Genomic DNA, 235,943 nt, shown 5'->3' with positions numbered 1-235,943 from the left:
ACGTGAAAAGAGGAATTAGTGCATTGTAATACAGTACTGTACCTTACTTATACAGCCAGCAGTGTGGCTCTGTGTTCCCCATTATCTTCACCCACTAAGTATACTCAGAGTATCTTAGACTTTGTTCATTTTTAGCTCAGCCTGCTGACTCAACAGCTCTCAGAAGAACCAGAAGACACTTTGATCTTAGGTGCAGAAATACAGGGAGAGGCAAGAGACTGAGAAATCTGTCTCGATTTTTGCAGGTCTAATTTTAGCCCCGAAGGCAATGGAGGACATTTATGTAAGACCAGCATTGGGAGGTGGGGGAGAGGATGCTGCTGTGAGAGAGACTAACAAACACTTGCTCCTGTCGGAGGCACTTCTCTTCCTGTCCACGAGGCGTTGGCTAAATAGTATAACAATATTTAAAAATGGTTTCAAAATACTCATATCTCTGCACATTGTGTTTTGTTCTTTAAATATGAAAGGGACATGAACTGGAACAAGAAACTGAAAGGGAGATGTTAACGAGGTGCGATGGAAAAGTTTAACCTTTTGGTATTGTACTTTTTCTGAGCCCAAAATGACCGAATTTAGACACAGTGTATCTGCAGTACATTTCAATCCCAGTTACTAGATTGGTGGTTAATAAATAAAATGGCAGCGAGGCACTTTCACAAACACCCAGTGCCCTGTACATCACACACACAAGTGTAGTTCTTCAGTGCTTGAGACTTTGTGCCCATGTGTCCACAACAAAGCTTGTCATCCACTCAAACATCTCACCCTCAGCAGAGAGAGGGTGAGGTCATCCCTATTCAGTACCACAGCTCAAACCATGCAGGGATCAGAAGGAAGGAACAATAGAGTTGTTTAAAATCCTCCAGTGAAATTCCAGGCACTCTTCCCCCCAAGCTTTCCCATTTCCTGTGAATTAATAATATGCTCTATTTTTGGATTCAGACCAAGGAAATAGACGCATGATAAAATCTAATTTAAGATTTCGCAGCAGGAAGGTGACGTGATGTATTTACTCATCGTTTTAGTTCAATTAATCAATCCACCTGTTAATAGTTGAGGTTTTTTAAATTTTGGATATTTGTCCCTATACAAAAAAATCCAATTGTATTCTATTTAGGAAGTTTGTTTTGGTAGACTTATGGAGTGTTGTTGAGTATGTCAGTATGTGTGAGCCATGTAAATGCAGCATAACAACTAATTTACATTTGTAAAACTGAGGAGAGATGCGGTGATGGAAGAAATGGTTTAAGAGGAAATGAGTGTTGATGACAAGAGGTAGAAGAGAAGAAGAGATATATTTTCTTCCAGGAAGAGCTTTGTAGTTTAACAGACCAGCTTTGAACCTTAGATGTTTGCATACGCCGCATAAGTTAACACATTTAGCTGCCAAAGCAATAATATGTTTATCTGTGATAGTTTAAGGATTTATATTGAGCATCAAGATTTCACTTAAGATTGGCACAGGGGAGAAGAAGACTTCGCTTATGTGAAGACAGAGTTGATCAAGTCAGAAAGCTACTGTAAAACATAATAAAATGAACATTCTGTAGGATAATAGCTCTACAGTCATCCCCAAACCACTCTCTGTTAAGGGTCATTGACTATTTCACCTGTCATGATCAAGCTATACTAATCTTTCATACACTAAAATAATAAAAAAGTATTAACCAACAAAGAATGTTGATAATACTGCGACTGAAGTTGCATAGCCTGCTAAACAGCAGATGGCATTTATACTGAACTGAGCCAATGCAACATGCCATGCCTTGTAAGCCTGTACTGTTCTGTGCGCACCACTACAAGTTGGTCGACACTCGCTCGCCAGCAGTCTGGCGGCTCAAGTGTTTAGTCTCTCTCATTGCGGAGTAGACTAGTGACTGCAAGGCGGGGAGAGGACCGCGGCTTATCGGAATACATATTTCCATTCTTCTATCGTTTATTTCGAGAAATGAAAGTTATACAGTAAGCTTGAAGACGTAACTAGCCCAAGATGACGGTGGATTTTGAAGAATGTGTCAAAGATTCACCCAGGTTCAGGTAAGAGAATGCTCTTTCTGTAGGGATGTTACACTGCTGCTCATCCGCTTGTTGAACGTAGGCAAATCGAATAACATGAGAATGTAAAAATAGCCAATCGGTTTGTACAAACTGTACAAAATGGTATTTAACATGGCATTGATATTCTGTTTTGCATACGCATGTCTGTTTTGAATTTCTTACGAAAATATGAATGTTTTCTTACTGGGTATTCTTCTGCTATCTGAAATAGAATACTTATTTGTAATCATATTATAAATAGACTTGGTTACAAAGTATTCTTTTTTTGTGCTTATCGGGACGACCTTGGGTAGGTTCATTTAGCCTACTGATTTGGCACAGTAGTGATGATATATTGTATAGCCTAATGGATGAGTAACGGTTTGGCGCGAGGAAAAATAACTATCCCTCTTCAGAACAATTGCTCTCACTAACACGTGTTGTTATGGAAAAAAGGCTATAGTTACATTGAAAGACACATGTATTGTCATCGGTGGTCTAGACACATAGTGGATGCTGATTTTACTTGTAGTGCACACCCATGGTCTTGCATTCAGGGCACAGCAACACGGGGCACTCTTTCAAGCCCCCTCATGACGCATGCATACCGTGTGTATCATGAGACCACTACAGTACCACTATCCGCAGTCTACATAAGGATGTCCTCGCGATGATCGTCTGATAGGTACTACAGTATCATGTGCAACTTGTACTGTACTATTGACCATTTAGTGAGTGTAAAGTTGACTTGCATTCATTATGAAAATATATAGAGTATGGTAATATACCGTGTAATGAATGACTTAGGCTTGTATTGAGGAAGCTCCAGAGTCTACTCAGGACCATATTAGCCCATCGACCTGCTTGGTCGTAGATGTCGGTTCAAAGCAGACACTGATTGCAGGTGACAATGTGAATGTGGTGATGCATCTTGTAGTCTAATGGCTAAATAGTCCTCAAGTAAGAGGTGTCACAACTGATTTGTGTTCATATCAAAATTTAATGTGCAGTTCTCAGGGAGTTTCTCCCTCACAAAGGAAGCTTCAAACAGCATCACTAAGCACCATCGAGTGGATCAGAGGGGAAACGAGTGGGTCCCACGCATGCACAGCTTCATGCTCTGGCTGCGGTGCACTCATAGCACCAGAGGTTAGATAAATAACACAGGCATTCCTCTCAAGCCACATCCCTTCCCCAGACCTGGCTCTGGCTCCCTGTCTCCCTCCATGCTCCCCCTCTCTGCTGCCTATGTGGAACCCAGGGCCCGTCACTCTTTGTGGGGTATCCAAGCCCCCTGCTTGCATGCCTGGTTGGGTCTTTTTACATGTATGTGTGTGCACAGCCGCAAAGCTCCCACAGATAGAATCTCTCCTCCAAATCAAAGACTTCCAGGCTTGGCAGCAGTACCTTAATGGGTGCCATGTGTGGCTGAGAGGCAGGTCTCAGTAAGTGCTGAGTGAAGGGTATTTACACAAACCTTCTCCCCATGTTTATGTGCTAAAGAGCAAGTCTAGCAACTAGAGTGGAGCTGTGGGATTGCACGGCCTGCAACGACCCACCTTCCAGGGATTTGTGGTCTTATCCCTCGATGGGTAATCCACTTCTCTGGTCTGAAGGGAACAAGAAGATGAAATTGTCTCCTCTGTCTGGCCATGGAATAAAAATAACTCTCTTCCTCACATGAAATGGTTGGCAAGAGATGTCTCATAAGCTAAAGAACATCAAACGCATCTGGTTGTTGTGTTCTCCTTAGACGGTTATTTTGAGGATTTTTAAAACAAATAATGAATGTCAGAAACTGAATTAAGACCTTATTTTCCAATGGAGACAAATGGAGTGTGATGTCATCTAAAATCACCTTACTCAGATTCCAAAAAGAGAGCGCTTAAAAGCATATTCTCTCAGCCACTCAAACCACTAACAGAGCATTGAGTCCATATTCAAATTGCTCCTTTTGTAGAGCTAAAAGCGTAGTGTTGCGTAAGAACCAACCCTGGAGGTGGATGATCGGAAGGAAGCAGGTCTAGAAAAGAGGGACTCGAGTCTTTTCACAGTTGATACTTTAAAAGGCTTTGCACTTCTCACACGTATGAACACATGCAGGCCAAGAGTTCCGCAAGGTTGCACTCATATCACACTGGTCACTCCCAAGACGCAGCACAGCCCTGTGTTGCCACTAGCGTCACTACACTACGTCCTCGGTTCTGCGTTAGAGCCTGACACTCCTGCTGTCCTGGAGATGCTGCTCAGGAGAAGGTGCTGGAGTGACCACAATCTCAACTAATCTCAACTCTGTGTACCCGCTGTTTGGTCGCTATGGATACCGGTGTGCCAGTAGACAGATGCGATGTAGCGCACTGTAGCAGCCGTGGCACAGCAACACTCCACATCTGTTTCTGGGAAGAGGTCTGTAATGGTCACACAGCCAAAGGAATGTGTGTGAATGTGTTTGTTGCAGCACAACATTGGGAACATGCTACGTTTGTGTTGTTTTCCCTCCGCTGACATGTTAGTTTTAGGTCTCCCTCACACATGTTGTCAAGAGCCTTACTTTCACTTAGAGAAACTTTCATTTCACAAAGTCAGTACACAAAGTCATATTTATAGCAAGTCATTAAGGAAGCACCTAAACGAACGTATTAAGTGACTGCTGTGTTCAACAAAGATGAAAGGATATTAATAGCATGTCTTAACATTTGAGTCTAATGATGATCTGCTGACTGACTGACACTATTATTTGGTTTTATTTGGGTTGGGTGTTTGTACGCATTCACTGTAACGTTAATGAATGCCTCCTGTCTGTGTACTTGGGGCTGGGTACTCATGAAGCTGACATCAGCCGCTGGAGAGAATAGCCCTGATTTATACCTATCCTGTAGCCTCTGATGTTCTGTGGCCTGGACTGGTGATCCACTAGGGTCTCCCTCAGCAGAATGCTAGCTTTGTCCACGAAGCACTGTGCTTTCTTCCAAATGAGGATTCTTTTCATTCAGACTGAATGGCTGGCGATAGTGAGCTGCAAGTGTCCTTCCTACCCCAAGTAAACAGGACTGATGAGGCAGCCTTCATTAAGGGCGACGGTCTTGTCAGTGACTCATGCCGAGTAGGCCTGGTGGAGGACAGCCTGTGACCTTTGACCCCCACGCTGTTTGTGCATCCCTGTCTTGTGTGTGAGGATGACTGGATGTGTGACCCAGAGTCAGATGACAGAGGAGCGTGCCACATTCCAGGATATGCCTGCTCCAGAGGAATGCTGGGTATGTGGCACAACGTCCTGCTCTGTGACAGATGACAACGCTAGCCTCAGGTTACAGTTTCTGCAATGTGGAAAACACTGGAGACAATATTCTGGCTCTTCCCCATGCATTATTTTGAGTTTTGTCAAAGCATTGTGCACCCTATGTAATGCCCACAATGGAATACATCATGTTTGACCAGTAGAAAGAATATGGGGGTGTGTATATCTGTATTTAATGTCTCTGCTGTTTTCCAGCTGACTGCTTTCATTGCTAAAAAATCTACCGTACAGTAGATACAGGAAATACATTTGAGTGGCAACTTAATTTTGTGTGCATTTTTGGAATGTACAGGATGAGTAATTCCTTGTCTTCTTGTGGGTTTAGATTGTGTCTCTGGTCATAAAGGAACTTACAGTATATTTATTCTCTGGCATTCATACTCTGTGTGATCCTAGAGAGATTAGAGCACTATATCAACAGAAGGACACTTGTTGACCATATAAACCTAGGATCTGGCCAATATTCCAGTCAGAATGCCAACAAGGTGTTTGTTTTAGGAGATGGATTACAACAGTCAAATGTGTTTTCTCACAACCGTAATCTCATTTGCAGGAATTGATAACAATCTTGAAATATGTCAGACTGGGAGATGAAACATGGAGGTACAAGAGCAGTCCCCTTTGTTCTGAGTTTGTCTGACCATGCGTCTGTTGTGTTATTTGTAGGGGTGGAACAATATATTGTGGAACAATATATCGCAATACAAAAATTTAACAATATGTATCTTAGAGTTATAGCAATATTTTTACAATATGACGTCCGTTTGATCCTATTGGTTGAGCTACTAGCGCGCGACCTACTCTGCACCTCTGCATGCGTGCATTCACAGAAACTGCTTGAACTGAGTTAACTAAATTGTATGTACAACAATTAATTTTTTTAAATATTTAATGTTTTGTAAATAAATCTGTTAATTGAATTTTGGTTTCATTTAAAATGTTTTTCAAAATATTGTAATACGTATTGTATCATACATCCAGTATCGTGATATGTATTGTATTGTGAGCTGAGTGCATCTTTACACCCCTAGTTATTTGTGAAGGCGCTGTTTTCCTCCTTCGTTGCCTCAGTTGCTCTGACCTGGGAGGCCATCCTTGCTGCGTGGTCATGTTGCTTCTGCTCTAGTTCATACTGACCTCCTTCCATTTTGAATCTGTGTCAGCTGCCCTTCTGTTCCGCCAACAGGGCTCCTCCCTGCGCAGTGACTTTGGCCAAGGCCGGGGGATGCCTTGATGCTAATTTAGGGAGTCATGGCTCCAACACCAAGATGGCCATCAACTGCATGACAGCACACACAGTGATGGCTGCAACTGGTAGTCATGTTAAATTGTTTGCCTCAAACCATGTTTTGGATGTTTGAAGTCTGAGACAATGAGCGTGGCAGCCTATCTATGCCCTGTTTCGTGTCGCTGCCTGTGTAATCTCTGCATTAGACAGATTGCATCCTCAGCTCTGCTACCATCCCTCCCACCCTGGCACATTGTTTCTGCTTTTTTAATTTTCTTCCCTTCTGGATGCCATTGTTAATGTGAGGCTGGCCTACAGCATTTTCACCATCTTGTTTAAGGTGTCACTGAGCCTGTGCAACTCCAGGTAATAAAAGCGATAGGGATTAAGTCAGCAGTTTGACTGTGTATCCTAATCAGGGATTAGCCCACATTTCTTGTCTTTTCAATCCCAGCATGGTGAGGTGACTCACCTGGAGACTGGTGACAACCCCTCTAGTGTCACTCTTGGGGGGAAGGCTGTATCAATCTCAAATATATGTAGCAATATAGTACTGTTGTCTCTCTCACCATGTCAGAATACAAGACTGCTGGGCTTTCTTTCAGAAGGGAGTCATTGCCCGCTAAAGAAAAGCCTTTCATCTTCTTCAGAGGGGCTGAGATGAAGACCTTGTGCCAGCTGGGTGCCTCATCTTTTGCTTACCAGTCTCTCTGTCTCTCCCAGGCAATGTAGGGCAGCCTTCAGAAGATCTCTCTTCAGCTTGATTACTGGAGTGTTTGAAGGATGTCCTTTGTAGCAGGTTTGTCTTCACAGCTGCGACAGGTCCAGGAGGAATGTGTAACGGTGTAGGGCCTTTGAAACAAGGTGTGCTTCTGGTTTTAACACAGCAAAGCCTTCTGTTAGGGTTAATCATGAACATGGACAACAACATTTATAAAACCTAGGCTTAAGTCCCTTTTGGAGTCCCTACAAAAAACAGTGAAAACGTGAAGTGATCATAAAACCATTTTCCTATACACTGAGGTATTGGTATCTTTTTCTATTATTTGCTGCTCTTTAAATGGTGATTTTGTGCATCTTTAAGGAGGATGAACTCTCTCTGGGTGTCTGGAGACCCAGCGATGATGTCATCTCAGGCCTTTGTGTTTGGTGAGGGGCACCGCATGAGTCCTGGCTGTCCCTCTCATTTTCTGTGTGACGAATAGCAAGACGTTTCACACACAGGGAGACAAAGGCAGCGGTGGCGAGCGCTGCATTCTGAACAGCCTGCTAATCTACCACTACAGGACATATCCTTAGAGGTGACAAAGAGACCTGGGAGTAGCGCCAGCACAAACACAGACCTGCTCGCCTCCCTCCGTTAGTCAACGCAGGAGGAGTGTGTGAACAGTTTATTAAGTTCCGGTAAATGTAATGACCTAACCGTATGACTGTCACTCTCCCTCTCTGTTCCGGACTCCCTTTTGAACTCAACCCCCCTGTGTTACCACAGGCTGCATGCAGTGTTTAAGTCTTTCAATCTGTTTTTACGGATGCACACCCAGCCTTAAATGATGGATGAGAATGACAGGCATTGGTATTCTCCTCACACCACGGCCCTGTGTTCCTTGAAGCAGCGTTGACTGATGATGGGTGGGGAGGCTGGGCTGCAGACAGCAGCAGTGCAGGACCCAGTCCCGCCGCAGCACAAATCAGGAGTTATTGAACAGAGAAACCTTGTGTTTCATCTCTGCTCTGTGTAGGCTCTGCTGGTTCTGCTGTACTCCTGTGCTCTTTGTCTTGCTGTATTGCTTCTTAACGTTAGCCATGACTCAGCATTTGTTTTTCCCATCGGATTTAGTTTATCTGGCCCCAACATCTGATCTCAATTCAATGTAGATATCAGATATCTCTTACTGCTGGAGGAGAAAATCCACTTTTCTCTTCGCCTGTATCAAAAGGGCTCCAATTTCACCTTGAGCCGGACTCAGTCATGTGTTTCTTCATGGGAGAGCTGAGCTTCAGCTAACTCATTCTTCTTAGTACAACAACAACTGGAGCTACATTATTGAAGTTCATAGTGATGGTATGCATCACAAAATGAAATGAACGGGTGAGTTTGATAGCAAATACATTTCCGGAGCATCAGGATTAGTGAGGAATACCTAGGAGGCCAGCCTCTGCCCTTCCTAACCTCTCAGAGAGGGAGTTAAGCCTGCACTGCAACGTGACTGTCCAGGGACAGTCGAGCTGTTCAAATGGGCCATAATTCAGAGGTAATATAAATAGTCTGACTAATGCCCCTGGTGGATTAAGCATACTAGAGCCTGGTGATTTACTACAAGAGACTTCGATACAGGAGACTCGTGTATAGAAGGCTACATTAAAGCAGAACGTCCAACAGAGAGAGGTGACATCTATCCTGTGGGCCTGTGTGTCTCTGACCTTCACTGTTTCTTATATGATTTTCATGCTGTCCTCGTCGATGAGCATTTTTCCAGGGGTAATTACTTAAATACATTACTGTCTTTTCCTCTTTACATGGTTACAGATATGATAAATGTCCATCTGGTTTTCACATTAGCATCTTTGTATCATCCCTTATTTCACTGACCATATTTTTCTGAAAGATAATTGGAAAAATGTCCAATTTCCTGCGGCTGACCCTCGCCTCCATGAGTCTAATATCTCCAGGGCTCATCCGCAGGGCTGTGTAGATCAGGCTGTGTGTGTGTGTGTCCAACAGGGTATAGAGCATGTGGGGCCCAACCCTCTCCCGAGAGGTTAGGAAGAGACCAGGCGCTCTTGGCTTCTCTCTGCTTCTCTCTGGATGAGTAATGTGCTAGCTGATGCGAGGCCCACAGATAGAGGCCTGCTGGAGCTGGGTGTGGTGACCTGTACTGTTAGGTCTAGTGTGTACGCCTCCAGTCTCCACGGTGTCCTCTACAAACACACTATTCTGTATCAGGTCACAGGGACAAGCTTGATTTACAAGACATTGTTATACAGTACATGGGCTGGCTGGACGACTCGTGGGTGATTTCTGTAGATCTTGGCTTGATGCTTCATACATATAGCCCCTAAAGACCAGTCTGTTGGATGATTGTGTGTGACTGTGTGTGATTGTGTGTGTATTTGACTACATATATGCAGGTAATAAATCGGGTTTAAAATGAGGGGGTTATTTTTCAGGTGTGTCGACATCGCCCACCCACCAGCACGTCCCAATCCTCACTGTCATCCCCCTGTGGAGCAGGAAAGGAGGGGCTTCCTATGGAAAGGCTCTGATTGCATGGTAGATCTATATCCCAGACTGCACAATAGGCCTGAGTGATAGGAGAATTGGGATTTGATGTGAAACCTGGATATTGAATGTGAGACACAGACAGAGACAGGGAGCAGTAGAATTAGAGAGCAACTGATTCAGCTGGATCTACATTCCGGGTCCATGTACACAGGTTCTGGATCTGGTTGGGTTCTGAAATGCTGAATCACATGTGTAACCCAGACCAGCATCTGGTTGTGATTTGTCCCATCCCTCTCTCTCTCTCTCTCTCTCTCTCTCTCTCTCTCTCTCTCTCTTTCTCTCTCTCTCTCTCTCTCTCTCTCTCTCTCTCTCTCTCTCTCTCTCTCTCTCTCTTTTGCTCTCACTCTCCTCCCTCCTTTCTGCCTTCCAACGAGGCAAGCGGGGGATGACTTCCCAGAGCAGTCAGGAAATGCGTCAACCCTCTGAAATATTAAAGAGAGCCCAGAGTAGAGGGCACCGGGGGAGACGGCCGTGCTGAGGCCCCAGACCTCCGACGCCTGGCCTCTCTTTTCCTTTGGGAATCACCACTCACTACAGGGTCCTCAATGTCTCCATTCTCTGTTAGTAGTTCATACATGTTCATGATACAGTGGTATGACATGTCAGTAACATTCATTTTTACTTGACACTTGTCTGCTAACAGCTCATGGTATTCAAGACATACCCATAAAATATCAAAGAATTGTGTTCTCATTACTAGTCCATCATCAGTGTACTCAATGTCTTTACATTGGTGTCCTTGTTGGTCGGTGAGGTTGTTCCCCCCCCCCCCCCGAATGAAGTCATTAACTGTTGTTTTCCAGCCTTTGTTGATGTTTGTGCTAGTAGTCTCCTGAGAGTCCTTGCTTCAGAGTGGAGGCCAATGAGCCATGACTGGAGTGGTTGTTAGTACAACATCTCTCCTTCAGCCACCTCCTGGGAGCAGCTGGAATGTGTTTTTTTGTGTCATTTTTCGCTTTATTAACTGAAAAAACACCTATTCCATCCCTTATTTCATCCTAATGTAGTCCACGTCAAAACAGCTGTTGTTGATTGTTGTGATTCACTCCTTTGGATCACTGCCATCCTCACGTGTGGCAGGTTTCTGACCGGTGTCTTTCAGTCATACGTCCTGCAGATGTTGAGTGAAGGAGGTCTGGTCACGGGAGGTTATCAGCTTCCTGGTTGTCTGGTCTGTCGGCTGACTAAGGCCAGCGGGTCACACAGGAGATGACCAGGATGAGGTCACGGGTCAGGATACGGAGCACAGGAAACACCTGGTGGAAGGAGGGGAGACGCTGACACTGCAAACCACCTCTGTTATCTCTAGGTCTTAGTCTAGGAAAAAATCCCCACCGACGCTATGGATCAGCGACCCGCAGGAACGGTCTGCGTGACATATAACTGTTTATTTGACACATACAGCCCTGTTCCAATCCGAGCATTTTGACTGATTGCATTATCTGAAAGGCTCAGCAACAAATGGTTGACGGTAGCAAAGGCTTTGCACTCTTCGAGTGAAGTCGGCTCTTTCTCTAAAACATAAGCTGTGTCTGAAAGCTCAATCTCCAAAAAGTTCTCAGACAGGAAAGAGCTGAATGCTTCACACGTCTGGTATGTCTTTCTAGTTCAAGCCAAGCGGCATGTTTAGCCCACAAAAATGCCGGGAAGACTCCCAGCCCAGCTCTGGACAGTCATCGTGGCTGTTGAAGAGGGAATTTCACTTGGGGGAATTCAGCTTTTTCACTCAAATGTCAGAGAATGGAAGGGTGATGGAGCTGCTCTGGACTCATTCACCCAGCCCGTAAGCCATACTGCCAGCCTAATGAGCTGGTCAGAACAAGGCGGGCAGCCTGTGTCTGTGGACTTCATTGTCTCCCTCCCCACAATGGAACTCTGTTCCTATTCTCACAGCCAAGTCTTTTACGCGTATGCCCGTGTCTGTGTGTATGCTCCCTCATCCACCCTATATCTTCATTGACATTTTTCCTTGTTGGAGTCATGTCAGACCACCTTGTGTTAATGTAAACCCTCTCCACCAGCCGAGACGCTTCGTGTCCGGAGCCTTCTCTCGCTGCCAGATTTTCCCTCTTTCTCACTGTACCATCAGCGTTTTGCGCTCAGCCCTCTGGAACTGGTCGATCTAACCCGCACATTCTCAGTGCTTCTGTGATCGATGGGACATCCAGTAAAAGGGCCGTGACGACGGAGCAGTGATGCTAGGAGAGTCTCTGGGACTGAATGCCACAGAGCATCATGAAGCAGCCCAGCGTGCTGAAAGGGTTAACCTCTGTCACACTTCCTCATACATGACAGCCTTTGTTAGGCAGCTCTGCTCCCTGTCTGAAGTGCCATTTCCCCATGGGCTCTGGCCTAATTGCCTGGCCCCTGCACTGACACAAGGGGGGTTAGGGCGCAGAGCTAGCTAGCTGCATAATACAGCCAGCTGGTTAGTCATGTCGCCTAATGACAGCCAACTACTAATAACCTCCTCTCTAAGAGCATTGATTATACTTTAAAGAGGTCTTAGCTGACACATGTCTTCCACACTGGGGGTTTGAGATTACTCCAGGACAGTGGGGAGTTATTTTGGATGAAATTTAAATGCCAGTGATATTTCCATCTACTTTATGCCTAATATCCGAGACAACAGACTTGTCTGTAACCATGGCAACTGGCCATGGCTAATGAGAACAGCAGGACGCCATAATTGGTCATCTGGTTGATAATATGCAGCAAGCTTTCTGCCATTGGCCAAGAGGTATGGGAAGATATTCCATACACATGTTGAGGTTAGAAATTTAACCTCTTCAGTATCCATTTTTCAATTACAGGCTGTTGCATCAGACACTTCCACATCTTCCTGGAGTCTCATCACATGATCTCTCTCACAGTCAGTCACGTTGGTTTCCTCCACACTGGAATATCCTTCCGAAAGTGTGAGTGAAAACAGGATAAACAAAGCCTCCAATGACCATATGACAGGTCAGTCCCACAGTCCTATGTGCTTTCCACAATGATTTCACCGCTATCACACAATACAAGGTCATGGCTCCAGGGCTGGGGGCTCCTTGTGCTTGCTGGCTGGGGTCCCATTCATTGTGTGAGTCTCAGCCGTGTTCCATTCTGACTGCCAAAGCAAAACGCTGTCAGCAGGAGGGTCAGGAGAGTGAGCAACACATGGCTGCTTTGGAACACAACACTATTACTGGCTTGGTTTTTATGAGTCAATGACCATTCACCATATTTCCCCCCTACTGTGATTTACATAGAAGTGCTTGAGTGACACATAGTGCGTGGGTCTCATTCTGTTCACATTGTACAGTTTCTGATAATCGACTGTACTGCATGCCTGTCCTGTATACTGCCAAGTGCCAGGCGTAGCTTGTGAGTGTCGTGATTTATTGACAGTTAATCTGTTAAATCCTGGATATCCCTCCACCCAAAAGCTCGTCTTGAGCCCCACAGATTCCTGGTGTCGAGTAGGAGAGAGATTGTTGACATTGACAGGTGGCCGACCGCTGAGACTGCTGTGATTTACAACGCCTGATCCAGATCATTTACCTTCCCACAGGAAGTAACAGGATTACCTGTAAACGTTGTTGATACACTGGAGGGACACGATTGATTCACCAAGCTACGCTACAAGAGATTGGGTCTCATTGGAGAAAATGTAAAACGTTTGTTAAACAAGCACAAACGGAGGCAGTGAACTATCAATAAGTCCTTCAGTACCACTCCTCTTTCATTTGCCTCCATGTTCTCCAAACCGTGAGCTCGTTGGTGTTTTTTAGATCTTGGAGACTGGAGGGGAGATGCTGCTAACGTGTCTGCAGAGAGCTCTCTCATGGCTCCTGTTCCTCCAGCATGCTGATGACTAACCTGCATGTGGCCCAAACAGAGATGACAAACACAGGCTACCGGGCTCAAGGGATGGGAAGCTGATGATTCTGCCTACGTAGAGACCAGGAAATAGACACACAGGCATCATGCAGTAGCCATTTCCTGCCATATTGTAATGAGGCTCAGGAAGGATGCTACAGGTCAGTGGGCCGATGGCCTGCTAGCACCCATCTCATTACCCCCCCCCCCCCTCCCTGTCTTGTTAAGGCATCCTTCAGAGGCTTCGCACAAACAGACGTCCTCCAGCCACACAGTTCCAAATATCAGCCTATTCCCAGATAAGAACTGGCCCTGTCCCACTCTAAGACTGACAGCCTGCCTCTGGTAACTGTCAAATCCTCAGGGACCCTCTACAGAATGTCCTTGCTATCAGGTTAGTAAAACAGTTTGAGAAAGAAACAAAGAGAAAACTATGATTTGTGTAGACCACCAAGGAGGGTTATGTGGTCTTTTGTAATCAATGTGACAAGAGAAAAGTTGTTTTGATATGGGTTGCCTGGGAAATTAAGTGCTAAATAAAAGCAGTTGGCTATTGCATGTATTTAGACATCTGTTATCTGTCATATTATTATCTATATCCTTAGACAAATATCTAGATTTTGGATTACGCTCTCATCTTCATTTCAGTGAGACTACCTTTTCTTGGTGTTTTAAACACTGGGAAGAACAAATACTGAAAAGAGCGGGAAAATAGCCAAGCTGCAGCTTCTCTCAGCAGTTGCTGTCATTCATGACAGTGGTCCCACTCACAAGCTCTTTTGGTATGTGGAGCCTGCTGAACACACACACACACACACACACACACACACACACACACACACACACACACACACACACACACACAGGGTGACTGTGGCTTTTGGCAGGCTAACCCTGATCATTTTCCCAGTTTGTCCTCTGTGCAGCATGAGACTGTATGAATATGGAGCGCAGGGGCAGCTGCTCTCTCCTTGGGGGTTCGGTCACCCTAACAAGGTCACATGAGGGTCACACCCGAGTCACTGCATGGGTGACAGAGATATGGTGCATGTCACTAATTAGCCTATTAAACACTATTGATGAATTAGCTTGAGTTCCTTAGCATATGGTCAATAGAAGAGCAGTAATTGACATCTGATTGACAGCTGGTCTGGGGTTTTCTGTTATATTTTAGACATACTAGTGGTTCATTTTGTATATTGGTGTGTTTAGCACAGCCAGACCAGACCCAGGTTAAATTACTCCTACTTTAGACCTCCATAAATCTTTTGCAAAATGTGCACTGTCAACAAGTCATGTTCAAATTAGCTGCTGGACCAAACGTTCTTTTTCTGACTCTACAGTACCGATCTTTTTGGTTTTAATGACCAGCTCTGGCAAGCGTATTAAAGGAACAGGGTTCACATGAGCCAGAGAGAAAGCTTGTTTGGTTTAAATGTCTCAACTAAAGAATGTGTCTCTGTTCTCCTCTCCATGGGCATATTGAGAAGATGGGATGCATGTGGTCAGATTAAAGGGGAATGTTTAGCCTGGGCTGGAGTGACAGTGACTGCCTGGCTTCCCTCCCTGCCTGTGAACCGTTGGCTGTTAGACAGAACTATCGTCTCTCTCCCAGGGCAGAACTAGAACCATGTGCACGTGTTGTTCAAGGCCCAGCAAGAGACTTGGCCAGTTCCAGTGATACAGTATAGCAGTTCCTTCATAACAGCAGGCAGAGCAGGCTGTTATGTTTTAAAAAAAGGAGGTGGGCCGGCTGATTCACATTTCGTTTCCAACTTCTCAAAAGCAAACACCATTGGGCAAGGCTATGTCATGTGCTCTCTGATACCCAATGAATGGATAGCTTACAAGGCAGTTCAAAAGAACACAGAATAGTATTCTTTTCTCAAATAACTTTTCTTTCAGCCTTGATTCAGCACCAAGTGTATTCTGTTCTTTCTAAGGAGTCCAGGCACACAAACCCTTGAGATTGCCCACTCTGATGTTGTAAGTGCTGGAGGTAGGGAGTGGTGGTGAAGCATGGCAGTGCCACAGCAGAGCAGGGCAATGCACAGGAGGGCGGGGGTGCAGTGGTGATAGGAAAGGAGGGGTGCAGAAAGCAGACAGGCTCAAGTTCAAGCCCAGCAGGCGGGGTGCTGTCGTTAGTGGAGACGGCAGCCCAGATATCTCCTGCTCCAGTAAAAAGCCAGCATGTTGATTTTGGAGAGGTCAGCGTTCAGTCAGGCGAGGAATAGACTCTATGGGCCAAAAAGAAAGAGAGAGAGAGAGAGAGAGAGAGAGAGAGAGAGAGACCCCCTCTCTGCACTACACCCTCCTTATCCTCTTTCCACCCCTCTGAATCCAGACAGACAGAGTGCTGGATTAGGGAGGTTGTGGAGAGGACTCTTCATAAGGCTGCTGCTCAGTGGACTGGGCTGTACTGATGATGTATCTGTGTTTAGAGCTCTCCGTCAGCTCAAAGTGAGCTCAGCTGGTCTCTGCATGCAAATAAGCTCCAAATCATGTCCCACTGGGGGGCCTATGGGAATTGTGTGTGGAGGAAAACACAGACACATGGTGTGTTTTCACATCCACTCACACGCAACCTCAGTTTGGTGGAGAGACTGCTTGTTTGCTTTCTGACTGCAGGCTGTCAATCTCACAAGGTGGGCCACATCCTTCTTAGGCATCTGTCTCGATGCATGACAGTTACACAAGTCTAAATAAACTCACATACACACACACACACACACACAGAAGCACTCACACATGACTATCTGGGGCATACAGAGAATGATAACAGAGGTTCTTTCCCAGTCTGCTACGGCGGCCAGGCAGACTGGTAGATGTAGGGATGGTCAAGGATGATGTCTCTGACTCCTGTCTGCTAGAAACTGAGATCATCAGGTCTGGGAAGTGATGGTGCCCTGAGGACTCCATCATGTAGGCTTCTGCATGACCACTGGTACTGCATCTGACAGGTACACGTATGTACACTGTGGAACAGGAAAATGTGTTTGCCCCATAAGCAATATGGTAAAATATACAGTCATTTAAATGTTGACATTAAAAGGTTGCTGAACTGCCCCAGTTGTGATGTCTCTTGTAGTCTCCTTCTGCTACAGCCTGGGAGGTGAATGAAGTGTGTGTGTGTGTGTGTGTGTGTTGACTGGAGTGTGTTGAATGGGGAATGTGTTGAATGGGGAATGTGTAAAAAAAAAACGAAACAAGAGGTCAAATCTCTGGACATAACTCTGAGCTCCTGTCAGAGCTTCTCATTCCTCTGCTAGTCTGGGAGGGAGGGAGGGAGGGAGGGAGGGAGGGAGGGAGGGAGGGAGTGAGTGAGTGAGTGAGTGAGGGAGGGAGGGAGTGAGGGAGGGAGCGGAGGGAGGGAGGGAGGGAGGGAGGGAGGGAGGGAGGGAGTGAGTGAGTGAGTGAGGGAGGGAGGGAGGGAGGGAGGGAGGGAGGGAGGGAGGGAGGGAGGGAGGGAGGGAGGGAGGGAGGGAGGGAGGGAGGGAGGGAGGGAGGGAGGGAGGGAGGGAGGGGCATCTGGCTGCCTCTTTCAGGACTGTTTAGGCCCCCAGCACCCCAAGCACCTGTACCCCCAGGGACCCCAGTACCTCAGTGTCCCAGTCCCCAAGTCCCTGTGAGGATGAGTTGGGTCTATTGGGTATACTAGAGAAGCCTGTCAATGTCACTTTAGTCTGATTTCTTTCAGAGCCCCCCGGAGACTTTGGGGTTTAGCTGGCATTCTACGTAACCATGAAGGTGGCTAAGAGTCATGGATGGTAGGCAGGAAATGACTTACTAACCCAGATTTTCTTATCGAGATCCTGTTAAAATTGCACAGTTGTTTAGATGTCAGGCTGTTGCTTTATATCTGCCCCTCAGCATCATTGTCTAATGCCTGATTCAGACCAGATTGCATTTATCAAACTCTGCTTGATGCAACAAGACCATGTGGCCATGGAAGGGAATAATAGGCTTGTTTTATTTTGTGCCAAATAAAAGTAATTCCGATCTGAACATGGACAAAATATGGACCATATCAGAGGCATGCACAGGCACACATTGTATTGAAACTAGCAAAAAGTGTAAGACATACGTCATGCATGAGATATCACACTATAGAATACAACTGTGGGTGTTTGTTTTTTTTTTGGGGGGGGGGGGGCTGCAGGTGTTTAATCCATCGCCTGGGAAACAGGATGAATTGAATGGTTGCCATTCAGCTGTTGGCTACTTGTGGATTTGGCTCATGAGGACAGCATGGGGGATGGTAGGGATGACATACTGTGCTAGCTGTGCAGGACTACAGGGAGACCGTAAACACATCTACTGGGATGTGACAGACCTCCTCAGTACATTCTGTACAGTGCTACAGTGCTGACCACCTGACACATCCTACTGATGGGATGAAAAGGGGCTTTTGTCCTGACATGTCCTGACATGTCCTGAAAATGTCGCTTGTGAAAGGGAGATGATGCATCCATGACAGTTTTCTGCTTGGCCTCCTGTGAGGCGGTAATCGAAGCATAAATGAGTCATTATTTCCCCGGCAGATGTGTCAGCCCTGTGAAGCCATTAGTGCAGATGTGTGTGTGTGGAACAACGTCTGGGGCCTGGGAGTCTAGTTTAGCAGAGCGTTAAGCCGAGCTGTGTTCACTCACTGCGGGGCTTCATACTGTAGCTCCATGAAATGAGAAAGAAGCCTTCAAGTGATAAGACGAATGGGCTAAGTGTGCTAAAGGTGATGTGGTCTGGATTATTTCAATTGACACGAAACAAGAGGCGAGGCCATTTAGGGGACTACTCAGGATCAAGTCAAGTCGCACACAAATCACAGGATTATAATTTTAGACTCAAAGGCAGGAAAGGACATTTTGTGAGCACATTAGAGCATGTTGCACCTCTTTAGAAAGAACAGTTTGAGCTGGATGTTGAGTAGATGACCTAGCATAGCTGGGGGCAGAGTGCAGTCTGCTGTGTGAGCCCAGGCAGTGGTCTACCAAGCGAAGGACTGAGCCAGATGCGAATGAGCAGGGCTGAGGCACTCAGAGGAGGGCTGCTAGGAATACCCAGGCGGGCAGGGCTGCTGTCTGCTCAGTGGAGCTAGAGAGAATAGACCTTGCCTCTGGGACCCCCCCCCCCCCACCAATAACCCATTCAGCCATGCACCACTGCCTCAATTAGGGCTCTAAAGCGATCAATATTCGAACAAAAATGCTGTCATCCTCCCAGACAGACAGGAAGTGGGTTTGTCACAAAGGGGTCCCTAGATGGGGCCTGCCCTTCCCCCTGCCTGGCCCCACCTTCACACCACCACCCCCACCACTCCCAAGCAGCCCATTCACACCACTAAATATAAGCCCACTCTTGTTGGATGACGAGTTTAGAGGAGATTAAAGATATTGAGTTGTGAAAGAGAGAAAGCCAGATTGGCATCAAACAGTACGTTGATTACAAAGGATCATTTCAAGCCAGGAGTCAGTCACTGACACAGCTGTTCTACCCTCTCCAATTAGTATGCTGGCTCTGTGGTAGCGCGGCGATGGCTCTCATTGGTTGACTCCCTCCCCACCGGGCCTCCGTCCGTTTGGTTGTTGTGCCTCAGCTGGCGCTGGGTATGAGGCTGACTGTGGGCTCACTGTCGGCTGTGTTTAGGGGTCACTACCTGGGTTTGGTCTGGCTGCCTCCTCAGCCGCCCACCTGCTCATCAGCCATGCAGACCACCAGCTCTGCACAGACCCTCCCAAACCTCCGTCCTCTGGGAGCTCTCTGTTCAGCTGCCTCCTCTTCCCTCCAACACCCGGCCTGCATGCTGCCGACGGGCCAAGCTTACCAATGAGATGGATGGGGGACAAGGAGAGAGCAGGCCAAACTCTGAAATGAACCAGTGGCGTATGTTAGATGATTTTCTGTCGGAGGATGGGCCAAGGAAAGCACCACAACGGAAAAAGAGTTGACTTTGTTTATTAAATCGAGCTGCTTGGATCAGGTCACCACGACAGGCAGAGTGGTTGGCATGAGTGAAAAAACATGTCTCTCATATGGACATTACATACATGAGCTGGACCATACAGATATAGTAACCACCTAAACAGGTCCTTAAACGGTACACATTCCACAACTTAAGGCACAGGATAACAACACACAGGTGATGTGGTCATAGCTCATCATTTATACTATTTTCTGCATGTTGCTCTTTCCAAAGGTTAAAGTGCACATTCTCCAATCTATATGTGGATTGTCACTAGCCCACTGCGTGACCTCTTGACCACAGCAAGAGACAACCTCACATATGTATAGAAAACCCGCGTATCAGCGTACAAATGAAGTTGAAATGAGAGTAGAATGAAATGAAGTTTCATGTGTAGTAAACAGGCCTGGCTTAATGGAAGCTCATTATCCTTATGTACAATGTGAGGATCTCGCATGGCCCACGGAGCAACATGCCTGCGTGCACTAAAGGAAAACCAGCACTGGATACAGCACTGTAACTAGTGTCTGGCACTGGAACTAGTCTGTTCAGTACTGCAACTAGTGCCCCTGCATGTCTACCCTGTAGACTGTTACCATGTGAAACCAGTTAGGATTCCAAAGTGGCTGGCGTACTGAGGAGACAGGGGTGCTGTGTGTGGAGTGGTTTGGCCCAGTAAACAGCCCCTCAGCCCCTCAGCTCTTCCTCTGGGGACGCTCAGTCAGCGTGTCAGTGGGCCAGGAGCTGCTGGAGCCAGCTGACTCAGCACGATCTGGGTGTTTATTATGTTCCACTGTGCTCCAGATCTCAAGTCTTCCATGACTGAAACAAACACTTCCAGACTCCAGCTTGTAGCGTTACTCCTCGAATGTGCCCAAACCTGTTCGAAAGTCATGCAATGTTCATTTATTTTTTAGCAGGCACCTAGATCAAGCCATTAAGCCTGTAGGGCTGAGGAAGGGTTAGTGATGTGGATGACACTCTGCGGTACAAGGGTGTTTATTGCTGCTAAGTGACATAATCTATTGATGAGGTGTGAATGGCCGTCGCTCCATTGATTAATCGACTCCTTATGTGGAGGTGGTTAACTAGGGACTGGATAGCCTTGTTCTGGTGTTGTGTTGTTGTGGAGCGTGCCGGCGTGTGTGGGGGTTCGCACACAACAAGGACCATGGCCCACTTAGGGGGTTGGTTACCATGGTGACGGGCCTGGGGGCTCTGAGTGCGTCCATTATGAGAGTCATGTGCAGTCAGACGGGGAGGGGGCTGGGGGCGGGTCAGGGCCCGGAGGGCGAGGCGGAATGGGGAGCAGCTGTCCCCCAAGCCAGCCCCCATCCACTTGGAAGACACATCTGGAAGGCTCACAGCTGGAGGGTCTCCATCCATGCTAGGCGAGCTAGCGCCTCTGCTGGGCTGGGTGCCGTGTGGAGGAATGGCCTGCCACAAGTCAAACTAACTCAACCCCCCCCTGGCCTATTCCAGATCACTTTTGGATGGAAATATTCTTGAGCTCAGCTTGACAATGTCTGTATAGTAACGAGATTGTTCAGATAGGGTATAGAGAGATCTTTTTTTTACTAAGTGCTCATACTCAACCAAGCAGCAGTATCATGTGATTTTATTTCCAGCTGCTTGTCTTTTTTAATGTTTGATATTCTAATTGTTCCATTCAAAAGCAGACACCCTGTCAATGTGGCTCCAAAATGCTCAAACTGGGGCTCCACAACAGCATGCATTATCTCTCAGATCTGGATGATCACATTTAAAAAGGGCCTGTTACAAAGTGACATCAGCTATGAAAGCATTAGCATCTGCTTGCACAAGTGGTATCACTGGGTGTGGTTGGTGAACACGTACAAGGGGGATTAGCTAAGGTTAGGAAAGCACAGAGCCATGTGTCGGATGACGTATCGATTGGCTACGAGTCCAGTCTACTTGAGTCTGAGCACTTTCAGATACTTCCTGTCCTTGGGAGCGGTTTTGCTCCGGTCAAATTGGGATATAGAGGGGGAAGGCCGAGGGGGAAGACAGGAAGAGGAGAGCAGCGGCTGTCGTTCTTCTCCCTAGCCCGCTGGAGCACAGCCAAGCTCCCTGAGCCACCCAAGGCCAGGGGGATGGCGGGGAGGCAGAGTGGATGGGGAGGCTGGGAGAACGAGGCAGGGAGAGGGAGGCTGGGAGAGGGAGGCTGGGAGAGGGAGGCAAGGAGGAAGATGCAGGGAAAGGGAGGCTGGGAGAACGAGGCAGGGAAGAGGGAGGCTGGGAGAGGGAGTCTGGGAGAACGAGGCAGGGAGAGGGAGGCTGGGAGAACGAGGCAGGGAAAGGGAGGCTGGGAGAACGAGGCAGGGAGAGGGAGGCTGGGAGAACGAGGCAGGGAGATGGAGGCTGGGAGAACGAGGCAGGGAGATGGAGGCTGGGAGAACGAGGCAGGGAGAGGGAGTCTAGGAGAACGAGGCAGGGAAAGGGAGGCAGGGAGAGGGAGGCTGGGAGAGGGAGGCAGGGAGAATGAGGCAGGGAGAACGAGGCTGGGAGAGGGAGGCTGGGAGGACGGGTGAAGGGGGCAGAGGGAATGAAAAGCACAGAAGGAGGTAGAGGAAAGAGAGAGGCAGGCATTGAGGCAGGGGGAGACAGGAAGCCAGCCTGGCAGCCACGTGTGGCCGATATATGACACAGATACTTTCATCACAGAGCGCCGCTCTGAGGCACAATACGCTCTCATTCAGATGTCAGAATGTGTGTGTGTGTGGGTGTGCATGTATGAATGCGGTCTGCTAGTGCTAACACATAGTTACACTGCACAGAGAGCTGGGAGGCAAGAACCAACGCTAACACAGATGCAGTGAGTTGTACAGGACCATCCAGTCCCACAGAGCAGGATGAGGATGAGCAGCAGACATAGGCAGTTCTCCATCTATCAGGGGGATAAGATATGACATCCCTCCCCCAGTTCCCCACCCACAGATTCCTACAGCACTGAGACACCACCCTGCAGCTGGATGCTAGGAGGGCAGTCTGTAGTGGTGAAGTCTGCATGGCCTGGGCAATATAACTCGTACTCCCTCTGAGGGGGAGGCTGGGTGTGGAGGGGTGGGGGGGAGGCTGGGTGAGGAGGGGTGGGGGGGAGGCTGTGTGTGGAGGCGTAGGGGGAGGCTGGGTGAAGATTTTGGCTGTGACAGAGTGCAACCCTCCTCAGTTGCATGTCTGTCATGCAGTTTGAACTGGGCTGAGCGGCTCCTGTGAGGCGTCTGTTTGTCTGTCCGTCTCTGCTCCAACATGTCTGGGTTCACTTCCAGAACCCTCCCTGTCAGCCAGGCTGACACCAATCTGCTCTTTCCTCTCTCTAAGGGACTCGTGAAATCAGAAACACGTTGGAAGAATATACAGTGCAATCAACATCTTAAATATTGTAGTAGAAGCACGGACGTTGAAGTTATGCTACATGTTAATGAGTTGGTAGTCATTAAAGTAGAGTAGATGTGATCCAATATTAACCAACACATTTCCATGTTTGTTTTCCAGGGCAAACATCGATGAAGTGGAGACCGAAGTTGTAGAAATTGAAGCAAAACTAGACAAGGTAAGAACATTCATTCAGAATGTACTACATATTTACATAGGTTATGTGACATATGCCTTCCCATAAGAGATTAAGTACTCTTGCCACATTCATGGTGGACCACATGACCGTAAACACTAAAAGGCTTTGTTTTGATAGAAAAAGTGTGAGGCTTCCATCAAAGTGACAGTTAGTTCATGTGGAATTCACTCTACAGTATGTCCCATCTCCAACAATCGTGCATAATGTAGATGATAAAGGTTGAGACAAGTGATCCGCAAGGTCAGATTAAAGGATCATTGTAGTTAGAGTAGACTTTCCTGCCTAGAGTGCTTACTTTATGGGCAATCGGATGCTGTGCAGTTCTGGGGATTGGTCCCTGGTCACAGATTAAGCCTGGTCTGGACTTAGAGGGACTTTCAGAGCATGACCTTTAGTGAAGATCATTTGTATTCTGGGAATTTTGATAATCTGGTAGCAGGAAGACATCCTTAGTTGGTTCCTGCCTCCACATTTCTACTGCTGTCATCCAACACTCTGCGGTGTCTAGTGTCAACAATGCCAGAACAATTTGAATGTAACAAAAACAGAAATAGTTTTCTTCATGTTTAGGCTTCTCAGGATTGAGGAAATGTGACGTGGAGAGTGAGAAGGTGGGGGGGGGGGTAGACCGGCCTGACAACATTAGAGTGCATTAGACTAGCTTTCAGAGCATCCAGTTACCCCATAACGAGGAGGCCAGATGCCTGGCGGTAATGTTCATGATGTCACAGGTCCATCTGTTCTCTCTGACCTTGAATTACAGGAAGTGTCAGGGAAGGTTAGTCTGCTCCTTAGATTCTGTCGTCATGGCCACCATCCTGGGTCCCTGAGCACATGAGCGGTGACCGTGAATCAGCCCTCACTACTTCTGTGATGAGTTGTCTACAGGAATGTTCATTTGAATGAACTGAACCACTATGGGGGTGCAGTAAATTGCCCATTTGCTGTTAAATGTATCTTTTTCCATGTGGAGTAAACCAATTTGGGTTTATATGTATCCTATTTAGATATTTAGGGGATTTTGGGACTTGTTTTCTGTTTCTTGATTTTATATCCCCATAAGGCCATGAGGGAAGCAAATTCAGTTTCAGGGTTGGACAATTAGATTAGGAATGGAAGAGAATCAGAACACGGAAGTGATTGAGTCACTGAGGTATCTTGTGTATTCCTGTTGTGCTCTGATGCCTCATGCACTCTACTTAGGTGACTCTGGGATCTCTAATGTTAACCCTTCACCAGTACAGTAATTCGAGCCACTTCACAAACCCCCCCTAAAATCAGGTGAAGACCGAACTTCTGTCTTCACAGGCTTGCCATAGCCGTGCAGTTTGAAACATACTGAAATGTTCGTTAGACATCAGTCTGACTCCACAGTACAGTAGCTCAACTCCTGGAGGCTTTCAGTCTGTTTCCACTACATGAACATTACACACAGATGGGCAATATAGCAGCATGATCCCAACTGTCAGATTGCTAATCCCCTCCCCTCTCCGTGCCCGGCCTGCCTGTCTTTCCTAGTGGGCAAACAGGTGGAACTCCCCTCTCAACGGCCAGCTCAGCCCGCTCCTTCCAACAGGAAGTAGACAGAAGGACAGAGTTGATCACCAGTTAGCAGCTGGGAGGAAACATAACTGTGTGCTTGAAAAGTCAGTCTTTAGAAGGCTAAAAGACAGACAGAGGCTGCTCCTACAGTAGAAAACAGCAAGTGTAAACTCTTTCTCACGCACACACTGAGAAAGCAAACACCGGTTAGACCTTCAGGGGGTTAACCGTTTTGACAGACATTTGTCATGTTCAAGTTGTTTCTTGTCTGTGTTTATGATTTGTGGGTTTTCATTTTGGTTTGTATAGTTTGGAGTCACTCATCTCAAAGGGCATCCATGTTTTTGCAAGTCTTCATATTGAAGCCCACTGTCTGGTTTGAATTCGAGATTCCATCTGGCGTTTAGCAGCGTTGACACGTGTGTTTGCTTGCATGCCATGTCACTAGGGAACACATGGACCCAACCTGAGAATGTACCCCACCGCACATTACCAAGTGGGATAATTGTAGGCTTGAAAACACACATCTGTGTGCCCGGTGTTACCGTGTGGTCATTTGAAGTATGTGCAGAAATGGTGTAGGTAATGGTTTTAGTTGTCTCTGCAGTGAGGACGCTGGATTGTGGGAGATTGAGAAGGAGAGGGGGAGACACGTGTTTCGACATCTGACATAGAACAGACTGCTGTTCTCCAGACTAGCATGGTTGCCGGAAAGAGAGAAAGTCACATGGATTGCATTGACGCTTATGTATAAACGTTTCATTTCAACCTTGTCCAATCTGTGGTGAGAAAAATAATTTCTTTCCACCGCTGTATTCAAGAGCAGAATCAATTTCTATGGTGACGGATGGAATGAGTTACACTCTATATGTGTGTCTTATTTCCTGTTCCTACACCCTACACACACATTTTCTTTCTCTGTACTCTTTCCCTCTATCTCCATCTCTCCATCTTTCTCTCTCTCTCTCTCTCTCTCTCTCTCTCTCTCTCTCTCTCTCTCTCTCTCTCTCTCTCTCTCTCTCTCTCTCTCTTTCTCTGTCTTCCAGTTGGTGAAGCTATGCAGTGGGATGATCGAGGCAGGGAAGGCGTATGTCAGCGCCAACAAGCTCTTTGTGAACGGGATCCGGGACCTGTCCCAACAGTGCAAGAAGGATGAGATGATCTCGGTGAGGCTCAGCCCTTTCTGGGAACTCCTCCAAGTCCTCCTGGCCAGACGCTGGTCTTTTACACCCTCACAATCATCACATTGATTTCCCATATATCTATACAGTACATACCCTACTACTACAAGTACAAGACATGCAAATGTACTGTACCTGTAGGATTACTGTACCTACATATAAACAACAAACTTTTCTATTCTTTGGTCTGTTCTGCTCTCTGATGGTAAGCCCTGGTGAGTTGTATAGGATAAGTAATATGTTTAGTCAGCTAGGACCAGGCCACCTCTCTCCTGGAGCCTGCAGGTCTTTTTCCCAGGGCCTGCCAATAGAAGCAGAAGTAGACTCACTGCCGCCAATGTTAATTTCTATTAAAGATCCTCTTGGATGCAGTCACAAGGCTAATTCAGAGAATCTTATTAAACTGGTGTTAGTATTTGTATTTTCCATTGTAAAAACTCTGAACCAAGCTATTCAGTTTCCCTCTTCCTTGGAGTACAGCATGGGAGTAATGCTTGAGTGAAATAAACAAAATGTCATGTTTACAGGATGAACTACTTGAAAAAATGCTTTCAATATTCATGTTGTAGCCCAGGCTGTCTTGGCAGCCACGGTAAAATAATCTCTCTATATCTGTGGTATAATCGGGTTAAGTACACTTTGCAATAACACAATATGTTGAAGCTATTGTCTGTTGTTTTCTTTGCAGGAGTGCCTGGAAAAGTGTGGGGAGAGCCTCCAGGAAATTGTGAACTACCACATGGTAAGTCTGTCTGCTCCCCAGACTGTCCCCATGTGCTCCGCGCACTGCAGCAAACCCCTCAGAGGCCAGCACAATGAAAATCTGCCCATCTTGAAACCCTGACAGGGCCGGGCAGTTAGGCCTCGTCAGGGTCCTGTATTCTCTTTAACACAATGCGGAGGGTCACGCTCACCTGGCCTTAAATGATTCAGCATGCAGCAGAGTCTCCTCCATGAGTCATTAGCTGTGTCTGTCACAGTCAGGGTCTTCCCTGTGTCTGGGGGGTGTGTGTGTGTGTGGCCACGTAGCCCCAGCCAGAGCCTCAGAGGGAGCGTTTGCCGGTCTGAGCTGGGTGTTACTGGACGTCTCAGGGGAGATGAGGCTGGTCCGAGGGCTGGAGGAGCTTTCCACACTGTGCGGCAGCTGCTCCAGCCCCCCCCCTGCCTTTCCACAAGCGTCTACACACTGACCAGTCAACAAGCAGGAATGGAGGCCTTCTGCGTTCGCACATTGTCATTATTATTCTGTTTTGGTCAGAGATGTCTGATTGTGTTCATTGAGTGGTGGTCATTTCATTCGACAAAGATGGAGCTGTCTGGTAAAGAATGCTATTTTACGGACTGTTTTTCCCCCACTTTATTTAATGGATCTATCTCCAGTGAAACAAGTATAAATAGAATCCTTCGTTCCTAAATAAATAGAATTCTCTGTCCCTGCTGGCAAGGCTGTGCTGCATCTGTCGTTAACCAGAAGCTGTGTCAGTTACTGCAGCATGGTTTCCCTCTTCCCTGTCCAAGTCCAGACCCCCTGCCCTGGCTAGGCCCTTTCAAGTCTATCACTATGAATCCATTACATGTTTAATGGTGTTCCGGGCTCACATTCCTTCAGAGGCCTGAGACAAGACAGGGAGAGCAAATCACCGGCCTCTATTCTGCTGGGAAGAGAGGGCAGCGTTGCAAATGGAAGGTTAATGGCTGAGGTCACTTGGGCCACAGTGGATTAGAGTAGATGAGTAGAAGAATGGCCTTGTTTGACCCGAGATCATTCAAGCATGTCTGGAAGTAGTGTTGCTACGGTGCATTGGTAGAAGTTAAAAGGTTGAGCCTAGCGTCACGTCAAAGTATTTCAGTAGTGGCATGGATACCCCTGCAGATAATTGGACTATTTTGCCTGCAAAACTTTACAGTCAAAGGGCAAGGAATCAGTACCTCTGTGGTCAGTACCTCTAGCCTGAGGAAGAATTGGGTCTTGCCTGTCTATTGAAAGTACAACTGAGTCCCCCCCCCCCCACACACACACACACAACCCCAGCCCCCAGCCATCACCACCCCAGCGGTTCACTGGAGGGAGATGTCTGTGTGACCGGATGGTGATTACCACGGTCGAGTCTCAGTGATGTTCTTTGTTCTTCTTGTGATGGAGAGATAGGAGAATCCCTCTTTTTTCTCATCAGATCAGAGAAAAACTTTGCAATATCTGGCTCCCTGGTGAGAGTAATGTATAAGTATCTGAGGCTTAAACATGATTAAGTCAACATCTTCTAAATCTTTAGCTTCTTCTCAGAAAAGATAGCTTTTGGACCATTAGTCTCCATCCTTCAGTTCAGGACTCGAGTACTGCAAGACATGACTGAATACACATACACAGGGTTACAGCTGCAGCTTGAGGCACAGCCCACTGTGTGTGTGTGTGTGTGTGTGTGTTTGAGGCCCCACAGCTGCCACAGCACACCACGGGCACCCCTCCAAACAACCAAAGAGCGGGACAGTGGACTTCCAGCTGCCCCTGTCACAGCCAGGCCTTGGTGCCCTCATAATGCATATCCACCACACCAGGCAGAACAGGCTCCACACACGGGCTGTTATGCCCACCCAAGCCAGCTCTAGTGTCTGAAGTCAGAGCCCTTGCCCTTACCTGTTATTAACTTGGTTCCCTCCAAAATGCATGTTTGTTTGTCCTCCAAAAAACATGACTATGTTTGCCTACGTGTTTAAGATGCAAGCTGTATATACCCGGCTAACCTCAGTGATTTTTTATTCTGAGCATGTAACATCTATCACATTTGATTTCCTTTCCTTTTTATATGAGCAAAACAGCAGAACAAGGTCCTCTGTTGAACAGTCACTGTATTATTCAAGCGTGAAACTCCATTTGAGTTCCAGATGAATAATGGATCCATTTCTGTCTCTTTTCACATCCATTATTTTAGAAAAGGAACAAGCAAAGTGGGTGGATTGTTTAAGGGGGGTTGGGGGGGGGGGGGGGGGGGGTCTGGGTGCTTACAATGCATTTGCCAGTTCTTAATGTAATAAAACAGTTCCTGAACAGTATTTTGCACACAATCCTTGGATTATCAGTGGGGGGTGATGTGGCCATGGTCATGCAGAGTAGTTGGGGGTGGGGTTAATGGTGGGGATCAGATTCTCTAGTCCATGCTATCTAAGGTAATAGGATTTTGTTACTTTTAGCTTGGACTCTGCCATTATAAAATTCCAGTTTGGAGTGCCAATTCCCAGTCTGCTGGCTGTAAAAGCTGTTAAAGCCTGAGGAAACTGTCAGGGAAAATGGCATTTACCATACAGGACAGTAGTGTTCCATGTGGAGAATATGGAATATTCTAAATAATAGCTGTAACTCAATTTTTAAGCCTAGGAATTAGAGTTTCATTGCTTATTTGATCTATACAATACTCAAATCAGTATTTTTCCCAGCACATCTGAACTAAAGTTGCAAGAGACAGTGTAGTCAAGTTGCAGAGAAGTCAGTAACCCCATTTTGATACTGTTTCTTTTAGTCCCATTCCTATGGTCTGATATCAGAGCAGATTTCCTCTGCTCCTTTCTGGGCCTCTTCCTTGTCCTCCACCATAGTCCCGCTGTAGTCAGGGGAGGGGCAGTGCTCTCCCTGGTGTGCAGCCTGTCTCTGTACACAGGGAGCACCTGTGAGATCTTGGCCTAATGCAGACAGTTCATCTGCAGCCTCTGGGCTCTGCTTCTCCAGTCAGTCACCACAGAACAGCTCAGGAATGCCACAGGCTCCATTACCCTGGGGCCAGGAAACCCCTCACCACATTTCTGTCTCTACAAACACACACACTGAGAAACAGGAGGGTGTGTTTACTACAAATCTTTTAAGACTTAGTGGGTGACGCAAAGAGGCCAATCACCTCAAACCTCCACCACAGCTCTCCAAGTCCACGTCAGTCCGCCTCTAGACGGTGTCCAGTCAGGAAGGTCCACTCTCACACCTCAGTGTTTATGACCAGAGCCTTCAGGCTCTGGTTGACCTCAGTGTTCTTCATTGTCTGCATGTGGGCCAGATTTCTTAAGTGGCACGTGGCTACAATCATCACTTCCTGTTTAGTGGCTTATTAAACTTCATCCAACCAAAACAACAAACAACCACACACAGACGAACACGCAGTCCGACCTGGACGTTTTCCCGCTCCCGGCAGATTTACAGTGACAAAGGGTGGTCTGCATCGCCTCCCAACACGCTGCTCCAGTTGAGACCAATCCCAGAAGCCTTTTGGAGGCGGTTCACATCTAAAGCATTATACTCACTTGAAATACTGTTGTGTCTGTTCCTCCATTAGCATATTTATGGTTGGTTGGACCAGGCAGACTCTAGAGAGGAAAAGGAATGTCTTTGTTTGTTAATAAGGAGGAGTGGTGGGTCCTGACATGATGGGAGAAACACAAAGCCTCTAACAGGAAGTCCCTGCTCTGTGGGCCCTGTAGACACTCACTGCTTCGTTTGAACCCATACAGCCATTTTATAGTGCAATAAAATAAAACTTTCACGCAGCTTTCAGCTTTGGGATAACATGAGCGTACATTTGAGTTATTTTTGCTTTGTGGTATCTGTGCTTTTGGTGTTGCCATGTAGTTGTTTGTTGTTTTACTGTATTTACAGTAAATTAAACATGCACTGATATAATTTATATCTATTTTTGTATTTCATTTGCCTTAATGATATGAGACGAGTAGGTCTATATCAGATGTACTTATATAGATTGACCCCCTAGCATCCACAAGCTTTAAGCCTATCTACTAGATCCATAATGACAGCCATTCATTCATTAGATTTTTCATGAACAGGCCTTTTTTAATCCCTGGGTATTACAAAATATCAAATGAGTTGCTTTGGTCACCCAACTTTAAAACAGCGAATATCCAATATGTCTTCTAATCTAAGCAGAATTCCATCCACCCCCATCAGTCAAGCCTCAGCCAGAGTAAAACATGATATCCCCTGAACCTTCTACCTGCTCTTAGCTGATGGACAGCTTTAGGAGTAAAGCCAGTGTAGGACTATTTGCCTGATTGCTGGGTTTGTGGCGTGTACTAGATGCAGGGGCTGCAGTATTGTGTCGTCACATTGTACCCAAAGCCTCCTACCCCACCCTCCCCTCTCCCTTTCTCTAGCTCCCTCCCATCCTCCCTCTGAATGTCTCTCTCTCTTTCCCGCTTCCTACCTCCCTCCCTCGCTGCCCGAGTGACCTATTTAGCTGCAGCCGCAGCGTGGCAGAAGCAATCAGAACTTGAACGAGGAAAAGAATGGTGGGGAGGGGAGGGGGAGGGAGCATTCTGAATGAAGTTGCAACAGCCTGGTGTTGTATGAGTATGTGTGCACACTTGTGGGTGTATTTGTGGATGTGTCTTTGATATTCATCTTCCAGCATTTCAATGCGTGATGGGATGATTTATATTTTTGGCATCCAATTCTCAAGACCATGGAACAATTGTGGTGCTTTATTGCCCTCTGTTGGTTGAACATGGACTCCACTACGCTGTCTACTGTGTCGGCAGTCTGGGAAGTAAAACACATGCAAATAAACTTCTCAATGCCAGCGAATAGATGTATGGGCAGTGAACTTATATAGAAAGAATCCCACTTCATTCATTTCCTCTTTTTAAACCTTTCAGATACTATTCGATCAAGCTCAAAGGTCTGTCAAGCAACAGTTGCACAACTTTGTGAAAGAGTAAGTAGAGGCTTTCTCTCTGTGCTGCTATCAGTCATGAACATCGAGCCATCCATTCCCACTTTCAAAAATATGTTCAATTCAATTAGCATTGTTATCATATATTCCTGATGTTTTTCCAAATTCTCAGGGATGTGCGTAAATTCAAGGAGACCAAGAAGCACTTTGACCGTGTGCGTGAGGACATGGAGATCGCCCAGGTGAAGAACGCCCAGGCGCCCAGGAACAAGCCCCACGAGGTGGAGGAGGCCACCAGCACCCTCAGCATCACCCGCAAGTGCTTCCGTCACCTCGCCCTGGACTACGTCCTTCAGGTCAGCACACCCAAGCACAACATCACACATGATGTCAGTAGATTATATACAAGTGAGTAGTCCACACTTTGTCACAAGATACTGTCGGTCAAGCCAAAATGAAAGGTCTGTGGTGATGTAAGCAGCGTATCTTTGCTGTGGTGCTCATGAAGGCGGGCCTTGAGGGCAGGCCCTGGCAGGCTGAGAGGTGTTGGCAGTCAGCCCTGTGCCTGTCACTGCATGGGCATGGCCAGCATGGTCCCGTTTGGCCCACACAAGTCATGTTCTCCGCACAACAGATGACGATAAGTGCCTGTGGGAACATGGAGAGGAATTCAGTATGACCTGGGTGCTGTGCATCATGGCTGCCGGCACTCCTCCCTGCTCTAATTGCGTTCTGGTGCTCTTGGTTTTGATAGAATATGGCTGAAGGCAGAAGAGGTTGGTCTGGTCCAGAGAGCCATGTTTTAGACAAATCCATCTGAAGATTTCAATGAGTTATTGTTTAGGATGAACTTGGATTGGACCATCAAGTAGATTTGAATATTTCCTTCATTGCAGATATCTTAATTTGTTTTGTATATAAATAAAATAAATGCCGCTGTGCCAGACGTTTATTCACAGACAACTGCCGAGATGCAGAAGTTATATTGTATTTAGACAACGCTTATCATGTAACAGTACAGTGCTATCCAGTATCCACAAGAGGGAGAGCTATCCATGACTCATGGTATGAATTGCTAGTGTTTCTGTAACTGTAATTGTTAGAAGTGGAATTCTAATCACAACTCTCTTTCCCTCCACTAGATCAATGTCCTGCAAGCCAAGAAGAAATTTGAAATCCTAGATGCTGTAAGTATCTTCCACTTCGTATCCATCACCCCACAATGCAAACGAGAGTGGGCGTGTTAGCGGCCCACATGACATGTGGCTCCATGTGAAGGCAGATCTAAATACTCCTCTCATCTATTATTAACGAGCAGGTGAGCAGAGTAAAATAACACGTGTGTCTGTTGCTCTTCCAGATGCTGTCTTTCATGCACGCGCAGCACTCCCTCTTTCAGCAGGGCTACAACCTACTGGATGAGATTGACCCCTACATGAAGAAGCTGGCTGCTGAGGTGAGACAGTGTACCAACCACATCATTTCCCTTGTACTCTACATACAACCTGGACTGGTCTGGTCTGGTCTGGTCTGGTCTTGTCCTGCCTGGCCTCGTCTTGTCCTTCCTGTCCTGGATTGGCTCCAGGCCCCAATCCTGGCATCTCCCTGGGTCTACATTCTGATTGGAATTGAATCAGCTCTGATGAGAAATATTGATGCATGCAGTAGCATCACTAATGCTATGAATTTGTTTATGGCATATTTTGAACTCAGCCTTTCGGTCTGTCGTTTGGTTTGAAACTTTATTGTACACACATACTCATTCAGGATGCAGAGCAGCAAGACAACACACATCAGTCTAAAGCCACTTGAATCCCTTCAGTACAGGCAGCCAGATACTGAAACAGAGCTGGGCTCGATGCCTCATTATAAAACATTGACCCAAATAATGACGTACTCAGCCTATGCTAGTATGTGGTGCTGTCAGATAACCAACACAATCGTCCTGCCTATCAGGTGGCCTCCGCGATGGAATTGTTTTTGCTTCACAACGAATGTCCATGCATGTTCCTGGACTTGTACCTGATTTCCACTCCTTCTCCTTGGACTTGTTGTGCTTGTGACCAGCTGTAACTGTAGTACTGCGTGTGTTTTCAGTTGGATCAGCTGGTGATTGATTCAGCCATGGAGAAGAGGGACATGGAGCATAAGCATGCCACCATACAGCAGAGGGTGAGTGGACGCTGTGATTCAGCACACACGCTCACTGATGACTCATTTGGGTGGTTCACCAGCACTATATGTGTGTGTGTGCGCGTGTGCGTGTGCGTGCACAGGTGTGTTTGTGTGTTTGTGCAGGTGTGTTGTAGTGTGCTTGTGTGTGTGTGTGTGTGTCTGTGTGTGTGTGTGTGTGTGTGTGTGTGTGTGTGTGACTGTATGTGTATGTGTAAGTTCAGCGTCAGTCTGCCACCTGGCCCAGTGTTCTGTTATGACTGGGATTAGAGGTTGACTGGGGAGCCTTTGATTAATCTCCCTCAGAAAGGCCACCCATTCATTTAAACTGTTAAATCAGGTGGAATTAAGTGTTAGGAGACATGATAATCCCAGTGTTGTCTACTGTAAATAACAATACCTAGCACTTTTTTAATCCATGCTGGCCAATCAGATCATCCAGTAAACTCTGACTGGAGTTCAGTAAAATGCTGACGATGGGCTATAGGATTAAAACCTCCCATTTGTATTATAGAACAATCTTAATGAAATCAGTATGAAGTACTTAGAAATTGAAGGACTTAAAATGTGTATTTAAAGGCACATGAAGTAAGATTCTGGCTTTGGAAACTAACTTGGGAAGTAAATGACTGAATTAACCAATGGTTGCTTATTGTAATTACCATGATGTTATGTGGACCTCCTTCTGGCCCTGCTGTCATATGAGACTGCAGGGTCCAGTGACCCGGTGAAGGGGTCCCCCGGCCCAGGATCAATGACCATCTGTTAGCCTGCAGACAGGCCAGCAGCCCAGGGTGTTGCTGGACAGGCCGGTCTCTGCGGAGGGACTGGAGCCTGGAGACAGACACAAGGAGGGGGGGGCTTGGACAGGGTCCTGACAGTTATTGATCTGTGTGCACCAGAGCTGTTTGATTCAAACACATTAAACAACCACGGTGTCAGTTTGTCTATCTCAAAAACCCTTCAAATGTGATGTATATATACAGTATACATATATGGCTAATTGATAATAAAGGGGGCAAACAATCAAAAGGATGACCTACTTATGTCCCTGCTTATCCTAATGATCTCATTAGGATAATCAGAGGTGCAACGAGGCATAACGATGGTTGTATTATCCCTTCCTCCGGAACACTCGTGCATTTTAGCCATGCGTCTCCCATGTAGTAATAATGCTGTCTCCTCTGGTCCACTGTGTCTCTCCTCCTCTCTTCCCCGCTTCGCCCCCGGGCCGCTCGCCCCGCTGTGACCGCCTTCCTCAGACCCTCATGCAGGTGAGTACCTTCTCCGCTTCCTCCTTCCCCATGAAGAGTGTCTTGTGGTCTGCCTCTTTGGAAGGCAGCAATGGAGAGGCAGTGGAGTTGTGCACAGTAGACGTACAACTGGAGCACATTAGAGAACCCCTTTGAAGTTCTCTCAAGCTGTAAAGAGCCAAACCCTGCAGGCCACACTACAGCACATACTCAATAATTTACACAAAGCAATCAGGACCTCAAAACTTGGTTTAAATGGCCAGGTAAAACTGTGTCATTGATTATTTATTTCTGCTGTGGGAGAGTTTTTATAGCAGTGATATAGGCACTATTAGATAAGGATCTGCTTGATTCTCTCCCTGTACAGTTATTATCCAAAAGCTGCTTCAGCTTCCTGTGTCTGGATATTCTTGTTTTTATCTATTCCCATTGCATGTGGGTGGTTACGCTATCTAATTTTTTCTTCAGACTTGTCTGTTTTGACCAGGCTGAATGTTTTTGACTTGTTCTCAATAGTTTTTCCTCGATTATAAAAGTAACCCAGCACCATTTGCCTAAGGCTGAGAAATATGTAATATTATTAGAAGAGTTGATATTACATTTTGGGAAAACGTCAGATCAGACTTGAGATTTCCTCTTGTTCAACAAAAAATACAGATGTATCCAAATAAATGATAATTTTAACTAACATTGAACTGAACCCTTGGAGGCCACAGTCTAAATGCCCTGAGGGTACACTGTCCCTCCTCACTGAGAATGTGGGATAACAGAGGCGTTTGTTTTTCCTCGTCACATTTGAACATGGGCAATAACTCTTGTGTAAACCTCACCGGGACAGCTGGCGGGGCGTCCAGACGCATCACAGGCAGTGCTGGGAGGAAGCTGCTCCCACACACAGAAAGTGCTCCATGTCAAGCCTGACAGAGAGCTCTTATGCATTTTTAGCTTTAATGGATAACTTGTGTCCTAGGCAGCTTTTCCTGTGGTTCCACCATGTCTCTGACTCCACATCACATTCATGCTCTTCTGCTTTGCCAGCTACATTTTGTTTTTGAATTCCTTTCCTGGGCTGTAAGATTCAGATGTCTGAAGTAGCTACGTACGCTATGATATATTTACGTTTGGCATATATATTCTTCAAAGCATAATCTTCCTGAATCTTCAATTTTTTCACCTTTCAAGGAACTGAGGTTGAGTCTTCAAATGAGTAATTCAACCAAACACATTAGCAGCTGGTTGCAGAACTGACATACAAAAGATGGCTCTAGTTTGTCACTTTGAGATGACAACGCAATTATATGAACGGCAGTGTGGGAGTGCTCTCTTACACCAGTGCTGCCAGGGACTAATGGTGGACAGGGTTGCATGGTAACCGATTCTCATGGCGACAGACCAGGGAACTGCTAAGTGGATCAAGTGGACAGAGGATTAGAGTAGGCAGAGGGGCTGGAGGGAGGGTAGGGGAGGGTTGGTTTTGACAAGGCTCCAGGCTTTTCGGTGAAACAGACAACACCTTAGGCCTGGTGAGGGACAGGAGAGTCCGGCTCCCAATGGCAGCATGTGTCACAGCAGACTGGATCATCAAAGCCACCAACTGTCCTGGGGTGGAGACAGAAGGCTGCCATATTGTGTCCCCTGCCCGCAGGTGAACACGTTCCATCTGCTCTGATCTCCTCGGTTTACTGACACCAGACACCTTGAGTGGATCTTTGGATGTGATCTTTGTAACTCCAAAATACTCTGCTACCTTGTGTGCGTATGGTATACATGAACTGCTCTGTGGAATGGTTCCTTAAACATAAAAAGTAACTTTGATAGAACAAAGGAACATTCTTTTAACATTAAAGTTTGGAGTAAATACAGACAGTGTTTTCATTATCCATGGTACATTCAGGTACATAGCGAGGCCACCGGGTATATTGGAAAGTAGAAATAAAGATGTCACCTTGTTTGCTCATGGTCCACCCACTTTGATCTAAGCAGGTCTGTCTGTTACACTGATTACTGAATAATTCACTCCCAGTCATTTTTCATCTGTATGACGCAGAACCCTAAATAATGGATGCCCTTTTGTTGTTGGGTTGAGAGATTGCTTGGTAGGCTATCACAGCTGAGCTCCCCTGGAGCTATGTGCAGCCACTCTACAGACAGCAGGCATCAGACCTGTCCAGGTAAGACTTCCCCACTGCTTCGTAATCACAACTGCATGTGATGACTCAGTTATTTGTCTGCCACTGCAGTTGGGGGACTCCTGTAGCATTGCTGCTGGGGTTGTTAATTGCCTCTCTTTTCTCCGAGTGGAGAGCTAGTAAGTGTTCATCAGCACTTTGGTGATGTCTGCTTGATGAACTGGGCTGTGTGCCTGATAGACGCTGGTGTCAACAGGAGCCTGAAGCCCCCCTCTTCTGAAAGGGCTGTGTGGTTGGGGAGGCGCGTCAGGAGGGGTGGAACCGGGGTGGACTGTGGAGCCACCAGCCAGCCTCAGTGGGAGTCTCTCAGGGTCAAGAGCAGCTACTGTAGAGGCCGCTCCCCCTCAGCAAGCAGCCTCAGATAAATTGGCAGCTGTATGGTAATTAGCTCTAATCTAAAGCTGCGGAGGGCAGGAAGGAAACAGGCAGGTGGCTGTCGTGGACGAGCCACATGTCTGCTTAGGAATTACACCCGGCTCCGCAGTGAGACTGAGCGCGCAGCCTGCTGCCCCTGAGGACAGCGATCAGAGATCACACAGGACTGGCTCAACTCCCCCACGGCTGCTCTCCACAGCTCCTTCTTTTGGGAATCGGTGTTTCCTTTTTGGAAAGTACAAATTATCTGGTGGTGTTTGGTCTGGTTTGTGTTCCTCCATGCTGTTGGAATACACCAAGCGCTTGAAAATGAAGATTTTTGGAAGGCTGGACCGTACTCTGGTGGGTTGAGCTGTGTTTCTGACTACTTTCATGTTTGGTTGCAGTTTCTAGTGTGTTAGCTTATCAATTGTAGTTATAAACTGTCTTGATGTCTAGTGCTGTTGTCTTAAGTGAAAGGATTATTTGGGTATGAAATAGGAAGCCTTTCAAGGCACCGATCAAATCACAACTTGTGTTAAGTTGATGAAAAAGTATACAACCTGAATTTATAAGCAACCAATCGGTAACTCATATGTGTCTGACAAATACAATCAGACTTGTGCAGTTACCATAGTGTACAGAGTGTATGAATGCATGTCAAAAGGAGAGAGCAGGAGAAGAGAGGGTTATTCAAACCTGGGGAGAATAGTGGATCTGTTCTCTGGGCTGCTTCTATGTACTGGATCCTGCTGTGAAAATCAGAGAACAGAGATTAGCCTACCTGATCAGATGGAACTGTGTGCAAAACTGCTCTCATATATTTAAAAGGTCGCTTGTGTTTGATGCTAAAACTCAGTTTACGCTAAATCAATGTTCTGTACCCGATGGTACTGTACACCAGTTCATATTAAGCTCCCTTAACGGAATGTTTTTCCACAAGATCTGTGAGAAGTCTAATTCATTGTTCCAAAGCATTATTTTCCTAAACAGTTGCCTTAACACTGTATCTTATTACAACTGACTGTCACTGTCCATTTGTCCTGACAGAAAGTGTTGGGCATAATATATTTAAAATTAACTGTTGAAAAACTGAATGGGTAATTTAACTTGAGTCAGATGCTTATATAATCATTTACGTCACTGTCACCGTATCTTACTGGACTTCCAGAAGGACATGAATCACTAAGTATCTGTAGGGCACGCTTCCTTGTCACACATGCATGTGCCGTTGTGCCATGTGAACTTATTTACATGAATGCACTCTTCAGGGTTGTTTATGTAACACTACCAGTCTTCCAGAGAGTACTCCAGTCCCTCTGTGAGATGCATGCCCCGGCTGACTGGGAGCCACACGCACTGCCACCTCGTCTCACTTTGCCAGGCAAACACGGAGCAACAACAGGGTTTGACGTGTGTCTCGTTCCTTCCTCCTCTTCCTCTCTCTGTCTCCCTCCATCTCTCCCCTCCTCCTCTTACTCTCTCTCCCTCCCTCCATCTCTCCCCTCCTCCTCTTCCTCTCTCTGTCTCCCTCCATCTCTCGCCTCCTCCTCTTCCTCTCTTTGTCTCCCTCCATCTCTCTCCTCCTCTCTGGCTGACAGGACTTCTCCTACGACGACTCCAAGGCGGAGTTCAACGTGGACGCGCCCAATGGTGTGGTGATGGAGGGTTACCTGTTCAAGAGGGCCAGCAATGCCTTCAAGACCTGGAACAGGTACAGCATTCAAACTGCTAACCCTCAACCAGCCACACTTACACAATGCCACAGTATGAGCATGTACCATCCAAGAAACACCTCTAAACAATATTCAGAGGGAAAGCTTCTGTCAGTGTGTATGTTTGAAAGCCTAGAACTAGAGATTTACACTACAGTAGGCTACCTCTTGAGTCAATCCATTAAAATGTCAAGCTCTTTCCCTCCATGGGCAATTCTGCGAGTCACTCCTGACTTCACTGAGGCATTAAGATAGTCGAATTAGTCCATCTCTGCCTCTCAGGCAGTGCAGTCCTATGTAGAGGTTAGATGGAAGCCTGCTATATATTCCTCTCACGTGCCTAGATAGTGCAGCACAGGGGAAAGCCCATCTCAAAGGACCCTTTTACTCCTTAATGCCAGTGGCTGGAGGGACATTCTTTTAACTCGCCGGTGGAAGGATATCCATCTAACATTCGTGATTTATTCATTTGATGTCTTTCCAGGAGGTGGTTCTCCATACAGAACAGTCAACTGGTCTATCAGAAGAAGCTGAAGGCAAGTCGAACACAGCACCACTACCATTACAGCACCAGTCCTGGGAGGGTTTTAAGGGGTTAAGTGCCATTTTAATGGGAGGTTGGGGAGGGGAAGGGAGCGTCGTCTCTGCTTTTATAGTTTGCCGTTTGCTGGAATCCATCATACGCTCTGCGCTGCATTAGCATCCTCAGAGAACACACTGTGACCTCAGTGAGAAATATCGATGTGCTCACTTTACTCTCCTATCGATCCCACGTTGGGATATCTGGCGTGCCTGGTCATGGGTCATGTGTGGTGGTTGACTGAGTGGTGTGTTGCCTGCAGGACTCTCTGACGGTGGTGGTGGAGGACCTACGTCTGTGTTCAGTCAAGCCCTGTGAGGACATCGAGAGGAGGTTCTGTTTCGAGGTTGTCTCCCCCACCAAGTAAGACCCCCTCCTCTCAACACCCTCGTACATGATCCACCTCCCGTTGAAGCTTCAGTGACACACCTATGGGATTTTCCCATATGTCTAATACATTTTCCTAATGGTGAAAAACAAATTGCACGCAGTAGTAGAGAATTACAGCATGTGTGTGTGTGTCCTACAGGAGCTGTATGCTGCAGGCGGAGTCTGAGAAGCTGAGGTCGTCCTGGATCCAGGCTGTGCAGGCCAGCATTGCCTCAGCGTACAGGGAGAGCCCAGACACCTACTACATCGAGGTGGCTCCATCTACTGTACCTACTGCATACAGAATAGCATTTGACCTGTGATGGATGTTAGAAATCTCAACCACATTTGTTCACGAGTGTGTGTGTGTGTGTGTCCAGCGCCTCGACAGGACAGCCTCCCCGTCCACCAGCAGCATCGACTCGGCCAGCGAGCCGCGGGAGCGCAGCGTCCGAGGGGAGAGCGTCCTGCAGCGCATCCAGTGTCTCCCCGGCAACGAGCAGTGCTGCGACTGCGGCCAGGCTGAGCCTCGCTGGGCCTCCATCAACCTGGGCATCCTGCTCTGCATCGAGTGCTCCGGCATACACAGGTAGGACACACGCTCCACAGCTGAGCACTGATGCTGGGGAGCCTGGGTCCAGCCTCAAGGCCTGGGTCCAGTTCACCTGAGGAGGAAGGGCAGTGACAAGCTACACAATGACCAATGTCACAGTTGTTGTACTCAAGCTGACTTTAAATAGGACATGTGAGCAAACATTTGAGAAGTCACAGAGAGATAGGCCTACGTCTTTGGACGGGGCTGTGTATGGTTGTTTTAAATGGTAGTTTGCTCGGTCATGACTGTACTCCAGACCATGGTTCTGACCATGTGCTGCTTGGGCCTTGGCTCTGAAGACAGTGGGAGGTGCCAACAGGTCATGGCCTTATAGTGCCTGCCCTGAGCGTCACGTTGAGTCACCCGGCCTGGCCCAGGGGATTACTGGGGACTAGGCTGCTTATTGGATCAGGCTGGCTTTGATTGGGAGAGCTCATTTAGTACTGGTGGAAGACAGTGAGACAATGAGAGTCCCTGTGCGCAGAACACAGTCAATGGAGATGGTGTGTGTGATCCATTGCAGAGCACCTATTTGCGACTTGCTAAGAGGATATCTTGACGATCTGAGGATGATGTTTGGGGCTTTTTATTCATCTAAGCTGTCTCTTTGTGCCAAACTGTCTCCACTGCACACTCAGTTGATGAAGTCAACGGGTGTGTAGGTGTTTGAGTGATGTTTGAAGTAGTTTGATGCAGTGTGTTGCCTCTAATATTCCTATACAGGCTAATGGGCTGCTTACGTCACAGATGAATCATAATGGCTGTTCTCGAGCACTTGATGGGAAAGTTTTCCTCTTGCAGTTTTTCTTGTTGGTGTTTACTTCAGGGCTGCTATTATCATGGCTTATGTAAGGACCTCCCCCTCAGTCCAATGCATCTGTTGCATAGTCTTCCTGTCCTTCTTCTCAGAGGGAGATTAGAAGAGGCCTCCCATTAGGAAGGCGGGGGATGCAGAGACACACTGACACACACACTCTTTTTTTGGCATGCCACCGTTGCCTGGATACTGGACGGTTTTGTGGATGGAACTCTGATTTGCATGACAGTGAGGGCGGCTACATTGAGCCTTGTTTCCCAGGAGAGAACGCGCTTGAGATTTTTTGCCTCCACAGATACTCCATATGACACCATGTTAGTCCCTTTAACCTGCAGATGTTCCACCTGGCCTGGCAGTAGTATACAGTGTTTTATGTAGGACTGTTTTGAACCAAACTTGAACACAATATATTTTCAGTTTTTGTGATATTGGAGATTAAAAGTATTCCTTCCTTACCTCATGCCTCCCATGTGCCTCTGTTACAGGAGTCTTGGGGTTCACTGTTCCAAGGTGCGTTCTCTCACGCTGGACTCCTGGGAACCTGAGTTGCTAAAGGTTTGTCTAAATGTTTGTCATCTCTGTCTCAGGTTTATCTGACAATGAAATAAACATACATGTATTTAGCTATGACCTTTCAAAGTCTACCATTTCACCCAGACTGGAGTAGTTTGACAGTAGTTTTAAAAGGACATGTTTCTGTGTACCTGACTTCAGTTGATGTGCGAGCTTGGAAACAGTGTCATCAACCACATCTATGAGGGCTCCTACCAGGAGCAGGGCCTGAAGAAGCCTGGGCCCTCCAGCTCCAGGTGAGAGCTCAGGACCTGGACAGCCCTCCAGGGAGAGTCACACACTACTGCCATGTTGGGAGGAAAAGCTCTCAGTCATCCCAGACGGACTCAAACCCATGTCTCCCATGATGCTTTGCAGGCAGGAGAAGGAGGCGTGGATCAAGGCCAAGTACGTTGAGAAGAAGTTCCTGAAGAAGCTGGGCGTCACAGAGATCCTGGTGAACGGCGAGAGGAAGTCCGAGCGGCGCTGGAGCGTGAAGAAGTGCCGGAGACACAACAGCGCCACCACAGTGCCCAAGACGAGGAGGAGATACCGGCACGAACCGGGCAGTGCCTCGCCTGCCACCCTCTCCTCAGGTACCTCAACTCTCGTTCTCACGGCAAAGAGCCAACTAAGCTAATAGGACCATAACTAACCCTAACCCTGTGAATGGATTCATGTTAGTGTACGCCGTTCCACCTGTTTCTTTTTCGTACTCACTGTGTGTGTGTGTGTTCCTACAGCGGCTGCTGCCCTAGAGAGGAAGTTCCGTCGAGACTCTTTGTTCTGTCCGGACGAGCTGGACTCTCTCTTCTCCTACTTCGACACAGGATCTGGGCCTCGTAGTAAGTTGCCCAGCTCTCTAGTGGAACACCACCCCCACACCCACCCACACACACACGCACGCACACACTCTCGAGGATGAGCTGTTTCTAGGCTGTGGGAGCGGTGACTAACGTGTCCGTGTGTGTGGGGGGGTGCTGGTCCTGCAGGTCTGAGCAGTGACAGCGGCCTGGGAGGCAGCACAGATGGCAGCACTGACATCCTGGTGTTTGGCTCCGTGGTGAACAGTGTCACCGAGGAGGGTGAGAACCACACGCTAGCATATATAACACACACACACCTGTGGACTACAGTCAAAATAGCAACGCTTGAAGTTCAGCCAGGGGGTGGAAATTGCAGTCCTTTCAAAAAGAGTGACGTGTATCGCAGACGACAGTATACGTAGAGTACAGGATTCATCCTCGTCCTGCCTCCACAGAGTGTGAGGTGTCAGAGGACTCCAGCGGGGAGGCGGAGCTGGAGGCGGAGCCAGAGCCGGAGACGTCGGACCCCGAGGACGTGCGGGAGCTGCATCCTGGCGCTCTGCTGTACAAGGCCTCCAAGGCGCGGAACCTGCCCATCATGGCGGAGGCGCTGGCCCACGGGGCCGACGTCAACTCTGTCAACGAGGAGGACGAGGGCAAGACGCCGCTCATCCAGGCGGTGATAGGGGTGAGCCAGGGGAGGGGCCAGCGTGAAAGTGGTCTGAAGAGGTGGTGAACATGTGTGTGACCGTGTGTCTGTGCCTGTGCAGGGCTCGCTGATCGCCTGTGAGTTCCTGCTTCAGAACGCTGCCGACGTCAACCAAAGAGACTTGAGGGGCAGGGGACCACTCCACCACGCCACGTATCTGGGACACACAGGGTGAGGGGCACAACATTCCTGCTCTTACCCTCCGTCTCCCGCCCCCCTCCCCCCCTCCCCCCCTCCCCTCCTCCCTCTGCCTTTCACCCCCTGCACTACTCCTCCCCCTGCCGTCCTCCCCTCTACCCCCACCTCCCCCTGCCGTCCTCCCCTCTACCCCCATCTCCCCCTGCCGTCCTCCCCTCTACCCCCACCTCCCCCTGCCGTCCTCCCCTCTACCCCCACCTCCCCCTGCCGTCCTCCCCTCTACCCCCACCTCCCCTTGCCGTCCTCCCCTCTACCCCCACCTCCCCCTGCCGTCCTCCCCTCTACCCCCACCTCCCCCTGCCGTCCTCCCCTCTACCCTCACCTCCCCCTGCCGTCCTCCCCTCTACCCCCACCTCCCCCTGCCGTCCTCCCCTCTACCCCCACCTCCCCCTGCCGTCCTCCCCTCTACCCCCACCTCCCCCTGCCGTCCTCCCCTCTACCCCCACCTCCCCCTGCCCTCCTCCCCTCTACCCCCACCTCCCCCTGCCGTCCTCCCCTCTACCCCCACCTCCCCCTGCCGTCCTCCCCTCTACCCCCACCTCCCCCTGCCCTCCTCCCCTCTACCCCCACCTCCCCCTGCCCTCCTCCCCTCTACCCCCACCTCCCCCTGCCCTCCTCCCCTCTACCCCCACCTCCCCCTGCCGTCCTCCCCTCTACCCCCACCTCCCCCTGCCCTCCTCCGAGTCTCCCTTTCTCCCCGACTCCCCTTTTCGGTGGCTGTCAATGTGCTCACCAGAACGAAACAAAGTATAAATGGTCTATCTGCATAGCTATACAAGCTGATGTACTGGGTGGTTGTGCTCTCTACTGACCTCTCCCTGCTATCGCTGGGCGTTCTCCAGGCAGGTGTGTCTGTTCCTGAAGAGAGGAGCCACTCAGAATGATGGGGATGAGGACGGCCAGGACCCCCTGAGCATCGCTGTGCAGGCCGCCAACGCTGACATCGTCACCCTGTACGTGCCTCCCAAACACACTGGACACTGACACACTCACTACTGGCTCACTACTCTGATACTGCTGAATGTGTCTTACATCTCACCTGGCGGCTCCAGCTAACATTCCACCCCCTGTCTCTGCTCCCCCCCTCCTCCTCCCCCCCCCCCCCCCAGGTTGCGTCTGGCCAGGATGAACGAGGAGATGAGAGAGTCAGAGGGACCCTTCGGCCAGCCAGGTCAATACCCCACCAGCAGCCCCACAGAACAGCAGTATAAGAAATGCATACAGGAGTTTATCTGTCTCAATATAGCCGAATATTAGGCAGTCTGACCAGCAAGCAACAAGGCTCTCTCCCCTCCTGTGAAGTGGTGGGGAGAGCCCCTGTAGACTGGGGGGCTGAGGCCCATACAGGTCTGTTGGGAATGTTGTGGAGGAAGGTATCCTTTATGAATACCTTTCTCGGCCAGATTCCTCATAGACTGTCACCCCAAGCTTTACGTTTCTCCTCTAAGAAACAGGATTATTCCAAACAGTATTCCTCTACCTGTCACTCAAAATAATGTAGCAGTAAACATTATTCAGGCCATGGCCACACTAACATGCTGATAGCTCTTTACTCAGACTCAACACCAGGAGAAACTTTCAGTATTATCTTAATGATGTCATAATCTGCACTTGTTGACTTTGATGAGCAATAGTCAAACTGTATTTTTATCTATGTGCATGAACACAGGGTAAAGTCTTCGTTTTTCACAATGTGATAGGCCATGCCACAAGTCTCTGTGGGAATGTTATCCTGGGAAGGTAACTGATCTTGGTGGTACTGCAGGGTTTGGCCTCTCAGCTCATGGTGCATTGCCTCTGGCCAATCATTAGGGACCCGTTTGTAACCAGACTGTATAGGTCTGAGCACAGATTAAATTTTACCTTCAGTATTAAGTTGCATCGCTCTTAGCAAACTTGTGCATGTAAGCAGACCAACTCAGCTGCCACAGGATCTTTATTTACAACCTTCATTCTAAAGGCCTGTTAGTTGTTGTCATTCTATCTGTCAGTGCAGTTCTCACAAGTTGAGTTCTGCTTAAGCTATGTTGTTGTGGCATGATGTGTTTTTTTAGAATGTTATTTGGTGAAGGGGTGACCATTGGAATCTGTTTTGGCATTTAGAGGAGGTAACAGAAGCAGAAGGAATTCCATTGGATTGACAGGATATGATATATGGGTTATATATCATTACTGTGTTTTCTTCTAGTTTAGGACCATTTAAAAGTATGCTTTTATGCAGACTCAACATTACGCACTTTTCCTACCAGCAAGTCTTTTTTTATTTTATTTTTTTAACATTTTGATTTTCCTTTTTGGTGGTTTAATTCAATAGTATAACTTTCAAAAACATTTCTTCACAGAATTTCCCAGAGCAATAGTGCAATGATTATTTCAATACAGACACTCAGTATTTTTTGTATTATGTTTTAACAATACAATGGCAAATGGTATTTTTTTAATCATTACCTTCAAACCAACCGTAACTCCACAATTTGACAATAGAACTTCTGGGATTTATATACAAACAAGCATTGAAAGATGGACAGATTTAATGAAAGTATTTTATATTCCATGTATTACGTACAGTATTTGTAGATGTTGAAATGTTTGTTGGTTCATGGTAATCTGATGTATCATGGCTTTATTAGATTTGTCCTTAGTTTATCAGTCAAGTAGTGCATGGGTTGCTGTTACCCAGGTCTTACTGTTGATATTGTTTACTTCATAACTCTATGTATGTAAATATTCAATATACATGATGTTAAATTAGTTAATAATCGTGTTACATGTGCCGCCAAATCCTGAGATCTGTTCACAGACAGCCTTTCTTAAAGCTGACTGTGGCTTGGTGTCAGACACTGTTTAGACATTCCCACTGACTCCAATTCCCATTGTTATGTGAGGAGTGTGGAGGGGGCCTGGTCCAAGCAAACCTGCTCGCCCTGCCTTTGCCCCCACACCCACCACACACACACACACACACACACTCTCCCCCACCCTGTGTGAGCATGGCTAGTGTACACATGGTGTGTGTACACAGTCTGAGGATGACCTCAACCTTCTAGTCCCAGCTATTGTAAGCTGGGGCACCACATTCTATAAAATGATGTTTTAGACCCTGGCTTGGCTACCCTTGAATCTGGTGAATATTAACTCAAATGCTGGATTTAAGAAAGGTTAGCTCCTTCTTTTGATCATGAACAGACTCCGCTATGACATTACTGCATATGGGGTACCAAACTCAAATGTGTCTCAATGAGGTTCAAGGCCTTCAGTGAGTTCTTTTAACAGAGGAACGTCTGTTGTTTGAGCTGATCCCTATTTCAAGCCAAAGACCACAGGAAGTAGTAAGTTGTGTTGTTTGTGAGAAGTGGGTAACCTGCATAATAGAGAAAACAGGTCGAGGTGTTTTTTAGCACACATACAAATTACCCCTGATAAACACGAGTGGACAATCCTTGAACATTTAAATGTTTTAGGATAGGACATGTAGACTACTCATATGTGTCTCCTCCCTGTTCCTGTTGGTCAGTGAACCATTCAAGCACTTTCTAATATGCCTGTCGAAATGACAGTTTTATGACTACAAAAGTACAATCAGTTTGGTGGACAGAAAGTAACCAACCATAGCTGATGTGGGAAATATGATGTGACCAAACCATGCTAAAGAGGATTCAGATGTAGCCACAGAGGGATTGTTTAGTACAGTACTAATGCAGTGTCTATGAAACGGTTCATTGAGCAACTAGACAACTGCTGTAAATATACTAACACTTCAACTGCTTGCTTCTAACATGCAACTTTAAACTTTCCTGTACATGTCCTTTTTGTTTCAGACTGTAATCTGTCTATTTCTGTCAATATTGTCAACGGAATTGAGTCTTAATAATCTTGTGCACTAATGCTACCTTTGTTCGCTTTGATCCACTTTTTTTATCTCCTTACCTTCTCAAAACAATACTGAATAAACAGAATATGTCATGAAACCCCTAATTTCTCTCTCTGCTTCTTGCTTCATTTCTTCTCTTCTCCACAGTGTTTTTATCCATACAACTAACTATCTAAAACAACTAACAATTTGAGATTTGCTAACTGTGAATCCACCCCCTGGTATATTAGTTTTCATAATACATGTTTTATTGGTTGTATATTTGTTCTCAGAGTCCAGCATATTTAGTAGACTAGTCCTCAGTTTTGTGTGTGTTCACAGTACAAATACAAGGTGTAAGTCCAACTTCACACAGTAGTTTATAAAGAAAGATACAGTTCATATGAAAGTCAGAACTAATAACTAAGAAGGAATCCACATTTGTGTCACATTCCTAGAGGAACACAACACTGTTGGTGCTGTGGAGCTTTGGCCCATGGATCATAGAAGGCACACAGGACAAGACTGTTCCTTTTTTAAATGAGTTCAGCCTGAGTTTTCTACAGACACAAAGAGCTTCAACTGCCCCAGTTGTGTCCACAGTTGCCATAGTCACCAGCTTGAGAATTTGGGAAACAGAAGGAGAGGGAGGAGCCATGTTGCCTTAGTCTGTTTTCTTCCACTGGTGGGGGAATGTGTTTTGAGTGTGGTTGTTCAATTTAAAACATCAGATGCTCTTGAGCCAGAACAGGTCTCATTTATTATCTAGCATTGTTATGTTTTTAGATGTTGCACTTTCTGTATATGATACACACATACACACAGTGAATGAAAGTATAGCCCATTCTTAACATGAATGGTTCTGAACCACTGTTACAGGATCATCAGTGCAAATCAATACAAATATCCAGAGAAAATTTCCACCCAAATGTTGATGTAAGTACTCTTTTGCATGTTCATTCCGTCCAGGAGACGCCACCTATCTGGATATCTTTCGGGAGTTCTCTCACATGGCGTCCCACAACCCAGAGAAGCTGAAGCGCAGAAGCGTGCATTTCCGACACTCCTTCAGGTAGTCCACTGACAGCGGCTGAAGTCACCCTTGAAAAGTGCAACAGTCACTTTCCATACAAAACTAGAGATCAGATTATTTGAATCTTAAATGTGAACCACTACACCATTCTGTCCAATTGACCAATCTTGGTGGCTGGCAGTGCCATCATGTCCAACTCTAAATTCCACTCCTCCTTACCAATGCTAAAACAACATGTGCCACTATGCACTGTGATACTATTCTATAATGGATCCATGTTGAATGAACGAGATACTGTACCACTACATCACCACTCGCTATGGATCAAAAACATTGCTTTCCTCATCAGATGCTAAACTCTCATACAGAAATGGTAGAATTCAAAACCTTCAGAAACCGAGGCTCATTACTTTATGATCATCTGAATGTTTAGATTGAAAATGTATGATCATGTGAGCATTTCATTTGATAATGTACGTATGCTGTTTGTTGCAAACTTCAAACACCCATATGCTGTTAGTAGAGGAAGAACGTATATTTTGATACCATGTTTGTAATGTTTATTACTCTGAGAGGATTTGCTGGCTTTGTCCTCTACTGTTCAATTCAAATGTTCTAGTTGAATATACCAATGTTAACTTTTTATAGTTTAAAAGCACTTAACCATTTGCTTATTCTTTGTGATTTATATCTTTGAATCCAAATGTTTGCCTTTCTCATTATGTGCTCAGAACAGCTTGATTATTTGGTTCATATTTACGGCTTATTAGGTATTGCCTCGTACACCATATCACATAGATTCAAATGTCAGATTGTATCCATCTGTATGTTTAATGCATGCTTTGTTCCATTCATATTCCAAACATAAACTTGAATTAAACAGTGAGGCCTCTACACAAAAGCCTGCTTGCAGCTCACTTGAGGCCCCATGGATAGAACGAATGGGGATTGTAATGGATGAGATGACATCATCTTGATGTTGCCATAGAAATGTGGTAGTGACCTCAGTATTATTTTTCCTGTGTTTCTTTGGATGATTTAAAAGATAATATGTGTTGTTGACTATGCTGGTCTAGTCGGATATTGTGTTTATAGGTAATCTGAATGTCATGATATGCAGCGCCACTATGAATTCCAATGCATCAAAATGCTAATATATCTTGAAGGATTGGATGGAAATGAAGAGATGTTTGCCTCATGTGGGTAAAAATAAAATAGGTCTTTGTTAAATATTGGCTCAGTGGTTTCTTAAGCCAACCAAATCAAAAAGGATTTGCTCAGAATGGCACAAGGAGGACCTCTAGTGTTGATAAATGATAGGTACATGTTCGAGGGACAACCCTCCAGTAAAACAGCCAACAAAGGTGGACATGAACTGAACATGTAGTTCAGACTTTTTAGAAGTTAGGAGATGGAATCATAGAGTGGCAGCTTCAAGTACTGGAACCAGTGCTTAAGTTGTCGTGGAAGGATCTGGAGGACATTTTCAGTGAGGAACATCAAAGCATCCTGCATGGCCGGACGGAGAAGCTGATTGGACGGGAGAGAGATCACGAGGAGGCAAAACTTCTCCTGCCAAACATGGGGAGGTACATCTCAAATACATCTCAAATACATATCACTTACATCCTTACACTGCCATAGGAATTCAATCAATGACATCAATATTCAGTTTGAAAGTATTTTAAAACATAATTTCTTCATTTCATATCCATGTCAACATTTGTCCTCTGTTGTAATAAAATATGTCAGGGCCTCATTATTAATACCTTTGCGTAGGGTAATTTTTTGTGTGAGAAGTTGTAGAAGTGGCTGATCTTCTGCAGGATGGTCCTGTATTCCACGTTATTTTCATCGACTAGTTCTGATGTATCCCTCTTAAGGATTTCACACCTTAAATGAAACACAAAGAAGAACAGCGCAAATATTTCATTTTCCGTATTACATTTCTATAAGACAAGGCATAAATACAATATGCCTTTAATCATGGTATAAGATAAATGTATAAGGGGGCTCACCAAAACACCGTTGTGGATTTTGGTTCCCTGAGCTCATGTTTCAGTGAGGAAAGTAGTATAGACAGTCTGGTCGCTTTTCTAGGCAACATTAATACATTGAGCATTGTCTTCATCCTCTCCTCTCTGTGCCTGGACAAAGAATAACTGTTTGTGTTCAACTCACTTAATTAACATACAACGTGTTTCATGTGTGTAAATGTTGTGATAAGATGGGAAAACAAACATTTTTTTGTCATAGATGTCTGTCTCCATCTGGTTGTTCTTTGATCTCTGCACATCCAAGAACTCGGTCCTGACCCGCTCCAACATGTCATATTTATTCTTCGCTCTGTAAATGTTAAAACACCTCATAGCAGTAGCTAAACACAACTGCATCACAGACAATTTGATGGTATTGATGCTCACATTTGGGGATTCTTCTCATATCCAACTGTGGAAGTAGACATAATAACAGATATATATATTAATATTCATGTCTTGCTAATTTAATTTTGATCGTGAAACTGTATTTGTCATTGTTAATTTGACAATTACCGTGTACTTACAGGTCTCATCCAGAATCAAGTTCAGCCATGTAGGTAGGTCTCCTGTCTCAGTCTCTAACTCCTTCAGACCTGCCTTCTTTCTTAGACCAAACGGGACAAGCTTACACCTGTTACAATTACACAACAAAGGTTTCTATAAACAACAAATAATGGTTTGGTTTTTCTATAAACCAAACCACACTCCATAACTTACCCACCAAACTTTGCAGAGGGTGACTTCAGATCTGGAGGATACATAGTATAAAGATAAGAATGTTTGGTAAAAGTTATGTTTCCAACTCTAACTTAAATTGGCCACCTTGGTCTTGAGGATTGATAAATGAATCCCAAGTGTCATGGTTGAAGTTGCAGTAATCCTCAGGTGACGCCTGTAAAGTTAAACACCTGACAAACGGCAAAGTATAAATCTCTCATTTAGAAGATTAAATAATGATGGCCCAAACAGACAAGTTCAACATTTTTGGCTTATTGATTTGAGCACAATATGATGTAACAGTTTACCTTGGCGAGTTCTTCAGAATTATGTTTGTTGTTTCTGTGTCTTTCATTATGATGTTCACATACCCACATGTGAGAGGCACCTAAATGATGAATGAACACACTATCAATAACATTCTGCACATGTACTGATGTGAGAAAATGGTCAACAATGTAATTATTCATGGTTGAGAAAACCTTACCATGGTCTTAAGGTCTTTATTCCTCATGTTTGTTAATCCACAAAGTAGTTTGTAGATCCACTGAAGCTTCTCTATTATAAGATCTTGTCTCGTGAACTTCAGCCTCCTGGGAAATGTGCAATTTACCGCAAATTGAAAGGAACCTTTTGAAGACACTCCTTAATCCCTTCTCTTTCTGTTTCTCTAACACACACACTCGGCAAACTTTGATATGATAAACAAACCTCAATGTTTCTTCCTCCTCGAGATCTAGAGCATGGTGTTGCATAGACATGGTGCACCCTGCTATGTCAGCTACAGTGCAGTAGAAGGAACACATGAGGGCAGAATTGCAGAATTGGCAATAACATGACAGCATGTCATCGTCTTTGCATGATGTTGTGATACGTGAAATTGGTATACTGAGGTGACCTGCAGTCGTCTTGTCACTGTGAGCTCCATTGGTGGTTGTCTCCGTCAGTAGAGAAGGTGGAACCTTTTAAATGAATGCAGTCAGATCAGATTGGACCATTCATAGAATGATTGATGTAATTCAACACAATTCCGTAGTAGGCCTACCTGCTCCCTCAAACACAATGCTAGGGGCCGGCCTGTGTTCAAAGAGTTTTGAATGGAGGACATCTCCTTCAGATACTGTTTCATATGTAGAAATCCATTTCCAGTCTGGTTGGCTGGTAGGCTTCTGCTGTTTTCTTTCTCTGCAAAAAAAATTCAATCCAAATCCTGCCTACAGTTGCCCAATCCCACAATTTTCCATCTTAAGTAGTTAGTTTACCTAGCAGTAATTAAAGTCACTTTCATGGTTTGCTTGTACATTTAAGTGGAATCAGAGTAACCTACCTCTAATATTTTGTGTTGTATCTGTTTTATGGTTAACAGGAATTATTGTTGACATTGTCAGCATTTCAGTCAGTCTCCAAGGCCAACAATGGAATGCGCCTACTTGCACGATACCCACGTTCCATCTCAAACCCTCTGAACCCTGTTTGTAGGTTTCAAATGCGCAAAACTGTTCACTACGGTAATACATCAACAGTAAGGAAGCTGCTGCAACTATGACAGTATTCGTGATGTAAAGAGTGGATGTCCACCCTTTTTTTCAAACAGCTGATATTTTTTGACTAACTTTTCAAGTGATAAAGCAATGCACTTTGTAGTGATGTTTCGATAGCAGATGTAGTTGGTTTCGGAAGAAAGCGAGGTGTCGCTTTGCATCCAACACAATCCAACAACACAGCAAAAGCACAGGTAAAAACAACCAGGCCTGGTTTAGGTTAGGCAAAACGAATGTCAGATTTGAGTTGTTAGCTACGGTAGCTAGCTACCCAGTGGCTGAAATGCTGTGGCGAACTAATTGGCTTTCAAGTAAATGTAGCTAGCTAGCCGTGCAACAGAGTAAGTTTGTAATTTCTGTGATGGATCGATGGATGATAAATATTTTTCCACATAACGCATAACAAGCTAGCAAGCTAGACTAGACCTGGTTGCTTGCACGTAAATGCTAGTAGCTAGCTAGCAAGCAATTTCATCCGGGCACAAACGGTACGTTTTGCGTTGTTGGATGCATCTTGCAACTTGTGTACCGTCTTGCTGGCTAGCCTTCCGCAATGTTCATCATTGGGACGATTGAGAGATCATGGGCCTATCACTTATCAGGAGAATTGATAATTTCAATGTTGTACCCAGGTATGGCTTCCCAGATCCAGGTGTACTCCTCTCCCTCGGTGACCTCCAGTGCCTACACCCGCTCCAAGAAACTAAAGGTAGAGACAGCGTGGGATGTTAGCAACCAGTCGGGTGAAAACGGTTACTACCATCAGAGCTCCAGTCAGGCTACAGCATCCTCCCCCTCTGCCTCCAATTGTAACCCCACTCACAGCTCCTCCAACCAAGGGTTCCCACCAGCTGGAGGCTCCAGGGAGCAGACAGTTGTACGGGCAGCAGACAGCACTGGAAGTGTTCCTGGACCCCCTTCGTCATCCTCCTCATCCTCCAGCCGCCGTGTTAAGGATGCTGCATCCTCCTCTCAGCCCACTGACCTCCACCACAAGCAGTACAGTCATAAGCGCAAGAGCGAGGAGGTGGACAGCAGTGATAGTGTCCAGATCCTGGAGGAGCTCTCTGCCCCTGTGGTGACCAACCGTACAGCCGGGGCTGGGGGCAACACCACAGCCCAGTCCATCGCACACTCCACCTCCACCACCAAGAGCAGCAATTCCCACAGTGAGGGAGACTACCAGCTGGTGCAGCATGAGATCCTGTGCTCGGTGTCAAACAGCTACGAGGTGCTCGAGTTCCTGGGGCGGGGCACTTTTGGTCAGGTGGCAAAGTGCTGGAAGCGTGGAACCAATGAGATTGTGGCCATCAAAATCCTGAAGAACCACCCCTCATATGCCCGCCAGGGTCAAATTGAGGTAAGGCATTGAAAAGCATCAATATTACTGAGATAGTATTTGCAAAAGCATATTAATACCTTTCTCTGTTCTCTGTCCAGGTTAGTATCCTCAGCAGACTGAGCACTGAGAATGCAGATGAGTTCAATTTTGTGCGCTCCTATGAGTGCTTCCAGCACAAGAACCACACCTGCCTGGTGTTTGAGATGCTGGAGCAGAACCTCTACGACTTCCTGAAGCACAGTAAGTTCAGCCCGCTGCTCCTCAAGTCCATCCGGCCCGTCCTGCAGCAGGTGTCCACGGCCCTGATGAAGCTGAAGAGCCTGGGCCTGATCCACGCCGACCTGAAGCCGGAGAACATCATGCTGGTGGACCCCCTCAGGCAGCCCTACAGGGTCAAGGTCATCGACTTTGGCTCAGCCAGCCATGTGTCCAAGGCTGTCTGCTCTACCTACCTGCAGTCCAGATACTACCGGTGGGTCTAGTACAGCCTGTATCATACATGACAACACAGTCACCACCAGATGTCAGAGATGTAGAATGAATAGTTCTTACATGGGTTCCCAAATATATGCTGTCAAATGTTTTTCCTTTTTTGTTAGGATATCCCGTGTGTAATGGTTGTAATGTGTTTGTAGGGCGCCAGAGATCATTCTGGGCCTTCCCTTCTGTGAGGCTATAGACATGTGGTCCCTGGGCTGTGTCATTGCTGAGCTGTTCTTGGGATGGCCCCTGTATCCTGGCGCCTCAGAGTATGACCAGGTCAGCAGCTCTTCTCACAAACTCTGAGACTATGGATGCTACCCACCGTTGGCATTTACTTGTCTACTTTGTGCGAAAAGTGTGTATATTTCTCTCTTCCTCCGCCAATAGTATTTATGCTAGTGTTTTGTCCTGTGCTGCACAGATCCGCTACATTTCCCAGACGCAGGGTCTACCAGCGGAGTACATCCTGAGCGCTGGCACCAAGACCAGCCGCTTCTTCAACAGAGGCCCTGATTCCAGCTACCCTCTCTGGAGGCTAAAGGTACAGAACGTTGTCAGCTAGAAAAGAACTACCTGCACCTTGTCAATCCTCCATCCTCAGCGCCCACCACTCTTCCTCTCTGCAGACGCCAGCGGAGCACGAGGCAGAGATGGGGATCAAGTCGAAAGAGGCCCGGAAATACATCTTTAACTGTCTGGATGACATGATGCAGGTGAGGTCACCACACATGTCAATCCTCCCCCTCCTCCGACCGGGAGTCAAAACACTCGGAACAATTGCTCATAGGAATTCAACCCCGTCATTGCTGCTGTGCTGCAGGTGAACATGACCAGCCTGGATGGGACCGACGTCCTGGCCGAGAAGGCCGACAGACGGGAGTTCATAGACCTGCTGAAGAAGATGCTCACCCTGGACGCCGACAAGAGGATCACCCCTATGAAAACGCTGAACCACCCCTTTGTCACTATGACTCATCTGCTCCACTTCCCCCACAGCTCACAGTAAGCAGGGGACACTCAGCAGGAATCTGTGGTAGAAGTCTCTATTGTTTCTACATTGGGAGGAACTGTAGTCGTTGGTGGGGCTGGGATCTGACCACCTTGTCTTGGTCTGCCGGTCTTCTTTAACCTGCTGTCCTCTTCTCCAGTGTGAAGTCCTGCTTCCAGCACATGGACATCTGCAAGCGCAGGTGCAGCACCTTTGAGAATGGGAAGAATTTGTTTGCCAGCAACAGCACGCCCAGTGCAGCCACAAACCTCACTGTCACCTTCAGCAGCCAGCTGAACCAGCACAACCAGGTAGACAAGGATTCTTCTGAACAATTGAAGCAGTAAAAAGCCAGATATACTTCTTGGACCAAAAGATTTGAACAGCAATGTTGCAGTCGCTGAATACATAATGGTTTCAGGCATCAGTATTCACAGATCAAGCTCCCGTCTGGAAGGAATCCTATTGCGTACCACGCTAACGTGTATATGATCCCTGTCAGATGGCGTCCACAGGTGGCCAGTCCCTCTCCCTGAGCAGCAACGTCCCTCTGCTGAACTACCAGCCTGGGTTGTACCAGCAGGCTACCATCAACATCCCGGGCCTGGCCCAGCAAAGTGTGCCCATGCAGACCCGGCCCACCCAGCTATGCCCCCAGGCGGAGCCCTTCCAGCAGACCCTCATCGTGTGCCCTTCCACCATCCAGGGTGAGGGGCTGACACGAGGACAGGACTCGCTAAAATGCAGTTTCAATAGAATATTTATTGTCGCTGAACATGGTGTTTTGGTATTCTCACAGGTCTCCAAACGTCTAATAAGCACTCTGGTTACCCAGTGAGGATGGAGAACTCTGTTCCGCAGAACCAGTCTACCCAGCCTCTGCACATCCAGCCAGGCATGCTGGCACAGGTAGGACTTAGACACCCTGTGTACCCTGGGCCCATCTGTGTGTGCGCACTGTAGATCTCTACACGTCTGTCATACATGAAGAAGCTTTGCTGTTTTTTTGTTTTGTTTTATTACAATGTCTCAGCTGGTGCCGTCACTGTACGTGTTTGAATTGAGATAATTTTAATGAATGATCATCATTAAGATTTTTGGGGTCAACACGTGTCTATTGTTTTTAGGGTGTCTTTCACCAGAGAATAATAAAGGAATAACCACTCTAGGATTAATCCAGTTCTTACCTCTCTTCGCTTTGGGGATGAGTGGATTCCGGTAAAGGGACGTAGTACCATCTTCCCGTGTTTACCTATCCTGTTACCTAACTCAACCACCCATCCCTACGTCCTCATCCACCTCCTCCTCCCAGGCCTCCTTCAACCCCCTGATGGTAGCCAGCCTGCACGCTCCCGTGGCGGGGATGCCCCCCCTGTGTTCGTTGCCCCTGGCTCTGGGCTGTGGGGCCGGGAAGCCTGGCCCTCTGGATCAGAGCACCACTGTGCTGGTAAAGCGTCCACACGACGACCCTGCTAGCCCTCGTCCAGCTTTCTCTCTGCCCCTTCTTCTCGTCCAGCTGTCTCCCTGCTCCTTCTTCTCGTCCAGCTGTCTCTCTGCCCCTTCTTCTCGTCCAGCTGTCTCCCTGCTCCTTCTCCTCGTCCAGCTGTCTCCCTGCTCCTTCTCCTCGTCCAGCTGTCTCCCTGCCCCTTCTCCTCGTCCAGCTGTCTCCCTGCCCCTTCTTCTCGTCCAGCTGTCTCCCTGCTCCTTCTTCTCGTCCAGCTGTCTCCCTGCTCCTTCTTCTCGTCCAGCTGTCTCCCTGCCCCTTCTTCTCGTCCAGCTGTCTCTCTGCCCCTTCTTCTCGTCCAGCTGTCTCTCTGCCCCTTCTTCTCGTCCAGCTGTCTCCCTGCTCCTTCTTCTCGTCCAGCTGTCTCCCTGCCCCTTCTTCCACACACACGTTCTAGGGGTGTGCAGAGGAGCATGGGGGCGCATGTGCTGCTTACTGAGTCTGCGCTTTTGCTTGAAGCTTCCTCGTGTCCCCCCCCCCCCCCTCAGATAAGAGACCCTTTGCTTTGATACAGATATGTCCAAAGTTTTGCCAAACAAAATGAGAAAAGCCATATTTCTTATTTATATATATCTTTTTTAGCAAGTTTTCTGAAGTGTGACTTATCTCCAATTGGACAGTTTGGGAGAAAAAAAAAACATGACTACTTGTTTTGGAATCGTGCAACAAGAGGAATGCCAGTAATAATGTCACATGTCGTTTTCCCTTAAATCCTTTCTGTCATTTTCAGGTTGGATTCTGGTGACCTGTGTTTAACATGCATCCTGTGTGGCTCTTCTCTATTCTTCAGGACTGAGGCTCCATAGGGCATGGCTGCTAGGCATTGGTGTTTTCCCAGCCTGTAGTGGCCTAATGTATATTGGGTGATGATATTTTGATACATTTTTGGTTAAGGAGATATCATCCAGGACACTGGTGGCACCACTGCTACCTGTACATGCTATCAAGCCATAGCTAACCAATAGTTTTAAAACTTTTCTGTCCAGCATTTCTGCGTATGTGAATGTAAGATGTACTTCTTGGTGCATTTTCCTCATTGACTGAGAGGGGGCATGCTGGAGGTCTTTGTGTTCCATGTATGACAGAAACAGACACGAAGACAACCGTGTCTGTCTACAACCTGCATGTGCTCGTTCTGACTCCCGTTGGTGGTCCTGGCAGACACCACCTCCATTCTGCAGTCTCCTCATACTCACCCTGAACACGGCCCTCTTATCGCCCTTGTCGCAGCTGGGTTTAGATGTATGAGACAAAATGTAATGTAATGTAATGTGTGTGTGTGTGTGTGCACGCAGCAGGGCTGGCCAGCAGGCACCCAGCAGATCCTCATCCCCTCCACGTGGCAGCAGGTGCCGGGCATGTCCATCCACAACCCTGGTCAGCAGGTGGTCCCTGACTCGCCCATGGGAATTCCCCATTCGGACAGCTCAGGCCAGCAGGGCTCCAACTGGAGGTGAGTGCTGCCCTGACAAAGGGATGGGAGTTCACCCATTCCATACTCGTGGCCTATACCGTCGGAGTCAAAAAACGGAAATATAACCAGCACTGTAGCCGGCCAACGCTTTTTCCCGCCAGGGGTCGTCACGGCGGCCAGTACGATGGGGTGAACCAGCAGGACGCTGCAGCTGGGCGCCACGCGACTCCAGCCGTCTCTCAGAACCACGCTCCAGCCGCAGGGCACCCCAGGGCCCAGCAGGGGAAGAGGTCCAAGGCCCGCCATGCTGACAGCAGAGTCAGGTAACATTTTCACTTTTTTTTTATTTTATCGCATGGTCTGTTCACCTAACGTTAGTGGTTGTTAGTGTTCAAAGTCTGTTCAGTTGACCATTGGAGGATGTTGTGCTCCCTGGCAGGCCTGTGTCAACCGTCCAGTCGGCCTCCTCTCTGGTCCAAACCTCCCTGCCCTTCGTTGGAGACCAGTCTCAGCCAATCATCATCTCCGACACGCCCAGCCCTGCTGTCAGCATCATCACCATCCACAGTGACACAGAGGACGAAGACGAGAGGAAGTTCCCTCCTACCTGGTGAGTTCACGTGTGAATCCAAAAGTGCTCGACGGGGTGTGTTGGTGTCGCGGGTTGGATTCAGGCCCAAAACAGCCTGACTCGAGACATGCAGATGTCGACTCGCTAGCTCTGTCTCTCCTCCTCAGCTCTGGAGCGAGTCAGAGGGCCAACGTGATCAGCTGTGTGACCGTGCACGACTCCCAGGACTCTGACTCGTCCAACAGCACTCCGCTGAGTCCCAAGAGGCTGACTAACTTGGAGGAGACCCCCTCCAAGGCCCTGGCCATCTCCACGCCCTCGGTCAAGAGCCAGCCAGGGGAGGCCTCAGGTGAGCCATGGACACCGTCTAGATCTGCAAAGAAAACATCCATGATGTACAGTGTTCCAGAAGATTCCACCTCGGGCATGGGGGGTCCATACTTAGAAACGGATGACATCGTGTGCATCTCGCTGACACAGAACACACTTTTGTTGTTGGTATCCAGAACCTGCATGGGCCTCTGGGAAGTCTAAGAAAGGCTCGGGTGAGCAGTCCATCTGGTCAGGAGCCTCCAGCAGTGAGCGGCATCAACGAGCCGCATCGATCAGATCCCAGCCTCTCAACCTGAGTCAGGTAGCCTTCGATCAATTATTAGCGGTGTAGTTTACTTCTACAGTACCATAAATTGTGTCTGTTTGCATTCGTAGTCCTCTGTCATGGTAAAAGGCAGGTCAAATGGCTATTATTATGTGCTGCGTTTCTCCAATATAGGTCCAGCAATCTGTGATGTCATCATCACATGACCAATCGGTGGGAAGCAGCGGCTCCTTGCGCAGACAGCAAACGTACCCTCCATCAGTCTCCTCCCACTCATCCTACCGGCTCCATGAGGCCTCTCTCTTCAGCTCCACCCCTAACCTGTACGCATACCCAGCCTCCGCCGCCCTCGCCTCGGTCTCCCAGGCCGTGGACCAGATGAACGGAGGAGGGGCCTCATCCCGCCACACCAGACCCAGCCAGGCCTACTCCTCTCTGGGTCTGCTCCAGAAGAACAGCAGCCTGGGCCTGGTGGGCCACGCTCCAGGACAGTTCAATCATCACCAACAGCAGCAGCAGCAGCAGCTGGCAGGCCAGCCTTACCCCCGCTCCAATGCTGCTTACCAACGCAAGCTCAGCCAGTACCCCTACCTGTGAGGACTGCTGCTTGGCAGAGGATCGGTTGGAGCTAGCTTAGCCTCACTAGAAGACCAAATGGAGACCAACACTATGGAGCACCACAGCACAGACTCATGACAGGGACTTCAATGCTTGTTCTTTTAAGAACACATTTTTTATTGTTTGAGATGAATTAGCATTGTTTTGGGTCATTCTAGCTTCTTTGTGATAATCAGTTGATTTTTAGTATATTTAATTTTAAAATAATTAATATTACCTTTGGGAGTGCACTTAGTATGTTATTTGTGTATTAAGCCAGATCTCTTTAAATAGGTGACACGTAGTCAAGAAACTAATGACTATCACTAATGTTGTCCGTATCATGTACTGTACCGCAACTAATCAAGCTGTGTTTCCTACTGGATTTATACTTTTAATCTTATGTTAATGTGTCAGTGTTACATTTAATGGATTGACGCACTGTGAGCAAATGTAGTTTGTTATTAATGTTATTTATGAGAATTTATGTTATGTCATAGAAATTAAATTAGTAAAATGTGCAGAATTTGGCTTTGACTTGGTCAGTATATTGCAAATATATGTTTTGCAGCCTTGATCATTTCTTAATTTTGCCTTTTTTATTGGACCTCATAACCTTCATTTATCATTTGTGTAGTATATTTAACATGTTGTAAACATGGTAACATTTTATTACATATTAAGTTGTGGAATTCAAAGGAAAACAATGTACCGTTCCATTCTTATCTTATGTGAGGTATTTGGATGCATTTGTCTACTGAGGACAGCCTTTCAGGGTGGTTTTCTGAAGACTGGCAATGAAAGGTTTGATCAGTATTACTGGGAAGAAAGTCTGTGTCTATTATTTGTTGCACAGAACAAAAGACTGTTTGGAAATATTAAGGATCTTGTCATGTAGAGTGATGTTGTATGTGAATTTGTCAGTGTACCCAGTAGAGCTCTGATTTGGTAGCTCACTGTACCTTAACAGTAAACCCCAGTACACATAGATCCTCTTCAAATGGTGATATTCACTCATTCTTGAATTGACTTGTGTTGAATCTAATGAAAGTGATTCATGAGTATGTGAATTGATGTTAGATATCTGTATTTCAGAATAAGTTATGGGTTTGGTGAAATGATTGTTCCTACATAACTATATTGAAGTGAAGTGCTTCAGTGCAACGCAATGAACTCATATACGCAATAAACAGATTCTTAAAGTGATTCAATGTTCTTAATATCTCTTTTTAATTTGAAGCAAAGAAAAGGGTACATGTTATCTTTGAAAGTGTGAAAAGTGTAGTAAAATCAGTCTGTACTTCATTGATACAAAACAGTGTCATGGACAAGGAAAACTTTGGGGTGTGTGAGGCTTCATCGGTGCCCGGCGCCTGGCTGGTCCAGTCGGCTCACCTCCTCCCAGATGGAGATCAGATCAACCAGGAAGCTCTGGATCTGTCAGGAACGAGGACAACCAAACCACAGAGACATGCTAGGTTATCTAGCAGGATGATACATTTCCTAAATTATAAGGTATACAAAAATAGTACTACACACTAGAAAGACACACAGTAGGAAGGGAATATGACATTGTTTGCTACACATTATGTTATCAGTAATGACATATCCTCAGTGTGGATCTGGTGTTCGTCCATTGCCACTTTACCATCCAATAAGGGCATTCTTTTCTGTACACAGTAAACTGTACCTTATCCAGCTGTTTGAGTGTGTCGTCTGGGGCTACAGGTGTTTCACCACTGTCTTTGCTCCTCTTGCACACACTCTGGTAAAGGTTCAGGGTAGCCATCTTGATTGTACCCAACAGCAGCGTCTTCTTGGCAGCTGTATTCTGTATGTGGGCCCATCTTGATTCCTATCCATAAAGAAGTAGGCATTGTTTCAGTTTGGCCAAGATTTCAGTCAACCAGAAGAAAGCAGATCCTGTGTAGATAAAGTATCTAAAAGATCAGTAAACTATCTCTCCATGGAACATTCAATCTGTCAACATGGGTTAATGGTGACTGTGATTCTCACCCAGATCATGCCCTCAGCGCGAGCCTTGTCCAGCTGGCTCTGAAGCTGGGCTAGAGTGTTGTTGTAGTGCAGCAGGGTGTCGTGGCTCTGCTCCATGTAGCGAGCTAGCTGGGTCCTAGAGTTCTCTGTGTTGTCCTGGTTCTGTTGGGTGGTGTGGACCAGGTCCTCTCGGGTCAGCATCAGAGTGTCATAGCGTGACATCACCTGCCGAACCTCCTGAAACTACGAAGGCAAACGAGAATCCACCAGGTGTGGAATTGGTTGTGGCATATAGGTCAATACCACACCCTCACATGTTCAACACATCTGTTACCTAATTCCTACATATTTTTCCAAGTCAAAGTCAGTTTACCAAAATTGTCTTGGCCCTACCTAAAGTGACCCACCTGCTCACTGGCTTGTACCACTTTTTGTAGATATTGGGGGTAGATGGCATTTTTCTTGACTCGTTCCTCCAGACTATCTCTCACTTCAACAAGAGCTTTCACATCCATCTGGAGGGCCCTCAGGTCCGCCTGCTTCTGATTGGTCAGCTCTCTCTCCCGTCCCGCCTTCTTCACAGCGCGACAGCGCTTCACCTCATTGTCCTTTTCAGAGGGTGATGTCCCAGATAAAGATGAGATAATAGAGATGGTAGAGGACTAGAGGTAGCAGTAGCAGTTATTTCATAACCTTGTATTAACTGGCTTTCGGCTAGAATGGTTGTACTGATCCCAATACCTTTAGAAAGTTGTCAAATTTCTGCAAGTATTCCTTCATCTGATCCTCCTTCTCTCTGAGCTCCTTCTTGCGGACTTTGAGGGCTCTAATGGTAGACTCAAAGTCCTGCAAAACCAGCAAAATGCTACATTAATGGATATGGGTGGAGAACACGACATCATCACAGTTAAGATATGCTAGTTTTGTTATTTCCTGTGGTATAACCAGGGATTGCATAGATGAGTATGGTATGACCTCTTTTTGCATATTCATGGCATTGTGGACTATCTTGGCCTCCCGTGTCTTCTGCAGCAGACGGGAAGAAGGTGCCAGAATTTCACCTCCAAAAGACTTGGACTTTCTGTCAAAACACAAAATGGTAACCATATACATCCATTACAGTTATAGGCATTGTGCTTCTGGAAAGAAAAGCAGTAATACAGCGCATTCAAAAAGTATAATTACACCAGCTGGTCACGAAGGTTCTCCCCAAAATAACTTTTAAAATATTCGGACAAATTTACAGACATGTTGATGAGCTGTATTATAAAATAAAGATAACAAAAATATTATTCTGTATGGCCTTCTACAAAAATGGCCATAGAATGGAAATAGAATTTTGACTTATAAAATAATAATGGTCTCATAGCAACCATAGTTTAACTAATTAGAACTGTGTAAATGCTGAAAATAAATTAACTTGACACAGGAGGACAGAGCTTTTTAGTCCACTTGGAGTACAATATATAAAGCTGTGTTAGATTCAGCAGATTAAGCTTTAATGTAGTAACAAAATATTTCCACAGGTTATTACGATGCAACATTTGAGGAATGCAGATTACAGAACTGTCCAAGCACAGCAAACAGAAGTACTTATATGGCAGGAATTGATTGGGAACAGAAATAAACCACAAAACATGTTATGAATTCACCAATAATAGTAAATTGCACAATGTGTCATCACCTGGATATCTAAATAAATTATATATTACTCCATTTTAAGTGAAAAGAAAGATAATTGCATACCACACTGTGCCATTTACAACTAAAGCTGTTGTCTGCCAGTAGGCATCATCTTAAAGCCATCATTATGTTTGAATGTCACTGATAATATTCACTCTCATTCATCAGTTTCCATTGAACTCATCGCAAATGACGATTTGCATTAATAGCATTCGTAAATTTAGAAAGAATGATAAAATAAGCTATTCAACAAAACGTGTTTATTGTTGGAATTCAAAACAATGCAGCACTGATTTAGCTTAATTGTGTATATTCTTCAATGCACGGTCCAAAATATATTAAGTGTCCTTAAATATTTAAACTGAACTAGCAAATGTATTCTGCAGAAGGGTGAACCCCCCTTACTGGATGTGATTCTCCCCTAAATTATGATGAGCTGGACTATCCTGGGCAGACAACGAGAGCAGGACGGATAACAGAACCAGAACATCCGTAAGGCCATGCCACAGCAACTTTACAATAACACCAAAGTGAAATGCTTCCCAAATAATGAGGCTTTCGAGTGGTTTCAAAAGAATTGTGCTTCAGTTGTATACTCTGTGTGTATGCCTGTAATTGCATCACTTTTTGTTTCATTGCAGCAGCATACATTTTGTGACCCCATTTGACACACATTAAAGGGTGAGAAGATAAATTCAATACACTAAGGTATGTACATTGCTCTCTTTTTTTTGCAGTTACACAAACTTAATCGTCACTGGATGTTTTCAGTAAAAACTGAGTTTCTACAACACAAAAAAATAGTTGTGCAAGTCCTATCCATGAGCTACTGCATTAGTGGGGGAAATAATTGTATCTGTTTCCAATTCCTCATATACATAAAGTTCACGATATATTAACACAAATGAATTATGAAGGTGACGCAGTGTCTTGAATGCACCGAATTCCCAACAAACTATTCTCCGTAAGAGGCAATCCAACTGCAGACAGAAGGCAGACCATGGCATGGCTAACTGACAGTCTGGAGATGAGAGACGTTTATCCTTAGAGTCAGTGGAGGGGGAGGCATGGGGAACAAGGCTTTAAAAACACACAGAATTGCACACTAGCACATCCCAACACTTGAGATTTTCCATTCAGTAAGACAGGCGAGTCTTACTCGGGAGGATGCCCCCAGCCTGTCAGTTGGACAAGGGGACAGGGAAGGGGATTCTTTATGATCGTTTGTCTTCAGAACTCCTCGTGTACATTGCGAGCATAGTCCATGAGCTTGCTGCCAGTGAAGTATTCACTGTATTTGAGGATCTCATCCAGCTCCAAGTTGTGATTCTGGTTCTCATCAGCCACAGCAATCATCTGCTTGGCCTCATTCAGCGCATTGAACTCGTTCATAGGGTCCATGTACTCCTAAACAAGTAGGATTAAACCCACAAGGATGAACAGAATAACAGGAAAGACAGGACGGATGAGTTATCTGAAATTCTAATATACACAAAACCCCTTGTCACATTAGATCCCAAATGTAGTCATTGTTCACATACATAAGTGCCCATTTTATTCATTATTCGAGCGTCAACCTATTCTTTAAGACAGTAATACCTCAAGTTCCTCCATGGTAACGATGCCATCATGATTAGCATCAATGACGTCTTCAAACTCCTTCTTCCTCTCCTTGACCCAGTCATCGTCAATGTCCTGAGCCTGCTGGTTCTCCACAGTGCCCATGGGCAAAGAGATGAACTCTGACAGTGTCAGCTGCTTATTACCATCCTGATCTGCCAGCACAAAACAACACACACCTTGCATTCAGACAGCATTACCTACTACTTCTACCTTATTCATTTGCCAAGGCAAACCCACGGAACATAGGGTGTGAAGAGACTTCAAACTCATAAGAAAGAGTAGGCATTACCCAGGTCGCGTACAATCTCTTTGACCATGTATTTGAGCATGCCTCGGCTGTGCTCGGGGTGCAGGAAGGACAGGAACTCGTCCTCATTGAGCAGCTGGTCTGCTGGGGGGTTGTCAGCCTGGAACCAGCGATCCTTCAGGCTCTCCAGAACCTCCTGAGCTGCACACACACATCACATCACTTGTGTACATTTGATTCATGTAACAGCCTTCGATCCAAACGGTAAACAAAAGAAGGCAGAGCAGATGATCAAGGACCAGAAGTGGGTCGTTCTAAAAGGAAGGTGGTTAGAGCCAAGCACATATTTGATTTTTTTTACTGGACACAGTGCAACAATACTATCATCTCAACTACAATATCAAATCATTTGGATTATCCAAACACCGATAGCTAATACTGTGTTCTGGACTGCCTTAGGCCAGTCTATTCACAATAGTAGGCAAAACTATCCTCTGGACAGACTAATGCATTACTATTTATATAAATCTTACATAATATACAGGCTATGAACAAAAAGAAGATGTGTGTTGTGAACTTACTTTCCTCATCCACCTTCAGATCTTCGTTATTCTTAATTTTTTCTGCCATTTCCTTTTCGTTAAATCCTTTGCTGGCCAAGAATTTGACCCGGTATTCGTCCCACGTCACATGACCTGCCGTTGAAGAAAAAAAAAAGTAAATGCACAACTTAACATCTGGGCTTTGGCTGTTGTGTGGTCCAATCCAGGCTGGGCCTGAGGAGCTGAGTGTTGGTACCGGGGCTAACTCAGCAGAGCCATATGGACGGTCATGTGATGAGTGATCCCCTCACCGTCTCCATCTGGGTCGACCGCACGGAAGCTCAACTTGTTCTCCCTCACGGCCTCCTGGAAGTGCTCCTCTGTCTTCTCCATGATCCAGCGCTGCATCTCCTTGGCGCTGACACTGTTGTCTTTGTTAAAGTCCACCCTGGGGGTGAGAGGAGCAGCTTGTTCAAACCAGCCGGATCAATACCTTCAAATCGATACCTAAAAAGCTTTCTGGGATGGAGGGCTGGAATACATCAGAGCCAGTCTAAATCAGTCGTGTCAGGTTGTGAATAGTTGTAAGCTGTGTGTGTGTGTGTGTGTGTGTGGGGTCAGTATGCCCTGACCACACAGGGCTTCTTTGTGCTATGCACCCAAATCTACTTTTCTTACCCAACCTACTTTGCCTAATGTAAATTGACAAAGATACATGTTGTCTTCGTAGACTAGAGAATCAGAGTCAACATGATGGACCATTTGTTCCTCATTATAAATCAAACCCCAAGCTTGCCTTCTTTACACTTAAGCTCTGATTCCCCAGCATGGGTGAAACTGGGAAAGTGTTCACAGCAGTAGGTTGTTGTGGACAATCCAAACACACATCCAATATGCCTCCACTGTGGCTTTAAATGGTACAACATCAATAACAAATGATTTAACTGATGTATCTGCAAGGAGAAACTTGTCTTACTTAATGAAGATATCCATCAGCTTCATCCTGTTCTTCCTCGGCTCAGAGTCCTCCTCGAACTCCTCCATCTCTTTTCCAAGGAACACTTCCTGGTGGAAGTCCTTGTTCAGGTGGCCGTCCATCTCTAGCTTAACTCCATTCAGATGGTCTGGGGGCAGAATCTCGTTGTCGTCTTTGATGGTGGGGTTCTTTTCTTTCAATGCTGATATATTGACTGCTGGTCGTGCATTGACATCCATGGTATGGAGCAAGGTAAGAAGGGCGATGGACACAGCCAAAAGCTGCCTGCACCAAGCTCTCCGCCACACATACATCGCCACTGCTTTCCTAAAGGGGGGAAGTACGTTTGGTCATTCAAATCAACCAACTCACAGTTACTGTACACGTCACATAAGTAACCCAGCTATGCTAGCTAGCTAGCTAGGGTTGTATCTAATCTAGTTAGCCTAGCTATCTCGAGTCTAGGATTTAGCTGCATATCATTAAAAATAACGACTGAACTTATAAGTGATTGTATGTAGCCTACGTTGCTTTGCTCTACTGGTTTGTCTACTGTAGCTATGGAGGGTTACTCTACTGCAGCTGTGTCAGTCTCAGCTAATGTTGTTGGTCAAGTCACAGGAACTGAACTGCGTAGCGAACAAAACAGACCACTCGAAAATAAATGGTAACCTACCTGCTAATGTTACACTCCAACGACAAAAACCCTGAACACAGCACTAAATAGCTACAATAAAAAATAAATAAAAAGGCTATGTCGCTAGCATTAGCCCAACAGACTGAACCAGAAACGCAAACTGTCGTTTAGCCGTGTTATACTAGTTCCTGTACACGTGGCTTCCTCAGGTTCCTGTACGGATACACCTACCTGCCAAGTGTAATGAGCGTAAACACAGCAGGTAATATTTTTCGGTCTAAAGTTCTTATAAAAAAATGACAAGACACACAAACTGTGCTGCAACGGTGCCAATCAGACAGATGCGATGGATGCTACGTGGTACTGTCAGGAAATACAATGAGCTTGTCCGAACACCATGTTGGTGAGGTCGCCCGGCATCAATACATTTTATTATTTACCTCTGGGTGGCACTATATACTTATTTTACCGAGCTCTCAATCAATACCATAATCAGGTGTATTTGTTCACGTATTTTTATAAAAAAGTGAGGCCATTGAAGAAAGCTGCAATAGTCTTGGTAGTAGTTTTGGGGCTTTGGGGGTTTTGTGATCGTGGTCGTTAAGACATTGTTGATAGGCCTACCTTTATTTAATAAACCATGCATCATTATGTGCCGCAATTTGATCAAGGATAATAATATTTCAGACACGAACAATTTATTGTAGGCTACAAGTAGTTTGTATTTCAACACAACGTAAGTAGGCCTATAGGCTAAGTAAAACCATCTCCTCCCTAACACATGCAACAGTCGGAATTCATCCTTGGCAATTTGTCAAATAAGAGGTTAAGACAATGCGTATACGGTCCGTTTTCCTACATTAGTTGTCGTATTTCGTTTGGATCTTAAAACACAAGGCAACTTTGGAGACAGTCACACACACTCACACGTGAGAGATAGACACCAATACACACTGTAACTTGTCTTCCAAGGAACCTCCCTAGCTTTCTGAGCATTTCATCTATGAGATAAAACAGAGCTGAACAAACCAGTGGGTTTGCCAGTTCACTGTTGAAAAATATAGGCAAGGGTAGGGAGAAGATGGAGTGGGGGAGAGAGAAAGAGGGAGGGAGAGAGGGTGATGATAAAACTCCAGTCAGAGCCCTCCTGTAAGCTCAGTCACAGAGAGGGAGTTTACGGAGACGCACAGGGAGAGTGAGTGTAACGGAGCAAGCAGGGACCTACCACACATTCACATACAAACAGGGCTCTCTGAGATGAAAATGCGCACTTTCTTACACTTGATGAATGAAAACCAGTGAGACGTGTACTACTGGTTCAATTGGCCAGAAGCCGGAGAAGTTTGATTTTTTTTTTTACTTCTTCGTTTCTTTCTGGAGCTGAGAACACATTTACCCTGTAACAGAAGACAGAAGGTCAAAGACTGAGAAAAGTGGACCATCTCCAACTGCTCCTGGACTTTTCCTTTCTCTCCACTCTTGTGAGCAACGTATGTGAGGAGCGACAGATTGAATGCTGAATGGCATGTCCCACCTCTCCCAACAACTGCACGGTACTGTGAGGAAGACCAGTCGCCCAGAGTAACATCAAGAGAGAGGTGGGATAGAGAGGATTACTATCCATCTCTATCATTGGGCTCCCTCCCACCCACCCCCAGCTTCGACCGCCCCTCCTCTCCAACTCTCCCATTGCCCCTTGTGCCCCCCCACCCCTCACCCCCCAACAGAGCAGAAAGCGTGAAAAATCTCACTAATGGGTTTATTTGCTGTCAGATCTGCGCTGATCTGTCATTCCTTGGGACCATTCCACTTGACATTTCATAGCTGAGTAAGCTGCCTGGCTTCCCGACTAGAGTTAGCGGTACCCCAGCAACACTCTGCTTGCTCAGAGCTCATCAGAACCAGAGCAGCAACAGCAGCAGCAGTCAGTCAGTCAGTCTGACAGCCCCCCTCAGACCCTCAAAAGACCCTCAGAGCTGCAGCCCTCTCCTTTACCCTACTGAGATCTCTGCATCAGTGAGCAGGCATCAGGCAGCAGCCTCTGTCTGTCTGACAGAACACAATCCTCCTTAGAGGATTCAGATCATTCTGCACGGATCCTCGTGTTGATTCGGTGGCGAGGGAAGATGTGGTGTGGGCCTCTGGCAGTGGTGGCTGCAGTGTTGTGGACTCAGTGTGTCCTGCTGGAAGGGGTGGATGCCAAGAAGGAGAGGAAGAGGCCAAAGGAGACCAACCCACAGCACACTGAGACTTTCAATGCTACTCTCTCCAACAGTGAAGAAGTTGGTGGAAGCACCAAGGTAAGGTTGGAATATTTCATAGTCTCTATGACTTGTGTCTTTTTGCAACTGACCTGGTGCAACGTGATCCTCTGAATGCATATGGGTGTTATCTTTAGGGAAATAGAGTTATTTTGTATTTCATATATGTGTACTACATTTTGTTATACCTTATGAAAAGTATTCTGGCCCTGTTCATGAAAGTACATGTGCCATAGTTAAAATCAAACTAAAGTGTCTAATATCTCATCCAAACATATGTTACCCATCTGAACTACAGTAGGGATATATTTGTTGACATTGTCACTTGGATACTGCAGTACGAGTAGAAGATATGTTCTAACCCTAACCCAGTGTAGGACAGGTGTGCCCTAATGGGTCAAGCCTCAGACAGTGAAACAGTCTCAGATGTGTGAAAGACTAAATGGATGACTTCCTGAGGAATGTCAGGAATGTGCACATCTAAAGACTGATCAATGCATCAATTAGTCCTCACAATGTGTGTCTGCCACCAATTTTCCAGACTATCATGTTTAAGGAGTATTGATGAATCAAGACACATGCGGGTGACCTAAATGGAGACAATTGTAATTTCCTAAAACTTGGTATGGCACATGATCAGAATACGTATCAAACTGTGCAGCTGTAGTTTGTAAGATTTGTCAGGTTAAGGAAAAATGTAATTGTTGATATTTGAAAAAAAGAATGCACACTGTATGCTTTCAAGCACAATTGGGTTTCAACAAAGTTTCCTTTTTGAAAACAACACTTGATCTTTGACTTTGCTGTTTATTGGTATATTGCTGGTGTTTCATATTTGTATGGGTTTCCATGGGCTATTTGTTTTGCTTTCAGCCCACCCGTTGGGTTGGCATTCTCAAATGACTCCTTCTGCCCCATCCCCATTACACCAAACCTCCCTCCCTGACTCCTTCAGGTTGTCTCTGGAGGTCAGTTCTCTTGGCAGCATCTCCAACATTTTTTTCCAACCATGAGGTGATCTCTGTATTCTTAAAAACACATGAGCTCTGCAGCTCGTTGTGGCATGGCAGTGTTTATTTGGCTTGATTCACCCTGTAAAAGCAGCGGCTATGAAGGATGACCTTGTGTCAACCCTCAGGCTGCTGCAGATTGCACCCCGTTGGGACTTGACTTCTCTCTCCCATCCCAAGAGGGGATGTCTTTGCCTCCACGAGCCTTCTGCAGTTTCCCCCTCAGCTCGACAGGCCTACTGCCATGATGTAATTCCTGGGAAAGTTAGGTGGGTAGATATTTAAAGACCTTTGGCTATACTTTTCCCAGCCCATTGATTCTGTCATTCACAGGCCGGTCTGACTCCGCTGTGTCTGGGACATCCGATAGGGGCGGTGCGGCCCCGAAAACTGGGGCAGCATGCCGTGTAAGCCCCTCACAAAGCCCCATAGAAAGGGTCCTGAAAGAGGACACCTCGACAAGGATTAGCCCCCTGTGCCCCCCTCACTTACATTCTTTTCATCTCGTCTCCCACAATCTTAGGGTAATGACATAATCACTCCTAAGACCCAATGTTATGCCAGATAGTGTCTCTGCCAAACACTGTCACCTCTGATGAGGACTTGGCTTTTAAGCTCAAATCTTAAAGGTTAAGAAGGGCCTGTTCAAGGTTGGAAAATGTATACAGTACGTTGCATAGCCCCGCTCTGTCTGGAATTTAGTGAGACTACACACCGTGTATACTGCATGTAATGTTTTGCTTAATGGTGCCAACTAAAGTTCATTTTCCCAATTTTCTCACCTCACACATCTGTACCTATGATGTCTTGTAGAAAACAACAATTTATTATTGGAGTTGTCTTGGCAGGGTATAAAACAAGTATTTTCAAGAAAACCAAGGGTTTATACATTTACATGTTTTTTCTTTTGCCCAGTGGAAACTTGCGATGGCATTCATTTTCTATCTGGCATATCCCCAGTGTGGACTGTTGGCAGGGTGCAGCAGACTACATTCCACAAGAGATTTTCCATTTGAAATTGATCACAATAGTGAGGTGTGGAGTGGTGCACTGAGTGAAGTTTTGGGATTCGTGATTAAATATTTTCAGTTTTACTGGAAAGGTGTGGGGTTTAATTATATTCTAGCCATAAAACATGCAACTGATAATAATATAAGTATGCAAAATGTGTTTTATTTCCCTCCTTTCTGAGAGGGAGATATAGTGAGAAATCTCAGCTGAGGCCTCTATGATGGCAGTAATTGAGGCAGTTAGGTCAAACATCACGCCTAGCCTGTTGAGTAATGGCTAAGGTCTGCCCTAAGGGAGGGTTTGTGTTTCCCTTCCTCTCATCCACAATGATGATTAATGCAGGGGTATATAGGACCTTTTTGATCTGGCGCCCCTACCACAGGGGAATGGGTCGATCCCACAGGATACAGCCTCACTGCCACAGACACATCTCTCTCAGAGGCTAAAGGTGTACCCAGTTTAGCCTCCCCACCAAGTCCAAACCCCCATACTCATTCAGAGACTGAAACACAACATAGAGAGTGTGTTTTGGAGACCCATGTTGTCTCCTTTAATGGTGTGAATGTCGAAACGGGCCATGCTTATTTAACACCACATGATTAATCACTGAACTCATTGAAATCTGAACAATAATAAACGATCGTTTGTCATTACATCTGAAATCTGCAAGTAAAATAAACTGTCAGGAGGATATTCCTTTGCGCTTCATTAAATGTGCCAGAAATACATCTCCTTTTTACACATCAGGCATAGTGGCCTGTTTCATTTGGATTTATTTTCATTTTAATAACTTTTGATTGATGCCAGATTTATAGAAATCCCTTAATCTTGCCTGATGCGTATCATGTGCTGGTCATGTTCCTTCACCTTTGATTCACATTGGAGTCTTAATAACCACAATCATTTACCACTACAACATAGATTCCCAGCACTTATTTTGCATAGCATATCTGATAGAAACGTATCTAAATACTACTAGATAATGTGTGGTAATAAAACATTTTTATGTTTGTATTTTACCATGCTATTCCATACACACTGATGTAAATGAGCAAGTGTTACCTCATAAACCTGGTGCTACTCAACAAGAAACATTTGAAGTCACTGTACCGTTGTGGCAGTGCGTAGAACCACAAATGAAGCACATAAAAAGAGGAACAACTAATGAGTATGTCTACCAGGAGAATTCCACCCCTCATGGAAACCAACCATAGCTTTGAGCCTTATGTGAAACTGGAACCACAGGCCTGTTTAACAGCCTGGTTTACCTCCCACATATACAAAGGAGGACCCAACTCAACAATTTCTAGGCTATAATTTGTACACAAACAGGTGTCTCAAGTCAATCAGACTTTCTTTCAGCTTATTTACTTTATTTTGAGAGGAGGGGAGGGTTATTTTCTTGCAGGTTTCACGAATACATTTTTATTGTGTTTCTTTCTTCTTCATCTGTTTTCACTTTCAGGAACAGTCAGAAATGCAAAAGTCAATCTTTGTAAATACTATATATTAAGCATGCGTGTCCTTCTAAACGATGCTGCATATGTAGGAATACATAATGCACATATTATACACATACACAGAACAGTACCTCTAAAAATTGAGTTTTCTTTATATGGTTTCCTGCTGAGATTAGACATCAACAAGTGAGTGAAGGCAGGCCAATTCAGTGCTGGTGGAACCCATCGCATGTCTACTCATATTTAGTTGTGGGGTGTTAAATCCTGAAGGCAATATGCGTCTGTGAAGTGCATCCATGGGGAACGAAGCCTGGATTCCTGACAATGGGGATGCAGGCGGCTGGCAGACCGAGCAGGTCCTCCCCAGCTCAGGCAGGGAGCAGAAGCTTGGGGAACCCTGCCATCTGAGGAGAGAGCGAGGGAGAGGCCCGGCCCTGCCCTGCTGTAGAGCTCAGCTACCCATGCATGGATGACTGCACAGGGAATACGGCGATGTAAAAACAAGGGATTAGGGAGGGCTCTCTATCATCCTGTCCCATGGTAAACCCTCACCTGTGAACATCACATGCCATCGAATGTTGGTAGAAGCAACTATATTTCACTGTTGCATAACAGAATAAGACAAAGATAGTCAGATGTGGCGTTTTCAGACATGGCCTTTTTTCTGGTCTAAAGAATCCGAGGCTGCCTGAGTTTTCAGCATCCACTACTGACCCTAAAACGTGATTCAGTGGTGTCTGTGTTTTTGATTGCTTGGTGCCCCATGGAGATATTTTCTCTTCTATCGGCTGAAATCAACCTACTTTTCCCAAACTACATAACCAAGGCAATGCAATAGGAATGATTCCTTCCAATTCAAGCCTTTGGATTTAGGAAGTGATGCATGTACCAATATTTAAATCCCTCTATTACAGATTTACAACATTACAAACAATGTTTGATAATCAGATGTCTAAGTTGTAGGTCAGTGTCACATCATTGCATGATAATGTAAAGGTATATCACTGTTTAAAAATCTTTTGTATTCTGCATACCATCAATGAGACAACCAGTGTATCGTCGAGTGTTGAGTTTTGTGAGTCGCGCATAGTTTAACACCTTGAGAATGTGACACAATTTCCTAGTCAAATGCACGGCGTTGTGCACTCACACATGTTGACAGACACAGCTGTGGCGCGGCACTCAACTACAGACTTGATCAAAGACAGGAACTGGTGTTCCTCATCAGCCCCAGACTGATACCTCGACCTGCCGTCCGCTCACTTTGTTCCTCCGTCCTATGTGCTGAGACGGAGGTATGCGAGTGAAGACACAGTTTACTTTGTGCCACCCTCAATAACCCTCAACGACAGATTAAACCTTTCTGACAGGTTTTCTGTGTCATCATGCAATATGGTTTTCACATCTGCATGTATGGATTCTGATGCTGTCCTTTGAAGAACACAGTAGAGGTCGTCTCACCAGCATACAATGAATCCTCGTTTTTTTTTCGTCTTGAATGTATTGCAATGGTCAGTTTTGTTTTACATGTCTACTTGAGTGCTGTAGAAAGATACATTTCTTCACAGTGGGCAAAAACATAGCCCCTAACCACCCTGGCTATTATATAATTACTCTTATTTCGTTGCTCAAGAAATGGCAATAATTACTGTACCTTGTTCGCCAACCAAACTTCCTTGAACATAGAAAATCCTTTAGGGCACAGTTTTAATAATTTAATTACAATGGCATGTACTAACAATACAAGGGGATACAAGGGGAGGATTTCCTGGCAATGAAATGCGGACTTTTTTATTATTATTCAGGGAATAGCTGAAGTATATAATTATAAGTCGCATGTGTGGGCTGACTTGGGTTGCTTGACATCTGAAAAACAGACAATGATGTATGACATCAACAGAAGAGATGTGTAGCTCTTTGAGTCCTTAGGATTAGCAGCCAAAGTATAGAAGCCTTTGTCTCTCACTGGCTGTCAGTGTTAGAGGGGTATCACTTGAGTCATGTAGGATTGTCAGAGATAGGTTTTTTGTGAGGATACTCACAAATCAGTTTGATGGATATTTGCCCTATCCAACTCTTAAAGAGCATCCTATAGGTATCATAGCTAAATATGAACAGCAGCCAAATCTTTGTCGATATGAAACATTTTAAAATTCAGATAGAATTCCAGCATTTTGTGGCATCAACCAAAGACAAAAGTGTAACCAATTAGGTGTCTAAGGCTCTGTTATGGAAAAGATGTGGAGGATTATGGATTATGCAGTAACAGTATCTTCGTCTTGACAAAATCTGTCTCCCTTTTATCTGTTGCCAAGCCTCAAAAGCACCACAACAACACAGACATCCAGCATGCAGGAGGAACTGTGTTACTCAAGTTGTTTATTTTGTCTGCTGTCAGACAAAGAGAGAGTGGGAGCGAGAGAAAAGGGAGGTAGGGTAGGGAGGGGGCAGCGAGAACAAGAGGAGAGAAGAAAAAAAAAGACAACTTTTTTTATTCCAGGCCTATTGAAAGACAAACAAGGAGTGACTCTGTTGCTGTTGAACAAGAGGCAAGTCTTTCTGTGAAGAAAGGGCCATGTTAGTTTTGCAGATAAGTGATCCATGTCCTCTTGCCAAATCTAAACAAATTCCATTTCAGACAGCTCACCTCCACTGCTTTTCCTTATCTGTCTTTCTATCTCAACCACAGTCACTTGATGTTTGGGGAAGGACTTGGGGAAGATTCAAGTCATTTGTAGTTATTGGAAACTTTTCCCCCAAATGAAACAATGCCAGTGTGAATTTAGTTTTGAAAGTTTAGCTACATTCAAACATGACAGGGTTGTTTCACTTTGATCATGTAAGGCTGTCAGGAGATATTATATTGTATCATCAACACGTTACATTCTACCTGTACAAATAACTTAGATTTGAAAGTAACCCACATTTGGAGAATATGGTTACAGATAATTCCCAAAAGATCCTCTAGAAGGTCTGAATGAGTTGGTATGTGTTTTTTTTTTTACAATGCTGTTGTACTAATTGAGCTCTAAAATATGGCATCCAACCCACAAATGCTTTTTGAAGAGACTGCTCATGGAAACTTTCATCTGTTGAAAAAGTCACTTGAGAAGGTTTGTTTATTTTCTTCCAAGTCTATTTGGACACATAAGAATTTACGTGGCACCTGAGTGAATTATCTGGAGAGAGGAAAAATAAGCAGAAAGTCTAGTGGAGAGAAAAAGTGACTGAACAAGGTTTTCTAAAGCACAAAAAAAATCTATTCTGTCTGGGACATCAGTAGACAGTGAAGGCGAGAGAAAGAAAGAGAGTTTGACCTGACTGGATTTCTGGCACCGTTTCATAATATCTTTAGGCAAGACTTTCCAATGATGGTCTATCAGCAGAAATTATGAGTCATAGTTCGGTAGGTACAATACTTTGCATTGTTTGCCAGTTGGCCAAATGATTCAAGTCTAAAATATCTGATGAATATTGCAATTAGCAATCTTCTCAAAGAGCCATTGATATTGAAGGTATGAGACACATGCATATAAATCCTGCTTCATTGCAATTAGGATGTGTCTTCTACATAAGTTATTCACTCCACACTAATCTAGCACTATCCCATAGTGGGGCTTACATTAGTCCTTTCAACTTGTTACTTTAGCAACACACCCTGTAAACTTGTTACTTGGATCTAAAGTTTTGGATTGTTTCTGTCTTCTTTGTGGATCCAGGTACCTGACAACCAAAGGGTTGACCCACTGGGATCATGGATGGACTTTGTCAAACGACCCGTCGGCAACTTTCCTGGGAAGTGTCGCAAGAAACGACCCCTGGTAAATACTGCAGCCGTCTTCATCTGATCCAAAACGTTGTTTTACACTCTAGTTTTATGATCACGAACTGAAGTCTGGTTATCTCACTTGACTTAGGTGAAGGGCTCTGCTCCCATTTCTATATTTGTTTAGTAGACTTAGTAATAAAACAGGTTCCATTCTGTGGACTGTTTCATGCCGTGCATTGTGTCCATCCCCTCTCTGCCAGCCTGGGCCTCCTGGTCCTCCTGGCCCCCCAGGGCCCCAGGGCCCTCCTGGCTCCCCTGGGGCAGAGGTCACCCAGGAAGTCCTGCTGCAGGAGTTCAAAGAGATGATCAAAGGTAAGATGACGTCACTAACTTTTCTGCTAGAACGCTGATTGTAAACTCCTGCACATGAAACAAAATGGAGGACTTACATGCTTTATGTACAAGACGAAGGTGATGTAATGGGATTGCTTTTAACAATTTTCTAGAAGGTATGTCATACCCTTAATCTAGGTAATCTCTACAAAGTTAATTGAAGGTGTTCTGGAGCTACAGTGTATGTTGGTGTACTGTATGTGCCGTAATTATAAGAAAAGGTTACCAAGTGTACACCTAGCCAAATTTATTTTTGTAGTAATTTATTTTAGAGTAACCCTACACACTGTTTTAACCTAGCCATTAATTACAGTAACAGAATAGCTTAGATTTACAGTTTGGTTTTGTATTGAAGAACATATAGCATATCGTGCTGCCCTACCCCTTGGGATAGAGACCATGTTTTTAAAACGGTGGCAGTTAGGTGACTGTGCATGTACCTGTGTGTTTAACCCAGAGGCTACAGAGAGGAGAGCAGCCGTGGACAGACAGACCAGTCCCAGCCAGCTGCCCACAGCCTTCATGGCCCTGGAAGGGCTGGCTTCTTACAGGAGGATAGAAGAGGCCTTCCACTGCAAGCTGAAGGGACCTGTGGTTGTTGACAAGAAGACCCTGCTGGAGCTGCAGAACTTCCAGACAGTACGTTTACTAGCAACAGTGGAAACATTTACGAGTAGTTCTTTTAGGTTTCCCTCTCTGTGTGTCCCTCAGTGTTCTTGTTATGTATCTGCCTTGTTTCTGCTGATTCACCTCTTCCTTTAGCTGTCTTTGCAAAATGATTCTGGCTGTATCCACTGTTTATAAGAATGAAGGAATTATGAGGGGATCATCCCATCACGGTCACTGGCACAAGCATAGCAGCACCACGCCGTCTCAAACAGGCTGTATGGTCAAAAATATCTACATTTTCATTGCTCCACATCACTTTTTGGCAGCATACAAAAGGCACTCTGTCTGTTACTTGGAATAGGGTCTAGAGAGGACAAAAATAGACACTGTTTGAACCAGCATGCTGTAGTGGAAGAACTACTATGCCCTGGGACAGTCTGTCAAGGCAAAAGGCATTATGGGTACACTTAGACATGCACCAGGAATAGTGTTATTACTCTGTTGTAAGATGTTATTAATATGCTGTTACCAGCATAATGTTTACCATGCACAATTTAAGTTTAAATGACTTTTTCCAAGAAGTTTTAATATGTTTAATGTTCATTTAAGTTGTTAGTTCTACAAATATAAGATGGGTAACCTGTTTATATGTCAACAAACTCTGAGTAGAACTATCTAGAACTATGGGGATGAGTATACAGTAGCTCAGTGGTATACATATTGACTTCATGTTAAGAGATCCCAAGTTCAAATACCCCATATGTTGCTTTGGATAAAAAGATCAGATAAATTATACATTTATATAAATTCCCTCTGTTCCTCCAGCCACCTGCTAAAGGAGCCTTCTTGAGAGGCAGGGGCATGGACCAGTCCACTGGACGATTCACTGCTCCAGTCACAGGCATCTACCAGTTTTCTGCAAACGTTCATATTGGTGAGTAACACTTACTAGCTCACACTGGCAACATCAAATGGTTGACCTTTTGATCAGTGATGGATTCTCTTGTTTTCTCCATGCAGACCACAATGAGGTGAAGAGGAGCAAAAGCCAACTCAGAGCCAGGGACAATATTCGAGTGTTGATCTGTATCGAGTCACTGTGCCACCGGTACACGTGAGTATGCCCTTACTGTGCTGAGTAGAATTACTTTGAAGATTGAACAAAGCCTTCAATGTCTAGTCCTTCATTCCAATTCACCATATACTGGTGCACTTTGACACCTTGGCATACAAAAAACATGTGGTTCTGGTTTGTTCTGGCTTGTGCAACATGTAAAATCCATTTTATTGAACTAAACTGAATGAGGATTGTTTCAATTACAAGAACTGATTCATTGCACTATCCACCAGATCAGGTCCAAGTTAGTTAATTATGTTTCTCATTAGTTTGCGGTTGAGGTTCTCTATAACAATCTGTCTTTCAATCCATGTTGTTTGCAGTTTTACTGTGTTTAATGCCAGTGTTACTTTTGCAAGTATTTATGATCTGTTAAACATGTTGTCTGTTATACTTTGTGTGGAACCAGTTAGGCATTTCCTGTGTAAAAGTGTAGCAGGTCTTTAAAGGAAACTGTTGACACCCTGTTCTGGTCCCTGTCGCCTCAGTAATCTTTATAGACTCACCTTTGACCCTTCAGACACCATGCTGCTCCATGCTCGACGGGACATACAACATAAATGCCCTTTTTGGGATGTGTGAGGCATATAATGAATGTCAATCTCACACAGGATGTAAATAACGGGCGGAAAAGCAATCAAAATCTGTTTTGTGCGTCTGTGCATACCATATTGTGATAGCATATTTTGCTGACATAAAGACATGAACTGCTTCCAAACATTAAAATATATGTAGAGAACCAAAATATCCCTCTGAAGCATAGTATTATGAAAGAGCCACATCAATAATACAATTATGATGGCTTGCCTAACCCAAAAGTGAGCTCAGTTTTTGCTTTCCCAGCTAAAGCTCCACTCAGTCTGGTACTCCCACACATGAAAATGTGGAGAATGTAAAACGAGGCTCATTGCAATGGCAGTTAGAGTGAAGACAAACATGATTGATTCGCCCCCAAAATGCAGCATTTCATTTAAACAGGAGCCAATGCTTTCAGTTTGGCCTGTGAGATGAACCCTAACCCTACAGCAATATAACTACAGTCTACAGACTTCATGGCAGATCATTCTGTCCTCAAACCAGAAAAACACCCTCAGAATGAAACTTTTGCACATTAATATACCATAACATATTTAACATGCAAGTAAATAAATTTTATTGCACAGCTGACATTGATTTTCCATTGTTTTTGCATTGGATCAAATGTAGGTCATTGGAAATGATTGTTGGATTAGAAAGCAACAGCAAGATATTTACAGTCTATGTGCAAGGATTGCTTGAACTTCAGGTAAGTTTCAGTAAATTAAGAAAATGTAATCTCAAAGTTTACTTTAATTCATAATTTAAATTATGCTGTGCAATGATGTGGCGTCCTTTCCAATGCCACTGCACAAGACTGTGTGCTCTGCTATGTTTAAAAGTTTGTTTCTGTAGGCGGGACAGTACACCTCAATATTTGTGGACAATGCAGCTGGGGCATCCGTTACAATACAGAATGGCTCTGACTTCATGGGCATGCTGCTGGGCGTATAGCCTCACCTCTCACCAGGGGCCACAAGGACTCCGGACAAAGATTCTGTTTGGGCCTGCTGTATCTCAGTTGACGACTAACTGACGTTCTCACCGTTAACATGAGAGATTGGAAAGATGGCTGCTGACATTAGTCTTGGGCAATGTGGCCTCTGAACTTTTGGCAAATGGAGAAAGGACAGTTCTGAAAGTTTGAGGACTGAGACTCTGTATATTCCTAACTGCAGTATCATTGGCCAAAAGAGTTTCACTTCAGGACAGAACAATCTGATGGACAAGACAGTGGATTTCATTTTCTTCCTCAAACACCATGAACCTTGACAAGCTACGGTTGTTCTGCATCACATGCCCAGTTATGATGCTTTGTTATCTGTGCCCTTACAGACTTTGCACTGATCGTCACATAGATGGATGTGCAGTGTAGCGTAATAGTGTAACTGTGTATTTATCTGTTTGGATTGGAACCCAAATTCATTGTATACAGCAGTTATTGCATATAAAGGGTTTATCATTTCATCAATCCCTAGTCATTAATTATGGTACGCAAACTATGTGACTACACTGGATAATACAAATATGCTCAGTGGATATTGTATGGGTTATCAGAGGTATCTGTGTTATGACATCTATTGAAACATGTTATTTCTGTGTTATTGCATTTAGAAAATGAGTATAGCCTACAGTTGTCAAGTATACAGCTATGGAAGGTACGTGAGCTGACTGAATAAAATGAACGCAGGAGACTCGAACAAGCTCAGTACTAAACACTGGCTATGCTAAGTGGATCCATCAACACACACCATGATGAGTATTATGGTGCCTTTCTAATATTGGTTTCTTTTAGCACAGTCAATGAAGTAGTCTGTAAATTATGATTAAATATTCTCTAGTAATACTTAACTAAAAGCTGTTAAATTGAATGTTTTTGGTATTTATGTTTCTGTGTATCCACATATTTAATGAAAAACGATTGAACTTAGCCTATACCTCGTCTGAACTTAAATATATATGAGAAAGAGTATTAAGACCATATGAATACCAATTAAATGTCATATCTCATTCTGATTATATTTTTTTCATTAGGTCTTTTGATATTGTACTATCAAAATTAAACTATTTTAAATAAAGGGTCCTATATCTGTTGTCACTCAGTATATGCTTTTAGTTGCAATAAGTATATATAGTATAGACCTATGCACTTTGTAAAGCTCTCTCCTGGAAGTTGTTTTGGATGAAAGCATCTGCTAAATGAATAAATGTAAATGTAAATATATTCCCATATTTATGTAGCAGAAATGACAAAAAATACCTAAAATTCCTTCACTCTGGCAGGTTGCCAAAGGAAAAATAGTTGCTTACTAACCTATGCACCAAAGAAAAGTTGGTGATAGACACAACTTTTGTTTGCATATAATTTATTGTCATGTCCAATCTGTTTTCTCATGAAACAGTTACATCCAAAGCACATATAAATACATTAAAGAATGATGACATGCCAGCCATATAATGCAGTGATAATACTTTTTATTTTGTCCTGGGTGGTCTTTGTATTACAAGGCACTGATAAGAAGCTTTTAGCCTCCATTGCACAAAAGCCTGTCCAGGCACCTGTAGGAGCTTGTTAACATCAATGCTTGAATGGCTAGATGAAGGCCCTGCTCATGAACACATTGCTGAGACACAAAGTGCCACACATTGTACCCAGGGTAAGTTGGTCTGAGTATTTCCTGTCCACGTGCTGACTGCGCCCTAGCTCATGGCATTACTGCAACTGACTGATCCATGTCATGACAAGGCACAGAGCATGAACTATAGTTATCTTCAAATGTAATACAAATCTTAAATGTGCTATTGTGCAAAGGCCTCTGTCTCAAGGCCAATGGCTGAAATACCATGCTTAAGGTCACTCTTCATCCAATTGTCCCACTCCAAAGTCAAACAACTAGCTAAAAACTACTGTCAGTTCAAATGTGTTAGACAGATGACAGAAAGGTAATGTTCTACATCATGTCTTCCTTGCTCTAGAACAAAGTGCATGAGACATACTTTGAGGGTTTTGATTGTCTTATGTGCAAAAAAGGGTTTAATGACAGCTATGTGAGCATGTCGCGACTCATTCACTGCCCTGGCGTTGTATGCGCAGGGCTTGCCAAAGCGGTTGCGAAACCGCCCTGCTCCATGACTCCCTGACAGGAATTTCCCATTGCCCCATTATCAGCATCAGACGAGCTGAGTGATCGCAATTACATCTGCCCAAATGCTAAGAGCAACTGTTTTTTCTCCCTTTCCTCCAGAGAAGTGAACTTCTATGAATGGCCCCATTGTGAACGTGTGAGTTCTGTCTTCCTTGAGTTGTTTAAACCAGCATAGTTGGGCTGCATAGCTTTAATGAGGATTTAATGAGCAGATTCCTCCTCCCTGGTGACTGGCCTATAGCATGATGGCCACAGCAGAACCTCATCTGGACAGACTGTCAGGACTCAAAGGGATCCCAAAATGACAAAGTAGTTAACTGAGTCACACTGCCAACACTACATGATTAAAGCTGTTGTCAGATTAAATTATAGTTTGCTAACAACCTTCAAACCGTCTGTCATCATATTATTGGTGATGATCAATTCAACAAGCTGTACATGAGTGGAACAGAGGCTTTTCGACCTTGGCTTGATGAAAGCAACGACTTTCCGCCAACAGTTTCAACATGGTCTTCATCACATGCAATCACACGATACCCGAAAGGGATGAGCTGAATTTCAGTTTAACAATGTGAAGGACGTGTCATTTGGAGGGACTCCATCCCAGAACTCCATCCCCATGCTCCCTGTGTTTCTCCCCCCTTTGTCAGCACTTCCAAACATGGCTACCTGTGGAGAGCAGCCTAGACAGAGAGACTCTCTCTGACGCCCAGCTCCTGTATATTATGTTTTGAGCATGCTTTGCATTTTTTCATGGCAACCTAAGTTACTCCAAACAACTCCACAGAGTCCAGGTCCTTCTGATACCAAGCCTGACCGCCCTAAACAAAACGGTTGCCAGGATACCACTCCAACCGTTTGTCTTGTCGTTTCAGGAAAATGGAATGTGTTCCAGACAAAGGCAATGGAGAGAAAACATGCTGTACTGATCGACTACTCTTTATTCCTTTCACTTTCTTTTATATTTTTCTTCCTTCTTTTTATTGTCACAGACAGCATGGTTCCTAGATTATGTTACAATGAGCAGCTCAGTGAATATTTGGAAGGAGCAATGTACACAGACTGTAAGCAACAATTGATTTTCCTATAAATTCTGCTCAGCAAACGCATCGACATAAGGGCAGTTCCTCAGACCTGGAGACTCCTGGGAAACTTCCAGAACCCACCAGGAGTCTGAGACATTTTTCTGCAAACAGCACCTCTCTGTCTGTCTGCCTGTGTCAGTCAGTTAGCAGACAAGTCATAGGAGGGCTTTTGATTGTGCTGGTGTAGTTCATAGAAACCTAACCTTGCTGTGGATGGAGACGGGTGGCAAAATATCAACCAACACACTACCACATGTTCATTAGTACCTCATTCTCTGCTGAGTTTTCTCAGACTTAATTGGCTGGTTCGGTTGAAAAACCAAATTTCACTCTTTAAAACGCTGAGGTTTCTCTAAAATCTTAAAAAGCATTTACAGCCTGCACAGCCGTCACTGCCTAGTCTGTGCATCGTGTCCCATCTTCATTTTAATAATCTTTTTCACATCTCTTTTCCAAGACAAGCACAGTTTTGAAGCAGACAGCAATTCAAGAGTAATTTTCTATAATTTGATTCTCAAATTGCACATCTGTCAGACGTATTTACTGTTTCATTTATTCACACAAGGGTCCTCAATTGTGCTGTTCCATCATGTCTTGTTTTTGTCCTCCTATAAACTCAAGCCTCTTTAACTGTGGCCACAGACATGCAGAAGCTGTGTGAGGACACAGGACCATCCCAACTCCCAGCTCCAGTATAACAGGGCCAGGGACTGGGACTGAGACTGGGACTGGGACTGGGACTGGGACTGGGACTGGGACTGGGACTGGGAAAAGGAGAGGGACTCCTAGATCTAAATAGGAGACTCTAGGACATAGGAACACAAGAGTGTCTTTCAGAACGCTCCCCTAATTACCAAATGTCGTCTGACATGGATCTGTCATTGGCACTAATTGTTTGTCCTGATGCCCACCTCCCTGGGGAGTCCCTGCATCGGACAGCAGGTTCACTCCGGGAGCCCACGGAGGCCCAAACTGGAGCCATCTGGGAGATTGATATCGTGTTAATGGCTCCCCAGGCTCCAAGACACATAGCAGCAAAACCATAAGAGGTAGAGGAATGTCAAGCTCGCTGAATCGATGTCACAATTAGAGTCATTTGCACAAAGACGTGAGACATTCAAACCTATTGTGTCCATTCTGAACTTGGCTTGTCTGACTGTTTACACAATCCCATCCCTGTGTTTGTGCACGTTCGACACGTGCCTGTTGTGCGTCATAAACATGCATGAGCAATGTCACTCGACCGTATGACAGGATAGTTCTGTGTTATGGATGTAGGCTGGGAGACACTCTCCTCCCATTCTTACTGTTAAAGACTCGAGTTGCTGGATTAAGTTTTTGCATAGTTTCTCACACCTCATTGTGCAACTTCCTGTTGCATTGGTAGTCAAATGTTGTTGATAAGTAAGGGTGAGAAGTGCCCATATTGGTTGTTCTTACAGATAAGTGTTGGGTAAGAGGAATGTGAGGGATTATTCTCGAGCTTAGACTTCTCCTCTAGCAGCTACTTCTTGCTCACTTCTGCTCCTCCTTGGTCTTTTCCTTTTCTCACTTTCTCCTATGTACAATAATCATTGAGTAGGTGACATGTCATTATGTGACATGTTTGCCTTGCAATGGATTTGATTCATTTGAAATCTTATTCATTATCAATATCACTTAACTCTACTCTGCTGTCATTTAAACCATAACTTTAATTGCAACATATTTGCTATTAATACACTGTCCAGTTTATAAAAACCCTCACTAACAAAGGGGTAGTTCCCTCCTCCTCGGTGGAAGCTATTGTTCCAAAAGGACTGTCTCCACACATCACTTGAGGAGTGGCCTCAACAGTTGAAGAGGAAGGTGAATTGAGGAAGACTCAGAATTTAGCATTAAAATCTGTATTTCTCGAAACAGCTTTAAGTGGTCATTCCAGAGTCATATGGATGGCATATAGTCATTGCGGTGCCAAAGACTAACTGTCTGACTGTCCAGTGAGAAAAGGGGATAGATTATTCAGATCTCTACCAATACAGCCTTCCATGGACTTCACTCAACTGTGGGTCGGCAGGCACCAGCCAGCTAACTCTTTCTGTAGCGCCACTAAGCTTGGTCATTACGAAAAACATGTCAAGCATCCAGAATAAGATGTGCCTCTTCACAAGACTGATGACTAGACACAGAATAGCACTAATGGCACTAATAAGGCCAAATCTCCTCCATTATCTTCTCCCTGAGTGATAGGGGGACGGTGATGGTTAGGGGGCTGAGGCAGGAGTCAGGGCTGGTGAGGGGGATGAGACAGGAGTTAGGGCTGGTGAGGGAGCTGGGTAAGGGTCTGGGTTTTAGGTCTCCTGGGAATAGGGGGGAGTGTGGATGGAGGTGTTCTGGTCTGGACTCCAGGGTGGGATGAGCCGGCAGACTCTAGGTTAATCCGGGGCCATAAAGACAACAAATACACAGAACAGACATGCTGGTTATTCTGTAACTCACTCTGTGTGATCGTTAATCAAATGACCTGATACTTAAGATTGTATTTGACCTCACTTGATAATAAAAACAACTTGTGGAGGAACTGAGAATCTAAAAGGAAAGACTAAGGAATGAGTGAAAAGTACTGAGGAGATGTTACCACCTCTGCCTTGCAGTGTCCAATGTCAACAAGCCAAACACATCTTCTCACTCTCCTGAGGGTTCTGGAATGTGGTGAGGACTTGACTAGACTTTTGTAGCGGGGTGTGGCTACCACCGCCTGCCTAGTCTGTGTTCTTTACTTGCACACCCGCGTGTTAACATCGCCTCCTAGCATAAGATCGCGGATGAAAACGCCACTGGCCTCAATTATTGTGATCCCTTTTCCAGGAAAATCATGACTTTACTGTTTGTGTCTGCCTCTCCTTTGTGTCTGCTTAGTTTTCCTTTCATGACTAACTTGTAGTTGTACCCAACTGTCTCCATTTATTCCTACATCATTTTGATTGTGGAAATGTGTAAAGGAGGAAATGCTGTCGTGCTGTGTTAGTTTGCACTCTGCACTTCTCACATGCCAACCGTCCAATGACGTTGGGTTATCGGATGTTGCCAGGAAGGGGGAATGTAGCAGAAGCACCGAGCCAGAATCCATTGTGCCAACTCATCTAGTTCCCACCTCTGAGGGCCCACCTCCATTCAGCAAGAATGGAGGGCATCCCACATCACACCATGTGGCCTTCTGTCAACCTGACAGTGAGCTTCAAAGGGGTCCTGCAGTGCTCCCAAATCAACATTCATCAACCCGCACTTCCTCCGTTGCCAGTAGAGGACAGCCAGGCAATGGATTACCCAAAAACAAAAACAAATATTTATCAAGGACCACTCTGCGACTTGGTCACTGTAAGAATGCTAAGAATTGATGAGTGATGATGATTGTTTTTATTATAATTTTGGGCTGATGTAAATTGATGTTTGATCAAACTTGGTTGGATACCAATGACAGGTCAGTCATTGGTATCCAACAGATAGTAAAATAATTATCATTTGTCCATCCCGAACACATAACATACCTTCTACTCATCATTTGCTTGCTGCTATTGCAATAAATTCTGTGTGTACTTTTTACTTTCCATCAGTGTTATTTACTCTAAAGAATGAATCCCTACAGAATCCTTATTATTACATATTATGTACCTATTTCCTTGATTTGCCATAAGGTAGCATCAAGGTTGTGCCCCATTAAAACTAACATTATTTGTACAGCCATCATGCCATCTTCTTCACCAAACATCCCTCCCTCCCTCCCTCCCTCCCTCCCTCCCTCCCTCCCTCCCTCCCTCCCTCCCTCCCTCCCTCCCTCCCTCCCTCCCTCCCTCCCTCCCTCCCTCCCTCCCTCCCTCCCTCCCTCCCTCCCTCCCTCCCTCCCTCCCTCCCTCCCTCCCTCCCTCCCTCCCTCCCTCCCTCCCTCCCTCCCTCGCTCACCCATCCCCTCATCCGCTATCACTCGCTCCTCTCCTTGTTACCACGTTAATAAACTGCAAACCACAAACCCTGGCAACACCCTGCCTCGTTCAAATCTGCGAGGTGGTGACGGCCCTCCTTCCCAGGCGGCGGAGAGGAATCTCTTCCCCGGGGACGCCCCAACAGCGCTGGCCTGAGGATCAGTCAGCAGCAGGCCAGCGTCCTGGTCCATGGGCAATCAGCAAGAGTGTTTTAGCCATGGAATCAAAGCTGTCAGGAGACTGTATACATCCCAGTGAAAACGGACCCAGTCTCATAAACGTCCTGCTCCACTGTCCCATCTGTTCAGAGGTGAGATCTAATACATCACACCTGCCGTCTCATGACAGTCCTCATCTTGCGGAGGCTTTTAGAACAAACACGCGTGAGTGTTATTTGAAATGCCCATGGAAACCTTTATGTGGGGTTTAAATGTCTGCAAAAGCTCTTGAGGAGACTGTGTGGGATGAGTCTACCAGAGTGACGAGGACCGCTGGATTCTCATCACACCTAGATCATCCTCAGAACATTTTCAAAAGCACAGGGATGTATGTTTTAACAGCAAAGGTTCACTTTCTCCCACTAGTAGGGGGTAACACATAGATGTATTTATATGAAAAAGAGTGCCTAGAAGATCTTTTGGCATGTCGATAAAACCATTTTAAAAAGGTTCAATATTTGTGGACATAACTCTTCTAGCTTGAGACAGGTTTACAGTCTCGTGCTGGCAGAATGAATTCCTGAAATAAACTTTCCAGACCCTGGGAGTGAAAACAACTCCCTTTCTTTTGTGAGGGAGACTGGCCTGGACCCGATATTCATCAGTAGGGATAACCTCTGACCTGGGAATCATATGACGCTGAGTGCTGGAGATCCTGCTGCAGCCAGACAGTCTGACTGGGACGCCATCTCTCCCCAACACTCTCTCTCTCTCTCTCTCTCTCTCTCTCTCTCTCTCTCTCTCTCTCTCTCTCTCTCTCTCTCTCTCTCTCTCTCTCTCTCTCTCTCTCTCTCTCTCTCCTTCTCAGCTCTCTCCTCCCCTTTCCCTCTCTCCCACCCTCTTTCTCTCTCTAACTCTTTATGTCTCCTTTTGTCTCTCTCTCTCCGTCTATTTCTATCTCTCTTTCTCTCAGTCTCTCTCTCTAATGCTATCTATTTCTCTGCTGTCACTTGGTCCATGGATTTGAAATACTCCCTTTTAGCACCAACGTTATTTATCATGCTGAAGCAGTCTCACCAACTGGGATGACCTGTCTCTATCTCTGCCCCTCCTTCCTCCACCCCCACAGCCCCCAGCCCTCCCCACTTTCCAGACCCTGAGATGCCATCTCACAGTCAGACAAGACAGTGGGTTCTCAGCGCCCCAAACAATTACCATTAGGTAGGCTATGACAGAGCTTTTCCACACCATGCAACGGGCTGAAACAGCTGCTGACAAGTCTTGCTGCCCCCGCCCCGTCTGTCAGAGTCTGCTGGGATGCTCTTGTTGTGACACTGGCTTTCAGATAAGAGACTCCCAGGACATAACTACCACAATGCCCAGGCATCTCACGCTCTAGACAACCACATGCTCCTCATATGTGGCCCGGCAGCCTGCCAGTCGACAGCGGTGGCTAGGTGCACTGTGACTTTTACACATTGCCGGTCACTGTGCTCACAACTGTAACCCTTTGTGATGTCATCACTAAGGTAGGGGTTGTGAATGAGAGGGTTTAGCCACATGTGGTGATTACAGAGCTTCTTCATGGATAAATGTCTTGAGTCTCTACTTTGGACTTTCACTACCTACAGCATAGTAGTACAGACATGTAATTCTCGCCTTGTAAAACAACACCTCACTTTCATACAATTTACAGTAACCTGGTTTGAAAACAAAAATAATTTTTTTGTGATTTACTTTAAAGCAGTTTGATAAACATTGTAGAGTGCAAAAAAATGCTGTTACCTTCCAGGGTTTTCTTCAGGGCATTGCACACGTGTGTCTGCATGTTTACAGTATAGATACAAGTGCTCGCATGATTTATCATGTCTGGTGTCGTAACATCATTGTATGTTTGGATGATAGAGGGGCCCACAGGGGGTCAGGGGCGCCCATATCGCCGGGAAGAGGATGCCGTGCCCATACAGACGGTACCTCTTTGTTAGTTTCACAACCTGGCAACCGTAAAGCCATCATTAATCAGAGTTTGAAGCATTTCACTCAGGTGAGTCATCGTTAGAGAGTGGAGCGGCGTGCCAGAGGGCTGCTGGGAGATGATCGTGGCGGGGCTGCTTGGAGCAGGCGAGGTGCATGAGGGGACATGTTTGGCTGGTATAGAGGAGATGGGAGTACTCCTGTAATGAGGGCTTTGGGGGTTAATGGTATGCACGGGCACGCCTCCTGCCATGTTCCCTCACGGCTCCAGAGGGAGAAGCAGCAACGAGAACAATGCCGGAACATGTCCGTCACGCACACGCAACTTGTCCCGCCGTGCCGAGGGAAGCCTGACATGGCCTGTGTGCGGCCCTAATTAGTGTTGTGCATGGGCTGCTGAGGGGGGTTGTGCGGTTATGCATGAAAGAGTCACATGCAACCCTACAGGGGGACCTACAGCGTTTGGGGCGCATGCATTTATAGCAGATAAAGAAGTTTGCCGTGGCCGCACGACCCATTAAGAAATGCTCCCAACTCGAATCCAACATTTCAACAGACAGCTTGGCTCTGATAAGGAGCAGAGTGGGTAACCATGTGATCCAGACGTAGGCAGAGCGCCACAGGAGGAGAGAGAGGGGATGGCCAACAGCTGTGCGCTCACGTCTCTGGACAACCACTGGAGCTCTGACGGCATTTCCTTGAATATTCTCACATACTGTGTCTTTCTTTCCAGTGGTCAAGCTGCTGCGCTGGATCCCTGTGCAGCCCTCGCCCGGGATAAAAGCTGCTTTGTCAGGGTTTTTCCCCTCTCAGCAGCTGTCCACAGCCTCTTAGACCTCCACTGCTCACTACACTTAGCCTCGTGTGTTGGGATGGTATGCATGTTGTCGTGAACCAACGCTCCAGCACAGACCATTTCATACTGTGATTTCTGAAGGAGGTTCTTTTACGTAAGCCAGAGAGGGAGAGTCGAACACACCTGCTGATCTGATGTGTGCACACAAAGCATACTTTCGAAATGTCACAGTAGATATGGTTTTGAAAAGAGTCCTCGGAAACGATTTCACCTTTTTTGGAAGCATCATGGACATCTAATCATTTGGATCTGGAGTGAGGTTCCCAGTGGATGTATGTGGCTCAAGATAACTCATAGATTCTCTGATCAAGAAACCAATTAGACTGGCGACTGTCTGTCGTAGTGATAGACCTGCCTGGTGTATATAAGTGCACAGACCAAGACCAGGATAACAGACCAAATACAGAGATGGGGCTAGAAGAGACAGAGCGTGAAGACAGAAATGAGATACTCACCAAAGATGTGTGTGTCATTTAACAGAAACCAGGACAAGACTGGATTAAAGGACAGGGTTGCAGAATGTTCCAGAAGTAGGAAAGAAAAAAGGGAGAGAGGAGACAAGACATGATGAGGGAGAAAGCGAACACCAGACGTCAGGGAAGCAGCCGCCTAGCCTCTTAGCGACTGATTAAACGGACGAGTGCCCCTGAGGTTGGAGCCAGGAAGAGTCAGCTCAGAGAGAGAAAGAGACAGAGAGAGAAAGAGAGAGGGAGGGGGGAGAGAGCGTGTTACTAATAAGGCCTTGACTATTACCTGGACTGACAGCCAGAGAATGGGAGGAGAGGGGCTGGCTCCACACTGTTCAGTCAGCCAGAAAGCTCCCAAACGGCGGGGCTAACGCAGGTCAAGTGATTTGGCGCCTCGGGTGTATTTAAGCTATTTACAAGAGCCCAAAGGATTTACGGTGCTTCACAACGGCCTGCTATTTTATACGACCTGGCACTAGGTGGTCGTGTATTCTGACCCCCTCAATCAATACAAAAGGCTAATAAAGAATGCAGCTTTTCTGTGTGTTTGGTTTTTGTTGTGGGGGAGAGGGTTTTTATGATGCCTGGGAGGGGATGAACATGGAAAGATATGCACATGAAGTTACATAATAGATTCACACATTGTTTGAAGATACACACACTTGCACACACGCAGACACACATAGAAACACACACACACACACACACACTCACTCATATTCACACACACACACACATACGCATGTGTTCCCATGCATGCACACAAACAGGATTCACAAGTTGAGAAACACACACACACATGAAAAAGCTTTCAGTAATGGCACGCAAACACAGCCAACGATGCACTGTCAGTTAACATACAGGTCCATACTCCTTCTGTGATGTTTTCATGAAAACACGTCCATGACAGAGCAGTCATTTCCATATTCATGAAGCTTGTTCGCATCGTGATAAACTAATCTTCAAAGTAATTTGTTCAGAGTACATGGTCTTCCCTTGAAGCATAATAATTCCCTATTCTGTAAGACAATTGCCCTGCCTTCTCCACACAGGTAGAGACATGCTGCCATCTAGTGGGAGAGAAAAGCAAACAGCAGCATCTTTGCATTCATTCCTGAGTAGGCACAGGAGGAAGCCTCTACTCTCTGTATCTGATCAGATGTTGTGGTGGATCTGTTCATCAAATCTCACCTTCAGGCCATGAGTAATTATTCTGGTAGGAGTCATTAATTATTAATGCTTTGTCCTTTCAAACCCCAAATCAATCATTGGCACCCTCATCATGACAATAATTGATAAAAGATCAAAATATCATCAGACAGATGACTAGAGGGAACGCTACGCCTCAAATTGATTTAATGCACTGAACAAAAATCCATAAAAATAATCCACATTGATAAGTTTTTTTTCTCCATTCTTATCTCTGAACAAAATACCTCCAGGGAATAACAGCTCCTGAGTCTTCAGACGGTGGATGGCCAGACAGCCAGACAGCCAGACAGCCAGACAGCCAGACAGCCAGACAGCCAGACAGCCAGACAGCCAGACAGCCAGACTGCCAGACAGCCAGACAGCCAGACTGCCAGACAGCCAGACAGCCAGACAGAACCAGATCAGGCACGGAACACAGACTTCAGTCTAACAGGCAGCTGGCACTTTGTTGCCGTGACAACGTTATCCCCTGTCAGTGGGCATAAAAATAGCTGGGTCTTGGTTAGGTTCACTTCACAGAGTTCTCCAAGATGATAAGAGCAGACAATCACAGGGTGTCTCATTAAAAAGGATCCAAATTAGGGGTTTAAATTGTTGTGAGGCACAGGTCAATCAGGCGTGGCCTCTCACACTGAGGTGTGTGAGGACAACTAGCAGCCAATTAAATGTAACTATCAGTGTGGAGGCCGTGGACAGATCTGTAGAAGAAGACTGAGCATCCTAAGGAAGGGAGGAAGGTGGTCAGGAGGATGTGTGTCGTGTTTTCATTGTGCATTCTCACATGTAATGTATCGGTGTTGCATGTCATGTTGTACATCTTTGTGATTAATGCAAAAACAATATTCCGATTAAGGATTTAAAAATAAAATGATTGACCTGATCCAACAAATCTGTCTATTGAAGTGTAAACCTCCTGCAGACAGTACAGTACAGTACAGTACAGTACAGTACAGTACAGTACAGTACAGTACAGTACAGTACAGTACAGTACAGTACAGTACAGTACAGTACATAAAAGCTACAGTGCAGAGTTTGGCCAGTGACAATATTCTGGGTGCTCTATTCTCTCACATCCCAGAGATGTAATCCCTGTCAATTGAGAGAAGGGTTCAGTAATCCTATTTGCAGTGTGGGAGGGGAACAACGTGCCTTCAGCTAACAGGACAGACTGTGCGTGGGGCAGGCAATGGCTCAGCCCACTGCAGTTCACCTCGGTGCTGAAGCCATTCATCACCGTGCATGCTTGATTCCTCTCTATCTGGGCCCAGGCTGACAGTTCACATGCTGTAGGTTTACGTTTGTTGATTGGTTGCCTATTCTCCGTGAAGATAATCGCCTTATGACACAGAAATACTATACCAAACAGTTGAATTTGTGTGAAAATGTGATTATATGTTTTTATTCATATACATAATGTAACCATCTTTTGAGTTCTGGCTTGCCTTGAATTTGGGCCTATACTGTATGATACATAAGTTATGCAATATCTAGCACAGGAAACAATGTCAAAGTCAAGCAACTGATTCACTAAAATTAGTGTTGAGAAAAACTTTGGTTGTGAAGAGGGTAGCATAAACTTGCAGACATTTATTACAAACAGAGGACAGTCAATTTGCTGATAGAGATTTGTCAAGATACAAACACATGCAGTCAGGTACACAACACACACATACACACACACTCACACATACACACACACACACACATACAGTATTTGGTACATTAGTTCTGAGGACAGGGAAGCAAGAGGCTCCTCCCTGGGACTTAGTGAAAACATTCCAGCATGGTGAGAGAGCCAGAAAGTTTGAAACCCCAGACTCTCCCTCTCCCTCTCTTACTCTCTCTCCCCCCACCTCTCTCTCTCTCTTCCCCCCTCTCTTACTCTCTTACTCTTGCTCTCCCTCTGCACTCTTACACTCTGAGACGTACATAACATCCCATTTCCCACCATCCAGGGGGAGACTGTACAGGGATCAAGTCCAAGCCAGGAGTCCACAGCCAGAGGAAGCAGAGATACTGGTGGAGGTCTTTTCAGCACTCAGTCTGAAGGACCTGGCTGTCCCCTGGATCAGTCCACCATGAGAGCGTCCATCCTCCTGCTCCTGTCGTCAGCGTGGGCTCTCTCCAGTGCCCAGAACTACTACCAGGGCCTGATGGACTACCTGGAGAACAGATTCCTTGCTATGGAGGTAAGAGGGGAGCCAGTAAACCAACTAGTTAGTTCAATTCCCTGAGGATTAGCAGAGTTATGACACTTAATGTCATGAAGTTCCCTTCCATGCATGTTTGGGGCAAATATATGTCTATGAAAGACTACTGGAGTGAAAACAAGGAGATGTGCAAGCAAGATAATTTTGTGAATGTGTTGAGATTCTTTCAAATTCAATTTTAGGCGTCAAGTTCCCTTTCTTATCTGAACATTATGTCTTCAGAAATCCAATTAATCCAATCTCTGGTCGACTCATCAGCTTGGCGCAGGCCCTTAGGAGAAGAGTAGGGGATGCATATGAGCTCTTCTGTCCTTGTCTCTCTATTTTGTCTCTCTCTTCTTTCTCAATTTCCTTTTCCTCTCTTCTATCTCTCTTTCCTTACACGTATGTTTTTTTCCGCTCTTTCTGTCTCTCACTCCCTCTCTCCCTGTCACACATCCCTTTTATCTGTCAGGATGCAATGAGAACCAATCCCAACATCCTTTGTGTCACGCTTAATTACACGCGGACAATAAACACACAATGTACTTTCGGTACTGACAAAAAAGAAACTGTAATTGCAGAACTGATGGCTGCTGCCTTCTTCACAGGTAGAAAAGAAAAAGTGTAACATCAGTCTTGGGAAGGGAGGAGCCCAGCGCCCGAGGCTTACTGAAGGAAATTATTATGAAATATCACATTCATTTCTGGAAATACATTATGCCAAGTTTGTGGTAGAGTACACCCTCTCTTCATCCCATTTACAGCTTTTCCCCCTAATAATCAGTCTTCACTGATGATGGCAAGTTTGTTTACTGAACTGAGCGTGAAGAAAAATCCTGGCAGAATCCTTGGTGGCTCCATCCTGTCTGCTGTGCGTAACCTGTATGCTCACCAAGGAAGGCTCTGGAAAGCAATTACTTCTCTGAAATGTAATTTAAATGTTAATACTTCCTTCAGAAAACGCACCGCTGAAGTCGACCTATTCATTAGGACAGGGTACCACTTATCATCTTCCTTTATTACATCTAGAGCATGGCCTCAGAAAAAGAAGGGAAATATTTGTTATATTTTTACAGTTGTTGAAACAGTTACACTGAGAAAATTAATATGTGTAACATGTCTTTCCCCTCATCACTTCTCTCCCTCTTTCTTTCCACGCTCACTGTGTCTCACATATCGTGTCTCCAGGATGCAGTCTGCCTCTTCTCATGCTGTGACACGATGAACACATCCGTTTAACATCAAGTCTTCAAGGATATTTTCATTCCCATCCATCCAGCAAGTCACCCGCAGATAATTGAACAGAGACGAGGGGAGAGGAAGAACCTCGTATCACTTTTCATTTTCAATTTCTCTCCCATCCATTTCACTCTACGTCAATCACTACACTGCGAAATGTGCCGACCCACTGCCGGGGTTGGGATGGTGCTGATGCAATCGGAAGTCCACAAAACCTCCATGTCTGATGGAAACAGAACAGACCCCTGGCTTAGAACCCTAATCGTAAATTGATTTGAACCAGTCATAGTACTGCACAGCAGCCTGGGACTGTAGTTCCTAAAGTTTTTCATGATTTGGCCTCAAAGATGTCTGGGAAACTCTGGGCTCTGGTCCAGGCTCATTCATCACACAAGGTTGTGTCTGTCTTGACCAGTGCCTGTCTTCTCCCCTGCTAGGATCGTATGGCGGTTTGGCACGAGCAGTCGAACCGCTACCACACCGAGCTCCGAGACTTCAAGCGTCTGTCTGCTGACGTCATGGAGCGCCTGGGCAAGGAGCACGACACCCTCCACCATGACCTGGAGTGGGCGGGGGTCAAGGTGGAGCGGGTGGAGCGTGAGATGGAGTACCTGGAGAGCAGGAACCCCCCAAGGCCATGTGTCAACGCAGCAGACAGAGTGGTGGAGCAGCGAACCTGGAGAGTGGAGGAGAGGAGAGGGGGAGCGGAGGAGGAGGAGGAGGAGGAGGGGGCCTGGGAGGAGGAGTTCTCCAGAGTCTCGGGTGAGCAGATAGAACAGTGGGGAGTGGCTCCGCCCTGCGTCCTGTACAGAATGATTGCTTTTGATCTCATACCTTCCTTTCAGCCTTGATAGTCTTGGCAGAGTCGAACAGCGTGCATGGTTATATTTAGCATCCACAGTAAGCACTGTACCACATCTTAGCATGGCTGTCTGTCTCGGAAAATCCATTTCCCCGGAAAGAAAATTGGAAACAAACTGTTTCAAGTCATTTTGCAGTTTGGAATTAATGGGTAGTCATGTTTTCCTTGAGATTTATGGTTGGCTGGATATGACTCATTTATATCAGACCATGTTCACATTTGGACTGCCTGGACACAGTTTGTCTTACAGCCTGCTACACACGGCCCCACAGCAGTCTGTCATGAAGAACATCGGAAACAACAGTTAGTACTTGAGGTAGATTTACAACGTTCAGCAGAATGCTGAACACATACGAAACCCTCTCCTATACTACAGTGGCTTGAGTGTGTGGATGCTTTCCTCATCTGTTTCCTACCAGGTCCAGGTTAGGGTTCTGAATACCCTTACTCTCCTCAGTAATACGACCCACCCTTCTAGCTAAAAGGGAGAAACAGGAAGCCGTCCTCAGAGCAGGAAGCTGACCTCAGGTCAATGGCATTACTTTGCCTGGGGAGTCCAGGAAGTTTTGGAGGAGGTGTACTTTGAAGACAGTAATCCATTGCCAATAGTCTGGGTGGACATGAAATAATGTACACCAGCTAAAGCTCTCATAAAAATTGTCATGCATACTATTGCTTCCTAGTTCAGGAAGATACATCTGGAGATCAACCTTTGTTGCTCCCTAGAGGAGCATACATGACAATTTATACCAAACAGTTCTTTGAAGCTAGGGAACTCTATTTTAGATGATCAGCAAGGCACTCCTTCTACTTCAATCCCACTGTGTTTTTGTAGCTGGGTCCTTAGTTCCCCTTTGATTGGTTGGAGATGGATTTAAATTGAACTGCTATTAAAGGGACTGCAGCAGGCGGCATGCCGTGTCTTGCATAATAAAATACACTTCAAAAACATGTTTCAGGTGGTAAAACATAGCTGTGATGCATGCTAATGGCTCCCGTTGATCCATGGTGTAGACATATGAAATGGATTCCAGAGAGACAACCCCATACCAAACCAACAGATCAGTGCAAAAAAAACAGTTTTTAACTTGTTTGTTCAATAATTCACAGGAATTACTTCATCAGTAGTTCAAACTGTTCATACAATATGCAATGTGCTTTGGCACATGCTGAAAAAAAGTCTGACGCTGTTCCTATCAATCAAAAAATATATATATCTATGTTGACTGAACATCGCCACTTATCTTCTATTTCCACAGATTGTGTGGATGTCATCTCCAACATCAGGTCTGTGAAGATTCTGAAGAAGGTAGGCAGTCCCAAGGGCATGTGGACCAGAGACCCCCTGTCCTCTAAAGTGTATGTCTTCAATGGGACAGCAGAAGACACCCTGCACCAGTTCCGCTCTGTGCTGGATCTTTCCACCTCCCCAGGGCTGGACCTCAGCAGGCCCATCAGGCTGCCCTCCCAGGTCAGCAGCCTGGGCAGCGCCGTCTACAATGGATACCTCTACTACGTCAGGGAGGAAGCCGGGGCTGACCTCCAGGTGGTCAAATATGACCTGCTGAACGCTTCAGTGACCGAGAGCGCCATGTTCCCAGTGAGCGGCCGAGCTCCAGTCTACAGCCTCAACCCAGAGACGCTGGTGGACCTGGCTGCAGACCACGAAGGGCTCTGGGCCCTGTACGCCGCCAGCGATTGGGAGCCCAACATCAACCTGGCCAAAATGGACCGGGACTCCCTGGACATCGAGCAGATGTGGGACACGAGGTGCCCGCGGGAGAACGCCGAGGTGGCCTTCGTGGTGTGCGGGACAGTGTACGTGGTGTACAACACCAGACAGCCCAGTCGCTCCCGGGTGCAGTGTGTGTTCGACGTCAACGACGTTCTGACCAGTGAGGAGGCTCCGCTGCTTTACTTCCCGCGGCGTTACGGCGCCCACGCCAGCCTCAAGTACAACCCTGAGGAGAGGCAGCTGTACGGCTGGGATGACGGCTACCAGATGCTCTACAGACTGGCCCTGAGAAGGAAGCAGCTGGTTTGAGATTCAATTGAAATCTGAGGAACTGCTTTTGAAATCAAGGGAGTGAAGTCAGCTGCATTATCGACACACAGACCACAGTGGACTTTGATAAGTTGCCTTTTCCACTCGCGCCACAACCCTTAATGTGTTCTGGAAGCTGCTTCTCAAAATACATGCAATTGGATTTACTGTAAATCCTGTAGGTGTGTAATGGTAAATACAGTATTTATGTACAGTGCAAGAAGTTCTAAATTGAGTGAGGTAGTATAACATTATAGGCAATCTAGACATCTACAAATATAAATGGCATAGTTAAAACTCGGATATAAATGAGGGTTTCTAAGTTACAGTGCTGCGTAGCTCTATGGCTCCCTGGGTTCATTTCCTTCCTCCATCTGCCCTTAATAGCCAAGTGCCTAAATTACTTTGATGTGCAGTTGCAATGTGGACAAGATGCACTCACTTACATGTGACTGTAAGACTGTGTCTTAAAGAAAAAGTGTGTAATGTCATCAAACACTAATAATGATACTAGAAGGGGAAATCCTGTATTCTTAACTCGTAGTATATAGTTACATTTGTGTGACAACATCATTGTGAAAAAACCCCGAACAGAAACAGCACAGAAGAAATAACCAATTTTGGTTTGAATTTGTTTTATTAGACCTCATATAATGAGTCAGAAATAATTTAGAATCTAAAAGGAAACAAAGAAAATGAACCATGTCTGATAACAGCTTTTGGTTCGAAAAACCAGGACATTTCTTGAACAGTTATATTACAAATACAAATCGTCAATACAAAATTGGAAAGTCAATGTTATCCATGACAACTGGAAGGGATACAAGATCATCTCAAGGAACACTACAGTAAGAATAGCCAAAGCAGCACAGGCTTTAAACAGTCTATCAACTGAAGCTGAATTTGTTTTTAAAGTATAATCAACTACTATGAAAACACAATACGTCATGTCAGAGAAACTCATGGCCATCATAAAGTACACGTCAATAAAACAGGAGTATTAGAAACTACATCGTTTCAACCATTTTCATCACATATTCGTCACATATTCATCACATATTACACTTGAATCAGATACGACCAGGAATCCAATAGGTAAAGTCAATAACTCTAGACAGGAATGTGGCTACTGAAAATGTCAGACAATCTTCACAATCACAGTTGTGTTGAGACACTAATGGTATGTGTCAGATTTAATCGAGGGGGGCATGTTCTTTTGTCTCCTCTAGAACCAACAAGTGCCAATTAGACAACTAGCACTGTTCCAAATGCCAGTGGCTTATCCTCTCTAGCCAGCTGCCCCCTTCCCCCACCACACACACACACTCACACACACTCACCCACCCACCCACCCACCCACACATGCACACACACATGCACACACACATGCACACGCACACGCACACGCACACACACACACACACACACACACACACACACACACACACACACACACACTAACCCCCACCGTCTCTTTATCTCAGCAACTCAGTGAGGTAAGCTGAACCCCTGCTCACTCTTGGGCCACTTTAAGAGGAAATGGCTAAAGCAGGGCTCTACAAAGTCTGCTAACTCCATTCTGTTCTCTTCATGTTTGGCTCCCATATTTCTGCAAATCCTGGCAGCAGCATGTGATTTATGCTACCTTCAAACATGCTTGTGCCCTGCGTCTGGGGTCAGGCGGGAGGCAGAACAACAACTGTGTCTTTAGTGTTTTGTTCAGAACCAGACCACTGCACTGCTGTAGCTCAAGATACAGCAGTGTTCTGTTCACGTGGACTCTACAGCACTCACGGGCAGTGGTAGGATCAGAGAACAGAGGATGCTGTTCACTAATGCTCCCCACGTCAACCTGCTCCCAATTCTTGTATGTGTGAAACTTGCTCTGGGTCATTATTCACCCTGTGTGTTCAGTTTCAAAAACCCTGCTGGCGTTGCTGCTTTCAAATGTGTGCTTTCCAATTAGTAAACAACACTGATGTGATAAACATAAAACAAAGCTCATAAAGCAATAAAGCGACACTAGTGTACCTAATGTACCTATCTTAAATACTGTATACAACAATTGCCCACACTCCATGGATTGTGCAACCTACTGTGTTACTAAAATGAATTAGAATCCTCATATTGTTAAAATGTGAGCTATTAATGTAATGTCTAGGCCAGGTCAGAGGGTATTTTATGATTTGATTTGATTAATCAGATATTTGGCCAACAGTAATTAACAATTATACACTAATCAGTACATGGCTCTGTTATCTGTTACTGTAGACTGTACATTTTTCCACTGAGATTACATTATAAACACAGATATATTTTACGCTAGTCACACTGTAATGTTGAATCCAATAGTAAGATAAAAGTCAAGTGGACTGCACATTCCAGATCCACTGTATGTTTATCCTGTCTTAATCATAGTAATGTACTACTGATTCACCTCAACATTTATGACACTTAAGGTTACATGACTGCTCAACATAGGGACAAATGTATTTTTTGACCTTGTTGAAGCTCTGGGTCTTGAGTTGAATGACAATCTACTACTCTGGCATCAGATCAAGGCATTCAATGGAAATCCAGTAGATTGGTCCTTGACTTGTCCCAGAGTGATTAGTTGAAGGGCAGGAATGAGCTTACTGTATCACTACTAGCCACTCCTAACTTATGGGGGAAAGAAAGAAGATATCACATGAATAATGCTAAGTACTGTCCCAGAAAGGAACACACTGCTCTACTCTGCATTGGGTGTGGGTTCTAAATGACCAACAGCAGCCTAACCTGTCTAAAATGACTGCAGTTATTTCAGTACCTTTCCATTTTCACACGGAATATACAGTACATTAGTGGACATCTGCACATTGAATGATACACCTCCACCCAACCCCACACAATTGACCAAGAGGTGCATGAGGGCAAGCCGCTCGGTAGAAGGAAAAGTACAGAAGCTACGCACTACGAGAGTTGTATATTTTCACTCAATAGGAAGAAAAGGCAGAAGTGCCAGGACTACAAAAACAACGAAGAGAGAGGTAAGGGTGTGTTAAGTGTGCTTTTCTTCTTTCAAAATGCCAACCTCATCGACAGTACTGAATATATCTGTGAATAACATTGTTTCTATTTGATTTTGTGATGGGTGGCAAGTGAATCATCTTTCTGATGATAATAATAGTTTGCCATTCAGCAGATTCTCCCCTTCCTTTCCTCCAGCCGTGCTGGCTTTGCTACACAACAGCTTGTATTGGCTGACATAATTACAACATCAATATTGCCACAATGTTATTACAGCACTGGATAATCTTTTTTGTTAAGGCTCCTCCAAGTCCTTATGCACTCTCTGAGAAACCTTTACTGTGTTCAAAGAGCTTCACTGAGAGGCCCTCATCAAAGAGCCAGAAACTCCGGTGTACGGGGATGGACTCCTGCATCACACTCCATCAGGCTCAGTCCAGACCAAGTTACACTGGAAATCAAGTCTGCAGTTCAACTCAGACTCGTCGCTTTCAGGGAGGACACGCAACTAGGGAAGCTCAGGGTAAACAATGCCCCCCCCCCCCCACACACCTTCCACACGCTGACTCCAGATCAGCAAACCTAACTTCACGGCAACTTGAAAGAAACACTGTTACAAACGACTGTCTCTGATCCTAGATCCTTGGGGGTGCTGTGAGGCCACGCTGGAGGAAGAGGGAGGAGGACCGGGGTTGAGTTTCTCCTCAGGCAGACACAGATGGGGAGGGAGTCAGCAGGGGGGATGAGACCCAAACCTGGGCCAACGGGTCACAGGTGGTTCTGCTCAGGGGCTGGCAGGGGGTCTGGGGGACGGGCAGGAACCCTGGCTATCAAAGCTGGCCGTTCTTGCTTTCCACTGGAATACACACAAACAGGCACGTTACGACTGGAACAAATCTTTTTAAACGTGACGTGATAAGGGCTGTGGTGTTCACAATTGTCTAAATAGGACGTTTATCTCTCTTTATCCATTGTACATCTGCACACTGGGCATGACCATGTTGATATCATGGAGGTATCATGCAGGTATCGTGGAGGTATAATTGAACTGTGCACACATCCTCACCTCTTTCTCAGATTTCTTGGACTCCAGCAGGGGGTGCCAGTGTGCAACAGGCTTCCTTGGGTAGGCCAGCATCTCGTTCCAGTGGTCCCTGCCAAGACCTTCAGCATTGCAGCCTACTCTGTTCACGCCAATGATTTCGTTGTGACCTACCCTGCAGGGAGAGAGATCAAACCACTCAACAGTCAGCATGTGGACTGAAGGACACGTCCCAATAACTTCCTGTTTACAACAGCCTGGTTGTTATCAGGACACAGACACAGTTATCAGCAGAAAACAAAGAGAAGGGCTGGTGATGATTACGACCACCAGGCTCAATGATCAGACTGATCACACAGAGCCATGACAACGAGAAGGATCATTTGCATATCTCTTTGAGAGTGCATTACTCAAACAATGTCTGAAGTGTAAATGAAAGCCAGGCAGGCCTCTTTACGGTGGCCTGGAGAGGCCAAAGTGATGTCTGTTATTTCACATGATAATCCTCCTGTCAGATACCCAGCTCTGCATAATCCTGGAGTGTGAGACTCAGACTAGAAAACAAGACTGTGGCCACCTGATAGACTAATCTCAGAAGAGCCCTTGCAGCCCTCCATTGACCTTTTCCATTTTAGTTTGTTGACTTTGTGAAGATGACTTGTAGGACTTTCACCCATTTATTATTTTTGTTATGGTTTGAAACAAATTATTTTTGGCACTTGAAATCGATATTTTGCGATTTTATGATCATGTAAATAAATGGTCAAGTTCACCCGTCCATATTTCCTATCATTCAAACAGCTTCATATTGAAGGCTCATGCTTATGTTCAGTCTTTGAGGTTTCACATGAGAATTTCAAGTGAACGGAATGGATTTACGTACAAGTCGTAGTCCATGACAGAGATGTGGAGGCTCACGGTGTCCATGCTGTCTGGAGGGATGTCGAAGATGATGGCTTCATTGTACGTGGGGTTCAGCGTGTTCTTCTTGATGGTGGTCTTCTTCTTTTTCAAACGCCTCCCGTCACATATGAGAGACACTTTGACGTAGGGATCTGAGTGTGACAAACACAAGTCAGCTCATTTGAAATGCATGATAGAAAAGCCTTGCTTATTGCACGTCTGCTGACACGTTCATATCCATCTCACTGACTGACAAATGAGTGTCCCAAAGCAGGCCTGAAATACGCAGCGATCGCTTTCATGTTTGCCTTAACTGTCAAAAAGATTCATCCATCATGAGTCAATGGTCCATTTCAAATTTCCCGTCACAGGCTTTTCCATCATACAATCAAAGCTACTTTGAAAGGTCTGGCAGGAATCTCTGTCCCCATTAATGTTGATGAGTCAACACTCCAGGTGCACAGGGGAAAGGAAGGATAAAGGCCAGTGATGGTGAGTTTAAATGGGATTACTGAGCGGTAGTGTATCATCTCAGTAAACCCTCGTTTCAATCTTCATCCGTCAGCTCAGTGTAACTGATCCATTATGTGTTTGCCTGATGGGAGCTACGTTTCCCTAAATCTTTACATGACAAATAAGAATGCTTGCTTTGCACACAAATCTGCTTGGGGCAACAATTTAATGGCCAAGCTTTATCGCACAGAGATTCGATTTGGCAACAATTGGAGATATCTAAATGTTCAACTGAGGAACGTGAAACTTGTAAAATCTCATTAATCATGACAGAAATATATTATGCCATATTTTGTTTATGTAGTGCTTTATTCATGATATTTAAACCCCCATAAACGTTACTTAATTACACATAAAAATATTTATCAGAAATGAAAACAGTTTATTGCTGTTTAAATGCAAAGTGAACAGCAGTCCATTTATAAACAGACCGCCAACAACCTTTAAGAACTAATCATCAGTTTAATATTTCCAGTTTTATATGATTAACTTTTTAAATAAATACAGCACTGCTGTAGTGAGTGACAGTCATTATTTGCTCATTTTATGTGACATTCAAACGTGGATATTCAAATGTTCACACGCCACACACACACACACACGTACCCGAGTATCCGGTGATGTCCATGGCCTTGAGGTTCCTACACTTGATGACAGTAAGTGTGAGTCTGCCTGCGGTTGGCAGGTAGCAGAGTGAAAACATGATTTCACCAAGATCCACACTTTCCTGAGGAAACATCAGAGACACAGCACATCACACACTTGTTCACCTCACCTCACTACTCAGAGGCTTCTACATGAAGCCATACACAACTCTCATTCAAATACATCATACAAGACAAATTTCCATGTCACTGATTAACTGATAACATAGAAACGTGTCACATAAACAACACTGAGACACTCATCCAGTACCTTCACCTGAACACAAACAGTGTACATACAGTGTACAGGGAAAGCATGAACCATGTTGAAACCAACTATGTTAAGAGCTATTAACAAAATATGTTCCTATTTCATTGCATGGAGAAGATATACCTAAAACTGGGACATGCGGGTCTTTTCTATAAGATGGAGGTATATCCTCACAACAGGGACAGTTCAGAGTTCTATAGCTCTCCCACTGCGGTAAGCATCTCTGGGCCAGAGAGTCCTGTTATCGCTCCCTGGTGAGTTGTGAGCCTCATCCTACAAACAGCATTAAGGTCAGCCAGGCTCTAATCACTTCAAATGAGCTTGGAGAGCCCCCTGTGATGGACAAATCCCAGCCCTTCTGAGCACTTGTGAGTTGTGCAGACTTAATGTCTCTCACACTTAGAGGTGATTCAGCTCCTCCCGTCTGCAAGTGGAAGAGGATTTGCTTCGTCGTGCCAAAGTTGTATTTTATAGATGGAAATGTGAGTGCACAGCAAAATGTGTTAAAAAAGCAGGCCCTTTATAAGTCTAAAGTAGTACAAATACTTTGGGTTGTATTAAAAAATTACAGTGAGTTAGTGTCACTCAGCAGCAGGACAATGTCAAAAGTAATGGATTAATTACAGTGTCACTACACAAGTCAACACAGCTTACCGTAAAGACAGATTTAAACATACACTGTTCCACTAATGTAATCTCTCCTTCTCTCACTCATTCTTTCTCTCTCTCACTCATTTTCTCTCACTCATTCTCTCTCTCATTCTCTCTCTCTCTCTCTCTCTCTCTCTCTCTCTCTCTCTCTCTCTCTCTCTCTCTCGCGCGCACGCGCTCACGCTTTTTTGTTCTCTTACTTTCTTACATCCACCTCTCTATGCTGACTTTCTATGCATTGACAACAAATGTGCAAACTTCTTAAAATAGTTAGGATCGAACACCATAGCCCTAAAACACCAAAGACTCAATAGCTCTGTGGGCCACTCAACACTCTTTCTTTGATCTAATGCCAAGGTGTTATTGATGAAGACCCCCCTCTGATCTGTAAACAAAACAAAGCAGCTTGTTCTTCCCCCTACATTCCCCCACCCAACCATCCACACACACACACACACACACACACACACACACACACACACACACACACACACACAGACACACACACACACACACACACACACACACACACACTTACAGGTGACTCACCATCACAAACAAACACAGACACAGACACAGACACAGACACAGACACAGACACAGACACAGACACAGACACAGACACAGACACACACACATCCCAGACGTTTGCTTATCAGGACATTGAGCGTTGGTGGTGCCCTTATCCAAACCACTGCTCATATTTCTGAATCTTCATAACTATACTGAACGCCGCCTGTCTGCGCATACTTTACTTTTCAGATTCAAGGTACCAGTTTTAGTTGGAAATCATTCGACGGTTCAATAAAAAGTGTGTGCCAAGTGAAGGGGCCAGTTGCTTTTCTGCCTCCTTAGCAATAACTATGAGATCATTGAACCCTTTAAAACAGCAAAAGTTCAATAACAGGGGATTACACCTAAGGGCACCTAGTAGAGGTTGATGTGATGAACCGTACAGAGAGTCTGAAGGCTGGCCAACTGCTCAGGCTATCAGATCACTCTGAATATAATTGAAAAAGCATTACGCCAGCAGTGAATGTGTCATTAGTGGAACTTATTCAGCCAGTTTGTTCTTTTTGATATTTAAATGGTCCTGCTGATTATTGCAAAAGTCACCCTCAAACAGCAACAATGTGAATGGATATTTTGGCTGCTAATATGAGTCTATTTTGGAGTCTTCTAGTAATTGTTCATAATCAAATGAATTCAGCTCCTACTGTGTGTGTGGTGTGAGCGTTGTTAGGGAGGTGGTCTTACAGAGCTGGCGTACTGAATGTCCCTCCAGATGACCGTCTCCCTGGAGAGGTCTGACGTCTCAAACAGGTTGTCCACCTCCACCTCCCCGATCATGTCGTGGCGGGAGAACCTGTCAAAGTCAAAGACACTCATGTGGAGCTTCCTGATGGCCAGCTCCTCGTAAGGCACGGGGAACTGGAAGGACTCGTCGAAGGTGGGGTTGAGCGTCTTGCGGTGGACACGCGTCTGGAACTTCTTGCGGTCGGGCAGGAGGTAGACCTTGACGTAGGGGTCGGAGCTGCCGCATATGTCCTTGGCGGGAAGGTCAAAGGCCTTCAGGATGTTGACGATCAGCGCCTCCTCCTCGTAGTCGTACTTGAGCGAGAAGTTGATCTTGCCGCAGTTCTTGCCGCTGGCGTTCTTGGAGGACTCCTCGGTGTCCAGGGACTGCTGCTTGTAGAGCTCCGGCTTGATGCGCCCGATGCTGGTCGGCTGCTCGTCCTCGTCCACGTAGTCGTTGCCAAGATCCAAGCTGCCCACCTGCATCTGTCTGGGCAAGTGTCTCTTGAATGAGCTGTGCCTGGGGGGGGGGGGGGGGAGAAGAGGAGAGGGAGAATCCACGGGAAAGGAGTAGATGTTGAAATAAGAAGGGGAGAAGGGGTGGGGAAGGGATGGAGAGTGGAAGACATAGAGAGAGATAGAGAGACAGTGGAGAGACGCGGGAGAGAGAGGGAGAGACAGGGAAGAGAGGGGGGAGACAGGGGGAGAGAGAAGAGAGAGGGGGAGAGAGAGGAGGAGAGAGAGGGGGAGAGAGAGGGGAGAGAGAGGGGGAGGGAGAGGGGGAGAGAGAGGGGGAGAAAGAGGAGGAGAGAGAGGGGGACAGAGAGGGGAAAGTGAGGGGAAGGGGGAGGGCACAACAGAAGGGAAATATTAGGGAGAGAAATTAGAAAAAAAGGAAATGAGTAAGCAGGTTGAGTGTGGTGTCTGGAGGGGTCAGAGTGTGAAAAACGGTGCTGTTACCCAGCAGGCAAATTCAGTGCTTTCAAATCTGAACATATGTCTCTGCAGGCTCGATTTTGTATTTTCAGTTGCTTCAATTTTTCAGTCAAAGCAAGTAGAATGTCATTATGAAGCTAGGGGGTTTATTGCAAGAGCTGAAATGAGTAAAGAAAGTACTGTCTGTTATTGGCAAAAGTAGCCTTGCATCAACTAATCCAGGTAATTACATGGAATCCCAATTCTGTTATTTCACTGCTGGTATTTCCTAAGTGTATTCCATTACTTACTTTAGTGTATCATGTTCTAGTGAAAAGGTTTAGATTTGTAATCAGCCTATTTATAATGACTTGTAAAACTGTTTCTCTGGAGTAAGATAATCCTCATTTGATTATGGAAATTGTAAATCTAAGAGCCTGGGAGTAGAGAGGCAGAGACCGATAAAATACTTTGTCTCTGACATTACGACGTGATTTGCTCCCCGACGTGTGACAGGATGTGTAACTGTGGGGCTTCTAGTGAGATTTGGCATTTGCCAGAGGTTTGAGAGTCTGACTAAGGAGACCGCTGTCCTCCGAGAGCTGTTTTACTTGGCTTTGTCTCTACACATCCATTATGTGTCCGCATGTGTGTGCGTGTGTGTCTGTGTGTGTTTACCAACCGAGTGGAGGATGCCGGCTCAGTGGTCTGTCGCTGCATGCGCTGCGTGCGGCGCAGAAAGTGCTCTCTCATGGAGCGCTGCACCTCAGCCGGAATGTCAGGGGAGGTGTGGCTGATCTTCACGGCCGCCTCCAGGAAGCCCATGGAGCCCATGGGTCCTTTCACCTTCTCTGTCGCCATGGCGACCAGTGGCTGCTGGGGGCTGGGGAGGTTGTGGTGCTGGAGGGGGCAGCTGTCGTGGCCGCAGGCCGGGCTGAGGGCTGCTGAGCTGGAGGACAGGGCCTTGTTCCGCCAAGGCACCCAGCACAGCTTCCAGGAGGCAAAGGCACAGAGGCCCAGGAGGGCCAGGCCGCAGAGCAGAAACACGCAGAGGAGCAGGCCAAATGTGACGCCTGGACGAGAGCGGGGGGGGCGCAACCCAGGAGGACACAATATGGACCAACAGATGGCGGGGGGGGGGGGGGGTGGAGGGAGAGAATCACAGTCTATTAGGTAGACATACAAAATGGGATTCATGTACATGGGCTACTACTGCAATTGCTGGCAATGTTACACTGAGCCTGGCCGGTCAGATTACGCTGTGAAATATGGCTTGGAGGCTGCATTTGTCTTAAAGCATGAAACATTTGTGATAAATTTGTGTTTAATGCAAAGTAAAAGTTGAAGTTCAAGAAACGTCTTTCATACACACATACACACACTCACATTCCATGGTAAGGAGAACACAGAAACAGGCAAAACAGACACATACAGAGTGATAGACAATCAGTGTCGCACACACACACTCACAATCAGGCTCAGAATTATATTTCATTTGCAGATGTGTTGAAAACGAGTCATAAATAAGCACACAATCTGTTTCAAGGGGAACAAAGGCTCAATGGAACAGTGCTGCACTGGCAGAAGTGTTCTCGAGAGCCAGCGAGAACCATGAATGACTGTGGTGAGCATCTCCATGTTTGTGTGGGTGGGTGTAAAGAGAGATAGGGGACTGGAGCTGAAACTCATTTATTTTTTCAATGTTATGAAAACTGTATGCTCAGATACAAAGCTGGAAATCCATCCAGAATGCTGACAAGCAGCAAGAGAACACTCCTAGGAACTGAACTAACAACAACACATGCTGCCTCTGACTGTGGGGACACTTGACAAACCTTATTATAGTATACACCTTAGTATACACCTTATGCAAAGTCATTATTTTCCCCCAACTGGTTGCGTGCCAATGTTTCCTTGCTTCCCAGAAGAAATGCCGTTTTCTTTTTTTTTCTTTTTTGTCGCAGTGTGCTTTTCTGTGCCAGCCTGTTTGATCTGATTTCTCTGAAATGATTCACATCGTCTCTGAGCAATGGGGGGATATCTGAGTGTGTGCTTGAGTCTCTCGTCTCGACACAGTATCAACAGTTAGGAACAGAGCTGCTCCAAGGCATATTCAATTTGTTACGTTAAAATATTTAGCTGGCTCTGCAATTTCTCGCTTGTAACGCGCAAATGTGAGCATATGTTATACTGGAGGGTAAAATTAACAACATTCTAAAGTTACAGTATACATCTAGCCATCATTATGATTAATCTGTTGTGCTGTGATGCATGAGAGGAACCTGAGGCATTGAGCAGAGATTGACAGTCAACAAGAGGATCTACAACCAGTTACACTGCACTACCTTACTGGTCCTGTGTGTGTTCTAAAAAGTGAGACTCATCAAAATGATATCAATTTCAAAATGTCCTCTCATATCAACAAACTAGCAAACTAGCTCTGACTATTGTAAATTATGTATTTTTAACGTGGTCGAAAGGTGTAAAATCAAGTAGATTTTTGGTCAAGTTATTTCTCCGTGAACACCTTTGATAAATGGTGTCTGGTGGAGGGAATTTACAGCTTACGGGAAATGGGGACAGGATTTCCTGGGCAGAGGGGATTTGTGCCTGTGGAGGATTTCTCAGTCATCCCTCAGTGTTGTACAAAATGCCTTGTTTGACTCACCCATCAATAGCACATTCCTCACTCCCGTCGTGACCAAGTGTGACCAGAGATGGAGGACTCATCAGGCCTACACTGTGAGCTGTGTTCAGATTTATTGTGAAGCTGTCAGGAAGCATGTAGCCACGAGGAAAGACATGACTGACAGCCAATAAATAATAGATTACCAATAGATCGACTGTTGTGTCATATTGTGTATTTCTATTTTGAAAGTTCACAAACAGCTACACTCACACACAAACACACACACACCTGCACACACACACACTGCGACTCTGATACAATTTCCTCTCACCCCAAAGTGGTGTGATGAAACAGAACTGCTGATCATGACAGACCCCTGTTGGCAGCGTAACACTGACAGCGTGAGACTGTACTGACCTCCGGCACCATTAATGATCCCACCCACAGACAGCGCACACCTCCAGTCAGTCAACAGGCAGTCTTCCTTGAGTAGTTTTTGGCAGAAAAAGCTCAGCCAATCAATAGCACATGGGTTGATCCCATTCCAGAGCATCTCCCTCAGGTGGGATTTAGCAAAGAGGTGAAGAGAAGGTGAGATACAGCAGAATATGACAGGCCGCTCCATTGAAATGTAAGTCAATGCATTATCTCTAAGTTCTGCTCAGTCACCTTCATTTCATGGAAGATTGTATCTATTCAGGGAGTTTAGAGCTGAGGTGTTCAGGATCAGATCTATTCCATTCCCATGGAGTTATTGTTTGCTAGAGAAATGCTCAATCAAAAGTCGGAGCCAACATCAGCAACAGAAGAGCGACACACAGGATATTGCAAAGCTGCTTTCTTCCTTTGTCCAGAGGTATACAGGGACCAAGAACTGGCGGAGAACTCAGTCCATGCCAATGCTGCAAGCTGGATTTTGGCGACAGCACATGAGACCTCTCACAGGGCTCGCAAATTTAATTAAGCTTTGTTTTGAAGCGCAGTCACAGAGCAAACTGAAGCCCGAGGGTTTTTTCTCTTCAAGTACCTTCAAATCTAACCTGGTTTCCATAGAAACCCAGTCATTAGATGGAATTCGCACTCTCTCATTCTTCCGGCTGTTAGGAATCTACTCATCTCCAGCAAAAAGAAGAGAGGGCCCCCTTTCCCACAGACGTGACAGCACCCTTAACAGACCTACTAAACACCCTGAGCTGTCCCTCAGGGATCCACTATCTCACAGCTTATAGACCAGGATACTGCAGAGAAGCTGGCAAGGTGGTTGAGCAATGACAGTCCAAGGACGACTCATGCATTTATGAGACGCCTTAGTGATACTCTGGGATTGATTGTATTGGAATGATTGGCATTAGGTGCCCGTCTTGTTTTATCAAAGGGCGATCTCTGTGGATGAAGGAGGAAGATGATGCCTTCCCCTGGTTCGCGCCCCTGCAATTATTCACTGGCGCTCCCTTGTACACATTGCCATGACAGCTGATATTTCCAGGGAAACGAGAAAAGGGGAGTATCCATGCAGTGTCCACGAGCCCTGGGAGGACAGAGGGTGCAAGTGCTGCTCTAGCATCACAACACCTCCGCATGTCTCTTTGTCATCGCCTCTGCTCAATCAATCCACAATGGGACTCAGAACTTTGCCAATTAGGTCCTCATTATCAAGAGGACATTGATTTCCCAGGAAAGAAAAACGTACCATTGTGTAGCTTGCTGAGGTAAAAGTAGTTAATAAGGCCAATCTTAAATGTCACAATCTTACAATCTCATACTATTATCAAAAAATAAAAAAATAAAAAATTCAAACTGAATTTTAATAAGACCAAGAATAACCATAGGTGACAAGATCTGCCTCCTATTTTCCAAGTGACAGCATATAAACATGATGCTGGAGCATCAAGCATCCAAAGTGATTTTTTTATAGCAGTACACAAATAATTAGATATTGTTTCAAATAAAAACCTGAATACATTTGTGGGGCCACAACATTTTAGTGCGATTGATGGATGTTATGCAGCGTCAAGCAAATAGCACAAGGAGACTCCAGATAAGCTTTTGTGATCACTGTGGTCTCCTTATCAAATATACCATTACAAGCCACAATGGCCTGTCAATGTAGGCTTGTGTCTTCTCAACAAGGGGATGATATGTTTGAATCTAGATGCAGTAACTCATCCATTTTCAGGTTGTCGTATTTCACAGCTTCTTTTTCAAAGCAATCAGAAATCCCTTAAGCCAGCAGATCCCTGAATCCTAAAGCCCCGCCGCACCCCAGGAAGAAGAATTTAGACCCCTGGGTGTCTGCCAGAGGTGTTCTGCGGAATCTGGGATTACCGCAAAGACCTTCAGGCACCGCCCCCCGCCCCCCTTACGACAACATCCCCTCTCCGGGGTGTGGGTGATTTGTGGGTGGGGTGTGGTGAGATTTGGAGTGTTTCCTAGTTTCCTAGTTTCCTAGCAGTTTTCTTTTACGTTGAGATCCCCGTGGTACCATCACTGACCCTCCCTCACTCCCAGCCCTGATTCATAACATCTATTGTGCATTCATGAAGAGATAGTTTTGTAATTATCGGTTTGTGTTGCTTACAAGGGTACATATTTAGATGCTGTGTCATTTGTGAGGGGGGTGACTCATGCAGATTGTGATGTGAAAGGTCATTAACTGCTTCAGGCTTTGGAAAAGGTTGGATTTGACCATGAGTGGCTCTCAGAGTCCTTGGCAAGCAGATCTACTACAGTGGTGGGTTGTCAGCTATGAGACATAACCCTTCATACAGATATGCAAAGTGACAATGCCCTCAACATGCACAACCCTACACACAGAGGACTGGAAACATTGTTGATTTTGCTCTGAACTGTAGGAAGAAGAAAAATATAATTTTAATGCCAAAGGACATTTTGTGATTATTATTGTTGGTCTGTCTGCTGGTTTGCTGTTGGAGAGTTTGTTGAGATAGTGCAGGTACTAACAAACATCTCTTTGTGTCTCTTTGATTATAGCCGCAGTACTGCAGTGCTAGTCCTGCCCAAGGTCTCCCTGAGAACACCAAATAGTTATGTGTATCGTTGATAGGGTTATCATGTATTTCTGTGTCATTACGTGTTCATGGTACGTTGTGGTGTTAAGTCCCATCTGTACACATCTTCAGACACCTTCTAATCAATTTTCTAGGCCATCTTATATCGATGTTTTCACTGTGAGGCAGGGTTGGACTGGCCGTCGGGAGAGTCAAGAGATTTCCCGAACGGCCGGTCAAACAGCCGTTGCATAATGCAAAAAAATATATATATATTATAATGATACACGGCCATGGGCCGGTCTGTGTTTTAAAGTCCCGGGCCGTTTTTCAGTCCCAGTCCAGACCTGTTGTGAGGTAATAACCTTATTCCTTTAACCCTTGTGCGGTGTTCACATTTTAGTAACTCAGCCAGTGTTCGTGGGTCTGGTGGACCCGCTGCATTTTGGGGGTTTTAATTCCTCACAATCAAATATTTTAAGTTAAAATACTCAACAGATGTTTACTTCATCCCAATTACAAGCAATATAAACAGCATATATTGTTAAAAATTGCGCTTTACTTTTGTTAGATTACATGAATGAATTAAAGTGCTACTCGTTTTTTGTTTGTAACATGTAAAAAAAGAAAGAAATCAGTTATAATCAAATTCAGAATGGAAAAACAGTCAACAAATCTACAAATGAAGGAGGTTTTTCATAACTATAGATTTGTATTTAGGCAATTTGAATTTCCTTAGAAATGTAACCCATTCAAGTCAGTTTACACAACACAAGCCGAACTCTCATTCCTTGATTTTTTCCTCCATCAGGCTTCCCTGTGTAGACTTGTAAGTTTCAAGCATATGAGGAAGTGGCATCACAGGTAGCAGAGATCTTTATACCATAATTTGCAGGTTTAGATATACTGCCTAAAGGGGCAGCGGCCCCTATATGGCATCAGCTACACATCAATTGTGACATTAGGCCCAGGGTCGTAAAACAGGGGGAGGCAGTGACCCACTTGTCTCACACTGTCTTGATGGCAGCTAGCTTGTCTCTCTGCCATCGAGCTGGTCTGTCGTTTCGGTTATCCAATCGGATAATCCTGGAAATTATGTGGAAGTTTTCCTGAGACGTTGCACGGAAAAGTTATCTGCCAGTTTTTGCATCCCACAGGGATTCAGTGGATTCCCATTTGGACCTGAAAAGTCCAGCAAGGATAAGAACCCCAAAGTAGACATGTCAATGGGGTTGGTCCATCTCTTTCTACCTTTCTCCAAAAACATGCCCTCTTTCTAAATGAGTGCAATCCAGAATCATTTTCTGGATGGAATCTAGGATGAAAAGCTCAAAAGAAGACTTGATGTCCTGCACATGAGTAGGCACCATGTGTTGTTACTCATGTGTTAGCCCTGGATGCATCCTTATCACATTGGCAGCCATGCGTTGTGGCTCATTTCATGGGCTAGAAGGCCATTCAATTTCATCATATTTTGACATCCATATTTCTTCACTTGCTATCTAACGGGCTTGTTCTGGTCGTGGTGCTGGCTGCTGATGGGGTGGTCCTTGAGCTGACTAATGACCGGTTGGTCCTGGGGCTCGTCTTCGTTTTGGAACTAGCTTATGCTCAATCTCATCCTCTTCTTCAAAGTCACTGTCCGACTCTGAATTTGCAGAAATTACTCTACATCATCATCAAAAGCTTCTCTCTCTTCCAAAATCAATTGCATGGCCCTCTGAGCAGAGACTCTTTTGGCCATCTTGATCAGTTGTGATAACTAATCACACTGGCAAAGCTATATTTATATTATCCCACCCCCAATTTGCAGATGGGATAGAGTATGAGGAAATAAAGATTGGTTCCCGCAAGACAGTAAAATGTGAGAGCAGACAGGTGTCGGTGCTTGAATCTGTCAACAATTTTGCAACATTGTGCGGGAACGGCAGGGGCAGAACTACAAAACTCTCTCTCTCTTTCACACACACACACACACACACACACACACACACACACTCTAACAACAGGCCCAGAAAGGAGGAGGACAGAGTGAATGTACACAATTTCCACACTCTTATCAGCCCTGGGTCCAGTGGACCCGAACATTCCGTATGTAATATAAATGTGTAGGGGGGGTGTACAGTGTGTGGTCATTGAAAATGTGTTCTGATATGTGTTCTTCACAGAAAATGAGCCAAGGCCAATGAGTCTCAGTTTGAAAAAATAATTAATCATATGATTTTTCTTTTGATAAAAACTGAAAACGGGTCCCACAGACCCGAACACCACACAAGGGTTAATGGACCCCTGCCCTTATCTCAGTGTGAAATGTGTAGTCATTGAAAGGAAAGTGTTGTTTCTGTCTCCACTTGCAGTCTGTCTAATCCATTCTAGAAAATTTAGAAATCTTAAACAGATTATTAATGCAAAGATTTTCTTTTTCTGGGCTGCAAACAGGTCACCTGTCTGCAGAGAAAGATAATCAGATTTCCTGATATCCCTGTCCAATCAGAGAAGGAAGTGGGTTTCCTCAGGGCTGTGCCTGAGTAGTTTGGGTCAGTATCAACATCTGTGACAATTAACCTGCCTGGTGATCACAGCTTCCATCTCTGTTCCACAGTTTGGAGTGTGCCAGCTCCTCTACCAGCCTCTCCAACTCTCAAAGACACAAGATAAAAGATCAAGTGGCATCAGTTGGGCACGATCACAGAACAGGGGCTTCAACTGTTCTGACGTTGTGACATCTTCGTCCAAATAACTCCTTATTCTCTCCATGCAAGACCCCAATTGTTTTTTTAACAGCTGGTTCAGACTTAAACCTTCCACCACCCACTTTTCCCCCTCTAACATAACTCTGGGCCCTGAGAGTCAGCCTAGATGCACTTCCCCCGTCGCCTGGCCTACTTCCTCCTCGGCCTTGTGTCTTGGCCCCAGACTTGTCTGCCCCGAGGCAGAATTCAGACGCTCTTGCTTGGACCTGACAGGACAGATTTCTGCTTTCACACTTCCACTCTGAGAGTTGATTTATTTGCCATGGCAGTTGGGTTTCAGATGTGTTGAGGACAAACTTCAGCAGGTGTCACAGCTCCTCGTGGCCACTTCAAAGTATGACGCCAGCCTTGGAGCAAACAAATCGGGAACATTTCAAACACTCACAGCAGATTTGCTGTTGACCAACACTGATGTCAAATGAGGTTTCAGTTGTTGCTGTTGCTTTTGGAAAGGATAGATGCAGATGCTATGGGGAGTTCTGTAGGTCAGAACCAAACATCTATGTTTAGTGACGTCAAGAACAGGGCAAAGGAATGGACGTTGCTATGGTTATTTGTGGTGAACAGACCCAACGATGGAGAAGTTTTGGGGACTTTCAGTCCCAGGCAGAAATACCCTGTCTTTACACAACCATTGTACTTTTCATTTTATTGTGATGAAATTTTAGGCTCCGAGGACAGCCACACATTGGATGTCCCTTATAAAAGCACTCAGTTAAATCCAGGCCAATGTGTTGGAGTGACACTGGTAAACCCAGCAGCTGGACTGTGATGTGACAGCCAGTGAAGAATGTACGCCACGCAGAGGGTGGTGAATCTTATTGATTTGACCCAGCAAGCATTTCATGCCAGTTTTATGGTCGTTATAATTTCCAAAGGTATCACAATAAAACTGACAGGTCTCAGAACTGAGCTGTATAAACAGATGAAGCCCATTTTCCTGTACAGTTATTTTGACCGTTTTAATGGATATGCTTTACCTCTCACTGATAAAAGGGTTCTGTTGTACGGTGGGAGCTTTGCTCCCACACACTGTTTTAAAACTCCCCAAAAGTGATTTGTTAATCATTATCATTGAGTAACGCCGAGCAGATACTGCCACTCGTTCAGATAGGGCTCTCTGAAGAGTCTGGCTGGATGGCTTTTCTTTGCCTTTGAATAGGTCTGAAGAGGAGTTGCGTGAACGTAATTGAAATGGTGATGTGTTTTGCTTCACTATTAGCAAGTTATTATCACACAGTTTGTCTAAGCCCCTTATACAATTCATTTGACCAAAAACATTGACCTTTTACGATGATTGAATGATGATAGAAAATTGTAAATTATGCAGTGGTTTAAAGTAAATAAGACCGGCACGTTGACGCAAAAGATTGTCTATTTCCCTATTAGCTTGGCATAATGCATGCTCCACCAAGCTCCTCTGGCTTTCGCTTGGGTTGCCTCCTTTCATCCCTCTGTCCTCACCAAAGGTCACACTAAAGGTCCTCAAGGGTGTGAACATCCTCACCAGAACCGCTCCAATTGGATACCTCATCATTTTTTTGACATTACAACTGTGACACCTACATGACGAGACGATGGTGAAGGCGATGATGATGATGATGATGATGATGACGATGATGCTGGACAAAGATCTCAACACAGTTTCACAGGGCAACATCCAGATGATGTGGGAGCAGACTGGCTGGAACCCCTGCCTCCATTGAGAACTGTGAGGTTCCCACCTCTTCAACTGAACACCAAAAGGATTCAGGAATGCTCTGACAGATTTTTGGACTAGATGTACATCCAGGATTCTGATGCATGGTCCATCCTGTCAAATCTCTACTTTTCAAGTCTATTCTGTCTTAATCCATATAATGCTGATCAATAATTCTAATCAATACTAATGATCAATTCTATTGATCATAACATTGCAGAATCAGGCCTAAATCCCCCTGTGTGCATGAGCACTGCACTGGTATTTAGTACTTCCTTTATGGGAAGATTGACCGAAGCGTGCTTCATGGTTAGAAAATAAAAAAAATTCTCATCATTAATCCCATCATATCATCATCAGCCTCCAACTCTGCAGCTCATTATAGTTGATATCAAACCTCTGGCTAATTGTCATATGCATTCCATTCCCATTGCTATAGCCTCCAGGGAATTCTACTTAGATAAATGATCCCAGCATTCAAAAGTGCTGCATACACTGTTACATCTTACTGTACATTACTGCAACAAATCACAGGCTTTAGTATATTAGTGCTTCATCACACAACATTTATGTGGATGGGATTTGCAGAAAAACCAATATAATAAATGGTGTGTATACTGTATTAGTGGTGCCTGGTGGAGATGTGTACTGTGGAAGGCCACTGTTCTACATTTCAGTTCCACTGCAGCCATGGCCCAAGGGGCTTCTCCTCAGAGACAACCTACCAGGATGCTACTTGCATAAATACTCTCCTCATAAACATAGCTCTTTTGCCACTCCCTGCAGAACCCTTTATCTCCCTTCCCCCGAACAAGTGGAATCATTGTCAAGACAAAGTGCTGAAGACTTCACCAGACCAACACTATACACCCCCCCCCCCCCCCCCAACAGATGGGCTGGGTATCGATTCCGGCTGCTCAGTTGTCAGAAAGCAGTACATTTAAATTTGGTTGGAAGTGGCCCATGGAGACTCTTGTCCGAGTCTTGTAGCTCTCTGCCCTGCTCTCCCCTGCTCTCCCCTGCCGTGGGTTTTACCTGGTTAATCACTCCTTTGTGCATGACTTTTCACATAGTGGAGCTGCTTCCCAGCCCCTTTTTATTGGGCATCCTTAGCATGTGACATTTGAACAGGAAGTCATAAAACATGGTGCATGAGAGAACGGGTTGTCAGGACCTCTGGTTTTCTCTTTTTCTCCCTCAGAAGGAGAAGGCAGAGAGAGACCCCTGAGGTCATCCTAATCAGCCACAATCATGTCAGGGTTACAGGTTGCTGGCTGAGCACTCACACATACAGTCACAAGATCACACATGCGTACAGCCACTGATACACACTAACACGCAGACACACAGAAACTTTTGTGACAACAGACTCTCGCACAAACACACATATATTTATATACACACACACAAAAGAACATATACACACACACACACGCCAGTGAACCAGCATGGGCCACCAGGGTCAAGGCGGGGGGGGGGCCAGTGGAGAGTTGATAAGACTGGATGGGATTTTTTTTACTCCCAGCTCCCATTGCTGCCGGGAGTAGAGTGACAGTCAGTCTCTAATCGCACCACAGGGCTAGGTGAGGGCTGGAGGGGGTTCTGGGAGCACCACTGAGATATGTTCACTCACTCAGAGGATTCACAGGATTAGGCAATTGCCTGCTCAGACCCACACTTTGTAACAGGCATTGACAACATTTTATACACATTCAACACGGCATCAAAATATCTGCTAAAAATGTTTACACAGCAGAAAAACCATTAGTGTCCATATCTAATAGCTCCCCTTCACTGATCCTAATTGACATTAAGTACAGAACAGTGATGTAGTGGTTCCTGTTTACTCATGCACCAGATGACGTACCTCCTGCTGTGTGTCTCACATTAGCAGGGCAGCTGTGGCCCTTCATCAAAGTGACATGCTGGTAGGCTGCATGTTGATGAAACACACAGAGACTTTACAGACAGATGCCAGGTGAAGCCTTACACACACACGCACACACCTGTGACCTAACAAATACACCAGCATGTCACCCCTCCCCCATGTCTATCATACAGTAACATCGATTTTAGGTCTTGAATAATTTACATGGTTAGACATAGATAGATATAGGTCGATATTGTTTATTATATTTACCTTCTGTCGAGGATCAGCCTGCTATCATGAGCCATGAGGTGTGAAAAGATTCATCCAAAAGTGCACTGAAGCTGCAGAATACCACCCCTATCAAATATTTACGTTCAGCTTGATAAATGATATACAGTATAAGAGTATGATACTGCAGCTGAGTCAATAACAGAAATGGTCATTGGCAGTTGTTTGGATTCAACACCCACAGTATGTTGACAGACAGAAACAGTAACACAACACGATTAGCAGAAAGGAGAGAAGAAAGGATGTGCGCGCAAAGATCAGATAACTCCTCCTCACTTTGAAGAGGTAGACGAGGTCCACATGCACACACGCACGCACACACACACACACACACACACACGCACATATACACTCTACAGAGTAATTAAGCAACATAAAATGATCTTGAGCCATTCAGCCCACAGAAGCCTGAGGTCTGCCGCTTGTCTGTGTCTGAGACCAAAGCAGCAACCACGCCAACCCTCCCTTCCTCTCATCCACCAACAAATTGACAACCTGTTTCACACCATCAGACCAGCAGGGAAAACAAGCAGGAAAAAAAACTCTCCTAAAAGAGACACCTCAGAGCATCACATTTTCACATGTGATACAATCCACAGTGACAGCTGTGTACTCACCGGTAACAGTCTTCCTCACTTTGTTCCCCTGATCCCTCTCTCTTTCTCACTCTAACTCCCTCTCTCTTTCCCTCTCTCTTTCTCTTTTTTTCCTCCACTGTCTCTCGCTCTCTCCTCTCGATCCTCACTCTTGCCGGCTCCTAGACAGAATGAGCTTCTGCTGCACTCAGGAACCCTGTTTCTATGGCACTGCAAGCAAGCCAGTCAGCAGGATACTGTACTGCAAATGTCTGGGGGCAGATCCCTCACTCAGCCCAGAGAGCACACACACACACGCGCAACAAATAGTCTCTCACTTCATCCCTGTTGTGCAGAAACACCCCCAAGCCACTTTGCCAGCTTCCATACACAGTGTTGAGACCAGACCTGCAATAGGGAACAGTAAAAAAAAATCAATAAACAAAACACCCCTGTGTAAACAGTTTATTTGATACACCAAAATAAATACGTGCCACAAAAGGAGACCACGCATAACTTTGGAGAGATAAATATTAATAAAGCCGTCTTCATGAATATCAAAGATATGCTTTGATTGGATGTCCGTGTCACACATCCAAGGGTTTGTTTTATTTCAAGATTGAATGAGATTAGGCGAATGTGCAAATGGGTGCAGGGGAGTGTTCTGATAAGGTTTCCATGCGGATCGGGGCTTTGTTCCTTCTGAGGCTCCCCCGGTGAGATGCTGTGGTGAACACATGTACACACACACATGTCCATTTAAATTGCGTTCAACATAGACTTAATATGCTGGGGAGAAATTCTGCAGCACAGTCTGAGGTCATGTAATATTGCAGCAGCATCTCCTCCAACGAGAGAGAAATGGAGACAGAGAGAGCAACAGAGAGAGAGAGAGAGAGAGAGAGAGAGAGAGAGAGAGAGAGAGAGAGAGAGAGAGAGAGAGAGAGAGAGAGAGAGAGAGAGAGAGAGAGAGAGAGAGAGAGAGCAGAGAAGAGAGAGCGAGACAGAGAGAGAGAGAGAGAGAGAGAGAGAGAGAGAGAGAGAGAGAGAGAGAGAGAGAGAGAGAGAGAGAGAGAGAGAGAGAGAGAGAGAGAGAGAGAGAGAGAGAGAGAGAGAGAGAGAGAGAGAGAGAGAGAGAGAGAAATATCCCCTACAGCCCTGCCTTGTCTAGATTAGCATCAGTTTATCTTCAACTGCCTCCAGCCTGGTGATGGTCTGCAGTGGAGAAACAGTGAGGGCAGCAGCACAGGGGACAACTTGAGATCAATTTAAGACACAGCACCACACGGCGAGAAATGGTGGGGATTGATCAGATTTGAGGATCCGCAGTTGTATGTAATGATACAGTGTGCAAGAGCTCCTTCTGTGATCATGAAAAGAGTCTTCTAATGGAAAGAGGGGGAGAGGGAGAGAAAGAAAGAGAGAGAGACCTTCTATGAGCAGGCAAGTGGAAGTGACTCCACCTCCAACTGTTTGCACAAAGCATCTATGTAGAATAGTCCTAAAGGGCTTTTTAAAGTTTCACCTGAATATTCTACTGGATCATTGCAAAACACACAGTACGCATTCATTATTGTCGGCGGTCGCAGTTTGTCACAGTCTGCTATAGGCACCTTGCCTTCTGTGGCTGTGTTGGTCCCGATTCTCATCACACTAATGGACAATAACCAGTGCTCTCCGCGTTCCTCTCCACATTGCTCACGTGAGACTAACAAAAATGATAATTTCTTCATGTAGTAGGATGCCTATGCCTTACACCCAGCTAAAAGATCCAATGATGTATTCAATCCAGCGCACTGAATCAATGATAACACCATCAAACATGTTCAAACACACATAAAGCCACTGGAGACACAAGGGTTTCCATTAAGGATGTGATACCACTTGGCAGAAATGGTGCTACACTGTCTATTTTAACAAATCATAACTACCAGACGGATGTGAACGACTGAATTAAGAATGCACACCGAATCAGATGCAAGACGGTAGAGAACACATAAGGTGTGTAAACCACCAGCACAACAAACACTGCTCACAAATACATCTGTGCTCATCTTTACAGAGTGTTTCACATGAACTACTCTGTCTCGATGAGTAAAGGGTATGAGAAGAAGGACTTCCTGGCGTTGAGCTGCCAGTGGCAGGACAGGAAATCAACAGAGTGTTGGTAGTGATAGGTCAGAGCTAAACTGAATGACCAATGGTGGCCTCAGTCCGAAAGTCCCAGCTTTTTTGAATGATGGCCAGCGTGGTTATAAATGACTGGCTTTACCAACGCACTAGGGATTCATATCTGAAATAACAGTCTGAAAAGTCTCCATTACAGAGATTTATTAAGCTCAACGGGGAACACTATTTGGTGCGGAAGGTTTCTAAGTGTGAGAACCAATTTGCTGCTCTTTCGAACTTTCGATTATACTTTCATCAAGTGCACAAAGACATTCGTTTCTTTGTACGTTTGAGTGGATTCAAACAGAGCCAGCCGGTGAAGATAGAGGAAGCTATGGCCTGAATACACATCAGTACAGTACTAGAACTGAAAGCACACTGCAGGGTCAAGCCTCACCAGGGAGATACTCTGCACCATTCATCTTTCTAATGAACCATACATCAACAGCCTACTGTCATCTTATAGGCATCAACGGAATTTAGAATCAGCCTCTATACCTGGAGCCTAAGCAAGAGAGCACCAATGAGGGTTCAAAGGCAAAACAGCTGAGGGTTGAGGCGAATGTCCTTCAGGGAATCAAGCTCTGAGAATAAAGTATAACGTTACATCCCAAATCCCTTCAGTTATTCAAAGACGCCTTTGGGGATATTTAATATAGCCTCTGGAAATCCTTCAATCCTTGGACAGAGCCTTGCCAGACTCGTGCGCACACGGGAAGAGCAGAGGAGAAGGTGGAGGACAGATTTAAGTAGAGACCAACTGGAGAGGCCAGAGCCACTGCAGAGATGAGGAAGAGAAGGGTGAGGTAAGAGCTTGTCCGTATAGCACAGAAGACGCAGTATGGGTGGCTTTGTGGCATTTCTGTATACATGATAATTACACGCTCATTTTCTCAGTGTTTGTACCGGAAAGCTTAAAAACACACCAATCTATACAAATGGGGTTTCACGTGTACTGGCCATGGCTGACGTTGCTAAAACTACCACAGCATAACATTATTATTTTTCATGAGATACATCACTGTGGTCTGCATCATCGCACACAAGCTTCATTGTTTCTCATTAATTAAGGAAATCTGCAATGAAAATTGCCTGAAAGCCTACACATCCACTGAGGTGGACACTGAAGAATGTGTGTCTTAGGAGAATTTATGTGATTCCATGTGACATGGTGACTACTACTGTGTTTTCAGCATCTGACAGTAACCTTACTCATCCTTTTTTCCCACAGGTCTATTTTTAGAAGACTTGAAAAGCCAACGGGATTAATCTTTTTGCCTTGTGTATAGATTTAAACACATGTGAGGCATTATTAACTGTGTTTTGTTCTATACAGTCAGAATACATGTTAGGTTTGTCCTGATATGACTGATTGCAGTGATACAAGTTGTTAATGTATTCTATTTGGTTAATAAAAATCACAAAATCTTATAAGGATTCAAACCCGTAGAAACTGTTGATAGAAAAACAAGCATTTCTCAATTAAAACTCAAAAGTTACCATCCTCATCATGCAGTTAGTTTGCTGTCAACAAGGTCTTGGCAAGGCTTTGCGATGGGAACAGTACAAACCTGCTGGATATCCAGGTTGTTTATCAGGCAGTGGAACAGACTCATATCTCTGGCCCCATTGTGACCCCCTTCTCCCTGCTTAAAATGCAGGCCAGCGTTCCAACCATGACCTCTTCTCTACAGGACCCATCTGCACTCACATCACCTTGTATGCCTCATATTCATAATCATGTCAAGCCTGTCCTTGTCAGTCCCTCTGTCATTGCTCTGATAATAGCCATGTGTATGTGACAGGCCCAAATTTAAGGGAAAAGTGCACTTCAGACTGAATTTAATCAACAAAACACACTGAAATATCCCACTTCATTTAGATTGAGCAGAGCTGTTTATGCAGTGAAAATAGATGTCCAAAAATAATGACCCAAAACAACAGACAAAAATAATATTCTTGCCTTTATGGAATACATTATTAAACCATCTCCAACCTTGAAAAGGCATGTGTAAACATTTGAAAGAAAAGGGTGAATCGTCCTGGCTGTAATCAGAACTGAAGGTCCAATCATTTGAGAGGTCCTGTCTCCGTCAGTGGTGGTCTAGCTGAACTGCCATGTTGTGCTCACTGAGGTCGTTCCAGACCACGCAGATTGCTGTCATGTCTGAGACATGCCCAGTGCTTCTTGTCCTGTTCTTAATTACACGCATCAATGGAGATTTACTCAAGATAAAAAAGCCTGGCAGGGTCGAAGTTACCATCGGTATTGTAGCCTCGTGAATTCGCTCACTCATTTAAAGCTATTAATGATGTTGTGTCTGATACTGGGAATGAGCCGAGGCAGCGATGTTAACACCTTTCTGTTTTGGGCTGTCACTTTTGAATACCACACAACCATCATCACAGGCTGTTGTAGACCTGAACTACACAGCACCTTGTAAATCACCCAAACCACAGATGAGTCATGCCAATGTGTTTTAATATAGAGAATCCTTGTAGTAAAACACGATTCTTCACTGCACTACACATAGCTAATCCACAGTCAGTGCACTGTAAATATCCCTTCGTCGTGTTAATAAATGGAAGCTGTCAACCAGGGAGCCATGCCATGAGATGGTAACTATCTGGTGTCAGTTGGCCGGGTGATAAACACTTCGGCTCCACCCAGTCATCCACCATATCCTGGTCTTCAGGTCTGGGACAGTTTCCTAGTGGAGCTTGGATATCAGTATGCAGGTGGGACCCACAGCAGCATACCTTAGTATCATTCATACAGGCGGTAGCGTGTATGAGAAATGCTTTTGACATATCCCTGTAGATATTTTTTCTCTGCAGTGTTTCTCAGTGCCCCACGAAGCTGTGTTCAGCCACTGGACAAGCTGTAAGGTCATTCCATCAATTCCTGTCAGATTAGGTAACATCACTCGAGGCAGTGGCTGCTTTGCAGAGGGCTCTAATACAATCAGAGGGTGAAGTGTCACAACAAACCTCAAATTACCCCTGATCTTTCGCGTCTGGGTGCGAGTGAGACCAAAAATGTAATTTAATCGTCAAAACAAAGTCTTGTTTACACAAAAGCACCTGGCACGGGCACACGTACGCGCATGTTAGCACACACACTCACTTTGTGTGCCCTCCAATCTTACTTATTCAATTTACACTTTGTGTCGTCACTTTGTGTCATCTGTATGTTCCAGTCTCCTCAATTGTCGCTCTTTTTGGAAACAGTTTCTCGGAGGCAAGTTAATGGAGCTGTAAGTGAAAACTCAGAACAGGAACTCGATGGGAGGTATTCCAGGAAACTGGAATGATAAAGTCTGTGCTGATTAAGGACCCACAGGCACTAGATGTACCAAGAAGCACTGGGAAATGGGTTACCAGAAAGACAATCTCTCGGTCTACAACAGTGTGGTTCACCTCAAGCAAAAGATAGACATGATGCCATGGAAGGAATTCAAGTTGTCCCAGGTCTGAAATTAACATTTTAGTTTGCCACTCAATTTAGAAGGCAGAATGATATATCATAATGAGATATCCTCATCACATCTGCCATGCAATATTGATGATACCGAAGGTGTATACATGCTGATCTCAAGCCATCTTACCAAACACTTCATTCTTCACTGCATTCTTCTAGAGCTATCCATGTAAGGATGAAGGATAAAGTATCCTTGCTATGTTCCTGAAAGGTTGTTTTACATGTAACTAATGCAGCTACTGTTTTACGTGTAACTAATCTCAGACCTAAACAGCACAGTATATGCAGAGCATTTAACACAGCACATGGCCCCAGACATCCCCTTAATCCACTCTTCACTCTGCTTCAATCAGGTCACAGAGGCAGATCCCTGGCCTGGAAATGGTCATGCTTGGGCAGTAGTTTAGTTTAAGATGTCATAACTACCATACGGAAAGGTGCTACAGGTACGTACATTATGTGTCAAGCTGCTGTTTTGTGTCACCTGTATGTTGTATCTAAGCATCTATGTGTTGCTCTCTACAGACTGGGGAAACACATTTCCTTGGAAAAGAAAAAGAAAGAATATACCCATCTAATTTGGTCTCATGCACTCACACATTCATCCAATTAGAGCTGCGAGGTGTTGACAATGTTAACCTCCTCTTTGGTATGCTGTCACCCAGACACCCTGTGGGTCCTCCGCCATCTAGCTAGGTAACACCTCACTTCACTTCGCCAACAGGCTGCACTCACAATCACCTACACCTTCGCTGATAGTGAAAAGAGCACGGTGTACCTCCAGGCCTCCTCTCACACATGATTCAACTGAAGGCCTGATCTGAGACAGCATCTCCAGAGGATCCAACTCCACCTCGCGCTCATCCATCACCAGCGTGGCCGAGGAAGTGTTTGGACTCGCGTCTGTCTGCAATTGTTTCTACATCATCAACCGAGTCAGCTTTGCCAAAGCTTCGCCCCCGAAGGCACGGGCTTTCAGCACGACGGCAGCCACTAAGCTGGGGAGAGGAGCCGCAGAACAAGGGAAACACAATCCCAACCTCAGGAGCGTGGGTGTGGGTCTAACCACACCATCGCTGACGCTCACTGGAAATGAAAGGCAACTCAAAGGCAATGAAGCGAAAGATATACGTGTGATAAAAATGGTTTTTACATTCACGTAGCTCACACTGACTCTCTCACAACTGTACACTGTGGATTTCCAAGCAAAACCAATGGGAAAAGGATAGAACATGGCCCTGTGTGCATGCAACCACACACGCACGCATGTATTATTCCAACACAAGGTCCTCAGCCACTATGTCTTTTCTTTCCATTTTGGTCAAATAATTGTCCACACCACCCCTATATTCTCACAGAATCCTAGAGCATTACTATAAAACATAGATGTTCAGTGGAAGTCATTTTGTGCCATTGGTGCCATTGCATTTTATTTATTCATGATGGAAGATCGGCTTGTATAATAGCAGCAGTGTCATGAAACAGGCTGATGTTGTACCGCCGAGGTGGAGATAGCAACCCAGACATCAGCACCATCAGGGACATCCCCAAAGCCATTGCTCTTCCAAATTAAATGGCTGAAAAAAGAAGAACTCGCCAAATAATAAAGAAAACAGAAAGGGCTCCAATTTGAATGCTGCTCACAACCTCTCGACACAAGAATCCAATTGGTATTCCAGCCGTTGCTTGACTTTTGTCTTTAGCGCATTTGAATGGAAAATGTGTTTTACTAGGACAGCCATTATCTCCGGAACCTCCTCACCTGACTCAGTCACCCTCCAGCAAGGGGGGGCATGTCTCTGAGTTTAACCCTCAACTCTATGCAGTCTTGTCAGAAAGGATAACCTCAGTCCTTGGTGCGCGGCTTGGTCTCAAACAAGGACAAAAAGCTGAGCATTAATGGTCAAATTAGAGTGCGTTGAGTCATCGCTCTAAGGTTGAAATGATTTATTCTCACATATTGTGCTGCATAATGTGGTTTTAATACATCTCTATCATTCTTTCATAACCATCATTTATGTGAATGCCAAGGTGAATATCGTCCACTGTTATCATAACATGGACATTCATCCAAATGTTATCTTTCACAGCAGGCTGGGCTGCTTTCTAACGTTTTTCTTTTGTTCTACTGTGTGAAATGTCTATAAAAGGAAAGACTGTTATAGTCAGTGTGTGCCATATGAATTATTGAAAGGCACCAAAGTTCTGCTGGGGTTCTCATCTCAACAGCCCAGTTAATTTGATGTTCTTGTTTGGGTGTTTTGGATTCCACCTGCAATGCGTCCTCTGTCCTTGCAAATATTAGGGAGAGTGTGACAACCAGTGGGACCAAAATAAATGATCTTGAGATGCTAATGTCCTATGCCTGTCTGATGTCTTGGTTAATAAATCTCAATATGAGACTGGAAAACAAGGTATAATGTGATTAAAATAAGCCTTGTCTATTCAAGTTCACACACCTGAAGCTGCTCCTTCTAATGAAACTGGAATTGGTAATGACTGTGTGTGTTTGTGCATCAGCGTGTGTTTGTCTGTGAGTGTGTATTCCCAGCTCCACAAGTGGACGTGGGCTTGATGGATTTATTTCACTTCTGTGAAGTTAATGTCCATATTTTCTTAAATTGCTGTAAGGTGGCAACTATCATGGCAGCTTTGTCTGATATGCTGATCTCTCATTCATCTTATGCTGGAGACACACCACAGGATAACGGGCCGATTTCGGCCCTTCCGACAATCCGACAAAACAGATTATTTTATCAGATGTTCCCTTGGTGTGAGGTGTGTTAAGAGTGACCACACACTGTAGGAGCAAAACGGCTAATTCTAGAATTTTTGTCCTCATGTTTGTGTTTGAAAATCTTAAGATCTCTAAGATTTTTTTAAATCGTTTAGTGTGTCCCCAGCATTAGGGAGTAGCATGTTCTCCTTTCATGAGCACCAGGTGTGTTCATTCACAGAGGCAATCGTGATTGCAACCCCACCCACTAAATTCCAATTCAGCCAATCACACTTCGCCTGCTGCAGAGTGAAGGCAATATCCCTCAGGGATACTCAGACCCAGATAGGATCAACCATAATTCTGATCATTTCTCATTTTCTCATCAATGCTTCCGGATAACTGAGGAGAGTCTGGGGTGCTGGCCCCAGCGTGGTGTGCTCAGGGACACTCTCTCATACAGTACGTTTTCAACACAGCTGAAAGCCTGACAGCTAAAGATACAACAGTTACAAAGTGTTACCAAAGTGTTCTGGCTTTGTCACAAATGAGAAATGCATTCAATGAGCACATGAAAAGCTATTGATGAAAGTGCTACGTCGTGCCCTCCCCTCTCCCTCTCAAGGCAGAAAAGATAGAACACAACATAAACATTGGAAATGCTAAGACTGAGGGAAGAGCGGCAAACGGTGGCAGAGAAGAGTGTCAGACAGTCTCAATGTCTCTGTCAACTGTCATGTGTTGTCAAGGTGCAAGGTTCACACGGTAAAGGGATCAAAAAACGTTTATGGAAATGTAAAGGAGTGCTCCCACAACATTGCTGTTTACAGTCAACCCACACAATGATTTTGCTGTTTGTTTCCAATGTTTATGTAAAGTCTGTAGCAACTATTTTACAGTTCCTTATTGAGAACCTGGTATTTTACTTCATCCCAACTGAATCTGGAACTTGAACATTGAGAACAATTCCTACTGGAATAACACATGAACTGAAAATCTGTACAACCACAGTACTCTAAATCACCTTTGATGAAAGTGTCTAAAGCTGTTACAAGCTATCTTATCGCTAATGTACTATTAAAAATAAATTGGGAGGAAATGGTTTTAATGTCGATCTTGTCCCACAATAAGCTAAGGAGCGTGTGTTTAGCCTTCATGTGGCAGAAGAGATTTACATTGATGTGTGGATAACATGCGGTGGCATTTAATGCCCCTAAAGCTTAGCCGAGGACGCCGGTGGCACGACCGGCCACGTTCAATTCTCCCACTGAGGATAATGTGAGGTGACACTGGATCTGGACAGGAATGGTGTGACACCCTCCGAACAGAGTTACATCCTCGCAGAAACAGCTCTGAATGACATTTCCTTTTGAGGTTAGCAACAGTGGACTTCAACTTCCGTCATGTCAGAGTTGGTTGGTTGTGTAGAACATGTAGACATTCACATAGATGCATCTGCTGTGCTGTTGGGAGGTCTTGGGCTGTGTCATTGTGCTGTGTGGGTATTTTGTGTGCTGTCTGCTTTGTGATGCTTTCTTGGACAGCGATTCCTTGAAAAATAGATGTACATGTCAATGGGACTACTCTTTTTAAAGGTTACTGTAGAAAAGAAAAAGATGGCTTCTCTTGAAGGATGCTACAAATATAAGAGTTCACTATCCATCATCTAGAGTGCGCTATTCTGAAGTTCAAACAATTCCACAGCAACATGAGAAAAAGCACAGGTCCCAGTGAACTGGGGAGTTGCTGTCAGAGAACCTCAACAAAGTTTTGCTCCAGAGACTTCATCAAGCCGCTGATGAAGCCTTGATATTTAGTGCTTTGTTCAGGAACTCTTTCACAGGAGAACATGCTATGCCTCTGGCAAAATATTTCCAGGCTAATATGACTAAGGAGGAGTATGCCTCCAACTCCCAAAAGTGCTTTCATTACGAGTCTCCACCCATGCATCAACATATTCATTTCAGTTAAAGTGTGACAACCATGTGGTTCCTCTCTAATGGGAAGGCTGAGCAGCCAGGACAGCATCAGTTGATATTAGTCAGCCTACAGGCAGATCTATTTGTGTTATGGGGGTTCTTCTCTCAGAGCTGAAACTAGGAAGTCAGCCTGAGTTTGCTTTATATACCTATTCCTCTCTGCCCCCAGGTCAGAAAAACTCATTACAGCAGTGTCCATGACTCTGAGAGCTAGGGCTGACCCCACCTCTCCAATCATGGGGAAGATAACAATAACAAAGAGAGGGGTCAGGAATCTTTAAGGACTGCGAGGACTGGAAGTCTGTGCAAGGCATTTGTATTGTTTCATTACTTAAAGATACCTTACATCTTGGTAATTGTGACTAAGTATTACATTTGTTTGGATTACATTGCATTTTACAAATCCAACAACACAATAATAACTCTTGATATTGTCCCACCATTATACACTTAAATATAACATGAAGTAAACACATTAAACCCAGTAGACACAATTAAGAAATGTTGTCTGCGGTCTCTATATTCTGGAATTCAAATGCATATAGAAGACCCACAGTTCCTATACAGTGGTCCATCACATGGATGTGCACACAGCACACGTAGAACAGAGCTAACTCTAATACAGCATGGGTTACAGAGAAAAACCTTACTTGGCTCCTTGTTGTCCGAGCTCTGGTTGGAGAGCAAGAAGAGGAAGTCCTCGCAGGTGTCCGAGTCCAGTAAAGCGCTGTTCTGGAGACAGAGGTCAACAATCAGGGTCACAGCTTTCTGACAGACCATGTCATACTCCTCTCCGTCAGGACTCATGCTCCCAGCTGCATCCTCTGTCTCGTGTGCTCATCCAGGGAGACTAACGCACCCACACAAACGGCAGCCAGAGCCTGGCATGGAGAAGATAAATGCAACTTGTCTCCCGTCCGCTCATTCTTGTTCTTGCAGTGTCTCTCAAACCAGTGCGAGCCAGTGTGTGTGTGTGTGTGCCGGGCTAAATTTAAATGTGTGTGAGGGGGCCAAGATTGTGTGTGTGTGTGTGTGTGTGTTGTTTTCTGTTTATGTATGAAGGTGTGTGCATCCTGGGTGTGTGCAAAGACGTGTGAGTGTGTGTTCGAGGCTACGCACCCACGTGGGGCTTAAACTGTGCGTGTGTGCGAGAGTGTGCTGTATATACATTGTGTGTAAAAGTGTGTGTAGGCTTAATGAATCACTTATGCCCCCTGGTATTCCAGGGACAGAATCATTGCATCATGTATTCTGAAGCTCGACAAATGAAACGCAAAAGATCAGTTCACTTGGTAACACCGAATATGCAACAAGAGCCTGTGAACGCCCTCCCCGCTCCCCTGTTACCCCATCAGTAACCCTCCCCCTTTGCCTGCTCGCGTTCCCCTCCCTCTGTGCAATAATGAAAACTCTCTCATTAGGACCACTGGGCTTGTTTTTCTCAGGGCGTCTAACTGGTTAGTCCCTGAGCTCTGGTTGTCCTCTGAGGTAGGGTTCTCCGGGCTGAGCCCCCCTGGGTCTGGCACCTCTCACTGGTCTCCCACATCACTGTGATTGTGCTTAACACACGGCCGAGTGTCGACTGGCTTCATGATTAGGAGAGCTGGGCTCCATACATTGACAGCTGAGGGTCTTTTTTCATGAGGCTGCATCTTAATGAGTTTTCGAGTGTTCTTGTGCATGTCTTTTCATGCACGGCCACATAGCTGTGCGTCGTTCAGTTGCCACATGCTTTTTTTATGGATTCAATGTTGCTTAGACCATGATCGAGTACATCTTAGCAGGCGACGGTTCTGAGTGGCATTTTTCTAAGCCTTTGTTCTGAGGATACAAAACCATGTCATGAATAATTCTGTTTTCCTGGAGGAACTGGACAAACTTGTACATTCAAAATATTGAAGTCAAGAGCCAGACCACTGAGATGCATCAATAGTCTATTCATTTCCTCTGCTCATTTCAATAAATGAAAGTGTCCACAGTTGATTCCAGCATGACTGATGCATTGGGAAAAAAAAGGTCAAGAGTAGGACTTGTTAAACTAACTTAACTCTAAACAATTATATTAAAACTCCTCATGAACTCACTTGAGCTTGAGCCTTGTACTAACTTTAATATTAACAACAACATTAGTCAAGCAATTCAATCGACAGGGAATATTAATACGTTCTGAAAAAACTAACATTTAATGCTAATCTAAATACAAAGTGATATGGAGTCCAACCCCCTCCCATATATTCCCCCTGTAACTTAATTCCATTCTTAATTGAGCTGCAGCGTCAAAGCCTGACCCTTAATTTTCAGCAGGCTATCTCTGATTCTATTGAGATAATAGGGTGCTAATCTCGGGTTCTCTTTGACCCTTCGTCTCATCCAGGATGTATCCTGGACTCACTGTGCTCTCTGCTAATGAGGATTGGATTCACTCGGGCAGAATAGAAATCATTTCTAGCTGCAGAACTTCAAAAGAGTCAATTACTTTTTTGATTCTGTCTGAGGCAGCTGATACATTCTCCTTCACTCACCTTTTGTCTGGCCGGCACTGGGAGAGGGAGTTGGTACTTCATGGTTCTAAGTTACGGAAAATATGGAAATACAGTGTCACATCATAACACAGGGCACTAACCGTGGTCCCAGCCATGTTGCCTATAATACTCAAATGAACCTGGAGACAGACCAAGACTTTTACAGTGGACTAGCGGTATGACACTGGTGAGGATAGACCTGGGACAGACAGGCCTGCCTCCAGCCCGATGTGTCATGTGAGGGTCCTCAGGTGTAGCCCATAATAAACGGATAAAAGATTGTGTCACGACAATGCTTCTTTGTTTAATCTACATACTTCTGGAATGACAGCTGGGAAACACACATCCCCTCTGGCAAATAAGAGGTATGTTCTATACCATGCAACCACAACATTATTTATCCACTTACTGCAGTTGCTATCTTTAGAACACTGCAATGCACTATGATTGGCAAACAGTGGTTGTAACAATGATTTAGTCCACAGTTAAAGAAGCTGTGAGTCTAGTTTACTGAGTTAGAGGATGAACACAGAAGCCTTTCTGGATTCATGGCACTTTCAGGGTGGCAATTCTCACTAAAGAACGTTGCAAAGCACTTACCTTTGAAAGGAAAATCACTTTCGTCCTACCACCTTGTCAGTTCATGCTAATGTGATAGCAATCACCACCACCTGTCTAACAGGCTCAGTCATTGGTTACCTTTCATTTCATTTTCTTACCCTTTCTCTTCAATTATTCAGACATTGCAGTCTTTAACAACACAAAATACAATCACAAACAACACTACATAACAATAAAGTTGGTGCATGACATAACAAGTTTACGTCTTTCACTCTACTGAATAATTCAGAGCTAATAGCACGAGAGCAAAGAAACATTCTGCGAGGTGATGTTAAATAAATGTGTTAATCAAGGTCTCGATCATGAGCGATATCAGAATGAAGTCTTCTGTATATTAAGGTTTCTCCTATCCAACAACAGCGCTTGAGCCACAGTATATGGACAGAATGAGGGTTAATATTGAACAGCAAGCAGCAGGTGTGAGCATGTTTCTCATCCTTAAAGGGAGGTGGTGCACATGAGGTCCTTGGTTTGATATGTAAATCAACACCATCGACTGCGGTACATCTCTGTGTGCTGACAGGCTCATGGCTGCAGGTGTTGACCTTGATTCAGAGCGGCAAACGCATGACAAAGGGGTCGCTCACTCAAAGCTATGCTAATCAACATCAGCACTTCCAAACTTGTCCTGAGGGGACTTGTGAGGCTCTCTGATTATTGAGTGTGTGTGTGTGCGCGCACGTGTGTGTGTGTGTGTGTCCGTGTGTGTGTGCGTGTCATTCTATGTCACAATGAGTTAATCAGATGTTCTGAACTTAGCTGTGGGGGAATCAGAAAATATTTCATTTTGAGTCACAGATAAGCTCATTAGTAACACAGCAACAGTGTGTGCTATACTTAAAAGGTGCTCCGCAGCAACTTCCTGGCAGCGAAGAATATATATAGAAAGATGGGCCTGTCAATGAATATTGCATAAACTATTGGGATTTGGGTTGACTACAAAAAATAATCAGTGAACAGTTCAAGGGGACTGAGGTCACAGCTGAGCTGTGTGATTTTTAAGCAGCAGATTCCACAGTGATGCACCGGGGCTGCTTTGCCTTCTACAAGGAAGGAGAGAAGCATCATTACTCAACATTCTGTGATACATTCACAGCAGTGCTTCATGCAAACAGGAAGTCATAGGGAGAAAATGCTTTACTGTGTGCTTGTCAGTTGTGGAGCTGGCTGGTAAGGAGGTAGCTCTCTCAGAGTACCACACGGGTCATTTGACCACGTGAGTCATTTGACCACATGGGTAATATTAAAAAAGTGTTTTAAACACTTCAAGATAGAAAAGGAACACGTGGAAGGAATGCAACAGCTATTATATTTCTCACCTTCAGCACTGCATGTAAATGGTTCATGTAAATAAAGTGTAAAAGTGAAATGATTCAGAATTAAATCATTTTGGAGTATGTCCCTCATTGAGACTCTTTAATTAGATAATTTTTTCAACACATTGTTGAGAATGGTTGAAAAGGTGAGCATTCTGGAAGTGAGAATGCATCATGGTTCCCCGTAAAATATAATCTGACAGCAAGGCCAGTATCATCCAAGAACTAGGGGATTAGATCCACTGAAAGAGAAAGGTCCTTAAATGCACTAGATCCTTCCTCATACTGGATCGGTCTGTGCTGGTAGATTGAATTAAGACTTTCAGAGAAAAGACATCAGTCATTCAAGGAAAATCTAACCTTAGCCTTGAATTTGTACTGCATAATGAGGCTATGATATACTGCATGGTATCTCAAACTTTAGCATTGAAGAACCTAACTTTGATGCTGTTTGCCACAAGAGGTATATTTTTACGGCAAGGCTGTGTTTGTAGCATATATAATTGATTTTCTATAAATCTAAAGATTAGCTGTTCTGAGAGTAAGCCTGGAGTTTGAAATCTAGGTTTTTGGTCACAGGGGAAATAGAAAACATTGAGCGTGTTACCAGAGAGAAGCAGCTCTGTAAACTCATTACGTCCCCCTAACTTAGCCCCCGTAATTGCACATTAACACAACATTCTTCATTCCAATAGGCAAGCCTGAATGTGGTCATTAGAAAGAGACGCCCCTGCACAAGACCATCAGCCTGTGCAAAGTAAAGTGTTACTACAACGTAGCCCTGCAAATTTGGAGACAGAAGTAAAAAAAAAAGAAGGATTAACTGCCTCGAGGCAAGTCTCCAATCCTTTGAAGATTACTAGTGTATGAGTGTGTATCAACTCACAAATAGCCATATCACTGATTCAAGTACAGTTTACAATAGTTAACCTCAGAGTGTCTCCAGACTCCAGCAGAGAGATGACATCACCAAGGAGGCCATGCCTCCTTGTGAACCAATCTGACTGGGAGCCAGTCCCTCGGGTGTGTCCGGTCGCCCCGGGCTACCACACAGACAGCGGAGTATGTTTGAACAGGTGATTTTAGGGGGATGAACAGGGCCACATACCCATCACTGCAGGGGGAGGACAGGCAGAGAATGAAAGACTGAACATGCTTCCTTTTCATTCCTCAGGATGAAATGAGTTCCAGTCACCACGGTAACTGATCCCAAGAGGGGTGAGCAGGTTGCAAAAATCCAGAGATCTCAAAGATGGATAGATATTCAAACAGACAAAGGGGTAGTTGTGAGTAACATTAGTCAGGTTGTTTAGCTTTAATAAAGCTGGATCATACTGCATTAAATTATTTTTTTCCTTCATGCTAAAATGCTAAAATTCATTCATTTTGCAGTCCAATTCTCTTTCCCGACAGATTTCATGCAGCCATCTGATTCAACCAATTACTAATACAGATTGAGCCAATTCAAATACCCCTTGGGGTTTAAGTGAGTGAATCAAATAGATCTGGGATTCACTCAAGCATCGCAGCCAAAGTGTTATAGTGACATTGTGGGGGAAAAAAAGCTAGCAACACTGCAGGAAGCTGAGGAGAAGCAGATCCCTCCATGCAGGGCTTGACAGACACTGCCAGCCTGTCTGTCTATCTCTAGACAGGAGGGAGGTCCAGGGTCCCTGCTGTCGCCCCCTACCTGATGGACTGGCTCTAATCTCGGCTGTTCAGTGCATAAAATCAGTGAGGCAGAATGATGGGATGTTTGCCTCCAAAGCAGGAGCGTGAGATTTGTTTCTGTTTGGATAAACACAGCCTTCACCGTTGTCTGAGAAATTGTGAGCACTTCCATTTCAATTTCCAAGTGTGCTTGGCAAGACGTAATCACAACAACTGCTTGAGGAAAACAAGTCACCTCGTCACCTTGTTTTAATGGTGCCTAGTAAAAACCAATTATATAAGGTCTTACCCTCTTGGGCTCAAATCATTTGAGGTAAAACGTATATCTGCTCACATGTGCCAAAAAAGAAATCTAATCCTTCTAAGGTCACAGTTCAGGTACAGTGCCATGTCAGAACTCTTTAAACCCCAAAGGTGAAACTGGGTAACTCGTGCACAAACCTAGCCACCGTCAGAGCCCTTGAGGGTAACTGTATTCAGGCAACACACCACACCACTGCTTACGCAGGACTCTTTGTTTCACATAATGACCAGTTTAGAGCGTTTCCAGCCCTCCAAGACCCCACCTCCATCCTAATAACAGAGCTGCCTGCGCCATGTGTCAGGAGGCAGGAGTCTCCATCGTAAGCGCCTTTGCTGAGAGGAAGCAAAGCCAGTCTCAGAAGACAGGCTGTGAGGCACATACGGCTCTGCAGCCCTCCCGGGGTATAATATCTTGTTATTTTCCGCAGACCGCGGCAAAATGAGCACTTTGGCAGCAGGGCACTGTCATGTTGGCGGCATTTCCTTGCACTCACAGGGACAATAGTCTGCCGTTGGGTCTCGATCAAAAATTCTGCATTTAGTTGACGTCCCATTATGAAGGAAAGCTTGGGTCGTGGAAATTGTGCAACAGTGATTGTGATATTTGCCCTACCTGCTCTGACTCTTTGACCGATTGACCTTTCATGAAAGCCATAGCTTGGTCAGGCCAGAGCCAATGCCCCCTGCCGTTCATGTCATCCACCTCCAGGTGAGTCATCAAACGCCTGGAGCTGAGACCATGCACCACTGCACCCTACTGAGTCTGTGAGCACACTGAGCTGACAAGTTCTGACACGCTTGCTTACTTCCTCTATCTCCAACCGTCAGTTTCCCCCCAATCCAAACTTTATGTTTTACTTGACCATCTCATGCAGTTTAACTTTACAAACAGACTATAGTTTATTTCTTCACGGAAATATCTTGAAATGTGTATTCAAATTCTGATGTCACCCATTGCTTCTTCATTCTCTGAAACAAGCATGACAAATACCAATGCATGAACAGTTGCAAACACTGCAACACTGCAAACATGCAGTAATTAAAAGCGGTTCATACACTTAACAGGGCTTTTTTTTCTCTCGGACCAGTCAAATACATTATTTCACACAAGGGTATGGAGGCTAACCTCTCCTGCTAGCTTGTTCAAATGTGTCATTGTGCGCTGGCTAACCCTGGGCAATCCAGCACACATGCATCCATAGTGTGACAGCATGATTAATTGTGCAGTTTTAAAAAGGCAAAATAAAGCAGGGGATTGATGTCTGTTGGGTTTTCTGCAGTGGGTGGGAATAGTTTCTTTCCCTTCCCTTTGTAAATCAGAAGACAGCTTATGATGAATGTGACAAAGAAACCAGAGAAAACATTTTGCTGATATCTCAGAAAAAACTGGATATCTGCAAAGAGAATATAAAATAAATGAGCTCTAATGTTCTTTTTGGAGCTTGGACGGTGTCAGTAATGGCTGCATAAACCTCCAGTCACATTTTATTTAAAAGACGGAGAGGGACATCAGGGAATTTTACTGCAAGCGCAGAGAGAAGAGTTTGTGAATTCCATCTGTGTTGATCCTCTTACAGTACATTCCGTCTCTGAAGATGTGCCAATGGAGGTAATATCCACACTCATTTGCCAGTCATCATAGGATTACTGATTAGGCAGTGTGCACCAGTGCAGCACTGACTTACCATCCGATATTATACAACTCATAAAGGTAATTTTCACAAAGTTTGTTTTCCCCAAAGTAACCTGAAAACGTTTCACTAAATTTCCCTTGCTCTTGTATGTGAGTACAGTGGGGACCCACAACACAGTCAGAGGTGAACCAGATGAATGCACAAAGCAAATGGGTTAACTTGTTGTTATGATGGAGGTCATCATGAAGTTTACGCCAACTAACTCTCTCTTCAGTATTTTCACCACCCTAACATACTCTGCAATAAATTGCTGATTAGCCATGAGTGTATGTCATGATTATCTGAAATGTCATTATATGTCTCACTGAATACAACTCTCTAAGCTGAAGGTCTAACAACCAGAAGTCTGAACTTGAACAATGTTCACAGACCACTGGATGTATGTGGATGCATAAAGGGATGTTTTCTTGCTTGGGTTGAGCACACTGTAGCACTCAGGGCAACCCGCTGGTTGAGTTGATGAAGCTGAAAAGATTGTTGTTGCTTCTAGAGACTATTTAACTCTAAGTACTCAAAATAGTAACCATATGTTATACAAGGAAATACTAGAAATAATGGCTGGTAGTCCAGAAAAATTAAGATTTTCTGTATTTCAAAATGATAGCACAGTAATTCAAGGTCAATTCAAGGTCACACAAAAGCAGTTATCTAAACAAAGAACATATTTTGTGGCATGGTTGACTGCTAGAAGTGTACTCTGGTCGTCTGGAGCAACAAGGACACCTGTCCTCAAAGTTGATAGCATAAACATGTGTGTACTGTGGACACAATACTGTAAGAAAAGGTCATACTCTCATCTAATCATACACAGTATTGTAATTTCCCAAACGTACAAACCCAAAAGAGTAATTTACTACATAATATAAATTAAAGTAAGACACCGTAGAATTGCAAATGAAATGTTCCCCTATTCATTAGATCACAAGGAGCATTGTTATGGGTAGGACCACAGTCTTCCTCATGAGAGTTGCTCATACGGAAAGCACAGCAGAGCATAGAGTGGTACTTTATAATTTGAAGTATTGTCAGATGAGGAACACGCCTTCAGTGGTTCAGTTTTCATGTCATGTTCTCCTTTCTCTCAAGAGGTCTCTATTGATATTCAAAACCACACTTTTATACTCATTGCAATTATACATTAACTTTTTTCAATCCTTAAACATCTACAGTGAAAGACGCAATGAGGACCACTGTCTACATCAGCTTTTCTGTCTGCTTGTGTGTGTGTTTGTGTGTGCATGCTCATGTGTGTGTGCATGCTTGTGTGTATGCTTGTGTGTGTGTGTGTGTGTGCGTGTGCATGCTCGCGTGTGTGTGTGTGTGTGCGTGCTTGTGTGTGTGTGCATGCTCGTGTGTGTGTGTGTGTGCTTATGAGTGTGTGTGTGTGCTTATGTGTGAGTATTGCTGAATGCTTAATCTATTAAAAATGGTTCCGTTATAACATCGCTCTGATTTTAGAAGAGAAGGTAATTCCATAAAATACATATACTGTATTTCAGAGATGAAAGTAAACTGAGCATGAATTGTACTGGCTTAAGAAAAAAATGCCCAACACATTAGAATGTATTTCCTTCTAACTAAAATCGCTTCAGTGTCTTTCTTGGTATTGAAGATCTAAGCCTAGTATATTGATTTCATCCAACGTAATGTTTATAAAGCTCCCTAATTTCACTTGTGTCCATTTTAACTTTCCAACAATGATCAGGTGATGAGCAGTACTTCCATCTAGTGGCTTACATTTGTATTACTTTGCTTTACTTCCATAACTTGCCTGTATTAACTCTATCACACTTTATTATTGAAGCAATATGTAAAAACATTTTAAATTATATAATTATAATACAATACATGTATTTTACTTTTTAACCAAAAAGTCACCACATAAATAATATAATGTATTGTACTAAATCCTTGTGATTTTAGCATATGCAGTCAATAGTGAACCCGAAGTGATAAAGTAATCAATGTTTCTTTAAGCCTGTCAGCATTTCCCAGGTCTGTGGTGCACAGCCTGAAGGACTTACGAGGCCGGGGAAAGTTCATTCTCAGGCTAGTTTTAATTACACTGCAATGGGGATTTCCATGTTTATTTTAGATTTCAGACCCACATGTCCCTCCTGTTTGCTCCTTATCCACCTTGTGAATTCGAGCTACAGAGAACATCATTGTTTGTACCACTTAAGTGGTAACTAACAACTAACTTGAATAATCAAAAACACGAATTGACTAACTATCATCAACATTATTTTGCCAGGGTAACCTTTCTCATTTTGTTGTCATCATACCTGTGTGGGAATCATGTGAAATTAGAAGAGGCACATTTTTGGGGTAAAGATTCTTGACCAAAATTACAGTGTAGCTGTTCCTTTAAACAGGGATATTGTCAGAATAAATATGTATTTCGTCAGGGCCTTGGGAGACAGCTCAAGTTAATGTGGCCTGGTTGAAGTCAAAGCATTAATTAGATGATGTAGGAGTCTGTCCACCCACCCAGAGGACTGGAGGTAAAAGAGGATTATTCAATGACATCATTTACATATGTGGCTTCCTGACGGATTTCTCCATCAGATGGCCCTTTACCAATCCTCCCATTGTTATAATCACCAGAGTCTTGCTCAAACATACACTCAGAGACCCAATGGTGGAGGGTGAAGAAGCTGGTTGATGTCATTCTTTGCAATCTTGCACCAGTTCCCACTGGGCTAAATCTGTCAGTTTGAATTTCTTCTCACACCCCTTTGAGTTTTTGACAGAGCCGTGATGCGTGGTTGGAGCTATTTTTGTCAATGTGTCACTGCCAACTGTATTAGGAATCACCACACAATCTGTAAAGGTACTAGTACAATATTTGGGACAGGGCCTTGTACTAAAATATTGTATTGTGCTATGGTATCCTTTAATTTGCAATTATTAAACTCAAATCTTATTTTTATTATAAGCAACCTTCAATAGTATAGCAAAACATTGACAACTGTCACACACATGGGGATGTGATCAAGTATTTGAGGAAATTGTTCAAAATAAAATTGAAACATGGCTACATTATTACTAGTGATAAACAGCTTAGCACTGTATGTGTCGTCTAACATAAAAGGCTATGTATTGTAAAGCAATTCCACAGTGGGTTGGCAAAAACTCCACCCATTCGGTGTACCGTTGTATAGAAAACATGTTTACCCAGTGTGTCCGCTTAATAGCCAATGAGGAGTCTCGAAATACTGTGCCGTGCAGAGTCATGGCGGACAGACTGGTCATATCAACATCAAAGTTTCACTTGAAACTGAAAATCTAAAGATCGCTACATTTTGTAACATAACTGCAAACGTTTCTGCTCTTGAGCACCATAGATTTGGTAAGTAATTCGCTTACCACTTGACTGATCGATTTGTATCCATTTTGTTTCCGAAGGTCGTGTTTTCCCATCGTGTAGACAGCCGAAGCAGACATTACTGAGTACTTTTTTAGACAGCTTATCATATAAATTATTTTTGAAATATACATTTCTGTAAGAACCCGATTGGCCATTGTGTCACCATAGCCTACTTCTAAGCTGTCTATACTCATTTAACCTGTGAAGTAGTTTCAGTGTTGATCAACAAAATAATCTTAGGCGCTCACTTAAGCACTGCTCAGAATTCACATTCAACAAGGCATTTACCCAGACTTGTTTTTTTAAATATACAATTTCACCATCTTTGCTCATAGTGTAAGATATTGATAAGGCATGTTAGGCCTGATCAACTGCTGCATGTTTCAGTAGTAAGGTCTTCTACAAGCACCTACATTTGGCACGTTTAAAACTCGCACTCAACCCGCCAATGTTTGAATAGAAGAGCCTACAATATTCACACAGCAGACACCGGTTTGCCTCTTAAAACGGTATATGTAGCTGGCTGTGTGACCGACATTATCTGGTGTCCAAAAACAACTGTGTGACACCAACATACCAGGGGTTTGACCCCCAACTCTTGCACACATTTATCAGTCTCTGCAGTAGCACTGCAGTCTAAGGGCCCTTTCTGGCCTTCATCAGATGGAATGTTACCAGGACTGTCCTAGGCTGCCTTTTTATGGCCACACTAGGCACAGCTTTGTGGGACCAGGGCTCTAACTGGCCTCACCAGTCTGTGGGTTCTCTGCCCTAGTATGCTGGTTGGACTGAAGAAAGAACCAGCTCAAGGGCAGCTGTGTTGTCATGGACACATGTCTACCAGGTGCAGCATTGACCAGCTGATGACCAACAGTTTGAAAACATGTCGAGTCAGTTTTAGCTAGGCAGAATTAGTTTCACTCAGTCCAGGCAATCAGCTATTTAATGTAAGTAACGGATAGCGCTGAGTTAGTAAATACATGTTGTCCTTGGGTAGGAGACATGTAAGTGTTATAGTTTTCAGTAGGACTCTGTTGGTGGAGATCAGTAGAAAAGCATGCATCACAGATTCATTTTAGGGATAATACACTGAACTGCAGTGTGCCAGTGTAAGGCTTTATTTAATAAAATCATTTGATAATGTTGACTATGGCAGTTACCAGATCTTACCAGCAAGTGGCAACATAAGTTGTTTTGATATTTAGGAAACCCCAGTAATGGGTAAGAGAGCTCACAACAGCTGCATCTGTTTTAGATGTACCCTCATTTACATAAAGCTGCTTCCAAAGAAACATTCCTCAAACTGGATTATTGGTCTTTTAAAACCACAAGTTCTGATGTAATAAATCTTGTGTCTGAAGGTTATACATTGCATGGAGATAATCATCTCAAAGGAAATTCTACAGAGTAATTACAGTTTTTTTCTTAATTCTTTTTATTTAAATTCTCCCCTTTGTGCTATTTAGTGCTTATTAAATGAATTTAAATGTGGTGTCTTACAAGAAGTCTACTTGTCCAATCCACACCAAGAATACACTTACAGAGTAACAGATAAGGCTGTGAACATGGCTGACCTGTGTTAGCCTTTGCACCATCATGTTAATGAGTCCAATTTGCCTCTGTAAAGCTCATGGTATTTTGTAGTGTCAACAAGTGCACCAAAGAGGACAGGAGACCTAGTAACCCAGCCATTACCAGTCTAGCAAACTCATTAGCCATAAATACACAGTGACTGGTAGACCCTGAGCCTGCATTAAGACCAGTGAGTCACCGTGTTGCCCTGGTCAGAGGGGCGGGGGGGGGGTTCTCCTCGGAGGTCACTGGCATTACTATAGTGTATGAGGGAAGTTCCTGCCCAGACAGGCTCCTACTGTTACGTGGTGAGGGCAGCGTGTGTTCCCCCTCGCTAGCACAGCCCACGGCCCTCGGGTGGGCAGCTTGTAGTCACATGGGGTCTGTCACACTAGTCTCTTGTGTTCCTTCACATACCGGGCAGTTTGTCCACCCACCTTGCCGTAGTCACTCTCTCTTTCCATCAATCGCTCCCTCTCTTTCCCTGTCTCTCCCTCTGCAGCTCTCCTCCCCTCTCTCGCTCTGAGAGTATCAAGTTTTCAGCTATTCTCGGGCCCAGTTGGTAAACAAACTGCTCGGAGGTTGCTCAATCTTCTTGGATTTTTAGGAATTGGGCTATTTACCTTCTCTGTTACAGTCAGTTACATACCAAGATGTGTTATTTGAGAAACTTATTTTACACCTGTGGGCAAGAAGGTTCAAATATATTTTACATAATGCACTTCACTGCACAACCAGAATTCAGTGGTTGCCTTGTATAGTAATATCATAAGAGTTAAGTTAGACTCACACAGACCTTACTGACTCAGAGCCCCATTGGCGGATGTGTGCCTAAAGCAAAGTTAGGGTTCATAGGGAGAAGGGTAACCTTTGGGGGCCCAGCCTGCCCTTGGAGAGAGTTGATCCCCCCTCACGCTGGACCGGCGGACGCATTGTTGAACCATGGTGAGAAATGTCAGCTGGGCTCCTCAGTCTGGTGTTTTAGTTGTATCTTCTGTCATGTATGACAAGAAGATGGATTTACTGTTTGAGTGTAAAGACAGCAGTGTATTTTTAAGCCGGTATGATCATCTCTAAATTTGACCTCAAATCCCTAAAATCTTTATTGACAGTCAAAGCTGTTTTATTCCCCCGGCAGGTGACTGTGTGGAAACCTAGTTTGGCGTTTACCCCAAAACAAGTTGGCTACACCAAGGTTTTTGCTGAATAAAATAGAGTTCATGTTATGCTTGTTGGAAGGTGTCTTAAAATGTGCTGTGATCCAACTTGCAAATATTATGACTCCAAAAACCAGGTTTGTAACATTCACTCCTTGATAATTGCTGTTTTCTGTGCGATAATAAGAGCAGGTTGTTACTTTGGTGTTTTTTAATAACCTGATTGGTGGTTCTGATGACAGGAAGCCCAGTGTTTGGGTCTGGGTGGGATGTTGAGGGGGCCCAGGTCTGGGCTGGTTCATGTCTCAGCTCTTACACATGGGGGGCTGATGGCCTGTGGGAGGGGTGGGGATGAGGGGGAGGGGCCAGCGTTAATGCAGTCCCTGCTGTGATAGTCCACCCTGTGTTGGGTGTACTCCCTCATCCCCCCCTAACACCCCCCCCCCCCTGTGGAAATGGACACTGCTGGTGTATTTATAGAACCAGAGCGCAGGCAGGCTCTCTTTCTTAAACACGTACGTGGAGCTGCTCCTACTCTCAAGAGCTCTGCCGTCGCACTTTCCAGAACAAAGCAAACCGTTACTTGCTGACACTTCCCTAGTTGACACGACTGGAAGAACTAAGGTAGGAGGGTCCAGAGCACAAGGAACTTTTTGGAGATTTTGTTGTTTGAAGTTTGAAAGAAAATAAGATAGGGCAAGCTGTCTATGTCGTGTGTAAGTAGTCAACGTGAAAGGGTTTTGAGGTATTTCATTTTTGAAACTGCAGTGATTCTTATCTAGTCCGTAGCAGCTATTCTCGATGCTAATGCTGTATGATTACGGTTTCTGTTTACCCTTCACAGATATACCGTGAAAGCTATTTTTGGTCAAATATTTTAGTTGGGCATATTGACTCCATCATCATTAGTATTAGTAATTATTCTTTATCCGTTTCCAGATCCCCAGTATTCTGAGCCCTGTGAGAGAGATCTCCCCAGAGGAGGAGTGATGGAGAAGCCTGTCCTCCAGACGCAGCCGTCCACGCTGCCCTTCTTCGACTCGGCCCACGCCTTCAACCTGCTGCGGGGCATCCACGAGCTCCGCGCCGAGCGCAAGTTCTTCGACGTCACGCTGTGCGCCGAGGGCCGGGAGTTCCACTGCCACCGCACCGTGCTGGCGGCGGCCAGCACCTACTTCCGGGCCATGTTCGCCGGCACACTGAGGGAGAGCGCCATGGACCGGGTGATCCTACACGAGGTGTCGGCCGAACTGCTGGGCCTGCTGGTGGACTTCTGTTACACGGGCCGGGTCACGGTGACACAGGACAACGTGGACCTGCTGCTGAAGACGGCCGACCTGTTCCAGTTCCCCTCGGTCAAGGAGGCCTGCTGCGCCTTCCTGGAGCAGAGGCTGGACGTGTCCAACTGCCTGGAGATCCAGGACTTTGCCGAGGCCTACGCCTGCCGCGACCTGGCGGCGAGCGCCCGCCGCTTCGTCCTGAAGAACATCGTGGACCTGGCCAAAGGGCGGGACTTTGAGCGCTTGCCGTGGAAGCGGCTGCTGGAGTTCATTTCGGACGACGGGCTGTGCGTGGACAAGGAGGAGACGGCCTATCAGATCGCGGTGCGCTGGGTGAAGGCCGACCCCAAGCGCCGGCTGCACTACTGGCCTGAGCTGCTGCAGCAGGTCCGGCTGCCCTTCGTCCGCAGGTTCTACCTGCTGGCCCACGTGGAGAGCGACCCGCTGGTTTACCTGTCTCCCCCCTGCCTGCGCATGGTCAGCGAGGCCCGCAGCTTCCAGTCCTGCGAGTACGACCGCCATGACCGGCCCTGCCAGCGCATGCGGCCGCGGCCGTCCACGGGCCTGGCGGAAATCCTGGTGGTGGTGGGGGGTTGTGACCAGGACTGTGACGAGCTGGTCACCGTGGACTGTTACAACCCTCAGACCGGACAGTGGCGCTACCTGGCTGAGTTCCCAGATCACCTGGGAGGAGGCTACAGCATAGCGGCGCTAGGCAACGACATGTATGTCACAGGTAGGTCGGATCCAAGCCAAAGACACACACCACTTGGAACACACTTCTGGTTGAGTACACATGTAGAGAGCATCCAAACTCTAGGGTTGAGGGTCATTCATTCTTCTATAAATGTGTATTTGGCATTAGCAGTCCTATCTTGTGTTCCACTTCAGGCCTAACAGACAGAAGTCAGGGGGTGTATATTGGTTACGGTTGCTGTGTGTCTCAGTTTCAGTGTACAACTCAGCCAGTAGCTCTTATGAAACGGCAGGCTGTGTGATTATAAATAAACCGCAGTCAGCCACTCTGCCTTTCTGGCTACATGTATGAGAGGGAGTGAGGTGAGGTGAGGGAGGGCGGGGAGGTGCTGTGACACGACTGGCTGAGAGAAAATTTGGGGTAGGGTGGGGTAGGATGGCCTGCCCCATACAGGCCGTCCTCCTCCTCTTCATCCTCAGTGCTCTGTAAGAAGACAAGTGCTGCCATTTAGGAAACATCCCAGACCTTCACATGCTGCTTGCATTTCTGGCAGGCCAGTGATGAGTGCCATCAATCTTGAGCGGTGCACACAGACCGACCTTGGCCGAGCTGAACAACAAAGCTCCATCCAACACATGATGGCATCAGTCTTTCGAAGGGCACCTTCCCGGCCGCAGGATGATTTAGCACGTTACCTTTGGTACAGTGTCCTTGTGAAGACATTTCTATAACATCAGCCGACGTGTACATACCGCACGCACACAGAAGATAAACATGCATGCTGTCTGAAGACCTCATGCCATGTCTGGAAACTGAGAGGCTGGATTGACACTGCGTGCCTGCCGTGTTTGTACGGCACGTACTTAACTGTGATATCTGAACCCTCTGTTTGCATGACCGGGGAATAGTTGTCTGACCCCACAGGTATGAAGGTTAAAGAGAGAGAATTGAGCCACCCCAGAACAGCCAGGGGGACAATGTGGCCACACATGCCACAGACCTAGCTATGAGGACACGATTAGAATGTTTGGCCAATTCCAAAATAAGCTTTAGAAGTAAGATGAGCTCTTCTCTACCCTGACGCTTACCTTCCCTCGGTCTGTGGGTCAGGTGGTTCGGACGGCTCGCGCCTCTACGACGGCGTATGGCGCTACAACTCGAGCGTGAACGAGTGGACGGAGGTGTCCCCCATGCTGAAGCCGCGGGAGTACCACAGCTCGTGTGTCCTGAAGGGCCAGCTGTACGTGGTGGCGTCCGACAGCACGGAGCGCTACGACCACGCCCTGGACTGCTGGGAGGCCCTGGCGCCCATGCTGCACCCCATGGACAACTGCTCCACCACCACCTGCAGGGGGCGCCTGTACGCCATCGGCTCCATGACCAGCGAGGACACCATGGCCATCCAGGGCTACGACGCTGACACCAACCGCTGGTCCCTGGTCAGCTGTGGCCAGCTGCCCCCCTGGTCTTTCGCCCCTAAAACCGTGACCCTGAACGGCCTCATCTACTTTGTCCGGTAAGGGGGTGGTGGTGGTGGTAAAGGCAAAGTGTGATGTGTCTGTGTGTCAGCCTCTGTTAGGTTGTGCTGGAGCAGAAGAGTGACTTGTTGTTTTGTTTTTTTGTGGCGTTCAGAGATGACTCGGCAGAAGTGGATGTTTATAACCCTCAGAAGAACGAATGGGACAAGATCAGTCCCATGACCCAGGTATGTGACACCGGGTTCTATGTCAGCTCTCACCCGCATTTGTTTTGTATATGGTTCAGTGTCGCCCCATGTCATCCTGGAAGGGGTGGGGGGTGGTTCAAAATCATTCCTATGTTAATCATTCGTTACACAGAACTTTTATATTAATCAAAAATTATTCTTTACCTTTTCTCCAAAAATCGACTACATATTTAGCACCCTATAAGAGAGCGAGACATGGTCCTCATCCTCAACACGTGCCTTTTTCAGTTGCGGAAAATACTTTTCTGAATTGAAGCAGCAAACATTCAGTGTAAGAGTAAAAAAACGTGTGAGTGACAGAGAGACGGAGGGAGAGCAGGGAAAGGAAATGCAGCTGAAAGAATACGCTGCATGTTTTAAATAGTGGTAAAAAAAAGTATATATATGTATATATATATGTATATATATATATATATATATATATATATATATATATATATATATATAACGAAACGCAATATGTGACGACAGGTGTTGATTCTGTGGCACACCTCCATGAATTAGTCTGTGTGGGAAACACGGCGGTTGTTTACGTTTGCAGGTTGTGGCTGGTTTCTACAGTGCAGATGTGTCAGTGAGCTTGTCTTCTCTCCCCAGGTCCATGTGGGGGGGAGCGTCGCTGCCCTGGGGGGCCGCCTGTTTGTGTCTGGTGGCTATGACAACACGTTCGAGCTGTCGGACGTGGTGGAGGCGTTCGACCCCACGACACGCTCCTGGACCCCGGCGGGCCGCCTGCCCCAGCCCACCTTCTGGCACGGCAGCGTCAGCATCTTCCGCCAGTTCATGCCCTCGGTGCCCAGCGCCTTCGACCCCATCGACGTGCCGGAGGCCGACGCCATCCACCTCCACAGGCACCATCGCCATCAGGCACTACTCAATCACAACAACAATCTCAACCAGCAGCAAGATGTCAACGCAGCCCACTGAGGGACAGAGGCGCCACCTTGGTCCTTCCAGCCCTCACACCTATTCCACATACCAACAAGTAAGCAGAGCCTGGTGAGGGAAAACGACAGCCTGGGACTTGAAGCAGGGAGGTCTGAACAGCAGCTCCCAGCAAAGAAGCTTCCGCCAGGCTGTTCCTACTTCACAGGGGGAAATCCCAATTAATCCCCGCCCACAGTCCAGTCGGATTGGTTCCTGGTTTGTGTCTCGCTTTGTTTACTCCGAATGTGGGGAATGGATGTTTACTGGGTGTTGAGTGTGGTAGGTTTACTGTGAATACACTCACTGTGTCAGGATACTGAAGCTAGGAGGTGGTAGGAGCACAGTGACATTGTGAAGGGTCAGGATCTATTTTGTGTGAGTTCCACGTAGTTGACTCTGCCTGCCAGGCTGTCATTGATCATGATGATTCATCTCAATGACTGGGTATGTTCCAGTCTATGTTGTAGACTGGCTGGGTAACTCATTACCAGGTTAGCCCTACATACCCATTTACGGACTTCTGCATGGCAGTATAGTGGTTTTGGATAGATTGTATACTATGTAATCAACTGGGTTTGGTCTTGCAACCTACTTGTCAGCTGTAGAGTGAGAGACAACGAAATCAATAGCTTAGTCCCCCTTACATTCCAAAAACAAATACAAAACTTATGTTTGTCGAGCACTAACCAAATAGACAACTTGGGTTGACATTGAGTATTATCATCCATTTTGCAGATACGAGAGAACATTTATTGATGAATCTACTAACAGAAGATCTTGGAGGCTGTTCACTATCTCCCAGTATGTGCTGTTCATGTAGACCTGGCAGCCTTCGGGTTAGCATTACTAACTTGTTAAACACCTATCTAGTTTGCATGAAGTACTGGTTACCTTTTGGTTAAGATAATGTTTCCTATATCTGGAGATGTTGCATTTATTTATGAAAGTGAATTTATGTTATGTTGTGTAAATGAGATAACGTTACTGTTTGGCCGTTGCATCACAGCACAGGTACATATGAATGTACCGGTGACACAATATTGCTGTAATGAAAACTGGAATTACTAACATTCTCAATTTCCTTGTGTAACATTGCATTGAAATAATAATGGTACTTTCAAGTATGGCTTGTTTTGTGTTTTTCTTAGATTTCATACAAGTTGTCTGTGTTCCTGAATCCATGTGTAAATATGTCTGCCTTAAGGAAGGATGTGTGTGATGATGATAATATTCTTAAAGTGGGATCCCGAATAAAACTGCAGGCAGGAGAACGTTTGTGTATTTAATCAGTCTGTCATTGGTTTGATGCAAGGGAACGTATTTACAGAAGGCTCCATTCCCATTCTCTGCAACCTATCCAGCTAATTTGTATAACAAGATGTACTGCACAACATGATGAAGCATTTAAATTAAAAAAAAATTAAAAAATCACTGTAAAAAAGTGCTACAGTGAACCAGGAACAGTCTGGTCAGAAGCAACATTGTCGGTTGAACAGGAGAATATCTTGCTTGGTTAAAGAAGACTACTGACTGGCCACGGCTGGAGTTGTTCGGGAAAGCAAGCGGTCATCCAATTAGGACTCGATTCTCTGTGTGCAATTTTAGCACACAAGGGTTCTTATGTTGGCTGGTGGTGGCTCCTTGCAGCTCACTCAACACCACTCCTGACTGCTATCCCTCCCTAACAGCATCTTCTACTCCGGGACAGCAGGCGACTGTAAAGCCCTGCGCCACCTCCCCCAGGGTCACACTCTGGCTGGACACCACTTCCTCCAGCTCCAGGGCACTGGGCTGGATCATCACCTGGACGTCGTCGCAGGACTCTGGGAGAGAGGCAGAGCCAGCCCCTGCTGCTGTGTCCTCCAGGCTGGTCTCCTCGGTGGGTTGGGAGGAGTCGGCCTCGCTCTGGCCTCCCTCCCCATCCTCGATGATCAGGTTCCTCAGCCTCCTCTGACGGGGGTTGTAGTTTTCCACGCGTATGTGGATCTGGGAGTGGCGCCGCAAGTGAGCCTGTTAGACATGTGAATAAACAGGTCAACTCCCAAAGAGGTCACTTGTGTGTGTGTGTGTGTGTTTGGGGAACAGAAGTAGTACACATTTCCTTCCCTGGCCTACCTGTCGGGTGAACTTGTAGCCACAGTCTTTACACTCAAACTTCCTCATGCCTTTATGACGACGCACGTGGACCCGGAGTTGCTCGATAGCTGGGTTAAAGGGACAACGCCACAAAAGAGGAACTGAGTCACGGGCCGTTTGGAGATTGGAACATCTCAGAACACAGTTCATCAAGTGGCAGGGCCCCACTCACCTTTGAATGTCTTGTTGCATATGTTGCAGCAGTGGGGGCGACCCTCCTGGTGTTTGCTAGCAATGTGGCGAAGGAGTGGGCCCTTCTCTGTGAAGCGCTGTTCACAGAACTCACAGCTGTAGGGTCGCTCCCCAGTGTGGGTACGGTTGTGCTTGTCTAGACTGGCTGAAAACACACACACACACAGTTATGTTATGTTGGATGCATTTGTATTCGTGTGTTTGAGTGGCAAGGCCTCCTGTAGAGGCCCGTGGAGGACGGCAGCAGAAGGTACCCATTGACACTTCCCTGCTGTATGTCTATGTTAAGCCTGTGTTCTGCACCTCTCTTTCACAAACCGTCTCGGGAGGAGGGGATCCCTCACGGAATTGCTCCTCCCAAGGTTTCTTCCATTTTTTTCTTCCTGCAGTGAGTTTTCTTGTCTTCCTTGAGGGTTTAGGTTGGCTGAGGGGCAGTTCTATGGGCGTATGTGAAGCCCTCTGTGACATGCTTGCGTGTAAAAAGCGCTATACAAATAAATGTTGATTTGATTACCCTGGGTCCTGAAGGTCTTGCCACAGAGATGACACTGATAGGGCTTCTCTCCTGTGTGGACCCGGACGTGCATGTTCAGGTTGGCCTTCTGAGTGAACGCATGGCCGCAAAACCCACAAACAAATGGCCGCTCGTTCCTGTGAGGTAAGCAAATGGAGTGGATACATTACAGAGAACTTCGTCATTATTCTATTTGTACACCAGTCCTTTCATTTAAAAAGGGATTTACATTCTGTAAAACAAACACAATCAACCCGATGAGGATTATAATAAACAATGAGGAATACTTTTTTATAAAAGCTTTTCAAATAGGGTTATGTCCAACGCTGCACTGTTACCATACCTGTGGATGGCTTTGATGTGCATCTGGAGGCCGTTCCTGCTGGAGGCTCGGTGGCCACACTCCTCACACACAAACGGCTTCTCACCCCGGTGCTTGGACGCCTCGTGCACACGCAGCTCAGTCCGGGACAGGAAGCATTTGGGGCACAAGGAGCACTGTGGATAAAACAACAAGCAGTTGTACATTAAGTGATGAAGAATACAATTACAGAAACCATATTTATATTGAACAATAAATAAATAATAATGGTTTGAATCCCATTAATGACAATCGAAAAATAAAAGTATTTACAGTTTTAAGTTAAGGTTATGACCTTAATTTCAACACTTACAGCGTGTGGTTTAGGAAAGCCATGGACTTTGATTAAGTGAATTGTCAAGTCTCTCTTGTGCATGAACTGCTCTGTGCATGTTGTACACTGAAACAGGTCATTATGAATTCAATAAAAATCAAACAACTTGGGATAGACATTTGTAGTATTTCCTTAGCATGTTCACTACATTGTGTGGTGATTTTGGAGTGCACCTTATTGGGCATGTCTCCTGTATGAGAGATTGTATGCAAACGCAGTTCCTGTCTCCTCTTAAATGTCATAGGGCACAGCAGACAACGGTGTTCCTACGGAAATATTACAAGTTTTTTTTAAATAATTACACAAAATGATGATCTATGTCAACATGTATCAAATAAAGTTGCTATTGATAAGGAAGGAGTCTGTTTCCCAGTCCAGATCCAGAAACGATTTAATGTCAATATTTTCATTTTATGAATTTAGGCTTAATATATGTTCTCTCACCATCATTTTTGCACAATTTCTGCTCTCATGCTCCAGAAGATTCTCCTTCCTGAAGTATCTCTGTCCACACTTAGTGCAAGCAAACGGCTTTTCACCAGTGTGACGCCTGTAAAAAAAAACTCACAATGAGGCTACACACCCCTCAAGCTCACGATATGTGACTGAGAGACACAATGCGATTGACAGGCTTAGGGGTGTCTGCAAAACATACCTGTTGTGGACTTTGAGGTAGTATTTACTACGAAATGTCTTTTTACAGGTGGGACACTGGACAGACCCTGTTTTGGAACGGTCTTCCTCTCCATTCTCTTTTTTATCAGCAATGACCTTGCCCTTGCGTCGAGTAGTGACTGTGGGACTGGCTGGAGGCATGTACTCTTCATCTGAATCTTCATGAAACAGATCTGTACCTCCACGATCATTATCATCACCATCATCGTTATCATAGACATCTTTATCCTTCACCACATCCTCCTGTTCAGCCACCTGTAAGAACAGATCAAAAATCCACCTCAGTATAATTTTATTCCAAACTCTACTCCAAACAACCAATAAATATCAATGGTCTCAAACCTCCATACTTTGAAGGTATTTTTCTGGGTGGGCCAATTGTTTTACCTCTTTTCCAGTAGCAGGCTGGGGAAGACATTGGCTGTTCTCTTCCACAACGCCATCCCTCTTCTCATCCATAGGTGGTGCCCCCCCCCTGCTGGCTTTTCCCTGGGGAGTGATCTCCAAGGCAGGGGCCTCTCCCAGAAGTCTTCTGGGGCAGTTGACTTTCCGCCCAGAGCGTGTAATGGTGGTGATTGTGGTTGTGTCTGAATCGGTGCTGCCTTGCGTGATATATACTGGTATCTCTTCAGTTTTGGAATCGATACACGTCTCCAGTTTGGATTTTCTAGGCCTCCCCCTTTTACGGATAGTTGTTGGAGTCAGGGCCATGACAGACTTAATGTGGCCCTCTGCTGCACTTTGAGGTCCCACTAGAACACCTGTGGCCTCCGCTGCAAACTGCTGACAAAGAGCGACTACATCTGGAGCACTGAGGCTGACTGCAGCCTGTTGCACCTTCTCCATGTTCACAGAGTTGAGATCTAGCTCCCCGGTGTAGAAGAAGTCTAGGACCAGTTCAAGACCATCAGTAGAGCACTCCAGGGGTAGACTGACCTCCATGCATGGGGTGGAGGCTGACTGAAACTCCTGGAACAGTTGGCTAAAACAGGCGAGGATGTTGCGATGGACAGGCTGTGCCTCCCCAGGCCCTACACGCAGCATTGCATCACAGAACTGGCCTAACTTCCTCTGCTGATTTAAAGATGACAGCACCCTCTGGGCATGGGCGACCCCCTGGGCCAGCATCTCACTCTTGAATGTCTGCCAATCCTAAGTAAGGCCTACTTCAAAATATGAGACGCTGAATTAGGAAAATAATGTAATTGAGGTGATGTTAATAATCAGTTTGTAAAGGTTGTAAAAGTGCATATCTTTATCATATTATTGGTAGTGTCAATAGTCAACCATACACGTTCGACTGCTTTTATAATGGGCTTGATAGCACGGTTGCTTCCAATTCAACATATGTTTAATAGGCTACTTGGGTGAACATGTGTTGAAAGTATCAACTGAGTTGATATAGGGAACACTGTGTTGAAACACAAATTGTTATAACCCCATTAGCGATCTACGCTTCTACGTTTACCACATTATACATATTTTAAAGACGCTCCCTGAGCGTTATGCGTAGAACAGCACATGCCAGCGAAAGAAGACTCACCTTTATCAGGACGCTGGAAATTCACTACTTATCGTTACTTGGGATTGAAAAATGCCATTAAATCGTTTTTACATAGACTAGATTAAGAAAAAGGACATGAGCCATGTTGCTTTATTTTCAACTAGGCCACGGGCACTGACATAAAGGAAAAGGATGTGACGTTTACGTCCAATCCACGCAGTAACTGCTGGTAGTACTGTATGGCTTGTAGAAGCATGTGTGTGGGCACTTTTTAACACTACACAATTGATCATCTGTCACATTTTCAATTCCAGATACAATTTAACATTGAAGAAAACTGTGTTCTGTTGCTGAGACTTATTTGCTAGAAAGAATATGAATCGCGGTCGACTCCAAGCTAGGCACCATTGCAACAACCACTCTTCAGTCTTCACAAAAGTAGCCTAGTGATTCCCTATAGCATCATATGAGGTCGGTGCAAGCTACAAAAACATTATTAAACTAGACCAGACACGATTATTCACTACGATGCCCCAAATCCATTCCAATGTATAGTTTTTCATTTTCTACTTTGAGTGCAGGGGGCGCTGTACTGAAAGAGCTTGAAGTATTTCTGACGTCCGTCCATGAACTCCGAACTGTGCATCCTAACTCTGTGTGCATCGTGTCGTCCATTTAATCATGTTTTTATTGACAAATATGTTTGCTTTACTTGTAAATGATAAAATAACTAGGTACGTATGTACACATCAATAACATAAAATAGCAACCTATATTTTATAAACTAATAACTGCTGGGTTATATCAATTCGAGAAAACTGGCCAGCCATACAGTAAACCATGTGACGAAAACGGTTGCCCAAATAAATCTAGCTAGCCAGCGCATTTAGATATGGCCCCTGGTGGTGGCTCAGTCAATCGTACACATGGTGAAAGCAGCAGCGAGCAAACAAGCCACCAAAGTATTTAATATGTATATTATATTGGGCATCAATCCAAAAAAGCGATACTGTACAGCGATACTGTACAAGTAACGGAATTCCAACTTTTGTTTTCTAATCGGGGGGTAAGTTCTTGGTACCCGGGCGGTAGTTGCTAGCTAGCTAGCTAGTAGCAAGCTAACGGATTCAGCTGCTTAGCTACACACATGGACATCAGCTTTAGGAACCTCAGAAGTGATTACATATTGAATTATACAACCTAACAAGCAAAGTTAAATAACGTATTGATGGTAGTATATTATTTAATCTGTGAACCAGCTAACTAGCTACTAAGCAGTTAACGCAGCTAAACGTCTGAAATGCTCTCATTATCTTTGTACAGGGTTCCCCCCGTTCTCTCTTCACCAACGTTAGTTAGCTCACAGTAGCTACCTGAACATCTGTGGTATCATGAAGGTAAATAAATCAGCATCCAGACCCAGAAACCCTGCAAAGCAACAGTATAACAACAAGTGGTTCAAACGCAGCAGAGTCCTCACCCCAGACTCTCTCAGCACCAGCCCAGGTTCTGCCTTGGCCAAACTAGAACAACAGATATCTGCTAAAGCATCAATAGCTGCCAACAGGAAGACCGGCCTTAAGCGTTTGAAGAAGAAAGCAAAGGCTGTCTGCTCTAAACAGGTCAAAAACCACGCTGGTGAGAGAACTCATTCTCATCTTCTAACAAATGGAAAGACAGGATTGAGACCAGATAGTGACTCAGAAGACTCACAGGACTGGAGTTCCTTTGCCCAGTCTGTTCTCCAGAATGGTGTTGAGGCTGCTAATGGTCAAGAGACTTCAGGATCAGCCAGAGTTGCATCTGGCGAGCTGAATGAGGAGGCATTTCACTATTGTGCAGAGCGCGACCATGCACACAACCGCACACTGTTGGTCATGCAGCCAGACCAGGTAGGTCCTCTCTATACACCTATCCCTGGCTTTCTACTATGCTATGTCAAACAGCTTCCTATGTTGGATCATGCATTTTCCAGTAGTGTATAATTGCAGCCTTTATCTGTTTTCCCCCCAGACCTTGTGTTTTCGGGGGAAGTGTCTCCTGACCTGCCTGTATGGTCGGGTTGAGGTGCTAGGATTCACTATAGAGGAGGGTCAGCAGTCGTACCCCTTGTTCTCTCCATCCTCACATTGCCCACTCACCATCACAGCCTTGGGCGACTGCTCCAACCCCAACAAGAACACAAAGGAGGGCCGTCTCGAGGCAAAAGCCACAGTCCGCAAGTACCTGTCATTAGGTACGATCACAGAAAAAGAGACACCTCGGACATACTATCATTGATTCTTTCAAGATCTCCCGTGTAGAAATCAGTGAAATGCAGTGCTCACTCTCGTTTCCTCTTAACACTTTTTCCTTTTTGCCAACTTTGAATGGATCCAGAGCCCCGGAAGAGGCTGTTAAGCGAGGTGGACTCTGGCTCCTGTGTGATCCTGCTGGAGCCCCTAGACACTCCGCTCACCCGCTTCCTGCAGAGTCTGCCTGAGCTCACCGAGCTGTTTGAACTCAGTGCGGTTAGTTGACAAATATGCTTATTCATTTATAGTGCACTGGCTCCCTCTTCTGCCTGGGGCAAAGCCTCTACCAGGGGCTACCTGGCCTACAGATGATAATGCAGATTCTTAAGCTGGTGTGTCTTCATTTTGCTGTTTGGTTTTGCAGAAGGACCTCCAGGATATGTCGGCCATGCTGGATACGCCTCTTAATGGCATGGGTGTGGTTCCACTGCGCAGCACTACAGAGAGTCTGGTGATGTCGCAGAGCTACAGGGATGCTCTCAACACACTGATCACTGCCTGTTCAGGTGAACACCACCTAAATGCTAGTCTGATACCGTTTAAGGGTAGATCAAGTGTTTTATGTGTTAGTAAACTGTCATGGAGCCTGAAATGTTTGACCCTGATGAACTGACTGACTTTTACTTCTGCAGAGGAGCTAGACGGCTGTCCAGTTATTCTTGTGTGCGGCCCTCAGAATACTGGGAAGTCCACCTTCAACCGCCACCTTATCAACACTTTACTGAACCAGTGAGTGGCACCTTCTGAGTCACTGCAGAGGTTTTCTCAGAAACACATTTCATCCACTCATTATACCTTCTGGAATAAGAGGGGTTTAACCCTGTTGAATATAATAGGGGGGAGGGTGGATCCTTGGCCACAGAACCCACTTCATTATTACCCACTGTGGTTCAGACTGTAGTGAAGCTGGCTGTAAATGTGTTTGCTAATTCACCCGTGTATTTGTAGCACTGCAAGTGTGGAGTACCTGGAGTGTGACCTGGGCCAGACAGAGTTGACCCCCCCAGGCTGCCTCTCTCTGTCTACAATCAGAGAGCCACTTCTGGGTATGAAGTCCCAGTCTTCCTTATAACCAGTATTTCTGATCTGTGCATGGCTGCTTGTAATGTCTACTCTAACCGTTGTTCACGGTTGGGTTTACAGGTCCTCCCTTTACACATCAGTGCATCCCAGATCATATGATATTCTATGGACAGTCCAACTGTCAGACTGACCTGGACCGCTATCTGGAGTCCATCAAGTCGCTGTGGCACTCGTACACCAGAGACTCACCTATAATCATCAACACGATGGGCTGGGTCAAGGGTCAGTTTCACACTGCCATGGAAGATTCAGTCCCTGTAAAATCTTGTTGTCGAGTGGCTGTGTGAATTCACCTCGGTTATTCCCGCTGAAGGTCACTTGTGTTTCTGTTTAGGTTTTGGGCTCCAGCTGCTGGTGGATATGATCCGTTTTTTCTCTGTGTCTCACGTGGTGCAGCTGGGCTATGGGTCGAACACTCAGTGCCCTGCCCTGACACCTGACGTCCTGCGCTCACTGCATGGCTGGCAGACACACCCTCCTGCCCAGTCGGCTCTAGCAGAGGATCCTGGGAGCGGCTGTGCCCTTCGCAGCTACACCCACCTTCCTGTCCTGTCGATATACGAAGGAGCTGGAAAAGCTGGAAAATCGTAAGTGTCCAACCAGCGTCAGACCTATTAACCTTCGCTGTCACATTTGGCACTTTGCAGAGAATGAACTTCAACCGCTTTTGGATCAAAGCTTCCCCCCGTTTTACACTGGAATTGATGTTCTCTTGTCGTGTGGTGTTGTCCTATCCTACAGGAGATACCAGCGCAGTAACGAGCTTAGAGAACTGTGCCTGCTGGGGTACCTGAGCAAGCTGCAGTCCCCAGACCCAGGCCCTGTACTACCCATACACTGCCTCACCCCCTTCCAGGTAACACCCCCCCTAGAATACACTCGTTACCAAACCGTATACCCTTCCTGTGCGGTAGGCCTGTGTTACCTCAAGCACTCCGTCAGCTCAGTGCAGTGCGCTCCTGTCCTTGCAGGTGCCACACTCTGCCGTGGCTGTGGGTGTGACCCATTGTGAGGTGGCGCCCAAACACATCCTCTACGCTGCCAACGCCAGCCTGGTGGGCCTGTGCTGCCTGGGGGAGAAAGTAGCAGGCAAGGGGGGTCCAGTCCTCCTCTCCCAAACCCCCGTCTGCCCCTGTGTTGGCCTTGGTACGAGTTTTGCTTTTAAACACGCGCTCATAAATAGATACTCACTTTCTGGAGTGTTCAAATATTCAATCGGATACATACCAGCAGTGAATCCTGAGCTGAATGAAAGAAGAGAATTGGAGCCGCTAACGTTCTCTCTGCCCCCCAGGTGTCCTTCGGGGGGTCGACATGGCGCGGGGTCTGTACTTCATCATCACCCCCGTGGCCCCCTCTGTCCTGCGGCAGGTTAACTGTCTGCTGTTGGGAGGGCTCTCCCTCCCCCACGCCCTCTTCAAAGATCAAGTAAGGAGAACACAAGCCCTCTCATACCTTTGTATAGCTCACTTTATACTATATTTAAATATAACTTTTAGTAAACTTATTTATTTGTATATTTGCTCCCTCTTAATCTTTTTATTCATGCATTTTTTGGTTTATATTGGCACTGTTGCAGCCTGGCATCGAGGGAGAAGCCCCCTATCTGACAACAGACTACAGCTTTGAGCTCGCCGGAGCTGGGAAACTTCATGTGTACAAGGGACTCACAAGGCCTGGCCACACACAGTTTTCCAGCAATGCAAAGTGATATTTTCTGAGAAGAGTTGACCTCAGATTTTTTTTACCTGTCTTGTTTACTGACTTCTAACACCAAGGCAACAGTTGCTGTTGAATGTACAGAACAAAGAGTGCGATTCAGGATCAGACGTCGGAATTACTGACTTCAGACAAGCAGCCCAGACCAGACTTTTGTCAAGCTGGCTCTAATAGGCCAGATCACTCATGTAACTGCATTGGGATCATGAAGATCCTTGTTCCTTGTTTTCAATGCCCTGAAAGCATATTTTTTATGGCGGTATTCAATACATACAGTTACAAGTTGTTTTATATCTTATGGACAATTCCAACATATACAGTCATATCTCTGTGTTTGATGTCAATTGGAGACACATTCCAAAGCAAACAACGATTGTATACACTGTCAGAAATTAAAGATTCGTTGTTGACAAGGTGAAGTTTTCTTGTCAATGTGAGTTTTTTTGCTTTGGTTCATCTGAGCATTCAGATGTTTAGTAAGGCGGGCCGATGTTCTTTGTTAGACCTACAGGAATTTATTTATTAACATGTAAAATAGCTTACACACACTTTTTGAAATGTTATGAAAAGCCCTTGTGACCAGCATCAAGCAGTTTTCCTCCATCCTTGGAGCTCTTGGTTGGTAAATGTAGCTCTACTTGTAGGGATTTGTGTATTTGTTTGTAAATGTATAATTGTACTGTTAAAATATTGTATTTTTTAACTAATCTACCAAGGAAATCTCTCTTAACCAGTGGACTGTTGGTACTTGATGCATTGTAAGGAGGCACTGGATAGCATACCAAGTTATCAGATTAGCCATGTTATAGCTCACACAACAGAAAAGGACTGTGCCAACTCCTGGAATTCTACCCAACTAATGGTGAAGACTTCATTCCCATCTGCCTTCCTTCCTCACCATATGAACATTATTCTTCCATTTAGAAAATGGACAGCAGAAAATGTATCTAAAAATCCTGATCATGAATAAACATAATATTGTGTTATAAGGGACACTGTGAGCTGATTGTATTTGGAGCAATTTTAGGGAGTGAAAATAAACTTCCCATCAGTATTTCTTGATGTCAACCGCACTCCTGTTTGACTGTTCTAGTTCTCTAGGGGGCAGTGTTATGTAAATCTTACATATTGGATGCATTAACACTAACTGAAAAACCAGTCAAAGCATAGATTACAGGCCAAAATAGGAAGACTGGCAATGTGCTTATTTAGTAAACTATAGATAGATGATACAATGTTTCCTTGTATTACCTAAAAATGCAAACCATGAGCTCATCCTTTGATAACTCATATCCTCAAATATGGTAAATTCCATGGTAATTTACTTTTTTCACTTCAAGAGTTTACAAGTGCTTGTAGTGCCGTGAACATGCATTCACCTTGTTGAGACTTGCAAATGTGTTAAGTGGGCTACTCAACACCACCTATCTGCCCTCTTGCTTTGTTTTGTTCACCATTTCCAGCCCCTTTGTTGAGGGTGGGGAATACAAACAAGCACAGCAGCATTGAGCAGCTTCATTGTTTCATCCTTCTCAGGACAGACGTTCTCCCCAGCTCATGCAACCCAAAGACAGGTCCCCCTGGCTGGAGGTCCCATCCAGACAGTCCAAATACAGCTGAACACCCCTTAATAAACACAGGGTTTGTTTGATGAGTTCTGCTACATATGTAGACTAAACCAGAGGGTAGTTTGTCACAGTGCATATAAATGGGACTTGGTGTTAATGTGTAAATGAGGGTTTGCAACCGCATCAGGGCTTTTTTTTTTTGTCAATGGTCAATTCATCAACCTTACCTCTGCAGCTGCACCTCTATAGAGGTGTAATCACCATTGAAGCAACCATTTTGAATTGATCTTCAATATAGCCCACCATCTACATCAGTAAAATATTAAACAATAACTAAGTAATTCATAGTAATAACGAATCAGGGTTATAGGTTTTGATTGAGCTAAATGGCATGCATAACAATATGTCTCATTCAGTAAACAGTCTGAAAGCTTTGACAAATTGGCCCTTTTTACTTAAACTGTTCTTCAAAAAATGGATACCACTGAAGTAACAGGCAAATGAGTGACTCTTAAATAAGGGGAAAGTGGGATTGGTCACTGCAGCCCTAAAAGTTTTGATTTGGGACTCTCAGACAAAATGGAGGGATAAAAGGTTCCTTTTAGACATTTTTATTTTCCACATATGGTGCACCTGGCAGATGCAGCTCTAAGGTTGGCTGTAACTACAAGGCATACAAGTATGGATACCACCTGCCTGAGACTGAAACAAGATGATTCTTGGCTTTCTCTACTGTGCCTTGGACAAATTATGAGGGAGGTTGTCTCATTTTTTATCAGCACCATTCTCTCTGAATCCTATGGGACAATTGTATATTGGTTTAAATACAAAGAGTCAACCCCACAAGAAGTGAATGTTAGTTTATGAAAGCATGCATAATAAACACAGGGACAATAGAAAGCGAGCACGTCATCATTATCAGACAATAGAGTCCAATCTAAACTCCAAACTGAGACGATGCATAGAAGTGACCCATAAGTGAACACTGATCCAAAGCTCCTCTACCAATGAGAGGAATATGTAATCCCCCACCAGTAATGAGATATGTCTTTCTGAGGACCAGACAAAAAAAAAAAAAAAGAATTCATCTAAATCAGAGAAGCATAGGCTACTGATGCTCCTCAGCGCCCCTAGCTGCAGAACAGTGACAACTTTCAAATGAAAAAGCATTTGCAGGTCCAGGTTGCCTGAATGAATGGAAAAGGAGCTTGATTATTGAAAACCGGAGCGACAGACGACGGGACAGGGCGGAGAATAACGGTGCCAACTTCTAGCATTTAATCGTAGTTTGAAAGAAAAAATTGTAGCGCTAGAATATATGGGCGATTGAGAAGCATATCGTAAATTCAGAGCCGATAAGAGAAGGTATGCTCAGCCTGCTGGAGTAATATTTTCGGTTCAGGTCGTCGAGGAGAATGCGTTACAGCCAGCAACAGGTTATTGTCCTAGCCGTTCTCCACGCTTTGTAAAATGGCATTTGTTTTCTACAATGACCTGATCCGTGGCCAGTAAGCCACATTACTTTTGAAGGCTACTTTTCACCCCATTGTCCTTGTTGAGTGTTTCCAGCTTTGTCATCGCTACAGAGTATTTAGCACGCGCACACGCACTCCTTTTTTCTCTCATGAATGTTGTGAGAGCAAAATAGAAGTTTACCAACCTGGCAGAATAAGAGGAGTATGGACACATTGTTATAGAAATAGTTGACTTATCACGGGAAACGTTTTTCTTCTAGCAATTTACCTGTGCATTAGGGAATTGTCATCGATAAGGACGAATTACATGCATCTATGGTTCCTAACAAGTGGACCATGAATTCAGTTTTACACAAGTCACCGCCGAGGAGCTGGCTTGGTCTCCGATTACGGCTCAGTAAGTATCTGACACCACTTATTCATATTATCACCCTCTCTGTCACCTTTTCGAATTGCGACTTTATAAAAATGGCGACTTTATAAATAAGATACATAACGTTTTGGAGCTTTGGTTAAAAAAGACATGGGGCAGTGGAGTAGATGTGGATGTAAACACAAGCAGTAGTCAGACGAGTCGTCACAGGCACCTTGCTAACAGAGTGCCTAAAGCCGATAACTGTCCTTGGCAAGTGACCTGGAGAAAGAATCATCCCAGTAGGAGGCTGAAGTATTATGTCTGAGTTGTCAGAAGAACCCAGACAATCAGACAGCCTGGAAATAACTTCTGTTGAATGAGGAGAATGATACAGAGGCTTCTAAATCACATTACTATTGATTTTTCCAAACTTGCTCTCTCTGTTGGCTATTTCTCCTACACAGTCATAAGGTAGATAAATGATTCATAAATGACACCACTCCGACTTTTTTCTTTACTCTTTCTGCTCAGTATAATGCACTCTCCTTTCAAGGATTCTCTTGAATCATTTGTTGCCTTTGGACGTGCAATCCTATCGACTGTCAGATAAGTCGGTACCTTGTACAGTGAGCTGCAGTGTTTTTGGAGCTGAAGTTGAGCAGTCTAATTGGTTGAGTCTGGAAGCCTTCAGTCTCACAGGCCACCAGGGTCTTAAGCTTGTCTTAAACACACCAGCTTAATCTGGGGCCAGATGTCTTGTCTGTTCTCTGTCCATAATAACATGAAAAAAGTCTGTTAGAAAGTAAATTTATTAGTTATTGTCTGAATCATGGAAAGCCAGTCCGGACTAGCAATACACTCAAAGGTGACAGTAGTCATGTTTTCAGTCTTTGGTGTTTCAGTTGGTTCAGAACAACATGCCCATGTACTGCAGTTATTGATCCACCTAATTATGAAAATGAAAAAAGGCTGGTTGAATAGCTACTTGTCTTGACGACCAGGTCATGTCACTTTGAACCTAGTATGTGGGATAGTACAGAATGGCCTTAAGGGGGCATTGTGGTGGTTGGTCAGTGTTCCAGGCCGTAAGACTTAAGCCTGTCTTGGCACACTGATTTAATCGTGTGTGTGTCTGATGAGTCCGTGTCTGGTTCATGTCTTATTCCGCTTTCAGCTTCCTTCTTTGGACTGTCTTTCCATTGTTCCACTTTTTTTGATAGCAATTTCCTTTTTCTTTCCTCCCTTTTACTTTCCTGTAGTTTCCTGCTTCTTTAGCTGTTTTGTCTGTCTGTCTGTCTGTCTGTCTGTCTGTCTGTCTGTCTGTCTGTCTGTCTGTCTGTCTGTCTGTCTGTCTGTCTGTCTGTCTGTCTGTCTGTCTCTCTCTCTCTCTCTCTCTCTCTCTCTCTCTCTCTCTCTCTCTCTCTCTCTCTCTCTCTCTCTCTCTCTCTCTCTCTCTCTCTCTCATCACTGTATCTTATTGGCCACTGACCATTGGCAACTGTTTCAGTTCAATGCTTTTTCTCTACATCATACCCATCTGGTTTGATTAGATCCCCTAGAGTTTGTTGTGGCTGCCAGTGTATTTCTTCAGACATCAGTATCGTTTTTTTCCAAGTGCATGAACCCTGAAATAGCATGATTATGAAACAGGCTCAGACTTGGTACAATTTAAATTCATTGTTGATGGTTTCTCAGCTCAGAGGTGAAGTATGCTGCATGATTGATGCAATGTTGAGGTACCCTGAAAGCATGCCCTTCATGTTGAAGAGCTATCATTCCCCAGTTGGGTCAGGGGGCACAGATGATGTCATTGCCATAAACCTACTCTCACAGCTGGAGGCCTCTTTTCTCCCTATCTTATATTCCTGCACTCTTTCATAAGGGCTCACACAACACATGTTGGCTAGCGCAGTGCAGGAGCCGATACTGTCCCAGTGTTCGTCCATCGTCAGGTCTCACCCTCTCTTCGCATGATTGTAAAGCTATTGGCCCTGTTTTAGTGGAGCAGTGCTTTAGAGCTATGGACTTGTTATGAGGGGATGTTGGGTTCAAATTACAGATGGTGCACTGCTTCTCAACCTGAGGGGGAGACTCTGCCTTGTTCACAGTCAGCTGGAATACAGCGCTGGACAAAGACTGAGCAACTGTTTACACACTGCACCCTCGCTTCGGAGAGCCGATATGAGCTTTCCGCCGTTTCAGAGTTTGGAATGAAGCGCTAGGAATTGTGTATCGGACTGGTGCAATGTGGTCAGTTTAATGTCCAAACGTTGGGTTATTTTCTGGTCAAACAAGATAGCTTTTGAGCTGCCACTCTTGTCAAGTTGGTGACTATCAGCCTAATTCTTAACCGTAATGATCACCATTCCCAGTTTCCTCTGTACTAAAGCACACCCTGTTAAAGGGGATGTGTGGTGTGCTCTCAAGTCTGGAGCTTGATTAGAGGGGCTATACTGAGGTCATGCACACACAGCATCTTTAAGTGGGAGAACACTCGAGATAATGTTTACCTTTGAGTGTCCCTCTCACACACAACTCCCACCTTGCCCAAATGACTGTTTATGAACATAATACCCCTATTTTATGATGACAATACCTATATTTTCAGCGAATAAGTGTTTTGATATCTGCAACTGGGTCTCTTATTGTGAGATTTTGTAGGGCAAACCCTCTGTCATTTCAACCCTTCCATTTGAATTAACTGATTCTTTATAACAAGCCTTAGAAAACCACAACAGTTGTTTGTCCATCTTAAGTGCTTATGGATGGACTTTTTAATTCCATGTTTGATAGCAATTGTTTGGATGAAGATACACACACACACACACACACACACACACACACAAGGGATGTTCTGCAAGGTGAAGGTCTTCTATCCAGAGTGGAGAGGAGTGGCTTGCCAGCCTGTGCCAATGTCCACTGCCCGTTGCGTTGTCTTTGAACAATACAGCACATGCTCAGTGATGTAGAAGGATAACAAAGGCCAGGGGACCATGAGTCCCGAGCCCATCCCTACTGCACACCGCCCCCCACCCCCTCGACACAAGTCTAGATCTGAGAAACTACAATGAACTTGTCGACGGATGCAACGCCACTGCTCTGGCTGTGATATCAAGCAGGCTCGTATATCCCCAGTCTCCCCAGTCTGAAGGAACAGGCTCCGATGCTGCTTCTAGCCTGATGAGCAAGGGTTAACCTCTTGCCGGTGTGATGGGCCACCTTGCTAAATATAACCCCCAAACCCCCCTCCCTCTGCATGGGAACGCACAAGCCTCCGACTGCACTCCCTCTGTCAACACTCTCGCTCGCACACTCTGTCTCCGGCACGCTCGCTCCTCCAGTCCCTCAGTGATCCTCCACTACTTGATCAAACACTGCTTTCTCAGTAGCCACAGTGAGTGGGATCCTACTGCAGAGCAGGGTCATTGAGGCGATAGTCTGTCTGGCTACTATTGTCATCATCAGCATTATATCGATAGAAGTAGATGTTTTATGCAGCGCAATAGATATACTAAAACTGTGAAACTGTGATTTGATATATCACCTAAAGCAAGACACCTGGATATGTGGTTCAATAAAAAAACCTGCCTAGATTGTAATGAATGTTTATTCCTTTTGGTGTCAAAACCTGAACCTGTTCTCCTGAGAGAAGGTGGCAGGATGACAGGGAGTGTGTCTTTAGATCCTTCTTCTCTCGGCTCCTTTGTCTCAGCAGTAGGTGAAAATTGCCCCTTGTGTTATAGGCCCAGTTCTCATGCTGCACAACTGGTCTCTTCATTAAAAGGAAGCAGCGCACTCAAATCTGTTCCAGATTATTACCATATGTCTGCAGAGCCCAGAGCTGAGCAGCAGACCGGCTCCCATCCGACCCTCTCATTTCTTATCCCAAAATTGGACATTTGGGTGGCTGTGTGTCGACGTCCCTCCCTTCCCCCGGCGAGCACAGTACGTTCTCACAGGATTTCTTCTCCCGTTTTAGATGTAATAACAGTGCAGCAACCTTTCAGCAACATTGGGGGAACTGTTATGCAGAGACTGGGATGTGACTGGGTTTAACCCCTTCGTCTGTGTTCGCAGAGAGGGAAGCTTGCCGTCTCCTTGGGGTCTGTTTGTTGGTCCCTGGGCCTTATCTCTCACACGCACGTTTTCCCCAATGCATGTATTGTACCTCCGCAGAAATAGCTGAGGCCTGCCATCACAGACTTGTTGCCTTCATAAAAAAAAAAGAATAAATCTCCCAGTGGCTGTGAAGGGCTCAGTTCTAGCCTAATGAATGCAGAAATATGCCCGGCTTTTACAGTGAGCTCAAAACATAAAGAAAGTTAACTTTCTGTGTAGGTGGCTGTTTAAAAGGGATCTTTGTGTCACTCAGTTTGAAAACCATTGGTCCGGGCTGCCAGTCCCAGCATGCACCTCACCTCTGTATGAATACAACACTTGTCTGATGGAGTGGGTCGAATGCCCCCCTATCGTCCAAAGATCCCACACGGGCTATGACTCCAAAAGGCTCGTCTCACAGAGAAGCTGCAGAGAGTTGGAGAGGGTTACCATGGAGAAACTTAAAGCTCTTGGAAGGAGACGGACGGCAATTGTTTTCCTTGCTGACGGAGATTACAAGTTTTATACCTCATGACGGTCGAATATAGGTTGAATATAAAACGTGTGGAAACGTGAATTCAGGAGATGTATGCCAGTTTACGGTGCTGGCAGTGTTAGTATTGAGAAATGGCATAGAGGGCGACTATATCTTGTCTCAGGCATGCTGAGTTTAATACTAATAACCAAGGTTGACAAGGGCAGAAATGCTATCTGGACCCCTGATGATGTCTTCAGTCGTGGATTAACAAGAAGTAGTATCTATTTTCGATGTCGGAGCACGGATCTGGTGGTGAACCAGCTCCCTCTTCCACTCTTGGTGACATTGATAAAGTGTTAACGTCATTGTTCATTATGAAGCCCTTCATCTGATGCGGTTCAGGACCATAATAGTGGTTGCCTTGGAGGGCTAATTAAAACCCATTTTGAGAAAAGACTGAGTTCTTTCTTTGCCCACTTGTTCTGACAGCAGGGAGCACGGTCTTGGAGAGGAGGTTCAAAGCAAGTGTTTAGTGGTTACGTTGGATGAGGTCATTCTGCAGGTGCTGTTTTTCTTAATGGTGGTTGGCAGGAGTAAAGTTGGACTAGCAAGTTGTTCAGGTGGTCAATGAGATGAGTTCAAGAAAGGCAGAGAAGTGGTCAAATATAGACAAGTTCATAAAGTGTTGAAGCGGGATTGGAAAGATTGAGAGACTTGCTATATAGGGGGGCTCTAACCGGAGCCGTTGAGAAGATCTGTGGTCAGGATGTTCCTCTACTGGAAGAAACGAGGTGCCTATGAGCTGGAGACTCTCCCTTCCTCCCTGACAGAGCTGGGGGCTGAGCGCTACTCCTGGTGCTCCTCCCTGGACATCATCCATGACCTGTGTGGTAAGATGGGGGGGGGGGGGGTGAAGGGGGGTGGGGGTGGGGATCAGTAGACACTTGGTGGCGGCGTGTGATGGTAGGGGGCCAAACGTTACGAATATCATATTACATGGCTCAGAGTGTATTTTCTTAAGTCACAAGATCCCAGAGCATTGCCTTTGCCCAATAACTTTTCAACATAGCAATTGTATAATGGAGCCAGTCAGACAGGATTCCATGGTAAGGTGATCATGGAATGATTACATGATAAAGGTTGCAATGCTACATAATGCATACGAATCAGCCATCTCTGCCAAGCTGTCATATGACACTTGCATCTGCAGATGGTCTGGTTCACACACATCAGTGAATCTGCGCTCAGCATTTCAGCACCATCATGGAAAAGCGTTTTTTTTTTTCTTTTTTTTTTCCATTGCTAGCTTCTTCCGTGGAAAACACTCAGTGACCTGGCATGGAGAGCAGTGCAGAGCGGATGGGATGAGAGCCGGTGCCGTGGAGATGAAATATTTACCACAGTAGAAGTGCATAGCTGAACTGAAATGTTCCTCTGTCTCCGCTCAGTGCTCTCTGAAGCAGTGCAGGCAACGGCACAGGCACCCTCTTTCCGGTGCATGTGCCCTCTTTAGCGATAACACAGAGGGCTGGACACAGGAATGCACTATATCCAGTCTTCTATACCCAGCCAGCCAGCCAGCCAGCCAGGGTCTTGGAGGTCTGCCTGGATGCTGGCCACCTTAAGGAATCATTTGAAGCAGATCTCTGTGTTCCAGAGGTAGACCGGAGCGAGCAGCTGAACGCCACTGAGAGGGGAAAGCCGGGCTTTGATGCTCACCTGCTCACCGGCCCTGTAATGAAGCCTGGAGCTGCTACCCCCCTAAAACACTTCTGAGCTGTGCTCTTGTAGTCTCAGCCTCGACAGCACCCACCTCAGCTTCTAAGCCTCGCTCTCAGACCAGGCATTAGCTCTCATCCTCCGTCCTTATATTTAGCCCAAACCTATGCTCCGACCAATGCCTCAGCCCCTAGCCTCCGAACCCCAGGCCTCTTAATCTGTCAGCCTTCAGGATCAGTGTCAGGCTCAAGCCTCAGACCTAGCTCTGCCACGAGGGATGAACGCCCAGTACTCCGGGACTCCGTCCCCGCCTTGGCTCGAGCCTGAGACACATTTTCAGTTCCTGCCTCACCCTCAGCCCCCATGTCCTTTATCCCTAAAGAATGAGGAGCCTACACCCTGGCATTCCTCAGGTCATAATAAGCCTTGAGGTCCAGTAATGAGGGAACATACCTCTTTCTGCCTCTTGTCTGCCGTGTTATCCCATAGCTCAGAAAGAAAATGCCCTGACACACTGGGTTGTATTACAATGAGTCTAAATAACCAATTACTGTATTCCAACTTTACATGGAATCCCCTCCTTAAATCGGGTATAAGAGTATTAGGCCCACAGACACCAAACTCTTTCTTGGATTAAAAATACATGTCCACCTTGTCTGGTGACAGAAATAGTTGTTTGGTAGTTTTTTTTTCTTCACACGTAAACACCTTTCAATGGATATAATAACAAGGGTGACAGTCACCTGTTTTTTTAACCCAGTTTTGTGTGTTCGTCCGCGTTTCGTAAACGAAGCAGTGGAACAAAACGTTTTCTGTTGTTGCTCCACTCGTCACCCTGCTCTGGGAGAGTTTCCACTTGGTGTTTAGCATGGGACGAAGCGTGTCTGAGCGAGTGCCACTGCAGGGGTAAACCAACACGAGCAGGATGGCTTTGTTCAGGCCCCACTGCCACTGTGCGTGCTGCAGGAGGAACAGCTGCAGTGTCGAGCACAACCCAGACCTGACCAGCTCAGCAGACGAGAGCAGACTTCTAAGACCTTGGTTCAATAAACTCACCCTGCTCCCATACACACCTCTGCGTTTGTAATTCATGGACAGGCTTTTACATGTAACAGGACATCACCAACCTCCCAATGAATGTTTTTCTTTCTAAAATTGTTTTGGGTGCGGGGAGTGGTGGTTCAAGCCCTGTCATGCATTGGGACAACTAATGTGCTGAATAAGCGTAAAGCTTATACACACAGAGCTTTGCAACTGATCCAGCTCGCAGAAGCACCTTGTTCCTTCGAAGCCCTCTCTCTCTCTCTGCCTGACCACCTACCCACCTGTCTGTCCCTGACTGACTGACTGACTGTCTGCCTGACTACCTGCCTGTCGCCCTGCCTGCCTGTCTGACTGCATGCCTCCCCCTCTGGTGCCTGTTGTCCTCTCCTGCCTGCATGCTTGCCATCTGTCTCCTGCCCTCCATGGGATAGTGTTGCATAACCTCCTCCTGAGCAGACAGTGTGACCAGCCTGGCGGAGAGAGGGAGAGGGGGGGGCGGAGGAGACGGGGTGAAGGAGAGACATTCTCACGTCACGCTCGCATGAAAAAAAGTAGAGTAGAACAGACCCCCAAAGTGCCATGGCAAGAAGCTCAGCAAATTGAAGGCAGGCAGAGACGTTCTTCACATTCCACATAAAAACGTGCTCAAGGCTGGCGGCTGAACGTGTGCTTGGCACGGCTTCTCCCTGACTAAACATGGAGCTGTGCTCCTGGGGTCTGGGGGGTTGGGGGAGGGGATGGGGGGGGGGGGGGGCGAGGGTTGTTGACGTCACGCGTGCCGTCATACTGCGAGGAGACGGATGGCGTTGAGGTGTGACGTCACCGATGATGCGGGCCCTGAAGTGGGAAACGTTTACGCCATGGGTGGATGTGGGTGCGTCTGTATTCACCTGTGTCTGTGCGTGCCAGTGGGTTGGCGTGGTTGAGCTTAATTGGCCCCTGTGTTGTTCCACGGGAGTGACCTGTCACTTGGCCTCAGGCGGGCTCCTCATACAGGGAGGGAGAGTGACAGTTGCCGGGAATGGGTTGGGTGCTGTTCTCTTTTTAGTATGCAAACTCACTGTTTGTGATCACGTGTGTGTTTGTGTGTGTGCACGTGTGTTTTGTTTTTGGCTCGTTCAGCAGTACTGAGTCCAGGGATTCCTGTTCATCAGAGAGAGAGAGGGGGGGGGACATGGGAGGGATAGTGAGAGGCAGAGGGGAGGGGCCAAATTGGACTGAGTGGAGGAAGAAGAGGATCAGATATTGTAAGGAGGACAGTTGATGTCAGTTCATCTACCGGGAGAGATGGAAAAACCGAGGTCAGACAGGTTAGTTTCCGTCATATATTTAAGATAAAAACACAAGAACAAATTTGAACTATTCCGCAGTGTTGTGTCACAAGGTTCAAGTTAGGGTGTGAAGGTGAAAGAGTGTGCTGGAAGTCAAGTTGGAATCCGAAAGCCCGACCCCCGTTAAAACCCTTTGGCAACCCACCGTGCATCTCAACCAAGCCATGTTCGACGCAGCACAACCACGTTTGCTGCATCCTCGGAAACGAGCGTGTCACGCTGTTGCAATATGGAATAGCACCCAGCTTGTCCTGGAGAAGCAAGAAGCTGGAGGCTCCCTCCTACTGCAGCCCTTAACACACAGCTTGCTGGCAGTGGCCACGGTGAGAGCGCGTCTCGGCCGGCTCCCAGCGCAGGAGGGAACAGCCTGGGGAGGGCTGTGACAGGACTGCAGAGGGCCTAGCTGGATGGATGGTGTTTTGGGGAGGCTGGCTGTGTGTGGACTGGCTGGGTGTGCTGGGTGTGAGGGCGAGGCAGAGCGGAAGCAGGAATAGGGCCCTGTGTCTACCGTCTACCTTCCCCTCACTAGGAAATAGACGTGGAAGTTCCCTTCCAATCATCACATGTTTTGAAGGGTGAGAGAGTTCACAGGCACTATTGTTTTTATTTGATGTTTACTCTCATTTAATGAGGTTATTGAAGACAGGTTGACCTTGGGACATATTCGGGGCAGCAGCTTCAGAAGGGGGCCAGCCAGAGCTCTGTGGTATGCACCAATTACAGTTTTCCCCCTGCTTCTCCATGACCCCTGACCCCTAAGTGAGGCTGTAGCCAAGTGGATGACTCAGTGACTGACTGGCTTCCAGTGGCTGGCTCTGGCCACCGCTCACTGTTGTTTCATGACCTAACTTGGACGTTTAGCAGGGTCTCCCTGTGGCTGGTTGCATGTGTAGCTGTGGGTGAAGTCACTATGAGAGAGATAAATTCAGCCCGTCGGCCAGTTTCTCGGTCGACCAAACTGCTTTGGACCGGCTGGAAGCGCTCGCTGGGCTGTTGTAATAAGTGGTGTGTGTGAGGGATGGTGGGGAGGCGGTAGCAGACCCCTGGGGGGGGGGATGGGGAGCCCCATCACAGTGGGCTGACCTGGCTGCTTAGCCGAGACACCACGGCCAGTTCTTACTGTTCAGACCTGTCATGTCTGTTTGGCAGGCACTCTCTGTCTCTCAGTCTGTCTCTCTCTCTCTCTCTCTCTCTCTAGGCCTATTGCTCGTTCTCAGTCTTTCGAGCTCTCTCTTAGTCTCTCTGTCCCTTTCTCTCTCACCCTCTTCCATTCTGTCCCTCACACATTCTACTGTCGTGGTTCTCCTCATTAATCAGACAAATATTGGTGTGCCGAATATCTTCATGTTTTCTTTATTGTCTGTGTACCTTTAAAAAAATAAACACATTCTTTTATCATCCCCTTGATGCAAGCGTGGGCACAAGGAAAGCAGTCCTATAGATCTGGATGCTTGTTTGACAGTGAGGATTTGCGAATGGGTGCAGAGCACAGTACTTTAACACAGCACCAGAACATCACTTCCTCTGACTTCCTCCATGTTCTTCCTGTCTCTTGGTCCCTGTTAGTTCTCTCTGATCTCCGCCCAAACACGCACCCCTCCCTGTCTTTCCATTTTAGTCGCCTCGCATTATTTGCTTGGCTCACTCACTTTCTCTCAGTCCTGATAACAGAGCATAATGGATTGTTCTGTAAGGTCTCTCACTCACTCTCTTTGTGTGTTTTCATCGCGACAGCGGCGTTTTCTAACGGTGTGTTTCTCCTGTTTCAGATGAAAAGCCTGTCCAGGAGGAGGACTGGGTGGTGTGCCAGCACCCTGAGTGCCCGGAGCGCCGGCGGGCGTCCAAGGTAAGAGCCCTCCCAACCCACGAGGTGTGCTCAGGGAATGGCTGTCTAGCAGACTGGACAGGTTTAACCCAAGAGGTCCAGTTTGGTTTGAGCTTGTCCCCATAAGGCCCCTTTAAGGCCCCTTAAGTCTTTGACTCCCACAGCGCTAGTGGGAGGTCTACTGGACCTCTGGGCTCTGGAGCCTCTGTTACACAACTGCAGAGTGAGAGAGGGGGAGAGAGACAGAGAGAGGGAGAGAGACAGAGAGAGGGGGAGAAACAGAGAGAGGGAGCAGACTTCTTTTCTTCTCTGAAGTGATAAAGGGTGTGAGGGAGTGTGTCTGGCCACTAGACTGTGAAATATATGATTCCTTTGAAGCCACTGGTTGTTTGGAAGCGTCCGGGTCTGGCCAGTGGAGCTGGGAAGCCAGAGCTACTGGGCCCTGTCCCAGCCCTGCTCCACACCACCAGAGCAGGGTGTACTGGGCCCTGTCCCAGCCCTGCTCCACACCACCAGAACAGGGGGTACTGGGCCCTGTCCCAGCCCTGCTCCACACCACCAGAACAGGGGGTACTGGGCCCTGTCCCAGCCCTGCTCCACACCACCAGAGCAGGGTGTACTGGGCCCTGTCCCAGCCCTGCTCCACACCACAAGAGCAGGGTGTACTGGGCCCTCTCCCAGCCCTGCTCCACACCACAAGAGCAGGGTGTACTGGGCCCTGTCCCAGCCCTGCTCCACACCACCAGAGCAGGGGGTACTGGGCCCTGTCCCAGCCCTGCTCCACACCACCAGAGCAGGGGGTACTGCTCCACACCAATGGAGCGTCAGAGCACAAGGGTTTCCCCTCCCGTTCTGTTTCGGTGACAAAGTGCACATGTGCCCTCACAAAAGAGCCCTGGGTGGAAACAATGGGGCGAAATGAGAGTGGAAAATTGAATAGCAGTATAAAACAACATAAGGCCACGCGGTTATATATAGTCTTTCACTCTCGCGACGGAGAATAATAAAGTTGAGGCTGGAGGAGAGCTGGAGTGCTTAACCTGACTGTCCTCTCAGCCCCTTCCAAGCTGCATGTTATTGAGCGGTTCCCCTCCTCCTACCCCCCTTCCCCCCCCACCAGAACCCTTTTCCCTGAAAGATAAAAACACTGCAGCACTATCCTTCCGCACTTATATTAAACAGACAACGAGAGCCCCCCCCCCCCCACCGCCTTTAAGGATTTGTTTGCACTGAGTTGAGCAAGAGAATCAGATAATGTACACAGCGTATGTAGTGTGTGTGTGTGTGTGTGTGTGTGTGTGTGTGTGTGTGTGTGTGTGTGTGTGAGAGAGAGAGAGACCCGTGCCACAGTGGGAGCCCATTTGGGACTCACAAGGCCACCTGTCTCCTTGACCAGGGTCACGGGCTGACGTTACATAAGGAGATTAGGCCCAGGCTTGTGAGTGGTGCTGTGGACTGGGCCAGGCCAGAGGGAAGGACTGGGAACAAGAAGGCTGTTTTCAACCACGTGAGACAACTCCGTTCATCCACCTCTCCTTCACTCCAATCCAACTCCTTTCATTTACCTGTGTTTGGATTAGGCTACCTATATGTGGACTGATCTCATTTGTCAGTTAAGCCACAAACATAAGCGGGTGTGGATTTAAAGTGAGGTCGGTTCATGGTAGTTTTGGCATGTCTAGGTATTGCAAGATACTTTTGTGTGACAGTTTTCTGGGGGGGGGGGGGGGGGGGGTAGGGGGTGTATGAGTGTCCAGCAGGGGGCAGTAGCACAGTACATTCCAGCTCTCATCTCCTCTTGTTCTCTGTGATGTTGTTTCTCTGTGTCGAGTCTGCCCAGTCTATAGAGTACAAACTGCTTCATTAGAACATAAACATATAATGGTGTATTATATCCCATGTGGTCGTAAACACATCAAAGGAGGCCTTTAACTTGCTTTGAAGGAGAGACTTTAAACTTTTATACTTCACATTAAGAGGATTTAAGGACCCCCGAACAATCCCTTTAGAACACAGCTTTGCTTTGGCAGACCGAACACGGAGCAGAGGCAAACCCTGGAGCAGAGGAGCTGCTCTCTCTCCCCCTCGGGTCTGGCTCCCTCTCCTCACAGCCTCGGGCGCTTCGGAGCTGGGCTTCAGGGAACTGTTGGCCGGCTGACCTCAGGTCTGCTCTGCTGCTTGTCAGCGTCCTCCAGGGCTGGGGGTCTGTCACCTCGCTCAGGGGCCTCTTGTAGTGGAGTTCAGCTGAATCACTCCAGGTGTTCTGGACACTCACAGCCCCAGTGTGTAATCATCACATGACACAACATGTACGGTTGTCAGTCCTTTTACATGGCCTGATACTTGAATGTGTTGCCAAGTGAGGTAACCACCCAACAACACACACACACGGTTTGAGGAGTTGTCTACGTGAGGTAGAAGGGACTTTAATCTGGTTGAAACACCAGATTCACACAGAGTGCGTGACTGTGGGCTTGAGCTGTGCTGGTTAAGAGACCATTGTGAGGTGGAGCCGAGGATCTGGGCTTCCACCACACAGCTAATTCCCCCTGCTAGCTCGCTAGGCTATCTGTTTACAACAGGACAGGATCAGGCAGGGCCCACAAGGTGTGGGTTCCCATGACAACGAGCCCCTTTCCAGACCCAAACAGCTGGATGACGGAGCAGAGAGGGAAGGATTGGGAAGAAAGGCGTGGCTTAGAGGGAGAGGAACCCCCCCACACACTGTCTTTTCCTACCATACCTGTATCTGTTGATGACTAAAATCTTTCAGATGTTTTGGTTTCACTATAGGTAACATTATCCATCCTATGACTCAAGCACATTATTCCCGTCTGGATGAGTTCCTAAATATGTAATCACATAGTACTTTCGGTCAACAGTTGTCCATGAACGTGTTACTCACAGTACTTTTCCTCACACATTTCCCATGTGGTCCCATTCCTCAGATACAGACATTCATAATACAAAAGAATTATATGACAACAACCATAACCAGTTGCCCAGTAGGCAGCCACATTAACAAGCAGCCTATCTTACCTCACAAAGGGCCTGAGTTTTAATTCCATCCGAAATGTAGGGAGCCTACTCTAAATCACTTGTCCTGTGCATACGTAATGGCCTCTGTATTGATGGAGAGACATGAGCTGAAGTCTCCTTGCTCCTCTGCCCTCTCCTACCAGGCTCAGTTTGCTGCTCTGCCCTCTGCCCTCTCCTACCAGGCTCAGTGGCCAGCTCTTTGACACGGACAGATTAGAGGACTATTTAAAGCAGTTGTGTGCATCCTTTTAATTTTCTCTGTCCTTTCTCCCCCTCCTCCTTTTTTTCTTCCTTTTTTAAGTCTTCTGGGTTAATGAAGAACATGCCGTGTCTGTTTGAAAAGATCTTTGACAACGATGCCGGACAACAGCTCTGGCTAAAGACTTAAAGTTCCCCCTTAGAGTTGTGGTTATCTAACTAACCATATTTGCACGCATGTGTACGTTTGCGTGTCATTAGGCTACATGTGCTGGGAGTAGGCTACATGTGCTGGGGCTAGGATACATGTGCTGGAACTAGGCTACATGTGCTGGGGCTAGGATACATGTGCTGGGACTAGGCTACATGTGCTGGGGCTAGGATACATGTGCTGGGACTAGGATACATGTGCTGGGACTAGGATACATGTGCTCGGGCTAGGATACATGTGCTGGGACTAGGATACATGTGCTCGGGCTAGGATACATGTGCTGGGACTAGGATACATGTGCTGGGACTAGGATACATGTGCTGGGGCTAGGATACATGTGCTGGGACTAGGATACATGTGCTGGGACTAGGATACATGTGCTGGGACTAGGATACATGTGCTGGGGCTAGGATACATGTGCTGGGACTAGGATACATGTGCTGGGACTAGGCTACATGTGCTGGGACTAGGCTACATGTGCTGGGACTAGGATACATGTGCTCGGGCTAGGATACATGTGCTGGGACTAGGATACATGTGCTGGGACTAGGATACATGTGCTGGGACTAGGATACATGTGCTGGGACTAGGATACATGTGTGTGGTCATCAGCAAAGCCAGGGCTCCAAGCAGTCCGTTGTTTGTTTACACAAATTGCTCCAACATCCTCAGGGTCAGCCATGGCAGTTCATTCTGGTATGGGGAGTAACATTTCGACGTAATTCACAGTTGATAGTCATCTGCATATTCATCACAGCTTGAATTGCACTCAAACAGGTTGATGACTCGTGCGGAGAAATTGGAGGGAGTCTTTGAGTGGGGTTTCTGGATAGAGAGAGGAAGGGTGAGCTCATGGCTAAAGGAAAGTTTGCTGGATGAACTGATCAGATATTGGGCTGTTATGACGAGCTGTGGCACTGACATGCTGCAGTCAGACCCTGACTCTGGTAGAAGGATTCTTGAGGAAAAGTAGGCTAATCACTTTTCAAGGTGAAATAACCCGTTTGGTGCGGTGCCTTTTGATACTCCTTTAAGACTGTGGCACTTTATAATCGAGGAACCAGCCAGACTCTAATGATAGCTTGGACTGTCAATGAGACCTGTTCACAAGACACTTGTGGAGAACAAAGTAGGCCTATGTAGTGTGGCTGGGAAGTTTACTGAGAGACAACTTTACATTTATGACCATGGCAAGTTGGCAACACACCACATAACTACTACATAGGTACATGTAGGCTAAGTTATTATCCAAGTGAAACTTGGTATGGGGCAGGTTGGGCTTTTCAGTAGTAAGGGGATGTTAACATTGACCTTGTTTTGGTGACACAACCTTCACTTGCCCCCTTTACAACATCCACTTATCCCTCACACCCCTCCACCATACTGGGCCTTCATACAATAACCTATCCTGCTTAGACTTGATACCAATACCATATTCCACTTAATACATAGTCTTATGTACCTACTGTGTCTTTACAATAGGTGTTGCTACTTGCTATAGTTACGTGGTAGTTAACGTTACCTTAATGTAAAGTGCCAATCGTGACGACTCTGTGGCACCTATGGAGGGCAGAGGGGCAGCCTAGCTGGTGGCTGTCCAAGATGTAGGTCATGACAGCTGAGGATGAGAAGGGACATGTCCTGCCTCTGTCTCTTAGCATGGGCCATCTCAGCCTGGCTCAAGCTAGCCTGGAGTTCTTCCCCAGAGCAGACCCCAGTCAGCCCATGCTCTACTCAATATGTTTGTTGTTGATATCATTATTGTTGCCTGGTAGATTTTTTATTTTGAACTCTTATTTTGTAATTTTTTCCTGTGCCTGGTAAATAAGCCTACAGACCGTTCCTTGACTCTAACCACCGATATAATGTTAGAACTAAGGTCTTCTAATCCTTGATTTCATTCTTTACTTTCTATGTCCTATTTACAGATAGCCTTGGAGGAAAGTGTTCCCTAAATGAATACAATTGAAATGTCAAATGTAAACGTTAGATGGTTGTCTGTCATGAAGCCATGAAGCATGCTTCTGGTGCTAGCATAATAGCTAGCACTGCAGTGTGGAGTCAGCCAGGCTACAGCCAGGCTGCTGTGCGGGAGGGAGGGAGAGTTTTGGTGTTTGGTCCTTCAGCAGACATAAAACGTTTCAGGCGGTGTCACTGTTTTTTCTCGACAGGCTGTGGCAAGCTCTCACCCCCCCCCCCCCCTCCTAGACCCACACAGACGTAGACATCCGCTATTAGCCAATCAACAGCTACCATACACAGATTGAGGAAGGGCCCGGTTATTTCCACGGATGATCTCAAGATGTTTTTTTTTTTTCTTGGACTTTAGTGCGCAGAAACTTTTGCCTACTTTTACCGTCCGGAAATTTCCCAGTCAGTTCTGTTTAAATGTTATAACACGGAAAACAGCTCCTCCATTCGTCACTGTTGTCCAGTCATATCGCATAACCATAGTGGCCTGACCTGACGAGCCTTACTAGACATGGGTAACAATCAGAAATACAAAACTGTACACACATGTGAAATGGTGAAATAGGTACCTTTAGAATTGCAATAACTATAGACACTAAATTCCATCCAACAATAACAAACATGGATGGTCGAGTGTCGTGTGCCTGTCGGTGGAATGTCTTCCCAGGAAAGAGGTCCCTGTGACGCCAGCCCCGAGCCCCATGAGAAGCCGGTACAGGAAGCAGTATGGGAGCAGACAGGGGAATAACAGGAAGAGGGCACCTGACTGGCGCTAGCGTCCTCTCCAGTGGGGCTAACCTTGACCAATATAGCAGGGGTCAAACACTTTGAGGACTGGCCTCCAGTGGAGAGATGGGTGGAAAAAACGACCCCAATCTGTTGCGTACAAAGAACCTCTCCACAAGCGTCCTGGCCCGGTGTTTGTAGACGGGGGCAGCACAGTAAGAGCTGTCGTAATGATGATCATGTTGATGAACATCTGCCATCACAAACTGCTCTGAGGGAGTTGTCTCATGCACTCAATACTAGCATCCAGTTATGAGAATTATATCCATATACTGATAAAAGTTTGTATTTCTTGATATTGATAAAGGCGTTATGGCTCGCCCAACCCTCTTAAAACATAAACAAAATGGGCTCTTAAAACATAAACAAAATGGGTAGCCTATCTGTAGCTTTGCTTATCCTGTTGAAGGTTAGGAGTCGAAATGAGAAATAACTACAGAGAGAAGATTCTACACCAAACCAGACAAAGGCTTCAACTTATTTTTCTATGGAATGGATGTAAAGCCAGGGAAAGCTACTGGGGGGAATGCCCAGCGTTGAGTAAGTGTGCAGTGAACAAGTGTTTCACTACAAGTGTGCTCACTTCTGAGGAGAGGGAGAGGCAAGCCTGCGTGGGTGACTGTGCCTCACATGTTCAAGCTTATTCTTGCCTCTCTTGTGTCAGATTAGCCCCAGGTTCTATCTGAGCGCTCCAGCTTTAGCAACGCCATACACTCGCCCTCTCTCTCACTCTCTCGCACACACTCACACACTGACGGAGCAGCGGAGAAGCTTTTCATTGATGAGGGGATTTGAACCTGTAACACTCGCCAACCTCTGGACCTTGGGACTATTTATCATTCTCCCATCGAAACTCTGAGGGCGTCTGTTTCCCAGCAGCTGCTGGTGTTTGTCTACGGCAGGTGAGTGATCGGCCGAGCTTTACTGCTCCCTCCCAGCGCTGGTATGCTGGGGTCTGAGTTCTGACCTCAAGTTTGCGGGGAAAGAGAACAGAATGTCTGAACCAGTGGCAGTATCGGTGTCGGTGTGTTGTGTCGATTTGCACTGGGTTCTTTTCTGACAGCCTGTGTGCCCGTAAACGGTAACTCCGTTTGTTTACTAGGTCCCTTCTAGTTAAGTTTGAACCCAACTTGGAAGCGATGCAGGCAGAGAGGTTGTTAAACAACTCAGTAGTCAGCTGGTGTGGGACAGGAGAGCAGAGGACCGAGTCTGTTTTTGTGACCTCTCCTTGGTCCCCTGTTTTAATTAGCCTCAGGACTCTGGCTCCTCTGGCTCCTCTGGCTCTCTCTCTCATTTCTCGCTCTCTCCCACCTCTCTGTCTTCTCTCCCTCTCTGTGTCTCTCGCCCTCCGATTCTCTCTTCTTCTTTCCCTCTGTCCGTGTCCTCTTTCTCCCATCTCTCTCTTTGATCCCCTCTCCCTGCTGTCTGCCAGCGATAATGATGATGGCAAACTTGTTCTTTTTTTTTCCTCCAGCGTCAACATATCTCACATCTGTTTTTTATATCAACAGCCCAAGGTCCCCTAACACCACCCAGGGTTCCCTCTTCCCTTTAGCCTGAAACCTAAGGTGGCTTCCAAATGATTTGTTTCCAAGCCCAAAGTGGAACATCTCGTGTCCAAATAGACAGTCAAAGGGAGGCCTAATTTGTCCTGGCCATTTCTAGCTCCAAAATGGATCTTTCTTTTCCCTCTCTCACTTCCTCCTTCTTTGGTCTTGTACACCACCTTCCTGTCTATCTCTCTCTTCTCCTTCCCTGAAGCTATGGATAGGAAGCCTGGTTGCGTCACAGTCCAGTATTGCCTGAGACTACGTTCAGTACATTTGACTAGAATAGCGTGGACAGAGACCAGCTGGTGAGTGCGATTTTCTCACGTGGCCACATTGATTAGACGGTTCCTCTCAATGGAAACATCTGTTCTACGTCCATCACAGACACCAGTTTGACGACGGATGACAATACGGTCAGCTGTTTTGTTTTTTTCTGTCGTCGGAAAGTGAGTTTTTTTCCTGAGAATGTTATTTTCGCTGAAGTAACAGGTGTGAGTGTACTAAGTGCTTGCAGGGTTTCTGTCTCTGTAATGTAATTGAGGTTGACATAAGCTGGTACTGGTTTGTTAATACAAAGATTGCACATTTCAATAGGGGTTGGTTAGGGGTGTGCAAGTACTCTATGCAGTTTATAGTTAAAACTCTGCTGTTCTGCCTGTCAGTGGAATGTTTACTTGACAAAAGGAGCTATTTCCTGAGAGCCAGCGGTAGTTACTGTCCTTGAGGATACTTTTGTGTGTACAACTAGCTGAAGTAACTTTGACCACTGCAGTGTACACTTTTGCAGATAGCTGAGCTGTGTGTGTACGCGTGTGTGTGTACGTGTGTGTGTGTACGTGTGTCCGTGTATTTGTAAAATGGGAAATGCCTCCTCCCTCAAGTGTGTGTCACAGTTCAGGGATATTTGCTCATGGTGAAAAGTTTTTTGTCTTGTTCCCTGGACACATTAGTAGAATATTTCGTCTGAAGCCATGGCATGCTCTTTGACTTGAAGCTTGCTTTGTCCTACACTGCCTGCATATATTCAACTACTTCTGAAAGCTGGGAAGTATTGTCTTTGATATTAGACATGTTACCTCATCCAGTCATGACATGCAGACAGATGATGACATCCTGTGGCCTAGCCCTGTCCATAGGATGACTGGCACTGAACTGGAAGTAAATGTCTACAGGTGTACAACCCCAGTCTGAAATCTGTTGACCTCTGTCTGTTAGAAACATGGGCTCCTACTCTGGCCTCTTTAAGACAACCAAACGCAACAAGTGCCTCTGTTTGAGGAGATCCATATGTGCTTGAGGATGACCGGCCCAGTCTAGAGGAAGGGGGCCTTAATAGGAAGCAGGCAGCCAGCTGGCGGGATAGATGAGGAGATGTAGCCAGACAGGTCTGCAGGGAGAGAGACAGGTCTGCAGGGAGAGAGACAGGTCTGCAGGGAGAGAGACAGGTCTGCAGGTAGAGAGACAGGTCTGCAGGTAGAGAGACAGGTCTGCAGGGAGAGAGACAGGTCTGCAGGGAGAGAGACAGGTCTGCAGGGAGAGAGACAGGTGTGGACAGGGGAAATACACAGGCAGGCAAGCAAAAGATCCAACAGGACAGGGCAGGCAGTGTTGCGCAAGGCCATTCAGTAAGAGCCATGTCCTGGTATCCTGGCCCAGCCAGGTCCTGGTATGCTGGCCCAGCCAGGCCCTGGTATCCTGGCCTAGCCGCAGGTCGGATGGCGGGGGAAGAAAGGAAGAGCCAGCGAGCGGCGCTCCTGCCTCTCTTCACAGACCCACCGTTTATTTATTGAAAAATAAATGAGACCTGGGCTAAGGCCTGACCCGGAGCTCCCTTTGATCCCCTCCCAAGCTGCCCCCCCTCCTCCCCTCATCCTCCAATCTCTGTTTCCACCTACGGGCCCCACCTAACAGCTACACTGTAACATGACTGGACATGGAGCAGGGAGGGGGGCTTATCCAGCTCCCTAAAGGGCCATGAAAATGACTTCTAAGAAAAAAAGGCAACTAGAAGTAATGTGTCAAGGGCCTAATACTTGTGGTTTTTTTTAGTTTCCACTCTCCGTTTGATAGAAAGCATGCTCTCGAGGCATTTAGCTCTTAGCCTTCGTGTGCCAATCTATCATTCTTAATGCAGGAAACCTGGAGCTCCCGCAGCGTTTTCAGCTGCTCCTCCATCGCTGTCAGAACACAGCTGGACGGTGAGTGGTGATTGGTTGAAGGGTGTCCCACCTTGTTGGTGATTTTAGAGCGAGCCTTAGAGCCCCCGGAACTCGAGTTGTGTCTGTACTCTGCGTTCCATGCCAGGAGAGGGGAGAGGAGCAGGAGAGGGGGTGTTCAGCTGCGGCTAGGCTGCCTCTCTGTGGTCAGCCCACAGTCACAGAGATGGGCCGCTGTTGTAGCAGAGCTGCTCGAGTCAGACGCCTACAGTCTACGGCTGTCTGTCTGTGTTGAGTCAGAGTTGAGCTTGTCTGAGTTCAGTCATGTGCCAAACGCAGGACAATATTGTGTTAGAGAGGTCGGGAAGTTGTCCAGTTTGCAGGGAAGGTGCATAAGACATTCATGACGTGTCAGTGAAGTTTGTGTATTTTCATTACGCCGACGGCCCTGGAGGAGTCTGAAAGACTTCGGTCTGGGTTTGGGCGTGTGAGTGTGCAATAATCATGGCTTTTGAACATGACTGTGCACGAGCGATTCTTACCAATCCCTTGTGGGGGTGTTTTATTTGTATAGATGCGAGTGGATGTTTCTGCAAGTTTAAGAAGACGTCAGCCAAGACTAATTTATGGTTGTGTGTGTGTGTGTGTGTGTGTGTGTGTGAGATACATGTATGTACGTGAGTGTGTGTGTTGCCTGTGTGTGCGCGTGTTCCACACACATTCAGGACCCGGATGTGTGGCCACTGTGAAAGGGTTGAGTCCCACACAGCATCATGACGAGGTTGGGGGAGGGGGGTGTACAGGGGCATTAGTCCTCAGAGGCATCGCACAAAAGTGAAGTTGCCAAACGACGGATGACAAACCTGCCCAGACTGGTCCACAACAACTGTTACTCTGCAGTGTAGGAGTGGCACCGGAGCGGTGTGTGTGTGTCATGAACACCCTTCCAGGTCGTCGTTAGAACAATCCCCCTGATTGTTCACATCCCCCATCCTCGGAACGTTCCGGAGCTCCGCACAGTCCACAGTCTAGCTCTACCCACGGCCTTCATCACTGTGTTAAGTACACCCACAAACACTGGCCCCTGTTGTCCTAGGACACTGTTCACTAATGTTTCCTGCTGACTGGCCTTGATTTGGGTTTTTATTAAGTTGTGTGCGCGTGTGTGTGTGTGTGTGTGTGTGTGGTGTAGCAGGAAACCTACTTTTGGAGTAGAGGCTGTGGTCATGGATTTGAGAGGATGGCCAGGGAATTAGGTTTGCTCTCTGGGCGTAGGCACCACTGGACAAACAGCAGGAGTATTGTGTGTGTGTGTGTGTCTTCAGGCCTTTGTACAGAAAAAGACCAAACACAATAAGGGTGCTATTAAAGTCCTGTGACATAGCTTCCTTTTTAAACTGGGTGCTACTTCTCTTGTCTTTCTATCACATTTTCGGGCCTGCACTGGGACACATTACTGTCAACATATTCATCTACCTTCCCTGCAGACATAATATGCTATGTAAAAAAAAAAAACACACGACACACACACAGTGATGTTATGCAAGAGCAAGGTGTGCAATGGAAGGACAAACTAATCTGATAAGAGCGGTAGGGAATCTGTGCGTTTGATCTTGTGCTGTTGGCCGGCCCATAAGTTTAAGAAAATATCCCTAATATACAGGGGAAGTAGACGTACATGAATTCCCTCTTCTCTTGGTAGGCAGAGTGTGTGTGTGTGTGTGTGTGTGTGTGTGTAGTATCAGGGTTTTGAAGCAGAGCGTGACAGTTTAACCCAGGTTGTGTCACCAGGAGCCTCCAGTCATCTCTCTGATGGGCAGCTGCCCTCTGGGAGTCTAAACCCAGCGCCCCTCATCCTCCTCAGCCCAGCCACTCTGTCACACTGTCCCAACACTCACGGACACGCACGTCACCTGTCCCCTGCCTGCGTGTCATTGTGTCGCTCGCGTGCTCGCGTCTCTCTCAGCGTGTGAAATGGCGCCTTGGCGTGTGTGCGCTATGTGCGGCTGCGTCAGCAGGTGGCGCGTGGCGGTGCATGTGATAAGCCGGAGCGAGGGCCGCTGAGGGGCCGGCCTGTGTTCCCAGCTGTCGGCGGGGCTAGCTGTGTGTCGCTCCGGCCCCCGGTCACCGCTCCTCCAAACCCACGGCTAATCCACCCGCCACCCCCCTCACCCCCCTCGGTCTGAGAACAGCCGTCTGGAGAGACGCACGCGATGCACACGCGACACAAGGACACTCTCATCTCACACAGCGTACCACACCCCCCCCCCCTTCAGCTGTCATTGAACTGGTGTGAGTGCTCTCAGAGGCTGGCTCCTCAGGTCTGCCCTGGGACTAGCACCATGCTGCACCCCGTGCTCTCTCATTAGGTCTGGCCATCTAGGAGACTCCTGACAGATCTGACTGACTGACTGACTGACTGACTGACTGACTGATAGGTTGACAAGTTGACTGACTGACTGACTGACTGACTGACTGATAGGTTGACAAGTTGACTGCCTTACTGACTGACTGATAGGTTGACAAGTTGACTGACTGACTGACTGACTGACTGACTGACTGATAGGTTGACAAGTTGACTGCCTTACTGACTGACTGATAGGTTGATAAGTTGACTGACTGACTGACTGACTGGAAGGTTGAGCCTTGCCTAACTGGTCACTGGCGGTTTAGAGGAGAGGGTATCCATCTTCTATCAGGTCACATCATCAGTGGGAATGTTTAGCATCACAGAAATGCCCAGAGTCATATCCTCAGCTATTTCATAACAAAACAAGGGTGTTCTATTAGTTTGATTCCTAGAGGATTATCAATCTTGTCTGGCTGGTGTGTTTGGTTTTCAGCAGGCTTCTGGATATTATACCCTGTCTTCGGGTCCAAGTGTCCAGGAGTTCTCTGTCTGTCTCCATCTCTCTCTCTCTTCATCTCTCTCTCTCTCCCTCTCCCTCTCACTGTCTTCACCCTCCATCCCGTCTCTTTCCATCTCACGTTCTGTCTTTCTCTCAGTCTCTCCGTCATCCTCTCTCTTTATCTATGTCATGCTCTCTCTTTCTCTCCCCCTTCCGTCCTCTTCCCCTCCCTCCCTCACTTGCTCATTTGTTTTGGCTCAGGGTGCAGATATTTGCTGCTGCCTTAGTCCTGGCAGGAATGTGGACGCCCTAACTTGTTGGTTACCTTTCGGAGCTGCAGTCTAAATATGGTGTGTGATTTGCTCCTATGTCACGTCTGCGAGGGTCCGTCTTCACGTTTGACTAGGCCGAGGTTGCAGCTGTCTGTGGGTTCTCCAGAAGTGCTGCCTTGAATCATGAGAGGGAGTCAAGGAGATGTCGGTAGTGTTGTGTGTGGTGTGTTTGTGAGAATGTTTTGGGATAGGGAGGGTATAATGATTATTTGTAGAAAAAAAACATTTTAAGTTGTACTTTCTTTTGTTGTGCTTGTGTGAACTGCATGCTGTGAATGGTGGAAAAAGAGAATATAGGAAGGATTCCGATAAAATCCAATTAATACAGATATCAATGCACCATCGTAGCATTGTTTATGGAACAAGGCCTTTCTTTTAAGCTGCTTTTAAAGTTACTCAGTAGCCACCTGCCTTGGTCTAAAAACGTGAAAGCACACTTAACCCAATTGTGCTCATTGGAAGTGAGCATGGCATGCCTATTACTGTAAACAAGGCAATTAGCTAACTCTCGCTATTTCTTTCTCTTGTTCTCCCTCCCCCCCCTCGCCCTTTCTGCTTTCTCATCTCTCTCTATCTGTCTCTTCTCTGGTTTTCCTCTCATTTATTCAACAGTTTTTGAAACAGTTATATTTCTGGAGGAGGCCTTGGGGGAGGGTGCAGTCAAGTTTTGGCAGCAGAGAAGAGAGGGACAGGCAGAGAGACATAGAAAGAGAGTGGGAGAGAGGGGAGAGGGAGCGAGAGAGACCCTTGCCCAGCTGAAAGAGGGCTGCTTAATCTCTCCCCCCCAGCGTCAGATGGCCCTGACAGAGCACCGCCACCAATTAGAGCTCAGATTAGGGGGGCTTTGGACATCTGAAAGCTGGTTACGGCGGAAGGGGGGCGGGGGCATTTTGCCGGGATTCTTCAGTCTTGTCTTAACCTCAGCGAACCCCCCTCTCTCTGCTACCAGTCCCTGTGAACCGCTACTTAACCTGGCTAGACATTGAGAGGAGTGGATTAATCAGGCAGCCTGTGTTGTTTTGGAGTGGGGTGTGGGGAACGTGCTAGCGGACCAGAGGGGTTAAGGTTGGGACCGGGGGTGGATGTCTATCTGAGCAGAGGTCCTGGGTGCCCGTTGGCATGGATGTGGAGTGTGCAGGGACCAGGGTCGAGGCCGGGGTTGAGGCCGGGGGTCAGTGCTCACACCCCCCAGGCTGGAAGGTAGGCACCCCTCCTCCGTGTTCAGTATTTACAGTCGTCAGTGTTTACTACTATGCTGGGAGGATGCTTTATCCTAATGAATCAGATTGACTTTGAGTGACTCCAGACCCTTTTTGGCAGATAGACAGCATGTGGGTCTTGTGTTTAGTGTCGGTGTGTCAGCCGAGAGGGACGTGGGAGGTTCCTGTGTTGATGTCCTTGTGGGCTCATAGCCAGCGTGTGTTTGGGTCCCTGTGCGTTCGGCTCACTTGTGTGTGTTTATGTCAAGGCCACACTCACTGGCATGAGCCGCCTCTTACAGGCCCGGGGTCACATGAGCACACACACACGCCAGCATCGCTCTCGAGTACAAGAAGACAATGACAGGAAGCACATTAGGAGGACCTCCATTGTATCTCCCCAGACATCCTCGTTTCCTGTGAGGGTCCAGGGTGAGGGCTGATTGGGAGTCAGGGGTGGGAGGAGGCCCAGGGGGGATCTCCACTAACCCCCCTGGAGCTCCCTTCTCTCTGGAGGGGCGAGGGTGCTCTGTCTGGATCTGCCCCAGGCAGGGGAGGTCTAATCCTGCAGCCTTCTGCTGCCTGTCTGAGGAAGATTCTCCCCTCGACCTTGACCTGGGGTCAGTGTTGCTCTCTTGTGCTGGGCTGTGGAGATGAGGATTATGGAGGGGTGAGCTGGTCTCAGGTCTGTCCTAAAGGCAACTTGTCTGGGGGGACTTGTTCTCCCACGGACTTAGGAGGCGGAGAAGGGAGGGGCTAGGAGAGAGCCTTGTGAGGGTGCAAACAATGAGACGCGTGGCGCCGCGCCTGTGTGTGTTGGTGTGTGTGTGTGTGTGTGCGTGCGTGTTTGTGTGCGTGCGTGTGTGTGTGATTGTGTGTGTGTGTGCGTCTTTGTGTTTAATGCACGTGTGTGTATTTGCATTGCAGATCTGTGTGTTCAAGACCATTATGCAGGACTGTGACCTAGTGCTTTGTACTCATGCCAGACAGCTGGGCTGAGTAATTGGCATATCCATTGGTCTGACCCTCTCTCTCTCTCTCTTTCTCCCTCCCTCCCTCCCTCCCTCCCTCCCTCCCTCCCTCCCTCCCTCCCTCCCTCCCTCCCTCCCTCCCTCCCTCCCTCCCTCCCTCCCTCCCTCCCTCCCTCCCTCCCTCCCTCCCTCCCTCCCTCCCTCCCTCCCTCCCTCCCTCCCTCCCTCCCTCCCTCCCTCCCTCCCTCCCTCCCTCCCTCCCTCCCTGTCTCCCTCCCTCCCTGTCTCCCTGTCTGTCTCCCTGTCTGTCTCCCTCCCTGTCTCCCTGTCTGTCTCCCTGTCTGTCTCCCTGTCTGTCTCCCTGTCTCCCTCCGTCTCCCTGCCTCCCTCCGTCTCCCTCCCTCTCCGTCTCTCTGTCTCCCTCTCCGTCTCCCTCTCTGTCTCCCTCGTTCTCTCCAGGTGTGCCACCACCCAGACTGCCAGGACCTTAATAACAAGAACCCCCTTCACCTGTGTGAGTCATGTGACTCGCGCTGTCACCCAGACGACACAGACAACATGCACTTTGACCGGCACCCCAGATTTGACCTGCAACCCCAAGGTGCCCACTAGCGACACAAGACATCACACATCAACACTATTAGGCCAATCTGACGCCACATATGACCTCTCTATAACTTGCAAGCAAGAATATCACTGCTGTGATTTTCAGTTCTCATTTCGGTTGAAATTTAAGATTGTGTATTCTAACCCCTTCCTGTTGCACCACGGCTACTTCCTCATAAAGGATTGTAACCAGTATATCATGATGTGGGTTCATCGCCTTTTTATAACCTCATGAACCCCGCTCTGGATGAGAGGGTCTGCTAAATGACTAAATGTGGACTAAATGACTAAATGGATCAGTGTTCACCTCGGTTACTGGTAAATATGTGTAAAGGTTTACCCTAAGAGTGAATCATAGTCTAGCATCGGATTCATCATATCTGGCACAGTTTAATTATTAACAGGCTATAGGATGAGTTAGCCAGAGGCTAACAGTTAGTCAAACTCTGGAATGGTTGCCAAAACAACAATCTCTTTTATTTTTTGTAATCCTTCCCCACCTTTTCCCAGGATCCATTCTGGCGAGGAACGTGTCGACGCGCTCGTGCCCCCCACGCACTAGCCCCCCCTCAGACCTGGAGGAAGAGAACGAGGGGGTCAGCGAACAAGGGTCAGTCACCTCCCCAAGTCAACATTCCATCACACGCCCGCCTCATGGTGTCCTTCACTTAGCTTTGCGGGGCCGAACGTAGGCAGTGAGTGTGTGTCCTAGGACTTTTCCCATTTGATTTTGGACCACCGCTCGTGGTTAATCAACTCAACGTTTCTCTTCCCGGCGCACTCGAGGTTCATTGACTTCCTTGCTAAACATTCAGTGGTTGTGTGGAAGTGGGGATTGCTAACGGATGTGTCTGCCGGTCTTCCAGGGAGCGCAGAGTCGGAGGGGTGAAGCTGGTGAAGAAGAAGCCCAGAAGACGACACACAGATGTGAGTACTGGGTGCTGACGGCTGCAACAAAGAAGGAGTCCCCCTCCGGAAACAAGCATTTCCACTTCAGTTCCTATTGTCCTCTGAGCCAAACGGTCCTGGGACCGTTTTGAATCTGGTACATTATTATTATTGTTATTATCTGGTAGATGACTGTATGTATACACATACTGGTGAAGGCTACAGGCTGCCAGTTGAGTACAACTCGAGAGCTCTCCACTGCAGTGTTGTCTGCAGGGTAAGCAGGGTGGTATAACTCCTGGGGCAGCATGTGGTGTAGAGGAGCCTCCCTCCCTCCCTCCCTGCCTGCCCGGCCCCTCCACAGCAGCAGGCAGGATCCTAGTGCTCCCCAGCTCAGGAGCCTGGCTCAGACCTCCATTCACCTCTGCTGTGTCTATCGCCCCCTGCAGGACCCCAGCAAGGAGTGCTTCAGCCTCAAGTTTGATCTGAACGTAGACATCGACACAGAGATCGTCCCGGCGGTGAAGAAGAAAACCCTGAGGTGAGACCAGAGGCTGGAGGGTGGGGGTGGGGGGGTGATGAGTCCTGCCTCATGGGGGTCTCTAAGGTTCTGAACATGACACTATGTTACTAGTAATGGGATTTGACCCTTTGTATTGGAGTAAAGTTTTGTGTGTGTGTGTCCCCAGGGAGATCCTAGGCCCCGTGTTTGAGAGGAAGGGCATCGAGCTGTCCCGAGTGGACTTGTTCCTGGACCAGTCCAACACCCCACTGTCCCTTAACTTTGAGGCCTACCGCTTCGGTGGACACTACCTCAAAGTCAAAGGTAGGGGAGGCAGTGTTCACGAACCATGTTTAATGTTTAAAGTGATTTGGAAATGATTCACACACAGAGCAGCGCATGCTATTTCAACTATTGCTACGTGAGTTTGTTTGCTTGCTTGCCCTTTTCAAACTTTGTTTATTTGTTGTTGCCGTGTCACGTTTAATATGGCTAGCATGCCATTGGGCAGGGTTTGAGGGGGAAAAGTGAATCAGTAGTGCTTGAAATGCATATGAGGTCCCCTGCTGTTGATCTATGGGTGACTTGGATAAAGTCTCTGTCGAGAAAGTTCTGATATTTCCTTCATTAGAAAGGCTTTACTTCTCCTCTTGTTACCCAAGCCTGTTAAATAATGCATGGGTGGGACAGATGGCAGGGGCCCTGTTTCCTGTCACACCCTAGATTGAGAGGAAACTGGGAAGGGCGTCCCCATCTTGGGTCCCTGCAAGGAGCTGGCTCTATATCTGTCTGGGTTTCAAAGAGCTGAGTCTCCACACAGTCCTGCTCCGTGACTAATGTGTGTGTGTGTGTGCTGTTTCCCCACCTCTTCCCCGCAGCCTGCCGCTCCACTCTGACACACACACACTAAGACGTCAACTCGGCGAGAGAAAAACAAATCAGCTGCTAGCTCTCAGTCATGTGCTCTAGGGTGTGGTGGTTGGTGTGGTTAAAAAAAGAAATGAGACCGAGAGTTCCCCAAATTTACCATTGAAGCTCTTCTATGTATTCAGTTCTATTTCATGACATCGTACTCCCCTCGATTGTGTTCTATTGTCACTCTAGTTTGCAGTGACTTTCTGCGCTGTCTTAACAGTCTCCAGGTTGAGTGTTGGTGTCGACAGCAGAAGCACATGGCAAGTGAACCTGAAACTGAACCTGTCTGTCTGTCTGTCTGTGTGTGTGTGTCTGTCTTTCTGTCTGTCTGTGTGTCCATCAGCGCGGCCAGGGGACGAGCTGAAGGTGGAACAGGGGGTGAAGGACCTGCGCTCGCTCAGCCTGCCCAACATGAAGCCGTCGGGGGGGCAGAGCCCCTACATCCTCACCCCGGGCAGCGAGAGGGTGGAGCACGGCTCCCTGGGCCGCCGCGAGAGCGTGGACCTGCTGGTCAGTACAGCCGCCCTCCCACTCCTCCACACCTGTCTAGAGGACACATTACTCTGAAACACTCTGGAATCGCACGCGTGACTCATGGCACAGAAAAACAACAAGCAACCATCGATATGCATTCGGTCGCGTCCCGGCCCTGTTAAGCTGTTCCGTGACTTCCTCCTGTTCAGCTGGGATCCCATGGCCTTGTAGTCTAGTCCTGACCTGATGTTCCATGGGTGTTACCAGATCTCCCAGGACTCCTGCCCTGCCCTGCCCTGCCAATTTGCTCCCTCCTGGCTCTCTGTGCCAGCCTGCTCTGCCACAGAATACCTACTGGTACTCTGTGTCTCAGCCTGGCAGACAGATGACCTCACTCAGGAACATGCCCTGCCTCTCTGCCCCCCCCCCCCCCCGGGCAGTAAAGAGTGGTTACTTTGGCATGGACAGAGGGTGCAGAGAGAGGCAGTCTGGACATACCAGAGGTATCCTGGTGCTCTGGCAGGCAGGCTGTGACGTGCTGGGCTTGGACAGAGACCTCAGGCTGTTGGCTTCAACTGCTGCAGATGACCTTATTGTGTGTCTTCATGAAGCCTGCAGTCATTTCCTCGCTGATGACCAATCACCTGAGGCCTAAGACTCAATGGTGGTCCTGCCGTAACAGTTTTCATTTGAGGTGGCTAGGGGTAGGTTCTTTTCTGTGCGTGCACACGGCAGGAGGCTGGCTAATGAGCCTGTGTGGACTAGCTCTGCGCTTTTGCGCAGGAGAGCTGTCAGCACATTTGGGATCCACCTTCCAGACAAGTCTAGACTCAGTCTCACACCCACATTCAATGGGGCTGTGTGAACGCAGCTGTGATGTCATCGGGGCCCGCGGCTAGGAAGCTCCACGTAGCAGCAGACAGGGCAGGGAGGCTGCTGTCACAGGGTTTCACCATCGTCTGACTGGCTCCTGCTAAATCTCCAGGCTTAGATGGGAACATGGGAGTAGCTCCAAGCAGGAGTTCTCAACATCACGTTTCCTTGTTTCTCGACAGCAAATTTATCTCCATACTTTGCTATGATCGAATGTACTCATCAACTGAGAGTCCACTGTATTGAAAATAGACCAAGGGACGCCATTCCCATCTTGGCCTTAAGGGGGAGATAAAGAGCTACAACTACAGTATCAGCCGGTCTGAGCTTTGGGCAGGCTTTGATGCCCGAGTCATAGAGTGCTATGTATTTAAGATATAAACCCATAAATCAGGGATATAGCTGGCTTCTGTTGTGGATGGTGCCAATCTTCAAATTAGTACAGTCCAAATTTCACCTTTGTGATTATGTGAACCAAAAAGTCTTGACAGTTCCCAGACTCTTGACACTTCTGTCAGAGCTCTGCTGATTTCCATGGGGTCCAACTAGCTGAGGTTAAGCTCTTCCTCATTACATGGAATGTTTTCATAATGACCTGTAATCAGGAAGCATCCAACTTCCACCTTCCAATCACCCAATCACCCTTGGAACAATCGAGGCCAGTCTTGGTAAACAGGTGAAGCCGATGTAGGCTGGTCAGCGGTGCCTGTGACACAGGAACAGGTGGATGTGCTGATGAACACAGCCTAACCATCGGTTGATCTGCCACATAATGAAGCGTTCTGACCCTTCCTCCACATCCAGACCAGCGTTCAGCCAAGGGCTCAACACGCACTGCTTCCAGCTTTACCCCAACTAGCTACTTTTTGCTTGGCTGCTTAAGGGCCTCGAACACAGCACTCCATTACTTCCTGTGACACCTGTGAACAGGTCCTTTCTCTGCATGTTGTATTTGAGATCCTGTTTTACCACAGGACTGTTCCTTGACTCTGACCACCTCAATACTATTCGAGAAATGGAAATGTGATTCTTGACGTGCTCTTTGTTTATGCACTACTGTAGCTTGCTTCGGAGAAAAGCGACTGCAAAGTGAATCAAATGTCAACGTTATGTGCTGGGAAAGCATTCATTCTAAGACCTGTAGGCTACATTATCCACAATAACCAGGTCACTCCCCTGAAATCATACGTGTGTCTTGGTCACAGCCTATAAGGCTGCAGCAGCTCTCTCTAGACTCCATTATTGAGAATAGAAACTGACGGGAAGCTCCAGTCACATGGTTTACCATAAGCTGTAAAGATCACACGCCACATGAAGCTCTGGACCACGTGAACGAGGTATGCAGATGTGATCTTTGAACTTTTTATATGACTCCCTTTATGTAACACACGGGTTGCTATGGGGCGCCGAATGCGACGTTGTCACGCGAGCAGCCACCTCGGTGACACGCAGTCTCACCTCTTGAATGTGGCGCGCGGCTTTGGGCAGGAAAAAAAGGGTTCCATTCCATTGCTCCAAAGATGGCCGTCCACCTGTTAGATAAGAGAGTCGTCACGCAAAGGACAGCCAGAGGGTCCAGTGGCTCCCTCTCTTCACAGTGACACGCTGGGACATGACCAGGAGATACTCCATCTTTACTGCCAGCCCTTTGAAGCTCCTGGTCCACACAGCTGTCTGTAGTGTGAGCTCTAGGCCAGAAAGATATCTCCATGTTCTGCCTAGCGGGGGGGGGGGACTCTGAATGTTGTCTAGTAAGCAGGTATTGGGTGTTGTGTCATTATAGATAGGTACACTAGTGGTTGGCTTTTGGTACAAGAGCCAAACTGCCCCTGGGGTGACAGATGTACTAACACAGGCAGCCCTCATCTCAGTGGCTTTGGGCAGGCATAACAAAGATGTACTAGCTGAATCCACAAAGTAAACACACACACCCTCAACTAAACAGAATACCGGCTACCGTGTGTGATAAATGATGCAAGGAAGGAGGAGACCAATGTTGAATCATTTTGAATCGGACTGTTTCCCTCACGGCAGTCTCATAATGGTCATTAGACTACAGTACATCAGACTACAGTACATTAGACTACAGTACATTAGACTACAGTATATCAGACTACAGTACACCAGACTACTGTACATTAGACTACAGTACATTAGATAGTACATTAGACTACAGTACCGTCTGTTCCTCACAGACAGGCCAACTGACCTTTAACAATGAACAGCTACCTCTTTTTTCCACCCTGCAGACTTTTCTTTGAATTCACTAGACGGGAACCATTGTTGATTTACACAGTATTGCCGCAGATAGAACAATGGAGGTGACTTGGGAGTGGTCACTTGTCCCCTCATGATCACGTGTGATCTGGGATCTGCTGCCAGGCTACCACACGCTGCTCCAGTACAGGCTCACATTAACACCCATTCACCTGAACCCAGCAGGAGATGGATGTGATGGAACACAACGACAACAAGGATCCTGCCCCAAACGGTCATCCAAGTCACACTTCTCAGGGCGACATATTGCTCTCTCCTTAGGCCTGTGAACATTTGTCATTGGGGTGTTTCCAGTTCCTCATAAGCGAATGAGGGATGTTTGCATGTGGTCCATGCGGGTTTTGTAAAGACGTGGAGTAGCCCTGCTCTCTGTGGACAGTGGGCAGGGCTAGTGAGAAAGGTGTGTGTGTGTGTGTGTGTGTGAGAGAGAGAGGGAGAGAGGGCAGGGCAGGCAGTAGGCTGAGGTGAAGAGACCTGTGTCTAGAGGAGGGAGGACCGACATGCTGTGGCACTGTTCCTTTTGATCAGAGTGATCTTTGACCCATTGCAGCGGCAGGCTCAGGTGTACTCAGACAGAGCTCCTCTGACAGAGTCAGTTGTCTCTCAGTTGTCTCTCGGCCCTGGGGCACGCTCCTCCAGCTGTCATGTTTCGGGGATCATCGCGCAGCCTTTGGATTTAACACTATCCCTCGTCACATTTCGGGAATCCGGATTGATCTCAGTGTCCGTCGGAGAGAGTGTGAGGAAGGGTTTTTTTGCGGAGGTATGATGGTACGCTTCGGGCGCCTGTCCTCCTGGCGTAGCTGGGACTTGCTCCATGTTGACCCTGAGAGTGCAGAGGAGCCCCCTCACTCCCCCCCCACGCCACCTGACGACGAGGTGAGACCGAGCCGTTGAAGCTCCTTGCTGTGTGTGTGCCTCCGTGTTTTTCTGTGTGCCTGAGGGAAGGCATTTCCAATCACCGAGATTGACCGAGATTGTCTTTCTGTTACTGGATGTGTGTGCTAGTCTGTGTCCGTGGAGCCGGAAAGGCTAATGTCATAGTTTCCCATCGTTAATCAGCGACCCTGATCAAGGGGAGCTATTATCTAGTTGCTAAAAAGAGAGGTGGAGGGAGAGAGGGAGGAGGGGGTCATGGTTTCACTACTCGCTTTGAATACAATCCCTCCCTTCTGAATCTTTTAAAGATTTTTTCTCTCGCAAGCCAAGGTTAAGACCACAGCCAGCGGTGATAAGATAAGGACATAGGCGACACAAGTCTTGATATGGTTAACCTGACTGCTGGGCACTTCTCCTGCACCAGTTCCCAGAGCCCCTCGCCCCAGCACAGGGCCAGGTCAGGGTCTCTCCACCCCCATCTCTGATGGGAACTGACATGACCACACACACGGACCAGACATGGTCAATACACAGGGCTGCCGAGTTTCCTATTGTGAATGACTGGTGAATTGTAACGTAACCATGGGTTATTAAAATAGTTTATTTGGTCATTTGTAACACACAGCAATGCCCCTGGCGATATTATCTTGACAAACACTTGTTTGAACAAGTAAACAAATCCAGAGAGTTATGTGCTCTTTAATGTCTAGTAGGTCACTGCGGGGATGTGCTGAAACACATTTCCTCTTTGGTCAATACTGGGGTTTATGTCCTTGTTGTGGTCAAGCAGGAAAGATACCAGCTACCAGTCATCCTGATCCAAGTAGTTCATGTAAACTGGCCAATGTGCAATGAAACATCAACTGTCAGGTCAAACTGAAACTTGTCACACCATGCAGTTTTAATTTTAAATGACATCTTGGCTGGAAATTCAAGCTTTGTTCCACTCCTCATTGTTTAAGTTTTCCGCCAGAAGCTAAAATGGCCCCCTTGAGTTTAGCGTGCCCTTGTACAGCTCCCAACAGGGACTGTTGGTCACTTCCAGCCTTCTGCAGGGTTCCACAGTCACTTTCATTTCATACAATGTTGACATTCAGAGAGAAATTCAGTTGTTTCAAGGAAATGGAGCCTGAGAGGGGGGGGGGACCCAGGTCAGAACAAGGAAAGGAGACGTCAGAGATGGCCAAACAAAAGGCAAGACGCCAGCGAAACAGTTGGCCCCTCTGAAGCTCCCGGATGCGTGTTGGAGCAACAGAGGCCCGCAAGCTGCTGCTCTGGCCCCGCCCCTTCCAATGCAGATCAGCCCCATGTTTCATGTAGCCCCGCCTCCTCTTTCCTCCTCAACACAATGGGGCAGGATCCTCCTGGTTACCATGACGCTGGGCCAGTGTCGGGGTGAATGTGTGCGGACAGGCGGGCTCAGTCGGCAGGCTTCAGCACTCAGGAGAGCACAGCAACACCCGCGGTGACACGCAGGAGTTCAAAGACAAGGGGTTTGCGGTGCTCAGAGCGTAGTGAGGGACACACCAACCCACCCCTCCAGCCTATCACCACCAGTTCCCACCAGCTGGGACTTCTCTCCAGTCTGGAGAAACCTTTGGATGAGGAGAAACCCAGTGCGGCTGCAGCTGTTGAGCGTGGGTGCTGGAGTGAGGAGGGGAGTTGGCGTTAAGACTTGGCCCTGAGAGTAGGCGTGCACATGCGTGTTTGCATGTAGAGAGAGCGGTGGGCAGAGAGGTTGACAGAAGGCAGCAGCTGGCTCCATCATGAGCTGCTCTCCATGAGCCCCTCTCACCCGGCAGGATGGTTTTCGTTAGCTTTGACATGCCGCGGGCTTCAATGGTGAGTACCGATATCTGGATGACAAACTGTCGAGTGAAAGAATAAGAGATATGCTCATATTCGTGTACTGTGGCAGATATTGGGATACTCTGTGTGTTGGTGTCTGAGTTTAATGGCGTTGTGAAATGATCAAAGGACCTCTGCAGTTAGTTTGTTGGTAATGTTTGAGATGGGCAAAATGCCACGGCCTTTGTGTTGAGCTGTGCTTCATTGGTCCTCGCTCTCATGATTCTAGGAACTTCTGGAATATTGCGGTATGCCTTGAGGTTGATTTGTATTCCTTCCTATTCAATTGATATAGTTTGTGTCACTTCAAAGCTTGCTGAAGCGGTTCCGCTCCTACTTTTTTCATGATCCTATAGTATCTGTTGCCAGAACATTCCTGAGCTAATAGGAATTCAGCCCTCGTCGTTTACACAGCGAGCGGGTTGACATTCGGCCAGGGTCCAGAGTCCCCCCTGACCCCCCTATGCTGGAGGGATACTTCCTGACTGACACCTGTGGCCTTGTCCTATTGGCGGAGATCCCCCCCCCCCCCCCCAAAATCCCCCGAGCACAGCAGAAGATCAGAGCACCATTCTCTTCCCTGATGAAGGCAGCTCTAAATACAGAGGAAGATAGACTGTCGAGAGTCACCTATTCTGTTCTCTGTTCCACAGTGTTTGTTTAAAAGTGGGGGCAAAGGTGAGGAACTTCAAATGAAGACTCAGAATATAGTTGCAGTTTGGCAGCAGCTGCATGGGAGGTATAATAATCCCTTACTTTGACAATCCCAGGCGATAAGTGACCAGTCAGTGTGCACAGCCTTGGTCCTGTCACTCAACTGAAACCTACACTTTGGTCTGTGTCGTGTTTTCAGCTTCATGTTATTCGTATCATACAAGACATAGCTTGGGGTTTAGTTTTGGGAAAAGCGAAAAAAACATGCCAGGTGTGGAATGTTCAGGAGTCAGGACTCTGGAATGTGTTCTTGTCCCAGTGTCATCGGTGGGGGGGGGGACGGGACGGGACCCAGAGACTCCCCTGCAGAAGATTCTTTTGCCCAGACACCAACATGGCAAAAGCAACTGCTTCCTCAGATACCGACGAGGCCCCTTGTTTGTTTGGTTTTGCTGATGGCGCTGGCTCGTAAAGTGGATTGAGATTGGCCGTGTGAGGGAGGTTGTGCGACAGGGCTTGCTGACAGGGTAACAATGGGACTGGAACAATGGGCTGTTCTTATGGAACAACGTCTGCCCTTCCCCTGTTCCTTGTGATGTAAGAAGGCTTCGCTCAGAGGAAGGGGCATTCCTTCCCTCTCCTGTTTGTGTCTGAGGGACTTAGGATAGCTTTAACAGTCCCACTGATGTCACTGACGGCAGAAACCCCCCTCTTGCATCCTGTTTATCCATCTTGTATATACGTCTCCATCATCTCTGTCTAGCTGGAAAGTTATTTTCCCCCTCTCAGGTGATGTCACTGGCAGATGTCACCATTCAACGTTCATTCCTATCCTATCTTTGTCATTTCTCTCTGACGTCAGCGGGCTAACCCCTGGTTCCCTCTCCCGGTTGTTCCGCAGGGTCAGGCGCGTCGCCGGAAGAACATAACAGAGTTCCTGGGGGACGCCAACATCCCGTCGCCGGACTCTCTGCCCCCACTGCCTGGCTCCCTGCCCGGCGTGGGCACGGGGCCGGACAGCTGGAAGAACCGGGCGGCCAGCCGCTTCAGTGGCTTCTTCAGCTCGGCGGCCGGAGCGGGCGCCTTCGGCAAGGTGAGGGAGCGAGCGGTGCAGCTGCAGGGATGGGTGTGGGTCAGTGGTAGAGCATTAGGGGATACGCTCAGGTAGAGCATCTGGCTGCAGAGCAAGAGGTCTCTTGTTCACCCCCTCCTCCCCCTCTCCCCTGTATGCCGCTGTGGATAAAAGGGCCAAGTAAGGGGATACATTAGAGAGGAGGAGAGGAGAGGAGGTAGAGGAAAACACAGTAGCTAAAGGGCTGGGAAGCAGGTTATAAGCCGTATCCACTCCCCTCCCAGTCAAATCTTTTCCTGTCCGAGCCCCTGAGATATTGTCCTGCTCACTTTCCTCGGATAAGTAGTGCAGTAGCTCTGTAGGACCACAAGGTCACCATTTCGGGAATAAAACCACAATATTTGAAATGAAGACGACCGTTGGTAAACAAAGCACACGCGCAATTGCGCTCACACACACGCGCTCCCATTGTCTTCTCTCTCATGAGGTCACATCCTGCACAGTGGCAGATGTGAGGCAGGGACAGTTTGTGTCACTCACCTGTCAGTCTCAGCTCATCTCTATTCAGAGCGGCCAGCCCTTAACCCCCGCCAGGGGCCGGACCCCACCCCCCTCCCCTCCACAAAGCAGAGGTGACCTGGGGCCACACCCTCCTGAACCCCCACCAGGGACAGCGCACCCCCTCCTCCCCAATACTCCATTGTCCGAGTCATCTCAATGCACGGGCCTCATTTCCATAAGTACACAAGGCTCCCCACTTAGAATAATTGTCTCAGTGGATGCTGCTAGTGCATGAAGAATTCAGACGCCTGGATTAGGGTGTGTGTGTGTGTGTGTGTGTGTGTGTGTGTGTGTGTGTGTGTGTGGGGGGGGGGGTTATGTTAATGTAGAGACTCTGCTTCACTTACAGTTTGAGGGTAACAACAAACCTCTCTCAGTTCCTGGCTGTTGACCTTATCTAGATGGATCACTCTGGAGGAACTGAACTATGTAGGTCAGGGAAACGGGATGGTAAATATTTGTTCTGTGTGTAACCTTGTGTGCGTGCGTGCGTGTGTGTGTGTTGGAACAGGAAGTGGACCGCATGGAGCAGCTCCAGAACAAGCTCCACTCCTACACGGTGTTCGGGCTGCCCAAGGTGCCCCTGCAGCTCTCCTTCCACCAGGACTCCTGGGAGGAGGAGGAGGAGGAGACCAACCTGGAGCTGGAGGACAGCTGGCAGCAGCTACTGGACAACCCCGAGGTACACACTCACACACACACTCCTCCTGTCTCTGTCTCTTATCTCCAACGTGCCTGGAGACACTTTCTCACCTCAGTTCTTCTGCGTCAGCACTCTGGGCCTCAAAGTAGCCAGTTCCTCCAGGTGGCTTTCCTGGCAATCTCTCGCTTAGTTCTCGTGTTGTCAGCTGGTTTCTGCTCCAGTCTGACAGTCCCACACGCTGCTCCCCAGCAGTGGGCTGACACCTGGCCTTACAACTGGTACTGAGCTGGAAATGGTGTTAGGTGAAAGGTACCAGACCTGTTTGCACCATGCCAGCTATCAACTTGCACCTTTAAGAGTGTGGGAGATCAGACAGACACACTGACAGACACACAGTCAGTCAGTCAGTCAGTCAGTATGTAAGTAGAATGATACTCTCATAGCTTGCTTCTGTTTATCCTTATGTAACTCCTATCTGGGCAGTGTTGTAAAATTGACAGTAAGCCTATTGTGTAGATCACATAGACTCATATAGTGTGTGATAAGGTTCTATTATGATTGATGGAGGATTCAGTCAAGCACAGCATCTGTTAGTAATAGGAGGCTATTAACAATAAAAGTATGTGTCCTGATCCTATTCTACAGAAGGTATTTGTTCTGTAACTTTGTACTGTAGACTATGCATACCCATCTAATGCCGTAAACTCTGTGTGTGTGTGTGTATTTTTGTGTGTGTATTTGTGTGTGTGTGTGTCCAGACGTTGAGCAGGCGTCAGTTCCACCAGCAGGAGGCGATCTGGGAGCTGCTGAACACTGAGGCCACCTACATCAAAAAACTGCGGGTCATCACTGATGTAAGGACCTGTACCTCTCTGCAGCTCCTCTCACACACCTCTCTCTACAGCATACACAGGTTGTATTTCATCCACACTGACGTCTCCCCTCCTCCCCTCCTCCCCTCCTCCCCTCCTCCCCTCCTCCCCTCCTCCCTGCCCCTGTGCAGCTGTTCCTGTGCGGCCTGCTCAACCTCCAGGAGAGTGGCCTGCTGACGGAGGTGGAGCCCAGCAGGATGTTCAGTAACATCCAGGACATTGTGCGTCTGCACACGGCCCTGTGGAACCAGGTCATGCTGCCCGCTCTGGAGAAGGCCAGGCTGGCCCGCTGCCTGCTCGACCCCTGTGACCTGCTGCACGGCTTCCGAACGGTGAGACACACACACACACACACACACACACTGTATGGACACTCTGCCTCCTTCTCCTGCGGAGGCAAGTGATGGAAGCGTGCATCCAGTAAAGCCTTTGGTGTGTTCGCGTGTGCAGTTTGGTTCCAGGTTCAAGCCCTACATCCGTTACTGCATGGAGGAGGAGGGCTGTATGGAGCACATGCGCTCGCTTCACAGGGACAACGAGCTCTTCAGGATCTATGTGACGGTCAGTCTCCCTCCTGCGTTCCCTCTCCTAGTCAACAGCCCTTTTCAAAATGTCCAATGACTGGTGGTTTCAGTGTACTGAAACAACTCCTGGTGTGTGTCCCTGCAGTGGGCCGAGACCCATAAGCAGTGTAACCGCCTGAAGCTGGCAGACATGCTGGCCAAGCCCCACCAGAGGCTCACCAAGTACCCGCTCCTGCTCAAGAGTGTCCTCAAGAAGACCGACGACACGGCGGCCCGGGACGCTGTCAACAGCATGGTGAGACTGAGAGAGGGAGGGGGAGAGGGGGGAAGGGGGAGGGGGGAGGGAGAGGGGGAGAGGGGGAGAGGGAGATGACAGGTATTTGATTTGGGAGCAGTGGTTTAGTTTGGTTTTGGATGGATTGGCCTGGTCTGAGTGCTGGTGTGTGCTCCTCAGGTGGCGTGTGTGGAGGGCTTCATCAACAGCGTGGACTCCCAGATGCGCCAGCGGCAGGAGCAGCAGAAACTGGCCGCCACCTCCGGCCGCATCGACTCCTACGAGGCCGTGGAGGGCAGCAGTGAGGAGGTGGAGAAGGTGAGACGGAACACACGTAGAGCCTCGGTCATCTCTCCAACACAGATCCCCCCCCAGCCCCGCGATTCCAGCCTGGTGAAACATGCCCTCCTGTCACCACTCCCTCATGTGCTGACCCTAACAGCCCCTCCTCTTCTCCCTCCTCTCTCTGCGTGGCGCTCAGATCCTCAAGGAGTTTAACCGCTTCGACCTGATGGCTCCCATGAGGGGCACGTCCCCCGACGAGACGCGCCAGCTCCACCTGGAGGGGGCGCTGCGCATGAAGGAGGGCAAAGACAGCAGGGTGAGTCTGCCTGGGGGGGGCCGGGGGGCGGGGGGCAGGGACCTTCACAGCTACAGCACAACCTTCCTCCTTCACTGCAGTGCTGACACAGCGCCTCCGATCAGATAGATTACACGCAGCGGGCCACATTTCTCACCAATGACTGGGACCTGGACCGAGAGGAAATTCCTTTGCTAATCCCTAACCTCCCTCCCTCAGATGGACGTGTACTGCTTCCTCTTCACCGACCTGCTCCTTATCACCAAGCCTGTGAAGAGGGTGGAGAAGGTGAAGGTCATCCGCCAGCCGCTCCTCATCCACAACGTGGTCTGCAAGGAGCTGAAAGACCCCGGTGAGTCCCAGCCTGGACACCCAGAGCCCAGAGCGTGACGTTGCCCTGCCACCACTCACCCCGGGCCAGACAGCACCCCTCATCATGTGGTCAGGAGTTATGGATGGCCCGGGCCCAAAAACATCCAGTTCAAACCGAGACTGCGTGTACAGTGTATTCTGTGTACCCAGAAAAACTGCATATGTTGACGTTCCTCTCTCTCTCTCTCTCTTTCCCTCTGTCTTCCGGTCAGTAGGTTCTTTCATCCTCATATACCTCAACGAGTTCAAGAGCGCCGTGGCGGCCTACACTCTACAGGCCAACAGCGCCGCCCAGGGGCGAAGCTGGGTCGATGCCATCTGCAACGCCCAGGTACAGGAGGAAAACCTTTCAGATATCCCCATTCTGCTCGCCCAGCAGGTGGATCACATGATGACATTGAGACTGGATTAGAGTCGAAGACGACCCGTATTGTAAGGTTGAGATGGTTTCAGTGGTCATGTTGTCAGTAGTGAGCAGGTGTGTGTGCTGTGTTGACAGAACCAGCTCCAGAGGCTGCGGACCGAAGAGGTGCTGCGTCAGCAGGTGAACCTGCAGAGACGTCTGGAGGGCGACGGGGAGGAGGAGGAGGACGAGAGCAGCAACTCCACCACCAGCTCCCCCTGCCTGCAACACAAGGAGGAGCCCAACACGAGGTACAGCACCCCCCCACACACACACACACACATCCACACAGATTATTTTGCTGTGTGTTTGGTACTAGTATCAGGGTAAATGATAACAAGTCGGATCCTTTCTCTCTCTCCTCTAGTCATTCTGATGGCTCCACAGAGACTCTCTCAGTCATGGACATCGAGGAGTCAGGTGAGGTCCCCCCCGCCCCAAACACAGACCCTGGGGGGCCTACAGACAGCCACCCTGACCCAGCCACGTCCACCTCTCCCATTGGACCTGACACCCAGCAACCCCCCTCTGACCAGAACCAGGATGCTGGTCTGGAGGGTGTGGAGCTGGAACCCCAGTGTCGGTCCATGTCAATGGACAGCGCCTACGGTACTCTCTCCCCTGAGGCCCTGCTGGAGCAGCGGTCCTGCCCAGGCCAGAGTGAGGGAGAGGACAACGAGGAGGAGGTGGGAGGGAGGCAGGCCGAGGGCAGAGACACGACAGCAGACGAAAGGGTTGATATGGCGGTGGTGCAGGAGGAGGAGGAGGACGAGGAGAAAGTGTCTGATGCTGGGGAGGAGGAGGAGGAAGAGGAGGAGGAGCAGGAAGAAGAAGATTCCAGCTCGTTCGGTTCCCAGTTGTCGCTAGCTCAGTCCTTGAGGCTTCGCCGGCGCCCCCGGTGCAGGCCCGCCTGCGCTTCCTCCAGACGCCCTCCAGCCTGGCGCACAAGTCTCGCTCGGAGGACAACCTGCTGCAGCACCTGGCGCACGCTCTCACTCACACACGCCGACCCCGGGACCCCGACCCATCAGAGTCCCGGCAGGCACAGAAGAGCACATCCTTGGTGCACAGTAAGAGCCTATCGGAGCTGAGTCAAGACTGCACGGAGCTGTGTCAGAGTGAGCCTGACGACTTCCTGACTCAGAGCATGCCCTCCGGAGCCCTGAGGGAGATCCAAGCCAAGTCCTTGAAGAGGGCGGACGCCTGCGAGGCCGGCGGTGGCCAGGCCAACAGCAGCGGCTCAGACGGGGAGACGGGGCCCTCTGGCTCTCTGGAGGGGAAGGGCGAGGCGACGCCTAGTGGCGGTGCGGGGGAGGAGTCGCCCAAGAGCAGGAAGTGTCCCGCCCAGCAGCACAAGAAGCTGACGCTGGCGCAGCTCTACAGGATACGTACCACCTTGGTCCTAAACTCCACCCTCACTGCATCGTAAGTCATGGCACATTATCCCATGTTACACCTTACAACATCTTACTTAAGACATTTTATGACACCTTACTTACTACAACTTATTACAGCACTTAAGACATTTTACGACACCTTACTTACTACAACTTATTACAGCTGACTACATACAAAATGTGTTGAAGTTTTTAAAAATCTTTAATCTGCATTCTTTCAGGGAGGTGTAACCACTTTGGCAGCCAACCAAGCAGGGGTATCTGTCTGTAAAAGGAACCCACACTGTTTGGCGTCTGCGTGGGGACTGAATTCCTTGTGACACAAATGCACTCACTCTTGCTGCCCTCTTCCTTCTCCTCGCCTACCAGACGTGTCTGCAACTGGACAGTGACTATTCTATTCACCGTTGCATTTGGCTTGAGTTTATCGCATGGAGGGGAGAGGCAGTTAGACATCAACTGCTTGCACTTTGGAACGGAAGTAGCATTGAGGGGCTTGGAAAGCGAGAGACTGGGCCGTACAGGGACGAACTGCTGAGGGTCGCTTCCCCTTACCCCTTCCCTCACAGGACAGCCCGGCGGGGGCAGGGGGGCCCCAGGAGGCAGGGCTTGTAGAGCCAGCTCCAGTTCTCGACCAGAGAGGACCGGCGCGGACGAGACACGGCCTGGAACTCTCTCTCTATCTCTGAACACGCGACAGAGGGAGAGAGAAGCACACGACTGAAAAAATACCGTCTTGAGATGTAGTTCAGCTGCAGCACCTGGGCTGCACCCGTGGGTGCTACTCCTGGTTTACTTCAAGATATTGTAGAGTATTGCACAAATCTTATGTTAAACAGAAGAGAATCACTAATGGGGGTGAATTTACATTGGCAGTGCACAGTGAATTTCCATTCATGGTTTGCTTTTTGACGTTGCATGCGTGGAAGTATGTGCGTGTGTGTGTATGTGTTGTTGTCTTCATGTATGAATGATGTTCGTTGATCTTGACTGAACCAAAATAATGTTGTGATTGTCCAAAGAGGGACCTGTTTAGATGAGCTTTTAAGTTGTTCTTCCCCAACATACATTGTTGAGTGCTGTATATAAGCAGGTGTGAACAGCTAACAATGCTCCTAGGTTTATATTTCTCACTCCTCCTTTCGAAAAGATTGCTGATGACACGTGCACAGTCCTAGAGCTTCTACTCGGCTGTTCATTTTCAGTTCACTGGTTCTATGAATTCATTAAGATAACTTCAACTTCCAGTCTCTGTTTAGAGGGAGGCTGATGGACTCTTGGTTCTGAGATAATGTTCTGAGATGTGTAGAGCATGTGGGGATGTCAAGCTGTTTTGGGGGAACACTACTGCACTAAAGTATTGATTGGTGTGAAACTGCTCTCATTGTAGCCACTGTAAGAGAACAAAACCAGTAGACACACACCAGGAAGAACTTGCTTCTTGTTTGAAAAAGAAGTCCTCTGAACTTCTTCTCATACATTTCAGTTTGGTGATTCTTCGCTCTGCCATGACAGCATAGTGATATCTGAAGATTCTGAGCAACAGTTGAGAAGAATAATACCTGTAATATAAATACGCCATGCTGAATTTTCTTAATTGGCTTTTTTTCTTTCACTAATATAAAAAACACACTAAAACAATCCCACTTACAGACACAGAGATCATTTTCAAGTCCTTCCCAAATGTTGCTCAAACCAAATAGTTTAACTTTGTTTACTTTTAGTTTCGTTTATGTGTAATATTTATTAAGTATTTTATGTTTATATATAAGATATTGTTTATATGGTTTGCTTACATAACATTTTTTGATGGTGTAGTCTTAATATTTGGATTTTTGTGTCGAGCATAAATTTGCTATGAACCAAAATCATGTGTTCTCCCTTTCAGGAACGTCTCTTTAAGTGTCTTACAAAATAAAAATGCATTGTGAAATATTTTGTACAGTTTTCTATGTTTTTAATTAACAGTATGGGAGTGGTTTTAGAAGATAAACAAAACCGATTCAGTCTTATTAAACCTTGACTGGATAAAAACGCTCATGTATGTGTCATGTTATTCCCCTGGACGTCCAGCAGGTGGCATTAACAGTCTAGTGAATATGTTTTCCCGAGCATTCTGCCTTGTTCCTTGACCCTTGAAAGGACTTTGATTGGAGACCCCTCAAATAGTTACTCTTTGACTAAAGGATCCTGTGTTACACATTGTACACATTAATGAACAACACTTTATACTACATGAGTAGGAAGCACTAGCAACCAAAGCTCTGTCCAGGCCTTAAGTGCTCTCATGCTGATGTTAGGTTACTCTTGTGTGCATATAGCAACCATCAAGTTATCCTCCCTTTGAAATTCACATTCCTTTCACTACACAATATGTCTCTGCGTCTAAACAGAGCCATCAGTTTGAAGCGATGTGTCCTGCCGTGAGAGGCCAGGACAGGGCAGGACAGTGCAGAAGGGCTCACCTGTGTACGTGTCGTAGTGTGTCCACAGGACAGTGCAGTTCAGCCTCCTGCTCAGGACAGAGCAGGGGCAGGGCAGGACGGCAGGGCAGGACGGCAGGGCAGGACGGCAGGGCAGGACGGCAGGGCAGGACGGCAGGGCAGGACGGCAGGGCAGGACGGCAGGGCAGGACGGCAGGGCAGGGACACAATCTCCTGGCTGTGCCATGACCAAGGTGTATTTACAGGTGATTATATCAGCTAATCTCTGGATTACAGCATGTTGAATCCACACAATACCCTAATCCACACGGAAAAGACAGCACGGGCCCTCTGGGATTTTCATCTTAATCTGATCCAGAATCCATCGGCCCCCACCGTTCTCACATCTGGCCATCATGGATTTGTTGTTGTAATCCTTGATTTTAGAACAATTTTATAATGCTTTAGTGCTGATATGCTGTAGTTTAATTACTAAAATGCAGCTTTTCTCTTCGAACTACAAAGTAATTACAACCCTGCTCTATTAGCCTGTGGTCGTTAAGGCTATTGATGGGGCACCGCTGGTGCAGGTTGTCACATTAGGGATATATGAAATATAGAAGTGTTTGCGGTCACAGTGGTAGCACGTTACAAATGTCCCATTTGCTTTGTGTTGGCATACATTATGAAATGAATCACCATGGCAACACAAACTGCATACGACAGGAGTGTACCATCCCGTAGGAGGTACTGCCCTCTCCTATGGCTTTATGATTCATATCTTTCCTTTTGCTCTGATTGCGTCCCATGTCACCTATGGATTTGAGCCTTGTTTCCGTGATCTGATGAAATGCATGCTCGTTCTCCGCTATGTACAGTTCATGCAGCCAGGGGCAGCGCAGGGTTACACAGCCTGCTCCCTATGACAGATGTCAAAAAAGCATGCTGTAAAAATGTCCGATTAACACAAAGGGGCACTTTGGTAAATCCTGATTATGGGAGCACTTTCATTTATTAAACTCTGCCAATCCCCTGCACTCTTATGGAGCAGGGATTAAAAATCAGGTAGACACCATTGTCTGCCCAAACAATCCTTGGATAAGCTCTCTCTGTCTCTCAACCTCGGCCCCCGGAGCCTGGACCCAGGCGTGGCGACGTGCCGGCTGGCTGCCTGAGTGCTTGTAATCTCAGCAGAGTTTATGGGTTGGCTACTGTCACTACAGATCCACATTAATCAACACAATCCCCTTCAGAGGAGCTAGGTGATTGGATTTAGGTTCGTTTTTTACAGGCTTGAACAAAAAAAAGAGAGTACCGAACAGGGAACTAAAGTGTGTTTACAAGGCTGTGCCGTGAAAAGGCCTGTGGACAAGTGGCGGCCATATGGACTGGATCACCCTGTGAACAGCTGTGTTCTATCAACCACACACTGCTGTTAGACACTGATTGACCTTCCGGTTGTGTGGTGGGCCACAGCACAACATGTGGCCCCTATGGGCCCTCAGCCCATGGGGCCCTCAGCATAAAAGGTCACATGGTAGATGGGTGATGTCTGGCTCTCTTTATCACAGGTATGACTGATTTTGTGACTCACATTTGTGAGTTTTAAATGATTTTAATTTCAGTTGTATCCCATTAGGGTTTGCATCTCTGGTTAAGTTTCAAAGACATTTGAAAAGTACTCTGCTAGACCACAGTCACTCTTACACGATCTCCCGGTCAGCTTCGATGGTTGAGTAAATGTGATTGCCTCTAAATTCCATTCACACAGTAGTGTATACAGTAATGGTATAAAGGTGATTAAAATGGTGCCAGCTGCTGTCTGACAAATATTTGACATTACAAAGACATGGCATATGTTAGCAGATCATATTTCTTTATCCTTATGAAAGTTGTCTCAATTGAGAGAGCATAAGGTCCTATTTTACATGACCCGCCGATACCTTCCCTTTATAATGGTATCAGCTCATAAGAAGCTTATTGTCATTTCAATATTGTATTTTTAGGGTGGTAAAACATATGAAATGGAAATCACGAGCATATTTCATAATTAAATTGAAATTCATTTTAAGAGTAGCTATGCCTGCAAGTGGAGAACGACAAGATTAATGGGTAAGTCGAATGCATTTAATATTCAGAACGCATTGACACAATTAATGTGACATTGTGTGTGGTATAATACCTTAACTGACACTGGCCTTAACTGCACTAGGGCTCTAGCAGAATGTGCCCCCACACTGTGGAATAAGCTCCCTGTGGCCCACACACAGGGCAAATCACTTTCACCAGAGTGAACACAACAACAACAGCTTCATTACACATTTTAGATCATGGATATTTTTGAATGAAACTATTAGTGAGATCCATGTTAAATGTTAGGCCTACTAGTGTTCAAATACATCTTGTGCTGGATTCATCCCACAGGAGAAAGAATGAAAATATAAAACGGTGTTCTTTGGGAAAAGTATTTTACAATGCCGACAATGGTACATGCGTACAATGCTACAATACATAATGTATAATTCAGCTTTTGGTTGGTTTATCTTCAAACTAAAATATATGAAAATGATTTTTTTTGACGGTTCTTCCAGGAAGGAAAGGGTTAACAGGAGGAGTCGCAGTGGTCTGGTTTGGGTGGAGTGAAGTTATACATGTACTATACATTTTTCTTTCTAAATTAGCCTAGGGGACGGCATTATGCCATAGTAATAAGACCATTAAGACTTTCATGGTCACCAACACATAATTTATTTGTGGATACAAAACGTGTACATATTAGGCTAAATGGATGTCAGTGAAGAATCGTTGCTGGATTATTTTTATTCAGCCGGAGGCAAAGTAAAAAATGCAGACCTATTGAAGACATATAAGCCATTTATTGGCCATAGCGACTTGCAATTGCGTGGTAAGTAGCATTCTAATATATCGGAGAATGGACAAATTCTAAACAAAATATAACAGCAACAGTTGTCCAGAACTCACAAAACTACAGGAGAAGACTGGTGATGGGTGAATTGACGCAAGTCACTGACCGTTCAGTGAATCACCTCGTGCATCACATCTGCAATTCAACCGATCCACACAGATGCTAAATATGGTATCAGAAAACAACTTTCAGTTTTCAAGCAGCGCGTCGTTTCATTCCATTGTTGTCTACTAGTATCGAGTAAACCAAACATCTGCTTTAGATTAAAGGTTGTGTAAACAGATGCAATTACACAAGGAATTCTATCATTTCCTCTACGAGGCCAGTTGAAACAGCCTGAATAGTGCCTTACACCGAATCACACCAACCATTGTAGTTACAAGACAGTTGGAAGAAGACAAACAACAATTGTTTGCCATATTTCCTGAACTGTTTTCAGTTGTGTATTTCATACATTCACACGCGTCTTGATAGGTTATACATCTTGAGCGCTCATTGAGCTTGCCTAACATGTTAGACCACTTTATAGCTCACTTTATAATATGATTATCCGATGTGACCTTGTGTGACAGTTGTCTGCTCGTACTGTACAGATGCTGTATCAGTGGAGCAGTTGTTGACAGAGGTTTAGAAAGCTGCTTTGATATTGTGCCATCTGACAAGGCTCTCCAATCAGGGAAATTATGTCCTCTTACTTAATGGCTGTCACAGCAGCATGTGTTTCCAGCTTCAAGGACATAATTATGATTGTGGTGTTTTAATCTAATTTAGGCTGTATTTCTAGGTCTCTGATAGAGTCTATGTTTGTTAGTATAGAACACTCTTGGAAAATGTGAAAGCACTGATGTGTCAGTTGCTGTGTGTTTTCAATATCTATCTTAGGCTAATGAGTAACTCAACATGTAGACTGTGTTACTCACTGGTACGCCCGGAATTCTTTTGTTGATAGATGTAAGTGGCAGCTTCCTTTGGATTTCCTGTTGTGTATGTGTGAACCATGTAACTATCTTCTGCTGAATGTTCTTTCCCCCTGCTGTCAGGAAAAAGGAAAGCGTTCAATTGTCCACCCACACATGCCTTAGCAACATTCTCAAGTGAAATTCTCCAGCCTATAGAGTCTAGACTTAACAGTCTATGGACACATGGACTGCATTATTTCCATGAAAACACTATTGTCTAGGTATGTAGCCAGGAACACTGGAGAGCTACAGAATAGTAAAGGTCAAGGAGAGCTTAGTCAGACACAGAAATATGAACTTCAGTCTGAGATTCACACACTCAAAAATGGAAAATGTTGGCAGTGGCTAGCTTCATCTGATAGTGGTCCAGGGTGTAACAGCTATGTTAGCCAACCAACCAACGCTTGTTTGGCTCCCACAGGAAAGCATTGCTGCAAAAATAGAGACACTCTTTGGGCCTTTGGGGATGAGTGAGTGGTTTTTGGGGGAGTTGGAGGAGGTCTGGTTTCCTCTTTGTCCCTTCCCCAGCGACTGTTTTGGTATGATTGTTTTGCAACCCGAGCTGCATTTGGCCAGCACTGGAATGGCTGTCCTCCCATCTGCAGCCTCTGGTCCGCCTGGCTCAGGGGTGGGAGGATGGAGTCACCGAACACCTCATCCACTAACATCATCCGCCAACCTTCACAGGCCCCACAGCTACTTCTCCAAATAGCCATCATCCTTTCTTTTGTGTTGATTGGAATTAGTCTGTGATTGTATACTGGAGCTTGAGAGCAACTGTTTGAATGCTTATTTAATCCTTAGACATATCATGTGGTCTTGATGTGAGCTGAGATGTAATTAAAATGATGATCCGAAGGATGTTTGTTTCATTATAATGTCTGTTGAATCCTTGCAAACCAGCCACATGGGGCTATTGAGAAACTAATAAGCCTTCCTTTTCCACAGCTAAATACAGGGAGGAATTCAAACTCATCATTGACAGGATTGCAGTAGTGAAGTCAGAGAATGTAAGTGTGATGAGTGTGTCACTCTCAAGACAGTTTGCTTTGAGATCATGTGATAGTATACTTTAGTGTGCATGTTTTACAGAAAAAACACAGATTTTGCAATAATACAGATATGAGTCTCTCAAGGCATCTGGCTAGGTTTTCCATGAACGCCATTTTCTTAAAGACATGTGGCCTCATCCCAATCAATGTATACATGAATGTATTTTGTTGTTGTGGATAAACAACTTCATAGTTTCTTTAAGACGTAGTATAAAATAGGGCTCTTCTATTCAATGTCTGTCTGTCTGCTACTGTGTCCGTCTGCATATCTGACCATCTACCATACCCTTTCTCAGGGTGAGAAGTACCTGGTCCTAAAAAAGAAGTACCGACAGCTGTTACAGGAGCGTGAGCCAGAGAATCATGGGACGGGGAAGGAGGGCCAGGACCCAGCTAGCCCAGCCAGCCCAGCCAGCTCCCCTGCCACAGTGCTCTGGGAAGGGACAATGCTCTCACCTCTCTCCAGCCCCCAGAAGGACCTCAAGAGCTCGGACTCAGAACTGAAACTGTACCCTCCAAAGGCCCGAGACCAGGGGAGCAAGCAGAAGCCTGCCCAGGTGATGTGGGATGGAGGACCCACCATCACTGTCACAGGGGCCCCTGATGAGGAGCCCACACTGGAGGTGAGATCCCACCATGATGAATCATGAACTCTCAATGTCCACTGTGTGCTCTAGTAGCCTGTAATGTACTCTACCTGACCAGGTTATACAATAAGCTTCCTGTTTCCTACAGGAAGTTAAGGAATCAGAGAATTCAGATGAATTCAGAATATCATAATGATTAAGAATATGAGTTCAGTAGCAATGACTTTGGTAAAAATGTCCCAGAGGTAAATGATAAAAAGTGCAAACAAGACCTTGTTGATAAGGAGGGCAAACACAGCCTGTATCCCACGTTATAGTCATGCTTTATCAAAGAGTGTAGCAGTTTTAATGCTTTAGTCAGGGTTTATTTGACTGGATTCCACTACTAACACACTATGATACTTACACTAAGTGTTTGATAAGCTGGCAAAATGGCTTTTACACATATTGTTTATAAAGAGTATTCTTGTTTCTACATGCGTAGCTTTAAAATATCATGTACTCTAAGCTGGTGAAGTGTGTGAAACATGCAGACAAACATGATCTGAGTCTGAGCAGAATTAAAAAGGAAACACCAGAAACAGTGGTTTCACTCAGCGTGAACTGTAGTTGTTGCATTTAGTCAGTTAGCAGATGCTCTTATCCAGAGCGTTAAATACAACAACAAAAAGTGTTAAATTCAACTACTGTGGCAGTTTCTGGATAACACTCTGCAGTTGGTGAGATTACAGTTGCCTAAACTGAAACAGTAAGCAGAAATGGTTACAATTGGCCAAGGGGCTTGAGAGACCCTTTCTGTGTTGTCATATGGCAGTGTTTTCCTGTCCCAGGACCAGCCCACAGAGTGGACCACCTCACTGCCCAGTCTAAAGGAATCCCCTGCTGTCCAGGTGGAGGACCTCCTAGCACCAAGTAATGGAGAGGATGACCATGAGAAGGACTCAGGGTCCAAGGTAACAGGACAGTCCTCAACATGATGTACCTTGGCTCATCACTTTGTTCTTTTTTGAGATGCTGAGTTGGCCTGGGAAGCTGTTGGACACATTTCTTGGAGGATTAGGAGACCTAGGTGTGATGAGGTCTGATCACACTTTGACTGGGGGGAGACCCAGCACACCCTTCAACAGATAATGTGGTGAAGAGTATTAAGAGATTTTAATTTGGTCAGAACCATCTCAAGATTAATGTATATATTACACTCTTACCTTTCTTCGGAGCAATTTCACGAGTTACATTTAGACGTGATACAGCAAATAACCACAAGGTGGCAGTGTTTAAATTAACTGGATTTGAAACTAATGGCAATTTGCATTTGAATAAAGCCCTTTGTCATTATGTTAAGCAGCAACATGTTTGAACTCATTAGAAAGATAATGATAATTTCTAACCATTAAACAGATTGAGACTCATGCAGAAATATATAGTTTTCTTTGATGGACTAAACAATAGATAGATTAAATATGTTAGAGTAGATTAATATAGCAGCACAATCTGATTAAGTGTGTTGGTTTTAGTCGCACAAATGAACACTGTATTTAGGACACTTTGTAAATAACATAGCTCTGATTCCACCTTATGGTAGCACAGCTAACCAGACCATTACAAGTCTAGGGATTCCTTTGATAAAGAGGAATCTGAAGTCTACATTTCTGTGAAAACACATTTGAATGTCAGAATAATTTAACAGAACGTCATCATGTGCGTGTGGAAAGAACCTTACTAGTCAGAAAGGATTCCCTTGTGTACTCCCTGTAAGCCTGTGGTTGGCTACACTTCCTGATAGGTCACATAAAAACTACTCTTACTGTAGCTGCTTTTGTCTTGAAGTTTTAGTTTGTGGAAGTATTCATTGCTTAACTCTAGACAAATGGAATGGAAAAAGAGAAAAATGCTAAAAGGGGAACTTGTCAAGATGATTGTGACTGCTCAGAATTAAACCAGTGATTTTCATTTTAAACTCATTTTTTACTGACTTATTTTTGTTTCCAACTGAAAGTGGTCATATGGACATGTGCCGGTGTGGAATTGGCTGGATAAATATCTTTCCACTTTTTCTGTTAAATGCCCAGAGTGTGACAGTTGGTGTGAGTAACATGAAAGACCTGTGTGTTTTAACACCATGTCCCTCGATGATCTGAAAACAATTAGAAGTCAAGTGCTCCTCAAAGTGCAGGGAAAAGTAGTGCCATTTTCCCCACACATTAATCAACCTCTATGACACTTTGGTACATTCAGTAAAATGTGTTCAATATTTTTCAAGCATTTTCGACCCCTTGCAAAAAAGCAAACATATGCTCAGACCTGCAACAGGCAGACGTTTGTGTTGGTTAATTGTCAGGCTCATAGTGATAATGGGTGTGAAACCACACGTCTGCCTCATCACTAATCTACCTGTCTGTCTGGCAGCCTTTGGTCTCCCTTCCTCACTTCAAGGTGAAATCCGTGTGATCTTTACATTGGTGTGTGTGTGTGAGCCGGGGCCAGATAAGCACTTTAGGTTCATTTACATACTACAACAGTCTGTCTCTTAGAGCCCAACTTGAATCTGAACTTTGCCAGTTACTTTTCCAGAATGATTTCAGCCATTTCCTCTGTGCTTAATGCACTATTTGTATGTCACTTTGGATGAAAGCGTCTGCTAAATGAATGACATTTTCATGTAAATGTAGCAATGCAGTGATCACAATGTTCTTTCCGTGTGTCTGCCTGTCTTTCAGTCAGAGTCGGAGCAGGAAGAGGACTGCATGGGCAGCATGGGCTCCACCTCAGTGGCTGTGAGTTGGCTTTCTCATATTTAACCTTCACTTGATCCTGTGGGGCAGAGCGTTAGGGAGCGGTGTTGAACGGTACCAGATCCCTCCACAAAAATGTGTTCCTATTCATGTCAACATTTCGACCAGTCTCTCAGTCTTTTTCTGAACACTGACCTGTAGTTTTGAGCTATGAATGATTCCCTTGTGTACTCCCTGTAAGCCTGTGGTTGGCTACACTTCCTGATAGGTCACATAAAAACTACTCTAACTGTAGCTGCTTTTGTCTTGAAGTTTTAGTTTGTGGAAGTATTCATTGTTTAAATCAAGACAAATGGAATGGAAAAAGAGAACAATTGTGATATGGGTCATAGGGCTCTGCATGCATGCATGCGTGTGTGTGTATAAGTGACTAAAAAAAGCTGTTGATGTAGACGTTGTGGATTTCGAAATGTAGCACAATTTGTGTGTAAAGCTGTATAGTGTGTGTTTGTGTGTGTGTTGACCCTCCTACTCTGGTCTAGCTGGAGCCTGTGGAGAAGGAATGGATCTACTCAGCTGCGTGTGGTCGTTCCTCTGACCTGTCTCAGCTGCTTAGACAGGACCCCTCCCTGGCCAACAAAAAGGTACTGGACCCCAACATTGCCTTTCTATATAAGGCCAGGGCCCAGAGTTAAACACTCCACATTTCTGATTAAAGAGTAAATATAGCTGGCCAAGACACTGCCATGTTGGAATGTGCCCTGGCGTCTGTCCTGGTGAGGTTTGAGTATCTTGTGATGAATGTTTTGTGAAAGACTGCCAGAATACCACTAATCCTGGGTTGTCTTTTCTTTTGATTTGACCAAACCAGGATTTCACCTCAGTGAGTACACATCCACTAAGATTCTCTCTGTGTACATCGCCTGTGTGTTAGTGTGTTCCATGTGTGTGGCCTAGATACATGGGCTGTGTGATTTTGGAATGATTTAATTGTCTTTTTTACATTTATTTCATTTCTCCCATCTGTGACCCTGGCTGTCTTTCTCAGGGGGTAAGTGAACTGACTATTTATACAGTATGATGTCAACTCTGGTCTGCTTTTTATCTAGAATATCCCCATCCATTGTTCTGCATTCCAGTTTGAGCTTTCCCAATCAACTTTGCCTAACAATGGACTAAGTTGAATTGGAAGTTGGTCCTTTACCAGAAGGATACATGTTGTTTGTACAGAATCGGATGCATCCCATGTACTTTCCCAAGTATTATTACACATGAAGCCAAACCTGTCTTTTATCTGAATACATTTCAGACAGTAATTTCAGTGTGATTTTCTACATAATTGTATCCTTAGAAGAAGCTTGTGTAGAAACATCTAGATCATGCATTTCAAAGATCCACCATCAAAAGGATTATGAAAGATAGCTTTTTAGCTCTTGTCCCCCCCTGACAACCCAAATCCTTTCATTTGTCTCCCTGTGCGCTTAAGAGATTTGGCCTCATGTTTGTTGTCCCTCCCCTGTGTCAGAGTTCTCACAGTGTCCTGTGGCAGACCACCTTCTAAGAGCGGCCTAAGCCTTTGCTGTCCCCACCCGGACAAGATAGCACGGCCGCCATTGAAGTGAAGGGAGATGGGGAGATGGAGGGGGATTAAGGAGAGACTCAATGCTGCACAAAGACTTCAACCACTTAAAGATAATCTGAAAGTAATAGAGCAGCCTGGGATTAATTGAGGAACAATGTTGGCCGTGTCCTCGGGAAGGTGCTAAGTCTCCCTCAGGCAGCTTTGAAGTCCTCTGGAGCCTGCCCTACCGTGGCAGAGAGAGGGCTTTGCCCTGGAGAGTCCGGCCTGTCCTCGGACCTCGGCCCAGGAATCAGTTGAGGAGAGAACTGTACCTGTAGTTCATATAGACACATAGAGCGAGTGATTCCTATGGACTTAATCAGAGCTATACCTGTGGTTCATATAGACTCAGAGCTAGTGATTCCTATGGACTCAATCAGAGCTATACCTGTGGTTCATATAGACACATAGAGCGAGTGATTCCTATGGACTCAATCAGAGCTATACCTGTGGTTCATATAGACTCAGAGCTAGTGATTCCTATGGACTCAATCAGAGCTATACCTGTAGTTCATATAGACTCATATAGAGTTTTTCAGAGTTAGGCTGGGTTATAATGAAACAATCTTAATCTGTATAAATCATCCTGAATCATCCTACTCATAGTACATTGAGTTCATTGTTGCATCGAAATGTGTGCCTTCCTCTTTCTCTTATACGTTCTCTCTCTCCCTCTCGTCTTTTCCTCTGGTCCCTGTGACATCCCTGTCCACCCCTGCTGTGATGGACTCCCTCCCCTCCCCGTCCGTCAGTTTGTAAGTACATCAACCTTTCCCTCCGTCGTCCCTCTCTGTCGCCCCTCTCTGTCGTCCTCTATGCCCAGGAAGGTGTCGGCCACACGTCACTGAGCCTCCTGTTGACCGTCCCTCAGCCCTTTAGCCGCTGCAGCCCTCCACACTGGGAGTGTGCTGCTGGGGACAGGGCTGTCACCCAGTCGCACAGCAGGCAGGGGACGTCCCGGTGGGCTGGGACAGGAACGAGAGGCGCGAGGAGGCCAGACGCCCACATCCTGTCCTGCCTCGTCCGTCACCCTCGCCCACTAGGACAGCCTTCAAACTGCCAGTCAAACAGCCTGCCGGCCAATCTGTCTTCAGCGTTTGACGTGGGGGACAATAGAAATGGAGATACTCCATCCAGACTTCATCTATCACAATCTGTCTCCCAGACGGCCCCAGGCCAGCCCCAGGTCTGCCCACTTCTCCCGGGGCCCCCACACAGCTCATACAGTAACGCGCTGCTCTGGGCGCCTGCTTATAATGTCGTCGATGAAACACGTTGTGTAGTGATGGCACATGTGCTCTTGCTCCTGCTAATGAAGGGGCGCATGGCCCTTGCTTGTTTCTGAGGACGCCAACTTAGGTTCACACAGTGTTTCTGTGTGTTGAGTCCGACTCTGATACCCTGGTTGAACCCAGGTTTACACATCTGCAGCAAAGCGCTTGTGCCTTCACCTGTTGAACAGCCCCTAATTACACAGTCTTAGTAGTCAGAAACAGCCTGACAAGAGTAGCACGGTGGATTATAGCTGCACCCTGTCAAACAGGTGGATGTGATTTGCGTGAGCGTGTGTGTGTTTTGTGCTTGACCTTCTCTCTTCAAGTCCTGAGTTGTCCTTCAACGTGTGTATGAATGTGTGTGTTGTTCATGTGCGTGTTTACGCATGTGCCCGTGTGTGTGTGGCAGCCAGCCTTGTGCGTGTGTGTGTGTGTGTGTGTGCGTGTGTGCTCGTGTGGCAGGGGCTCTGTCTGCATGACGGCTGCTGTCAGTGGGCTGATGCCTGGGTGGGTCCACCCTTTGCAGGTCACACCAACATCATCAATCTTCCCCCCCAGTGACAGGCATCTACCCCCCTCCCCCCCGCCGTGGGCACAGTGCAGTGTTGTTTTGTAATTAGTCTCTGTTAGATGGCAGGAAACCATCCCTCCATCCCCCATCCCTGCAGTCCTCCTGTGCACAGCTGGCTGCTTTGCCCCACATAGCCCATCAAAGATCTTGACCTGCTTTGCTCTGTTTAGACTACTGCTTAGAAGGCGAAAAACGTCTGCCTATTACTGTATGCCAACAGTACTTGTGCCTGTGGAAGGGGGATTACTTACATTTGATATATAAACCTGTACCTTCAATGTATGACTATCACCACTGCGTTGAAGAACAGGGAGAAGGGAAACACACGGGCTCTTCCCTGACCCTCTCCCCTCTTCTCTTGTTGGCTACAGACAGCTCTGCACTGGGCAGCCAAACATGGCAAGGAGGATATGACCACTCTGGTGGCCAATGCAGGGGCTGATGTCAACATCAAGTCTGTGAGTAGACATCTTCTGGGGCTCAAAAGCAGGATCTATTTTACCATATGCACTGGTTAATTAACGGTGTTATCAAAATAGTCTGTCATAGACGAATGCTCACTTAAAAACATTCTGAGAATCATCCTCGAGATAAAATAACTATTATATTCTACACTTTAAGTCACTAATGCTTGTTTTCTCATCTCTTGCAGTATGTGAGTACCTTTCTTTCTCACAACATTTTGGCAAACAGGAAGTGATCTGGTATGTTGAGTTTGTGTCAGTCACAGAGGCCAGTTTGCTTGGACAGTTGTACTAAGGCAGACTGTTGTTTGTGATGATGATGTAATGCATCTTAATGGTTCCTGTGAACCTCCAGCTGTGCAAATGCATTACAACAGCACTCGTTATAGCACGATGCTGTGTGCCTCTAATAAATCATGTCATGTCATGTTAATTGTTTCCCCAAAACACTGTCACAATGTACCAACTTGCTTTACTCCAAACGTGAACAATTTCAGAGAATTACCAGCAAATTATGTTTTTGTCATTACGCTGTGTTGCCATAACCTCTGCTAATTTGTATATTTTCTCTCCTGGTGTTTTGCTTGGCTGTGTTTGGTCATGGGAAACTCTAGGCGGTAGGTATTAAAGCACTCAAACACTTTTTCACAGTTGACTCCTGACCTTTAGTCCCAGTGAGGATGTCAGAGGTGACGTGCTTGATGTTCAGAAGTCTTAAGAAGGCAGCCTGCTTTGCCTTAAGTGTGAACAAAGTGTCAGAGCATTGAAGGAAAGCTTGTCTGTCAGTACTAAACTTCTCCTTGCAAACAAGAGCGTGTCTTCCCAGAGGAACATTCCTGGATGATTAACGGCCCTGCTGTGTTTTTTGTACGATGACAACCCAGAAGGCCTGCAACCTTTCCTTCACCCGTTTTTGTCTTGTAGGGGTACACACCACTGCATATCGCAGCATTGCATGGCCATCGACACATCTTGGACTTGCTCATTCAATCGTATGGTAAATCTTTGTGAAAGTAGCAGTCTTGCACCAGAAGTTTCGCTTTCAAACTCTGCTAGAGCTGCCTGTGTTTAGGAAACCATGTAATATCTCCATTAGGGTGTAGAAGTGTCAGATCATCAGCGCAGATGTTATATCGTTTCCATTGATGGGTAGTTCCTGCTTGTGAATATCTCCCTCCTGCTCTCCCAGGTGCCAAAGAAAACATCAGAGACTACAGCGGCCACCTTGCCTGCTACTATCTGAACATCAGGGGTTCATCAGAGGGGGACAGTCAACTACGTGAGTATCTGTTCTTTTCAATGAACGTTCAGAGTTATAGGAATATTTGTTCACAGCATTGTGCTTCAGTTTCCTGCTTTGAAAACTGCCACAACATGTCTACTGGGATCATGTTGTGTCTTCTGAATAATAATATTATTCAGTCTTCCACGGAACTCTAGATTTTCAGACCTGCCAGGCACCAGAAAGGAGGAACAGGAAGCTGGCGTCGTTGTTCCAGTCTAAGAAGAAGTGGGGTTCTGCGGAGGAGCTGGCTCCTATAGAAGAGGAGAGGTCAGCGTCTCACCAGCTCATGATCCCTGCCTTCAGAACCAGGAAGTTCTCCCGCTAGGGAGGGAACTGGTAACTCTTTCATTAACTCCATCACTCAGTCACTTACAAGACAGCACACACATGCATGGATACCGATGAAGAAAGTGTTTTGTGAGTGATTACATTCAGTTGAGATCTGAATTTTTGTAAGTATTATCAATCTGCAGATTGGGCGAGAAAACCAGACCTCTGACAATAAACACAACACAACACCAGGCTTAGGTCTCAATCATGTCTCTCTCAGCTCTGAAGGCTGGAGGACCATCTTATACAGGGCACAAGAATGTAAACATAGATAGTGACAGTCAGGCATTAAAGACGTTACAACAGTCACAGAGAAAGAGATTCACAGCTCTCCGGCCTATCACCACTCTCAGGGCAGAGAAAGATCATAGGTGGATCTCTCCCTATAGTCATCACAAGGGACGTTTACCCAGTACTTTCTCCTGACCCCGAACATCTATTCAACCTGACACATACACACTATCTACTTGTATCGGTACCAAACTCATATGAGAACATACTAACTAGTATCCAATGACTTGTTCTATCAATTAGTGAAAGTTCTATTGATTAGTGAATAACTTAAGTACATAGGAAATCCCAATTTCCTCCACAATACTTACACACTTGCGCACACACACACATTCATAGATTATAAATCCAATCCATCCATTTTCCTATAGTTTAGTGGTTCAGAAAGCTGTTTATTTGCTTATTGGTGGTAATATTATGTTTTGGCTTGTGGATATTTTGCACGCTGCTTTAGTCCATAGTTTACTTTTATTTTCAAAGTGACCTGTTTGGATTCTCCTTCACACTATGTTTATTTAAGATTTAAAGAAAGCAAATTTGATAAGCAGATATTATGACAGATACAGATATTTTAACAATCCTTTAAAAACAAAATCACTGTGTACCAGCCTTTGTTTACATCCCATAGTTGAGGCTAACTGCATGCTAATGCTGGTGAAAATGGCACTAGACAACATGTAAGTCTTCTGTCCATCACTTGGTATGGGATTTTAACCCGTAATAATGGGGTTAATTATTCCTGATTGCATTTATTTGTATCTGAAACACAGTACACATTATTCATTTAAGTGTTGGTTCACTTTATTGCCATGTCATACAAGCTACACTTGTGATTGTTTCCTCAGGCTAAATGTATTGCCTCAATTTTACAGTTTGTTTTAAGCACTATTTATATGCTGAATATATTATGATTAAACCATAATTTGATTTGTAACATGAAATACCTGCTATTTTGTATTTGTGTTTAACAATTCAGACACAAATTTCTTCAAACAAACTAGATAAAATATTTTTGGAGGTATAGCGAACTAGTAGAATGTGACTATGTTTACATTTACATTTATTTACATGTATGCATTAACCAGTTTTTACTAAACAGGAGTAATCTCACAAGATCACACTTTAACAAGTACTCAGATCTGCCCAGGTCTGGGTTTTCACACCCGTATTCTTCCCTAGCAACTAAAAAAGAAATGAAACTTGTGAAAAAGAAAAGTTTTTTTTTCTCCCTTTCATTGTAATATCCTCACAACTTTTTTAAGCTGCCTTTGATCTAACATCAACCACCTGACTTGTGGGCTGCAGATGGAGTAAATATGAGTCCTGGTTACTCTCCATAAGGCTTTAGACCCTAATTCCAGATTAGCTGAAAAGGGCAGCACTTGCTTTTGGCTCTTGGATATCAGAAGACACGGGGAACAGAGCCAAGTGTTTTTGTGCTTCAATTTTTAAGGGGGGCACTGGGGGATAAGAGGGAGTTTCTGTAATAGATACTTATCTTACTGCCCCCAAGCCCTCAAACAAAGTCCCCCTCTGAAGAGATTATAACCCAGGGAGGGCACATTAACTCTAATCCCATGCTTTGAGGCCTAGCCCCCTCCCCACACACACACCACCCCCTGGCCCATCTATTTCAACCCTTCTGTTGTGGGGGACTACCTTGTATCTGCTCCATGTATGAGGAGTGCCTGTGGCTACACATTAGGGGGGTCAGGGTGTGTGTGTGTGTGGGGAGGGAGGAGGGGGGACAGTGTTTCAATGGCACGCTAACTCTAATGAAAAGCATTGAGGGGTGCACACTGCTGTGTAACTGATTCCCCTCTCTGAAGAGATTAGGACCTACATTGTTGGTTCGGTTGCTCATTTCCATGAGAGCACAGCTTCCCACCAGCGCCTGCTTGGCATTGTTATTTTGGGTTTGAAACACAGAACCCAATGCCCCTGGCTTCCTTGTAGCCATTGTTTTACAAATAGGCCGAAATGTAGATGTCACGTCACAGATGCCCAACAAGCTCATTAGCCGCTCTCTGTGAGAGCAGAGAAAAAACAGGGCAGAGGGAACTTCTGAGGGATCATTTTAGAGATGTAAGCTTAATCATCTCCTAATCATCCACCCATCTTGTTTTATTGAGGGCAATCACACTTTTCCGTATTGTTCTACTGTAAAACGATGTTTCATTGCTGCTGTGTGTTTGTCACAGCTGTCACTGAAAATAAAATGACAGTTAATCAAAAACAATAGTGAAGCGCTCATAGGTGGTTGACAACAACAGGAGTAGTCAGCGTATTGGACATATGTGCTGCCTCTCTGACTTCACCATGTCTGACCCATGTGAACCATCACATTCGTCTTCAATCAGCATCTATAACAGCTTCATGAACGCTGCTCCTGTGAAATATATTGGTGGAGAGCAGTGCAGGGGTGGGGTGGGGGGGTAGCTAGCAGACTGCTTTGCCACAGCGAGCCCCCCACAGAGCCAGGCAGCTAGATGTCTGTGGCTGACTGGGCATGGCTGGTACTGTTTGGAGCAGGTTGACTAGGGCTGCAGCACCTGGGGGTCCGTGGGCCTGCTGGGCCCACAGGGGTGGTGTGGGCTCGACACAGGGACAGCAGCAGTAGTCCCCAGCTGTCACACTGCCCGTCACAGGCTAACGAACGCAGCCTGTCAGTCACCCAGCGGAGGGCCGTCAATCAAGGCACACCCAGGAGGGAGCGGAGAGGCGGGCCCCTGCCCAGCCCCTAACAAAGACATACTTACATTTGCAAGCGGTTTCAGCGCCACCACTCTGCAAAAAGAATGATAGAGTGACCCTGATAAGAGTAATGACAAAGGACAAAGAGTGGAAGGGGGTCAGGAGAGGAGGGTTGATAGCTGAGGGGTGGGAGAGCTTGATAACATTCACACTTTGCTTACATCTCTCCATTTGGGTCTGTCCAGGGGAAATCCCATTACTGGGAAGAATAGGAGCTCTGGGGGAGACAGATACTTATTTGTTGTCAATTGACTTCTAAATTTCTGTCTTTTTAATGTCCTGGTTTGTGATTTATTATAAAGAATTTTCACCTTGCTAGGAATGTTGGCAACTGTCATCTATATGTGCATTTGTTCAATCAGAATTGCTTTTTTAAGTAAAAAATACGAATTGGTCCATGTATAACCAAAACAATTGACATTTCTGGAATTCTCTGGATGTCATCTTAAACAGAAACACCATATTTAGATGTCTTCCCAAATGCCAAAAAAACTGCATGTTTCAAAACAATCAACAATGTAGGAGTATCTAGTTGGACACAAATAAACTAACACGTAAAACATGTTTAACTCTCTGGATTCCCTCTCAGCTTGGTTGTAATGCTCACACCTTTCCTTGAGCTGTTCTAATGACATGCTTAGTCCTTTTGTCAGCTCAGTGGCAATTGATGGTCAGTGACTGAAGTTGCACCTTGACACATTGTAACGGCTGCCTCATTAGGACTCGTACTCTTGACTCTACCCATAAATCAAGGGGCTATGTTGAGCAGCAGTTAGAGGATGTAGAATGGGGAATGGTCCACATCAAGTGTTCTACTAGACAAACGGCTAGACAGTTTGTCCCCTCTTATCTCCTATTGTATCCTCAGTGGGAAACAGGGAACAGAGATGCTCCTGCTTTTGGTCTTTTTTTTTCAATAAACAAGAAACATCCTGAATTAAAACAGTCCAAACTCGACCCCTCAGAGCGACACCAACACATACATTGTGGTTGAGCTGCAAAAAAAAGAAAAGCGGGCCTACGAGTGAGACAAAAGCTGTAGCCCTGAGCTGTTTGTGTTCTGAGATGTACTGAAGGTTTAAGCCTTCTTCTCTTTGCTCTCCAGTCATCACTATTGTACTAGTTGTACAAATTTGCTCTAGGCCCAAAGAACCCCTCCCAGATAGCTTTTACCCTCCATCTCTTTAGTTTGATCTTTCTCCTTCTACCCCCTGCTCTATCTCCCTCTATCTCTGTCTATTTCTCTTTACACAAACACACATACGCTCTTTCAGTTTACAAAAATTTAGAGCTGTGATGTTTTTATTTTAATTTTATTCTGCTTAAATAGCACACATTGTGAAGGTTTCCTGTGTTTCTATTAAAACAGAAACATGTTTGAGAGAACAATGAACATGGAAGAGGGACTGAAATGCAAACAATCTGCTCCTTGTATCAAGTCCTTGCCTCCCTACATTAGCATCTGCTATCTCTAAATTATCATATACATTAGTCAACACCTGTTTCACCTAACCGCTTTTAATTAGTCTCATTGCTGCAACCAAAACAAAACCATCCGACATGTAAGGACACCCTGTTATTGTTCAATCAGAATAAATTAACGAAAAAGTTAGGTGTAGGCTATACCTTGCAGGTACAAGTCTAATTGATACGTCAAACATAAATGCAGCAACACTGATTTAGAAAGCACTCGACCTCAAGTTATCTTTTAAATAGGCCTAGTTCAACTACTATTTTTGTATTCAGTTGATCACAAAATAATTTGGATCAATTTGTTTTATTAGATATTTAGCCTAACTTAATTAACTGTTGTCAATTTAAAAGCTAGGCCTATGACACAATTACGGTCCTAAATCTAAGATATAAAAGCAACACAAAGTATTAGATGCATTACAATTGATTAGCACAACTCGAATTAATTCAGTTGGCTAATTCAATTTACAAACTCCAAATGAAAACAGAAATCCTTACCGCCATAAGTGTTGGCCAGACTTTAAAAATTTGCACAGTGCTGTTAATCAAATTCATGTAACTTTCTAATCCCTCTGCTCAACATGTGAAAAAAAAAATCGAATTACGTTAACTTCTCACTTTACCAAAAGCCCATGACGTTTCCTGCAATGCATTAAATTCAGCAACGGAAACTTGTGTTTCAATGTTAATGAATAGCATCCCCCCCAAAATAAAACATGTTATTTTCTCATAATTTTTGTAATTTCATTAAACATGGTAAGGGTTTTACATTAGAGGACTTGTTCTGAAATGATAACCCTATTCAGTGTTGGTGTAAACCGTGAGATAAATAAATCTATAGACTGTGGTTCATAATTTGTAAGTGGCTATAATAATGTTAAAATATTGCTTAAAGGATTACAAAATAATTCAATTGTGAAAACGAGATCCGAATAGTTTCTACAAACTCCGCGTTCAAAATGGTTGTACTTGCATTTCAAATGAAGTTTCATTATTCTTTGCACTAAAGACCTGTTTGGGATGAGATAAGTATCACGTATTTAGCGCCTTTACGAAACCGTTAAAAGGAACAGCAGAGCTCTCCTTTGATGGGATTTGCTAGTGAAAGCTAAAGTCTTTTGAACGCAGCTGTCACTCAACAAAGTTTACCCCGCCCATAAATGTTTGTAGAGGTATATTAACTGCTCTTGAACAGAGGCTTGGCATACCAGCTCAGATAGTCGGGATATGAGGATGCCTGCGTCACAAAGCGGATTTGCCAATATGTTCTTGGACAGAAACCTCAGCATACCTGCTGGATACCAGATACCCGTTTTGGGATGCCCACCTGGCATACAACAGCAACAACACCATATTGCAGCATTAACTGGGATGCCCTTATCATACTCAGGACTGCAGGGATACAATTTTATTCCGTACCCACATCATAGACACATCCCGCACATGGTAAGTTGATTTTATCATTATTTTAATACATATCTTATAATGTATATATTACGCACAGTCTGACTCCCTATATTTATAACTATATTTAAATATATAATCTACTCAAGTAGCCTATGTAATTCGAGTTGGTGAACCCTTAATGACAGATACACGTCATGCGTAATGACGTGTTTAACGCAACTCTGAAAAGTTTGATCTAATCGCCAAACTTCTGTTTACAGAATAACACCTTTGACCTGAAAGTGGCCTCTCCATATCATCCATCTCTTCTCGCTCGAGGAGGACCATTTTTCCCACAATACCGACAAGTAGCCACCGATGACCCCAGCAGAGTTGCCAAGGTGGCCACCCGGGAGAGCACGAGCGCGCTGAAGGCCTGGTTGAACGAGCACCTGAAGAACCCCTACCCCACCAAGGGGGAAAAGATTATGCTCGCCATCGTTACAAAAATGAGCCTTACGCAGGTGTCCACGTGGTTTGCCAATGCAAGACGAAGACTGAAAAAGGAGAATAGAGTCAGCTGGGCATCCAAGGGAAAGTCGGACGAGGAGGATGAGGGTGAGACTGAGGACGACGAGGATTCAGTGCGGAAAAATCGCTTGGAAAACGATGAGCAAATCGTTTCTCAAACTGTTGGTAACAAGGAGGATATGATACAGGAGAACTCAACGCCAAAGGTTACATGCTTGGTCGTCAGTCAGGAAACAAACGATGGGCAAAGTAAAGACAGTGACTGCGCGAATGAGGAGAAAGCCGACCATGAAGACGCAGACCGGACCACCGCTCGCTTGGATAACAAGGAGAGCGGTGCATGCCTCAAACCTAAAATATGGTCTTTGGCAGAGACAGCGACCTCTGAAACTGTAAAAAAGTCAAAGAATAATTCTTGTTACCAGAATAATGGCTCAGAAGTTGGCAAATGGTGGACTGAATGGGCATCCAGGAACGGAATGTATATTCCAGCGTGTTACTCTTCCCGAGACATCCTATAAAAAGAACATTTACAAAAACGTACTTACTTTGCACTTTAACCTTCCAAACCTCAGGGACATAAATCTTTCAGTGATTTTCTGAAGTTCACACGTTTTACTTCGTTAAGTTAGTGTATGTTATGGTATGGCCTGAGACCAAAGACTGTGAAAACATAAACGTTTTTTGTAAATAGGCCTATGTTTATATGTTTATATTGTGTCATCACCAATCTGTAAATTATAATTTTGTCTCGTGGAGAATTATTTTGTTAATAAAATGTCAACGAAAAGTATGTGTCTGTCATGACTGGAATAGCCTAATATATTACGTTTTTGTTATCAATAGCGATTCTTTTTTTTGTTTGAGGACATTTGGCAGGATTAGCCTAAATGTTTATCAGACTCATTTTTTAAAGTAATGAAACAATTAACCCGATGTGTCTCACATGCTGATACTGATTATGAAGCAGTTTCAAATTAATTGGATAAGCTAAATACGTTGAATGAATATAATTATAACGTGTCATTTAATTCAAGGATGTGAGTGAAGGAATCACCAATTCATGTATGATATATAGCCTATAACTAATACTGTATAACATAAAAGCTGTTGGGTGAGTTATGTCATTGGTCAAGCAGGGTGATCATTACTTTAATGAGGAACGTCAAACTGATAAGAGGCTGGGGGCATTGGCATCCAAATGCAGATAGGAGGAGGTCAAAGCTGCAATGGCATGTGAGGCTTGACATTTCCTCTCACACAGTAGTAAGAAGATAACTTTGTTTGATCTCGGGGGAAATTGCACTATAAGAAGATGCACCAAAATATAAAAATATGAATGAAATATACAACTTTAACAAATTAAGTGGTTTCTGTAGACTATTGTCGCCCATCTATTCAAGCATCAAGTTCCAGGTGAGGTCGATCTAACAAGCAGCTTGAGAGCAGAGGAAGTCAGGAGTGCGATGACATCCTGCCTGTCCTCTACCAAGCACCCACATTTCAATGTAAATTCTCATGAGTGTAAATGTGTGTCATTGAAGGCCTGCCATTTAATCTTGTGATAATAAGAATAGCTCTGAGTCAGAGAAACAGAAATGCAAAGTGCCCCCCCTACAATCACTATCAACATATTTCCCTGCACACTTTTGTAAGTGGGCCAGATGTGAAATCAAAAAGCAAAAAGTCAAGTCAGTGTATTTCAGTGCTAATTCGACAAACGTTTATGATATGTTGAATGCATCATCTGAATTCATATCATATTGAACCCACTTATTATGTAACCTACTAAGAACCCGTCGCATAACGATGACATCATTTATTCTTTGGGATAATGGTCTTCATGAACACTGAAAGAACATCAATGTCGTATCAATGCAGCACTAGCTCCCCTTTGTGGATAATCTGAGCAAGTGACAGAAGGTACAGCCCAAACAGCAACTGACGGATTAAAAATGCCTTTTTAAACACAAATATGACCTATTTACATTCTATACAAACACTTAAATGCTAAAATTGTCAGTCTACTGTAACATAATTTGTAGTTCACAATAGTGCACATGGAAATTTTACAGAAAGTCTAGTGTATAATATATATTTACAAAAACATACAAAATAATTTACCTTTCACAGGGAATGTTTGGCCACTAAACTGCAGTATTTTACTTTGAATTATTCTGAGCTACAATTTTTTAAAAGTTAAATTCTGTATTACATTTGTTACTGTATGCATAACTCAGGTAGATTAAGCCTTTTGTTTAATGGATTTTAAGTAGATGGTTCTAAATAGATTCTAAGTGCTGAGCTGTGTTTAGTTTACTGATCCAGGAAGATTGCATTGTACATATGAAATTGAGCTCACATTCGTGGTTCAATAAAACACTGCATATTTTGCTGTGTTTATTTGGTAAAATGCATCATCCTGAAATGCAGAGAGGATGGGTTTTATGGCCCATAGCAATGCTAATTGCACGAGACCATTGAGTTCATTTGAGATTCAGGATGAGTGATTATTAGTCCTCTACCAACCTCCTGGGCCACCCGGTATCCCTGCTCAGTTTCCCCAGGCTGTCCTACTTCCTCATTCTCCACAGCCCCTGTCTCTAGTGCTAAAAACTCTCTTTCTGGGAGGACAGGCTCTTCTGGTGTCACATTTATAAACTCTTCAGCCTCCACGTTTCTTGGGTTATCCTTCTGCATTGGTACAAACACCGAGGTCCATCCACAAAGTCCAAAGAACTTCTGAAATAAAATGCAGAATGTCAGCTGTATGTTTCTGATTGGCAAATGTTTCATCAAAAGTGTCAGAGTTTTCATTTCTAGGAATCCTTGACACAATGCTTACCTTCACTTTTCCTTTTGTTGGTCCAGATGCTAAAATATGAAAGGGACAGAACATGAACTACAGAAAGAGCCTAGTAACACATCAAAACACTTCAAAATCTTAGAAGGATTACATACCATGTTTCCAAAAGAGAAAGCCAGATAAAACCACCATGGCCAGGACAATGCCAACTATTATAATAGCTATTACCCCCGGGCTAACACGAGAAACTGCTGAGTAAAAGAAACAAAAAACACCTCAAATAAACCAAAAAGGTACAACACCATAGTACTCAGCATCAGAATGCAGTATCAACAATTCTCAAGTTCTAAAACAGGTCACCACAATACATTATGGTAAGTAGAGCACTTATCTACAGTCAGCACGAGTCAGTGTCAAAAGTATTATTAGATTATATTTGTAATTTACTTACCACAGACGGTGTCAGATTCATTTGTTCCTTCAGTTTCAGTATTTCCTCCACAGCTGGAATGTTGATTTTGGGAAGAGATTTATACATTTATAGAGAATTTGAAACCACTGGTTGAGCTGTGTTAATGATTACCAATCAAAGAAAGACTCTAATACCAGTTATAATTCTCAGGAGTGAAAGTAAATGTAGTCCATTTAGGCAATGTTGAAATTGAATGGATGTCAAGTGAAATACTCACATTGTGTGTTTGAAACACTCACTCACTGCAGAAGTGTCATTGGAGAATGTGTTTGGTGGGCAGACCTGACACTGGGTGTCTTCCCTGTCAGTACCTGAGAATAGAAGAAAAGCTTTAGGGAGAACTCTACCAGCCACACTTGGCAGATAAGTGACCAACAATGGCAAGAGCCCTCGTGTCAAAAGGACAGGATATATAGTATGTTTGTATGCCTTCTGTATGTTGTGTTTGCGAGTTTATACCTCTGGAAACCACTCCAAATCCTGGCTCACACTTTGTATGGGGCACACAAAGTAAGCAGTCTTTACTGTTGCAGTGGTATCCTGGTTTACATCTGCATTTGACACGACTCGTCTTGTTGTTGTTAGGTGTGGATTCAAAGTATTTATCTGCAACAAGGGAAAAGGGGGTTGTGTTGTAAGAAACTGCCATGCACTGCAATGTATGCCGCCAACTCCTACAAGGATAAGCAGGGGTCCCCATGTCACAAGCTGGTCAATATTAGTTTTGTTACGAGTTTAATCTTGAGGATAAAGGTCTATTGCACAAATGTATTTAAATAGGTTATGTCAGCTCATACTTGGGTCACAGTAAGGTTGTCGTTGGCATATTTCGTCTCTGGTATATGCATCTTGATATTCATTCTCTGGACATGGTTCGCATTGTGCATCTTCGCAAACAGGTGGGCTCAACATTTTGGTGCCTAACAGCAAAAATAATTTTTTAACAACCATCATGCAGACAAAAGCATGTCTATTAATACTTTCTAATTCACATTTAATTAACTGTACTCCATCTCCAAAACCAACCTGGGCCGCACTTTTGGCAACAGTTATCACCATCCTGGTACTGTGTTGCTGGATCACAGGTACTGGTATCACTGGATACTACCTGCTAAACATGACCACATCTCAACGTCTGGAAAGTACCTAGAGCCCCCTATTCAGAAGCCGAACTGATCACACCAGTTAGTTTCACTTTCAGTTCCTCCTGCTTTCGTACGTTTAATAAAGCAAACACGAAAGCCTAAAATGTCGGGCTTGCCTATTCCAAATAAGGGTAATGAAAGGGTAATATCTTGCAAATATGTATATTGTTAGACCAATGCATTGTAGCATTTGAATCGCACATTAAATCAAGCACGATCAAAACAAATTATTCAATGTATTCGCCTTCATTAATGTACTTACCAAGACAGCGCCGAAAAATATCAAAATCCCAAACATCGTTTCAAGCAAGAACTTGACAACTTGACAGGCAACAGCTCAAAGCTACGCTAAATGGAGAAAGGAAAAGGCAGAATGTTTTAAGTTTAGCATTAGAGGAACTTACTACGCAGAGGGGCGTGGAGACTGAAGGGGAATTCTCGCCCTTTGTCTCTCTCCCTCTTCCCTTGAATAGAGCAAAATATAAAATCACATGACACTTTCCTGTCAACGATGACCTATTATCCTTGAAGGGAATGTCCAGGAATTTCTCCTGCGAGTAAAGTATTATTTTGCATGTTGACATCCTATAAGTGAGAAACCTAGTATTCGTGTCATGGGTCCCAGTTTACAAGTGTAAAGTATATAGAAGAATCCTTTTTTTCTTTAACAATGTGAACACACATTGGCAAGTGCTCACCCATGTCCTGTCCAGGGACATGGGTAGAAGAGTAATCTGTTCTGCATGTTTTTGGTGGCCAAGCAGCGAAGCCACATAAGTGTTTATACCTTTTCTTATTATTATTATTAATCATCTTCCTCTCCCATTGGAGTCTATGGCAGCCCCTCGAACCGTAAAGTCACTTTTTGTGAAATTTGGCATACTCATTAAGGACAGGCCCCTCTTAATTTACACCAAGTTTCATGTCTCCCATTTGAACACTAGCACCACCAACTAAATTTGGACTTGTTAGGTGTTTACACACCTATCTTTTGAACCGTATGACCGATTTTCAAAACTTAGGTACCGTTGGATCCCCTGGATCAAAACAAGTTCAACACATCCTATGGAGTTTTTACATAGATTTCCCGCATTTTTGAATTTTAATAAAAAAACAAACTTGCTGCATGCACTTTGAACCCTGTTCTGAGGATGTCTAAAACGTTTTCTGGGTAATTTGACTGCTTGGCCACCTCATTGCTGCTTGCAGCTATATTTTTTAATTGAGGTTCAGAAAAGAGGAGACCCATGTGAGCACTGGGAGAACAT

The 235,943-nt window shown here is 45.9% G+C and overlaps 15 protein-coding genes across 29 annotated transcripts; 9 read left to right on the top strand and 6 right to left on the bottom strand.

Moving 5' to 3' along the window:
• The first annotated feature begins 1,809 nt into the window (after positions 1 to 1,809).
• On the top strand, positions 1,810 to 50,078 carry LOC146251854 (arf-GAP with coiled-coil, ANK repeat and PH domain-containing protein 3-like). Of its 2 annotated transcripts, none has more exons than XM_084681293.1 (25): positions 1,810 to 2,040; positions 23,189 to 23,246; positions 25,856 to 25,975; positions 26,679 to 26,732; positions 31,640 to 31,698; positions 31,829 to 32,012; positions 32,799 to 32,843; positions 33,017 to 33,112; positions 33,754 to 33,828; positions 35,091 to 35,102; positions 39,226 to 39,338; positions 39,824 to 39,875; positions 40,182 to 40,282; positions 40,449 to 40,560; positions 40,669 to 40,877; positions 42,186 to 42,255; positions 42,415 to 42,509; positions 42,631 to 42,848; positions 42,996 to 43,097; positions 43,245 to 43,337; positions 43,514 to 43,746; positions 43,829 to 43,938; positions 44,808 to 44,918; positions 45,075 to 45,136; positions 48,785 to 50,078. In XM_084681293.1, the coding sequence occupies exons 1-25, from the start codon at positions 1,994 to 1,996 to the stop codon at positions 48,889 to 48,891; spliced, it is 2,538 nt and encodes an 845-aa protein (XP_084537419.1). In that variant the 5' UTR covers positions 1,810 to 1,993; the 3' UTR covers positions 48,892 to 50,078. The 2 variants fall into 2 exon arrangements, with proteins under 2 accessions (XP_084537419.1, XP_084537418.1); XM_084681292.1 differs by having other exon boundaries at positions 42,996 to 43,099; positions 43,238 to 43,337.
• Positions 50,049 to 53,121, bottom strand: LOC146251853 (uncharacterized). Its single transcript, XM_084681294.1, has 14 exons — positions 52,932 to 53,121; positions 52,650 to 52,789; positions 52,503 to 52,566; positions 52,316 to 52,385; positions 52,092 to 52,197; positions 51,913 to 51,992; positions 51,710 to 51,795; positions 51,605 to 51,635; positions 51,412 to 51,518; positions 51,272 to 51,296; positions 51,090 to 51,194; positions 50,867 to 50,995; positions 50,618 to 50,741; positions 50,049 to 50,420 (listed from the first exon to the last, which is right to left on the bottom strand). Exons 1-14 carry the CDS (start codon positions 53,119 to 53,121, stop codon positions 50,253 to 50,255), a joined length of 1,425 nt encoding a protein of 474 aa, XP_084537420.1. The 3' UTR covers positions 50,049 to 50,252.
• Positions 53,122 to 53,201: 80 nt separating this feature from the next.
• hipk1a (homeodomain interacting protein kinase 1a) lies at positions 53,202 to 61,848 on the top strand. Of its 5 annotated transcripts, none has more exons than XM_084681287.1 (17): positions 53,202 to 53,339; positions 53,778 to 54,505; positions 54,586 to 54,959; positions 55,123 to 55,246; positions 55,392 to 55,511; positions 55,597 to 55,683; positions 55,791 to 55,972; positions 56,119 to 56,269; positions 56,461 to 56,665; positions 56,758 to 56,867; positions 57,271 to 57,405; positions 58,758 to 58,915; positions 59,038 to 59,199; positions 59,316 to 59,486; positions 59,615 to 59,796; positions 59,954 to 60,081; positions 60,220 to 61,848. In XM_084681287.1, exons 2-17 carry the CDS (start codon positions 53,780 to 53,782, stop codon positions 60,640 to 60,642), a joined length of 3,438 nt encoding a protein of 1,145 aa, XP_084537413.1. In that variant the 5' UTR covers positions 53,202 to 53,339; positions 53,778 to 53,779; the 3' UTR covers positions 60,643 to 61,848. The 5 variants fall into 5 exon arrangements, with proteins under 5 accessions (XP_084537413.1, XP_084537412.1, XP_084537415.1 ...); XM_084681286.1 differs by having other exon boundaries at positions 59,014 to 59,199; XM_084681289.1 differs by lacking the exon at positions 57,271 to 57,405 and having other exon boundaries at positions 58,761 to 58,915; positions 59,014 to 59,199.
• A 2-nt stretch (positions 61,849 to 61,850) lies between these two features.
• Positions 61,851 to 64,014, bottom strand: LOC146251851 (coiled-coil domain-containing protein 42-like). Its single transcript, XM_084681297.1, has 7 exons — positions 63,823 to 64,014; positions 63,613 to 63,718; positions 63,379 to 63,483; positions 63,045 to 63,245; positions 62,659 to 62,880; positions 62,333 to 62,497; positions 61,851 to 62,079 (listed from the first exon to the last, which is right to left on the bottom strand). Exons 1-7 carry the CDS (start codon positions 63,885 to 63,887, stop codon positions 61,999 to 62,001), a joined length of 945 nt encoding a protein of 314 aa, XP_084537423.1. The 5' UTR covers positions 63,888 to 64,014; the 3' UTR covers positions 61,851 to 61,998.
• A 549-nt stretch (positions 64,015 to 64,563) lies between these two features.
• Positions 64,564 to 68,731, bottom strand: sdf4 (stromal cell derived factor 4). 2 transcript variants are annotated; one of them, XM_084681296.1, is made up of 7 exons: positions 68,577 to 68,731; positions 67,709 to 68,035; positions 67,044 to 67,180; positions 66,772 to 66,885; positions 66,233 to 66,391; positions 65,920 to 66,095; positions 64,564 to 65,727 (listed from the first exon to the last, which is right to left on the bottom strand). In XM_084681296.1, the coding sequence occupies exons 2-7, from the start codon at positions 68,020 to 68,022 to the stop codon at positions 65,551 to 65,553; spliced, it is 1,077 nt and encodes a 358-aa protein (XP_084537422.1). In that variant the 5' UTR covers positions 68,023 to 68,035; positions 68,577 to 68,731; the 3' UTR covers positions 64,564 to 65,550. The 2 variants fall into 2 exon arrangements, with proteins under 2 accessions (XP_084537422.1, XP_084537421.1); XM_084681295.1 differs by lacking the exon at positions 68,577 to 68,731 and adding an exon at positions 68,385 to 68,568.
• Positions 68,732 to 70,094: 1,363 nt separating this feature from the next.
• On the top strand, positions 70,095 to 82,788 carry c1qtnf12 (C1q and TNF related 12). Its single transcript, XM_084680603.1, has 8 exons — positions 70,095 to 70,645; positions 77,807 to 77,908; positions 78,117 to 78,228; positions 78,707 to 78,888; positions 79,684 to 79,792; positions 79,879 to 79,972; positions 81,182 to 81,260; positions 81,407 to 82,788. Exons 1-8 carry the CDS (start codon positions 70,472 to 70,474, stop codon positions 81,503 to 81,505), a joined length of 951 nt encoding a protein of 316 aa, XP_084536729.1. The 5' UTR covers positions 70,095 to 70,471; the 3' UTR covers positions 81,506 to 82,788.
• A 12,580-nt stretch (positions 82,789 to 95,368) lies between these two features.
• On the top strand, positions 95,369 to 100,755 carry olfml3a (olfactomedin-like 3a). The gene is made up of 3 exons (XM_084680498.1): positions 95,369 to 95,597; positions 97,277 to 97,601; positions 98,961 to 100,755. Exons 1-3 carry the CDS (start codon positions 95,487 to 95,489, stop codon positions 99,743 to 99,745), a joined length of 1,221 nt encoding a protein of 406 aa, XP_084536624.1. The 5' UTR covers positions 95,369 to 95,486; the 3' UTR covers positions 99,746 to 100,755.
• Positions 100,756 to 103,293: 2,538 nt separating this feature from the next.
• syt6a (synaptotagmin VIa) lies at positions 103,294 to 132,963 on the bottom strand. The gene is made up of 7 exons (XM_084681389.1): positions 132,807 to 132,963; positions 109,672 to 110,062; positions 108,036 to 108,594; positions 105,819 to 105,939; positions 104,680 to 104,851; positions 103,821 to 103,971; positions 103,294 to 103,610 (listed from the first exon to the last, which is right to left on the bottom strand). Exons 1-7 carry the CDS (start codon positions 132,961 to 132,963, stop codon positions 103,539 to 103,541), a joined length of 1,623 nt encoding a protein of 540 aa, XP_084537515.1. The 3' UTR covers positions 103,294 to 103,538.
• A 10,528-nt stretch (positions 132,964 to 143,491) lies between these two features.
• On the top strand, positions 143,492 to 152,283 carry klhl21 (kelch-like family member 21). Of its 3 annotated transcripts, none has more exons than XM_084679680.1 (5): positions 143,492 to 143,635; positions 147,322 to 148,398; positions 149,470 to 149,875; positions 149,992 to 150,064; positions 150,683 to 152,283. In XM_084679680.1, the coding sequence occupies exons 2-5, from the start codon at positions 147,372 to 147,374 to the stop codon at positions 151,010 to 151,012; spliced, it is 1,836 nt and encodes a 611-aa protein (XP_084535806.1). In that variant the 5' UTR covers positions 143,492 to 143,635; positions 147,322 to 147,371; the 3' UTR covers positions 151,013 to 152,283. The 3 variants fall into 3 exon arrangements, with proteins under 3 accessions (XP_084535806.1, XP_084535805.1, XP_084535807.1); XM_084679679.1 differs by lacking the exon at positions 143,492 to 143,635 and adding an exon at positions 146,856 to 147,006; XM_084679681.1 differs by lacking the exon at positions 143,492 to 143,635 and adding an exon at positions 146,856 to 147,098.
• On the bottom strand, positions 152,282 to 156,907 carry zbtb48 (zinc finger and BTB domain containing 48). 4 transcript variants are annotated; one of them, XM_084679672.1, is made up of 11 exons: positions 156,768 to 156,907; positions 155,612 to 156,407; positions 155,205 to 155,479; positions 154,994 to 155,099; positions 154,723 to 154,815; positions 154,529 to 154,615; positions 154,198 to 154,352; positions 153,855 to 153,991; positions 153,321 to 153,485; positions 153,128 to 153,216; positions 152,282 to 153,022 (listed from the first exon to the last, which is right to left on the bottom strand). In XM_084679672.1, exons 2-11 carry the CDS (start codon positions 156,350 to 156,352, stop codon positions 152,684 to 152,686), a joined length of 2,187 nt encoding a protein of 728 aa, XP_084535798.1. In that variant the 5' UTR covers positions 156,353 to 156,407; positions 156,768 to 156,907; the 3' UTR covers positions 152,282 to 152,683. The 4 variants fall into 4 exon arrangements, with proteins under 4 accessions (XP_084535798.1, XP_084535799.1, XP_084535800.1 ...); XM_084679673.1 differs by having other exon boundaries at positions 155,612 to 156,635; positions 156,768 to 156,899; XM_084679674.1 differs by having other exon boundaries at positions 155,612 to 156,390; positions 156,768 to 156,899.
• Positions 156,908 to 157,358: 451 nt separating this feature from the next.
• Positions 157,359 to 162,243, top strand: nol9 (nucleolar protein 9). 2 transcript variants are annotated; one of them, XM_084679678.1, is made up of 13 exons: positions 157,359 to 157,462; positions 158,052 to 158,620; positions 158,742 to 158,964; positions 159,108 to 159,238; positions 159,387 to 159,528; positions 159,655 to 159,751; positions 159,971 to 160,068; positions 160,166 to 160,327; positions 160,440 to 160,692; positions 160,847 to 160,961; positions 161,077 to 161,251; positions 161,400 to 161,533; positions 161,685 to 162,243. In XM_084679678.1, the coding sequence occupies exons 2-13, from the start codon at positions 158,120 to 158,122 to the stop codon at positions 161,814 to 161,816; spliced, it is 2,163 nt and encodes a 720-aa protein (XP_084535804.1). In that variant the 5' UTR covers positions 157,359 to 157,462; positions 158,052 to 158,119; the 3' UTR covers positions 161,817 to 162,243. The 2 variants fall into 2 exon arrangements, with proteins under 2 accessions (XP_084535804.1, XP_084535803.1); XM_084679677.1 differs by lacking the exon at positions 157,359 to 157,462 and adding an exon at positions 157,536 to 157,794.
• Positions 162,244 to 164,609: 2,366 nt separating this feature from the next.
• On the top strand, positions 164,610 to 209,526 carry plekhg5b (pleckstrin homology domain containing, family G (with RhoGef domain) member 5b). The gene is given in 22 exon segments (XM_084680851.1): positions 164,610 to 165,264; positions 175,662 to 175,738; positions 191,439 to 191,580; positions 192,096 to 192,195; positions 192,452 to 192,512; positions 192,923 to 193,014; positions 193,163 to 193,299; positions 194,234 to 194,400; positions 201,797 to 201,988; positions 203,040 to 203,210; positions 203,930 to 204,025; positions 204,175 to 204,375; positions 204,494 to 204,604; positions 204,713 to 204,862; positions 205,022 to 205,159; positions 205,323 to 205,442; positions 205,641 to 205,773; positions 206,009 to 206,124; positions 206,293 to 206,447; positions 206,564 to 207,090; positions 207,093 to 207,621; positions 207,815 to 209,526. Coding segments are annotated over 22 exon segments (3,507 nt in total). The 5' UTR covers positions 164,610 to 165,182; the 3' UTR covers positions 207,825 to 209,526.
• A 3,129-nt stretch (positions 209,527 to 212,655) lies between these two features.
• Positions 212,656 to 225,049, top strand: LOC146251842 (ankyrin repeat domain-containing protein SOWAHC). Its single transcript, XM_084681278.1, has 10 exons — positions 212,656 to 212,921; positions 214,850 to 214,911; positions 215,250 to 215,576; positions 216,371 to 216,493; positions 218,258 to 218,314; positions 218,815 to 218,934; positions 222,110 to 222,206; positions 223,131 to 223,199; positions 223,392 to 223,481; positions 223,643 to 225,049. The coding sequence occupies exons 1-10, from the start codon at positions 212,801 to 212,803 to the stop codon at positions 223,810 to 223,812; spliced, it is 1,236 nt and encodes a 411-aa protein (XP_084537404.1). The 5' UTR covers positions 212,656 to 212,800; the 3' UTR covers positions 223,813 to 225,049.
• A 4,139-nt stretch (positions 225,050 to 229,188) lies between these two features.
• Positions 229,189 to 231,005, top strand: irx7 (iroquois homeobox 7). The gene is made up of 2 exons (XM_084680617.1): positions 229,189 to 229,781; positions 230,003 to 231,005. The coding sequence occupies exons 1-2, from the start codon at positions 229,563 to 229,565 to the stop codon at positions 230,771 to 230,773; spliced, it is 990 nt and encodes a 329-aa protein (XP_084536743.1). The 5' UTR covers positions 229,189 to 229,562; the 3' UTR covers positions 230,774 to 231,005.
• A 1,051-nt stretch (positions 231,006 to 232,056) lies between these two features.
• Positions 232,057 to 235,141, bottom strand: cd40 (CD40 molecule, TNF receptor superfamily member 5). Of its 3 annotated transcripts, none has more exons than XM_084680459.1 (9): positions 234,938 to 235,141; positions 234,557 to 234,641; positions 234,328 to 234,450; positions 233,990 to 234,136; positions 233,748 to 233,841; positions 233,510 to 233,562; positions 233,214 to 233,309; positions 233,098 to 233,126; positions 232,057 to 232,994 (listed from the first exon to the last, which is right to left on the bottom strand). In XM_084680459.1, exons 1-9 carry the CDS (start codon positions 234,971 to 234,973, stop codon positions 232,716 to 232,718), a joined length of 942 nt encoding a protein of 313 aa, XP_084536585.1. In that variant the 5' UTR covers positions 234,974 to 235,141; the 3' UTR covers positions 232,057 to 232,715. The 3 variants fall into 3 exon arrangements, with proteins under 3 accessions (XP_084536585.1, XP_084536587.1, XP_084536586.1); XM_084680461.1 differs by having other exon boundaries at positions 233,214 to 233,306; XM_084680460.1 differs by having other exon boundaries at positions 234,557 to 234,638.
• Between the last annotated feature and the right edge of the window lie 802 nt (positions 235,142 to 235,943).

This window comes from Hypomesus nipponensis, chromosome 18 (assembly GCF_054491055.1).
Source record: "Hypomesus nipponensis isolate SF chromosome 18, ASM5449105v1, whole genome shotgun sequence".
Taxonomy (NCBI): Eukaryota; Metazoa; Chordata; class Actinopteri; order Osmeriformes; family Osmeridae; genus Hypomesus; species Hypomesus nipponensis.
The sequence above is the reverse complement of the archived record's forward strand: the minus strand, read 5'-3'. Positions and strand labels throughout refer to the sequence as shown.

Bases quoted from the DNA above. Each gene is read 5' to 3' on its own strand.
- LOC146251854 (XM_084681292.1), top strand. From the start codon at position 1,994: ATGACGGTGGATTTTGAAGAATGTGTCAAAGATTCACCCAGGTTCAG. The intron at 40,283-40,448 runs GTAAGACCCCCT...TGTGTCCTACAG, and splicing joins GAGGTTGTCTCCCCCACCAA to GAGCTGTATGCTGCAGGCGG. The intron at 45,137-48,784 runs GTCAATACCCCA...CATTCCGTCCAG, and splicing joins GGGACCCTTCGGCCAGCCAG to GAGACGCCACCTATCTGGAT.
- LOC146251853 (XM_084681294.1), bottom strand. From the start codon at position 53,121: ATGTATTACCGTAGTGAACAGTTTTGCGCATTTGAAACCTACAAACAG. The intron at 52,790-52,931 runs GTAGGTTACTCT...TTTTTTTTGCAG, and splicing joins TACAACACAAAATATTAGAG to AGAAAGAAAACAGCAGAAGC. The intron at 51,195-51,271 runs GTGAGCATCAAT...TAACATTTACAG, and splicing joins TATGAGAAGAATCCCCAAAT to AGCGAAGAATAAATATGACA.
- hipk1a (XM_084681286.1), top strand. From the start codon at position 53,780: ATGGCTTCCCAGATCCAGGTGTACTCCTCTCCCTCGGTGACCTCCAGT. The intron at 55,684-55,790 runs GTGAGGTCACCA...GCTGTGCTGCAG, and splicing joins GTCTGGATGACATGATGCAG to GTGAACATGACCAGCCTGGA. The intron at 59,797-59,953 runs GTGAGCCATGGA...GTTGGTATCCAG, and splicing joins CCAGCCAGGGGAGGCCTCAG to AACCTGCATGGGCCTCTGGG.
- LOC146251851 (XM_084681297.1), bottom strand. From the start codon at position 63,887: ATGTCTGTAAATTTGTCCGAATATTTTAAAAGTTATTTTGGGGAGAAC. The intron at 62,881-63,044 runs GTGGGTCACTTT...TTGCCTTCGTAG, and splicing joins TGGTACAAGCCAGTGAGCAG to TTTCAGGAGGTTCGGCAGGT. The intron at 62,498-62,658 runs GTGAGAATCACA...CTTTATGGATAG, and splicing joins GCGCTGAGGGCATGATCTGG to GAATCAAGATGGGCCCACAT.
- sdf4 (XM_084681296.1), bottom strand. From the start codon at position 68,022: ATGTATGTGTGGCGGAGAGCTTGGTGCAGGCAGCTTTTGGCTGTGTCC. The intron at 67,181-67,708 runs GTAAGACAAGTT...TCTCACCCCCAG, and splicing joins CTGATGGATATCTTCATTAA to GGTGGACTTTAACAAAGACA. The intron at 66,886-67,043 runs GTGAGGGGATCA...CTTCAACGGCAG, and splicing joins GGTCGACCCAGATGGAGACG to GTCATGTGACGTGGGACGAA.
- c1qtnf12 (XM_084680603.1), top strand. From the start codon at position 70,472: ATGTGGTGTGGGCCTCTGGCAGTGGTGGCTGCAGTGTTGTGGACTCAG. The intron at 70,646-77,806 runs GTAAGGTTGGAA...TTGTGGATCCAG, and splicing joins AAGTTGGTGGAAGCACCAAG to GTACCTGACAACCAAAGGGT. The intron at 77,909-78,116 runs GTAAATACTGCA...CCTCTCTGCCAG, and splicing joins GTCGCAAGAAACGACCCCTG to CCTGGGCCTCCTGGTCCTCC.
- olfml3a (XM_084680498.1), top strand. From the start codon at position 95,487: ATGAGAGCGTCCATCCTCCTGCTCCTGTCGTCAGCGTGGGCTCTCTCC. The intron at 95,598-97,276 runs GTAAGAGGGGAG...CTCCCCTGCTAG, and splicing joins ACAGATTCCTTGCTATGGAG to GATCGTATGGCGGTTTGGCA. The intron at 97,602-98,960 runs GTGAGCAGATAG...CTATTTCCACAG, and splicing joins GGAGTTCTCCAGAGTCTCGG to ATTGTGTGGATGTCATCTCC.
- syt6a (XM_084681389.1), bottom strand. From the start codon at position 132,963: ATGAGTCCTGACGGAGAGGAGTATGACATGGTCTGTCAGAAAGCTGTG. The intron at 110,063-132,806 runs GTAAGGTTTTTC...GCTCTCGTCCAG, and splicing joins CTCGGACAACAAGGAGCCAA to GCGTCACATTTGGCCTGCTC. The intron at 103,972-104,679 runs GTACGTAAATCC...CTCTCCCTGCAG, and splicing joins TCTGTCATGGACTACGACTT to GGTAGGTCACAACGAAATCA.
- klhl21 (XM_084679680.1), top strand. From the start codon at position 147,372: ATGGAGAAGCCTGTCCTCCAGACGCAGCCGTCCACGCTGCCCTTCTTC. The intron at 148,399-149,469 runs GTAGGTCGGATC...TCTGTGGGTCAG, and splicing joins CAACGACATGTATGTCACAG to GTGGTTCGGACGGCTCGCGC. The intron at 150,065-150,682 runs GTATGTGACACC...TTCTCTCCCCAG, and splicing joins AGATCAGTCCCATGACCCAG to GTCCATGTGGGGGGGAGCGT.
- zbtb48 (XM_084679672.1), bottom strand. From the start codon at position 156,352: ATGCTGGCCCAGGGGGTCGCCCATGCCCAGAGGGTGCTGTCATCTTTA. The intron at 154,616-154,722 runs GTGCACTCCAAA...GACCTGTTTCAG, and splicing joins CAGGAGACATGCCCAATAAG to TGTACAACATGCACAGAGCA. The intron at 154,353-154,528 runs GTAAGTGTTGAA...TTTTATCCACAG, and splicing joins GCTTTCCTAAACCACACGCT to TGCTCCTTGTGCCCCAAATG.
- nol9 (XM_084679678.1), top strand. From the start codon at position 158,120: ATGAAGGTAAATAAATCAGCATCCAGACCCAGAAACCCTGCAAAGCAA. The intron at 160,069-160,165 runs GTATGAAGTCCC...TTGGGTTTACAG, and splicing joins AATCAGAGAGCCACTTCTGG to GTCCTCCCTTTACACATCAG. The intron at 160,693-160,846 runs GTAAGTGTCCAA...CCTATCCTACAG, and splicing joins GCTGGAAAAGCTGGAAAATC to GAGATACCAGCGCAGTAACG.
- LOC146251842 (XM_084681278.1), top strand. From the start codon at position 212,801: ATGGATGTCAGTGAAGAATCGTTGCTGGATTATTTTTATTCAGCCGGA. The intron at 212,922-214,849 runs GTAAGTAGCATT...CCTTTTCCACAG, and splicing joins TAGCGACTTGCAATTGCGTG to CTAAATACAGGGAGGAATTC. The intron at 223,482-223,642 runs GTGAGTATCTGT...ACGGAACTCTAG, and splicing joins AGAGGGGGACAGTCAACTAC to ATTTTCAGACCTGCCAGGCA.
- irx7 (XM_084680617.1), top strand. From the start codon at position 229,563: ATGAGGATGCCTGCGTCACAAAGCGGATTTGCCAATATGTTCTTGGAC. The intron at 229,782-230,002 runs GTAAGTTGATTT...TTCTGTTTACAG, and splicing joins ATAGACACATCCCGCACATG to AATAACACCTTTGACCTGAA.
- cd40 (XM_084680459.1), bottom strand. From the start codon at position 234,973: ATGTTTGGGATTTTGATATTTTTCGGCGCTGTCTTG. The intron at 233,842-233,989 runs GTATAAACTCGC...TTCTATTCTCAG, and splicing joins ATTTGGAGTGGTTTCCAGAG to GTACTGACAGGGAAGACACC. The intron at 233,310-233,509 runs GTAAGTAAATTA...TCTTTTACTCAG, and splicing joins TGAATCTGACACCGTCTGTG to CAGTTTCTCGTGTTAGCCCG.